This window comes from Myotis nattereri (genome assembly GCF_964212035.1).
Source record: "Myotis nattereri genome assembly, chromosome: 2".
NCBI classification, from domain to species: domain Eukaryota; kingdom Metazoa; phylum Chordata; class Mammalia; order Chiroptera; family Vespertilionidae; genus Myotis; species Myotis nattereri.
In genome coordinates this window covers 171,427,139-171,715,496 of record NC_138076.1, presented here as the reverse complement: position 1 = coordinate 171,715,496, position 288,358 = coordinate 171,427,139, and the positions used below count along the sequence as shown (strand labels likewise).

At 38.7% G+C, this 288,358-nt stretch overlaps 1 protein-coding gene across 1 annotated transcript; it reads right to left on the bottom strand.

The window, feature by feature from the left end:
* Positions 1 to 91,590: 91,590 nt before the first annotated feature.
* On the bottom strand, positions 91,591 to 257,758 carry ADAMTS20 (ADAM metallopeptidase with thrombospondin type 1 motif 20; the record flags this gene model as incomplete). Its single annotated transcript, XM_081082830.1, has 39 exons — positions 91,591 to 91,680; positions 93,870 to 93,974; positions 101,523 to 101,614; positions 105,190 to 105,323; positions 105,825 to 105,919; positions 106,006 to 106,100; positions 106,302 to 106,431; positions 107,087 to 107,287; positions 114,260 to 114,430; positions 114,504 to 114,677; positions 122,069 to 122,236; positions 146,246 to 146,422; positions 148,472 to 148,633; positions 149,558 to 149,848; positions 150,189 to 150,353; positions 151,473 to 151,580; positions 152,201 to 152,320; positions 153,771 to 153,935; positions 154,447 to 154,611; positions 155,310 to 155,520; positions 157,341 to 157,467; positions 163,100 to 163,229; positions 163,388 to 163,554; positions 165,988 to 166,083; positions 168,478 to 168,595; positions 170,836 to 170,972; positions 171,068 to 171,249; positions 172,872 to 173,017; positions 178,389 to 178,493; positions 180,100 to 180,241; positions 181,365 to 181,511; positions 186,488 to 186,593; positions 194,757 to 194,797; positions 197,545 to 197,669; positions 198,431 to 198,514; positions 209,318 to 209,571; positions 230,415 to 230,577; positions 256,664 to 257,025; positions 257,668 to 257,758. The coding sequence occupies 39 exons, from the start codon at positions 257,756 to 257,758 to the stop codon at positions 91,591 to 91,593; spliced, it is 5,742 nt and encodes a 1,913-aa protein (XP_080938956.1).
* Positions 257,759 to 288,358: the final 30,600 nt, after the last annotated feature.

Here is a 288,358-nt window from a genome sequence, read left to right as displayed (position 1 = left end):
CTTGTAACAAGCGAGGAGGAGTGCCTTCAATGTTGCTCAGTATGGAGTTACCAGACTAGTTTGGCTGAGCTCTGGATGTTGCAAAGCAAAACCCTCTAACCCTGCGTGTGGACTGATGGGGCTGAAGAATACCTAGGAAAGAGGGATTGTTTTTTAAATGCAATGGGTCAAAATAAGCATAAACAGTCATAAAATTATTTGCACATCTGTCTGATGTCTATCCTATCTATGTGTGTGCATAGAGTGGTCAAAGTGAGGACCCTGAGTTTAGGCTGAAGTCAGAATTAGAATACAGCTCCTGCACATATTAGCTAAGTGACTTTGAACAAGTTACTTTACTCTGCTTCGGTTTCCTCATTATAAAATGAGATGACAGGGTAATCGGAGTGTAATCATCATAGTGTTGTGAGGATCAAGTGAAATAAATAAATCTCTAGTGCTTAACAAAGAGCTTAAATGATCATTATTAGTATTATCGCTATTATTTGTTCGTATACCTCCACAGCCTATAACACTACTTAGAACATAATTTATACTTAACAAGCATTTGTTGAATTAATTCCAAAGGCAAAATCATAACTATTGTTCAAGTTTTTAGCTAAGTCTAGATAGAGAGTAATGAGTGAGACATCCCTCCTCCCTTTAGTAACTCATGGTGCTCCTGCTCATGAAATCATAGCTGAGACATAAACAAGGCTGACAATGGTGGGCATTTAATCTCCTCCAACAATTCAGTGGCTGGTTTAGAATAATATATGGCAGTACCACCTGAATAAGTCTCCAGCCTACCATTCAGCTAAGTTTAAATAACCAAAGGATAAATTTTGCCAGGTTGTGTGTTGCAAATACCTGGTGCAAAATTGTAACTTCTTAAGATGATTTGAGAAGAGCCTAAGAATGCATTTAATCATTTTGAGAAGTCTTCACTTGGAATGTGTCTAAAGATAGTCAATCTTGGTCACAGCCCATGGAAGAAAATGTGTATTTAAGGCATCATATACTCTAGCAGATGGTGCACTTGTTTATGGAATTGTCAATGTTCAACTTGATTCTAAGCCTCAAGACTGTTTTATCCCAGCTGCAGAACAGCATGAAATAAAAATCAGTGCCAATCCTCAGTTTGTACCAGAAAAGTAATTCCTAAACCTGTTCTGAGAGATAAGCCATATTGAAAGTGTAAAGCAAAGTCACTTTCCTTGTATGATAGAGGATCCAAGAGTCAAATAGAACAAATGTCACAGACCAATGTATGATTAAGAGCCAAGGCCAAGAATGACTAAGAATAACAAGTCATCAGAGAATGGGAATTTAAGAGAGAAACAGATGTTCCAAAATGTCTGTGATCCCGTGAGAAGTAAAGTGAGATAGCTGATATCTCAGGAACCAGACTGTGTGAATTTATCTGTTATAAGGATCAAATGAGTTATCTATAACATTTTAAAATATCTTCCTTGGCCTATAGTGAATACTCAGTATCAGTTGTATTGTTGTTATTACTATCCAAGAAAATGAAGAAGTTTCACAATAGCCTAGGTATGTAGTGCTGCCATTTTTCAAAATCAGCATTTACCTAGACACTCTTAAAAACAGTATTGGAGGCCAATATTCTGAACTATCTACCTGAGTTTCTCAGTGTGATTCCATATGTATCTGCTTTTGTCCCAATTTACAAATGCATTTCTCCTTTACAAATTAGTCAACTATATGAACAGAAAACAATTTCTTCAAACCACTCATATAGTCTTTATGGACTAGACTAAGAGTGTCAGACTATTTCATATCTCCTTTTTGGGGAAGTTTTGATGGTCTAACATCTTCAGGTTCATATTATTAGAAATTTAATACAATCCGAAGTCTTATATTAGGTATGAAAGAATGTCCAGCACAGAAAATCCTTTCAGAATTTCAAATCTTTCACAGGTCTTCACTGTGAGTTCTGTTGATAAAGGATGACACATATGGGGAATTAATGTTGTTTTAACAACTTTCAGCTCTTGCCTTATTTCCTCTTTCCCTTCTCCCAGTTCCTGACTGTTGAATCTACTAATGGGTTCTTTAGCAGGCTTTGGCCTGTTCCAGTTGTTGAGCCAAGTCTGACTGGGGCAGGAAGTAATGCAAGCCAAGTCTTCTGAGGGGGCTTCAAATTGAGTCATGCTGGAGGCCAGCCTGAGATACTGGGCCAAGTGAGGCCCTGGGGGTCTGTGTAGCTGCATCACCCTTGTGCCTTTCCTTCCTCCCTCCCATTCTGCCCTGTATTAGATCAGGCTTTTGTATCTTATTCCACTCTTCAGAACGCTCTGCAAAAGAAACACATATTCAGAAGTCTTATCATTTCTGCTAGTTTGTTCATGTAAATGAATATGTTGCTATAATATCTGTGCTAGATGATAAACTATCTCATATTCCGTGTGTGTGTGTGTGTGTGTGTGTGTGTGTGTGTGTGTGTGTTGGGGTGAGGGTACTGAAAGAAAGATAGAAAACATGAATGGATGAAGAAACTTTGAGTCTTTGATTTGCAATAGGCTCTTCAGGATGAACACCCAACTTCTCATGAATGGAATGACATAATAGCCAAAAAAATGACATAACCAAATTACCTATATTTTTTTCTGGAATGTGTGACAATTTGGTACAATATAAAATTTTCTGAAATATTTCTGAACAAACACTGTTATGTGTTATACTCAAGACATTGAACATTTGCTTAACTTTGTTTACTTATTTACTGAGCATATTCTCTGTGCTAAGCATAAGAGTAAGGTTCACAGCACTTACGTTATGGAGCCCACAGAGATGGCAAAAGTGCAATCAAAATACAGAATAGGAGTGCCTCACTTTCCCAGGGCATAGGACACCAAGAAACATGTCTTACATGAAGGCCTGGAAAGTGAATAAAAGAAGTGAAACATCATCCATTCATTCAATAGATGTTTACTGAGCATCCATTTATACTGGATGTAATTCTGGTGCTAGGGTTAGAGTCATGAAGAAAAACTTCCAACATCCCTGACCTCATAGCACTTATAGACTAGTGATGGGAACAATAGCAACAACTACAACAAAGAATAAATAACATTAGTATTTTAGATGGTGATAGAGGCTATGGTGAATAATCAAGCAGGGAAGAGAGAACAAGAGTTCATGGGGTGGATACAACAGAGGTAGGTTGGCCAGAGAGAGGCTTGCTGAAGGGAACTTAAGTAACTACCGCGGGAGAAGAAGTGGACCTCATGCTTGTCTGAGAGAAGAGTGCTCAAGGCAGAGGGACAACAGCAACAGGCCTGGCACTTTGGAGGAGCAGTGAGGAGGCCAGCCTGGCTGGAGCTAAGTGCAGGATAAAGAGGTGGTAGGAGATGAGGACAGAGAAGTGATGGGGAGACCAGGCTGTGAAGGGTCCTTTGAGTCATTTGCAATAACTAATTTTTATTTGGCATGAACTGGAAAGACACTGAGATTCACATGGAATAACTCACACCCTTACAAGATCACTTTGGCTGCTGTGTTAAGAAGAAATCAGCCCAACCTTGCCGGAAGCCGGTCCATCCTTGCTGCTTGACACAGTGGCTGCAGGATAGAAACATCTGCACAGCATATGTTTCAAGGGACCTGGCGTATATAGCATACTGTTCTTAATATGTTTGCTCCCCTTAGCGCTGTGTGTTTTAACCAAGGTCACCTCTCCGAGAAAGGTTGTTTCCCCAGGTAGGGATTTTTCCCTGAAGTCAGGGAGGGGATAAAACTCCTTAACTAAGTGCCAGGCGGGTAGTTAATCACTTTAACTACAAACAATTACGCTTAAGCTACATAATCTTTACTCCCTGGAATGGAGATAAGAAACGCCCTAACCTTTGTAATAGAAATTGACAGGATTAAAATCAACTGGTATAAATACAGATGTAACAAGACAATAAAAAGCAGAACCTCTCTGGAGATCCAGACCAGAACTTGGCTGGAGACCCTGGCTGGAGATCCTGGCTAGGCTGCTGATCAACTGAACACTGTCTCCGTGTCCTTCCTTCTTCGCCGACTCCGTCTACGCCTTTGGGAACCCCTGGACCTGCTGGGGTTGGACCCCGGCACAACCTGTGTGACTTAGTGGTTGAGAATTGACCTATGAACCAGAAGGTTATGGTTTGATTCCCAATCAGGACATGCCCAGGTTTTGGGCTTGATCCCCAGTGTGGGGTGTGCAGGAGGCAGCTGATCAATAATTCTCATCATTGATGTTTCTATCTTTCTCTCCCTCTCTCTTCCTTCTCTGAAATCAATTAAAAATATATTTCTTTTTTTAAAAAAAGAAGAAAGCAAAGAGGAACAAAGCCTGTAAATGCACTGTTTGAATGCCTTTTGCATACCAGGGCTGTGATGGGCATCCTGTCTTCAGGAACTAACCATCTAGTCATGGGAGAAAAACTTGAACTGGTTTTGTAAATAGTATGAATGCCCAATGATAGCAATTGATTGTTGGTCATTCTGGGGTCCTTACTCCTCACCTGGCAGTCACCTTCATTTTGGTTTAGGGACCCCACTCTCTGACCACGTGGTTTGATGGACCCCATTGCCCAGTTGTAAGAATGGAGTTATAACCTAGGTCTAAACCAATGAGCAAAGTACATTCCTCTAGCACAAGTTCAAGAATGAGCACGTGCCTCAAAGGAGGAACTTTGTGCATTGGGCACACTCTTCTTTGACAGATATGAAGGATCCGGATCTGCTGTGGCCATCTTGTGTCTACATAGCACCGACAATGAAACTATACCAGCTTGCAGTTTGCTTGTTTTTGGAGGACTCAGATAGGCTTTTTATTTTTAGAAGTCAAATTTTGATGTTTTTTTCCTATAGTCTTTAACAAAATAGCAAGCTTTTAAAAATAGTTTCTCATGCTCGGATGGTGCTCATTGCCAAACAGCATTGTGTTGAGTAGTAAAACCAGGAAAATATAAGAAAAACATCAAGAAATCCTCTTTTACTGGGACAAAAACATGCACCATTGTAATAATGACCATAGCTCAAAGGGAAAAGAGCAATAGAAAGGAATTCAAAAAGGTCAAAGAGAACATCCAGAATATACAAATAGGAGAATTGCCTTTCAAATCACAAGGTGTTCTGCTTGACTAACTCAGAACCCAAAGGGAGGAGTTTGTGCCTCTTCTGTAATGTGGAATTTCTGAAGCTACTTTTAAAGAAATTATTGGATGACTGATCTTTAAAAACAGCCTTCATCTGGACTATAGTTTGATTGCATCTAAATAAATTTAAGCTAGGATTATTGGATTTATTTAACTATTTTCTTCATTTAAATATAGGTCAATATTATAGAAGTATTTATTTACCTCTTGCATTTTAGCCTTGCCAAGAGCTCTTTTAAAAATCATAGAGTAAAATTTAAACATAGCACATTATATACAATATATGTTGTGGAACTGAGACTGAAATACTAATCACAATCATCACTTAAATACTTTCAAAAATGTCAGAAATTTTGCATGATTCCTAATTCTCATAACAAACATTCAAAATGTGTATTATATTTTCTATTTTTACCTAACAATTATAATTAAAGCATAGCAAAATAAGTGAACTGCCCACTCTCAGACAGTTGGCAAGTAGAGGATTTGGGTGGAGGTTTTTTGGCCAAGCACTGTGGGAGCACTTGACATGAGTTGCTTCATTTAATCTTTACAATAGAACTTTAAAGATGAGGACATTTAAGAGGAGATTCAATAAAGATGGAGGCAGGACTCACCTGAGGACTGTTTAGAGCCTATGATCTTACCATTGCATGACTTACAGTCTTTCTTAAAAACTTCTGAATTTCCCACTTGAGAGTATTAAGTTCAAAGTAGTTTGTACTTGGTTTCTCATGTATCTGAAAAACGAAGATAGTATTCTTCACCCAAGAGTTCAAAATTAAGCCTAAAGAATTGGAACTTCCTACATGACTCCTGAAGAGCTTTTGCTTTAAAGATGAATGTATGCAACCTTCCAAGTTATTAGTATTAGCTAAGGCTTGGCAGTCTTAAGATCCTCCCTTTTTCCATGAATAGTCTAGTGCTTGGCTGTTTGTATAGCAGTTAATGCTTCAGGCATTGAATTGAGAGGGCCTTGAGATGACTTTTAGCTTAAGAAATTACTAGTTATATGACTTTGGTTCATTAGGCAACCTCTCAGGTCTCAAAGGAATTCTTACTACCATAGAGGATAATATACTTAAACCTATTTCCATTTGTCAGATTTATGGTTTCTCAACACAGTAAATGTGATAAAATATTATTTCACTAATATCAATAAAAGAGAGAAAATAAATCTAACCAGGAGAGCTTTATCTCTTTAAAGTCATTGAAGTGCTCTCTCTCTCTCTCTCTCTCTCTCTCTCTCTCTCTCTCTCACTCTCTCTCATGCCCATGCCTTCCCCTTCCCCCCCTCCCCTGACACCTTCCCCCCCCCCCCAGCCCTTCCTGCCAGGCGCATTACTTTGCCTTTCTCACTCCTAAACTCCAAGGGCCCTTATTTTGCCTCTATAACTTATTTCCTAAGCCCACACCACCCAGCTGGCTCACCTTATCTACCTCTATGACTTTCTAAATAAACGTTCTCTTATATGAAAAAAAATCATTGAAGATATTTAGAAGTTTGCTTTAAACTTACACTTTTTGCATAAAACCTCAAAACAATAGTAGTAAACAATGTTGTTTTTATTTTTCAGAACAAAGTTTATTGATATTTGTGTCTTACAGTTTTCAGATGTCCTACTTGTACGATGATATATGAACAAATTAAATGCTGATCGTAATTGAAGGACACATGACATGAAAAATTTAAAAATATTTTTAATCAAAGAGGATTTTCTTGTATTCCAATAAGATTTTGAAATTATTGGTTATATTTGATACATCCTTGAAACAATCTATACCAAAAGATGAATCCCAATTGAATTATTTTCTGATTTGCTTTATTTATTTTATCCATTTGCTGAAAAATAGAAATACTATTTTTGCCTTTCACTCCTATCTATAAAAAAAGAGTGTGGTTCTTTTTTTTTAATTAAACAGATTTTTCTGCATAAATATTAGATTCTCAGAAGGCTGATGAGATTGGAACCCAAATTTGGAGTCTGGTGTTTAATATTGCTTCTTAACTGGGTCTTTTCCACAGTCATTTTTGTTGTTTGTAATTTTCTTTTTCCTGACAAATTATGTTATCCTTATAGGACCAATAAACAAATTCATGAAAGTTCAAGTGAAAAGATTATAGTAGTCCACCACCAGGTTTCACATTTCTTTGAGATCAGAGGTTTAAAGTTAACAAAAGAAATAATAACTGTGGAATTTCAGGAATTATACATTCTTCTACAAATATTTATTGAAACCCTAGTAAATTCTAAGAATGAACAGACTGGTGGAGCACGCAGTGGAGCCAGGCTGCCTGGGTGAAAACCCAGGTTCGACCATTTGGTCTCTGGGTGACCTCAAGTAAGTTACCTGATTTCTTGCTTCTCTTTCCTTACCTATAAAGTGGGGATACTAATCATACCAATCTCATGTATATTGAAGGTAGTTGAGAGGATTGAATGAATTAATGTAAGTAAAAGACTTAAAACATGTCTGTCCTGTTTGAGGGTTACATATGTAGCAGTTAGCAAATATGATTATCATTATAATTATGACAATCAACCAGATATGGTCATTACCCTCAGAGTACTAATGAGAAGCATCTTTGAGTTTACAGTTGATATTCATCAAAGACTTACTATGCTCTAGGTACAGGAGTAGTTATTTTATTTTTATTATTGAATTCTTATAACAACTGTTCCAATGAAGGTTTTACTTTTTCCAGTTTAGAGATGAGCCAGTTGAAGTTTATAGTGATAAAATAATTTGGCTAAAGGTTCAACTAGTAAGCAATGAAACCAGAATTCAAACCAAAGTTCTATTCGTTTTACTACAGGAGACTGGTCATTTAGAGAAAATACTTTAATCATTTACTTAATAAGAAGTCGATAGCATGGTGGTTACCAGTACAGACTCTAAGACACATCATGAGGACTTGAATTCTGTCTTTTCTACTTTCAGAGTATTGGTCCTTGGATAATTTGGTTAACTTCTCTGTGTGTCAGCTTTCCACCTATAATAGGATGATAATAATACTTCAAACAGAGTTGATACAAGGATTAAATGAAATAAAATATACTCAGTGCTTGATTTATACTAAATTATCATTTATATTTGATTCGTGATAATTGGAAAGCATGAATGCTTGTTAATTTCACCTTCTCACTTAATGTTCACAAGTGTCAAAGCCAGATTTCTGGAAATTATGATGTAGGCTCTAGATGATTGTCTAATTTAAAAGAATTAGACTTTAATTTTCTAGTCTAGTGATCTATAAAGACTAGAACATTCCAGGCAGGCTAATATTCAACTAGTAAGCACCACTATAAATACTGGCCATTAGAATATTGAAATACAGAGCTTTTATGCTAGAGGATAAATGATTTAAAGTACTGAACCCATATGTTACCTAATGAGATGCACAATGGAGCCTGGGAGTGGTGGGTGAGGGTGCCCCTCAGTAGCTGCAGAGTGGGCTGAGATAAAGAATGAGAGAGAATCTGCAGTGTCCTCTTCTGCTCTGGTGTGGCCCAGCATTCAGGGGGTGGTAAGGCACATGGCAGGGCAGATGATTGCGATAACAGTGATGCTGGTGGGGTTGAAGGGCATCTAGAGCTAGATCAAGGTGCCCAGCCTCTTGTTGGCAGCAGCAAAACATCAGTGCAAACCTAATATTATCACTTTAATGGGGAGAAATCAGGTTTCTTATGTCCAATTGTAGTTCAGATAGAGGCATCTTTTAACTAATAACAATAGCATCAATCAAAAGAGCACACAGTAATTCCCAAACTTTAATAAGTGATTTGAAAGTATCAGAATAGTTTAATGAACTATGGACACTACTTCTGTCACTTGGCAAACAATTCTATGGTATTTACATCTTAATTTATTGAGAAAGTAAGAGGATTTAAAACTCTTTTTGATTTATTAGTTGATTTCTATATTATATTTTTATTTCCAGTGGTTAAATATATTTTAGTACATGTAATTATAAGGCATAGAGGGACCATGGGGTAATGGAAGCAATGTCCCATCTAGATTTTAAAAAAATATTTCTACAAAGACAGATAGAATAATCTCTTCCAAGCAACTCAAATACTTTAATCATTTTTCTAGGCAATTTGAAGATTCAGTGAATGAAAGGACAAAGGTGGGCAGGGAAAACTGTTATGCTTGCAAAATATTCTAAAATGAGAGCGTAAGAGCTAATAGTGAGCTCTATAAAATTGTTCACATTACTGTCTTTTTTGATAATATCATCCATGCCTCCCTTCCTACTTCACTTTCTTTAGTTATTAGTTTTCTCTTTAGTCTTCTCTTTCTGAGAAACATCTGCATGTAGGACAAGTTTGTACTCACTTGATCATGTTCAGTGCAGAAAATGTATCATCATCAGAAGACATTAGAACCAGCATTACAGTGATCCAGTTTTCTGAACTTAACTTTGGAAACATGGTCAGACCATGACTCCTTAATTCATCAGACACCAATTCAGGTCTCCCACATGCTGTGCACAAAGGATGTAGGCATGACAAGAATGTCTCTGTCCTCACGGAACTCACAGTCCAATCTAATCTGAAGGCCAGCTTGCTGAACAGTAACACTACCCTGTAACAATTGCTGCAAAAGTAGTAAGAGGGAAGACAACCCTCCACCTCAGCTATTTTCAACCCTTGTGTGGCAGAATGCCAGTGTGTCTCAAGAATTTTTGAAATATGCATTACCTGACTACTTAGTCAGGGGCACTGGCCTATTTTCCCTAAGATTGTTAAATTAAAAAATGACAACAGCCAACACAACAACTGCCATCTAGTATGACTGGATCAAAATTATAACTATTTTTTGTCTTATAATAAAAAATATATAACTTTTTTTTTTTTGGTGTGCCACAGAATGGTAATAATTAGTTTATGCGTTCCATGAGATGAAGAAGGTTGAAAATTGCTGTTCTGCCCTTTGGCAGAAGAGAATTAAATTTAAGGAGACAGTCTAGCCTTAGAAGAAAAAGCATTTCCTTGGCAGGCAAGTGTTAGGGCCTCGGGAAGGGCATTTTGGATCAACACAGGCACACAAATTGGAAACATTGAAAGGACATAATCTGTCCCATGACTGGACGATTTAACGTTCTCCAGGTATATATACTTTTTTTTCAGGTATATATACTTTAAAAGGAAAACATATTTGGAAGCCTTGGGATCTTATCTGTCTTTTACTATTATTATTTTATTAAATTTATTGGGGTGACATTGGTTAATAAGAATCATATAGGTTTTGAGTGTACATTTCTATGATACATGATCTCAATATTGCATTTGTGTGCCCACCACCTAAAATCACCTTTTGTCCCTATATATTTGACCCCCTTTACCATTTACTAATGCCCAGACCCCCTTCCCTCTGGTAACGGCCATATTATTGTCTCTGTGTTTGAGTTTTTATTTGTTTTTTTCATTTGTTGTTTTCAGTTTTATATCCCACGTATGAATGAAATCATATGACTTTTATTTTGTCTGACATTTTGCTTAGTATGACATTCCCAAGGTCCATCCATGTTATCCATCCAATGTCAGTATTTCATCTTTTCTATGGCTGAGGAGTATTCCATTGTATATATGTACCACATATTTTAAAAAATATATATTTTTATTCATTTCAGAGAGGAAGGGAGAGGGAGAGAAAGCTAGAAACATCAATGATGAGAGAGAATCATTGATTGGCTGCCTCTTGCATGCCCCATACTGGGGATTGAGCCAACAACCCGGGCATATGCTCTGACTGGGAATCAAACCATGACCTCCTGGTTTATATGTCAATGTTCAACCACTGAGCCTGCAGGCTGGGTTGTACCACAACTTCTTTAATCCTCTATCAAAGTTTTATCATCATAATTAACTAGCTAATATTAGTAAAGAGAGCAAAGAGGAGGCCTAGCATTATAAGCATGGTTATCTAGGCAGCATCACTCTCTCCAGGGAACCACCAGTCCATTCCCTACAGATCACTGGGGGAAGGGATTGAACAAAAGGGGAGATGGGCACATGTGCAGTGAAGTTGGTTGATGTAGAGAAGGTGCTTGCCTGTCAGTATAGCCTGGGGAACAGTGGATTGGCTAGGGAGTGGACTCCATCAGGAGTGCATGAAATCTTGGAAAGTTAAAATTCCTAGCCAAAGAGTTTCCTCTCTTCTGCTTGCTTGCTCACTCTTGCGCTCTCTTGCTCCAAAACTCACACTCGCCCAAGCACTCACCTGTTCTCTCTCTATAGCCATGTGGCTTAACCAGTTGTATTGCCCATGGCTGTGTGGACCCTATATGCAATGGCCTGCAGTTGGGAACACAAGCTAAGCTAGCCAGATGCTGGACCGGGCTGTACTTTAATATGGAACAGAAATTATGGGTGGTGGCCTTCATTCTGGCCCTCCTAAAGAGAAGATTGGACTTCTTCCATGGCAAGATAGACAGAGATGGGACCTTGGAGTGGCACCCCCTTAATTTTACATCATCAATAAAACTTCCCACAAAACCCCACCCTCCTGTGGGGGGCTCAGGAAATTATTTTCCTCACAGCACCCCAAGTACTCTATTTCCACTGATAACAAAAGGACACTTTGGTTGTTTCCATGTTTTGGCCACCATGAATAATGTGCAAATGTATTTGTGAGTAAATGTTTTCAAATTTTGGGGTAGATACCCTGAAGAGGGGTTGCTGGGTCATATGGTAACTCTATTCTTAATTTGTTGACAAATTTACATAGTGGCTGTATGAGTTTACATTCCCACCAGCGGTGAATGAAGGTTTCTTTTTCTCCACAACCTCTCCAACACTTATTATTTGTCTTGTTTATAATAGGCATTCTAACAGGTGTGAGGTGCTTCTCTGTAGCTTTGATTTGCATTTCCCTAATAGCTAGTGAAGTTGAGCATCTTTTCATATATCTATTGGCGATTTGTAGGTCTTCTTGGGTGAAATGTCTGTTCAGATCCTCTGCCCATTTTTTAATTGTATTGTTTGTTTGAAGTTGAGTGTATGTGCTCTTTATATATTTTGGAGGTTAACCCATGTCATTGATTAGTCTTGATGTTTGGTTGCATTTTATCAAAGTGCCTTGGATCATTTAGTTGTAGGATGATGCCAGCAATACAGCATATTGGTACAACTGAAGGAGCTTCAGATGATGAAGGAAAGTGATTTTGCCTTTTTGCTCCTTAATATAAATGGATACTGTGCTTCATTCATGGCACCAACCTTCTTTAATGTACCTTGGGTTAGATACTGGAGGATTTTCTCAGTAGGTTACCTTTGGAAACAAGCTCCAGGCTGAATCACAACAATTACAAGCCTGAGATGAAAGAAGCCACGTGTACACAGAGGCCTCTTAAAGACCAGCCAGCCTTCATTTCCTCTCACAATGGGAAGCTTTGAGCTTCTACTGACTTGGATTTAACCACAACAAAACAATATCTCTCTGTGTGGGTTTTAAAAATAAACTCAAGTGATTTGTATGTACAAATGGCATCTTAGAAAAAGGAGTGTAGAAAAGCCAAGTTAAAAAAGAAAGCAAACAATCCCTGAAATCCTTCCCTCTTTTCTTTTCCAACAGGTTTTCTTCCTCAGAACTGTAGTCTGGAAAACTCATCTACTATTGAATTGCATACCGAGCAGTTCAACCACCCCAGGTTTTGCTTTGGGATTCTAATGATATTATTATAAATAGTATTATAGATGGGCTATAATCTGGGTTCTTTGTAAGGATAACTAAAAGCCTCCAGGCTTTTAAAAGGATATGTAGAGAAAATGCATTTGTTGTCTTGGCTACATTATTGAAAATGTAAATGATTCTTTGTAGGTTTGAGATGTGGGGTCAGCCATGTCAGCTTGCATTTTAGGAGAGTTTATTTGACAGATTAATGATATAAAAGAATATATTCACTCACTTTATGTTTCATATACCTATACATTCTTTATCTGTAGAAGATGTTTCTAGTAATTTGCATATTCTACTACTTTCACAATTAGGATAACTTGGAGAAATCATCCAACTCTATAAACAATGGCTAGCAATTAAATGTAAGTATAGAAGGTTAATTAGAATTTCTGTAAACCACTGTCATGAAAAATATATATTTTTAGTTATTATAATTACTAGTCAGTAGAAATTAACCATAGGCTTCACATTTTAAATTATTTAGATTTTACAATTATCTTTAAAAGAAATTAGTATTCCTAGAAACTTCTGGACATTAAATCACTAGGTTAAAAAACTAGATAAGATATACTTTATGGTCAAATTAAGTTTGTATCTGAATCTGTTTTTTACTTATAAGAATCTCTAAGTACATGAAAAATTACAATGACAAGGCATTCGTATTAAGATGATAAACTTAGGGAAGATAGCACTGCATAATACTAAAATATCTAATCTTATATAATAAAAGGATAATATGCAAATTGACCCTTACACACTGAATGACCGAGAACGACCGGTCGCTATGACACACACTGACCACCAGGGGGCAGACCCTCAACACAGGAGCTGTCCCCCCGTGGTCAGTGCACTCCCACAGGGGGAGCTCCTCTGCTCAGCCACAAGCTGGGCTGATGGCTGTGAGCATAGTGGTGGTGGTGGGAGCCTCTCCTGCCTCCACAGTGCTAAGGATGTCCGACTGACAGCTTAGGCCCGCTCCCCATCAGCCAGACATCTCCCGAGGGCTCCTGGGCTGCCAGAGGTATTCCTGACTTCCAGCCTAGGCCCTATGCCCTGGAGAGCAGGCCGGATTTCGAGAGGGCACAGACCGGGCTGAGGGACTCCCTCCCCCCCTCTTGAGTGCATGAATTTTCATGCACCTGGCCTCTAGTTAAACAATAAAACCTTCAGCCAGTTATTCTGTGTATACAAATTTCAAAACTCTGGCAAACAAATGAATATCACACCAAATATATAGACAATTAAGTTCATAATTGTCAAATAATTTATTTGCAATAGTTTTAAGATAATAAATAATGACTTTAAAAGTCAATGTACCTTTAAAATTCTGCTCTATTTCTAATGTTCTGAAGCAGTCCTAACACTAGGAAGGCCAAGGTACTTTGATAAAACTCAACAAAGCATCCAGGTGGTTCAGATGCCAAGGCTTTCAAATGAATTTTTTTTTCTTAAGGTACATATACCTGGAGAATGTTAAATTGTCCAGTCAGGTGGCAGATTATGTGCTCAAAAAATATCCAAGCTTTTGGGCCTGTGTTACCCAGAATGCCCTTCCCACAACCCTAAAATTTGCCTATTAAAGAAACTCTTTTTCTTCCAAGAGTAGGTTAAGAGAGTTGACTCCTTTCTCCACAAAGAATCGCTGATTCTTCTAGCCACCTTTATAGCAATTATTGGATTGTAATAATGTAACTATATTGTTTCTTCCAGAACTGAGTTTATAAATCACTGCATTTTTAAAGGAAAGATTTTGGTAATTTATAATCTCCCCCAAGTCCAAGGATCAGAGGTCCGTGGGGAAAAAAGAGTTTTGTTATGAATTTTTATGTATCTTTTTAAGTAAATCCAACAGAAACCTGAGTTTTGATTGAACATAATTTTCTTTAAAAATATGTTCAAGAATATGATTGAGTAGTTCTGAAAAGGTAGAAATGACATCTCCAAAGATTTGTTTTCCTTTATTTATTTTATTTTTTCCTAAAATTATCTTTATTGTTTAGAGTATTACAGATGCCACCCCTTTTTTTCCCCATTGCCCACCTCCAACCCACACCAGCCCCACCCTAGGCCATCACTGAACTATTATCTGTGTCCATGGGTTATGCATATATGTTTATACATTATTTGGTTAATCCCCCCACCTCCACCTGTTCCCCCTTCACTCTGAGATCTGTCAGTCTGTTCCATGCTTCCATGTCTCTAACCTATTTTGTTCACCAGATTATTTTATTTATTAGATTCCACATATAAGTGAGATTATGTAATTGATACCTGTCTTTCTTTCTCTGATTGGCTTATTTCGCTTTGCATAATAATCTTCAGGTTCATCCATGCTGTCCATAAGGTAGAGGGCCTTCTCTATTTTACTGCTGCATAGTATTCCATTGTGTAAATGTACCATAACTTTTTTATCCACTCATCTACTAATGGGCACTTGGGGATGTTTCCAGATCTTGGCTATTGTAAATAATGCTGCTATTAACATAGGGGTGCATATATTTTTTCTGATTGGTGTTTCAGGATTGTTAGGATATATCCCGAGAAGTGGGATCACTGGGTCAAATGGGAGTTCCATTTTTACTTACTTGAGGAAACTCCATACTGTTTTCCATTGTGGCTGCACCAGTCTGCATTCCCACCAATAGTGCACTAGGGTTCCCTTTTCACTACATCCTCACCAGCACTTGTTATTTGTTGATTTATTGATTCTAACAGGTGTGAGGTGCTACCTCATTGTAGTTTTAATTTGAGTTTCTCTGATGACTAGTCAAGTTGAGCATTTTTTCATATGTCTCTTGGCCATCCTTATGTGCTCTTTGGAGAAGTGTCTATTCAGGTCCTTTGCTTATTTTTAATTAGATTATTTGTCTTCCTTTTGTTGAGTTTATATGAATTCTTTATATATTTTGGAAATAACCCCTTATCAGATGTATCATTGGCGAATATGTTCTCTCATACAGTATGTTCCCTTTGCATTTTTAGGTTGGTTTCTTTTGCTGTGCAGAAGCTTTTTATTTTGATGTAGTTCCATTTGTTTATTTTTTCCTTTGTTTCACTTGCCTTAGAAGATATAAAGGCAGAATTCTGCTACGTAAGATGTCTGAGATTTTACTACCTATCTTTTCTTCTAGGATTTTTAGTGTTTTGTGACTAACATGTAAATATTTTACCCATTTTTAAAATTAGTAAAATGGAACGAATTTTAAAAGGGAAATTATAAAAATTATTGTGTTTTTTTTGTTTCAAAATGAAAATATTTGATGGTTTCACTAAGTATATAAAATCTTTATATAAAAATCACCAGAATTAAGATTTTTTGTTTTGAGCATACCTGGTAAAAACAAGCATCATAGGAATTCCTTTTGGAAATTAAATATAACTCCTGATTTCCCCTCACATGATTTATTTTTTCCAAGTCTTCCAGTCTCAGTAAATGTCAAAACCAAGCTCTCAGAAGCATCTTTATTCCTCCCTTTCTCGACTGCCCACGCAACATGATGACCCCTTTGCTTGGCACGCTCTCCTCACGGGTCTTGATGCTACTTTGTTGGCATTTATCTCTCCAACCAAAGGCCGTCTCCCTAGTGCAGTGATGGCGAGCCTTTTGAGCTCTGCGTGTCAGCATTTTGAAAAACCTAACAACTCTGGTGCCGTGTCACATATAGAAATTTTTTGATATTTGCAACCATAGTAAAACAAAGACTTATTTTTTGATATTTATTTTATATATTTAAATGCCATTTAACAAAGAAAAATCAACCAAAAAAATGAGTTCGCGTGTCACCTCTGACACGCGTGTCATAGGTTCACCATCACTGCCCTAGTGGGTACTTCCTGACTTCTCTGCCTAAATTAGTGATCCTGCCTCTCACAGTCACTCTAGAGCAGTGGTTCTCAACCTGTGGGTCGCGACCCCTTTGGCGGTCAAATGACCCTTTCACAGGGGTCGCTTAAGACCATCCTGCATATCAGATATTTACATTACGATTCATAACAGTAGCAACATTACAGTTATGAAGTAGCAACAAAAATAATTTTATGGTTGGGTCACAACATGAGGAACTGTATTTAAAGGGCCAGAAGGTTGAGAACCACTGCTCTAGAGTATCTGATCACAGAATTTGTCCTACTTCCTTAATATCCCTCAGCACCACCTGGAATTACATTGTTCGTTGCATATTCTCCACCATAATATGAGCCCTCAAAGGCAGGGACCTTTTCTTTCTTGTTCTCCCCAGTATTTTAGTGCTTGATAAAATGTTTGCACATTATACACACTCAAAAATATATTTCAAATGAATATTTTGAGAACAGATATTTTAAAAGTTTATTTTATTAGATAAACACCTCATTTGTGCTTAATATTCTGCTAGGTGAAGGTAAGGGAGCATATGTATTGAAAGGCAAACATTTTATAACTTACTAATAACCTGATAAGTTAGACAACTTTACACCCTTCCTCCCCACCCCCCCACCCTTGTGCTCAGTTCTCTCTCTTTCCCTTTCTCTCTGTCTCTCTTTCTTTTTATATGTTTTTATTGATTTCAGAAGGGAAGGGAGAGGGAGAGAGAGATAAAAACATTAATGATGAGAAAGAATAAGCTGTCCCCTGCATGCCCCACACTGGGGACTGAGCCCAGAGCCTGAGCATGTGCCCTGACTGGGTATCAAACCGTGATCTCCTAGTTCATGGGCTGATGCTCAACCACTGAGTCTCTCTCTCTCTCTTTCTCTCCTCTCCTCTCCCCTCCCCTCCTCTCCTCTCCCCTCCCCTCCTCTCCTCTCCTCTCCTCTCCTCTCCTCTCCTCTCCCCTCCCCTCCTCTCCCCTCCCCTCCCCTCCCCTCCTCTCCTCTCCTCTCCTCTCCTCTCCTCTCCTCTCCTCTCCTCTCCCCTCCCCTCTTCTCCTCTCCTCTCCCCTCCCCTCCCCTCCCCTCCCCTCCCCTCCCCTCCCCTCCCTTCCCCTCCCCTCCCCTCCCCTCCTCTCCTCTCCTCTCCTCTCCTCTCCTCTTCTCTTCTCTTCTCTTCTCTTCTCTTCTCTTCTCTTCTCTTCTCTTCTCTTCTCTTCTCTCTCTCTCTCTCTCTCTCTCTCTCTCTCTCTCTCTCTCATCTTCTCCTAGGATCCTTGCTCACAGGAAGAGAGGATGATGAAATAGAAATAGCTCCAACCATAGGAGCTATAGGAGTTAGATGGGTTTATGACTTTAAACTATATGATCTTAGTCTAGCTGTTTAGGCTCATAGAGGTTATGTTTCTTTACTTGAAACACTGGAATTATTGCTTCTATTTTACTGCTTGTTGTGAAAACTGAATATAACAGTGACTGTGTGTAATAAATATCTTAGCACATTATTGGCTTTAAATAAGTGGAAGCTTTTATTGCTATTATCTCATGAAATGATCTGAGGTCAGTCATGCCCCAAACCAATTTCTTTTTGAACAGTGCTTCAAAAAAGACCAATTTTTGAGGGGATAATTGGAAACTAGCTAGCATACTGGAATAGAACATGCATCCATTTTTAATGGACTGATTCCTTTCCTTTCCTTTAGAATAAGACAAGACATAATTGTGACTCTGATTCCCATGGCTTCCTGATGCAGCTGCCAGACCTCATGGCAGGCATGGAGGCAGTGGACTGTCAGTAATGGCTTGAGTAATACAGCATCGTAAGGTCAGAAACGCTGTGCATCATCTTATAGCCGGGGGTGTGAGGTCAAGTGGCTGGCTAAGGACGTAGCATCCAGTAGATACAAAGCAGAGCTAAAGGGATCCACAGCCTCTCCAAGAGGGAATGTGAGGTCCTTCTGACTGTTGGGTATTAAGGAGGAATCTGGAGCTGAAAGAGTATGTCTCTGCTTCGTCAGCAGCAATGCAGTAAATTTTGTCACGAATAATTACATATTTGACAAGACTAATTTTATTTATTGCCTGGTAGATAGCATTTTCTTATTTAAAACAAGCCCAGTTAATAATTTAGGTGCTTTGGCAAATGATCTAAAGTAATTTCCATTTCATTTCTATTTGGGCTTAAATCACCCTCTGTTTTACTTCATTCCCTGATTAGGAATTTTAACAAAATAACTGCATCAACTGCGTATTAGTCACCAAGTCTAATAGAGATACCAACACTCAAAAACACTTATTTTTGTGTATATGCCCGTGTGTGTGTGTGTGTGTGTGTGTGTGTGTGTGTATGCATGCATGCGTGCGCCTGCATGTGCATGTATGTGTGATGTTTCTTATAGTCACTGCTCTGACCCTGGGAGGTGGGGTTTGAATCCTCTTCCCCATAGGTAACTGAGATAACCAGAAGGTAATCTTCCTTCCCTCCTCTTGCTCTAGCTGGGATAATAACATGGCCTGGGGCCCACTGTACCATACATGAGGGGTTACAGGTGAACCTGGAATTCTGCTCTTGTCTGAAATGGCCCAATGCCGATGATCTCTAGATTGACTAACCCCAGTAGGACAGTTTGGTTTAAGAACTAATATAGATCTACTTGAGGTGAGTCTAATTGGAGTCTAGATTGGACTTGGTTTCTTTTTGTTGTCGTTAATCCTTATTCAAGGATATATTTTTTTCCCATTGATTTTTTTAGAAGAGTGGAAGGGAGAGGGAGAGACACACAGAGAGAAACATTGATGTGAGAGAGACACATCGATTGTGTTGCTTCTCACACATGTTTTGACTGGGACCCAGGGATTGAGCCTGCAACCCAGGCATGTGCTCTTGACCGGAATCAAACCTGTGACCCTGCATTCTGCAGGCGACTCTCTAATCATTGTGCAAAACTGGCTAGGTTTGGACTTGGTTTTTTAAAGTTACCTATATCATCCTTGGAGCCAACACAGAAATATGGAGACTCCTCTAATCTAGAGGAGTCTTAACATGACTCCAGCAGAAATAAATTCCTTTAAGCTTCCTAGGCTGATTCATAACATTTCTGGAAGAGCACCACTTCGTTTCCCAAGCAAAACATTTGCAGTAGACTTCAAAGTTAGTCTACGCTGTGGACTTCCACTAATCACGTGTTGAGGGTTGAGTAAGTAATCCCTTGATGTTCTGTACCTGCTGAAGCATCTGAAACTGCCCTTCCATAATGCTCATCAGGCTCGCCAATACTTATGCGATATCTATCATTCCCATGAAACTGAGCTCTGTGAAGGCAAGCACTTGTCTGCCTTATCATTGTATCCCCAGCATCTATAACCACGCCTGGACCAAGTTATTGTTCAATGAATAGTTGTTGAATGAATGAATGAATGAATCCTAACTTTCTATATCTCACTCATAGATTAACATGCCAAATTTTTGGAGTTAGTGTGAGGATTAAATGAAGGAGTGTAAATAAAGTAACCGACATAAAATAGGTGCTTGAATACCTACTTCCTCTCTTCCCCCCTGATTAATCGAAGCCCAAGTCACATGGATTCACAGGTCACAGAGACTTCTGGTCAAGCTATTTCCCTAGGTTTCAGCCCTTGTGCTTCCTTCCCTTTGATCAAAAGCTTGGCTCAAGTTCTTAACTACAGCAAAAAAGATCAGAGTTCACTTCTGCTATTTGGCACCGAAGCAGCAGTTCTCTGAGGGAACAAAGTACTAACTCAGAGCAGTTAGTTTCATAATTCATTCTAGAAATCTCTTCAAGACTAACGTTCTGGCCTTCTACCAACCACCCGATTCATTCAGCTTTCTCTTCTATCAGAATTCTGAATAGCAAAATGATGCCAACAATTAAGGGTCAAAACCACTCCTAGAGGCTCCTGTACATGAATTAGTACTGCAGGGGCGTTTTGAGGGAGAGCTGTGGAATGAATAGTACTTTAGGATGAGCATTTAAAGTCATTTTCTTTGCCCTTGCTCTGTGCTTTCACCTCTCCTCTAAAATGCTACCTTTATATATTTTAGAGGTATATTTTGCTTGTTTTGTTTAGCTTAGAGGCGGTTATTGCAAAAGCCAATTCTAAGATGCTCAGAGCAAAAGAGGGGAAGGAAAAGGTCCTGAGTGTTTTCCAGGGTGGATCTAAGCATCATGGAGCCTGTTGTGGAAAAGTTTCAGCCATCTGCTAACGGATATTATAAAAGTGGAGACTGTGCTAAAAAAATAAAGTGCCAGGTTGTCCCTTGCAGAAAGTTAATAAAAAGAAGGAAGTGAAAGACTGCTCATTATTTTTAATGGCCCTGCTTCCCAGCAGAGCGCCTGTATCTCCCTGCCTTTCCTTTCTGCCTTCGTTCAGCTCATCGGAGCACACTGGGCTGCTCCTGAGAACGATGGCTTTGTTCTGCAGCACAGAGTTCACCAGGAGGCTCCCGGTCCCAGGCTGGCCAGTTGTTAAGCGCAGTTCCAGTGTCAAAGTGATGATGCAAAGGAGAGCCCAGGATGTTGTCCACAGAACAATCAACCATGACTGGCCTGGTCTTCCTCTGAGCACATCCACCTCCTCACAGGGATTCAGCTCTCAAGCGTTTCGTTGTACTTGGTGGGCAATGCAGGTTGCAGCCATCCACAGAAGTAGTTGTTTCAAAATAGTTCATCCTACTTCGGTAAACCAGGAGGCGCTAGGATGTGGGTAGAAGCAGCCTTTGTTTTTTAAAATTCCACATATCGTGTATACACACTTGTATCATACCTGACTTATTAGTTTCATTATTTCCATCTGCTCTATTTGAGCATATAAATTTTGTGCTGTACACTTACAGTCAGTAGTTTTCTGTGCTAATATCCATGGCAATCAACAGTCTCAGATGTCCCAGATAAATTATGAAAATGTGGCCGAAACCGGTTTGGCTCAGTGGATAGAGCGTCGGCCTGCGGACTGAAGGGTCCCGGGTTCAATTCCGGTCAAGGGCATGTGCCTGGGTTGCGGGCACATCCCCAGTGGGGGATGTGCAGGAGGCAGCTGGTCGATGTTTCTCTCTCATTGATGTTTCTAACTCTCGATCTCTCTCCCTTCCTCTCTGTAGAAAATCAATAAAATATATTTTTTAAAAAAAATTATGAAAATGTGGACAAAAAATTTGTTAATCTTGAGATGAAAAGGTAATAAGTAATCCTTCATTATTTCACCATGATGCTTAAAGAAGGTAAATGGTTTACTAGTCATGTATATGTTTCATGAAACAATAAAACAATGGAAGCCCACAAATATAAAATAAGGATATTTACAACACACACACACACACACACACACACACACACACGGAATGAAAAGTCTAGCTCCAAATTCTATGTTAGGTATATTTGCTCTCTTCGTTAGATTTTTTTAAAAGTTGTCTCTGTTTCCAAATAAGGATTAAACTGGCTGTGCTTTGGAAAAATCCCCTTGAACTCTGTATTCACAAATCCCTGTGTTTAGGAAAAGAGCTAAGTGTTCTGGAGAGCGCCGGAGATGGACAAGTGACACTGGACTCTGGAGGGTGGGTTTGAAACTGGAAATGAGGCAGCAGCCCTGACTGTCTTCAGGCAAAATCATCAGAGATTTACCTATTCGTAAACTCTCGCATTGGAGTGACACCCTGCCTGGTTTTCTTATGTTTCCATATAAGCATGTGTGTGTGTGTGTGTTTTTAAAGAAAATAAATGGGCCTATTTTTTGCCAAAAGTATTCAGGCACCATATTTTTAAAAAAAGTCTTGCTAGAAATAAAGTATATGTTTATTCATTAGCTGTCAGGCACTCCTGGGCTCAGTACCCACACAGACAGGCTGTTTAATGTGCAGTTTAATAACATTTATGTAGAACCGAGCTGGTGACTATCTCGGTGGAGAAAAATCCATACTGACAAAACATACTGTTTTGCTTGTCTTCATCCAGGAGAGGAAAAAAGCCTGATGAGGATTGCCCTGCTTTATCTAAACTCTGTCACACTGCTGATAAAGAAAAGTAATGCAGTTTACTGTCATGCAAGGAGGGAAGAGTGAAGCCAGCCAGCCAGTTTGAAAAAAAAAGGAACATATTTTAGTTTTCCCCAAAGCCCAGTAGAGATTCCATTAGAGCTATTTTTACCCTCTCCCCAAATGATTTAACTTTGTTGTCCCTTGACAACGATCTAGAGTTGTTTGATCTATCTGGTTTGAAAGAGACAAAGTTGATAAACTGCTGAGCAGAAAACTAATTAGGAAAAGAGAGTTTGTTGGATTTGCAGGGGAAATAACAAAATGAACAAAGAAAGAGAAGAAAGCAAATGTTCTGTCATCAACTGGCCTCATACTGTGAGGGGGAGGGTGTTACCAAAGTCATTTTCCCCAAGGCCAGGCCTGCTCTAATTAACTTACTACATGTTAGAATCCGTAGGAACATTATCAAATGTGGCCATGACAACTCATTCAAGGAACTGGTGTTTGAGAGTTAGAGATGGCTAGGTGGGACTGTGAGAAATAGTAAGGATAACACCTAGACTTAGAGGGTGAAGAGATACCATTTGGGGCAAATAATTGATTAATCATATTGATAGGTCAACTACACCATTAAGGGTTACTAGTTGAGATGTTCAACTCTATTTCCATTTCAGGATGGAAGGCTTTTCTGAGCTTTGGGTTTTAAGTATGCAACTTACTAAGTGTATACATGCATATGTGTGTGTCTTCTGAGGGTGTATGGGGGGGATATGATTTGAAGAGAGGGTGGAGGGGAGAATAAAACAGTTTCTATTTCATAACTCACTGCTTGAAATTGTACACTGAAACAGGTAAAAACTATTAACAGTGGTTTGGGATGCATTATCCTCTTTTTTAAATTTATTTTTAATTTATTTTTGTAACATTATCTTCTTGAAGTCTCAGTTTGTTACAAGGCAATATTAACCAATTCATAGGTAAGAAGATATGTGTAAAGCACTTTTTATTATTTATAGGGTGTCCCAACAATATATTCACACACTTTGGATAATTATAAAGGCAAATGTTTATTAAAATAAACTTCATTTTCAAAATTGAGCTATCAGCTGTTAACATGTCTATCCATTTTTGGGGACACCCTGTATATAAAGTGTGTTGGGATATGTATTTAGCAGATTGTCGGTTTTCAACTTAATTTCCTATGTATTCCACTCTAATTATTTTTGCTGCCATTGGGTGGCACAGTAGGAATACATTGCTAATAATAAACCCAGATTTGGAGCCCTGGCTGGGTGGTTCAGTTGGTTGAAACATAGTCTGATATACCAAAAGGGGATGGGATGGATTCACAGTCAGGGCACATACCTGAAAGGGCGAGGACTACGCCCTCCACCTTGCCCCAGGGTAAGAGCTACACCCTCCACCTTACCCCAGGGTAAGAGCTACGCCCTCCACCTTGCCCCAGGGTATGGGCTATGCCCTTCATCTTAACTTGGCCATGTGCTCAGCAAGCTTCTTCCCGGAAGATAGTCAAGGGAAGTGCACGCCATCACTATGACCACATCCTGTGTAATGAGACACCGACTGGCGCCTGGCCAATCGGCAGGGCCCACAGTCCTTTCTCCTCCCCTTACCCCAAACCCCTATAAAACCTCTCTCCACACAGAGTTTTCTCTCTCTCTCGGCCACTGGAGCTTACCGTTGCATCGGTGAGTGTGGCAGGGGAGCCAAACCTAGGTTTGAAATGAATGACTCTTTGCTTTTGCAATGGACTTGCTGGCTCCCTGTGGGTTCTTGGGAATCATGAAATCTGGGCACAACAATACCCAGGTTGAGGGTTCCACAGTTGAGGTGTGGAAGTGTTTGTGATTGCTGTTTCTCTCTCTCTCTCTCTCTCTCTCTCTCTCTCTCTCTCTCTCTAAATCAATAAAAAACAATAACTACACACACACAAAACAACAACAACATATGCTTAGGTGAAGATTATTTAAAAAACACCCCAGGTTTGGGGTATAAATAACAATTGGAAAGCTCTACCTCTTTTATCCTTTTTCTTGTCAAGACTATTGAGCTACTTAGAGCAACAGCATAGAGAGACTGTTCCTAAAAATAGATAGTTATTAAGAGCCTTGGGGAAATATTCTGCTATAATTTGCTTTCCAGATAATTTTTTAAATAGGTATACAAGAATTATTGCTCAATTATAATAAAATTCCTATGGAATTACACACTCTTTGTTAATCAGTGTGAGCTCATTTTGGCCCACATGTTATTACAATGAATTCCACAGTGTTGTGGTGAAGGGTCAGACAAGACAGAGAAGCAGATGACGTAGGTAACCAGGGAGCCAAACTGAATGCAGAGAAGCTACAGACAACAATGGGTCTCAACTGAGAAAAGGGAAGGAGGCTGGGGGTTTGTGCTATCAAACTCCTTTGTAGCTTCACTTTTTGAAAATGTTGCAATATCCTTTCCATCTCCAAAAGAATAAAGTCCTGGGCTTGGTAAGGAAGGAGTAAATGGAAGTTGCAGAAAGATCATTTTCTTCCCGGAACAATATAAAAATTTGGCCGCCTTTTCTGGCAGAGAACTATTGAATTACAGTACATTTCTTTTCTTTTCTTCTTTTTTATAATATATGGCCTTTCGCTGAGATAATTCTTCAGGGAAATGAACCAACCTCTTTTCCCACCCTCCCAAGCTGTCAGATTATTTTATTTGTTTGGCAAATTTGAATTTGCTAGAAGTTATCCATTGCGATAGGCCAAGTAGAAGATATCAAAACGGCGTACCACACACAATCACAGTCAACCCAACATAACTGCAATTTCTCATGACTCCAGACTCTCATTTCCAAATCTCACCCATCAGCAGCCAAAACAACCTGAGGCTATTTGGTTTAATTTTATCTGATAAACAGTTGTCTGGGCAGCACCTTAAAGAGAGTTCTTCAGAAAGAAAAAAAATTTAACCCAGAATGTAATGACATTAAATAAGTTCCACCTTTCCCTTTCCCAGTTGAGTTGAACCCATGGAGGAGGATATTTGATCTCCTGTATGAATGAAACCGAACTGGATCCTGGTTCATTTTTCTTAAGAACTCCAGGTCTCTGCATGCTTTCTGCCAGTATTCCCCAATATTATTTGAAACCCATTCCAAGTGGTTACCCATGTTCAAATCAGAAAATTCTATATTCTTTGTAGGTAACCAGGAAGCCAAAACTGAGAGCAAAACTGATCCATTACTCTTGTACAAATTGTTTCCTTTTTTTGACTATAATGCCTCTACATTTTATACTAAAATGCTCCCTCCAAAAAACTCTTCATATACATTAGACGGTCTCTGAGTTACTCTGTTAATAATGATGTAAAGTAGAGCAGCAAATTACTTTTCTATTAACAACTGACCACTAATAAGATGTGCATTAATGGAAGACTCTTGACTAAAATGAGAGCTTGTAAATGTAATAACTTTAAAATGCTGCTTTGTGTTTATCACCTAGTAAGTACCCTTTACTACAAAAATGAATTATATGTGAATACTGCCCTGATGACCTTTTAGTGTAAATGTAGAAAAAAGGCATAAATTCATAAATAATAAACACCTAAATAGCAAGTTGGTATTATGAGAGTTCAGAAGAGTTAATGATTGGCTAAGAGAATTATGAACAGAGCCTTGAAGAATAGGTAAGTGTGGTGAGGAAGCTAGAATAAGGTATAGCCTGGACTCTGGACCTGGGCACCGAAGTTCAAATTGTAGCTCTATCTAGTCAATTCAGCCATTTGGCACTGGGGAAGTAATGTAACCACTCTGGGCAAAGTGGAGATGATAATAGATTCTGCTCTACAGGGTAGCTGTGAAGATAACCCTAGTTACATGTGGCCCAATATCAGTTCCCTCTACTAACTGGTGATCTTCTTACAATGCTTGGCTGACCTGTAGTGAAATGAAATATTGAAATTATTCAGATAACATCGCTAACTGCATAGCTTAGAAGGAAATGAATATCATATAATCTTTGAGCATGTGATCCTACACTCTGCAAACAGCTACAGTCACATTTTAAGGGACTCTCTTCCTATATACAGTGTGAGCAGATCTGATCCTTAGCATTATTTCCTTCACCTGGTGGAAATCATTACATTTGCAGTCCTAGTAGCACTAAAATACTTAATTTGGCAGCCAGCACACTTGATAAGAATATAAAACCCTGGTGAGGTGGGGAATGGGTGCTTGGGGCGGAGCAGGTGTCTAGCTCTTAGATTTAGAAACCTGTGTTGCAATTTTGAAAAATGCCTTTAGGAAAGGTGTTTCATAGGATATGAAGGATTTATGGTGAAAAGCACCTCAGTCGAAATTCCAGAAGGTTACTAGGCCGAGTCCAGTGCCTTTTTACTTAAAACTTTCAAGGAACCACAATTGAAATGACGTAAGATTTCTGAAACCATAGCATAGTGTTCCTCACTATCCTCCTTGAGTGTTGCATGAATGATGAAGCTGTTCATTGAAGTTCTACCAGAAATCTCTACCCCAATTTGGCCTTTCATACCTAGCACAAAGACCTGTGTACCTTTTGTCCAGTGTAACCTCCCAAGGAAAATAAAAGGGCTAGAGAAATAGTAAGTAAATATTCATTAAAATTCAGAGCACAGATATGTCCTTTTGCGTAGCTCCATTACTACGCAGCAGCAATAGGAGAAATTACTGCCTCCAAACAACAGGCGTATTTGTTGCCTTGCCTTTAATTATTTTTTTAGCTTTCTGGGAAATTAGAACTTGTGCAGTCACTTCAGTCAAAATGAAAATGAAACTCATCTTAAAAGCCAGGTTTACTTGAATTCAATGTACCCTCTGAGATGAGATTAAATAAATAAATAAAACTGGTATCAGTGTTGTATAATAAAGGCTATCATTTTAACTTCTAAAAGAAGTTGTGTTCACTTTAAAATTTATTTTCTTCCAGTAAATTTTCTCTCTTAATGAAATGTCATGTATTTATACATCAGAATTTCAAATAAGGAAGACAAATAGATTATATTAGTAAAGGTGACTGATTTTGTTTCTTAATACAGAGAGAAAATAATTTGATTAGTAAAACTGGTGGACAAGAGAGGGCATTCATGTATTTTTTATATAGTTGTACATATTTTTCAGACACATTAAAGAATTAATTTTTTAAATCCTTAATGCATTTTTAAAATTCATTTTTTAAAAAGCTTCCAAAATGCAATTTTAAAATATAAAATGAATACATAGCATTGATACAAACATACCATTTTTTATCAATAAGAGAATTTTTGGAAGATTACTATATACACTTTATATATCACTTTAAAGGGGTTTGACAAGCAAATTCAAGTAAGAACAAACAAAAAATTCTTTTCTACTTAAGCTTGATTTTAATTCAATTGAAAAAAGCCAGCATTAAAAAGAATACTATTTGAAAAGAATGAGAAAGACTTCTTTTCACCAAAATTTGGCAGAGGGTAGATTTTGACTTGAAAAGAATGCTCTCTAACTAATAATCTGGAATCAAAATTGTCAGCATTTATAACTAAAAAGAACAGGATCACCTCAACTGAGTTTCAGGGACAAGGCTGTACCCATTCCATAGGGCCATCTAAGCAGCCAGCCGGGGGAGGCTGGCGCCTGGAAGAAGAGGGATGCCACAGGCCAGGGCAAGAGGAGAGACAGAGCCTGCTCTGCATGCTTGCTGCCGCTGCCACTCATGCCCCCGCTGCCTTTCTATTTCATGTCAAGAGCACCTTCTAGAAGAGGACTGCGGAGTTTTGCATCTGAGTGGATGCTCACACTTTTCCTGAAATCTTTCAGCCTCCAAATGTTAAATAGAAAATCCCAGTAAAAAGGGCTTCAGGAAGATATTCCCAGTGGACCTCAGAAGGAAAGGCACCCAGGGAATAGCATCCTTATCCAAGGATCAAAATGTGGGGGCAAACAGCCAGAAATAATCAGAAGCTTCAAAGCAAAGAAAGAAATCAGACATTTTTCTCCCCTAAAGATAAGGATTGTTCATTATAATACTTCCCACAAGTCTTTGGTTCAGAATTGGAGAACAAGTCATAACTCTTTCTGCCTTCTTAAAGTTTTACTGCCTTTAATGTAAAACACTCAAAACCACAGGGAAGCAGCACTGTCCCCCAGTCAGTTTCGGTTTTCATGGAGACAGAGTGTCCTGCAGAGATGCAGATACATTTGTGAGTTTGATCTTGCTGCTTATTGATCCTTACAGCATTCTGTTAAATTGCTGTAATAGCAGCTATTCTGACACATTATCAATGGGAAATGAGGATTCGGGCCTAAAAGAAGAATGTAGTGATGTGAAGGCAGGATCCATTTCTTTGTTCAGGCCTACAACAATGGGTATTTGGAGATAGTGAGTGAAGAGAGAGGTAGAGGTGACTCGACATTTATTGAGAGAGCTTACTGAATATCCATCAATCATGCAGGGTCAAGAAAAGAAGAGATTCCAAAGAGATATGAAACAGAATCCCTCTATCACTTTTGTGGCCATCATGCTCAAGCTTTTGATCTCACAATCTCTTTCCACTCTTAAAAGTTATAAGGGCACGACAGGGCTTCTGTGGCTATATATATCTATATTTATTATATTGGAAAATAAAGCTGAGAAATATTAAAACATTATTTTTTTAAATAACTGTGACAAACATTTTCTTACGCAATATAACCCTATCCTTCCAACCCCCCAAAATTAGTTGTGAGAGTGTACACTTTTGAACAACTTTCAAAGGCCTGGCTTAACAAAACTTAGCTGGATTGTCACGTCTGCTTCTGCATTCAGTCAGTTGTGGTGTGTTATTTTGGTTGAAGAATATGAAGAAAATGTAGTATCACACATATACAGGGTTGGAAAAGGGCAGAATATTTTAATAGCCATTTTAGATCATTATGACTATACTTCTTTTACATTATATTAATATTAAAAAAGTGGTAGTTTCTTAAAGGCTAGTTTCCATATGGGACCTGAAACCACATTAATGAACTTTTTTTGTAAACTGTTACATTAGCCTATCTTGCACCTCAAATGTGTGTTTTTTTAATCAATGCAGGATTTTTATAGTATCAAGATTTGTTATTTAGAATATATTGATTCATTTTTAATGTAGCTCTTCCAAATATACAGTGGAAATCTCATGAGAAAATGAGCTTTTATAAGCAAATAATGCACTAACATTATTACAAAAATTATTTGACTTTGTAGACTCTGCAAGTATCTCTTGGAAAACAGCTGCTCTGTGCTTTTATTATTATTTTTCTCTACATAGTTTAATGCCATCTGTTGTCCCTTTTACTATTTCATCTTTTTTGGATTAAAAACATTCATGTCACACTTCTCATTTCAGAATCTTTGCTAACTTCCTCTCAATCTTTAGAAAAGTTTTAGTTTAGATGCTAGTTTTTCTGAAAATCCTACTCTGACTTTCCTTAATCTGCATTAAGTGCCCTGTCCTATAGGTCATACTCAAAACTATGGCTTGTCTACTTTCCTGAAATTTTTAAATAAATTAATGTCACCAATGGGCAAGAATCACGATTATGTAGATCAGTATGTGACATATTTTTTTAAACTTTGTTGTTTTTTAATTTAAAGAATCAAGATCAAGAGATAATGAGATGGGACTGAAATAATGAGATGGTTTTCTGCTGCATTAAATTCTACTTCCTTTGGTCTAGTATTGGACTCTTGATATAGGCCTAGTATGTTAGGAGCAATTTTCTCTTTGTAAGCAAATATTTTCTCCCAATTCTTCAAGGTCTAGGTCAAGCACACCTCCTCTAAAAAAGAGAGAGAGAGAGAGAGAGAGAGAGAGAGAGAGAGAGAGAGAGAGAGAAAACAGTGTTTCTATCCACCTCCATTCAATAGCTATTGCTCACTCCTTTGTCACTCCTTTGAACGTATGTGGCCCTGCCATATTTGCATACTGCTCATTTGGCAATTTACCATGTATTCATTACCATGTAGCACTGGTTATTTCTGGTTCGTATTTTACCAGTAAGCAGTGAGCTTCTTGACAGTAGTGACCATGTCCCTTTTTATCTTGGAGCCTCCCTGTTCATGTCACATTTCTTAACACACAGCAGATGATTAGTAATTGGTTTTGACTGGTTGATTGATTTGTCATTGGGATCTCAGTCTGCTTCCCTAAAGCACCATTTCAAAATAATATATCATTGATTTCAAACTTACAGTACCGCCTTGTTTTACACTTTGATCTGAAGAACCTGCACACTGCCAGGCAATATTTATCTATGTAAGAGGAAAAGCATACCCTCGTTCAAATTCTTCTTCAGTATACCTTCATTAAATTGGACAGGACTGTGCCCAAAAGAATGTGTACTTTTGTAGACATCTTATTTTGTAAGGGATAGTTGCAAGTGACAGAAACTCAAAACATCTTAAGCAAAAGGGAAATTTCTTGGCTCAAAAAATTGTTAAGCCCATGGATGAAGATGTTTTCATGTAAGCCTGATTAAATCCAGAAGCTCAAACAATAATAGAAGCGTATCCATCTCTTGAATCTATCTAAACATCTATTTGTGGTTTTGTCTCTCTTCCTGTTGGCCTCATTCTCTCATGCCCTAGGAGCTCAAGGAAGTCCAGGTCTCTAAGGCTTACAGCCTACAATCCACAAGGAACAGACACTCTCTCTAGTATCTAGAGTTAGAGTGTCAGTGGAAGCACTTTGATTGACCCAACATAGTTCATGTGATCATCCCTTTGACCAGTCATTATAGATAGTACCATGGTTGGCCAACCCCAGTACTATGCCCACTACTGTTATCCCAGGATGGGGTGGGGTAAAAGCTTAACTGATATTGAGAAGCTGGACAGAAAATGAGGTATTTTTTTTCTTTCTTTTTAAAGGTACATGAGTGAGAGGTACATGGGGTTTCACAGATTTCTCTGCAATAATAATAAATTAGTATTTGGTCAAGACAAGAAGTAAAGTTGGATATACAAAAAAATTATATTTGCATTATCAGATTAAAAAAATATTGGTTACTTGGGGAAAACATAGTATTTCCTCTTCAGAAATAATTAGATTATAATTTGGAAGAGATGAGATACATATTTTATCAATATATTAGCTGTGAGTTGGAGGCCTATTGTTTACTCTCTCTGAGTTTTGTTTTCCTTTAAGTAAAGTCAACACGTTTTATATTTTTCTCTTATGGTTTCAGGGAGAAAATTAGATAATGTATTTGAAGTACCTAGAATGGATCTGACATGCAATAGATCCTCAATACATGTTAGATCCATTGTTCTTTTTTTTAAAGTCTTTTATTGATTTTTTTAGAGAGGAAGGGAGAGAGCAAAAAACATCAATGGGAGAGAGAAACACTGGAGATTGAACCTGAACCTGCAACCTGTGTATGTGCCCTGAGCAGGAATTGAACCTGCCACCTTGTGGTATACGGGACAACGCTCCAACCAACGGAGGCACACCAGCCAGGGCCCATATTCTTTGTTAGGTATTATTTTCTTCCCTTCTTTTCACTCCTCTCTACTGCAAAAGATGAGGAATAAAGTGGCCAGCTCTAGGGCATTTGAGACCCAAATATGCCTGTCCTGTTTACTCTTTCTCTAAATCAGTGATTTTTAATGTAGGCTATACATTAACATCACCTAGAAATACAGTGGGGCCTTGACTTACGAGTGTCCCAACTAACGAGTTTTTTGAGATACCAGCTGTCTCTCTGCCAATTTTTTGCATTGAGTTGATAGAGTAATTTGAGTTAACGAGCTCCTTAACGAGCTCGGTCTCTGAACGAATTAAACTCGTAAGTCAAGGCCCCACTGTATCTTAAAAATCCTGTTGCTTAACTGTGACCTCCACAATGCAAGTCAGAATCTGGGATGGGGACTCATATCCGTACCTTTATAATTCCCCAGGTGTTTCCAATGTATAGCCAAGGTTGTGAACCATTTCACTAAATTCTTCAAATCCTTTGGTATTATACAGATAGTAGTGGTGAATTGTGTTGTTAATATTTACTCAGCTATTTTGTTGCTTCTGCATTAATCACGTCTTATGTTTTCTGATGCTTTGACATCTGGGGCCTTGCTGAGACTGAGGGACTGCTCCTCCCAGGTTTAGCCAGTTACCTGACGGGAAAAGACTCACTTGCAAGCGTGCTTCTCAAATCCAACCCAACCAATCCAAAGCCCTCACCCAAACACGTCCTTTATCAGGCTTTCACACTCCCGCCACTGTCCGCTTGTCCTCATCACGCCTGGGCAAGGTACCAGACAACTAGGTGCAGCTGTTACGTCTTAAATATGCTAAAAGTATGTAAATCATCCATCCTAAAACTGCTTACCCCACCTCACCTGTTCCTGCCTAAGAAAACCGTGATAAAGGCTGCTGCCCAGCGTTCTCCCTCGCTCCACCTCCTTACGGATGGTTCCCTGCGTGGAGCCTCATGGCATGGCGTGTCTCCTCCACTTCAGAACCGTGAGTGACAAGCTATCTTGTTAAATTGCATTCGTCTTCTCATCTTTTGGCCTTGCTATCTCTCAAGCTTTCTCTGAATACACTGCTTGGAAACGGCTTCCGTCAAGCACACGTAAGCACTTTGCACGAAGGGACCACACTTCAAATGGTCTCAGTGTCCTCGTAGCACTTAATTTATTGTGGTCAGTGTTCGTTTTCCATAAACACTTGTTACTTGATTCACTCTAGGACCCATGGATGGAGAATATTGTGCTAAGTTGAACATAATTCACTGGAAAGGCCAAATATTTACTTAAACCATGTGAATTGCAGTCTCCTGTAGTTCCTTCGGGAAAATTGGTGCAGGACAAGGTGGGAGATTAACATTAGGGATTTCTAATGAACTCTGTCTGTTTTTTTCCTTTATATCTCTCACTCATGTACCTTTAAAAAAAAGAAAAAAAAAAACTAGGCTCACAATTTGAGGTTTTAATAACCTTTTAAAACCTGTTTTCACCTGCTTTGAAAACCAACATATACAGGAGGCCAAGAACAGGTTAAAAACTGGTCACCTCATTAATACCTGTAATGGGGGCCAAGAACAGGTTAAAAACGGGTCACCTCATTAATACCTGTAATGGGGGCCAAAATCAGGTTAGAACTGGGTCAGCTCATTAGTACCTTCCTTAGGTAACTCCAGTGTAGTAGACAGGGGAGGTATTAACAAGGTGACTGAGTTCTAATCCTCTTTTGGCTCTAGCAATGCCAGGGCATTTAAGGCAGATGAGGACATGTGAAAAATCCTCCTTAGACATCAGTAATGCAATCTGGCTATAGAAAGAGTGTGGTTCAAAGATTAAGAACGACATTAATTCCTTCTGACCATATTTCAGACTTAAACCAGTGTGGCAGGCTGGCACAGCCATGGCACACTCAGCCCCAGGGCACCTTATGTGCCGCGCCAGCTCAGCCAGGTTCAGTGAGCCCGAGTAAGGGGGGTGAAAGATTAGAAAAGACAGACAAGAGAAGAAAGCTGGGACTCGGTGGGACCTGCCCTCTCAGATGGAGAGAGACAGCACCAGCGCCCACAAGCCGTGTCTTTATTTTATAGACAGAATCCAGGAGGCAAAGTAAGGGCGTGGTCAAGATGTTTACAACATTCTTGCGGGGTTCAATCCTGCTCAACTACATGCACCTGAACTCTATCAAGCCCACATCACTCAGCCACGTGGGGTCACGTGTTCGGACCATAGGTTCAAGCTTACAACTATAGCTGTTGGATGTAATTGTGCTGGGAAGGCTCTGCCCTCCAAGCTGGGACTTGCATGTGGCCATGAGAGGACTGTGCCCTCTCAATAGTCCGAGGCTTGAACCTGTCCAAACCCTGTAGCCGCTCTCCACAAACCAGGCTATGTTTGCTGGCATTATGTCATTTCATGCACACAGCCATTCTGTATGGGAGGTTCTATTATTTTCATCATTTGACAGATGAGGAAACAGAGGTTAAGTAAGTTATTTGAAGGTCAAGCAGCAAATAATGGGAGGAATGGGAGAGTTCTATGCCTGCCTTTAGTAGCACTTTCCATTCCCCACTCTCAGCCTTGGCTTCTTGTTTTGAAAACAGCCCCCAGGGGATTTTGATGCACAGCTGGACATGAGAAGTTCTGCCCTTTGGCCGTGTTTTATAAACTGTGGCTCATGACATATTTGTGTGTAATTTGGTGGCCTGCAGCAACCAGGAAAACAAACAGAATAGAACAAAGTAGAAACTATCAGAGGGTAAATATTTTTCAAGCTTTTTCATACATATATTGGATTTGGTTGAAAATGAATTTTTTTGGACCATGAATATGGCTTCAAAACACTTTGAACAACACTGGTCTAGGGCTTATGATTTAGCAGTAGAGTTCGAAGAAAAGCAGACTGCACTGCGTTTGGAGGAGAACCCTATAGCATTGGTAGAAATTTCCTATCCATTTCTTATCAGAATCGATGATGAGGGGTGAGGTGGCAGTTGGGAGTTGCAGGAATGGGAGTTGCTTCTGCAGTAAAAACTGTTGCATTTGAAAAGAAAATGCCTCACTTATTTGTCCTTTACATGTAGAAAGCCTCGCGGTTTTTGTGGTTGCATTTCTCTGCTTCTTGGGCTGAAAGTGTTTCAGCTCACATGGCTCATGTAGAGACATGTGACTTTGATTCTTACATGACGAGCCGGAGGCAGTCTGCATCAAGCTGGCTTGCTGTGAGTTACACTCTAATCCTCTCATGGCAACAGACAAGATGTTTCCTTATTTTTGCAGCTGCCACCGACTGGTTGGAACCAAACCACTATCAGCTGCAGAACTGACACAACCATAATTTTAAATACAAATAAAACGAATGTGGTTCAAGAAGAGGAGCAAAAGACGTTGTGCCAAATGTTGCCGTTTTATTTTTTCTGAGTAATATTTCTCGGTACTTGGGAAGTTGTTTTCTCTTTGAGCTTTATTTCAGGGCCTTTGTTTGCATTATTCCCATTTAAAAGGGGCAAAGCTGAACGGGTATAACCTGACAACCCAAACTGTCAAATCTGAGGATGAATAAGGTAGCTGTTTCTTTAAAACAAAACAAATGCCAAATGCCTTCATTTAACTCTTAGAAGAAAGTGCCGGGAGCCAAAAAGAATTAAAAGTAATATTGGACAAATGTTGCTGTCGGTGCTGTCCCGAAGGTTCTATTGTGAGTCCTATAAACATGTTGCCCATGTTGACACAAACTGTCTTCTAACCAAGTGCATACACATGTCCCCGGGAGTACCTGCCCACACATGTCCATTCTGACCTAAGCGTTTTATTAGTGCTTGTGACTTGGAATACTTCTTGTTTCCCCAGCCATGCCCCTTCATGCAAAATAGGTACCAAATGAAGGTTTTTAAGTGTTACCACAATGGGCAAAATATGACATCTTTTTCTTCTATTTCAGATTTTGTTATTAAACTCAAGACATTAGGTTAAAGATTGTAGAGGTCAAAATTAGTCTAATCTTTTCTCTAATTCCTCCCTGACCCCTCCGCAGATGACATGATACAATCACTGAAGTTTATTAGGTTATTCCATTCAAAGTTACATTCAAGTTCTGCTAAATTAACATGTAGTGACATAAGCATTTTTATGCAGAGACCTGTTTGTGTAGTGGTTACCAGACACACTCACACACAACTGCTCACGAGTAGAATGGGGCCTAAAGAGCTTTCACAGTGTTTCTGATCCTGCTCAGAATCTGATGAAGTGAAGTCCCCTAAAACTACCTAATGGCCTAGACCAGTGGTCGGCAAACTGCGGCTCGTGAGCCACATGCGGCGCTTTGGCCCCTTGAGTGTGGCTCTTCCACAAAATACCATGTGCAGGCGTGCATGTACAGTGCGATTGAAACTTTGTGGCCCATGCACAGAAGTTGGTATTTTGTGGAAGAGCCACACTCAAGGGGCCAAAGAGCCACATGTGGCTTATAAGCCGCAGTTTGCCGACCACTGGCCTAGACTAGTAATTTCTTGGTTAAAAAAAATAGATTGAAATTCTTATGAACTAATAAATTATATTTTTCTACCCTTTTGATATAAATATTCTTAATAAAAATCTAAAATAGAATAAAACATAAAAGCAACATGTCTTTGTTACTAAAAAGATTGAAACTTATTAAGGTTTCCAATTATCAAAATTTCACGTGTCAAACGAGTCTAATTATAGCCAAAACTTGAGCAAATTTGCATGTCAGTATGTGGACAGTGTTGTCACCATTTGCATCTTCTGCTGTGGTTACGTGGAATTATGTATGCAATATGAAAGAATAAATGAATAAGGTAAGCTTACTTCTCGATGCTTGTTATTAAAAAAAAAATCACATGACACTTCATATTGTTAAGTGGAGGTCAGCCCATGTACTGACAAATGATCTTGTTGACTATAACAAATTGACTTGCCAGAAGTTTTAATTCTATTAGAATACCCTTAGATCCAAAATTCTCTACAAAAACAATATAGGTTCCTTTACATCATTACCAAAAGTGCAATTGGCCTATTAATTCAAGCTTTATAAAATATATATCTGTTGAGATCATATGTGGGTAGCCAGCACAGCCTGGTTCAGTGACCCTGAGTGGGGGCAATGAAAGGCTTAGAAAAGACAGACAAGAGAATGAAAGCCGGGTCTCGGTGGGATGCTGCCCCTCTGATGGACAGCGCCAGTGCCCACAAGCCGTGTCTTTATTTTATAGCAGATGCCATGAGGCGAAGTAAGGGCGTGATCAAGATGTTTACAACATTCTCGTGGGTTTTAGTCCCACTCAATGACATGCACCTGAACTCTATCACTCAGGCACGTGGGGCCACGTGTTCGGACCAGAGGTTCAAGCTTACAGCTATAGCTGTTGGCTAATTGTGCTGGGAAGGCTCTGCCCTCCAAGCTGGGACTTGTACATGGCCACGAGACGACTGTGCCCTCTCATTAGTCCAAGGCTTGAACCTGTCCAAAACACTGTACCCGCGCCCCATAATTATACAGTAAGATTTCTCTATACCTGGAATTTAATGTGTGTTAGAAATAAAAGTTAATAACCAAAAAAAAATTAAATAAATAAAAAATAAACCCTGCATAACATGGTGTATATCAGGAATCCAAGCCAGAAGAAGGGAATTGAGTGATGTATTCATGGCCTAATTATGGACTAAAATTTGCTATTAGCTACATAATTCTATTGAGTTTTCTCCTCCATTATACAATTTATCCTGGAGTGTTGCCTAAAATATCTATATTCTACATGTAAATCTGAAACAGTATTTACTATACAATATCATAATTGCTTACTTGTTTGATTCCTTAATTTCTTGGAGAGATTATAACTTATATTTGTATCCAGTGACTAGTGCATGAGTATTTTAATGGGTAATTCTTAGTGAATTAATAAACTCAAACCAACACAAACAAAATATACAAAGACATTGTATTTGCATATGTGTGTACATATACACAAATGCATATATAATACCATACCATTTATAAATAAGGATATTTCCTATCAAAGGCATTGTCCCACCAGAAACTAAGTGTCTGTCTGTGTGTGTGTGTGTGTGTGTGTGTGTGTGTGTTTCTCAATGAGAAAAAGTACCAGCACTGTTAAGTTGCACCGGGGGATAGAAAATCACTTTGAGATTGCTGAATCCCTTTGAAGGGGAGTTCTAATAGTCTGGGTAAGAGGAGTGGCCCCAGTGGAATGCATGTGGTTGCCAGAAAGCAAAGGAGTATGACTATTCTAGGTTTACGAGGTGGTAGCTGCTAGAAATTTGAACGAACAGATGAGTGATTAAAGCTGCACCCTTTACCAATGTAGCCATGAAATGGAGTCATCCTTTGTGGCAATGGGCAAGCACTACCTGTCAGGGTACTGGGGGAGGATAAAACAGCACATGGCAGTGAGAAACAATAAAAAGGAATAGGCCAGCCATCTGTAGAGTTTTTAGACAATTAAGAAGTGGGTAGGATAGTGGATTTCCTGCTAATATGACATGTATGTAGCAAAGAAATTAACTTTTTTTAAAAAGGACTGTGAATGTATTTCTAACTAAAGGTATGAAGCTCTTCATGTTAAAGATAAATGTGTGTCTTTAACTTTAGTTACCAATACTCAGAAATATACAAAACTTTACATAACTCATTATCATTTCATTTGAAGAAAGAGAGCAAAGGATGATAGTTTAAGCATTGTGTTTTTATATCGTATTTGTAAGGAAGATGGAAAAAAATGTATGGCTAAATGTGGATTTTTATAATATTGAAGTCTTGCTTTCTGTGATAATTGCTAAATCATCACTCAGCTACTTAAGAGAAGTTACATTTTGCCAGAGTGAGAGAAGAGAGGGAAGAAGTCTGAAGTGTACTGGGAATCTTAATTCCCTGAGACAGGAGGGCGTTAAAGAGCTTGTGCTTCTCAATACAGTTGCTGTTCCAAGATATTTTATAATAAAAGAGGAAACAAACTATGAAGGTTATTTCATAAAGAGAAAAGCACTTATGCTTTTTCAGGGGGTGAGGGGGAGTGTTGTCAGACTCAGCAGTAAATAGTCTGTGGATAAACTAGTACACCTGAGCAGGGAGGGAGAGGAAGAGAGGAGACAGGAGTAGTGGCCAAAGGAGAGTTCTAAGGTCTCAGAGGGGAAGGAGTCTGAGGCAGCAGTGTCCACCACACTCTCCCCGAGGAAGGGACCTGAGCGATAATGTCAACCAAGCATTATCACAATGACCAACTTCTGCCTATAAAAAGCCAAGGCAGCCCAGAGGTTCAGTGGTTGAGTGTTGACCTATGAACCAAAAGTTTGAAGTTTGACCAAAAGGTCAAAGTTCGATTCCTGGTCAGGGCACATGCCAGGGTTGTGGGCTCAATTCCCAGTAGGGAGCGTGCAGGAGGCAGCTGATCAATGATTCTCATCATTGATGTTTCTATCTCTCTCACCCTCTCTGAAATCTATAAAAAAAAAATTTTAAAGCCAAGGCAAACATGTTTACAACCAAGAATAAAACAATTGTCTTATTCCCATTTTCATTCTCCTGTTAACACTGTTCTACTAAAGGAGAGATAAGGGTGATACTTTCAGTAATAGGAGTTCTCAGTAATTTCAGATAAAATGAAATATTTACCAAGAAAATGAGTGCTGAATGAGGCATATTTATCTACATAATACATGGACAGTACTAGACACAGGGTATAAACTCAGTCAATATCATTTGAACTGAATCAACAGATTCCTAAATATTTATTAAGTTACCCACTAAAATGTAGAAGAGCGGTTCTCAACCTGTAGGTCACAACCCCTTTGGGGGTCGAACGACCCTTTCACAGGGGTCACTTAAGACCATCGGAAAACACGTATGTAATTACATATTGTTTTTGTTATTAATCACTATGCTTCAATTATGTTCTATTTGTAACAATGAAAATCCTGCGTATCAGATATTTACATTACGATTCATAGCAGTAGCAAAATTACAATTGTGAAGTAGCAACAAAAATAATTTTATGGCCGAAACCGGTTTGGCTCAGTGGATAGAGCATCGGCCTGCGGACTGAAAGATCCCGGGTTCGATTCCAGTCAAGGGCATGTACCTGGGTTGTGGGCACTTCCTCAGTGGGGGATGTGCAGGAGGCAGCTGATCGATGTTTCTAACTCTCTCTCTCTCTCTCTCTCTCTCTCTCTCTCTCTTCCTCTCTGTAAAAAATCAATAAAATATATTTAAAAAAAAAATAATTTTATGGTTGGGGGGTCACCACAACATGAGGAACTGTATTAAAGGGTCGTGGCATTAGGAAGGTTGAGAACCACTGATGTAGAATGAGCTAAGGTCATATCCCAACTCTGTCCACTCTACTCACACTGCACTTCCAAATATTTTTAGCATTCATCCTTATAGTAAAACAATTATTTTTTCATGGTTCTATCTTTCAACTAAAATTTAAGGTATAGAAAGGTATATGCTATGATTAAATGTTATGTCTATTATCCTGCATACTGTTATACATACATAGTAGCTTTAAAATATTTAGTAGGCTTATTAAATATTTTTTTAAATATATTTTATTGATTTTTCACAGAGAGGAAGGGAGAGGGGTAGAGAGCCAGAAACATCGATGAGAGAGAAACATCGATCAGCTGCCTCCGCACACTTCCCCACTGGGGATGTGCCCGCAACCAAGGTACATGCCCTTGACCGGAATCGAACCTGGGACCCTTGAGTCCACAGGCTGATGCTCTAGCCACTGAGCCAAACCGGTTAGGGCAGCTTATTAAATATTAAGTGAATTCTCCTAGTCCTGCCTCCACTGCTGTCCTATTTGTAGTTACTCAAGTTTGAAGTATTCAGAGTAATACTAAATTTCTACCATTCTCCCATCCCCATCTCTTCTCATCTCACCTCCCCCAGCCACCCTCCCCTTCCCTTCCCAATTTTTGCTAGCACCTACAAATTGAAATAGTTTTTATATTGATCTTGCATTCCATTAACTTGTTAAATTCTCTAATTATTTCTAGTAGTTTTTTGTGAATGTTATAAGATTTTCTACATAGATTATATTGTCTATGAATAAAAAAAGTGTTACTTCTACCTTCCCAATCTACCTAGGACTTCAGTACAATATTGAATAAAAAGTATGAGAGCCTACTTTCTTGATTTGTTCCTGATTATATAAAGAAAACATTAAGTATGATGCTGTAGGTTTACGTTAGATGGCCTTAATCAGGTTGAGAAATTTCTCTTATATTCCTACTTTTCTAAGAATTTGTATCATAAATAAGTGCTGAATTTTGCCCAATGGTTTTTCTGCATTTACTTAGAGTATATGTTTTTCTTCCTTGGTTTTTGAATATGGTAAACTGCAATGATTGGTTACCAGATGATGCAACGGCCTTGTAACCCTCAGATGAACCTCATTTGCTAATGATAAATCAACTGATTTCTGAATTCTATTGCAAAATTTTCTTAAGAATTTTGCATTGAATTTCATTTCTTTCTTGTAATGTTTTTGAGTGTTTTTGATATCTGGGTATTTCTGGCCTCATGAAATGAGTAGGGAGGTGTCCCCTCCTTTTACAGTTTCTCATAGGATTGTTTGAAGAAAATAAATTCTACTAGTACTATAAACTTAGAAATAAACAATATAAAGTGAGATTGGAGCTCTATGTTTTATAATGCTTTACAATATACACACTCTAATGTTTCAAATAAAAGATATATATGTCATAATGTAAAATTATAGATGAACATTAAAATCAATAAAACATGTTATCTAGATACTTTTGTTATTGTGCCTTCCACAGAAATGAATTACAAATCAAAACAACCTGAAGAGAAGCTCTCTTGTGTCAACAATGTAATAACAGTGTTTTGAAACCAAACCCTATGCTACATCAACAAATAATAGTAAATGGGCAGGGTGTGGACAGTAAAGTAAAGATATGTTGACTTTCTCATCTTATATAGAGTGAAATTAGTTAAACCTTTTCATTCCTGGCTTTCACATTTATAAAAACAAACTTAAAGAATGTTTTTACAGTACTTACATTTTATTACTAGTAGAACCAAAAGCAGTTATATAACCACCAAATTTTTGCAGAGTTCGAAATAAAATAAAAATGGTCCATATGTTGTTTGTGTATGAGTATAAATGAGTGTGTATCCATCCATACACACATACTGGTGAGTGAAAAAAATTTAAACTCAGTATAAGAGCTATATTTTAAATATAGACTTTATGAAAAAAAAACAGTAATTCATTTTAGTTCTCAATTACATAAAAATTTATTTAAAAATATCTATATGCTTCTTAAGCAGATATTCTAAAGACAAATGTCAGATAATGTTCAATAACAACCACAACCGCAAGCAGAACAACAAAGGGATGCTCAAGAATTATCAAGCAAAGACAGACAAAAATAGAGAAAAGCAATGTGGAAGTCAGATCATAAGACAAAACACTCAAGTGCGACTAGAGAGACATGTCAATAAAATGTAAAAACAGATGCCGAAACCGGTTTGGCTCAGTGGATAGAGCGTCGGCCTGCGGACTGAAAGGTCCCAGGTTCGATTCCGGTCAGGGGCATGTACCTTGGTTGCGGGCACATCCCCAGTGGGGAGTGTGCAGGAGGCAGCTGGTCGATGTTTCTCTCTCATCGATGTTTCTAACTCTCTATCTCTCTCCTTTCCTCTCTGTAAAAACTCAATAAAATATGTTTAAAAAAAAATGTAAAAACAGATGACAAAAGAGCAGTGATATATTAATAGAATATGTAGCCTAATTTCAGGAAAATTTTTTTCAAACCTTAGAAAAAAATTAACCAAACAACTTGTCACACACCAATTACACACCAATTTCAGCTTTCAATAAATCCAACTGGCATAAAGAATAAATGAATATAGAAAATTTAAATTATATAATTAGTGAAGTTAAAGGTATTTATGAATATACATATATAACTTATTATACCATGAGTTATAGCCTCATAGTCTTTAACTTAAAATATTTAAAACTTTTCATTAAAGAATAGTGAAATAAACCTCCAGGTATCCATCACTCATCTTTAGTAATTGTTAACTCATAGCCTATATCACTTCAACCCTGGATTATTATTATTTTAATCCTCATCCAAGGATATGTTTTAATTGTTTTTTTAGAGAAAGAGGAAGGGAGAGATAGAAATAGTGATCAATTGTCTCCTGTATGCACCCCCACTGGGAATCGAACCAGCAACCTTTTTGGTGTATGGGATGATGCTCCAACCAACTGAGCCACCTGGCCAGAGCTCATCCTTGGATTATTTTAAAGCAAATCAAAGGTATCATAACCATTCCAATTACTAATATTCACTCTTTATGTCTATAATATAATTTAAATAATGAACAATTATTATTAAATGTGGTCAATATTTTTCCAGTTACTAAAATCCCCAATTGGCTCAAACATTAAAATAAAATTTATTTGTTCAAATCAAGATAATTGCAAGTTAAAAAAAAAAAGAATTAACAGCTATAATCAGAAAGCCCACTACTGTACATTAAACTCACAGAAATAATCTAAAAAGAAATACATCAAAATGCTAACAATACTTATATCTGGTGAAAGCAAAGCTTTTGAAATTGTCTCTTTATGCCATTTAATGATTTTCTAAATTTCCTAATAATATCCAGGAGGCCATTGCAGTCATTCATCACGATGATTAAACTAAAAATGTGTTTAACAAGATCAGTTTGTTCTGGTGAAGAATGGTAACCAAGTTGTCAAATTTGCTGTCTGTATTCCTTTCTACATTAATTTGTGAAGAATTTGTGTGTAAAATGCAAACAAAAATAGAAGGGATTATCAATAAAAACATTTTTCAATGTTATTTTGTCCTCAAATGTAATTTTAAAGCATTGGTCCCATTAGCCATGCTGCCTATGAAGCTTCCAAAAGTAACTCTCCTTAACCAAGGGCCTTGCAAATTCATTTCAGAGCAAACAACGCCCAGAAGCAGTGACACTAGCAGAGAGTGTTCTATTTGTATTTCTATGCTATTTATATCCAAGAAGTTCATTTCAGTAGTCTACTCAGTGGTATGTTTGAACCTTAGGTCTGCTCCATACCTTGTCCTTGCTGAGCTGATGTTCTGCATGAAACCAAACTACTATATTTATTTTTTCTCTCCTTGGGCCCTGACTGAGGGGCCCTGAGATATTGTTACAAGGATATGCTATGTGGACTGTCTAGGGGTGTCTCATTTCTACGGCATTAAGGCGGCAGTGATTTGGCAGATAGCAGAAACTCAATTGTGTAGGCTACGCCGTTCCCTTTCTTCCTACTTGGGGAAGCCTACACAAACACACTTTTCTGTTGCCTAAGGATTTCTGATGACTTCGAGAATCTGAGGACATTTTAGCTTATATTGGGCTCACTGATAAGGATAAGGAGAAATACTTCAGAGTAGAAAATAATAAAGATAAATCCCACAGATTACAAATTCTTTGTTAGATACGTCATTTTCTCACAATACTATGTCGATAGCAATCTAATAATGTTATCTTTCCCAGATGTTTGCAAACTTAAGACTTAGTTTGGAATTCTTTGCAAAGAGGCATATTGAATGAAACTTTAGTCCTAGAATTTGAGGTTCAGTCACAGACCACTTGGGGAAGGAGGCTGGGGTAGAATTAGTATACTTGGGGCCATTAGGAGGGGCGATTTCTGTAGTTTCCCCTCAATCACGAAATTGTAGTAGTAGTCAATTCTCCTGGATGTGGGTAGGAAAATATTGTAGCTAGAAGATCCTCTCTAGAACACTACTCTGTATCTTCAGTATATCCAGCCACCTAAGTATATGTGCACACCCAGTATATGGCAGAGGTTTTGTACAAAAAGGTCTGGCGACTTCCCATAGCTACTTCAGCAATTGCTTATGTGCATGATTTAAGCGGCACTGCAGATCAAAAGCCCCCATCACTCTTTCGGCTGCCATGGTCTCTACAATAAGCACCATTAGAGTAACTTCGAGTTATGCTAGTTCAATCCTAATGGGAAAATAACAACATTAACCTATTAGACCCAGCTAAACGATTTGTATTGTTTAAAACATTAGCTGACAGCCACCTAGAATAAATGGACACAAAACATACTGAGGAGGAGAAAAAGGGAGTTGGGGGAGTTGTGTATTACCAGGGGGGTGTTGCTGAGAGGAGCCCTAGCCAACCCAGAAAGCATGAGGGTGGTGTATTTCTTGAGGGAGTGGTGTCTAATTAATTAATTCAATGCTTTGCTAGCCTCCTTCTGGAAAATTCAGTCATTGTTGTGTTTCTCTCCAAACTAAGTCTAAAGTTTGATTATGTTGCCCTAGTCCTGTTCTCCTGTGCCTTTCTTTTGGTTTCTCGGTTATGTTTCTCTAACATTGTTTATCTTTATGTACTGGCGATTTTTAAATCTCAGAAAATAGCTTGGACACGGAATGAAGTAAATGTCTTGGGTTGTACAGATTGTAAATATTTGCCCATAAAAAATGAGATGCTTTCATGTTTTGTGTTTAGGTTAGATGTAAGCTGTATAATAAAACATAAGAACCTGAATGTATATCATCCTTGTTTATACAACTGAGCTTCTGAAGTTTGATGTCTACAGAAAAACAGTTATGTCTTAGCTGAGCAAAGACTTTATGTTGGCTTGTTTCTGGGATATGATTCCTTCTAGTGTGTGTACCCTAAGAGTATGAATCTGACTCTCAGATCAGCCCCCAAGAGAGGCAGGTGGTGAGAGGAGAAAGTTAACTTCCGTGGATTCACTACCTCCGATGACTTTTCTTTGAGTGCTACTTAGTACATGGTCACCAAAGACTTAAACCTGCTACTGACCTTTGACATAACAAGGAGAAAGCCTAGTTTAACACATTGCGGGTGGATCATGAGCATCCTCGCGCTTTCGTATTACACAGCGTTTTACATAAATGTTAAAGGCATGCCTTAAAATTAAACACCCATTGCATTTTGAAGTTATTTGTTACATCTTCTTAAAGCTAATATATTTTTAAAGTATGATACTTTGTAAAACGTTTTTTATACTCGTTCAATAGAAACTTATCTGGCCACTGGGTAAAGCTGGCAATAAAACTACTGGTGCGCAATGTGTTAACAAGGAGAATCAGAAATGCTGGTTCATGACTCCAACTCCCAAACCTAACACTTTCCCTTGACTTCCAGTTAAAATGTCCATGAACAAACACATTAAAAAACAAACAGCACTGGCATTCATCCTATCTTTGAGGAGAATTGCTTAATCTCTTATTTCTTATTTCCTTTCCTAGCTTAGGTAAAATCCCCTAAAAGCAAACGCTCCTCTTTTAGTCCCTCAAGATTACTGCCTTCCCATCACTTTTTATTTATTTTTTTAAATATGTTTTTTATTGATTTCAGAGAGAGGGAGGGGGCGATAGGAACATCAGTGATGAGAATCATGCTGCCTCCTGCATGCCTCACACTGGGGCTGAGCCCGCCACCCAGTCATGTGCCCTCACCAGAAACTGAACCGCGGCCTGGTCCATAGCTCCATGCTCAACCACTGAGCAACACCGACTGGGCTCCGTCACATTTTAATTCTTCTGTTTAGTAGAGTCAAACAGATTCAAATTTCACATTTCCCCCTTATTAGTTATATCACCTTGATCAGATCTCTAACCAATCAGAATTTTCGTTTTGTCATCTTAAAGTGGGTATGCATGAACACATATTCCAGAGATGTTTTAGTGTTTAGGAGCAATGCATTTGTAAAATATCTTGCATTATATCTGATGACTATAGCAGCTCAATAAATGGTAGTCATTATTTCACCAGATGCTCTGCTATCATGATATGTTACAAAGAAGGGAATGTTGCTAAATTATATTAAAATCAACATAATATGTACCAAACTGTACTCATATCATCACCCCAACATTTCTTCCATGACAACTTCATTTCCTGATTGCTTTGTTCCAGTTAACTATAAACTTGCCATCCTTCTTTGATTTCCCCATCTCACTAAAATTCCAACATCTGTTCTGTTGCTCAATCTTACTTCTTCTGTCTCCACAATATTGATTATATTGTCTCTGTTTTCATTTTTATTATTTTTATTCAAGTCATCATCAGCTCTTTTTTTTATCAACTCTTTAACCATCAGCAACTTGAACTCATTGCGGTAGCCAGCTAATGCGTTACCCACTTCCATTTTCTCATCCCCTGCCAGCATCTGCTCTTCCACCTGTGGCCATGTTGCTGTATTCTCTCTTGACAACTTCTCAGAACTTTCCCAATAAATAGTCAAAGCTACCATTTAAGCCCTTTCATGTACTGTTTACACTTGACCCTTATCATCTTATTTACCATGATTCTCCTACAATAACTTCATAACTCAACAACATTAGACTACCAGTTGCTTCACAAACACACTGATTTTTTTTTTCTGTTTGAGTCTTGGCTCTATTTTCTTTCTGCCTGAACATCTCTTCTCCCTAAAACCAATGATTGAAATCCTATGTCTTAAGGTTTTGCTAAATGTCCATTCTTCTATGATGTTTTTACCTTGATTCAGCCCATTTGACCAACTGAATAAAAGTCTGCTTTCCTCTGAAATTTCATAGCACTTTTGGCCTCATATATGCCCCTTAGCCTATAGGGATCTGCACTGTAACTTTACAATTTACATCATATCTCTCGGCATCTGGGTTATTATAAAACCTGTAAGTGCTTGTGAAGCTAATGATTTTGTGCTTGTTCAAAAATACACTCTTTAGTAAGTGTTCACCATTTCGTTTTATTATTTTATTGTGATATTTAAGTTTCTGGATATGAACTCTTATGCAAATGTTGCATATAAATGATGGACTATTCTGAAGGATTGCTGACATGCACACACACAAAATGTTTGTTTTAATTGTTGTACTGCGGTATTTGTAGTGCGATACAAAGATGAAAACAGTTCAGATTAATGACTCTCTCATCTCCCATCTTGACAGCCCCCTTTTCAGAACACTAGTATTACCCACTTAGAGAGTGGATTGATGCCAATGCTCAGAGCACTACTGCTTCAGTACACCAGATGGTACTAAAAATTCAAAATATTTCCTACAACAGCTGTATCTTTGACAACAAAATTAATACCAGCTGAAATACCACTGCTATGTGAAGAGCATAATGATCAGGCGCTTCAGTCTAATAAAAGCAGCCATATTCTAGGGGATAGTAAGAAACAAAGCAAAACAAAAACCAAAATCACGATTTGAAGATGAACTCTTGCTAGATGTCAATCAGGTATTCTGTCAGGTACCAAAAACCAGAAGTGTAAGCCCCCGTACATTTATCATGGAACACCTGCTCCTCTCAGAATGTGAATTACACCTTCCCTGGAGCAGCCATTAATCCGTTCACACATTTTCATCATGAAGCTTCCCCAAAGAGCATAGTATTTTTATGCTAAGCTCCACCTTTATTTGTTTGAGGAAATAAATCTTAAGGAGAATTTCACTAGAAGTTTATCTTAAGGTTTTTTTTTTAGGTTGAAATAATATCCTTATTACAAGATTTAAAAGATCTTGTGAAGAGTACGAGGATTTTAAGTCTGGTTTAAAACCAAGTTTGAAATATGTACCTGGAACCTACCAGTTTGATGAACCCTACATCTGATTTGTGCATATCCACAAAAAGATTAAACAGATTATGAATTTGAAAGTCAGAGAATCAGTAAGTAGAGATGATGATGATGATGATGAGTACTTTAGTCTATGTGCGAAGGTAATGAAAGTACTAATAAACACTTGACAGAAGATGGAATCATATTAATTCTTTTCCATTGCTTACGTGAGTAAAATAACACAGTAGGTAGGTATTCAAAATGGTTGTAAGAACATAAAGAATGCAGAATTCTCAGCTTTCAAAGGAATAAGTTAGGTAGATACTATTAGCTTTTAAGATAAATTTTGCTTCAATAAAAGACTAATTTTTAAATTATTTAGAGATCTTCCTTTATGACTTTAAAATACGTATGTCTCACATGAAGTACAAGTATATTATTGTGGTTGTCTAGATTTTTTGAAACTACTATCCAAGTTGATCTAAAGAAAGGAAGTTTGCTGAAGGACTTACATAAAGTATGGATTGTGAAAATATCTTCATTTGTATTTTCATCACTAAGAAGCAAAGAAATCAGATTTCCTCAGATATGCTTTTTATTTATTTATTATTATCTTTACTGTTGAGAGTATTTGAGATGTTCCCCTCTTCCTCCCCCCAATTAACCCCTGTACTAGCTCCTGCCCCAGGCCTTCATCACCCTGTTGTCTGTGTCCAGGGGCTGTGCATATATTCTCTTTCTTTGATTGATCTCTGCTCCCCCTTCCCTCTGAGATTCATCATCCATGTTTCCATGCCTTTGGTACTATTTTATTTATTAATTTATTTTGTTCCATATATAAGTGAGGGCATCTGATACTTGTCTTTCTCTGACTGCTTATTTTGCTTAGATATACTTTGAATGATAATTAAAAAGCAATTGGTAGCATATTCTTGATAAGGGGAGTGAAGGCTGCCAATCGCAACCTTAAGTTAGAGGTTTTTCAGCCATAGCACTATTGATTTGAGGCCTGGATAATTCTTTGTTGTTGGGGAAGAAGGGCTGCCCTGTGCATTTAGGATATTTAGCAGCATCTCTGGTTTCTCCACACTAGATGCTAGCAGCACCCTCCAGTTGTGACAACCAAAAAATATATCCAGGTTTTACCAAATGTCTCTTAGGATACAAAATTGTCCTTAGTTAAAAACCACAGCTTTATAATGACAGTTTGCAATTCTTAGGTATGGATTTTATTTAGGTACTAGTGGCCCAGCGTGTGAAATCACATGCAGTAGACTGCCCACTGCTTCCACGGGAGCTGCACCGCTTCTGCGGGAAGGAGGCAGGAGGCAGCCACGCCATTTCCGTGGGAGGCGGGAGTGAGCCACTGCCACCCGCGGGAGCCGGGAGGGAGCCACTGCCACCTGCAGGAGCTGGCGGGGAGGGACCGGGAGGTGCTCCATGTATCTCCTGGTGACTGGTCATGTATGCAGCCCCGCCCACCCGCACACACCTGCTGTGCACACAGCCTCCTGCTGATCGGTCGTTACACATGAGGGCATGATGACCATTTGCATATTAGCCTTTCATCATATAGGACTAGAGGCCCGGTGCACAAAAATTTGTGCACTGGCAGAGGGGGTGGTGTCCCTCAGCCCCACTTGTGCCCTCTCACAGTCTGGGATTCCTCGGGAGATAATGACCTGCTGGCTTAGGCCCACTGCCGGGTGGCAGAGGGCAGGCCCCATCCCCAGGTGCCTGCCCCGCAGCCCCTGGTCGGGCTCAGAGCAGGGCCGATTGGGGAGTTGGGACACCGCCCCCTGTCATGCACAGAGCAGGGCAGATTGGGAGGTTGCGATGCCACCCTCAGTCACGCTCAGGGTAGGGCTGATTGGGGGGTTGGGGTGCCGCCCCCTGTCACACTCAAGGCAGGGTCGATGGGGAGGTTGGGGCGCCACCCCCTCTCACGCACAGAGCAGGGCAGATCAGGGGGTTGTGGAGCCACCCCTGTCATTCACAGAGCAGGGCCCATAAGGGGGGTTGGGGCTCCGTACCCTGTCACACACAGAGCAGTGTGGATCAGGGGGTTGGGGCGCTGCCACCTGTCACGCACAGATCAGGGGCTCATCAGGGGAGTTGGGGCTCTGTACCCTGTCACACACAGAGCAGGGCTGATCAGGGAGTTGGGGAGCTACCCCCTGTCACACACAGAGCAGGGCAGATCAGGGGTTTGGGGCACTCCCCCCGTCACACTCAGGGCAGGGCCAATGGGGAGGTTGCGGCTCCACCCTGTCACACACAGAGCAGGGCCAATCAGGGAGTTGGGAAGCTCCCCCCAATCAGGCACAGAGCAGGGTCGATCAGGGGGTTGGGGCACCTTCCCCTGTCACGAACAGAGCAGGGCGGATAGGGAGGTTGTGGCCCCACCCCCTGTCACACACAGAGCCGCAGGGTGATCAGGAGGTTTGGGCGCTGCCCCCTGTCACTCTGCTCCAGGGGCCAGGAGGCCTCGCAGCTCCACTGATCCCAGTGCTGGTAGGCCTCGTGGCTCCGCTTGACAATAAATGAAAGAACTATCCTATATAATAAAGGACTAATATGCAAATGGTCATCATGCCCTCACATCGTCACACCCTCACACCATGACTGCTCATTCATTCAACACTGGGGAGAGAGAGATGGGGACCAGCCAGGCACAAATGAGCTTGCAATAGAGGAATGGGGACCAGCCAGGCTGAGGCCTGGGAGAGCGACAAGCCCCCCACCCCGCGGTCTCGGGCACCAGTGGCTGGGGCTGCAGCCCAGGAGAGGGACAAACTGCTCATCCTGCGGTCCCATGCGTCTGCTGCTACAGCCCAGGCAAAGCCGCTCACCCATGGTCCCCTGCAGCTGCAACAGGCCCAGGCGAAGAAACAAAGAAACAAAGAAACCACAATACTGTAGAAAACAGGGAACAAAACTACAAGGTATATAAAAAAAACAAATAGCAGAATGACAGGAATAAGTCCCTTCATATCAGTAATTACTTCAAATGTAAATGGATTAAATTCTCCAATCAAAAGACAGATTGACAGAATGGATAAAAATACAGGAGCCAATTCTACTCTGTCTGTGAGAGATTCACATGGAGATCCAAGAATTACATGGGTAACTACATAAGCAGTGGTCACAGGCTGTTTACAAAAAAAATAAATAATAATAGGTGGCCGATTTAACCTGCAGGCTGTAGTTTGCCAGCCAGTAGTCTATATGAATGGAGCATATAAAGATATCTTCTTTAAAGTTGTGCTGTCTACTGTGCCTTATGCTGCCAAGAAAGACACATAATCAGTGAGTTTCTTTGCATTTTGGAGGCAAGATATTGTTTCATTGAAGTATAAAATACAGCATTTCTACTTTTGACATGAAGGCAAATTTTGATTGGTTGCATAGAAAGATAAAGTGCTCCCATTGGTTCAGGCTGCAATGAATGCAGTTCTGTGACTCACCTGACACAGTGATTTCAATGGTTGTCAAAATATTTCCAGCACATTAAAAACCATGTGGAGCATTCGGCATGAACCAGCAGGAGAAATACTGGGTAGGACCCTGGTATTGTGGAGCACAGCCTTAAATTCTTTGGCAACTATTTACTTTTAAAAAGCTTTAACCTGGTAAATGGTGCACCCTAAGTGACCATGCAATCCAAGGTGCCTAATATGAACTGGATGCTTTATAATCTAAATTGACATAAATTCAGACATTCCAAGCCATACTTCACCCAAAGTAGAAGTAAAAAAAAAGGGGGGGGGGTGGACTAGATCAGAATTAGTCCTGTAGAAACAAGTTGTGTGAGCCAATTTCTTATACTTCTTGCCTTTCTGTATCTGCTGCTTTGCCAGCCCTTATTCAACACCATTTATGGTTTCATGGGGGCATTTGCCATGAGGAGATGACTGGAAAGAAATAATTAATTTGAATTATTTTACGTATATATTTTAATGGTATTCTGGCACCAGCTGGAAATGGTCTGTGGATGCGTTGGAGCCCCATTAAAGTGTGAATACAGTAGATAAGAGGAATATTTAGCCAGTGTTAAAAAAAATTGAGTAAAATACTTTATTTTTTGTTCACAATGGAAGGAGAGATGATGGTCTAAGATAGGAATACCTACACATCTTAAAAGTCTGTGACACATAAATGTTTAGGAAAACATATGGAGATAACGCACCCAATGGCCTCAATGTGTCCCCTGTGAATGCCCACCAACAAGACCCCTTGTTGACAAGTTCTGTATATATCCTTGAGCCTCATTTCTTATCATCGCCAATGGCTTCATGACAGATTATCAGAAGTTCTGAGTGTACTAAGTAGAACTCCTTCTCTTGCTCTGGACCCAATCAAAAGTGACAGGCTTTCAGGTCAACGGTAAAATATTGTATTTATGATGCCGTATAATATACAGCATGGGGCAAAAGTAGGTCTACAGTTGTGGATATGCCACTTGTGCTGGGATTGGAGGCTTATTTAACTGAGCATAATTCTCTCCAGGTCCATCTATGCTCTTGCAAATGTGAGATTTCCTTTTTTTTTTTTTTTGCCAAGTAGTATTCCATTGTGTAAATGTAACACAGCTTTTTTTATCCACTAAACTACTGATGGGCAGTTGGGTTGCTTTCAGATCTTGGCTATTGTAAATAATGCTGCAGTGAACCAATAGGTGCATATATTCTTTGGAATTAGTGTTTCAGGATTCTTTGGATATATTCTCAGAAGTGGAATTCCTGGGTAATAAGACAATTTCATTTTTAATTTTTGAGGTAATTCTGTACTGATTTCTACAGTGACTGCACCAATCTTCATTCCCACCAACAGTGTACCAGGGTTCCCTTTCCTCACATCCTCACAAAGCTTCTTGTTTGTTGATTTATTGATGGTAGCCATTATGACAGGTGTGAGGTGATATCTCATTGTGGTTTTAATTTGCATTTCTCTGATTATTAGTGGTGTTGAGCATCTTTTATATGTCTATTGAGCATCTGTATGTCCTCTTTGGAGAAGTGTCTATTCAGGTCCTTTGCCCATTTTGTTAATTGTATTGTATTGTTTGTTTTTGGTGTTGTTTTATAAGTTCCTTATAAATTTTAGATATTAAACCTTTATTGGATGTATAAGTGAATATATTCTCCCATTCAGTAGGTTGTCTTTTCATGTTGTTGATGGTTCATCAAAGAAAAGAGAAAAGAAAGACTTGTGGACACATACAGCAGTATGGTGATTGGCAGAGGGAGGGGGAGAAGAGGTAATAGGTAAATAAGGGATAAATGGTGATGGAAGGAAACTTGACTTGGGGTGGTAAACACACAATACAATATACAGATGATGTACTGTAGAATTGTATACTTGAAATCTTAATAATTTTATTAACCAATGTCACCCCAATAAATATTTAAAATTTTGTTTTAAAGCTACCTACTCACTTTCTAAGGCTCCTGTGTAGAGATAGTGGCAATTTCTTTTGGGGGCAGCAATGTTGGAAGCAGTGTTCAGTTTCTAGGAGTGAAATGACAAGAGTATCCTAAGTCACAGGGGTGATGTCCAGGGCTCAGCATCAGTGGGGCAAGCTGGGCATCCAGTGCTCAGTGGCACAACCCTACTCAACCTACTCATCCAGCCCCCAAGCCCCTCCCCTCTGACAGCTGTCAGTCTATTTTCTGTATCCATGAGTCTGTCCCTACTTTGTTGGTTTATTTTGTTTTGGCCTACTGGTGCAGCATGGTTTGCCTGCGGTCCTAGCTACACAGCCTCCCTTTCATGTTGGGGCCCAGTTCTTTAGCCTTCCACATGAGTCTGGGTATCTTTCAAAATATTATGAATAAAGTGTTTCATTGCTTTAACAGACCTGAATCCCTGAATCAATTTCTGTTGTTTGCCTTTGGACCCTAATGAGCATAACAATTCTTTATTCACCGGATTCATTTCCCTTGCCCCCAAATTTCTTTCATAAAAATGAAATCACAAAACCATGTATTTGGGTTTTTTTTCCAGGTTTCTAGAATAGACTTTTATTTTCTGCCAGCTGTACTGATGTATTCATGTAACACTTCTACCCAAGCTCCATTTTGCCTCACAATAAAAATTCTTCAAGGAAGGAGGGGTTTACATAGTTCAACTTAGCTTCTGTGTCACAAACAAGTAATATAAATTTTGAAGTGAAATAATCAACTTAGGATATCTTACAAAACATAAATCTACTTAAGGTAAAGGAACTTATTATATTTGGCAAATATTGTATCATTAGTCATTTTTTTCTGGTTTCTGGAAGTTTTGTATTTCTCATTAAAGGAACAAAAATGAATAGGAATAAATTCTACAATTTATCAAAAATTCATCAATTAAGAAACTGGTGTTGCTTCAGTCAGTGGTCTGAAATTCCTGGCAGAGTTTTTTTTTGTTTTTTTTTACTATTGCTTATGAATAAAGGGGAACTCTTCTGTCCTCTGCCTTAAGGCTTTTGTTTGTGGGGTCACTTTGTTGTTTTCCTTGAGCCCTAACTAGTTTGTTGTCATTGAAGGGGAGGAAATTGTCAACACAAACCTCTCTGTAATATTAATGACTACCAACTTTGTGGGGACCTCAAAGCTGATCACATATCAATTTTGAAATCCAGACTATTGTCATTACTCCAGACTTAATTGCTGGGTTTAAATTATTTCTCATGAACGTGTTGGACCCCATTCTCAAATTTTATGGGTTTACACCAGTAACACCAGAACAGATTGAACACTTCTCAGCTGGAGGATAAAGTGCCCATGAGAATAACACTTGCACACCTGCTATCCATCCATCCAATGGGCATTCTTTATGGGCTCACCAGGGGCTCAAGACAGAGTCCCAAAGGCTAAGGCAGCGATGAAGACATTATTTTTCCTCACAGTGAATGGTATTTGACAGTAGAGGTTCAGGTGAAAGATGAAACACGTACACACACTCTTAACACAGCTCAGCAATGATTGCATGCTCTCTATATACTAATCATTTTTAGCCTTACTCATCTAATAGGTTATGCCACTCATAATAAGAACAAAAATGAAAGTTCTGTTGGTCCCATAAGAATGTGACTCCTGCCAAAACCGGTTTGGCTCAGTGAATAGAGCGTCCGCCTGCGGACTGAAGGGTCCCAGGTTTGATTCCGGTCAAGGGCATGTACCTGGGTTGCGGGCACATACCCAGTGGGAGATGTGCAGGAGGCAGCTGATCGATGTTTCTCTCTCATCGATGTTTCTAACTCTCTATCTCTCTCCCTTCCTCTCTGTAAAAAATCAATAACATACATTTTTTTAAAATAAAAAAAAAGAATGTGACTCCTAAGTGAGCAGATGGTGAAGAGAACTTCATATGCAGCACCACACTGGAAAAAAAATTTGCTGTATTTCAACAAATACAGCAAAGGGGAAGAAATTTTACATCCCCAACTTGCTTTTCAAATTTTTTATTTTACCCTCTTCTCTCCTGTTTTTAATCAGCTTACAAATCAATAGTCTTGACTACTTTAGTAACTTTTAGGTATGGGACCCCACAGTATTTTGGCCAAAATGTCAGAAAACAGGGTCAAAACAAAAGGTTTGTGTCACAGCATAGTTCCTCATCCATTAACTCTTCTGTAATTGTGTATTAATTTATTTGCCATGAAATAAAACCTTTGTGGGATCTTGGCTTCCTGTTCCTGAGATACACATACAACCAAATGAAGGTTGAAAGTACGTATTTTACAGAGTTAATATTTTAACAGATCAGACTAATTTGATATTGCTAGGTGGAATTTGACAACCTCTTTACATATATACTTAGGGGGAGAGGGGTGGCCCTCATCCTGGCCTGCATCCTCTCCAATCTGGGACCCCTCGGGGGATGTCCAACTGCCGGTTTAGGCCCCATACCACAGTTGAACATCCCTCTCACAATCCTGGACTGCTGGCTCCTAACCGCTCGCTTGCCTGCCTGTCTGCCTGATTGCCCCCTAACTGCTCCCCTGCCAGCCTGATCACCCACAACTGCCCTCCCCTGCTGCAACCCGCCTTCTCTGCCAGGACCCGCCTCCTGTATGCTGGACTGGCCTCCTCTTTACCACACAGACCTGCAGGACCCCCAGGCCTCACTGCACAGAGCAGCCACCAGGCCCCGACTCCGCTGTGTGCGTGGCCATCTTGTGGCGATGTCGCGTGAGGGTCTGCACGATGGCACCACATGAGGGTGTGACACCACCTAGGCTTTTATCATATAAAATATATATATCCTATATGATAAGAGCCTAATATGCTAAGTGTCCGGTTGGCCATTCAACCAATCAAAGGGTAATATGCTAATGTATGCTAAGGCCATTTAACTGCTCGCTATGATGTGCACTGACAACCAGGGGGCAGATGCTCCAACCAGTAGGTTAGCTTCTGCTGGGGTCCAGTAGATCGGGACTGAGAGAGATGGGCCAGACATGCCGTGGAGCCCTCCTGTGGTCCCTCCCTGGTTGGCCAACCTCCCACATATATATATGTGTGTATGTGTGTGTGTGTGTGTGTGTGTGTGTGTGTGTGTGTATAAATTGATTTCAGAGAGAAATGGAGAGGGAGAGAGATAGAAACATCAATGATCAGCTGCCTCCCGCACACTCCACACTGGGGATTGAGCCACAACACAGACATGTGCGCTGACCGGGAATGGAACCGTGACCTCCTGGTTCATAGGTCTATGCTCAATCACTGGGCCATGCTGGCCAGGCTGACAACCTCTTTAAACACAACAGAGTCAGGAATCTACAACATTCATTCATTTGGATAGGTGGGGCTGCTTATATTGAAAAGAAAGTAGGCAGCTGTGTGTAATTTTTTAATTAGCTTAGCAATTTATTAATAAATCCCTATTAGGAATAGAATTGCATTGAATCTATAGATTGGTTTAAGAAAGATTGTCAGGTTAACAAAATTGAATATTATAATTCATAAAAAAATGGTCTTGCAATTCATGAAAATATCCCCCCCCCGCCCCCCCCCCCCCCCCACACACACACACACACTCATTTGTTTAGGTCATCTTTATTTCATAAAGTTTATTTTTCAGTTATTGAGATTCCATTCGGTTCTGCTTAAGGTTTCCATTTCTTTGCTGAATATTCATTTCTCCACTGAGACTTTTATTCATTGAAGCATGTCTTCTGGCTTTATCTTTTTTGTTTTTATTTTGTTTGTTTTTTTACATTATTGAGGATAATTGTAATATCACTTTAGAATCCTGGTCTCATAGTTTCAGCATGTAATTAATTGTAGGTTGAGACTGCATTTTCTTTTCTCTTGAGAGTGTGTTTTTTTTCCATATTTTGGGTAATTTTGGGTAATCTTCATATTTTGGGAAATCTGGTCTTGTATCCTAGACATCATAAATTTTAAGTTGTGAAGATTCTGTTACTTTTCTTTGACCATTGTTTCTTTTGTTTTAGCAACTAATTTTCTCAACAGATCTTGAAATTCAAACTTTCTGGATTTCTCTGGAATCTCAATTCAGTTATTTTGCCTTCAACTGGACTGTTCTGAATCCGCTTTACATATGCATGGTGCAGGAATCAGTCAAAAATGTGGGCAGACAAAATTCAGAGCTCCCATTTTTTTTTGGCTTTTACCCTTGTGAGGTTTACTTGCTCTCTTTCGTGGGCCAGGTTTTGTGGATACATGTTTATAGTTTCCCCGGCCAGGAAATCTGGGTCTTTCCATGTGAAGCTCCCTCTGTGAGTAGCCCCTGGACTGCAATCAACCCAGAATGAACCCGTGGGAAGGAGAATTTACTTGAAAAGAGCTCCCAATGTTCCCTACTCCAAGTGAGCATGAACTCCCCACTCGGTCTGACTGCTGTTCACTGCCCACTAACTTCATGTACTTGTTTAATGTGTTACTTACAGGTTTTAAAATAATGATCTACCAAACTACAAAAAATATCATTGAGTCTATGAATTCAACTTGGACTTGAAATATCTTCCTTTTATTTTTAAATTTATCTTTATTGTGGAAAATATTAGATGCCCACTTCTTTTCCCCCATTGACTCCCCTCCTCCCTATTTCTGCCTCCTCCCCCCAGGCTTTACCATATAACCACACTATTGCCTGTGTGCATGGGTTATGCATATATGCATATATGTTCTTTAGTAAATCTCACCCCTCATCCCCACTCTTTTCCCTCTGAGATTTGCCAGTCTGTTACATGCTTCCATGTCTCTGGATCTATTTTGTTTGTCAATTTATTTTGACTTTAGCTTCCACATGTAAGTGAGATCATGTGATATTTGTCTTTCCCTGACTGGCTTATTTCACTTAGTATAATGATCTCCAGGTCCCAACCCACTGTATGGGAGAACATATTTGCCAATGATACATCTGATATGGGATTAATTTCCATAATATGTACTCGTACAACTCAACAAAAGAAAGACAAACAATCCAAATCAAAAAAATGGGCAGAGGACCTGTATAGACTATTCTGCAAAGAGGACATACAAATGGCCAAGAGACATATGAAAAAATGCTCCGTGTCACTAATCATTAGAGAGATGCAAATTAAAATGGCAATGAGGTACCACTTCACTCCTGCCAGAATAGCTACCATCAGTAAATCAATAAACAACAAGTGCTGGCAAGAATGTGAAGAAAAAGAAACCTTAGTACAGTGGTGGGGGAAAAGCAGACTGGTACAACTACTGTGGAAAACAGTGTGGAGTTTCCTCAAAAAATTAAAAATGAAACTGCCATTTGACCCAGTGATCCCACTTCTGGGAATATACTCTAAGAAGCCCAAAGCACCAATCAGCATGAATAAATGCACCCTATGTTCCTAGCAGCCTTATTTACAGTAGCTAAGATCTGGAAACAGCCCAAGTGTCCATCAGTAGATGAGTGGATAAAAAGGCTGTGGTACATCTACACAGTGGACTTGAAGTATCTTCTGTACCCAACTAGAGACAACTCCCCTATTATTAGTGAGTCCAATATGACTAGACTCAATTAGTCAGTGTTGGCCAGTCTTGAACACCTAGATTCCAAGAATTCCTTATGTTGCCATTATACCATATTCTTGCCTTCATCAGTATGGCCATTAACCTACATCAAATGGTAACATGAAAAGAATAAACTCCTAATCATTGCTTTAGAAAAAGAAAATAGAGAAACTGGGCAGTTTTGACTGCGTTAAGATTTAGGAAATTCCATAGGGTCTGTTTTATCAGAGTAAAACCTTGCCCCTGTCCCTGTTTTAGGGGTACAACTACTCTCCCAAGTTTTCTCTTGAAACTGACTATAACCTATTTTATTTGGTGAATTCATCAGTTTCCTCATTGTATATTTGCTGAACTTTTACTTCTTCTCAATTGCAGTTTCTCTCTGCTACTTATCTGTTTCCCATGTTTACTTCTCTCCTACTGGACCACCCACCGGGCCTGTAGCCTGCCCTTGATACAACTTCTTAACTGAGCAGCTCTTGTATCTTTCTTTTATTCTCAAACTTCTACACATTTATGGCAGAAACAGGTTACAAAAGCTTAAATTTCTTTACTACCTTGACATGGTCTATTTTCATGTAACAACTGACTGACTTAGAGTTTTCTTGAAATAGTGTAAATATTTGCTTAGGATTTCATCCTCATACCCCACTCTGTGAGACATCAGTGCTAATAAAACAGCAGGGACATGTCACTGAGCATTTTCTACATTCTACAACTTAACTACTAAAGGGAATCTTTATCTAATTAAAATTTTATATCTGTCTTATTTCCGCTCATAAACAACACTAAATTTCTCAGGGCCCTTATTTGCATTTTCCATTTCCGTTACGTTAATGATGTCGTGAATTTTTTGCTAGACCTCATCAGAAAAGTCATTTTCCCTTGAGTTGAGAAACAAATGGAGTATACCTCATAGACATACTCTAGATTTCCCAACAGTTTCAGAATGAAGCAGCACTGCCAGGGCCATTACGCAGACATATCTAAAATCCCACAGGTCTAGACAGCCAATCAGAGAAGTCAGGCAAGATACAAATAAGTTGTCAATTTTAAAATATTTTTTTTTACCTGCAGGTTAAAAGAAAAAAATAATTTGGTTTTCTATGTGGATATAAACTAGTTCTGCAATACTTATTCTGTGTCAAAGACTGTTCAAGCACTTTATCAACATTTACTCAACTGTGGTGGTTTCTGTTATTATCCTCATCCTGCTGAAGTTCAGGAACTTGTATATATTTTATCTTATATCTAGATTTAGGATGTGTGGGGATTTGAACCCTTGTATTTGGCACTAGGGTCTGTGCCCTCAAGCACAATACAACACTGTGCTCTCAGCATTTAGGTCCTAATAGAGAAGAGGACTCAAGAAAGGACTCACCTCCAACAATAAATACAATAGCGATATCAGCCTGAAATAAGCTGCTTCAAATATCTTAGACTGTGTAGTTAAATACAAATGAATGATAAATAAAGTGCATGGAAGTGTATCATATATTAGATGAAACCATATAAAATTGCCATTGTGTATATAAAAGTATCTTTAGATCAATTTCAAATGGTTCAATCAAATATTAAATAAAAATACTTAAAATAGATACTTAAAGGGAAACCCTAGTAGTAGGTTGAAATGAAAACTATTAGCTGGTTTAGTACGACCTATACATTAGTGAGATGTGGCTGGGTGAGAGGCAAGAAGAAAAATATTCTTACAGGCCTCCTCTATCAGTGAGGAGGCCTGGGAAGTAAGCATGTGCTAAAGGTCTTATCTTGGTGAGGAGACACACAGCTGGATACAAGAATGCCTTAGTGTGGTGGGCAGTGGGTCAGTATCTTATTTTTGTAGGAGAGTGGAGAAATATGTGCTTGATTACAAACTTCAAAAAAGGAAGCCTTTCTGGGAAACTGACCTTCACTGCAGGCGTGTAGCCAGAGTCTGCAGAGCGGGCAGGTCAGGAAGGGGGGTGGGTGTTCAGGACCCCACCCTGTGCAAACCCCTTCGGGAATGGCGAAAGGAATTTCTCACACCTGGTCAGAACCTCACTCTCTGTGGGTGGTATCATCCACAGCTGTACATAATCTAAATATGCGACTGTCTTTTATGAGCTGCCTCTGGTGGAACACAGCATAAAAATATTGTGACCTGCCCTAGCTGGTTTGGCTCAGTGGATAGAATGTTGGCCTGTGGACTGAGGGGTCCTGGATTCAATTTTGGTCAAGGGCACATGCCTGGGTTGGGGGCTCCATCCCCAGTGGAGGGTGTGCAGGAGGCAGCCAATCAGTGATTCTCTCTCATCATTGATGTTTCTATCTCTCTCTCCCTCTCCCTTCCTCTATGAAATAAATAAAAATCTATTTAAAAAAAATATTGTGACCTAAAGAAATTGCCCTGGTTTGAACTCTAGTCAACAACATTTACAACATTGCCATTTCTTGATGTTGATTTGATTGTAGTTTCTGGCATTCTTTCTTAATTGGTTTTGCCTGGACTGAGTCATACTTATGATTAAAGTATTCTTAATAATTACATCTACAATTGTCCAAAAGTTTTTAAGACACTAGAGCACACTACTAAAACTGCTTGAGATAAAAGTTTAAAATTAACTTCGATGTTCATGAATATGAATAACTAGAAGAGAGGTTTAGGTAAAATCTGAAGAACTATATTTTCTATGGTGTCCATTTCATTTCTCTTGTCTATTGAGCGGGGTGCTCTCTGAGCTATTGGGCATTTTATGCTTGTGTAGTATTTGAAGTGTACTTGGAGAGGCCTGGGATTTTCCTGACACCCCCCCCCACACACACACACACACACATAATTAGCATATTTCGTGGAAATGGCACACGTAGTTACAAGTCCAGGGTTATTGAAAAGTGAAATTGAGAAGAATCCAAAATTGGGGAAAACACTAATTTGAACATATTGTATTGCCAGGGTTCTTGTTCTGGCATCAAGAAGGGTTCAGCAGTCTGGAGAAGGCTGTGCGTAGATTAAATAAGAGTCCAGAGATGAAGCATAATTTTGAAAGGCATTGGGGGTCAGAGGAGCTTAGCTAAAGGAGCTAAGTTCTAAGTTCTTCTGGTCTAAGGTATTAAAGTCTTAAGGTCTAAGCCTCGAAGACCTTAAGGTCTAAAGTTTTAAGGTTTAAGACTCTAATCCAGTGGTTCTCAACCTTCCTAATGCCGCAACCCTTTAATACAGTTCCTCATGTTGTGGTGACCCCCAACCATAAAATTATTTTCTTTTTTTTTTAAATATGTTTTATTGATTTTTTTTACAGAGAGGAAGGGAGAGAGACAGAGAGCTAGAAACATCGATGAGAGAGAAACATCGACCAGCTGCCTCCTGCACATCTTCCACTGGGGATGTGCCCGCAACCCAGGTACATGCCCTTGACCGGAATCGAACCTGGGACCCTTCAGTCCGCAGGCTGACACTCTATCCACTGAGCGAAACCGGTTTCGGCCATAAAATTATTTTCATTGCTACTTCATAACTGTAATTTTACTACTGTTATGAATCGTAATGTAAATATCTGATATGCAGGATGTATTTTCATTGTTACAAATTGAACATAATTAAAGCATAGTGATTAATCACAAAAACAATATGTAATTATATATGTGTTTTCCGATGGTCTTAGGCGACCCCTGTGAAAGGGTCGTTTGACCCCCAAAGGGGTCGCGGCCCACAGGTTGAGAACCGCTGCTCTAAGGTCTCCTTGTCCCAGGACCCCATGCTTTTTATTAACAGAATTTGTCCTGAGGCGAGGCAGAGATATACACTTCAAAGAGTCAGGGTTTCCTACAGAGTCCATTGTCAGAATGGGGGAATTAGCCTACAGCTGTTCAGGTGTTTGGCCAATAGGAGGCAATAACATGTAGATTAAGATGCCCTGAGCTGTCTGGCAGCCAAGCAATAATCCCCTTTCAGGTTTTGGGAAATGCCTTCAGCCATTCCCAGGTGCAGCCCTGCTGTCCTGCTTGAATTGGTCTCTGGCAATATTGTTTGCTAGGTCTATTTTAGCATGGTATACTAAATTTAGTGAAAAGAGTGGAAATGTGTAAACTATATTAGAAAAAAATGGGAAAGAAACTTCCTTGAATTGGAAGTAGCAACATGACATGGAAAAGGGGGCTCATTGGAATCAATTGATCCTGTGATAGGCTACCTGTCCATGAGGCTGCTTGAAAAAGACAAAAAATACAAAGTATTCGAGAGAAAAGTCACACCTACTGATGGGAGTCAAGGGATTATTATGCCCAGATTTCAAGATCCCCAATAGACCAACAGGGAGCCAGCCGAGTCTGATGCAAAAGCAGAGAGTCTTTATTATTACAAACCCGGGTCTGGCTCCCAGCCTCTACCAACACAGAGGCGAGATGAGAGTGCCAGCCCCGTGGGAAAAAGGGGTTTAATAGGGGGGTGGAGTGAGGGGAGGAGAGATAACTGTGGGCCCTGCCTACTGGCCAGGTGCAAGTCGGGTCTTGTTACACAGGATGTGGTCATATCTATGGCGCGCATGTAGCCTTGATTGTCATTGGTTAGTTTAAAGAAATCCTGGGCGTGGCTAGCAGAGGCTTGGGCTTCCGGGAAGAAGGTGCTTGCTGAGCACATGGCTGCTGCCCCAACATGGAGAATTCGGGGCAAGATGGAGGGCGTAGCCCTCGCCCTTTCAGGATCAGTGCCCAATTTTTACTAAAGATAGAGGTGGTACAGAAAAGCCAAATCATTCAATAAATAACAGTGTTCAAATACTTTGTGTGATATGTTCCTCCCTATACTCTTGGCAAGATGTAAAAAAAATGTTGAGGAAACAAAGAGAAATATAATAAGGAATAAAGAGCAACGAGAAGAAAAGGGCTACTGAGTTGATACAGGTGGAATTTGGGGCCCTGGGATGAGCAGAGAAAGAGTTGTCTTCAGACAAATTGAAGCTTGAGTCTGGAAAGCTCTTGGTTTTGGGGAAATTGAGCTTTGTTCTACCCAGTGTCTTTGTAGACATTCTGGAATGTCCTACAGTTGTTTGTATCAGCCAGTTGCTTCTGGTGAGCAAGCTAGTCTTCAGAATAGGAAGATGTGAGGCAGAGCAAGAAAGACCTGCAGAAGGCGGGTCTTATGTCTAGTGCAGCCGTGGGCAAACTACGGCCCGCGGGGCCGGATCCGGCCTGTTTGAAATGAATAAAACTATTGAAAAAAAAGACCGTACCCTTTTATGTAATGATGTTTACTTTGAATTTATATTAGTTCACACAAACACTCCATCCATGCTTTTGTTCCGGCCCTCCGGTCCAGTTTAAGAACCCATTGTGGCCCTCGAGTCAAAAAGTTTGCCCACCCCTGGTCTAGTGGAATCCACACTCCCTGTGAGTGATATGTTCACATTCCACCTTCTTTGTCATTAAAGGCATTTTGTATTTCCTTCTGTTGGCATCTCTCCATCAATTACACCACCACCCACTATTACAAACATGATGAAGTTTACGAGTAGAATTGATATCAGAATTAACTTCTAATTCTGTTTTAAAAATTTTAACAGCAAAGTCAAATATATCAATATGAAGAGGGCAGAAATAAAATAAATATATTCAAAAAACTGAAAGTGATCAAGATTCATTTCCCTCTTCCAAGACAGAGATTGGAAGATTGGGTTAAAAAAATCAACACATTTTTCAGGTGAAATGAACTAAAATCTTTGTAATCTGTATAGATGAAAATTATGGAATGGGTGAAAATCGATCTGATAAGTATTTGAAGCAGAAATGAGCAGAGAAAGAGTTGTCTTCAGACAAATTGAAGCTTGAGTCTGGAAAGCTCTTGGTTTTGGGGAAATTGAGCTTTGTTCTACCCAGTGTCAAAGAGAGAACATTATACCAATATCTGTGGGATATAACCAAAGCTAGCATACCTTCAAATTTAAAGGAGGAATACGGTGTAAACATTAGAAAAAGACCAGCAAACTCAACCAGAAGAAATAACATAAACAAAATAACAGTTTTGGAAAAATAAAAACAAAATATTTATGAAAATATAGATATATCCAAATTGCATTGTTTGAAATGCCAAGAAAAAAACAACAACAAGAAATCCTAGCAAGCTTGATTTAGGGGAAATTACAAAAAAGAAAAATGATACAAGTTTAGAAATGAGAAGACATAATGCAGTTGGTAATATAGGAAAATATAAAATAATGCCAGCTCTAATTTAAATATAAAATAATGCCAGCTCTTATTTATGGTTGGCATTTCTAAGACCCAGAGAAAATTGATTATTTCTATGCAGAATATAAACATTTACCCAAGAAGGAGTAGAATGCTTGCATAAACTAATTACAAAAGAATGGGTTAAAATGTGATGTAGCTTCCTCATGCTACATATACCCACACCCTGGTCATTGTGTACTTCTTTACCACTTGACTTTGAGCTTAGCCATAGGACTTTCTTTAACCAATAATACAGTGGTTCTCAACCTTCTGGCACTTTAAATACAGTTCCTCATGTTGTGACCCAACCATAAAATTATTTTCGTTGCTACTTCATAACTGTAATGTTGCTACTGTTATGAATCATAATGTAAATATCTGATATGCAGGATGGTCTTAGGTGACCCCTGTGAAAGGGTTGTTCGACCGCCAAAGGGGTCGCGACCCACAGGTTGAGCACCGCTGCAATAATACATGGGTGAAGGAAGAGGGTGGTTGTCTGAGCCTTGACTTTCAGAGGCTTCAGGTGTTTCTCTATTCCCTCTCTTTGCTTCTGACACAACCACACAAAAAAATATGCCCTGGCTCGCCACCTGTCTGAGGAGGATGGCGGAGACGTAACACAGGTCCAGCGGAGCCCAGCAGACCTCAGGGATCCCCCACAGATGTGTAGCTGAATGAGCAGATCAACTGAGATAAGCAGAGCTGCCCCAGAGGATGCGCAAACCTGTGAGCGAGAACAAGTTTATCTCTGCTACGGATGAGGTGAAGAGACCTTGGTTCTTGTCTTCTTGAGGGGAAAATTTCAATCAAGAGACAAAGTGCAGAAAAGCAAGCAAGAATTTATTGACCATAACAAAAATATCATGGGGTCCCTTAAAGGTTAGGGGACACATGCCTGTGGGGGTAGGAGAGGGGGAAGGGGATGGCACAGGCGTGCTCCCTGGAGGTAGAGCATACTGGAGCTTTCATTTTCAGGGTTTTTAAGGGCTGGGCATTTAGGAAAGGTCTTAGGGGAGAATCAATGGAGTATTCATCAGCTTTATGCTCAGGTACCAAAATGAGATTTGATTCTCTTAATTTGTCTGTCCTTGGGTGTGGTTGGCAAGTGGCACTAATTGGATTTCTGTTATGTCTCCCTGAGTAGGGTGATTTAAGCTATTTACCCACTGTTGGGGAGGAGAAGTGCAAACCATTTACTCTTAGGTATCCTTAGTTTAGGGAAGATGGGATTTACTAGGTGGCTGCAAACTGATTTTTCTATTCTGCTTATCCTGGAATGTTCCTAGCTTCCTATTATTCTATAATATAAATACGGGGTTGGCTTGTTATTCAAGAAGAAAGAGATATACGGACAGATGGAGATAGTGAGAGAGAGAGAAATGGAGACAGAGAGAAGAGAGGAAGGGAGGGAGAGGCAGAGAAAAAAAGGGAACAAGGAGAGGAAAAAACTATAGGCCAATCTCATGTTTTAACACAGAGCAGAATTTGTAAATAATTTAGTTTTATAAATCTGATTAGTAGCTGAAATATTAACATTTTTCTGTCCTAGAACTGTTTGTTAAGGAATGCACTATTGGTTCCATTCTTTCTCTCTTCTTCTGACAGACTGATTCTGTGTTTATTGGATTAGTATTGTCCTGCAGCTTTGGGGAGTGCCTGTTGTATTCTTTTTGTTCCTTTCTCTCACTGTGTAGCAGTGTGGGTGATGTGTTTTGACCTACCTTCAAGTTACCAATGCTTTCCTTCACTTTGAGTCTACCACCGGGTGCCCATCGGAGGCATTCTTCTTTTCCTGACCATGCTTTTTATTTCTAGCATTTCCATTTGATTTTATTTTGATAAATTTCCCATGTATACTTGGAAAAAATGTGATTGTGTTGTTGTTAGATGTTGTCTTCTATGCATGTAAACTCCATCTTCTGTACCTTCCGTATCTAATTGGGAAAGGTGTGTTATGGTCTCCCACTAAGATTGCAAATTTGTTGTTCATATTTGAAACTATGTGATTACATGCATACATATTTATGATTCAGACCTTTCTGCTGTAAGACATCATTCTGAAATGTTCTTCTTAATCTATGTATTTTGTGCCTTAAAGTTAACATTTTCTAGGACAAGTGTAGTCACATCAGCTTTTTTGGTAGAGTTTGTGTGATACAGTTTTTCCCATCATCATCTTTTTAACTTTCTGTATACTTCTATTTAAGAGGTCTCTTGTAAGCTGCCTTTAATTGTTTGGCTCTTTACCCAGTCTGACAACCTTATTCTTTTACTTGAACTACTTAGTCCATTTACTGGTAGACAGGAATATGTATTTTTTCAGATCTTCAAGAAAGGCCTGTTGCCCTGCTGTAGGGAGTTATCAGCAGACAGCCTCCTGCTCAGCTCCGTCAGGGTCTGCCTCCATTTCAGAGAAGCAGTTCATCCAAAGTCTTCCGCAGCTGCTAGGGCAGCATGCATCTGGTCATTGAGCACGCTCTGTAGGCCTCGCCACTTCAACTAGCACAAGACGACTCTGATGGCAATACCTGCTCCCGAGCTCCCTGCCAGGTTAGCAGAGACTTTATTGCGCCTGAATTTCAACCTCTCCTGCCCTTGCAGTCTACCTCTGGGTCTCCCGTATTCCTAAGAATTACCCTGTGATGGAAGCCTAACAAGTCTGTCACCTCAACCCTGACTATTGAAGACCATGCTCTGCTGTTCAGAGTTTGCAGCCCCCTACTCAAAGCAGCTTCAAAATCTGTCAGACACAAGAGGGAGGCCTGTGGAAGGGTTTCAAGCAGGTCTTTGTTTCCTGAGCACTATGATATCGTAACACATTCATCTGCCCGCAGACTGTGGGCCCAGCTCCTGGCCTCCTGAACAGAGCAGAATTCAACAAACATGCTCTCTGCTTGGATAAACCCTCCGTTTGCCTATGGCCATGCTCAGAATCAGCAAAACTCCTAGAAGAAACAAAGAAAATAACTAGAGATCTCTTCCTCTTTCACATTTTAGTCGTTCTAATAATCCTTACTTATATAGCTGTTGGATGCCTTTAAAATAGGATTTTAAAAAGTGATCCAGCTTTTCTAGTTGTTACAGTAGGAGCATTGGGGTACTGTGACCTCCTCATCCACTCAAAGTACAAGTCTGTTACCTATTAATCCTCCCTTTATTTTTCTTCATCCATTCAGTGGCCAAGTCCCATTGGATTCTATTTCCGCAAGGTTGCTTGGATCTTGTTCTTTTTCTTTCCATGGCCACTTTCCACCACTTTAGCTTGCTTGTTCCAGGATCATAACAATTGCACTGGTCTCTCTCCTTCACATCCCACTAGAGTCAGGGGTGTGCAAACTTTTTGACTCGAGGGCCACAATGGGCTCTTAAACTGGACCGGAGGGCCGGAACAAAAGCATGGATGGAGTGTTTGTGTGAACTAATATAAATTCAAAGTAAACATCATTACATAAAAGGGTACGGTCTTTTCTTTTTTTAGTTTTATTCATTTCAAATGGGCTGTATCCGGCCCGCTGGTCGTAGTTTGCCCACAGCTGCACTAGACCCTGAGGACTAACCATTATTAGGCACTGTTCTAGTGACATTGGCTTCCAGCTAGAATTTTCCTGTGGCTTTTATCAAATTTTGTCCCAAGATATCTCTTGTTTTATGATTCCTATTGTTTATGCTTCACTCAAAGGAGACTATTTAGGGCTCCATTTACATGCTCCACAGATTGCCACTGTGTGCCCTTTGTCCATGCTACTTCCTCTACTTGACAAGTTATATTTAATCATTTTACCTCCAAACACCTGCTTGTGAAAATGCTAGCCATGGTTCAAGTCACCAATTAAATGCCACCTCTCCCATGAAAACTTCATTTATGCTCTAATAAGATCTCATAATTTTGTCTGCCCCTAACTCTTTCTGTTGCATAGTTTTATCTTAACTTTTGGTGCTTACTACATTCTGTCCAACCTTATATTTATTTGTGTATCTCCACTATTAACAATGTAAGATTTCAAGGTCAGATACCTACTTGTGCTATCCAGTAAAATATACATTTATTAAGCACATTTTGCACAACAAAGAATAAACATTTGTAAATGAAAAAAAGAGCGAGTCACATAAATGATCAAAAATAAGCTGCATGGCCAGTGTTCTCAGTGGTTAGAGCATTGGCCCACACGCTGAAGGGTCAAGGTTTGATTCCTGGTCAAGATGATGTACATATGCCAAAACCGGTTTGGCTCAGTGGATAGAGCGTTGGCCTGCGGACTGAAAGGTCCCAGGTTCGATTCCGGTCAAGGGCATGTACCTGGGTTGCGGGCACATCCCCAGTAGGAGATGTGCAGGAGGCGGCTGATCGATGTTTCTTTCTCATCGATGTTTCTAACTCTCTATCTCTCTCCCTTCCTCTCTGTAAAAAATCAATAAAATATATTTTTTTTAAAAAAAGATGATGTACATAGATTGCAGGTTTGATCCCTGGCCCAGGTCAGAGTGAGTGTAGAAGACAACCAATCTATGTGTCTCTCTCACATTGATGTTTCTCTCTCTCTCTCTCTCTCTCTCTCTCTCTCTCTCTCTCTCCCCTCCCTTTCACTTGCTTTTTAAAAAACCAATGGAAAAAATATCCTCAGGCGAGAATGAACAAAAAATAAATAAAATAATAAATAAGCTGATGTTGAATTGTATGAAGAGATTTTCTAATGGGGGAACCTATTGTCTCCCTTCTCCACTTTGCCTTTCATTCTATTTCTGTGGCGTTGGGGTGGGAGGTATTTAGATTACCATTAATAAATGCTTCGGCCCAAGTAAACCTCCTTCTTGTCTTTCCTGTTGTAGCTTGATCACCTCAAAGCCATTGTATAGAGAGACATGATTTGGAGCAAGTACAAAAGATTGCCCTAAGCAGCATAATTTGTTTCTTCATTTACAAGTCCATTTTAAAGTTTAAAATGTTTAAAGTTTAAGAGAGTCCATAGAGTGCTTTCAGCAACTAAGAAGAATATAATCCAGACACAAAGTGCCATTATGTTATCTTCAGCTTCTCAGTTTATGAGATCACGCTTGCTACTCATGTGGTTGAATACTTTACATTTCTCCAAATCCTTCCCAGAAACAGTCCCACCCTAAATAAAACTGTTCAAAGTGAAGATCCTCCATTTTAGAGTAAAAATAAATAAATGATGTAACTGGGTAAAATGATCTGTTAAGCCCGATTTGGAACAAGAGAGCATCAATGAGAAACTTTATAAATGGTGCAGAGCAACATGTATCTGTTCATCAGTTAACTTCTTTCTCTATCGCCTGCAAATTATCAACTGTCGTGTTCTATAAAACTCTGTGAGTCATGAGTTTCCAGCAAGCACTTATCATTGCCCTTCATCGGCCTATGTGGACTTGGAGTTGGGGAAAACCAGTACAAGGATCTCAAGCTTGAAAATATTAATAACATACTTGAAAAGAGATTATATAAGGAGTTCTATCTGCTATCATTGACTAATCTGATATTGTAAATAAAACTACTCAATTCAGTAAATCTGGTTTAAAAATGGGTAAACAAATAGATAATAGAAGCTGTGCGGCCTATATTTCATACATGTAAATAATGTAACTAAAATAACATAGATGTTGTGACATGCATAATTTTAAAACACACACTCTCTAGTGCTAAACTCCAGGATTAAATTGAAAACAGCTGAAGGTGAAGAGCAGGGTCAGGGTTACAGACTTGAAACCAGACTCCCTAGGTTCAAATCCCCAGCTCAACATTTAGCAAGTTAACTAAAATCAAAGATTTCTCTATATTACTTACTTTAATTGGGTATATTCATTTGTCAAACCCAATTTAATTGAACATTTAAGGTCTGTGGATTTTATTTACATACATTTTATTTCAATAAAAAATTGTTTGAAAATCAACATTTCTACAAGAAGGGAAAAATCACAGTAGTTATTGCATGTGTTTGCTGTATGGATGAAATAAGAATGCATATAAAGTGCTTCATAAATCATAAGTATTATCATTTGAATAAGTGATCTAATGATTTGAATAAGTGATTTTTTAATTTGTTTTACACTAATCCTCACAGAGTCTCAGAAATGTGTACTAACTTGCCAAAGACTTGAAGCTGAGCTTTAAACCCTGGTCCGCTGAACATCAGGATTTTCTCCACTGTAAGCAAAAACTACAGTGTGGACTTTTTAAAGGCAGTTTAGCTGGATTGAATGAATATTTAGCGTAGGTGCTGTTTTTTTCTTGTAGTTCAACCATGGGAAAAGAGGTCACATGATTCCAATGTTTTAGTTTAAAATATTCTATTCACAGAAAATTCAAATTTGAACGTTTGCAATTGAAAATTTTATAATGGATACAATAGGGAGTGATAGTAACATTGTGGAAGATGGGAACTTCATTCTTGCTTTCTGTTAGCTACGAAGGGGATATTTTGTTGTTTCAACTGTGTATAGAACTGATGCTGTTCAGACTGAGCCTAACGGATATACTACAAAGCATAGAGACTTTGTGTATATCTTCTTCAGGCAGGGTGGGGAAATATATGCATAAACATACTGACGTGACTAGCAACATGTTGGTTATATGGTTTGAATAAAAAGAAAACCATCGTGAGCTATATAGTTTGTCTATGTGTACTATTTCCAAATAACATTGTAGGTTATAAAATATTTATCTAACATTATCATTTCAAATATAAAATATTTTCATTTAAAATGTTTCCAAACTTCTGCTAAGTCACAGTTGAATTTAGTTCCACCTTTTGCCATACAATTAGTGTAATCTTGAGAACTAAGTAACATTTTAAGTAATGAATTATAAGCTTTGATATTATGTACCTTATAAAGTTATTCATATCTATAATTCATTTCCTCTGATATTTGAAATTCTAACATTTTACAGAAATTATATAAAAGGCTGACTGTTCTTTTGGAAACATCATTTAACACATTGTATGCGGGAAACGTATTTATACGTTTTACGTATTTATACGTTCTACCAGTGTAGTAGAGCGCGGGACACGTATTAATACGTTTCTTATAGACTAGCGGTAGAATGAGGGTAATGTATAAATACGTAAACTAAAGTTATCATAATTTTACTGAACGTTGCCATTTGCGCAAAAAATTAGCAAAAATGGCCCGCGCCACCTGTTAGCGCGCGATAAAAACTACCCGCAAACAATGTTTAAAATACTTAAGTAGCCAGCAGCATATTCATTTAAAAAAATCAAGACAGTTTTTACTTATTCATTAAAATAGGACTAACAATCACATTTAGAAAGAAAATTCCTATTAAGTATGATTGCTATACAAAGGCATTGTCAAAAAACTTTCAATTTAGCAAAGGGAAATAAAATTTATGCTGAAGTGATTATTATAGAAGTCAATATTTAAGGACATTTTAAGTATGCTAAGCAGTGGTTCTCAAAGTGTGCTCTAGGGAACCCTGGGGGGAGGGGGGGTACAGCATGAAACTTTCAGAGAGTCATGAGATCAAATTATTTTCATAAAAATACTAAGACATTAAATCCACTGTTACCCTCATTGTCTCACAGTTGACAGTGGAGTTTTCCATGATGTGTGACATAGCAAAAGATCGAAGGCAAAAGCAGATATAAGAAGCCAGGTGTTTTCTCTTAAGCCAGACACTGAAGAGATTTACATCAACATGAACAAATGCCATTCTACGCAATAACAATGTCACTGTTTTAGAGAATATAGTTATTTTTCATAAAAATATATCAACATATTATAGTTATTTCACAATAAATCAATAATATTTTTAAAGTTTTACATTTTCTAATACAAAAGATAGTATTATACAGGCATGGGCAAAAGTAGGTTAAATTACCAGCTATCATTACTTAAAAGATAAATCATAAGTGAAGATATGAACTAACAACAACAATAAGACAAATAATATATAATACAGTAATTGATAAATAAATAATAATACAATAATAAACTGTTTTGCCCTAGCTGGGTGGCTCAGTTAGTTGGAGCATGGTCCCGTACACCCTAAAGGTTGTGGGTTTGATCAGGGGTGTATGGGAGGCAACTAATCAATGTTTCTCTCTATCTCTCAAAAAGAAAGAAAAAAAAAAAAAAGGTCTTAACAATCCACACTTTCCTCCTCAATGAAAGCAGAGTAGTGTCTGATGAATTAAGGTCTCACCAGGAACCCATGAGCACTTTTTCTCTGTAAAAAGTTTCACAAACCTAGCTTTGCCCACCCCTGTATGTACAAGTATAGCTCTAGTTCTAGCTCTATCTCAGTAGATATAATTTGCCTATGCAAAGCTCTTTCGGGTCTTTATTAATGTTTAAAAGTTTAGAGAGATCCTGAAGTCTAGTTTGAGAACTATTTCTCTGATAGTAGTTTGGCCTTGATCTAGACTCAAGCATGACCTCTTGTGGATACATCCAACAATTTTGTAAACTTGTGGAAATCTGATTTAGTCAGACTTAACAGGACATCATTTGAAATCCCACTGTCCATGCTTTTTGGACTTCCTTCAAGCTCTCTGTCAGAGGTGCCAAGTGCAGTTGCAGCCAGACTGGCGTGGGCCAGGTCTCCCAAGATAGCATCCTGGGCCGCCTGCTGCAGAATCACCTGGGGAGCATCTTCAAAGGAAAATTCTTGGGTCTTACCCAGAACTCGCAATGAGCTTTTGTGGTATCCCCCATCTGCTTTCTATCAGGAGCCCCGCATTGTTCCTGTGAACACTGCTGTTTAAGTGTCTTGTTTTAGAATATTTGTGGTGTACTTAGAGTAAAGAAGAGGCATCATAAAATGGTGGATAAATCTCACACAGACGCAAACATTTCCACTCGGATGGAATTTCTGTTGCCACAGACGTAGGTGCTTTTCCATTAGAAGGTATCTTGTTTTCAGGCAAAAATTGAGTTTTGATATTTATGGAACTTGTCCAGAGAAAAAGTGCTCGTGGGTCCCTGGTGAGACCTTAATTCATCAGACACCACTCTGCTTCCAATGAGGAGGAGAGTGTGGATTGTAAGACTTTAATGTGTAAAGAAGTTACCAGAGATTGCAGAGCCTAAAATATTTACTATCTGGTCATTAACAGAAAAGGTTTGCTGACTCCTGTTCTAGATCAGTACTTTTTCAACATTACCAAATTCATCTTCCAAGATCTTCTTAAAATGCAAATTCACAAGACACTGGGGGGTAGGGGAGGCCGGGGGAAGGTCAAGGGGGAAAAAAGGAGACATATGTACTACTCTTTGTAATATTTTAAGCAATAAAACAAAATTTAAAAATAAATTTAAAAAATGCAAATTCGGATTCAGTGGATCTGGGGATCCAGTTAACTCCCAGGAAATGCTGCTGACCCGCTGGCCACCTCAGAGCAGGTGTGAAATGCAGAAGAGTGGGCCCAGCTGTAGTCCCATAGAGATGGAAGCTGTGTTTCACCAGGATCCACAGATGATCTCATGCCCATTAGTGATTACCCCAGAAGCACTAGTGTAGGTTACAGAAAAAGAGCCTGATTTTAGATGAAGCTGGGTTGGAATCCCTCTTTCTCACTTATTAGGCATGGGGATGTCAGCATGCAATTTAAGCTCTCCAAACCTCTTTATCTCTAATGTGGGGACAAAAATAGTTTGTTCATTCACCTCATAATTGTTGGGAACATCAAATGAAACAAGATAAATAACTTATAAATAATAACTGATACATATTGAGGGCTTACTATATGTAAGCAGTTGTGATGAATAATTTATAAAGAAATTGATGTTCAGCGAGGTGAAACAATTTATTCAAATTCACACAACAAGCTAGAGAAGGGTAAAACTGGCCAGTAGTTGCCAGCTCCTGAGCATTTTATGACCACACTAGAGGCCTGGTGCATGAATTTCATGAGCAGGTAGGGTCCCTAGGCCTAGCCAGTGATCAGGGCCGGCCGGGACCTTTCTTCCAACTACTGGCCGGGGCCTCCCTTCTCTAGCTGCTGGCTGCTGGGCCAGGCCTTCCTTCATTCGCACTTCATTCGCTATGATGTGTGCTGACCACATCATAGCGAGCAATTGAACTTCCAAACTCCCAAGGGGACACTTTGCATATTAGCCTTTTATATATATACTAGAGGCCCAGTGCATGAAATTTGTGCAAGGGGAGGGTCCCTCAGCCCAGCCTGCAATGACGCCAGCCTCCCTCACCCCAGCCTCTGGCCTGAGGCCCCCTCCCCTCCCTCCACATGGCTGGGGCAAGGACACTGAGCTCACATTGCTGAAAGCCCAGTGTCCCTCACTCCAGCCTCTGGCCTGAGGCCCCTCCCCTCCCTCCATACGGCCAGGGTGCGGACGCTGGGCTCGTGTTGCCGGGGCAATGCTGCCAGCATCCCACCCCAGCCACTATGGGCACTGCCATCATTGTCATGGAGTGATGGTTAATTTGCATATTACTATTTTATTAGATAGGACTAGAGGCCCAGTGCACGAAATTCATGCGGCGGGGGGGAGGCGGGGGGGGGGGGGGGGGCTCAGCCTGGCCTGCATTCTTTCCAATTCGGGACCCCTCATGGGATGTCCGATTGCCGGTTTAGGCCCAATTCCAGCAGTCGGACATCCTCTCGCAATCTGGACCACTGGCTCCTAACCGCTCACCTGCCTGCCTGCCTGATCGCCCCTAACCACCCTCCCCTGCCAGCCTGATCACCCCTAACTGCTTCCCCTGCTGGCCTGATCGTCCCTAACCACCCCTGCCTTGGCTCCTGCCACTGTGACTTTGTCCAGAAGAAGAACTGGACCACCAGAAGATGTCTGGTCGATCTGGTCTAATTAGCATATTACCCTTTTATTAGTATAGGCCAGAGGCCCGATGCATGAAAATTCGTGCAAGAATAGGCCTTCCTTCCCCCGGATGCTGGCACTGGCTTCCCTCTGGCACCCAGGACTTGGGCTGCTTCCCTCCTCTGGCCACCCGCAGGCAACCGGGACCCAGGCTGGCTTCCTTCCAGCCCCGGCTTCATCAGGAAGGATGTCCAGAATGACATCCAGAAGACGTCCAGTCTAATTAGCATATAACCCTTTTATTTTATATATATAAAATTGTGCTACATTAAGGATTTTCCAGCCCTATTCAAATGTCTGCATTGATGACTTCTATTTTTTTTTGCAAACATATTCCAAGACACATCTCCATGCATAAATGAGAGAAATGTATAATCTAAAGCAATAGGGAAAATGCTGCAAACCATAGTATACACACTTGACCTTGTCAAAAGTCTAAAAGCAATGGAGTAAACCAAAAGTTGTCCAAACCCATATCCTTTGATAGGGCAATGTTGTTTAATTAACATCGAGCTTCCAGAAATCAAAATATGGTCAACTCCTATGATGACTAAATAATATATTAAAGGAGATAGCAGTGTACAAGTGCCTCAATTATATAGTTTCCTTGTCTTTAAAATCACCTTAGAGCATTCCTCCCAGGACAGTTTTGGCACCAAAGCCTCCATCTGCTTATAATTTCCCTGGCATTTTCATAGCTTTTCAGTCCTTGCTCTCCTGCTCAACAGGAAGTCAAATTGGGTGAATCATTCCACCAGGCAGTCTTCATCTCTGCAACTCAGTTTCATTTTCCCTTCTTGCCCTTAGTAGAGGGTCACAGCCCTGGAAAGCTTTCTTTGAAAGTGCACTTTATAAAAGATGCAACAGCATCCTCTACTGACTGTGGCTCGTAGTGTCCAAGGGGCACCAGCTCATCTGAGTGTCTGAGTAAAGTTTGGATGGCCCCTTCTTTAATGCACTTACCAGTGATTTTTATTTCCTTACGTTATGCTCTTTTGGAGTAGAAAATTATGTTTGCAGATGATACTATCTTGTGTAGAGAAAACCCTAAAACTCCACAAATCCACAAAGAAACTATTAGAACTAATAAACAAATTGAGGATACAAAAATCAACATACAAAAATCATCTGCTTTTCTCTACACCAACAATAAACTATTCAAAAAGAAAATTAAGTAAATGGCTTTTGCACAGTGAAATATAATGGCTTTCAGCGGAATAGCATACCAGTTGTTTTTTTAAAAAACATGCTTCTCTCCAGCTGGCATACCCTTACTCCAGAATCTCAGAGCCTGGCATTCTGATTCTTCCACTAAGTCTTTTTTTTTCTTAATATTTTATTGATTTTTTACAGAGAGGAAGGGGGAGGGATAGAGAGCTAGAAACATCGATAAGAGAGAAACATTGATCAGCTGCCTCCTGCATACCCCCCACTGGGGGTGTGACCGCAACCAAGGTACATGCCCTTGACCGGAATCGAACCCGGGATCTCCGAGTCTGCAGGCCGACGCTCCATCCACTGAGCCAAACCGGTGAGGGCACTTCCACTAAGTCTTGTCACAAATTCCTCACATCTTTTTCCACCATTGACCCCTCCAACACCATAGGAACTGTCAAATCACATGGTCCAAGTGGCAGGACTGCTTGCATCCCAGACCTTTCCTGCCCTGGGCCACATCACATAGCCCAGTATAAGGGCCATTTGTGTTTTTACTTGTGGAACATGCTGCCTCCAGAATCCATAAAGCCCAACTTGCATGTTGCTCCCTTCTTTTTAGTAGGAGGTATAAACTATAATACTTCAGTTTTTATCAGGATGGGGTGTTCCAGCATACCCTTGATCACTGGGTCCATAAAAATCCTACAAATGTGGCAGGCTCTGAGGTTTATCTCCTCTCCTTTGGAGTGCATATCTATAATAATAAAAGTTTAATATGCTAATTAGAGCAGACGTCCTTCTGGATGAAGCCAGGGCTGCGAGGAAAGCCCAGGTCCCAGGTGCCAGAGGGAAGCTGGTGCCGGCAGCTGGGGGAAGGAAGGCCTACTCTTGCGCAAATTTTGTGCACCGGGCCTCTAGTGTTTTCATAAGACCTCCTCTGTGCTTGCCCTTCTTGCTCATCTGAACCCAGTCTGCATATAATCATCTATGCAGTGGGTCAATGAAGATTCAATGAGATGCCCAGTTGGTCCATATTTCTTTGAACTCCATTATAGGAGAAGGTGGGAGAATTAATATAGCACTGCAACAAAACTGTATCTGGATAGTTTTTCCCCAATTCATGTGATTGTGAACTATTTATAATCATCTTTCCACATTGGGATAGAAAAGAATATGTTTGGCAAATCAGTGGCTACAATATGGAGCCATAATCATTTTCTTTGGCACCAAGACTGTGTTGAGAGCTACTATTTGATTGAGTACGTGGTGGTTGGTAGTCATCTTTTAGGATCCATCTAGTTTCCACATGGAACAGACATGAGTTAAACGAAGATAAGGTGGGGAAAGCATCTTTATATCGATTTGATCCTTAACAGTGGCACCAATCACTGCCATCAACCCGCAGCACCACCACTACCAAACTGTGATAATGCTTCTCGGCTGGGTGGGGCAGACTTTTCACATGTCTATTGGCCATCTGTATGTTCTCCTTGGGGAAGTGTCTGTTCAGGTCCTTTGCCCATTTTTAATTCTGTTGTTTGTCCTCTTGGGGTTAAGTTGTATAAGTGCTTTATCAGTTTTGTATATTAACCCTTTATAAAATGTATCATTGGCAAATATGTTCTCCCATTCACTGGGTGGTGCTTTTCATTTTGTTGGTGGTTTCCTTTGCTGTGCAAAAACATTTTAGTTTGATGTAGTCCATTTATTTATTTTTTTCTTTTGTTTCCCTTGCCTAATGAGATATATCAGAAAAAAATATTGCTACAAGAAATGTCCAAGATTTTACTGTCTATGTCATCTTCTAGAATTTTTATAGTTTCAAGTCTAACATTTAAATCTTTAATAAATTTTGAGTTTATTCTTATGTATGGTATAAGGAGGTGGTCTAGTTTCATTTCTTTGCATGTATCTGTCCAGTTTTCCCAGTACCATTTATTAAAGAGACTATCTTTATCCCATTTTATGTTTTTGCCTCCTTTGTCAAATACTAATTTACTATAAAGTCATGGGCTTAGTTATGGGTTCTCTATTCTGCTCCATTTATCTATATGTCTGTTTTTATGCCAGTACCGTGCTGTTTTGATTACTATGGTCTTGTAGTATAGTGTGACATTAGGTAGCCAGATTCCTCCAACGTTGTTCTTTCTCAAGATTGCGGAAGCTATTCTGGGTCTTTTGTAGTTCCATATAAATTTTTGGAATATTTGTTCTGCGAAATACACCATTGATAGCATGATAGGAATTGTGTTGACTCTCTAGATTGTTTTGGGGTAGTACGGTTATTTTAATGATGTTAATTCTTCCTACCCTTGAACATAGTATATATTTCTGCTTTTTTTGTATCTTCAATTTCTTTCTTCAGTATCTTATAATTTTCAGAGTATAGGTCGTTTACTTCCGTGGTTAAATTTATTTGTAGGTATTTTATTCTTTTTGAAGCAATTGTGAATTGGGTTGTTTTCTTAGTTTCCCTTTCTGATAGTTATTATTGGTGTATAAAAATGCAACCAATCTCTAGATATTTATTTTGCATCCTGATACTTTACTGAATTCTTTTATCAGTTCTAGTAGTTTTTTGTTGGAATCTTTAGGGTTCTCTAGATGTAGTATCATGTCACCTGCAAATGAAAATTTTACCTTTTCCTTTCCAATTTGGATGCCTTTTATTTTTTCTTCTTGCCTGATTGCTGTGGCTAGGACTTCCAGTGTCATGTTGAATAAGAGTGGTGAAAGTGGACATCCCTGTCTTGTACCCAATCTTAAGGGAAACACTTGTAGTTTTTGCCCATTGAGTGTGATGTTGGCTGTGGGTTTGTTATATATAGCAACAAGACATTATTTTAATTGCTAGCTGTGCAATCAGGGCTTGTTTAGATTTACACGTTTGCTAAATTCTTTGCTTTTACATTCTGAGTTAAATATTCTTTTTTAAAATATGTTTTTATTACTTAGAAATAGAGAGGGAGAGAAACATTAATGTGATAGAGAAACTTTGATTGGTAGCCTCCCATGTGCACCCCAAACAGGGATTGAACCCATAATCTGGCTATGTACCCTGACTGGGAATTGAACTGGCAACCTTTCGGGACTATGCTCAAACAACTGAGGCACATTGGCCAGGGTGAATTAGCTATTCTTACTAATGATGTAAATTATTTAATGGTCATTCAGCAATGCAGTCTTTGTCTGAAAATGATTTTATTTCCCTTTTATTGTTTATATTAGTATACAATATTGGATTGACCTTTTCATCCCTATGCACTATGAGCTTGGCTGTACATTTTGTTGCTGTTCTGTCTTATTCAGCATTTTGCAAGTCTGTAGTGAGGGAGAGGTCTGTGTTACCTCAGGCCCACAGAGTGGCTATCCTCCGAAGTCTTTTCTAATGCTTGAGCCACTTTGAGTTTTTTTCTTCCACACAAACACATCCTAATTTATAAAGTTGGCTTTATCTTCTTATGCAGCGAGGATGTGAGCAGGCTTTGTGAAGCTTCTCCCACAGCACAGTCCCGAGCCCAGAAGAAACTCACTAGTTACTTCTCTTTGCACCCTTGTATCCTGGATCAACTTGAATCACAGCACTGTTAGACGTAATCTTACTTTGTAACTGGCTACCTTCCACATTAGAGTGTAAGCATCATGAGGGGTAGAGGGTGTCTAATTCAGGTGTGTCCTTAGCCCTTTGCATAGCACCTAGAAAATAGAAGGTATGTAAGCAATGATTCTTTTTTAAATAATATATTTTATTGATTTTTTACAGAGAGGAAGGAAGAGGGATTGAGAGTTAGAAACATCGATAAGAGAGAAACATCGATCAGCTGTCTCCTACACACCCCCCCACTGGGGATGTGCCCGCAACCAAGGTACATGCCCTTGATCGGAATCAAACCTGGGATCCTTAGTCCGCAGGCTGACGCTCTATCTACTGAGCCAAACATGTTAGGGCTGTAAGCGATGATTCTTAAATGAGAGAATATTGGATAAATGACATGTTTTTAGGGTACGAAATCTTAGGTCTATTTCTGAAATTTGGTGGTGGTTCAGACAGTTTCCAGACTTTCTTATTAAGTTGGGTAGAATAGAACCTCAATAGAATGGATCTCTATTATCGACAATATATTTTTAACTCAATAAAGGGGAGTTATTCATAACCTTCTGTATAATAATAACAGTAATACTATAATTAACATTGTAGCCCTTTTTGAGGAGCATTTATATTTGCATTTGATATGCATCCTCAAATGTAGTTGTAGAACAGCTGTCCTTAGAACTGACAGTATTGGTAGGAGGCATGTCCCACTAAAAATGTACCATCAGATATTATGTCTTTATTTTTAAACAAGACTTTGTTTAAAACTTTGTTTTTAACTTTGCTAAAACCTATTAGAGACCCAGGCTTTTTCTTTTGCATTGTTGTGAAATTCATGTCTTTAACCCAAATTTTTATTTAAGTAAGACTGTAAGAGACTCAAGAAAACTAAGATGACCAAGAAAAGAAATGTAACTATTTTATGTGGGTTATGATTTGTCGTAAGATTAGAGCTAGAAACAGACCTCTATCTCTAAATTATCGAGAGAATAATAATACAACATTGAACATAGATTGACATGAACTAGTGCTTGCATAGCAAACATTTTTTGTTTCGTTCCTTACCTCAGAAATTGTTCTGGTTAATTAAAGATAAAATAAATCAGAGTGTAACTTGTTGAAGCCAGGGAAAAAGGTCAAAATCACTCCTATAGTTGGTGCGTTGAAGATTTGCTGACACACCAGCAATGCATCGTGCGCTTCCGCTTGCTCTGCTGATGCGGGATGCGGCCATGAGAGCTCCCACTGCTGCCCCTGAGTCCTGGATGTAGCCATCAGCAATAGCAGCAGCTGACACTAGTCTGAGTTCTGTATACAACCTCTTCTTCTTGGAAATCACTAACTTCTGACTAAACTCAGAGATGGTCCTTCTGATTGCGGGAGTCAGGGTTATATGCCTGTGTCTTAGTCGCAAGGAAGGTCAGGAAAGCAAATATCTGATACTATCAGTCTCCATACTGTGAAACATGGTTCACCTGATAAGTTGGAGTATTCATGAAACGTAAGAGTCTGTGCACCAAAATAAATGACAATTGTCCTCCAGTATGTCTCTAACAAGATTTTAAAGCAACTCTCTTTGCCCTAGATTGCATGCTTCTCAGTTACTTTTTCTCATACCACTTCCTAACTCCCAAGTCTAGGATTTGCCTTCCCTATACCCCAAAGACACAATGCTTCCTGTGTTGGTCCTAACTAAAATGAAAGAAAACTAAAAATATCTCCACTAGTTACCACTTCAGTAGTTTCTGAAAAATTATGATCAGCTACCTGCTTTGTGATGGCAGGGATTGTGTCTACATTCTCAGCTGCTAAGCTATAGTGTCTGGGCCAGAATTGGTTTCAACAAATATATTCCTAATGACTTTGGAAATTCATCTCTCCCCACCTAATTAGCCCACTAAGCTAGACTCTGAAAAACTCCATTGTTCCTGGTTTGTTACACCTTTTTTTCAGAGAGAGCAGAAATATATCCCATCATGGGGCAAATGTAATAGATGGGTAGCAGTTACCAGGGAAACTATACTAAGGACAATTTTGATGACACATTGAACTGATGTCTTTTTTTATTATTTAAACGTAGGTGGTATAAAATATTATGTTAGTTTCAGGTGTATGAATAGTGATTTGACACACACCTTACTAGAGGCCTAGTGCACAAAATTTTTGCACTGGGGGGTGGCTCCTCAGCCCAGCCTGCACCCTCTTCAATCTGGGACCGGTTGGGGGATGTCCTACTGCCAGACATCCTTCTCACAATTCAAGACTGCTGGCTCCTAACCACTCACCTGCCTGCCTGCCTGATTACCCCTAACCGCTTCTGCCTGTCAGCCTGACTACCCCCTAACCGCTCCCCTGCCAGCCTGATTGACACCTAACTGTTTCAGGTCTTATATTTAAGTCTTTAATTCAATGAGTTTATTTTTGTATATGGTGTAAGGGCATGGTCCAGTTTTTTTGTTTTTTGTTTGTGCATGTACCTGTTCAGTTTTCCCACGACACTGTCATTTCTTCATAGATTAATTCACTATATAAGTGAGGGTTTATTTCTGGACTCTGTATTCTGTTCCATTGATCTATGTCTGTTTTTGTGCTGGTACCATACTGTTTGGATTATTATAGCTTTGTAATATAGTTTGAAATTTTCTCTTTATCTCCATAAATATTTTCTTTACAAGTATTGCTACTCCAGATTTCTTTTTGTATTTATTTGCTTGAGTATCTTTTTCCATGCCTTTCCTTTCAGTGTGTGTGTCTTTCAATGAAGTGAGTCTCTTGTAGGCAGCATATAGATGGGCCTTGTTTTTTCATCCATTCAGCCACCCTGTGTCTTTTGCTTGGAGTATTTTGTCCATTTATATTTGAAATAATTATTGATAGGCTATGTATTTATTGATGTTTTGTTGTTTTTATATTCTCTATTCTTTAATTTGGGTGTATCCTCTATTTATTATAGTTATAGTTAATTTTGCTGCTTGTGTCTTTTAACCTTCATCTTAGCTTTTTAAGTTGCTTATTTACTGTGCTAATTCTATGCTTGCCTTTACCTGCAAGGTTTTTCCTTTCTTGTATTTTATTTCTGGTATGGCATTTTACTTCCTGCATAAAGAAGATCCTTTAACGTTTCTTGTACAACTGTTTTAGTGGTTGGTGAAGAAATCCTCTAGTGTTTGCTTGTCAGAAAGATTAAATGATTTTTCCTAAGGTCACAAAACTTACATAAGCAAGAGCTAGAATTTAGACCCCCCAGAACCTACCTTCTACTGCCTACATTGCTTTCAAAGCTATTTTCTATATTTAAAATGGGGCACTTTCTACTAAACAAAACATATTTACATTCATTTAACCTCATAATTTTTATTTTGGGAAGGTAAGCAGGACATTTTTCTTCTATCTATTTAACAATTTGCAATATTGAGGTTCAGGTTGTGTGTTTTGTTATGAGATTTCACAGCTAGAAAGTGTCAGAGCATGTAAAAAAACTCAGGTCTTCTTAACTCTGAAACAGTAGGTATTAAACTATGAAAGGAGCATATATTTGCTTTGTTGGGTAAGCTGAACTCTTTCTGTATAAGAAAATTGGAGAGGAGGGTGGTGATCTGCCCCCTCCAAGAACTGGGTTTTTTTTGTTTTGTTTGTTTGTTTGTTTGTTTGTTTCTGTTTTACTCGGATTGAATACTAAGTAACTTTATTTCTATAAAAATAGTAAATGCAAAATAATGCACCAGACACAAATTATACATAGAAACTTTTAGAGCTGAAAAATACCTTAGAAGTTTGTTCATATCTCAAATTTTACAGCTGAGGTAACAAACCTGCCTAAAGTTTAATATTTCACTCTTTAATATTAGTGCTTGGTCTAGAAAGCTGGGTATCCCCAAGCACTTGCTCCCAATCCAAGCTTCCTCTATTTATAGCATAAAGATCATCCCTCCAAAACTATGGCACTAACACAACTTTTCTATTTGCTCCTGGAGGCCGAGAAAGGTTTTATATTGTCAAGAATGTTCGCAGGTTGCAGTAGTGAAAAGAACACTTGTAGGTCTGTATGCCAGAGATAGAGCTATGGCGATGCCATGGATATATGGGTATTAATGCTTTCAGTTAGAGCATTAATACGGGAAACACAAACACAGCTTGCCTGTTGCATTGCAAACAGTTACTCCTCAAGTGCTTCAGACAATTGGCGAGAACATATTTTTCAGTATTTTTTTCTTTATCCTACTGAGGAATAGTTAAGAGTGGCCAGCAGATGCCACTGTTGTCAGTTTTAAGTAAATTTCCCCGTTTCAAATAAAGATGAGTCATTACAGGGGTAAAAAAAAATGTGGCAAGTATGGTGTAACAAAAATAGGCATGTCATCTTAAAATAAATGACAAAACTAATGCACAACTGGGTCTTCTTATTTACCTTTTAAAAAAAACATTTAAATAGACAGTTGGCAACTAAAACACAAGCTGAATTATTAGAAAAAAATTGAACAAGAGTCATTTGTGTTTGAAAATAATAGTGTTTACAAATCAAAATATATTGAGTGATAACTAGATTTTCATAGCACAGAATATATCCTATCCTGATGTGTGACATCAAAGAATAAATAAAAACCAATTCTATTCTTTTTAAATGATTGGCAACTTAGAACATTTATATTTAGCAAAGCTGTACTAAGTTATGAATGAGTTTTCACTGAAAAAATGTTGTTCTATAGTGTGTTCACAACAATGTTTGTAGGTGTGAAGTCTTTTAAAGTAATTTAAAATATATTGACCAATGTCACACCAATAAATTTAATAATTTTTTTTTTAAATAAAGTAGGCCTACTAAACTTACTCCTTGAGAAAAAGCATGCATGGTGGCTGTTGTTTACTTCTAGTCTGGCCTCCCAAATCCTACTCACAGGCGTGATTGAACTCTCTAGGAATACCTCTATCTTCCTAAACATATTCTTGGGATGGCTCTTCATTTTTTAAAAACATCAATCCCACCAAATATCTCTAAATTATAGTTCATATAGATGTTTTCATATATCTTCTGTGGAAGTGAATTGCTAAGTATTTTAATTTATTTATAATAAAATATTGAATCTACTGTGTAGATAACACCTATAGTTGCCACGAGAGATTCAGAATAAAGTAATATAGTTTCCATCATTAAGCGAAGAATATGATTGAGTAAAAAGTAAGGCTTTGTGTCTGGACAGACGTGCACTGTGCTAAAAAGTTTCTGCCATTATATAAAATTAGAGGCCTGATGCATGAAATTTGTGCAAGGGGCTCGGCCCACGCTTGCTAAGCTTTGTCGGGAAGGACGTCTGGTCTAATTAGCATATTATGCTTTTATTATTCTAGATGATTTTTAAAATGGTGATGCTTCACAAGGTTGTTGTAAAGACTAAATTATGTCCTGATGTAAAGTGCCTCTCGGTATGGGGCATAAAATCAAAACTAAGCAAGTACTAGTTTTTACTCAAATAACCATCTTGGAGAGCAGGTAAGATGGGTGTTCAAAATCCTAATCACATACAAGGTAGAAAACAATAAGTGATGTAAGAAAGGAAAACAATACATGAAGAATTTAAAATAAAATATTCCCAACAGAATCGTCCAGGAAATATTTATGGAGGAGGTCACAATGACCTATTACTTGAGAGAAAGTCAAACATTTATAGTGTAGAATGATATAAGGTTGAGAAAGAATGGTATATAAGAGGAGAACTAATTAACCATGACACCCCATCATCTTTCCTACCACTGGCTTATCTGAAATAAACTGAGTCTATTTAGAAATTAAGTGGTGAAATTTCTGAATTTCATAATTGTACCATGGTTATGCAAGAGAATATCTTTTTTAAGTACATACTAAAGTATTATGGAATAAAAGTTCATGCGATAATCAACAACTCTCAAATTAAGACTATGTGGATAGATATGTTTGTGTATAAGTATACTATCCTATCTAATAAAAGAGAAACATGGTAATTAGCGTACGACCGCTACCCTTCCCATTGGCTAATCAGGGCAATATGCAAATTAACTGCCAGCCAAGATGGTGGCCAGCAGCCAGGCAGCTTGAAACTAACATGAGGCTTGCTTGCTTCAGTGATGGAGGACTCCAACGTTCGCCTTCTGACGCTGCAGGCCTCTGAGCTGCAACTCTAAGCAACTATGTAACAAATATAGAAGCTAAACAAAACAAAGTCCGCTGGGCTTCAGCCAGCAGGATCGCAACATTGTAAGCAAAGGCCAGAAACCTACTTTCATCAGCGGAGGCCTAAGAGCTGGAGCCAAGCCTCAAAGCTAAAGCTGGCCCAGAATAAAAAAAAATAAAAATAAAAAAGGAGCAGTTTGGAGCTTCAGTCACCCTCAGCCTGAAAACCAGCCCCTCACCCAGACTGGCCAGGCGCCCCAGTGGGGACCCCCACCCTGAAGGGTGTGTGACCAGCTGCAAACAGCCATCATCCTCTCACCCAGGCTGGCCAGGCACCCCAGTGGGGACCCCCACACTGATCCAGGACACCCTTCAGGGCAAACCAGCTGGCACCCACCCATGCACCAGGCCTCTACCCTATATAGTAAAAGGGTAATATGCCTCCCAGCACCGGGATCAGTGGAGCCGCAAGGCATTCTGGCACCGGGATCAGCGTGACAGGGGGCAGCGCCCAAACCCCGATCGGCCCTGCGGCTCTGTGTGTGACAGGGGGCGGGGCCACAGCCTCCCTATCCACCCTGCTCTGTTTGTGACAGGGGAAGGCGCCCCAACCCCCTGATCAGCCCTGCTCTGTGCCTGATAGGGGGGAGCTCCCCAACCCCCTGATCGCCCTGAGGCTCTGTGTGTGACAGGGTGCGGCGCCCCAACCCCCCTCCCCCACATGGGCCCTGCTCTGTGTGTGACGGGGTAGAGCCATAACCTCCCCATTGGCCCTGCCCTGAGTGTGAGAGTGGCGGCCCCCCAACCCCTTGATCGGCCCTGCTCTGTGCGTGACAGGGTATAGAGCCCCAACCCCCCTGATGGGCCCTGCTCTGTGAATGACTGGGGGCAGCGCCCCAACCCCCTGATTGGCCCTGCTCTGTGCGTGACAGGGGGTGGCGCCGCAACCTCCCCATCGACCCTGCCTTGAGTGTGACAGGGGACAGTGCCCCAACCCCCCAATCGGCCCTACCCTGAGCATGACTGAGGGTGGCATCACAACCTCCTGATCACCCTGCTCTGTGCATGACAGGGGGCGGCGCCCCAACTCCCCAATCAGCCCTGCTCTGATCCCGACCAGGGGCTGCACCTAGGGATTGGGCCTGCCCTCTGCCACCCGGGAGCAGGCCTAAGCCAGCAGGTCGTTATCTCCCGAGGGGTCCCAGACTGTGAGAGTGCACAGGCCGGGCTGAGGGACCCCCCACCCCCCAAGTGCACAAATTTTTGTGCACCAGACCTCTAGTCCTATATAATAACCTACATAATAAAAGCCTAAAATGCTAAGTGTCTGGTCGTCCAGTGATTGGTTGACTATTCAACCAATCAAACCATAATATGCTAATGATATGCTAAGGTTGCTCAACCACTTGCTATGATGTGTACTGACCACCAGGGAGAAGATGCTCTGACTGGTAGGTTAGCTTGCTGCTGGGGTCCAGCAGATCGGGACTGAGCAAGATGGGCCAATCACACCCTGGAGCCCTCCCGTGGTCCCTTTCCTGCCCCAATCATGCACTGGTTGGGTCTCTCTGCTTGGCCTGTGCCCTCTCATAATCTGGGAACCCTCAGGGGATGTCAGAGAGCCGGTTTCAGCCCAATCCCACAGGCCATTCCCCTCGTGAGGGCACCAGATGCAGGGCTCATGGCTGGGGAGCACTCCTGCAGTACGAGCCTCTCCCAGTCTGGACTGATTTGGCATGAGCCCACGGCAGGCACAATGGGGCTGGGATGACCGGGAGTGGCAGGTAGAAGCTGCAGGCAGTGTTGGACTTTGGGTTTCGGTCCGATCCCCGCAGGCCCCCCTGAGAGACCCCGCACGTGCACGAATTCGTGCATTGGGCCTCAAGTACACATATAAAAAAAGAGAATGATGTAGCAAATGTGACAAAATGTTAAATTTGTGATTCCAGCTAAAAGACATATGGTAGCTATTTGTACTATTCTTGCAATTTTTTGTAAGCTTTAAATTATGTCAACATTTATAGGTAAAGTTTAAAAATGTGAAGGTGAATTATGGACATTTTGATAAATGAAAGCTGGATTTGTGCCAGCCAACTCACACTATAAGAAATAATAGAAACTCAGATCTATAAGAAAGAATAAAGAGGGAAAGAAATTTTAAAAGACACTTGAAAAGCAAAAATTTGTATGAAAATATATTCGCAGTTTGTAACACTTGACATATATTGTGATAGGTTAAGGGTATATATATATATATATATATATATATATATATATTCCTGGGACAAACAAATAACTATATGTAATAGATATAGTATACTTTCTTGCCCATTATATATGAATACAGTGGTAACCCTTGTTTGAATTGAAGCTTTTAAAGGTATTGCAAGTTTCTGTCAGCCTCCTGCCCATGTTCCTTTTGCCATCAGAAGGGTGAACGGCTGTTTCCATCCCAACTGCAATAATTTCAATTAAAAATTCCTTAGAATTTATGAAGTAATTTTAGATTCACAGACATTTTTAGTGAAGGATTCTTAAAGGAAAATGAAAACATGGTGTTAATGTATAACAAATATTTTTTATTATTTAAATGTTTATAAATTTAAAGATTTTAATTATGAATGAAAACATTTATAGCAAATGTTACACATTTCATATTAATGTTTGTAACTGATTTAAGGCACATAGTGCAAAATACTTTATTTCTGATACAGAGATCCCTAAATGTTTAGCCACATTGGCACAAAACTGCTTTAGTACCTTATATGGTACAATATACCTCTAATAAATGTTTGGGGAAAAACTTTGTGGGTAAAATTAATCTATTATTAACTGATAAAATTCTATTAGTAGATTCAGTTTTGTTTTACAGAGTAGGTTTCCATATAAAAATATTATTTGTCTATGACTAGTTTAAAAACCACATTACTATATAATACACAATTATCCACCTGAAAAAATTTAATACCTGAGAATTTGTCCAAGGATAGTTAATTTTTACTATCTTTTATGTTCTGGCTTTGAGAAATCTTAGGTATAAAATAACATGAACATCTCTTAACATGAATATCTCTAATAAAAATTTTGCACATGTAAAAATAATTTTGTTTATTGAATCTTCAAAATTTCAATAATTCTCACTTCTGTATTTGTTTAATAAAATACAGTATAAACTTTGAGAAAATAGCTTTTTAAGAGTAGATATATACATGTGAGAGTTATAAAGACATAGCGTACATTTTAAATTAGAGGTAGGTGTTTTAAAATTCTACTATATTATACCTTCTTTTGTATTATACCCACAAAAGTTATTTAGTATTTAACCCAAGCACACATTTTTAGGATTTTTAAAATTTGAAGCACCATAATTCACAATTAAAGGAATATAAAACAAGGTATCTATGCTGTATCAGTAAGTATAATGGCTATGTACTTTTTCAAAGTAACTATTGATTTACTACTATTCACCTGACATGAAATAATGTTCATGGTAGTTTTAAATAAGTTCATTTTCCACTTAACAAGTAGAGCAAACATTTCATTGTACAGTAGAATACTGAGTAGAGGTTTACATGTATGTCTATAGGTTTAACTGTGGTTGAGTCCAAGCTGTTAACTGCAATATTATCTTGGTCTAATTCATCCAGACATCCCTGTATATTCCACCATAAATAAGTACTTCTATAAAAAATATCCTGATTAGAGTTATATGCCTATTAAGTTGAAGGCCTTGAAAAAATTAAGTGGGGATTTGACTCCCTGGTGAGCACCCTAAACAAAGTCACAGACCTTTTGGACACGGAAATCTCAGGAAGGGAAGATGAAAGAAATGAGCACCGGTTATTTGCAGGTTCAAAGACTATCTCCTCTTTGGGACACACTTCTCACTTCTGAATGCTCAGATCACTTGAATTGGGAGGCCAGTCGTCAGGTGAGGAACACACTTTCCACAAAACCCTCCACATCTGCCGTAGACTTTGGTTCCATCCTGAAAATAGGAAGAGGCAGAAATACAGGAGAATCTAATAGATGCACAAGACAGAAAAAGCCAATTAGCCAAGGTTTCCTGTGACAATCACACTTGAGGTAAATGCCATGTCAGGATTGGTGGTTAGGGCCATGAGATAACCCACCTGAGATGCATATTAGCTTCTTGATTATTATATACCACACTATAATTTAGATGACTCATCTCAATCCACATATTTTTCATCCAGGCATTTATTTGCTTTAGTGAGTTTAAGATTTTCATTGACTAAATAAAAGTTATTTGTAGAAATACAGCCTGAAGAAAGGTATAGAAGGGGGTGGGGGAAAATTGGACTGAAAGCTGTAATTAGAACTTTTTTTTTCCTTTTTAGTAAAGCAAAGCCATTCACAGAGGAATGATGGTCAGAGGTGGGTGAAAGGCAGGGTCAGGATAAAGACAGATGTTATTTCTAGACTGCCTTCCATCTTTAAGTCCAAAAGTCAAAAAACTGAAAACATTTTGATTGGATGAGGCAAAAATAGTTTAAACTCCTGGAATTTTTGGAAAGGTATAGGTAAAGGTATTTTGTTGTTTCTGTGGTTTTTCTTTTAACCTAAAGAAGGAGGTTTCCTGGAACATTTTGGGATGGATGTTTAGAGATCAGGGGTTTTCAAAATTGACTTTTGTTTCAGAAGATTTTTTAACTCTTAAGAATCTGAGTAAGCAGAAAAGAAGGGACTGGCAGTAAAAATTCTAATTTACATGTGTTCCTATCCCAGATTAAGTAAAAACCTAACCTTGGTTAAATCTATTGTGTTTGCATTCCCATAAGTATATTTGGGTTTCAGTTTCACATCAGATTTCAGGAAAGACCTTCATGTGTAACATTTTGATGAAGGTAGACATTCTCAGTTAATTAATCTTTAGAATAGAATTAAATAGAAGCAAAAGGAATGAATGTATGAGATATTCATATCTACTGGTGATGTCAGCCAGAGTTCAGTCTTCATGTTTAACCAAAAAATATTTAAAAGATGGATAAATAAGGTCAGAATATTTCATTGAGCTCAATTGCTCAGAATATATTTTAATTAACGTATTCCCATTCTTCTACCAAAATGGATTAGACCTAAATATGCCAAATGCAAATAGCTCTTTATTTTAAATATGTTTTAAAAGCCTACTGCTTACCAATATGCAGAACAAAAACTTAATTCTTTATTAATTAAAACAATTTCAGTCTTCAGAAATAGAATGTTTAAACTCTATAGTATCAAAAAATTGAATTTTCTTTATAAATATTCATAAAAGTAGGAGCATAAAAGAACTCATTCTTATCAAAAGAAAGCAATCAAAACAGTGGGCAGGGGCTATTGATGGTGTTAATTTATGTACAATACAGGTAGGAACAGTTATAATGTAGATGCTAGTTTACTGTTTAGAGAGTCATGCTAAGACATGGTAATTCTAATAGGAGCCACCTCCTAAAGTGTATGTGCTAGTACATCGTACCAGCAGCAAAATTAAATGGGTTCTATTTTAGAGAATATACAGGGTGGGGCAAAAGTAGGTGTACAGTTGTGGGTACATGAAACAGTTTATTTTTGTATTATTTTTCATCCAAACAACTGTAAATCTACTTTTGGCCCATGGTGTATGTGTTAGAGGTGAATGCAAATAACATTGTTTTCTAGATAGAGGAAAATATGTATAAAACCATAAAAATAGACTTAAAGAAAACACTATAGAGGTTATGTTGTTAAATGACAAATGGCTGTAGGACCATCCTATCACTAAATCAAAGCAGTGAGATAAATAAACCAAAAACTTACCTCTCACTCTGAAATATTAAAACCTACAAACCATTAAAGTTAAAAGCACTACCTCTTTCTGAAGTACCTGCCTTTCAAGTCATTAGCCCTAAACTTGAGCTGGATAAAATCTATATGCCCTGACATTATTATTTCATGCTCAGATATCTGTAGCCTGTACAAGAATTTATATGTTTATATAAAAACTACTTATGTACATACATAAAAATGAACCCTATCCCATAAATTTCATAAATTAATGTTAGATTCCATTATATGCAACAATGCAGTCACCAACCTCATATACTAGTAACTCTACATTGAGGTAGAGGCCCTTTCATGCAAGTGGTGGCATAGATGTATTTCAGAAAGGCCTCCCGGCCCAGCAGGACTTACTTGTGATCTGTGGATGACGACAGAGGCGTAACTGCCCTGAGCCAGCCACTTGGCAGTGCTGGATATCTTCATCCCAGTTCCTGCCAAGTTAATGCTGAACCGCCCCTGGATGTAAACAAAACAAAATAAAAATAGATGAACATTATCAGATATTCAAGAATGCTCTTGATTGGAAACACCTGAATGTGAATTATATAAGAAAGTACTCAAATGGCTTCCTAAGGGTTTTCCTTTATAAAATGAAAGAATATTAACACAACCTTGCTCTAAAGAAAATGAACCAGCTAAAAAACAAATTTAAATTGAGACAAGTGAGTTAATACCGCATAATGTTGTTTGTGCACAAGTAAATCCGTCCAACCCTCGGACTCTAAGACATGACAGAGAGAGCCAGTGTTCCTGCAGCAACAGGCCAGTCCTGGCAGTGGGACTGGCACCAGACTGGAACATTTCTCCAGGTGCAGTCTCTGACCTCTAGCTGCTAACTTCCCGGATAAGTTGCGCCTGGTTTGATGAATGTTCTGTTACTGTGCCTTTGGTGTTAAGAATATTAGGCCCTAACCCACCACACAAAACAACTGAATGTGGTATTATTATCCCAGCTATTATGTCCTTTGTAAGTACCCCAAGTGTATGTGGAGGTGATGCCACACGATCTACAGACGTGGTGTGTGAGCCCCCTAGTGGCTGTATGATCTAATTCTTTTCAAGAAACAGAACCAATGAAGTCAAAATATTTCAGACTATCTCCATTAATATTTAAACTTTAATTAAGAAAATGCATAAAATTTGTCACATTTACAGAATTATGCACTGAAAAGTAGTACTTAATGCTAATTACATCTGCTGCCAATGTTCAATACACATACAGATATTAAGACATTCTGGGGTCACATCACAATATCCCGTGGATAAGACTCATGAATCTTAAGCAATACTAATAAAACACTGGGGGGTATATTATGTGAATGAAAGGCTAAATCAATTTTAAATATATGTATAATATGAATTAATACTATTGCTAAAAAACAAATACATATAAATTACTTCATTGATTTAGTTTTCTGAGCAATCTTCTTTAAAAACCAAAATAGAGATTCAAATACATTTTAATACAATGATAACATGAAGAATTTATCCATAACAGAAATTATTTGATTTAATAATTTCCAAAGAAAACTTATTTCATAACCATATTATTTCACTTATATGTGGAATCAAAAAAAACCACAAACTCATAGAAACAGAACAAACTAACAGTTGCCAGATATAAAAAGAGTAATAAGGATGTACAGTACAGCATAGGAAATAGTAAAATTGTAAATGCTAGGTATGGTGTCAGATGAGAATTGGATTTATCGGTGATCACAATGTAAGTTATATAAACATCTAATGGCTATGTTGTACACCTGAAACTACTATAATATTGTGCATCAACTGAATGTACAAAATAAAAAATATTAAAGAAGTAGAATTCTGATAGCCAATTCAAAAGAACCAGGAATTTAAGAATGTGAAATATTTGCCTTTGAGTAATTGGCTCCACCAAAGAAAAAAGTAGTTACGGATATAAGCTAGAGGAGAAATATACAGGTAGATGCAAGTTTTACTTTGTTTCACTTCTTTGATGTGTTGGTCCATGTGTGCTCATTACATCATTGTTTTACAATTTTAAAATGTGTATGTATTTTATTGCAAATGGGATCTAGACCTACACATGTAATGTAAATTGATTTGTAAAAATATTGTATTGATTTTAGAGAGGAAGATAGAGATAGAACATCAATAATGAGAGACAATCATTGACTAGCTGCCTCCTGCACTCCCCCTACTGGGGATCAAGTCAACAGCCCAGGCACATGCTCTTGACTGGAATGGAACCCAGGACCCCTTCAGTCTGCAGGCTGACGCTCTATCCACTAAGCCAAACCAGCTAAAGCATGAATAATTGATTTTAAAAATGTATAAGGAATGACAAAACTAAAAGTTACACAAATTTTTAAAAAGAATAAAGTTGAAGGACCCACACTGCCTTATTTTAATGCTCATTATAAAGGTATTATAACCAAGACAGTGCTAACGAGAAGAGAGAGATGTAGATCAATGTAAGATAATAGAGAGTCCAGAAATAGATACTTATAAATATGTCAATTGATATTTGACAAGGGTGGAAAGACAATTAATTGTATTTTCAACAAATGGTGTTAGGACAATTGGATGTCTATATTCAAAAGCCCTCTCAGATTTCAAAATCAATCACAGGTCTAAATGTAAAACAAAATATAGAAAAAAAAATCTCTGTAACTTTGAGTTAATCAAAAAGTTCTTAAATATGATACTAAATACATAACCCATAAAGAAGATATAATAAATTTGACTTTATTAAAATTTAAATTTTCTTCTTTGAAAGACACTTAAGAGAAAGAAAATATAAGACTCAGATTAAGAGAAAATATTTGCAAATGTCATATCCAACAAAAGACTTGTATCATGAATTATAAAAACCTCTCAAAATTAAGCAATCTGATTTTTAAAATGAACAAAAGACATGAACACACACTTCACCAAGGAGGATATAAAGATGGCAAACAAACACAAGAAATATGCTTAAGGCCATTAGTTAACAAAGGAATGCAAATTAAAACCACAAGGAGATACCACTGAAAATGGGGAAACAAAAAACTTGGCAATACTAAGTGCTGACAAGGAAGCAAAGCAACAGGCACTTTAATCTTTGCTGCTGGGAATACAAAATGGTACAGCTACTCTATAAAAGTGTTTCAATTTACTTTAAAGTTAAACACACACATACCATATAACCCTACAATCCTACTCATAGGTGTGTACCCTAGAGAAATAAAAATGTATGATCAAAAACCTGTACACAAATGTGCATATCAGGTGTATTCATAATCTCCAAAACTGTTAACCCATTTTCTTCCAATGGATGAGTGGACAAACTGTGGGACAACTATACAATGTCCATATGATGGAATAGTTCTCAGCAATTAAAGAGGAATAAATTATTGATAACATGCAACAACACAGATGGCTATCAAAGACATTATGTTGAGTGAAGGATACCAATCCCAAAAAGTTACATACTGTATGATTCTATTTCTATGACATTTGTGTGACATTTTAGAAAAGGGAAAACTATAGCAACAGAGTTTACCAGGGGTAAGGTGGGAGGGAACTGTTCTATATTGTGATTATGGTGATGGTAACATGAATCTGTACATACTAGTATGTTAAAACTGTATACCAAAAAAAAGGCAATTTTATTGCACATTATTAAAAATGTATTTAATGCGAATGGATATGACATCTATTTAAAGAAAAATATTTTCCAATTGGATTGCAAACAAAACCCAACTACACACTATGTGATAGACACTTAAAGCAAAGAGATTCACAAAATAAAAACAACCTAATAATGGGAAATTTTAATATATCACTTTTAGTAACAAAACAGATCAAGTAGCAAAAAGAATGAGAAAGGAGATCTAAATAATATAATTAAAAGGTTAGATCTACACTCTGATAATAAAGAATACAGGTTCAAAATACTTTACAATGGGTTCTGAATACTCAAAATGAATGCTGGCCATGATCCACAGGCATTGGCTGAATATGGTTCTCTTGCTCTTATGTAATCAATATTAATTACAAAACAGCTAAAAAGATACACTTTTTAAAATTTTTGTGGTTCTGTAAAAAGTACCACTTTATTTCACTTTTGATATATGTATTCTAATGTCACACCACACTCCTTAAACTTCATCTTATATTGCAATGTGGCAAAGTTTATTTTCCCTAAAGAGTGCCATATGTGTCCCTTCTCTTTTTAGCATTCATGTCCTGGGGTACCCTGTCATATGCAAACACAAAGGATGTGGTTTTGATGAATCCCAAACAGAATAACTTCTTTCTGTGACATCAAACATCTGGAGAGTATCCATGCAAATGCTGTGTAACTCAACACAGAATCTGGTTTATATATTTGACAGAACATCTCTAAGAATGTAGGGCAGTGTGTATTTTTTGTAACAGTAACCTCAGGCAGTTGAATAAAGACTGAATGAGTATAGCTCCTTTTGGCAGCTTATATCTTTGCCCAATAATGTCTAATTTTGAAACTGAGTTTTGTATTCCACAAATGGCTAGAGAACTAAGTGAGGGAAGCATCTGACCTTGATGGGCAGAGAGTATTTTATTGTACTGGTTCTGCCTCTGACTTTCTCAACAACATTGGAAAGGTTGTTAACATGGAGTGTTGTGTTTCTCCAACTATAAACTAGGATTACGTAGTTTACAACTATATAACTTTCTCAAGATACTGTAGGGGGGAAATGCAGTTACATGAAAGTTGGAAAAATGGCAGTAGAAATTAATGGGCATTGCTGTCTTATTTTAAAACCAGATTGTGCTAATACCTCTTATTCAGATTCCATGCTCATTGAGAAATATTGTTGATAATAATTAGTTTTCTGTTATTTCCTATGAGGAAAGTTCACTAATGGAGAATGAATACTCTCCATTTAAGAGGGTCACAAAGTAAGTGTTATTTTTAAAAATCCATATGTGAGGGAAAAGGTTGTTTAGAATTCTAGACGTTTTATATTACCCTCCTTGACTTTAGAACAGGTGTCCAAAGAACACAGTATCACACTTCAGAAAGGGGAGTTCAAAGGGGAAGGACAGTCCTGGGAAAAGAACTGAATGGAAGATGTAGATCAGGGAGTCTCCAGCTGGGTGGAAGACCAGTATGACTGAAGTAAGGAAGGAGAAAAATGAACATGAGTATGGCTAACTAGCCTCATAGATTAAATGAGATTCCTCTGCAAAGTTAGCTACCTTTAAAAAGATAGCCAGTTAAATAACCAGAGATGATAAAAATTATAAGATACAATAACCATTTAAAGTCTCTGGAAATTGTCCTAAGGTTATATAATAGAGAAATATTTATGCCCCAAAAAAATCTATGAACTCTAGTTAAGAACAGTGAGGCTCTGTGATATTTGAACAATGAGCCGTCCTCTCCTCCCCCTACCTCAGCAAGGTGAGAGTTATACCCTTGATGGGTGCAGCGAAGAACACAGGATTTTGTTTACCTCAGATTCCTATGAGAAGTGCATTTTCACCATGAGAAAGCAAGCCACCAGCACTTCCCATATCACCCAGCTCTGTGCTACAGAAGATATAGTACAGGCAAGAGTGGCTGAGAGTCTGAGCTCCCTTCTGTCACTCGGTCCTTACTCACAGTACCGAAAAGCTACCTCTAGGCAGGGCGGTCCAAAAGCACAAGGCCTGAGTCATCCCCACTCAAGTGACTCTTAGGGAATTAACTGTTAGGGAAGTGGTTCCATGCTGAGGACAAGCCAAGAATATAGGAGTTACTGTGACCTAGTAGCCCGATTATAGAGTGGGGATGTTAACTCTGAGAAGTGGGCCAGATCTCTAGATACACAGAATTGGTGTGTTCCAACCACAGTGGAATGAAAGTAAAAATCAATAACGGAAGGAAATCTGGGAAATTCATGAATAACCAATGGGTCAAAGAAGATATAAGTGATAATAGAAAATATGAATGAAAATAAACACACAGCATATCAAAACTTCAAGGATGCAGTGAAAGAACTGAAATTGTGTAGCTGTAAATCCCTATATTAAAAGAACTGTCAACAGACTTTATGACAGACTAAATGATTTCCCCCTAAAATCATAAACAAGACAGGATGTCCACTCTCACTACTTCTATTCAACACTGTATTGGAGTTTTAGTTAGAGCAATGAGGTAAGACAAAGAAATAAAAGGTATCCAGATTGAAAAGAAAAGAGTAAAACTATCTTAATTTCTTAATAACATTACCGTGTATATAGAAAATCCTAAGGAATCCAATAAAAAACTATTACAATTAAACAATGAGTTCAGCAAGGTTGTAGTATTCCAGATTGATTTATAAAAATATAGGCAAAGATTAGTGATTTGTGCCTCAGATTTAGGGGGGGGGGAGTCTCTTTATGGGAACCCTCCCAGTCAAAAGCCTTCTTTACCTTGAGATGGAATCTGCTGCCCTACTAACGTCTCCTGAAGTGACACACACTGACCTGTTTCATGGATCTCTTTAATTATTTAAAGACAGTTATAACGTTCTACTCCTTTCCTGGTCACCCTTTTTATTTTCCTTATGTGACATGATTTAAACCCTCTTTTGCCCCCCTGGTTTCCACCTCCTACTCTTAGAGTAAAAATTTATTTTTCCCAACAGAAATTTAAAAATAAATATAATATTTCATTGTCAAGTACAAATAACATTTTGGTCTCAATATTTTTTTTGGTACCTTATGATCATATTAGGTTGTTTAGAAATCATTCCATGTTCTACATGAGTTATAATGAACTTATGGTGCTTGAATAAACACCTGTCTTTCATAGGACATTGCCACGTTCAATTTGCATTTCTGGACCCAAGACATATGTATTTATTGCAACCTTATTTGGGTCAGTCCATAGAGCTAGTGTCTTTTTATCTCCTTTAAGTTTTCTTCTCTAACATAGAAAATGCCCTTTCTTTCTAACATAAGCGTACCTTCTGTGTCAGTGATGAGAACTGTGAATAGCCAATTCTAAGAATAGAGAGCTATGACAAACCATTAGCTACTTTTCTTCAATATGATATCTTCAATTATAATTACTACCTCTTGTGCATGATTTTTTAAAATTAGTTAGAAATCTACCTAACAATGCTATATTCGTATAAGCTTTACATCTCTCCATCTATATATAAAAGCCTAAGCAACCTTTCAACTGTCCAATGGGTAGCTATGACACTCCGACCAGTGGCTATGATGCACACTGACCACCAGGTGGCAGACGCTTAATGCAGGAGCTGCTGAGCTGTGTCAGCTGTGGTTCTCAGATGACACATGTGGAACCAGAGAGGAGGGAGCCTGATTCTGAGGTGTGTCACCCAAGAACCGCTCTCTTGCAATCTAGGACCTCTTGGGGATGTGGGAGAGCTGGTTTCGGCCTGATCCCCACAGGCCAGGCCAAGGGACCCCACTGGTGCACAAATCCATGCACTGGGCCTCTAGTCTTATCATAAAAATGTTGTTCACATTTTAAAAAATGAGTATGTTGTTTTCTAGAAAGCATACTCTATTCTGGAAATCACAGATAACATGGAAGGGTGTGTATAGAGAACTCCGGAAATGAAGGCCTAAAAAAGAGTAAAGACATGGAAATGTACTATTCCACAGACGATAGAAAGTTATTCTGGTAAGTTATAGACCCAGGTCACTATGAGTGATGTTAGCAGCGGTGTTGAAAGTCACATGCTTGTGATCCATTCCTTATACTATATGTCCATTCATTTCCATGGACTTAGTGGAAAGATTAAAAATAATAAAGCATCATGGAAGAAGAAATAGGAACTGAACAACTTAAAACTCTTGTTTTACACCTTTCAAACAAATCCAACATTGGTAAAAATCCTATAAAGCTTACTATAACCTTTAAAATAAAGTTCATATAGGAAGCCTGAATTTTTTATTATGTTTCTTATAATATTATGATCCAGAAAATGAATTAAGGGAAACAGTATCACTTTTTTTTTCACAGTTAGGGAGAAATAAACAAATCTGAAATACCTGTGGGCATCTGGCAGCACTGTAGCAATCTCCAGCCGTGGCAAATGGAACTGCTTTTCCAAATACTGTCTGAGCAAATAGAAGGTCTGTAGCTAGAATGCAATATATAAAACTCTTTAGCAATGAGACACTATATTTATGTTTTCCAATCTTCATTGCAAAACATAGTATTCATATCATCTTCTTAAATACATTTTATAATGCAAAAATTTAAGCAAAAATGCTATCCAATTATAGATAGGCTTTTCAATAAATAATATCTTCTTTTTTTTTAGAGAGAGAGAGAGAGAGAAACATTGATTGGCTGCCTCCTGCACATACCCCAACCAGGGACTGAACCTGAAACCTGGGCATCTGCCATGTCCAGGAATTGAACCAGTGATCCTTTGGTGCATAGGATGATGCTCAACCAACTGAGCCACACCAGCCAGGGCAAATAATTTTTCTTTAATACAAAAATGTTTATCCCATAAATTTCCCTAAAAAATGTCAGGCATATCTGAAACTAAGTCAGAAGTATTTTTCTTTTTTAAATATTTTTCTATTGATTTCAGAGAGGAAGGGAGAGAACAGAAACATCAATGATGAGAACCACAATTGGCTGGCTCCTGCACTCCTCCTACTGGGGATCCTGACACCTGGGCATGTGCCCTGCCAGGGAATTGAACCCTGACCTGATTTATGGGTCAATGCTCAACCACTGTGCCACACTGGCCGGGCAGAACCAGAAGTTTTTTAAACTAAGTGCTTTATTATATTGTACATCATAGTGAATATCTAAGATAGATAAAGTAAGGTCAGGAGGAAAAATTACAGGTTTTGATTACCATATTTAAAGGTAAATACATTATTACAAAGCAACACATGCGTGTTTATAGACCAAATTATATATATAGATATATAGATATATTATATATATATGTATACATATATACATACATATAAATATATACACATATATATACACACACATGCTAAAGTTCAGCTGGTCTAATCGCTTATTCATGCTTGAGTCATTTAGATAATATCCCAACCAATGGTCATCCAGTCAGTGGCTCTCACCTCCACTAATGTATTCTGAATCACTTCACTTTTCAAGAGGGCTGCAGGATTATTGCATGCTACCATGATGGCAACCCCTAAAGGTAGCATTTATGGAAATATGATCATATCTCCAAGGACAGTTTCCAAAGCAATAAGGCCTCCCATGGTGTGCTGGAATCAGCTGTTACCAAATCACGAAAACCTATTGTGTATGAATTTCTGGGGACACAGTTCAATCCACAGCAGCAGGTTTGTTGAAGAGTCACTTGATAGAATTTGATGGATTGCTTGTATGTGTGAGAGAAAGGGAGGATTTAAAGATGTTACTAGGTTTTAGCTAGAATAACTAGAAAATTATAGTTGCTACTTATTGAAATGGTAAATATTTGGGATAGGAATGGTTCAAGAGAAATATTGAAAGTTCAGTTTGAGATTAACATTGAGTCTGAGATGCCTATTAGACATGGATTTGCTGAATAGGCAGTGTAATATTGGCATTCAGGGTCCAGATTGGAGATAAATATTTGGGGCTGTCATCTAATAGGTAGTATTTGAAATCTATAAATTGAATCAGATCCCTAAGGGAATGACTGAGTCCTGAAATTCTTTCATACTCAGTATTGTGGCTGATGAAGAGTAATTAGCCAAGTTGAGAAATAGTGAGAAAGAGTGGCCAGAATAGAACAAAACAATGAGAGTGTAGTGTCCTGAAAGCTAAATGCCGCTGATGGATCAAGTTAGATGAAAACCAAGAATTTTTCACTGGATTTATGAAATGGATGAAGAATTGGTGATGTAAGAGAGAAAAGAAAGTTTGCTGAAATGATGTTCTTGCATATATACAAAGTGATGAGCCTAGAACACAAGTAGAGAGGGTGGCCTTCCATAGAAGTGGGAGTGGTTCCTCCGCAGTAACCAGGATAGAAGGCAAAGTCTGTAGGTGAACATTTGGGTAGGTTAGTAGATGTGGCGGTGGTAGCTAGAGGAAATTCCCTCGGGCTCTTATTTCCTCAGCGAGATAGGAAGCAAGATCATTGGCAATGAGTGACTAGAGAGGAGTATTAGAAGTTGTAGATGTCTGAAGCTAGAAGAGAATATGTGAGTGAGACATTTAGGAGATGGGGGGAGGGGATGAACTAGGGAAGTGCAGTGGGATTACTTAGCAGCATGAAGGGTCCATGTGAGCTCAGTAGTCAATGTTTAAAGTGAGATCATCCATGGGGACAGTGTATTATTTGCCACCCGGAAGATGTGTGGTGCAAGTGCAGAGTGGGTGAAAGGTGTAATTTAGTCAAGACTGGGTTTTTGTCACACAAGTTTGAAGAAGGAAAAGACAGACCAGGAAGCTAAAAATGTAGACATTGAACAATGTATCCTCAGGGCCCAGCCCAATGCCTGGCAAAATGCATGTTTGTTTGATAAATTAATGAAAACCAGCATCTTACTAAACAGCAACTAACTTACTGAGTGCCCATTATGTGCTCAGTAATGCTAATTACCTGACACACATACTAGTACATCATTAAATAATAATTATTATTTATAGAGCATTTACTGTATGTAAGGCTATTTGCTCAGAATTTTACAAGAATTATCTCTTAATCCCACTATCTCCCCACCTCCCTCAAAAAAGGGGTGGGTGGCAGAAGGAGGGAGAAATAAGAAAGCAGAGAAAAAAGAAAGGGGAAAAAAAAAACCTAAGAGGGTTTTACTCACTTTAAGGGAATTTAGATTTAAAGAGATATGTCCAAGGTCACAAAACGGGTAAGTGGATGCAAAGAATTTCCACCCAGTGTAACTCCAGAGTTCATGAGCATAACCATAACAGTATAGCACTTTCCTACGGCAGTAATGGTGGGTTTTCAGTAAATGCTAGTCATTATTACTACTAATACTAGTCATTATCATCTGACTGTGGCTTAGAGATTATGTATTCATGCATTCCTATCACGAAAAACATTGTTTCTTGCTATGGCGTATGCACTGTGCTAGGCACTGGTGATTCAATTGTGATCTAGTTTTAACTTCTAAAACTAACTTATTTGTCTTTTCCTATAGGTATGTAACCTCCAGGATGGCCGGCTGCTCAGTGTCTATTAGGTTTCATTAATCTGTTTGGACTTGACCATACTATAAGTTGCTTCCTAAAAGGCAGCAGGTCCATAGTCTGGGATCTGTGAATAGGAATTAATTGCATCATTTGCAACAGTGTGATGCAATTCTGCCTTAACTAATTGTTAAAAAGATTAAATGAGAAACTCTATAGAAAAATGCTTTACAAATTGTAATCTGAAGGTACTTTAAGCCCTACAAAAAGTTTTACATAATTATGTTGAGATATTAACTTTATCCCTAATGTAATGGGGAATTTGAAGGTAGAGGGTCATATCTTGGAAGGACACTGTATATCCTATCATTACCACTACATTTTTACTAAGGTCCCCACAGCCCATGTCACTGAAGAGGAAGTTTATGGCTAATAACTTTAAAAATCAATTTAAGTAACTATTGCCCAATGCTAGGGTGTCTGCTATACGCTAGCTATTCTACATACCAGCATACTGTTGGACTTTCATTGGCAAAGGGAGGCTTTTCATTTTACAAAAAGAGATCCAGTACTTACTTTTAATTTGCATAGAAGTGAGATCAATTCTTATTTTGCTGAAAACTGTGTGTCCAGCAGCCAGGTAGTCATTTGTACATTCACAGTCTAGCCTCCTACTCCCATTAAAAGGACATTCGTATGGATTTTGTAGTCTGTAACCACATTAGAATATTTTTATTATTAGATACAGCTATCATCCCACAATGTAGGTAAACTTTGGAAGTGGAAGGTAAAAGATACCTCTTCAATATGACAATGTCTACAAGTTAAATGAGAAAAGTAAAAATCACTCAAGGTTAACATATGAAATTATCAATGGGAAATTCAAGACCGGTGGAAAAATAACCCAGCTCTAGTTCTCTTAGCTTTTGTTACTGGAAGTAATATGATTTCTATGAAAATACACGTAGCTCTTAAATTCTCCCCTTCTCTGTTCTCCCACTGCTCACCCACAGTATCCTTCTTAGCCTATCTCTCTGTGAGTACATGTTCATACTCAAGTCTTTGGGCTTAAACAGGCATGGACAACACCTAACTTAGACCCTAATATGTCCACCTGCAAGCTATTCAAGTATCACTCTAACTGCTGGAACTTCTGATAATCTTGAAGGACCATACAAAATGCACTGATAAGCCAAAGACACATCTCATACCTAAAACCATACACTTCAGAAAAGTTGTCTTCTTCACCTTTGACCAATGATATATATTCCTTGGGGTCCTCCAAGTGCATATCTGCACAATAAACCTAAAGGGAAAATGCAAACACCTAGAAAACTTTTTCCAAGGTCAATGGTCAGTGTTAAAGTCGAGTAGGAACTGTGTTCACAATACCTTTATTATTCTTCCCTCAATGTTAAGGTAATAGTCACCATCCTTGGTAATGCTGTTTTCCCCTTGGATTTCTTTGCAGCTGGTAAATGTTTTGCCTTCAAGGATGAATGAATACAACTTATCAACAATGAACAAATTAAAAACACAGCATGAATTTAACTCAATCATGCAAATATTATGCAAAAAAAATAGGCACTTCATTTTGTGTAGCATATGATTACAGCAAATACTTATTTTCAGAATTTTAATTAAAACTCTTAGGAACACTAGGTAGATTTTTAAAGTCCATTACTTACAGTCATTGACGTAACATTTCTTTTGAGCATCTGGCTTTAAACGCTTTAAACATAAGTCACTGGACCCACCGTTTTCAGCCATGCATTCCACTCTTCTCTCCATTACCCCCACTCCGCAAGTCACTGAGCACTACGAACAGAGTAAAATTTGAAGGTAAAGTGTATAATGGGTAATAAGGCCGGTCAATCCATATCGCCTCTCAGAGTAGGTCCTTTTAGAACACAATAGTGGCTAGACTTACTGCAAATACAAAAATACCCTATAGATTGGACAGTCACAGATGGGAGGAATTTATTATTTCTCAGTTATTGGCTTCTTTTCATTTATGTCATATAGTTATGTCAACATTATATTATAAATACTTGACAAACATTATTAATGTTGGTTTTTAAGACTACTTAGTTTGTTTTCATTGTTATATATGCTGCTTGGAAAGCAATATTTACTTGCTTTCTATCCGTTAAACTGGAAATGGATTATAGTGCAAGTAACTTTTATTACTCACATGTTAGATTTATTTACTTCACTTAAAATATTCATTGGTTAAGTATCTACTAAAAATGCAAGTCACTGTGCAAGGCTTTCTGAGGAATAGATATAAGTAGGTTATAGTAAGCATAGAAAAAGAGATAAGATATTTATATAAGTAACTGACAAAGTAAGTGGTTTTTAGACAACAGGGGTATGAAACAATTCTGGGATCGAGTTAGACATGCAGCTGCACAGGCATCCACACCTAGAAAGTCTCATTCAGAAGATTTTAAATTCATAATTATATACTGACCTTGCTCCATTTTCCAACTTTCCAAGTGGCCATGTGCAAACAGCTCCTTAGATTGCATTTGTAAGTCTGTGGTGAAGGCAGCACAGGGCATTCTCGATAGTCTATAGGCCAAAGCTGATGGAGCTTATATCTATCAGTAGACCGAATCTCAATGCAATATGTAATCCTTTGTCGGTAACTAAATCCACAGTTACCAGCACACTGAAAAATAATTTCCAGGGGGAGAAGATATCCTTAAACTTAACCAGGCCTAATATTCACCAGGTGTATGTGTGCGCGCACATATCTATCTGATAATAGGGTAATATGTAAATTGGTCGGGACACCGTCATAGTAATGACTGATCAGCAGGCTGCATGCACAGCAGGTGGGCAGGGACTTGCAGCATTGGGGATGTGATGGTGGCTGCTGCTTGCCCAGGGCTGGCCTGGGGCTCTGGCAAGCTGCCAATGGCTGTTGCTGCTTCAGGGCCCAAGGCTCAGACAATGAGGGCTGGGTGAGGCTCAGGCAACCTCATGGCTGGCAGTGGCAGCAGCAGAGGTGTGATGGGGATGTCACCTTCCCCTGATCGCAGGGTCACCTCCTGCAGAGGGAGGCCAGAGGCAGGAGCAGCGAAGGGGTGATGGGGCAATGCCTTCCCCTGATCGGCCAGTTGCCTCCCGCAGAGCGAGGCCAGACTGCGGCTTAGGCCTGTTCCCCGTCAGTAGGACATCCCCTGAGGGCTGCCGGACTGTGAGAAGGGGCAGGCCAGGCTGAGAGACCGCCCCCATCCAGTGCATAAATTTCATGCACAGGGCCTCTAGTAAATATTTAAATATACATACACACACTATACAATGTTATACCCACAACAATCCTATTCATTAGCTTCATTTGCAGATGAGTTTAAAAAGGTTCAGAGACATTACATAACTTTCCCAGAGTTGTACCAATAAATAGAAAGGATCCATATCCAGGCTAGATTGTCTAGTTATGGTGCCTGTTTTGGTTTTTTCCCATTACACTACTAAGACTATCTTAATTGAATGAAAAATTTTCTCCCAATAGGTGCAGCTTTGGAGAAATAAAACATATTGAGAGTTCTCACTTGAAATAAAAGACATTAATTAGAAAATAGCAGAGTACTGACCAGTGTGTACATACATGTGAGGACACCACCTGAGGCCAAAGAATGAACCAATCAAAAGACATAGAAATTACTGTATCTGGTATCACATGGGACCAAATATAGTCTGGTCCCTCTAGCCAGACTGGAAAATCTTACATACATGTATTCTATAACAAGTAGAACACTCAGAAGGGTCTTGGCAGAGTAGAGGGAAATAAATTAAATAAACAATGCACTGGTCTGATGTGACAAAGCTTAAGAGTGAGATAAGAAAGGCTCAAACTGCATCCAGACAGAATAAGTACATTCTAGAGCCAAGGTCGAAATATATGAATAGGAATAAAAATTACCCAGTAGCTAAAATAGTTAACTTTTTATTGCATGTCAGACATTATAAATTTTACTATCAGCCTGAGCTGGTTTGACTCAGTGGATAGAGCGTCAGCCTGTGAACTTAAGGGTCCCGGGTTCAATTCCGGTCAAAGGCACATGCCTGGGTTGCCTGCTTGATCCCCAGTAGGGAGCGTGCAGGAGGCAGCTGATCCATAATTCTCTCTCATCATTGGTGTTTCTATCTCTCTCTCCCTCGCTCTTCTGCTCTAAAATCAATAAAATAATTTTTAAAAAAGTTAACCATCATGCAAAAAGCAAGAAAATGTAGCCCATAATAAAGAGAAAAATTCATGTATCAAAACAGACCCAGAGGGATGAGTAAAAATGCAAAGGAAGGATCTCTGAAAATTATCTTCTCCATAAAGCCATGAGAAAACCGGCTTTGTCAGAATTAACTTTTCCACAATTCTGTAGATTCACCAAATGCAGCAATCCAGGAAGCATTTATTCAATAAACAAGGTTAAATCTCAGAAGAGAGAGCTTTGTGATGTTTTAACTTGTCCTACCCCCATTCTTGCCTCCAGCTCCACAGTTGCCTTGAAAATCAACAGCCCCGCAAGCATGGAGGAACCAGCAACCCTGCAGCCACAGGGGCAGAACAGGGTTGGGCATCTTTCAAAGACCCTGTTGCAGAGACTTGTTGTTATTGGAACTGTTTGGTGGGTTTTCTAGAAGACTCCACTGACAAGGCTGTCATTATTTAACTTAACTGGAGCTTACCCACTGCTTAAAGACTTTTCCCTCCAGGGGCACTTGTTGAACTGTTTAACTTTGAAGCTTCCAGAAGAGGTAGATCACAGTTAGGGCAAGCAATACGCTCATTAAAAAAAAAATCTTAAAAGGAAGAGAGATGTTCATAGGGCTTTGAAAAGCTTCAATATATCTACAGACTCCAGAAGGCCATGGACACGCATAGGGTTGCTCACATGTCCAGGATTATACACATGCTCAGGAAGCATCTGGAAAGGGCCTGCACACTCACCTCTGGCCCAATGTCAAGGCTTCATTCAAGCAGGACTAAGAGTTGTCAGCTGCCTGGCTGAGTGTTAAAGGTACCCAAACATGTACACAGAAGCCCCAGGCAAAGGAGGTGATTGGTTCCAGGTAGCTAAGGGAATCACTGTCCAATCATTAATTGAAAACTTAAATCAAGCAGAGACTTCACTGACTGAATGTGACAGGAAATACAGACTTTACAGTGAATTCTGGAAAGTTTCTAAACAAGCAAAAACAAATAGCAATAACAATAAACCCTGGAGAGGAGGAAGAATCTGAATACACCTATAACGAGTAAAGGGATTGAATTAATAATCCAAAAACTACACACAGGGAAAGCCCAGGACCAGCGGCTTCACTGGTGAAGTCCACCAAATATTTAAAGAACTAGCATCAACTTTTCCAAAATTCTTGCAAAAGAAAGAAGAGTAAGGAGCACGTCTTAATTCATCCTATGGAGCCAGGATTTCCCTCATACCAAAACCAGGCAGTCATCACAAGAAAACAACAGACCAAAATATTTTATGAATGCAAAAATCCTTACCAAAACACTAGCAAAAATTCCAGACATAGATTAAAAGTGTTATACATAATGACCAAGTGAGATTTATTACAGGAATGTAAGATCATTTCAATATATGAAAATGAATTAATGGAACACATCTATTCTAATAGAATAATAGACAAAAACCACACAAGAATCTCAAGAAATGAAGAAAAAGCATTTGACAAAATCCAACACATTTCATGATATAAAGCCCTAAGCAAAACAGGAATAGAAGAGTACTGGTAAAAGGAATCTATAAAAAAAAAAATCTATAGCTAACATATTTACTAGTAAGTGTTAAAACTGAAAGCTTTCCTCTAACAAGCAGGAACAAGACCATGATATATGTTTTCACCAATTCTATTCAACATTATTCTGGAGATTCTAGCCTTAAAATTAGATAAGAAAAAGTGAAAGGCAACCAGAGTTAAAGGAAGAAATTAAAATTCTCTGTATTTTCAGATGATATACATTTATGTACAGAAAGTCCTCAATAATCCGCACACAAATAAGAATTAGGTCCAATAAATGTGTTCAACATATAAGAATCAATTCTATTTCTACATTAGCAATGGGAAATCAAAGAATAAAACTGAGTAAAATTCCATTTATAGAAGCATAAAATATTAATAAAATATTTAGGAATAAATTTAACAAAAGAAGTGGAAGTTCACGTATACACTTAAAACTGTAAAACAGCCTTGAAAGAAATTAGTAAGACCTAAATATGTGGAAAGACATCTCATGTTCATGGCTTGGAAGACTTCTTTAGATGGCAATATTCCTCATATTGATCAGGGTTCATTGCACTCTCTAACAAAATCCCAGCTGGCTTTTATACAGAATATGACAAGTTGATCCTAAATTCATAAGGAAACGTAGGGAACACAGAATAATAAAATAATCTTGAAAGGGAAGAACAAAGTTGGTCCCCTCACACTTCCTGATTTCAAAACTGACTATAAAACTCTAATAACCAAGACTATGGTATGACATAAGGATAGACACATAGATCAGGGAATAGAACTGAGTTCAGAAACAAACCAATACATATATGACCTATATTTTTTGACAAGTATGCCAAGATAATTCAACAAGGAAAGACCACTCTTTTCCACAAATCAAATTGGAACAACAGGGTAGCCACATGCAAAGGATTAAGTTGGACCCCACCTCACATCCTATACAAAACTTAATTTGAAATGTATCAAAGACTTAAATGTAAGAGCTAAAATTACAAAATTCTTAGAATAAAATATAGGCATGAATTGTGACCTTAGATAGTCAATAGTTTTTTTAGATATACTACCTAAAGTACAAGCAACCAAAACAACAGGTAAATTTGACTTCATCAAAATGAAGAAAGTTTGTGCACTATCAAGAGAGTGAAACACAACCCACACAGAATGAGAGAAAATATTTGGAAATCATATAACTGATAAAACTTGGACTCATAAGTCTATAAAGAATTACAATTCAACAATAAAAAGATGAATCACCCAATTTAAAAATGGGCAAAGGATTTGAATAGGTATTTCTCCAAAGAAGATATAGAAATAGCTACAAAGCACAATAAAATGCTCAACATTATTAGTCACTAGAGAAATGAAATTCAAATATGCAATGAGATTCCATTCATACCCACTAGGATGGGTATATTCAAAATGATGGACCATAACAAGTGTTGATGAGGATATGGAGAAATCGGAATCCTCTTACATTTCTGGTGGGAATGCAAAATGGTGCAGCAATTGTGGAAAACAGCTTGGAATTTCCTCAAAAAATTAAACATAGAGTTATCATAATATTCAGGAATTCTACTCCTGGCTATATGCCCAAGACAATTAAAAACATACAAAAACTTGTACACAAGTGTTAACAGCATTATTCATCATAGTAAAAAAAGTAAGCCAACCTAAATGTCCATCAGGTACTGAACAAATGAACAAAATGTATCATAGTTCTACAATAGAATATTATTAATTCATAAAAGGGAATGAATTACTGATATATGCTAAAACTTAAAAATACCACGCTAAGTGAAAAAAGCCAGATACAAAGGGTCACATATTGTTTGATTCCATTTATATGAAAGGTACAGAACAGGCAAATCCAGGGAGTAAAAAAACCTGTCTGTCTGGGGTTGGGGAAAGGAGAAATGTGGAGTGATTTCTAATGGGTATGGAGTTTCTTTTATGGGTGACAAAATGTTCTAGCATTAGACCATGGTAATGGTTACACAAACTTGTGAGTATACTAAAATTCCCTAAGTTATAAATACACAAAGATGTTAGAATTAGCAGAGAAGGGCATTAAACAATTATTAGTAAGTCCAGTATGTTCAAAAAGTTAAGTAGACATGGAAGATATAAAAAAAAAAAGCTGAAATCAAATTTCTAAAGATGAAGATTATACTATCTGAGATGAAAAATAGATTGATGGGGAATAATGGCAAATTAGACATCACAGAAGAAAAGGTTAATGGACATAGTGCTATCCATACAGTGAAATATTCAGTAACAAAATGAAATGAATTATTGATACGTACAACCTGACTGAACCTCCAAATACTTATGAGGCATTAGACAAAAACAGTACATGCTGTATGCTTCCATTTATATAAAACTCAAGAATGTAAATTAATATGTTAATGGATAATTTCAATGAAAACAAGATTAGGTTACCTGTGGGATGGGGAAGGGAGAGGAGGAGAGGAGGGAGGAATTGCAAAACAAAACAAGGAAATTTTGGGTAGTGATGGAGATGCTGTTTATTTTAAATATGGTAATGGCTCTATGGGTGTAGCTGTATTCATACATCAAAACTTACCAAGCTGGACACTTTAAATATATGCAGCTTATTATTTATCATTTATACCATAATAAAGCTGTTTTGATGCCTATAAGCATAGCTCATAGACACAGACAACAATGGGATGAAGGCTGGGATGGGGGTGAGGGCTGGCTTGAGGAGGAGAAAGGGGAGAAGGGGACATCTATAATAGTGTCAACAATTTTTTTAAAAGCTGTTTTTAAAAAGCAGGCAAGTCCTGACTGGTTTGGCTCAGTGGATGGAGCATTGGCCTGCGGACTCAAGGGTCCAGGGTTCAATTCTGGGCAAGAGCATGTACCTTGGTTATGGGCACATCCCCGGTATGGGGTGTGCAGGAGGCAGCTGATCGATGTTTCTAACTCTCTATCCCTCTCCCTTCCTCTCTGTAAAAAAATCAATAAAATATGTTTTTTTAAAAAAATAAAAATAAAATGCAGGCAACTCTTCCACCTTCCCTCATAGGTTGGACAGTCTGTTCAATGCTTCTATGACTCTGGTTCTATTTTTGTTCATCAGTTTATGTTGTTCATTATATTCCACAAATGAGTGAGATCATGTGATATTTATCATTTTCTGACTGGCTTATTTAACTTAGCATAATGCCCTCCAGGTCCATGCATGCTGTTGCAAATGGTAAGAATTCCTTTTTTATTTTTTTTACAGCAGTGTAGAAGGCAGGGGGTGAGGGGTAAGAGATCAACCAAAGGATTTGTATGCGATTTGAATGCATGCATATGAGCATAACCAATAGACACAGATTGGGGAGGGGGGTGGTGAGGGCATTGCTGGGGGTGGGGGTGTCTGGGGAGAGGTGATTGGGGGAAAAGGGGACTTATTTAATACTTTAAACAATAAAGAATTTAAATTTAAAAAAAGAAAAGAAAGGAAAAACAAAGAAAGAAAGAAAGAAAGAAAGAAAGAAAGAAAGAAAGAAAGAAAGAAAGAAAGGAAGAGAAAGAAGAGACGAGAAGAGAAAAGAAAAAAGAAAAGAAAAGAAAAGAAAAGAAAAGAAAAGAAAAGAAAAGAAAAGAAAAGAAAGGAAGAAAGAAAGGCAACTCTACAGGGCAAGTTCCTAGTAGTTGATTTCAAGTAGGAACTAACTGACACTGGAACTGCGCTAAGTTTAATATCCATATTTCTCTTATTCCATTTGCATCACCCAACTGTAGGTGGCTTTATTCTTTAGATTAATACGGATACTGTTACCTGCCCCCATATTTCAATTTAGACTCCGTTTCAGTTGTGTCAAATGTTAGACTCAGGTGTTTTTACCAGGAACAAAATTCTTTGGCTTACCTGAGATGAGTCTCCTGTTACCACAATGTACTTGCAGGGAAGGTTCTTGCACTTTTTGATGGAAAGAGGTCTGGTTGAAGGGTCACAGAAACTTTCATTCACTTGAATGTTTTGTGCGTCAATGCACTGCACTTGCCGATGCGTCTCCTTCATTTTACATGATGTTAAACACTAGAAATACAAGGACGAAATGAGTAACATGCCTGTATGCAGTGTCTTTAAAACCTGACTGGTCAATACTCACATCCGACCACTCTCCTGCCACCCACTGGGACTGTATGCAGTCCTGGCGCCAGCACTGCCTCTGCGAATGAGGCCGAGTGGACCGGTCACACATTTCTTCGGCCACCGGACCAACGCCTCTCAGTCGGCAGTACACGTCCCTTTGCTCCACTCCAGGGCCACAGGTCACAGAGCACTACAAAGAAGCCCAAACGACTTGAAAATTCACTAACAAACATTAAACTATGTAAAAAAAAAAGCAAAATGGTGTCATGACATATTTTCTTGTTTCATTTAAACACAGCTTGATGTTATATCATGTATTAGACAGAAAATACATGCAGTAAGTATGTTCAAGACTGTCTGGTGTGAAACATCTATATAAATGAGCAAATACTAGTAGATTTTATTTTGCAATATCTATTCAAGTCTTCCGGAAACTATGACATGTTCTACAAGACACTCCAGCCCAACTGATCACACTCTCTTCTGACTTAAATGTACTTAATATCTATAAAATCACATGAAACTAATCTACATTGTTTTTTCACATCACGTAATTCCTTATACTGTCTGCATCTACATAAACTCCCCGAAAGAAAATTATCATTTTCAATATTGTATTATATTCATCTTTATAGCTGCAGTACCTTCTCCACTTTGGGGATCCAATAATTTGCTAATTTGGTGGTTCATGATTATATGGTATTTCAATGGACAGGATTTGAGAACCTGGCTGCATAAACATAAACTGAGACAAACTTGTCATTACCACTCCTGGCCTTATTTTCCTTACCTCTACAATGAAGATTTTGTGTTATTTGTAAAATTTCATAGAACACTTATTCCTGGCAATAGCTCTACGATGGAGGTACCCGGGCTGAGGGCTGTAGACACGGAGGTGTCAAGTCACTTGCCTGAGTTGCCGCCTCTGGTTATTGATGAAGCAGGTGCAAGCTCAGTTCTTTCCCAGACTTTGAGCTCTCACTGGGCTGCCCCCAGCGGATAGGGACAGACCTGGCAATAGCTCAGGGCTCTTTCAGCTCTAGTATGCCAGTTTATATGACAACAGAGCTCGGCCACAGCCACACTGGGATGCCAACATTAATAAAGTATTGAGAGTTTCCAGTGATATTTAATTTGTGAGTTTGGATTTTTTTATAGCTACACCTTGTTATTCCAGAAGGGACTGAAAGTCACACTGAGTGATAAATTGGGGGACTGAGTAATTATAAGGGTAAAAAAACAACAGGTTCTTCATTAAATTCTCTATATCTGTAGGGGTTCCAGAGTAAGTAAATTTTCCCACAACAGTAAATATATATCTGCAGAATATTGTTTTACTATGAATGAACATTAAAATCCCACAAAAGCTAAGGATTTAGCTCACCTGGTAGACTCAAATTCCTCTCACAGACTGTGCAGCATTTTTATTCTAAAGGCTCTTTATAATTGTTTTCTATCTTGTGTGTATAAGCAGAAACAGACTTGAAAGATAATGTGTAATTTTTAACCTATGGAGAATATGATGCATGCCTACTTTCATTTTATGCTTAGGCAGGTAAATTGTGCCAACTCATTGAATCTTTTCACAAACAACATACATCTCCTTTCTATGGAGGCAGTAGTAACGTAATGTGTGCTTTGTGCGAGGCACCATATCAAGTAGACTAAAATATCTGTATATAGGTTAGCTTATCTGAACCTCTTGTGAAAATGATTAGTCTACAAAATAAGACTCCTGCAAACATTTTTCCAGAGATAATTTCAGAAATGGAAATTACATTTGGAAAACTTCCTGCCTCTAAACCTGAAAAAAACAAAAACCTGGAAAAAATAATTCACAAAACACAGCTTAGCAATAAGTCCTATCAGACAATATAATTTTCTATAATTCAACAAACCACAATGATTTATTGCCCCTTCTATCACAGCATTCATTTAGAAAACCCCCTGGAGACCATGGATAACTGCTATTGGTGGTCCACTTCCCTGAAAGGAAACAAAATGGACTACTGCTTGGAATAAACAAATAACATTTGTTTTTCAGGGTGTTTTTTTGTTGTTTGTTTTTTGTTTTTTGGAGATAAGAGTATAAAAGAGTGAATTGATGCAATTTAAGATTTGAACAGATAACTTACGGCTTACATGAAATACTGCCTAGCCTGATCGCATCAGTAACCCTAATTGCCAAGCCCAATAAGAACTTTTCAAACCTTTTCTTACTCTCCCTGACATTTTCAGTGCCACTGACCACTTTCTGCAGAGCCATGAGCCAAGTTGGCTTCTGGGATTAAAATCCCTCTGGTCCCAGAGCTCTCTCTCCTCTTCTGAGATTGCACCTTCTCAAAGTTCTTAACTGACTGTTTTCTCTGTTCAGCCCTGAAACATCAGCATATTTCAAGATTCTGTTCATAACTCGCCTCTATACAAGCTGAGCTCACTCTGAGCAATTTCTTCTACGCACCAGTAATTTCTAAGGCTGTTCTCTTCCACCCTGATCATAATATTGAACTTTACATTTATATGTTCACTGGAGGCCCGATGCACGAAATTTGTGCAAGGGGCTCGGCAGCAGATTGCCTCAGCCCTCGCAGCCGTGACTTCATCCAGAAGGTCGTCTGGAAGGACGTCCATAAGGTCGTTCGGCTGTATGGTCTAATTAGCATATTTCCCTTTTGTTATTATAGATATGTTTACAAAAAGTTTTTATGTATTTACCAGAATTTTCATGTATTTTCTATATGGATATGTAAAAGGCACCTCAAATTCAACATTTCCAAAACACAACTTCCTGCCTTTGCCCAGCCCATTTCCCCTGCAGTCATGCTGGAAGATATGATCACCCACTCTTAAGTCACTTACTAGAAGAACCTCCCAAGGTACATCTCTAACCCCAAAATATGCACCCTTACTCAGTAGCTTTGTAAAACTTTATATTTATAAGCATTTTAAATTTTCTTTTTTTAAAATTTAGGCAACACATATGAAGCCAGTGTGAGGCTATTGTTACAAGTATAACACAAATAATTGATGGGAATGCACTAAATCACCAACACTGTATAATTAAATTCAGACAGGAAAAATCAGCCAACTATCCTATTAATACACAAATATACTGTAACATTGCAAATTCTAGCACTTTAAATACTTGACAGTGGAGTAGAGAAGGTGAATTTTATCCCATCCACAGGTTCAGAGCAGAGGTAAAGAGATGTTAGAACATGCATTGCAAAAACAGGCTCATTGAGGCTGACTCACTCTGTTTAATAAAGTTACTTAAAAATGTAAATATTTGCTCTTGATACATAATTATTTCTTATTAATGTAATAAGATTTTGGTTTATTATAGTTGGTTATTTGTAACTATGGCTTATTTTAAATGGATCAATAATGTAGCAGTAGTAGAGCATTTTGAGTTAGAAAAGACTCTAGGAATATCTAATCCCAATTTCCCTTCAATTCTGAAATCCCTTTTATACTTATAGTGAATAAATGACCATCAAAACCACACATAATTCTATAGCCTCAGCCTGGGTATGTTCAAAATATCATGAATGCTGTTAATTGATTTTTGGATAATTCTAATGTTAGCAAATACTCACTTATATGGAGCTGAAATAGTCTTTGAACTTTTACCCACTTCTGGAATCTTTCCTCCTCACCAACAGAACAAATACAGACTTTTAATATAAATAAGCATGCAATGAAGTCAGCACAGAAATAAAATTTCTGTTGAATGCGGTAACAGTCTGCACTTGTTGACTTCAGGTGCCCTTGTGAGAGGGGCAATATGTTGCCAAAGAAATAAAGAATAACTTGCCCTAACTGGTTTGGCTCAGTGGATAGAGAGTCAGTCTTCAGACTCAAGGGTCCCAGGTTTGATTCCGGACAAGGGCATGTACCTTGGTTGCAGGCACATCCCCAGTAGGGGGTGTGCAGGAGGCAGCTGATCGATGTTTCTCTCTAATCGATGTTTCTAACTCTCTATCCCTCTCCCTTCCTCTCTGTAAAAAATCAATAAAATATATTTTTTTTAAAAAAGAATGACTTATGTATATTGATAATAATTTAATAATTATGACAGCAACTACAGTAAGGAAAGTTCAAATAGGCCTGTGTTTAAATGCCCCCCCACCCCCCGCCTTGCATTTCCTGGCTGGTGACCTGCACAATCTAGTTAACCTCTTAAGCTGTATTTTCCTCATCTGCATAATGAATGCAATGATACCTAGGTTATGAGAAACACAGAAGTCTCTCACACAATGTAAGGAAATGATTGTCCCTTTCTGCTCCATTCTTAGTCCCATTTTTTCCTCTTTCTGATTTCTGCCTTGAACAGTTTCTTGAGCCATGCCTCAAGCTAAACAGTGTTAGTCATCTCTGCCCAGTCAAAGAAAGGCCATCTTAAGTTTCAATCAAGATGATAAGTTACAGGCAGCGTAGAAATGCAAAAACAGAATTGTTGGCACTAGCCAGAAATGACGGAGCGGAGCGGTATGGTTCATTCACCCAGCCCCTGAGCAAACACACATCCTCCCCATCCTCCACTGCTGCCTGTTTTCACTGGTAACAACACTAAACCCAGTTGTAGAGATGAAAGTTTCCAAGCTCTTGGTCAGGGGATATGGGCCTTAAGTAATATTTATTATCTGTTTAGACTACAAGATACATACTATCTATACATCAGAAAATTTTGAAATGTAGGAATTTATATATGTTGGAAATATAGAAAATATGAAATTACAGAAATACAAAATCACTTACACATGCTAGCATTTAGCATGTAGGTTATTTTTGTGTTTTTTCTTTTTTTCAAATGAGGGGCTTTGGGAAAGAAGTGCACCGGCCAGTAGATTTGTGAGATTTTGGTTCCAGCTCTGATCTTAAAATACTAGAAAGACAATGATGGGTCTCAGAAGGGGACCCAGGTAAGTGGCTGATGTCATGTGGCTATAGATTCAGTAGGGTATTTGTTAGGTCGTCAGTGAGATTTTTTCATATATCTTTATAGATTTCCAGCAGGTTTGCCATAATCAAGGGAAGGTAAGAATTCTGGATTGCTTTTTGTTTTTTTTACATAAAAACATTACATTGGATGGAAAAAAAAAAAAAACCTCATAGACAGACAAAAGTATGGTGATTACCAGAGGAAAATGGGGGTGAGGGGAAGTAGGAGGGGGATAATGGGGATGGAAAGAAACATAACTTGGGGTGGTGAACTTTGCATCACCATACTATACACCTGAAACCTATATAATTTTATTAACCAATGTCACCCTAATCAATTCAGTTAAAAAGATTACATTAGATGGCACTGAACTAAGTAGATGAAGCATGATCTAGTACCATTTTAGCCTTAAACACTTGAATTTACAAGCGAAGCTGGTATTCCCAAATAGATAAAATTAAGTGGGGGAAAATCTTTTTGGTTCCAGAAAGGGGGGAAGGGTAATATGTTGTGTGTGTTGTTGTTTTTTTAAGAATTGTAGTATTTAATTTGCCTCTAAAGGTATACATCTGGACCCAGAGGACAAACGGCCCTGTGTAGCAATGTTTGTTCCTGTTTAGCAGCAGTCATTAAAGTGCATTACTAAATCCTTTCATTAAAATATGATATCAATCCCTGAATGAAGGTGTTACATCAAAACTCATTTGAGCACATGTTTGGTCACCATTGGCCAAATGAGTCTCTCCATTTGAGATATAATGTAAAATAGTAATAAAATAAGATTATTTTATAGTGAGCGATTGTATTAAAGCTCTGTTACAATTTATGCAGTCAGAACCAAGTAGCAACCAGTGATTATCTCCTAACTACCTCTGAAATTACACTTCTGTTGGACATTATTATATGCAGTGCAATGACAGCCTGCAATTGCTAATGAACTTCATGTGGGTGCTTTTTATAGCATAAATCAAAAGCCAGCGGCTTCACAAGTGGTCATTTGTTTCTGGGAGAGATGTGGGGACTGTGTGGGCGTCTGAAGCTAATTTCTGTGGCGAGGAAAACCAACTCAAAGAGAAGAAAGCAGGGTCTGTACAAGACCATCCGTGTTCTGTGGTCTCTGAATATTCCTAGCTGTATCTTAGAAACCCCTCAAATACGTTTCTTTAGGGAATCCTACAGAATGTCATACTTGATGTAGGCCAAGGCCAATGTGTTAGAACTGACGATCTATTCATTGTTGCGGGGTTGGAGGTCAAGAGTCAGAAAGGGTCCCTCCTGAGTACCAACCCCAGCAGCTGCAGAATCTGGGAGATCCACAGGAATGCTGGTGGGGAAGAAGCAGCAAAAAGTCTCTCTCACTTCCGCTCTCATCCCCCAGCAGCTCCTGCCTGATGTCCAAATTGGGAGGTATCTGCCCCAAGCTGGGCTATTTCCTTTACTAAAGTTACATGTAGAAGCAAATGCTTGAGAATGTATGTATGCTCTGGGGGATTAAAAAACGGAGGTGCGTCTGCCCATACTTTTCAGTCAACCATTAACCTCACTTCTCAGTGACTGAGGCTGCCTCTCCTTCAAAGGAGCCTGGGATGCTCGCTGCATTTGGGGGCTTTTTTATTCAGTGACAACACTTTGGCACCGCAGCACACACAGCCCGGCGCCCTGCACCAAGGCTCTGAACCCACGGAGTATATGATGACATAGAAGTCCAGGGGAACCCCTACTTTTCTAATAAACATAGTTCCAACATCAGACAGAGACAAGGAAGCTCCATCAGCAGAAAATTGGTTTCTTTTTCCTGTAGCAGGACTAGGACCTTTAAGGAATGGGTAGGCACCCTGAGGTACCCCTGAGAGCAGCCAGAGGCTGAGTTGGAAGCCCAAACTCATTGGAATCAGGCCTCCGACAGTTGTTCTAGTTAAAGTTTCTGACTTCATTCATGGCCTTGACTATTACCTTTCCCAAGTTGGTCTTTACTTGATAACCATGCTGAAAGGTCTGCCTCCCCCAATTTAGATTGTTGAGCTTACTTCCCTGAGTTTGCCAGGGCAGGTATCGATCATCCTTATTTTATAAACTGAGTTCTCAGCCTGGATGCCACCTACGTACCAGCTTCCTTTTTGCTGAGCTTTTTCCAAGTGTGTGTGCATTCTAGTCTTAGTTAGGGCTGGGCACCCAGTTCTGTCACTTAACTTTCAACCTCCAGTTAAAATTCCTTCTGGAACTTAACATTCCCTTTTCCAAGATTCAACATTAGCTCAAACCCAAGACTTTGGTGTGGGAACAAGGCAGTTACTAAATACCTCATCTTATGTATTTACTGTTTAGATACCTGGAACAATATTACGATCCTTAGTAACCGCCCTAGTATTCAATAATAGGATTTCTTATAAAGTTTACTTCCATACAAAAATTAAATGACTCATTTGTTATTTAACTAGAGACTTAGCAAATGTGGTTAACACTGTACAAAATTAATTCAGAGATTAGTACAAAAAATGTATAACAGAAAAAAAGCACATTTTGGTGAAGTAAAACTTTCAAGGTTATTGAAAGCTTATGGAATAAGTTAAGATATTCTCTTTAAATGCAAAGATATTCTCTTTAAATTTATATAATTATAAAAATACATCACATACCTCCTTCCATCTTTTGGCTTTCCATGAAGGGCACCTGCCAGATCTACAAGCTTTGTGAGTTCGAGGTTTCTGGAGATGACTGCAGTATTTTTCTTCTAATTTCCCTTGAACTTGGTCAATACAAAGCACCTCACGGTACTTTAAACCTTTACCACAAGAAGCTGAACACTAGAAGACAAATACGAATGCACTTGATTCATTTTATCTTAATTTAAATTTATCTGCAAGACGTATATAACATAAAGCAATCAAAACCTCATTGCTTTGATATTTCTAATTAGACAGAATTTAAAGTTGCCAGTCCACCCTGGGTTAACGTTGATATAAATTATCCCTTTATTCTATTAAAAATATTGTCTGCAATATACCAAGCACTTTTCTGGCATATAAATGCTTTTAGATCTTTTAAGATTTAAGACTATCTGAGGTTAACTCCTGATATCACACATAATCCAACAAAACTTGCTCTCAGTTTTGTATAGTCACCAGCTCTTCTATTTTTAACCCCATATGCTTTTTCACGCTGCAAAGTATGTTTGGGATGTTTAAAATAGTGCAGTGATCTATTGACGCAGAAAACTGTAATAGAGAAAGCTGAAAATGTGTTTTTAAAGTGCAATTCGGTTCTGGCTTGGTTTTTGCATCAATCTGGAAGATGTATCTCTTTACCATCAGCCTTCCAATATATTTATTACAAAACAAAATGACTAAAATCTCTGTAAAGACATAGATAAACAATGATTTGAATTTGTTTCAGCCAGTTGCCATTTCATGAGTGAGGCCAGGGCGATGCAGTGGAGAGAGCTTGGGCTCGGCATTGAATACCAGCTTTGCCACTTACTAGTGGGGTAACTTTAGGCACATTTCATCACCTGTGCAAGCCTTGGTTTCTTCACTTATAAGATGGGGATAACACCACCAATATTACAGGTTTATTATGAAGATTAACATGCGATGTGAGATAGAGAATATGAAATGTCTAACTTAGACCCATCACCCGTAGTGCATCTTCAGGAAATATCAGCTTCCTCTTCTATTGTTTTCCTTCACATAGCCTCAGAGAGGACACTTACATGTGCAAGCATGATATATGCACCAGGGAAACGTTAAGCAAAGAAGATGCAAATTCCAGACAAGTCCTCTCATAACTCTGAGACAGCTGCCCACATATGGTTTCATTTAGAAACATATCCCAAGTTCTGAGGACCTTAGATAATATATTATACATTTCATGTATATTCTGAGTTCAAAGACTGTTAGACTAATACAGATTATTCGATGCTTAAACTATTGTAACTTAAAAATAGTTTGGGAATAAATAACTTTTTATATTACCTGCAATGCTAAATCTCATTTGTGTAAACAAGTAATTTAAATTGTTGTCTTGAGTATTGACTTATTGCTATCATATCTGAGATGTTCTCTTCTCTTCCCATTAACACATACAGCCTTTACATTCCACTAACACACTTAATTTGTGAACAATATCTACAGGTCTCCTATACTGTATTAAGTGTACATTCTTTCCTGAGATTGACTGTCTTTTACAAGACCTATCTATATGCTCTACTCATTTTGGCCTCTTATCTTGAGCATTTCCCTGCCTGTTTCTGTAGCTCACTGTTTATTTTTCAAAGAGTGTAACATATTTTATACCCAAAATATCATATATCATCAAGTATTAAGCATATACTATCAGGGAGTATACATGCATATTCACACAGAGCAGAGAGTTTTTCTCCTAAGGTGTGTTGTTATTTTTTCTAACTTTAAAAGCATAACCATTTGAACAAAAGAAAATTCATTACTCTCCATGTTAGCCCATCTTTAAAAAGTAGTAATTATTGTGAATATTAATTATGGCAACACAGTAGTACTTGTGAAAAATGAAGAAATATTATTTTATTCATTATAAATATCACTTTCTACAATATACCAAGAATTGCAGATTCGTTAAATACCATCTCTTGCTTTTGCCCTAAATTTACCCTCAAAGTCCTCATAATCTAAATGACACATACACCTATTAAGTTAATAACGACAGAGTATATCTTAAATATTAAACCCAATAAAGTTCAGAGAAAAAACACAAGACGCTAAAGACCATTAAAATTATACAATAAAAAATATAATAGATTTAAGAAATTCATGGAAACTGGTAATTTCTCTCTGGGTTATTTCATAATTACTAAAGGAGAAAGTAATATTTAAACTCAGTCTTGAAGAAGTAGGTTTGTTGATGAACAAAGATGGATAGTTTTATATATTTCGATATGCCTTATCTAGATACTGCTTCTGTGTGTCTGTTTTGCAAAATTCTGAGTTCTTTTAACAGTTCCAATAATCCAAGAATCACTCAGTAAGTGTGCAGTAAACTGCTTATAAGAATAACCAATTCACTTACAAAACTATGTAACATAAGAGGAGACATTAAAGACTTTTCTCTATAGGCAGCATCTGTGAGTGGCCTCTAAACTTGGATGCTGCAATACACTATCAAAATTAAGATTATTCTCCACAAAACTACATACTCTAACTTGAGGCCATCTTTAATTCTTTCTCTTCTTCATCCCTCAAGAACTGACAAAGGCTCTTTATTGTCTTTAATAGTAAAATCCAAAACTTAGTATACTTCCTTGCTTTCTTCATCCACCAAATTTCAGTTAACACACCTTTCCAACCTTACTTTCCATCATGTGACCTTTGCTCTACTCAGGGATGATATAATCACTTCTCTTTCATGTGACATAGTCACTCAATAGCAGTACCTTATTCAGATACTTCCTTTCACCTTGACTAATCACTTCCCAGCTTTCTAAATCTTATCCTTAAAGCTCTGAGTCAACCCCATTTCTAGGGTAAACACATATCAGTCTTCCAGTTCTCTGAACTCTCCTGTCTGAGGCTCACTCTGTTTTTATCACTTCATTCTCCATTTTTGCCACATGCTTCATCTACCCAGCCTTCTGTAGGTCAAGAAACTTTTAGATCACCCACAAAATGTCAAGTACAATAACTATCAACTGATTAACTGAGGCCAATCCTTGGTATAAACAATTATTTGTTTTTCGTAAACTATAAAATAACTTATTAAAACCTTTTAAATTCCATGAAAAATATTTATTGGTTAATAAACTCAAGTTCTTCTAGAGGAGAGACAAAAAAAAATAGAAAATTAAAGTATTGCAACATAGATTATATCTTTGTTTTGCTTTTAAAGCAGAGCTCGCTTTCTCCAATATTTGAAGAAAAATAACTACGTTATCATATCTGATTAAATCCATGAAGGGATTTAAGTAAAAAAAGAACATGTTATATCAAGAATGATGTATTAGTTGGAATGAGGCAATATTATTGTAAATAAATAGTGACGTGCTACCCTCCCTCTCTCAAACCACAGTATATTCTGAGTTGTAAAGATTCCACAAAAATATCCCATTTAGTAGGAATACCCAACATGCCAGTTCTTTTTTCTTGTACCCCAACAATCTTTTATTTTTTATACCTCAGAAACCATCCTAGTCCCTTAAAGTTTTATTAATACTGTATAATTCATTCAAAGTATTCTTATGCAAAGATTTTTTTTCTTAAAGATCACCTCTATCATTCTTAGTTGACATAATCTTAAATTCTCAGATTTTTTCATAACTACTATGGAATAGTAGATATGCTCTTCAGAAGTGGCAACATTAAATGCAAGCAACTTACATTAACCATTCCTATAAAATAGGTGAAGACAAATGCCTACTTATGGAAAACAGGACATTTGAAACAAATACAGAATTTGTAAGCCCTCAGATTGTAATAGATTCTGCAGTTATGCAGGTTGCCTGGCACTTTCAATACCAAGGTGAGAATTGAAATCAGCCAGTCCACTTTGAATATGATTAACTTTGAGACAACTCTATTCTTATTTTAAAGTTTAGTTGTATATTACAGTATAAGATTACTTTTGATATTTGAAATGTGGATTATTGCTTTATTTGTTTACATATAAGAATACTACAACCTGACCAGTATGTCTCAGTGGTTGAGTGTCAACCCATGCACCAAGAGGTCACGGGTTCAAATCCTGGTTCAATGCCCGGGTTGTGGGTTCAATCCCCAGTGGTAGTCATGTAGAAGGCAACCAATTTATGTTTTCTCTCATCGGTGTTTCTCTCCCTCCCTTCCTCTCTAAAATCAATAAAGCCATTTTTTAAGGGAAAGGGAATTTTTAAAAAAAACTACAGAAGAGTGAATGAATTGATTTAATTTGTGAGATGCTTGATTAACTCTGGAACCTTAAATTGCTAAACAAAATAAGGAAATGAAATTTATCTTCAGGTCTAGAAAATGGAAAACCTTGTGTGTATGTGTGTGTGTGTGTGTGTGTATGTGTGTGTGTGTATTTTATCATAAACTATTATGTTTATCTGATTTACCACCCTCTCTGACAATAGTGGGAAACACACTAAGAGAATTGGTATATACCTTAATAGGCAATAAAGTAGCCTGATCTTAGTTATACATAAAATGGCTTTTATAGACTTTACAAGATGGCTAACCATAGGTAATTTATTTAACATCATTGAACCTCTATTTTTCATATGTAATTTTGGTAAAATAATATCTATTTCATATAAATATTTAGGTAAGGATAAAGAAAATGGCCATACTCAGAAAACTCTAAAAACAAGAATACCTATTCTCACCACTTGTATTGAACATTGTATTGAAAGTCCTAGGCACAGCAATCAGATAAGCAAAGGAAATAAAAGACATCCAACTTGTAAAGTAATAAGTAAAAGTCCCTATTTGAGATAGAATGATACTATATATAGAAAACCCTAAAGATTCCACTAAAAAACTATTTATAACTCTAGTAAAGTTGTAGGATATAAATTAATATTCATAAATCTGTTGTATTTTCATATACTAATAACAAATGATCAGAAAGAGAAATTAAGAAAATAATCCCATTTACAATTGCATCAAAAAGAATCATAGCCCAGCTGGTGTGGCTCAGTGGTTGAGCATTGACCTGTGAACCAGGAGGTCATGGTTAGATTCCCTGTCAGGGCACATGGGCACATGCCCAGGGTTGTGGGCACGATCCCCAGGAGGGGGCATGCAGGAGGCAGCAGATCAGTGACTCTCCATCACTGATGTTTTTATCTTTCTCTCCCTCTATGAAATCAAATGTATTTTTTAAAAGAATAATATACCCGAGAATAAATTTAACTAAGGAGGTAAAAGACCTCTTCTCTGAAAACTATAAGACATAATGAAATAAACTGAGGAGGAAAACAGATAACTGGAAGGATATACTGTGTTCATAAATTGGAAGAATATTTACCCAAAGCAATCTACAGATTCAATGCAATGCAATCCCTACCAAAATGTAAATGGCATTTTTCACAAAATTAGAATAATCCTAAAAATATATGGAACCAAAAAAGACCCTGAATAACCAAAGCTATTGAGAAAGAACAAAGTTGGAGGTATAACACTCCCTGATTTCAATCTATGCTACAAACTATTATAATCAAACAGTATGGTACATAGATCAATGGAGTAAAATAGAGGGCCCAGAAATAAAACCATGCTTATATGGTAAATTAATCTATGATAAAGGAAGTAAGAAAATACAATTGGGTAAAGGCAATCTCTTCAGTAAATGGTGAGGGAAAACTAAACAGATACATGCAAAAAAATTTAGACTGCCTTCTTACACCATACACAATATAAACTTGAAATGGATTAAAGACTTAAATATAAGGCCTGAAACCATAAAAGTCTTAGAAAAACATAGATTATAAACTATTTGATATTGGTCGTAGGAATATATTTTTGGATATGCCTCTAGGGTAAATGCAACAAAGTGAAAATAAACAATTGGGGGACTACATCAAACTAAAAAGCTTTTGCACTGTGAAGAAAACCATTGACTAAACAAAAATGAACCCTACCGAATGGAAGAAGATATTTACAAATGATGTATCCAATAAGGGGCAATCAGCACAAATACAGGGTGAACAAAAGTAAGTTCATAGTTGTGAGTATGCAAAACACAGCTTATACTTCTATTATCATTTATTAATTACTAGAGGTCCAGTGCACGGATTATGAAAAAGCCTCCAAAATTTAAAAATAGGACTACCATATGACCCAGCAAACCCAATTCTGGGTGTTTATCTGAAAAAGTCCCAAACACCCTATGTTCACTGCAGAATTATTTACAATAGCCAAGATATGGAGGCAAACCTAAGTTTCCATCCACAGATAAATGGATAAAAAAATGTGGTATACACAATAGAATACTATTCAGCCATAAAAAGAATAAAATCTTTCCATTTGCAACATCATGGATGAACCTAGAGCAGTGGTCGGCAAACTGCAGCTCATGAGCCACATGCGGCTCTTTGGCCCCTTGAGTGTGGCTCTTCCACAAAATACCAACTTCTGCGCATGGGCCACGAAGTTTTAATCACACTGTACATGCGCGCCCACATGTGGTATTTTGTGGAAGAGCCACACTCAAGGGGCCAAAGAGCCGCATGTGGCTCGCAAGCCACAGTTTGCTAACCACTGACCTAGAGGGTATTATGCTAAATAAGTCAGACTGAGAAAGACAAATACATGATTTCACATATATGTGGAATCTAAAATAAAAAACAATGAATAAACAAGAGAAATAGATGCACAAAGAACAAACTGATGGTTGTCAGATGGGAGGTGGGTAGAAAATGGGTGGAAAATGTGAAGGGATTAAGTACAAACTGCCAATTATAAAATAAGTCACAGAGATGTAAACCATAGCATAGAGCAGGGATGGCGAACCTATGATGCCCGTGTCAGAGGTGACACGCGAACTCATTTTTTGGTTGATTTTTCTTTGTTAAATGGCATTTAAATATATAAAATAAATATCAAAAATATAAATCTTTGTTTTACTATGGTTGCAAATATCAAAAAATTTCTATATGTGACATGGCACCAGAGTTAAGTTAGGGTTTTGCAAAATGCTGACACACCGAGCTCTAAAGGTTCACCATCACTGGCATAGGGAATATGGTCAATAATATCATAATGATTGTGTAGGGTGCCAGGTGGGTGCTAGTCATATTGTGGCAATAACTTTGTAAGGTATATAAGCGTCCAACCACTATGTTGCATATCTGAAATTAATACAATATTGTATGTCAACTATAATTTAAAAATTGTTAAAATAAATAAAATCAGCAGAGGTCAGTTAATCATTCAAGGTCAATTAATTAGAACTAGAGGTATCTTGGAAGGCAGCTATGCTCACCACTATACCATCAACACCTTCAGAACTAGAGGTATTTTATAACAATAAAACTACTGCTCCTTTTAACACTCCTCTCCATTTGCTGATCAGGAAAATATTTAAAGTTAAACGGAATATTTCAAAATGTGATAATACTATTGTAAACATTTTATTCAATATTGCTTAGTCACAAACCATTTCATAGATGGTTAAAAATTATGGCAATTTGTTTTTCACCTATCCTAAATAATCTAACTAGACATAAATATAATAAATTTTTCTTTTAGTCATTTGCCTTAATTTTAGTTTTTTAATGTTGCTATTAGACCAAAAAATGACTAACAAGAAAATACTAAACCATATAAAAATAAGTGGTGTATTACTAATAACTTTCACTTTGCTTTTCAAAATACTTGGAATTTTCTAATTGCTTTTTCAAAACATAAAACTCATAAGTCATCAATCATGTAAATGTAAAGAAACAAATTTTTACTTTATTTCTAGATATGACATCTATCACAGGTCCATAGTCATCCGCCCTCACTGGTTTAGCTCAGTGGTTAGAGCATTGGCCTGCAGACTGAAGGATCTGAGGTTTGATTCAGGTCAAGAGCACACACCTTAGTTGCAGGCTCGATCCTCCAGCCCCAGTCTGGGTGAGTGCAGGAGGCAACCAGTAGATGTGTCTCGCTCACATCAATATTTTTTTCTGCCTCTCCCCCTCCCTTCCACTCTCTAAAAATCCATGGAAAAAATATCTTCAGGTGAGGATAAACGAAAAGGCATAAAAGCTCACAGACATGTAGCTGGATGTCACACTTACCCAACTGTTCACTGCATGGCAGATATTAGCTAACTTATTCAGACAACCAAGGAAAACCTACTACCCTGTGACAAAGAATTCACACGATTTTTGCTTTAGGGTAGCTAAACTAACAGAAATGTAATCATTACACAGTACAAGTCTAACCCTCTCATTATAAACCATAAATCATTTCCATCAGAACAAATTCATCTGAATAAGAAGCATCGATTTAAAATGCATAAAATGGAGTGGTTCTGACTTTAAAACAAACATATTGGAATAGCTAAAACATAATTAGGTATAGAGTGTCTCTCTTGGAATAACTTGAGGGAACTAGTGTTTTCCTTCATCTCAAGGAAATACCCTAGTCTTCAGGAAAAGCCCAGGGTATCAATGAATTTCTCAGTATAGGCACATGTAGTATTTATTTTTCTTTTGCACTTTTTCTAAACCAAGCTATTTTATGTTTTTGTAGCAAAGTTGAATTTTTTTAATGGAAAAATTTTAATCGTAGCTATTTTGGTAAAGATTTTATTAAATGATGTTTTGGTAATTATGTTAAATGTCTTTATAATACCATTATGAAACAAGAGGTAAGTCTATGAAATGACAAATTAAATAGGGAATTGATAGAGTTTCAGGTCAATATAGGCCAGAAATTAGATATTATGTGGAATAAAACACTAATGCATGTATGCATCTATACATATATGTGTTTTTTCTTTCTTTCCAATTTTTAAGAAGCCTATAACAATAGAGACTATATCTAAGCCCCAGGAACAACATGGTTTTGAAATCTTTAGGAAGCTAATGATACCCGCATATCTAAGAGAAAAACCTCTTACTACAGTAGAATCTTAGATAGAAGTTTTATACAACTGCTTTGTAATTAAGGGCATTATCTACAGTGTTGCAATACTTTTAAACTGAGCTCCTCAATAATTAGAGAAGTAAGACATTAAAGTAGTTAGAGTAAAACATCCACAGTGAGTAAGGTATTCCTCTATTAAACAAAAACAAACAAAAAAAGGTAAAATAGGCATATTAAGATAGAGTGTCAAATCTATAAAATACTGCTGCTACTGTTCCTTTAATTCAACACATATGTGCACTAAGGAGTGAGATACTAAATCTATCAACAGGGACCCCATTCATAGTATTTCCTGAAAGATTATACTTAGAGTTTTAAAGTTTAATGGAGTTTGAAATTTTCCTTTTTAACCTGTCACAGACATCCTTTGACTATACAGCTTTAATAAACCAAGACAGCATTTGGTTTTAAAAATATTCACCATTGAAATATTTTATTCTATTGCATTGCATCTGATTATATGTAAAACTGGAACCTTCAGACATTTAAAAAATTTTAAGGCAGATTCATTTGAAAAAATGTTGAGTTCCAACTTAAAGGTCAAAGAAATACATGCTTAATAACATCCTGTAAACTTTCATTATTTTCATATCTTTATAATACTGGAATTGTAAAATTGTCTTCTATTTTATGTTCTAAAATTTTACTTTTGAACATATATGTGTATAGATTTAGATACCCACAGTAGATTTAAAGTTTTAAGCTAGTCAATGCAATATGGCTTATTCCACTGGAAATAATATTTAAAGATATTTTATTACAATCTAATTGTTAATGTTGTCTAAATTATGACTTTGGAAAAGTTTTGTGATTATCTTCATTTCAAATATAAAACCTGGATGAAAGTTGCAATAACTCATGCAAATACTTTATGCAGAAATGTTCACTTATCATACAATATTATTTCCCACACATAAAATAAATCAGCATGAAAAGTCACCCAGTTATTTGATAATTACTCTATTATTAGATTAGTTTTGTCCAATAGTAAGATATGATAAGCAATAATTATGAATCTGCAAACAGTACTGAACGAAGGTTTATTTGCTAGAAGCAACAGAAATTGTGACTTGTATTCAAAATGTTAAGCACCATCTGTAACAAGAAACACTCAGGAAAAACTGCCATTCGTTTAAAACTGGTAATTCATTCTTTTACCTTTCTAATAGTATGTAGTTTGTTTGTACTACAAAGGGGTAATACACATTTCAAACTCCTCTATAAAATCTGTTTAGCAAGTGGAACTAATCTAAAGAGTTCCTGTTTGGAGTTTTTATTGACTCAATGAATAACACAAATCTTTATAATTATATGATTAAGAGGGACAAAATGTTATTGCCCGTATGAGAATAATATAAATGTTGTCTAGTTTTAACTATCCTTTTGGGGCCAATACTGTGAATTTACTTTTTCTGGATGTCTTTATACAAATCACAGCACACGGGGCTTGTAAGACCATATGGCACATCCCATGATGAAAACCCTATTTTTGCGTCACCCCCCCCAGGAGCCTCCGTCAGAATCAGGAGCGTCTGCTTTCCTGTAGGAAACAGAGCACATCCATCTATCCAGTATGGGCGGACCATGGAAAGGTAAGACACCAGGGAAATAACAAAAGCATACCTTTTTTAATTTTTTATTTTTTACTTTGAAGGCACTAGTTACTATGGTAACATTTACAAAATTCTTAAAATCAAGTGCCAGCAGAATAGCAGGATTTACCATTCCACGTTTCTACAAATGTTTTCGTACTAGCTGTGGGAGTTAACAGAAATAAAGCCAAGAAGTTTGCTTTTCAGTAGGGCTATAAAGATCTGAAAGGAATATGCACAGAGAACTCTCAGATGAGAAATAAAAAGAGAGCTCTATCAATACTTCAACAAAGGAAAAGTTAGAGCTGAAATTAAAATGCGCCATTCCACGTAATTGTGTCTCTTTATCATATGCAATAAAAGTTTTGAAGCAAGAATGTTTTAGGGATTGATTTAATATTTCAGGGAATTAAAGCTAATTTAAAAATCATCTTAAGATAAGTATGAATTATTTGTGTTAAAATTTAAGGTGGGGGGGGGGATAGTATTTACTACTAAGGAGTAGAGAATAGAATAATAAAAAGGGCCTGGAATCTGGAATAACAAAATTTATGTTTGACTCTCAGTTGTCAGTGGCTGAGCAACCTTGTAGATGCTTATACTTAACTTTGCTGGTTCTCGGTCTTCTTATCTTAAAGTGGTAGTAATAATACCTATACCTCAGCGCAGGAGTGAGATTAAAGAGAACGTATGACTGAACCTAAAACAGTGCTTAACTCAATATTCCAAATGCATGCGAAACCTCCATTCTCCTTTCTTTTCCTTCCTTTCCCAAATACTGAGGAAATATAAAAGAGACAGTGGAAATATAACTGTGGCTTGGATTCCTCTAGTAAACACTTGAATGGAATATGATCAGGACTCTTACAGTGAGAACTCATTCTGTGGTGAGATAAGGAGGGTAAACACTCCAATGGAATTTCAGGAAGATCCTGTCTGTTTCCCTGGCGCGCAGGGGCGGGGAAAGGGGGGGGGGGCGGGGACGGGGGGGCGGGGGGGACTGTTTACCTCGATGGTGAAAAACACATCAGACACACTTCAAGTTATTTCCAGAGTGAGGAGAAGGTAGAGAAAGTGAAATAGAAGGTGAATAGATATTGGGTTAAAAAACAACAAAACAGTTTCCGTTGAAAACAGTGGAGTGACTGACCATACGTATTCATGTCTTCTCCTTCATTGTTTTCAACCCACAAAGTCAGAGTAAATAAAATAGGTTTCAGCAACCTCAGAAGAAGCAGAGAGGATAACAAAAAGAGAGGTCAATGTGAAGCAAGGACAACTTGTATCCAACACCCCCCCCCCCAACCCCCACCCGCCCCCAGGCTCAGCACCCGGATGCAAGCAGTGCTGCCATGCCTCTACTCTGCAGCCAGATAGGGGCCTGTTTCCTGGAGAACTTAAACTGCTTGGGCTTGAGTGGGGAATGCTGGGGTTAAAATAAGGGAATTTCTCACATTGAATCTTGACCCATCGTCTCTCTGCCTGTACCACCCTTCCTCACAAACAGGGCATTAGGGGTTCTTCTCTGACAAATATTGATTCGCAGGGAAAATCATCAGTCACTGAACTCTATGTAATTGCAGAGTTTTCAATGAATTCCCTAGTGTTTTACTGTTAAACAAGAATGAGCTGCAGAGGTTCATCAACTTTTGAAGAAAAGCTTTAATAAGAAAACTAGAAAACCACTCACTCACACCCTAAAGAAAGGGTCCTAGGGATGAAGAGGCAAATGAGAGAATTTCCCCTCAAAATAGAACAAAACTGTAATTAATGAGACAGAGAGTAGATATTGTATGGATAAAACAAGAATACAATACTGTGACCCCCCCAAAAAATAACAATCAGAATGCAAGAAAAATCTTTTGATAGTTAAAAATATTTTAACTAAAGTAAATAATTCAGTAAATGGGTTAGGCACTGACAATTTACCATCAAGTAAAAACAAATGGCAGGGATATTAAAATGGGGAAATAAGAACAAGAGAATTAGAGAGTCAATCCAAGAATTCTAATAATTAACTAGAAAGAGTTCAAGAAAGAACAATGAAAATATTTGCATAGAAATTATCTATTTCTAAGAAATTAGCTAAGAAATAATACAGTCAATTTCTCAACACCAGTCTCCTTAATGGAGGGACCTACAGAATGCCTAGCAAACTAAATTTTAAAACACTAAGTCACTTCATCATGAAGTATCAGAACACTAGGGATTAAGAGAAGAAACCAAAAGCCTCAGTGGCTCAGGTGTAGAAAAAAGGTATATACAACAGGCTGGGAATCAGATTACCAGACTTCATAATAGCTGAGATTGCTAGAGGATAAGGTAATGCCTTAGAAACCCTGAAGGAAATTTTCAATCTATAATCATCTAAGTTATTAATTAAATGTGAGGGTTTACTAAACACATTTTGAGATTTGCACAAATAAAAAAATTTACCTTTTTAAAAATATATTTTTATTGATTTCAGAGAGGAGGGGTGGGGGGAGAGAAACATCAATGATGAGAAAGAATCATTGACTGGGCTGCCTCCTGCAAGCCCCACAGGCATGTGCCCTTGACCGGAATGGAACCTGAGACCCTTCAGTCTTCAGGCGGATGCTCTATGCACTGAGCCAAATAGGCTAGGGCTGTACCTTTTTTTTTTTTTTTTTTTTTTTAAGATACAGGGAAAAGAAGTGGCTATTTCTTTTTAGGAAAACTATATGATTATTGTTCTTCATTTTGAGCTGAAACTGACATACATATATGAAATATTCACCTGTAATTCTTATTCTACACCTTGGAGTAAGACTACATCCAATTTCACAGGGAAAATATTTGAAGACAGCTGTTTTTCTCTTTTTGTTTTCCTGGTTAAATTTATCTACCTAGTCCAACTCTTTAATTATCCCTGTCTCCTTTGTTATGACCCTCTCAAAATGTAGCATCTTGAGTTTCATTCATTAATAAATGTTTCCAATGAATGAATGAATGCCATGTAGAAAAAAATCTATGAACAGCCTGGCCAGTGACTCAGTTGGTTGAGCATCATCCTGTACACCAAAAGGTTGCCAGTTCGATTCCCAGTCAGGGCACATACCTAGGTTGTGGATTTGATCCCTGGTTGGGCACATATGGAAGGCCCAATTGATCTCTCTCTCTCGCCCCTCCCCCCCTCCTACCCCTGAAAACCCAACTGCTGTTCCCCTCTCTCTCTCACTCTCCTGGCCCCTCTCTTTCTCTCTGTGTGTCCTTGGGTGAGGGTTACATATATATACACACATCTAATCTAATAATAGAGGAATATGCAAATTTGTCCATTAAAGCTCATGTCACAACTGAATCAGCAGGCTGTGTTTATGCCCTCTGCTCAGGCAGCTGCAAGGCCTGGGGTAGAAGAGGATACCATAGGAGGAGAAGGAAACTGCATGTGGAAGGGGGTGGCGACCATGGGGAGTAAAGCAGGTGTGCCCGCAGAGGGGCGGGACACAGGCTGCATGGAGCGGGGAGCCCCACCTAGACACGGGAGGAGGGCAGTGGCAGCCATTGGCAGGGAGACGCCCACGGGTCCGGGATGGAGTGGAGGATGGTCCAAGGCCCTTTGGGTGGAGGCGCTCCTGCTTCGCAGCAGCAGAGCCCAGAGCGCCGGGCCTCGGCCACCCTCGCTGGGCTGGCTGTCCTGGGCAGGGAATGGGAGCAGGACAGCCGTGGGGAGGCCAGGAAGAGGGGGGAGTGAACACCTGGCTGGAGCTGAGCCTTGGGCTGGGCGTTAACGCCCCACCCGCAACGGAAGCTTTAAGAAGGGAAGGAGAGAGGGAAGAACTTTATAAAGGAGTCAGTAGAGAGCAGAGTTAAAGAAGGAAAGAGGATGTATGAGTGAACTGTAGGAGCTATAATGAAAATCAAGTATAGTTGTGTACTGGGGACAGATTTTAAAAATAAGAGTCAGAAAATTAAAAAAAGATAAATGATAGTGAATAATTAGGCAGGTAGATAGATATTAAAACAGTGGAAGTAAGTAGAGAAGAATGTGGATGAGAGAGAAAGAGGGAGGGAAAAAAAGTTTTAAAGGGAAGCTTTTAGAGCTTAAAAGGTGAATTGGGAAGAAGGAAGAAATGGGGGAAGGAGCAAAGCAGGTCTCAGGGAGGAAGTGAAGAAAAAAATTAAGGTGGGAAGGAAGGAAAAGGGAAGGAGGGCAGGGGTAAAGATAAAGGAAAGAAGGAATGGGGGGGGGGTAGGAGAAAGATGGGAAGAAGGATGATGAACAGAAGTAGGAAATAAGGAGGAAAGAAAAGTTTATAAATGATGAGTCAGTAGAAAAAAAGTGTTACATAAAGGAGAGAGAAAAATTGTGTGAGAAGGAGAAGTCAATAAGTCAAATACAATTGTGTGTGAAGGGGATAAGACTAAAAAAACAAAATTAATAGGGGCAACCAGGCTGTCAGGGGAGGGCAGTTAGGGGTGACCAGGCCAGCAGGGGAGGGCATTTAGAGGGATCAGGCAGGCAGGTAGAATGGTTAGGGCAGGCAGGCAGGTGAGTGGTTAGGAGCCAGAGGTCCCAGATTTCGAGAGGGATGTCCAACTGCCAGTTTAGGCCCGATCCCTGTGGAACTAAACTGGCAGTTGGACATCCCCTGAAGGCTCCCAGATTGGAAAGGGTGCAGGTTGGGCTGAGCGACCCTTCTCCCCTGTGCACGAATATCGTGCACCAGGCCACTCGTATCCATATAAAGATCTTTTAAATATTCAATCTGTTTTATCAGAATGAGGTAGAGTTGAATGATCTTTAGGTAACAACGAATGAAGAGCTTCGTGTAATAGATCTTTCTTCATAGTGTTTGCTGCTGTTTTTATGATTCTACATGGTGCCCTGTAGAGATAAGAAGGGCCTCCTCCTGGTTTCATCTAAAATTGAGATATTGCCAAGTTTAGCAGAGAAATGTTGACATGGACACAGGCTCCCCTATGAACTACTATTTTTGAGCTTATTTCCTGACTCTGAAGAAATGTCCCTGAGTGAGAGAAGTGCCATGCCTGATTATCTTCCCTATTCCTAGATGTGAAAATTCTCCTATGGCCCACGAATAAAGAGTAAAGAAGTTTCCCTCAGATGGAAGGATGTGAACTCTGTCTGGTGGCAGAATAGAGTTAGTTTTTATTGGTGTGGCAATATAAATTTCCTTTTATTCTTTCAGTCTCAAAAAGAATATGTTTTCACAGAATATACATCATTTATACAGTATAACATGTACATTTTAATTCTCATACTACACTGAATGACATCCCAAAGCAGAATGATTAATCATTAATCACACAAAATCCTTTCTGGTTCTACCTATTAAATATATTTGGGCTTGTTTATGGTTTAAATTTACTACTTTAGAAGAAACCTTTTCTCAACGTATAAGGTATTCAAAAAATGTAAATACACACTTAGAATAATAATAAAGGCAGTATTATTAAAATAGATTTCATTTTCAAAATTGAGCTATCAGCTGCTAAAGTGTGTATACATTTTTGGGGGGTACACCTGTATGTTTATAACTCTTCCTCAAAAATATTACAGGCTAGAAATAGAAATGGTTCTACTGTTGGCAAGTCTTTTGCTGACAATTTTAATTACTGCATCCAAGTTTTCCTTCACAGAATTCTGACTTTTTGATACAGTATTTTCAATTGTGTTGTTAGTTATATGTTGTTTAGCTTAGAGTGGTGCTTCTTGTCATCTAATCTAATAAAAGAGAAACATGCAAATTGACTGTACCTCTGCTACCCCCACAATCCATGCCCACAAGCCAATCAGGAACAAGTATGCAAATTAACCCAACTAAGATGGCAGCGGCCACCGAGCTAGAGTGAGCAGAAGGCTTGGGTTGCCCCTGGCAATGGAGGAAGCCAGTCTGATGGCTGCCAGCACAGCGGTGGTGATGGGAGCCTCTCCCGCCTCCTCAGCAGCGCTAAGGATGTCCGACTGCGGCTTAGGCCTGCTCCCAGCTGGCAAGTGGGCATCCCCCAAGGGCTCCCGGGCTACCAAAGGGATGTTTGACTGCCAGCTTAGGACCAGTCCCCTGGGGAGTGGGCCTAAGCCAGCAGGTGGACATCTCCCGAGGGGTCCCAGACTGTGAGAGGGCACAGGCCGGCCTGAGAGATTCCCCCCTCCAAGTGCACAAATTTTTGTGCACCGGGCCTCTAGTTAATAAATATTTCATTAAAAGGAGGTGGGTAGGTAGGAAGAGATCAACCAAAGAACTTGTATGCATATATGACACAGACAATAGGGTGGTGAAGCCCTGAGGTGAGGGCAGGCTAGAAGAGGTCAATGGGGGAAAACAAAGGACATATATAATACTTTTAACATAAAGATTAAATATAAATAAATGGAGCATTAGTCTAAAAATAATTTATCATCTGTTTTAATATATCTTTTAAATTTTTTTCTTACCTGCTGTACCATGAACATTATGTCCTGATTTACTCTCCACACCTAGTAAATATCACTAATACACAGTAACTGCTATGTAAACATCTCCTGAATGAATTAAAGTAGAAACTCATGAAGATTATAAATTGGGATTTAAAAAAATAATTGGAAAAGAAACTGGCTAATTGTTCTTCTCTTAAAATAGCAAAGTAGGAAGTTGTAACTTTTCAAAATTTTTCTTTTATGTCATTAAAAATAAACATTCACTATAGACATTAGCTATTTTCCTCATATTTGCCTATTTTAATTTTCTCTGAATCACTCATCTATGTACTTAATGGCAAGAAGTGGAAACTCCTGTACTATTGCTACTTAGGAGCTATGGCTGAGACTGAATGACAGTAGAAGACTGAAATGTAAGCTATTCTTCAATACATTTATCCCTCAAGGGACTTATACTCTGAGCAAAAATTTAACTCTTATGAGTCAATAAGATAAAGCAGAAAATTCAATAAAAATACAGACAAAGGACTTCAACTGGTACTTCAGAAAAGAAGAATTCTGTGGTAATAAGGAGAGGCACTTTAACTGGGCATCACAAAATACATATTAAAACCACACAAAAAATACTACCATACCTTTACTGGAATCACTAAGATTTAAAAGTCTGATAATACCAAGTGTTGACAAGGATGTGGAACAATTGGAATTCTCATACAACCACCTTAAAAATTGTCTAATACAATTTACTACAACTGAACATATGCATACACTAAAATCCTGCAATTCAACTCCTGGCTACATATCCAATAGATCTACATATGCATGTTCACCAAAAGACATTCCTAACAGCATTATTTCTAAGTCCCAAATTAAAAACAATCCCTAATGCTTGTCAAGTAGAAAATAAATATTCATACAAATCATATTTATTCAATTTATACAATACTCGATTGCAATGAGAAACTAAAATTACACACATGAATGAATCTCACAAACCCAACATTGCTTCTCTCACAAGCAAATTAAGTTCCGTTTAGATAAAGTTCAAAGGCAGGCAACTTACCTATGATATTGGATGTCAGAATAGGGGTTACCTTGTGGGTGACTTTAAGGGGATAAGTGGGTGAATTTCTGGGACCACTATTTTTGGGTTCAGTGCAAGCTACACATGTGTGTTCACTTTGGGAAATTCATTAAACTGTACCTTTATGACTTCAAATCTGCTGGTTATTTTATTTCCATAAAAATTAAAAAAAAAAAAGACACTCCAGTTCAAACTGATTTCTCTCATACTAGAATATAACTTGCTTCAGTGGCTCTCGTGTTATTAGCTTTAGCTACTGCATTTGGATTTTTAGCTCCTGGGTGAATTCCTAGGAAATATCTACTTATGATTGGGTAAGTGATAATGACAAGCAAAATATATTGAGCCTTTTTGTAGCACGCTCCATGCCAACCACTTTACCTATTGTTCCATTGAACCCTAATAAAATGTCTTCTTTAGGGAGCTACTATTTCTAGTCTATGAACATAATCTCTAAGAAATGTTAAGTAAATTGCTAAAGGTCACTCAGTTACAAAATAGCAGTGGACTCGAGCTTAGGCATTCTAACCCCACAACTCACTCAACTACAGGATCTAGGATAAACTTCATAGTTAACATTTCAGCAGTCTTAAGAATATCTTCAAATTCTTTTGGTAAATGAAAGTTTACATTTCTCTTGATGAAAGCAAAATTACATCCTTTTACATGAGACTAATATACAAAATCAAGTTATGTTTCATCAAATGGGCCCTGAACCTGCAGTTTGTAATCCCAATGCTCTCAAATTAACTCAGCTCATTGTCCAAGTTTTTTACTCTCTTTAAACACAAACTTGACTGATCTCATAATTATCATGACTTTTCTAATTTTTCCACTACAAAAAGAAGCTTGTTCCACATTTGCTAATTTTTTTCCTATGACAGTTATAAAAATGTGATATTTAATAGATAATTTTTTAAAAAAAGACCCATCTTTTATCCTTTAAGGTAAAAGAGATATTTAAGAGTGAATGAGAAAGCTTTTGGAAAATTTTTACTAATTTCTAGTATTACATGATGTTATCATTAACAGCATGCCAACTATAAAAAACTCTCAGAAATGCATATATTTAAAACTTTGAAGGAAAATTTTCTCATCTGTTTAAGTAGCTTCCAAATCTTTCAAAGTTGTATTAAACTTGAATGCCATTTGTTAAAATATAAAAATATTACTCTTTCCAGTACTTCAAGATCTGAATGACATCAGGGAAAATTGAAAATTTGTGAGACAAATTTCAACAAATGTTTTGAATAATTAGTATACTGGATTTAAAATCACTTACTAGTATATGAAAGGAGCATTAGTGATAAACTTGGCTTTATGAAGGTGTGTATTTTTGCAAGGTAATTTTTTAGCTATGGAAGCTACTGATATCACATATTGAAACAACCAGATTTTTGAACTGCTGTAATAGTGTTGATATAAGATTTTCAAAATTAATAAAACATTCTATCATTTTCTTAAAAATGAGATAAATTATAACAATACTTCAGTGAGAGAAAAGTGTTATTCATAAAGTAAAAATTATGTTTATTATATAATCACCTTATATTTTTAAATCCACATTTGTATATATTCTACAAATCACAAAATATACTTATATATTAAATATGTTTGCAATGTATAAATATATTATAAAAATATATAAGGGTCACTCAATTACATAATAGCAGTTGACTCAAGCAACCTAACCCTTCTTTTCAGACCCTCAATGTTCTTTTGTTACACAAAGTTGTTAAAATCAAAACTGCAGATTTACTGGGTGTGTGCTGCTACCACTAATCACTTCTGGAAATGCTTCTGTTGCATTCTGTATATATATTTAGTATACACACTATATTTTATATAGAAATTTATATATATATATATATATATATATATACATATACATACACACACAAACACACACACTTATATATGTTATATATATGTATGTAATATATATAAGTTACAAGATGCTACAGAAGTCTATTCTTTAAAAAAAAAAACACTTTGAAGGAAAGTGCCAGAATCAAGAGGGTTCAAGTATTGAACTTTCATTTTTTAAAAACAATTTTCTTATTTTTGTGCGAAAACAACAATCTTTAATGGAAAAGAATACTCTCTTTACTTCTTCTAGGCACATCACCAGTCCCAGAACACACTCAAGCACTCATTATTTGTCTTATCAAATATAACTTCATTCTATGTAGGAAATAAAAACATGTAGGAAAATGAATCACTTAAATGAGACTTAGTGGGAAAATACAGAGATACAGAGATTAATATAAATTTATTTAAAGAACATTTGTTGCAACAGTTTGATTGGTATGTGTAATATTTCATATATATATATATATATATATATATATATATATATATGAAAGAGAGAAAGTAAAAATTCACTTACCTTTTAAAGACTATCTTGATCATAAGCACATTTATTTTTAATGTACTAAGTACTTTGTATCAAATTTTTATTGTTTATAACATATAAAAGGAAATTATAAAATTTCTAGTATTTAAAAATTAATAACTAAACAACAAATCATATATTTTTAATATCAATGTTAGTTTCTAAAAAATTATCTTAAAAATAGCAGCAGCTTATAAATATACTAAGTAAAATTATAAAAACATATACTATTCAACAATTAAATGTTTAATTATAGAAATGAAAAGTTGTTATTTAAGGAAAATATACCACCAAAAGAAAGGAGGCATTCATTACAACAAAAGATTTGTTCAGTGACTTAAAACATTTTAGGTATTAATCCAAGGAGTAAAAATACAACATATACATATGAATTATGCAAAGCACAAAGCCACAACACATGTTATTAATAACAAGGGTTAAAATACAATCATTTTACATTGACTAATCCCAAAAAGTAATCATTAAATTAACAGACATAGGTTAAGACTTATTTATTCCTTTCTTTAATCATAGTTGTAAGTTATTACAAGATTTCCCACAACAAGGAGAAAATTTAAATGTACAGTAACAACTTTCCTTCTTAGTTACATTTTAATGATTTAGCACTTCATATTTTTAATTTTGCTTTAAAATGAAAAGTGTTTCTGAGATTTCATGACATTGATATATATGTATATGTATACACATACGTATACATACACATTCTTAATTTTCTAATCTAGTGAACGGGACCTGTTAAAATTAAAATTATCCATGAAAGAATATTAAACTGATATGTTAATAAGAGGTATTCTGAAGTTTGGCTAATATGTAGCAAAACTGAAAGAGGTAAAAGGTTATATCTAACTTTAACAAAACTTCAGATTCCTTAAACCCTTTTAATATAAAAGGCTAATTTAAGGAGTGAAATTCTTCATATAATAAAAGAAATCCAGGAACTCTAGTGATTATATATATATATAATACATATAAAGGTAAATAAATAAGTTTGTAAAAATTCTGATATAAACATTTGTGATTTTTAAAATTCACCTTCAATTTATCAGAAAAATAAAGATTACATTTCTTCATTAGTGCAAAGACTGAATCATTCAATGAACTCCATTTGGAATAAATATGAAGTAAGCAATGAATTGTGTACTTATGCCTTACTATTTGTAATTTGTGGTTATTATTCTTTCCTTGTTCATTTGTTTTTGTGAGACTGAAGAAGTCATCTTCACAGGACTTTAATGAACATTCAAGGTTTTTCCCTTATGATATCATTTACATACAAAAACAAGCATGACACAAATATATTGGAATATCACGTATTCCAACACAATATGTAAATGTGTGACACTGTTCACATTAAATTTACGTGATGATAAAGACCAATTATATGTCATAAACCTGGAATAAAATTCTGTGACTACTACAGTGAATATATAGAGAAGGTTGATAGACCTTAAGTTGTTTTAAAAAATGAAACAAAGAGTTAAAAAATCTAAAACTGACCCCAAATGAACATTTGTAATTCTAATATTCTATATAACTATAATTACATTTTATGTTAAATTTTAAAAGCATTTTAAAGTTTATTAAACAAAACAGAAGTCAGCAAACTTTTCCCAGAAAGGGCCAAATAGTAAATATTTCAGCCTTGAGGGCCATACAGTCTCTATTGCAACTAATCATCTCTGCTTTATAGTGCAAAAGCAGCCATAGATAACACATACAAACGTGCTTCACTGTGTTCCAATAAAACTTATTTACGAAAGAGGCCGTAGGCCAGATTTAACCCATTGGCTGTAGTTTGCTGACTCCTTTCGTAGAAAATCAAACTCAAAAACACTGATTTTTTAGGTACTTCAATAACTAGCCTAAAGAAGAAGACATTATGTAAATGTTTAATGCTCTGAGAATTAATGAAGCCATGAATGAGTAGGGAAAATAAAACCTTGTACTCAGAAACAAATGCCATTACGATTCAATGTCTAATTAGTGGTTAGCAGTCTGCTTTCCTAATTGGGGCAAAATTCCAAGAGGGCAATCCATAGCCTTATTAAGACCTACGCTTGCAAACTAAAACCAATAAGATGAAAGAAAATATAGAGATCTAGAAAAGAGAAAGTGAATTTTCAACCTAAGATGGCTAACAAAAAATGATTCCTTTTTGTGTTGTTTCTATAGTATTTAAAATCTCTCCAACTAGATTGTACACTCCACAGGAGTAAGAAATGTCTTTACTATCTCTGTAGCCTAGAGCCTAGGGCAGCGGTTCTCAACCTGTGGGTCGCGACCCCTTTGGCAGTCGAATGACCCTTTCACAGGGGTCGCCTAAGACCATCCTGCATATCAGATATTTACATTACAATTCATAACAGTAGCAACATTACAGTTGTGAAGTAGCAACGAAAATAATTTTATGGTTGGGATCACAACATGAAGAACTGTATTTAAAGGGCCAGAAGGTTGAGAACCACTGGCCTAGGGATGGTCAGTAAACTTTATATGAAGTATACATGTAGATGTTTTCTATGGCAAAATATGTCTTTCTTTAATTCCCACAAAATGATGGTACTCTGATGCACAACTTTAAGATCCTCCTATGAAGTTAAAATGTTCTATTGTTTTATATCATCAGTCACACTTTGATTGTAAAGATGAATTTCTGCCTAAATTAGAACATGACCTGCTAGTACTTCTCAAATAGCATAAGTGGAAACATGGGTTTACTTATCACTGTAACACTTTGACTTGGACAAAGAAAAACAACTGTACACATCAAAATTGGTTATAAAACCAGAGTTATAATTATTTTTCAAATGCAGAATTAGTTGTAGTTTAGTTGTATAAATTTAATTATAAATAGATTATAGACTCAAATCAGTTTTCACCTGAAAGAAGTGTACTTGGCTATTCATGATTTAAAATATCAAAAGTGACCAAAATGCTAATTTCAAAATATATATATAAATTAATTGTTCTTCAAAGTCTGAATATTTGAAAAATACTTGAAAAAATAAACCATTCAGAAACAATATTTACAAATTTTGTCTATGGCTCCAAAAAATAAACAAAAAAAATAAAACATCCCCAAAACACAGTAACTCCACACAGTGGAAGAAATTAATTTTCATATAAATTACTATATAAATCATCCTTTTCCATGATGTATGTAACAAGCTGTAAACAATTAATTTACTTTAGCAATGTAAAATTCTCTATCTTTTATATAATATTTTCACATTTCAAAGCAAAATACTAAGTTTAACAATGGTAAAAACAAAGTTTTAAAGAATGTTATTTGCTTTTGGATCAGTAACTAGACATTGACAGACAAAAGAAAGCCACATACAGTTATGCATTCAACACACCGCCTTAATTTGCCATTATTACAAGCACAACATTAACATTAGATACAAATGTAAATAGTAAACATTTTTGATTAGAGGGCAAGCGAAAGATGTACCAGAGTAAAATATTTCAATTAGAATAGGACTGTGGTTCAAAATTCACTTGTAAAAAAATAAATACATATAAAACCATTATATATATTACAGTACTTGAAATTGAATAGATTGTACTTCCAAACTATCATATTTAATAACACAAGCCAAGATGACCAATGGTCTCATTAAAAAATAATGAGAAGACATAGTGTGCATCATAATTCATAAAAAAGGAAATGAAAGTAAAAGGGACACAGTAAAACAAAACACCAAGGTTAAGAAGAAGAATACTATCGTACCGAATTCCATGGTCCCCGATGCCATGAGACATCATCAGGGCAAGCATGAACATGACACTGTGCCACGCTAGGTGGCTTGTTCAAGATTTCACAGTTTTGCTCCTGTGACATTTGGCCGTTGGGAAATTGACATATTACAAATCTTGATTTTATTCCTCCTCCACATGTTTGTGTACACTAAAAATAAGAAGAAAATTCAAAACTATGTGGCTTGAAAGAGAATATGATATTGCTTTATTCAATGTTTAATATATAATTAGTAATGCTACAGTTTAAAGTTTATCCTTTCTTCATAATTGTCAACATTTCTTCCTGGGCAAAAAGTAAGTCAAAGTATTGCTTCTATAATTTAAAAAAATTGACAAAATTTTGAGAATTAGTACCATAAGATAGTTCAATAAAATATGAAGGATCTATAATATAGACTCTTGTTAGGCTAAGGACCTGGTAAAACTGACTTACTTAAGTAAGAAGTTTTAACTACATAATGTACAGTGTCTTATCAATAGATTACTCTGTAGCTATGAAAGCTAATAAGGCAGATCTAAATTTATTCACATGGAAAGATGTTCAGTATATATTACATAAAGACAGCAGGTGGCAAAGCAGCCTAGGTAATATGACCCTATTTCTAGACCACTATAAAACAGAAGTCTGGCAGGAAATGTATTGTTATGTTAAAAGTTCTCATCCTATATAATAAAAGCCTAATATGATAAGTGTATGGTTGTCTGTTCAACCAATCAAAGCATAATATGCTAATGACCGCTCACTATGATGTGCACTGACCACCAGGGGGTAGAGAGTCAACCAGTTGACCAGTCGCTATGACATGCACTGACCACCAAGGGGCAGACATTCCGACCTGTAGGTTAGCTTGCTGCTGGGATCTGGTTGATTGGGACTGAGCAAGACAGGCCGGACACACCCTCGAGCCCTCCCATGATCCCTCCCTAGCTGGCCAACCTCCCGTGTCCCTCCCCGGCCCCAATCATGCACTGGTGGGGGTCCCTCAGCCTGGCCTGTGCCCTCTCACAATCTAGGCTGAGGGGACTCCCCACTCCGGAGTGTATGAATTTTGTGCACCGGGCCTCTATTCTCTACATAATTTTTCATATTACTTGAATATTCACAATAAACATATCTAAGTTGAGAAATATACATGTTACTTGATATATATAAGCTATTGGTCAGAAGTGTATCTTTAAAAATAAATTCCAAATTTCCTATGAAACAAAAACATTTGACTAATTAAATTAGGTGGTTTATTTTATTCATCCAATGCCAATTTCTTTCTCATTCTTCTCACCCATAATACAGGCAAGATTGTTATTCATTATAACCATTTTAAAAATTATCTTTAGATCCAAAGTAACTAGAAGAATGCCAGGACAAAAATAAAGTGCTCAATAATCGTCAACTCTCTGTTTAAGAGATTCAGCAAATGAATAGTTCAGTAATAAGATATAAACATGGCCTATATATCAATCTAATTTTCTAAGAAATTAAGACATTAATATACTAATTTTAGAAAGGCATTAGATTCATAGACATATTGGCTAGCCTTATTAGATTCTGTTTTAAAATCTGGAGTATATATTTCCTGTCATGAGTGAGTGATATATACCATCCTATATAATAAAAGCCTAATATGCTAGGCGTCTGGTTGTTTGATTGGCCATTCAACCAAAGTATAATATGCTAATGATATGCTAAGGCTACTCAACTGCTTACTATGACGTGCACTGACCACCAGGAGGCAGATGCTCCGACTGGTAGGTTAGCTTGCTGCTTGGGTCTGGTGGATCGGGACTGAGTGAGATGGGCTGGACACACCCTGGAGCCCTCCTGTGGTCCCTCCCTGGCTGGCCAACTTCCTGTGTCCCTCCCCAGCCCCGATTGTGCACCAGTGGGGTCCCTCGGTCTGGGCTGCTCCCTCTCGCATTCCAGGACCCTTCGGGGGATGTTGGAGAGCCAGTTTAGGCCCGATCCCACAGGCCAGGCCAACGGACCCCACTGGTGCACAAATTCGTGCACCAGGCCTCGAGTGCTAGGATATCTATAAGCAGAACACGGTTTTAGTAACTCAATAAAAATTTTAAAAAAAATCTCTCTTCATAGTGTAGTGAAGTAAGATTACCCATCAGTTAACAGTAGGAAGTGCTTAACTTCTGGTCTTCAGAGATGTCGTACTTCTCCACAAGTTTAAGAAATGCTCTGACTTACTTCTCCCCAGCTCCCGTAGTTCCACTGTGGACAGGGTCCTGTGTCACAATGCTTTGCCTCAGGGGGTTTGGCGGCCACATCACAGTAATGGGCACTCTGTCCATTTTCATCCTGGCAGACCACAACCCGACGCTGAACGCCGCCAGCACAGCTGCTGGAGCACTGACAAGACAAAACACAACTACAGATCCACATCATGAAGTTACATGGTGAAAAAAATTACGATTTTGACTCAAATTCAAACTCCCCATGTAAAAACTCCCTTTTTTGGAATCATAATTTGAATTGAGAAAATACGTCAGAACACTTGAGCTTTCGTAGGGGCTGCATTAGAGTTTGTTGATGAAAAGGTGACTGTGTTTTTGTGTTTGTTTTTTACTATTCTTGACTTTTTAATTTTCATATACATTTTAGAAACAACTTATCAGTCTCAGTCCCCCACAAGGAGTCAAAGTTTGACTGGTATTTCATGGAGTCTATATACCAATTTGGGGAGAATTTGCATCTGTATAATGCTGAGTCATCAAATTCATGAAAAAGAGATATCTTAAAAAAGCTTGCAATAGGAAATTCACCTTTTCCCTAAGTATTAAGTAAAAAGGAATTAACATTTTTTAAGGTCTCAATATGAAGGAATAACTAGTGTTAAGTTACTTAACTTTTATATTGTTGTGTTTATTTTGTGTCATTAATCGCATGTAAAATATGAAATACAATCGTACCTTCTGTAGTTTATCATATTTTTACACCAGCCTGCTGCACTGCTACCAATTTCTGGGTTTGATTTTTTCATAAACCTTTGTAGTCTTAAAAGATTTTCCTTTTGCTTTTATTAAAATGGACTGTAATCTGACTGTTTTTAAGTGCATTCTTCTGTAAGCATAACATCACATTAGTATAATTCAATAAGAACGCTGGGGATTTGTTATCTATATCAAAATTTGCTTAATCCCTTTAAGGTTTAAATTATTGATCTTCAGATAAATCTAGCATTAAAAGCATTTGATGTCGTTACATACATATCCGTTAAAAGGCTATAATATAACAAAATTACAGAATTAATATAACTCAATAAAGATGGCTTACCGAACCCCATGGTCCTGTTCTCCATTGGTTTCCTCTGATTGATGGATGGACCCCCCACTTTTCATTATCTTCTGGTTTGTGAGTTAATGGAAAATTCCTGCCTGGAGAATGGTTTGGCTGCTCAGAGGAACTCGGAAAGTTGCTGTACGAGGGCTGGCAGGCTGCCACATTGCATTCCTGTTCGGCTGAAGGGCGAACTTCAGGGTCACAGTGATTCTCATTAATTGGCTGATGGTACTTGATGCATAAAACTTGCCGGTTTTTTTTTCCATGGCCACAGGAAGCTGAACACTGATCACAAATTTAGATAACATTCGTAATGTAGTAAACTACAAGATTATACTCAATATTAAATTTTTTTATTTTTTTATTTTTCAATTACAGTTAACATTCAATATCATGTTAGTTTCAGGTGGCCAGCATAGTGGTTAGACATTTATATAACTTATGAAGTTATCGCTCCCCCATAAGTCTAGTACCCACCTGGCACATTGAGCGTTATTACAATATTTTGACTATATTCCCTATGCTGCATTTTATATCCCCCATCACTATTTTATAACTGCCAATTGTACTTCTTAATTATATTTAAAGTGTTCATTTCATTTTTTTCTCTCATAAAAATACTTACAGGTGACCAATCCCCTGTTTGCCACTCCCCACAAGGGCTAAAACAGATGGAGATTTCAGCAGGTCGAGGTAAATGTGCACAATATGATTCATCTGCTATTCCGTCATGAGCATCGCGGCAGCTTACATAGCGGGCTTGGTTGCCTCTTCCACAAGATGCGGAACACTTAAAAAATTGAATGATACCAAGGTGTTATATAGTACCTCTCTTACTTCCCATACACATAGCTGTTGCTCCAATTTCTAAAACATCAAGTTTCTTGAAAAATCAAATCACAAATGTTATCACCTGGCATCCCTTCTGAGTCAATGACAGGGCAGTGGATATCCAAGACAGTTTAGATCATAAAATTCACAAATTAAACATTTATGGTAATGAGAATAAAACACTCAATCAACTTCCTGGAATACTGATTATTTGCAAATTAGAGATATTAAAAGCATTTTATATAAGAAAACACTAAGATATTTATTTAAAACTAGAGGCACGGTGCATGAAATTTGTGCACAGGGGAGGGTGTGTTCCTCAGCACCCTCTCCAATCTGGGACCTCTCGAAGGCCGTCAGACATCCCTCTCACAATCCAGGACTGCTGGCTCCCAACCACTCACCTGCCTGCCAGCCTGATCACCCCCTAACGACTCCCCTGCCAGCCTGATCGACTCCTAACTGCTCCCCTGCAGGCCTGATCACCCCCAACTGCCCTCCCTTTCAGGCCTGGTTCCTCCCAACTGCCCTCCCCTGCTAGCCTGATCGCCCACAACGGCCCTCCCCTGCCGGCCCTCTTGTGTCCACATGGGGGCGGCCATCTTGTGTGTTGGAGTGATGGTCAATTTTCATATTACTCTTTTATTAGATAGGATATCTTAGAAAGCCTAAGTAATAGAGTAGATATGAACCCATCATTGATTCAGAGAATATGCAAAGGTTTAAAATATATACCACATATGCTTAAAGCAATGCTTTCAGTTTTGAAAAACATGCAAATGTCAGTAGTTTAAATCAAGGCTGATAAAAAGCTTCATGTCCCATCTGCTTCTCCTCACAACCTGTGACATATTACCCCCATTTTGTAGATTAGAAAATAGAAAACCTAAGTCCTTGAAAAGCACAGCAGGATTTAGCCACTAAATTACCTATTTCTAAACCCCAAACTCCTTCCAACCATCAAAATACCTGAGAATGAATGCAGACATTAATTTGGCAAATCTGTAGCAACCACTTTGGCAATGCCTGAAAGCCTCCAATATTAGAAATACTGTACCGCCCAATAAAATTCACTTACTGGAGTCCAAGAACCATATCGCCACTGTGCTGTCTTTCCCATGGGAACAGCTGGTAACGAAGTGGTCCCAGTTTTAGGGATAACTGGGCAAGGTATCATGATGCAGTCCTGTTCAAAAGAAAAATGGATCTTATAAAACATCAATTAACTAATCACTCTGATGTATATTAAATCCTATGCTTCATTTCTTCTCCCACATACCTAATTCAAGCACAGTTCCTACTCAATTGCAAACAAACAATGTAAAGGGTTGTCTCCCCATCCCCCCCAAAAAAAGTATAAAGTACTATCAAGGGCTTGAAGTGGATAGTATGACTGAATCCTCAAGTTTGGGTTGTTTTGTTCTGATGGTTGAAAAAGAAAAGAGCAATAGTCCTTCAAAAATATCACTGAACTGAAACATTTTGAATGAACACACACTACCTTAAACAGTACCACACACTTTAAAAGTTCATGGTATTTATAATATTGTCCTGCTTCTACAATTCAAAGGATGGAAATATACTTTAAATGAGTGACCCAATGGCAGATAAAGAATAAAAAAAGCATTACTAAAGCTATAAGGCCGGCAAAACCAACGACAATAAGTTCTCTCTGGCGAGTATGCACACACACGTTCATAAGGCATATAGTGGGGAAAATACATGTGGAAATAATTTTAACACATCAATAATTCTCCTGCATCATAAATCTTTCCTTTCTAAAATCCAGGAAGAGGTGTCCTTTACCTGCCTGTCACTGGGGCGACTAGCTCCATAGCACAGTCTGTCATCCAACACGGCACTGAGCAGCTCATCCACACACTTCACAGCACGCATCTGATACCCATGTCCACAGGAGGCTGTGCACTGAAGGACAGAGCAGGCAGCAAACACCTTCATTATTTAAAAATGACAAAAACTGCCCTAGCCAGTTTGGCGCAGTGGATAGAGCATCGGCCTGGGACTGAAAGGTCCCGGGTTCGATTCCGGCCAAGGGCACATGCCCGGGCTGCGGGCTTGGTCCTCAGTGGGGGCCGTGCAGAAGGCAGCCAATCAATGACTCATCATTGATGTTTCTATCTCTTCCTCCCTCTCCCTTCCTCTCATAAGTCAATAAAGAAATATATTTTAAAAAAATGACAAAAACTTAAATTTTTAATAAATACAGTTAATATACTTTCAGTAGATCTTTTTAATAGTTTTTGATACCAGATTCTAGACTAAATATTAGTAAATTTACTCTCCTTATATATTTATTCAAATTTATATACATACTAATAAAGTATTGAAGTTTAAATGGGCTGTTATTATTGTATCTTTAAAATATAATTATGTGAAAATATCAATAGAGACCTAACATTGTAGAGGCAGAGTCAACAGACTTTAGGTAAACTAAATACTTTTCCCCCAAAATCTAGCTGGTGCATGTATGTCATTTAGTAGGCTAAATTGGTTAACTGAAATACAGTGTTGTAGCAGAGCTCTGTGGATATCCTGGATTGTCAGAAAGATACAAAGGTGGGTCCGTAGAGTAAATTAAGCCTGAACTATCACTAGAGGCAAATGACAAAACTAAAGCTATATTACTCTGGGCACATCATGAGAGGGTGGGGTTTTTTGGAAAAGAATGATGCAGGGAAGAATGGAAGGCAGCAGAAAAAGTGGAAGACTGAATATCAGATGGATTGATTCCATAAAGAAACCATTGATATGAGCCTACAGAGCTGAGCAGGATGCTAAAGATAGTGCACTGTGGACATCACCCATTCATAGGATCCCCGGGAGTCCGGGCTAACTTACTAGCATGTAACACACACATGCTGAGTAAATTCCAAAGAGATATAGAAGGAAGAGCATTAAGACAAAGTCAAAGGGAAGATGGGAGAAGGTTTCCCATCAACCGTGGCAACCTGCCACAGGATAATAAAGTGCCCCCCACCCCCTGTCCAGCCTGACCACGGCTCATCCTGCACGTTCCTAGCTTCCTTGTTGGCAAACCTTCTAAACAATGCCTGTTCTAAATACAGGAAAGATAATTAGAAACAACATGAAAATATTTATAAACAAAGCTGACAAAAGCATAAAATGTGTGGCATCTTGGTTAGCAAAAGTAAATTCAAAGCCAAAGTTGAAATATTTACCAGAACAAATTAATAGCAATACTGAGAAAATTTTGCAGATAAGGGTTTACTGTTGCAGTGGTATTTTTCCTACAAATCAATCAAATTTAGCTGCATCTACTAAAAGAATAAATATACCACAGTGTTTGTGCTTTTCTGTAAAGATTAAATCAGAAAAACCCTTATCATATACTCACAGAACCCCAGGGTCCGACTTGCCAGGAAGCACATGCATGAAGCTCACATGGTCTCAGGGATTCAGGTTTGGTACTTGGATTACAGAAGCCGTCACTCAAATGATCTTCATTCAGTTCACACCACACCTGTCGCCGCTTTGTTCCTTTTCCACATGTAACAGGACACTGTAAGAACATCACTGACCATTATTTATTTTCAATATTAATCAATGCAATGCCTTACAAAAGGACACGATGATTCATTTGCATATTAAAATGCAGCCGAAAGACCATTCCTAAGGATGTTTTTTCTCTTCACTCCTCTAGAGATATTCACTGGGTGAGATCAGCCACCAACATTTGCTGCCCAAATCCCAGTGCAACATCTACTTGTCCTAGAAACAAAGGTACAAAAATAACCTTAGAACAAGTATGAATTTTATCCTATGGTGGACAGTGGGACTTCTTAGGAAAATGGTTACAGATTAAACACCAGTTAAGGTTACTGTTAGCCTTAACTGTAAATATTTTAAGAACAAACCAAACCACCTACTAATTTTTATTGCCAAGACAACCATGTTATTTGCAAAGTTAAATAAAATAAAATGAAGTAGTTTTGAATTACTTAAAGCCTTAGATAGCAAAGCTTTTCTACACAATATCATAATAGCTCTAAGCCTCGTGTGTTTAATGTTACCTCACTCCACTCACTGGTAGCCCAACTGGGACAGGGAAATTCATTGCAATTCTCAGTCATCACGTGGGGAAGCTCTTGGCATTCTCTGTCAGCAAGACGGTGGCCAAAGTGATTTATACAATAAGATTCTCGAGACCTTTCCCCTCCTCCACAACTCCTGGAACACTGAAAAACAAACAAAAAAGTGGTGACAAATTGGGGGGGAGAGGGGAAGAGACCTTAATAAAAGTATGCTTTAGAGCAGTGGTTCTCAACCTTCCTATGCCACAACCCTTTAATACAGTTCCTCATGTTGTGGTGACCCCCAACCATAACATTATTTTCGTTGCTACTTCATAACTGTAATTTTGCTACTGTTATGAATCGTAATGTAAATATCTGATATGCAGGATGTATTTTCACTGTTACAAATTGAACATAATTAAAGCATAGTGATTAATCACAAAAACAATATGTAATTATATATGTGTTTTCCGATGGTCTTAGGCCAGTGATGGCGAACCTATGACACGCGTGTCAGAGGTGACACGCGAACTCATTTTTTTGGTTGATTTTTCTTTGTTAAATTGCATTTAAATATATAAAATAAATATCAAAAATATAAATCTTTGTTTTACTATGGTTGCAAATATCAAAAAATTTCTATATTTGGCACGGCACCAGAGTTAAGTTAGGGTTTTTCAAAATGCTGACACACCAAGCACAAAACATTCGCCATCACTATCTTAGGTGACCCCTGTGAAAGGGTCGTTCGACCCCCAAAGGGTCACGACCCACAGGTTGAGAACCGCTGCTTTAGAGAAACAAATATTTCATTAGGAAAAAAGGAGTAACTTTTCTTAAGGAATACTTTTTCTTTGTACCTGGGACCATTCCGAATAATGCCACCTTGTTAACACGCAGTCGCCATGGCAGGGCTCTCTGGTCGGAGGTTTCAGTTGGTCACTGCAGTAGTGGTCATCTACTGGGACAGTCTGTCCTTTGTGCACGGAATACTTCATGCAGTGGACGTCCAAGGACCTGTATCCTTGACCACAGTGGGATGAACATTCACTTTTGCCGATGATGTGCCACCTGGCGGGAAGGATGCTAATACACTTAGGAGGTGTGACAACTGATACATCTTAAAAATCGGACTCAGAGAAGCTCATGTATACGATTCAGTTTTTAAAACTGTGTGAAAGTTGATAAGCAAGCCATCTGAAAATATTTTGTATGTCATTGAATTCTAAATAAAAAATTCTTAGAGATCATACTTTCAGTTTACCAATGAGAAAATGAGTCCCAGAGGCGTTGTGTATTCAAATGGTATAAGCACTTGAATATTTTTTTGTTAGAAATATTACTTACTCCCCCCCCCCCAAAAAAAAAACTGAACTTGCTTTCCACTTAGATAAAAATGAAGCTGGTCTGGTGAAAGCTGGAGATAGAGTCAGCACTATACCTATTGACCCTGGCTCTGGGGGGTGGCTTTGCAACCCTGGCTCTGCCAAAAACTTTTGAAAAGAACTGATTTAGATCAAGATTACCCAATCATTTAGTAGCAATAATTGGATGACTAAGTCTATAACTGAATATATTTGTCTCATAATCAGATAGTGTCTTCCTAGGCAACCCTCTGTAGTTATGAATGGGGGATACTGAGGATCTCACTACTTAGACAAAGCCTTTGAAAGGTGGTAAAGGTTTTTGTAGAGCATGCCACATTTTCTTATTAATTCATGTGATCTACTCTTAGACATTTTCAGGGAAAACATTTTTTCCACAAGTAAAATCTTCAATTTTTTTGCCAAATTATTCCAATTATGGTCCAGCAACCTATCAGGCAATAGTCGTGTTCCAGTATGACAAAGCATAGAATGCACGGAGTTCATCTCCATCCCCAACAGTATCTCAAGGATGTCATTGTGCCTCACTTCACTGCAATGCAGTGATGCAACTTATACGGGCAGTTCTCCCACAAAGCTTTCACTATGTGCATTCAAATGCCACCATAAACACATAAAAATTTTCATCCTTGCTGAGTGGAGGAGTTTCTGGCCATCACCAATGTTAATTGTTACCCGCTAGATGGGTTATTATTCTTAGCTTCATTCTAAGACTAATCTCACACACACACACACACACACACACACACACACACACACACACACACCATACACACAAAAAAACCTATTGACGAGAAATTTAAGTTAGAAATGCAAACTTCCCCACTATGGTCATGTTTCTTAATGCTTAATGGACAAAATTGATTTCTTTCTCTATTGATTCTCTAATCCTTAAAAACTTTAAAAGTTCATTGGCTTATCAGTTATATGAGAATTACAGAATCATGCTACAACATTTATTGTTTCAGATCCTAAACCAGCCGTGGGCAAACTACGGCCCACGGGCCGGATCCGGCCCGTTTGAAATGAATAAAACTATTGAAATAAAAGACCGTACCCTTTTATGTAATGATGTTTACTTTGAATTTATATTAGTTCACACAAACACTCCATCCATGCTTTTGTTCCGGCCCTCCAGTCCAGTTTAAGAACCCATTGTGGCCCTCGAGTCAAAAAGTTTGCCCACCCCTGTCCTAAACCATAGGTTTTCAGATTAGAGTTTATTTGTGTATATTTTACAGACAAATTTGTTTCTACTTCCTACACAAATATTAAGGCCTCTATACTGGAATTCAGCAAATACTATTAACAAAAATTCAAACCAACTGCTGAGTTACACCATAAGGCAGTGAGCCTGAAATTTCATAATGGCCTGGCAGGAACAGAGGATAGACATTAACTGCATGCCCACTCTGGGCCCGTCACCGCACTAGATGTTTTACATCTTCTCGATAATTTGCTTGACTCTGGTTACAGTATGCATTGCTCACATTATTGCTCCTTTACCTTAGTTCACAGTCTGTATTGCACCTTTCAGTCACAAACAATGGAAGTGGTAGGTGGTCACATCTTTGATCAGGCACTACCATAAGATCACTCTTACGTATGCAGGCAATTTTTCTTCTATGAAGACCTTGGCCAATGTCAAATGAAAATTAAAGAGAAAACTCATATTAAGAAGATGTTCTGCATTTTAATTCTGCTAACAGTCTAAAGGATTCAGCTAAGAAAGCAAAACCATTCCACGCATTATATAGGACAGACTAGCATATTAATCTAGTCAGGAATTACTTTCTATAATAAACTCAATCCTGAAAGACTCAGGGGTGTGCTTAGTGAAGAGATAAGAAAAGTGGGCAGGTATGAGTGGAGCCGATGGAAATGTATTATAGCTGGAAGGAGTGGTTGTGAGAGGAGAACTGAGTGGCCAGGTTGGCGCTGATGCTATACGGTACACTCTGTTATTGTTCTCCGTTATTTGCTCCCCTTTTCCCTGTAATAGAATTGCACATCTCCACTTGCCACAATGTTACTGTAACTTCCTGTGGGAGGAGCATGCTTCCCTGCCCATTGACATCAGACTTATGCCAACCCACTGTCAGGGGATGTGGCCTATTCCAGTCCCAGGCAGAAGCTCTAAAGCCCTACATGTGTCTGCCTGCTCTTTCCTTCTCCTCCATCTCAAAGACAGCCTTCCCCAAAAGGGCTGAGCTTTCAGCCTGGAGTCATGAATGAAAAAGGCATGGACACACAGCAAAAGATCAGTGGTTGTCAGAAGTTGGAGAGGGGATGGAGGGAGGGATTTCTTTGAAAGTGAAGGTATTCTTCATGATACTATAATAGTGAATACATGTCTCCATACATTTGTCAAAACTCATAGAATGTACAACAAAGACTGAACCCTAATGGAAACTATGGACTTTAGTTAATAATAATGCATTAATTGTACCAATTGTGACATGCTAATACAAGATGTTAATAACAGGAATGGAGGTGGGGAGTGGAAGAAGAAAGACAGGAAATTTCTGCTCTATTTTTCTATAAACGTAAAATAACTCTAAAAATAAAGTCTATTAACTTGTTGTTAATCCTCACCTGAGGATATTTTTTCCATTGATTTTTAAGAGAGTGGAAGAGAGGAGTGGGAGAGAGGAGTGGAAGGGAAGAGAAAGAGAGAGAGAGAGAGAGAGAGAGAGAGAGAGAGAGAGAGAGAGAGAGATGAGAGAGATGTGAGAGAGATCCATCAAATAGTTGCCTCCCACACGTGCCCTGACCAGGGCCTGGGATCGAGCCTGCACTGGAGGTACATGCCCTTGACCAGATTTGAACCCAGGACCCTTCAGTCCACAAGACATCACTCAATCTCCACTGAGCCAAACCATCTAGGGGCCTACTGATTTTTTTTAAATGACATGGACACCGATACCAAACAAAGAATAGTCAGCCAATTAAAAGCCAAAACAGTATGAGCAAGAAATAAACCTTTGTTGTTCTAAGCCACTGAGATTTGGCAGGTGCTTGCATGTAGCATAATCACTGCAAAAGTAAACTAAGAGAAGTGGTTGTAATGGGCCAGAGTACGTTAAACTTCACACTTTCCGCACGGAGGAGACAGGAAAGAGTCTAAGCAGTCAGTGACATGATCAAATTTCTGTTTTATCAAAGTTCAAGGGCATACTTCCAGTTAGCTAAATGTGAACACACGTTTATCTCCGCTCCTTCCTAAACACTAACTGAAATAACTCTTAAAGGCATATTGAAAAGGCACAAACCTAAAAGAACACACAAAGACTAAAAAAGGAAACACCGTAGGCAGGAAAAGGAAGTTCTGAATATGAAAGTAGATGGAAATAACTGTTTAACAGTCAAGAAAGCTGAAACTTAATCCTGAGTGGAGGGGGTAGGTGAAGAAGAAACAAACCACTCATGCCATCGAATCCAAGAAAAGCCCAGGAATAAAGAAGACCAGGTTCCTCTGAGGCGGTATGTGAGGGGTAGGCCTGAAAATAACGCAGAATTGATTGAAAAGTTTTTACAAAGAATGGTTCCACTCCTACCCTTCCTGTTGAAAGCAGTACTGTCCCACAAACACAGAATGTGAGCCACATATGCATTTTTACATTTTCTAGTATTCACATTAAAAAAGTAAAAAGATAAAGGTGAAATTAATATTTATATTTAACCCTTAAATATCTGAGAGATAATTTCAACATCTATCTATATATATAAAAGGCTATGCAACCGGCCAGTAGGTATGATGTGCATTGACCACCAGGGGGCAGATGCTCAACACAGGAGCTGCTGAGCGACAGCAACTTTGCAGAGTGCACTCTCGAACTCCGGGACCCCTCGGGGGATGTTGGACAGCTGGTTTCGGCCCAATCCCCGCAGGCCAGGCAGAGGGACCCCACCTGCCAGAGGGACCCCGCTCACTTCACAGACACCCTTCGAGCCCCGGTGCTGCCCCAGGTGTGGCCGGCTGGGGAGGGATCACAGGGGGTTGGCTCCAGGGCATGACTGGCCTGTCTCACCCAGTCCCACCCCTCCAGCCACCTTCTAATTAATTTCCCTTCAATGTGCATGAATCCGTGCACCAGGCCTCTAGTATCATTATAAAAATTATTGATGATATATTGTACGTTCCTTTTTTATGCTAAGTTTTCCAAATCCATTGTGTATTTCATAGAAAGCACATTTCAACAGACTAGCCATGTGTACCTTGTGGCTATCATAGCTCCAGAGAAGGTGAACCTGAGGGCACAGACGCAGCTGAAGGAAGCTGGGAAGCACTGCACTGAAAATAGGGGGTTAGGTAAAAGTCCTCCTTCTGAATGATGAGATCCAGAATGGACTGTCTTCATTTCTCTCTAGCTCCAAGCCAACTTTAATGGTTCCCTGGTCCTCTCATTGACCTTCAGAAGATGGGAGGCCTCGCTGGTTTGGCTCAGTGTATACAGTGTCAACCTGTGGGTTGAAGGGTCCCAGGTTCAATTCTGGTCAAGGGCACATGCCCAGGCTGTGGACTCGGACCCCAGTAGGGGGCTTGCAGGAGGCAGCCAATCAATGATTCTATCTCTCTCTCCCTCTCAGAAATCAATAAAAAAAAAATTTTTAAAAAGAAGAATATGGGAGAATTTCTCTCTTGGGAGACTCTTCACCCCGAGAGAAAAGATCCACTAATGACACTTGGGGGCATATCCCCAATGACATTCGAAAAGGCTATTTGGTGACCCAATTACTCCATAATGAGGCCCCTACTTGACTGGTCTGACCCACACAGGACTTTCAGGTTTTTAGTGTTCATAATGAAAAGGCAAGAAAGGATCAGCAGACATTTTAGGAAAACCAATAATACAGTAGAGACCAAAATAAAAATGGAACTAAAATGAAACAGGTATATCAGGGAGCAAAATAAAACTTGCAGACTAGGATTCATATTCTCAGAGACATAGATATTGTACCCATAAAACAAATCAAGATTTATGAGAAGAAATATTAAGGAAACAATGTAACTAAGGAAAAGAAAAATGGAAGTGATCAATCCAGGATGCTGAACATCCAAATAATACAAATTTCGGAAAAATGGAAGAGAAATTTAATGTGAGAAAAAACTATCAAAGAAATAATGTGATAAATTTTCTCAAGCCAAAGGATATGTTTCCAAATTGGAATGGCATCCTATAAACCTAGGAAAATAGATGAAAGAAACACCCACATCAAGGCCCATTGTCCTGACATTTCACACCAGGAGAACTAAAGAGGGAATCCACAAAACTTCCACAATAGAAAGTATCACAGGAAATCAGAAAACAACCCAGAAAAGGAGGCTTTCAAAACTGTAAAGGAAAATAATCTAACTTAGAATTTTACACCAGCCAAACTATCAGCCAAGCGTGAGAAGAGAATAATGCCATTTTCAAATAGGAAAGGTCTCAAAAAACTATCTTCCTTTTTCAGGAAAATACTGGGGGATATGATCTACCCAGTGGGTGAAATCAATCAAAAAGAGGAATTCATGGGATTTAGAAAACAGGAAATCCAACACAAAAGAAAGTCGAACAGATTTCCTTGAATAATAATGAAAGTAAAGCACAAGATGACAGCCATGTAACAGTCTTAAAAAGCAAAACTAATTAGAACAAGAGAAAAGAGGACCAGGGTAGTGATAGATGAAGAATAATTTAAACTGATAGATGAAACTGACCAGGCAAAATGTATCATTCTCACCAAAAGTTTGGGGACTGATAACTTTCAGTACACAGAAGAACAAGGAGACAAATACAACTGAGGAAACTTAACTGTAGAGAAACCAAAAGTTACACACAAGAAGAGAGAGAATATCAATCATAGTATCACAATGTGGCAATAGTAGCTCCTTTTTCCTTGCACACAGTTGTATAAGAGACCTCTCCTGGTTCAGATCCCCCAAACCATCCGACCGTGTCTTGTCCAACCTCCATTTCGGATCTTGTTATTCTTTGCTTGGTGTGTTCACATTTAGAACACGCCTTCATTCCCCTGTTCCATGGATGTGTTCCTAGCTTCCCACATTCACTGCCACGGACCAGCTCACCCACTCAGTCCTCAAAACCTCCGTTCTCTCCTGTGAAGCACATGCAGGGTCTTCCTGGGGAAATGAATTCCTTCTCCTCTGTGTCATCGAAGCTCTCTCTTCCCACCGCCAGCATCTGTTCCAGCCGGCCTAGCATCATCTTCCTCAGTCTCCACCCTCCCCTGAGACACAGCCCAAACAGGAGCACCTGGTTCCCACGCAGCCATTCTGGGTGCCCCTGGGCCAGCTCCAAAGGGGCCTCAACACCTTTGGCACCTTGACGTCAGTTTGTTAGACTGTCCCTCCCATCCCCATCATCTGTGGTCACTGCTTCTGGCCACCCACCTTCTCTCAGCTCATGTCCACACTGTCCTTAGTAGCATCCTCTCCTCTGATCCACTGATCCCCTAAACCCTAAACGTCTCTCTAGTCCCCATGGGAACTCCTTTTCCATTCTACACAAACTCTCCTGTACCGTCAGATGTAATCTCCTCATGGAGTGCTCCCTCCACCTTGTCTGTGGTCCTCGCTGTCTCTACCACTTATTTACCATTATAAAGTAAGGTCATCTACTCAGACTCTACTTCATCCACTGGACTTTATAACTTGAACACAGAATTGGGGTCTTATTAATAACCTGAAACAAAGTAGTCTCTCAATAAATGTTTACTGATTTGAACAAACAGTATTGCACCAATTACCTATCCTTAATTACAGAGCATTAAAGACGCCAGTCTTTTCATTTTTCTATCCCTACTGTAAACTTTCCATTTTCAACTATGCTCCTTTCAGTGATGCGTGCTATCAGTACAAACATACATTTCCTGTGGCCACAGAAGGAAAAGAAAAGCATGAAAGAATGTTTGGCACTCTAACACTAAAAGAAAGAGAAGGGGCTGGGGAACTGTGTGGAGGGGGCGCTATTTCACTGGGAAACAAGTGAGGGGAACTTTCTGTGACTATGAGACAGAAACTGTGAAGAGAAAGGAAAGGAATGGTAATGCTGAATGTTCAAATGGGTAGAGCTAAGTGAGGCTAAGTATAAAAAAGAATGAGTGAAGAGAAAAATAGGAAGGGAAAAGACAGGGAAGCTTTGTATGTCTGTGTGGTATACATGTGTGTGGACAGTGGGGAGAATTCTGCCAGACCAATACAAGTCAGACTCAAAAGTAACCGCCTGCACAAGCTTTTGTCTCTTTTAATGCCAGTGTACCTTGGCACATTCTGGTACAGTCTTGCCATGGTCCATAGGGGTCCCACGTGAACTGGTCTCTCTTCTCTTCCACAGGGATATTGAAGGAATAACGTACATCAGGGTTGTACAAATTACCCACACACAAAACCTTAATACAAACACACAGGAGCATACGATGACTTCATATAAAAGACATATTCCTACAAGGTATCATTTTATTTTTAATAATAACCGCAAAGCGCTTCATCATCACAGTTTACTAATATGATTAAAGCTAAGCCTTTTTAATGACTACTGAGAATTTACCTGCAAAACAAGTTCTTCTTCTAGCCGATCAGTACTGTTGATTCGTTCGGTTGAGCTGTTTGAACCACTGTATTCAAAAATGGCTCCTTGTACATGGATTTCTTTCTTTGCCATACTTACAACAAAATTTCCATTCAAAAGAAAGTTCCCTTGAGTGTCAGATAATGCTGTAAAAGAATGGTACTCATGAAACAGCAAAACCAGCACAGAAAACTTTTTAACTTTTAAAATTCAAATCCTTTTGAAATGAAGTAAATGCGTGAGTCGATAAACTTTGTTACTGCAATGTGGTATCCTTTATTCTACTACGATGTAGGGACCCTTCAGCCCTACACTTTTCTACCTGCGGTGGAACCTTCTTCTGCAATCGTGCAGCTTCCGGAGGGACATACAAAAGTGGGAAAACAGAAAGAAGCCATGGGCACAGCAGCAAGATCAGCTAAAACAATGCTGGCCATCAGTGGCAAGGAAAGGAAGAGCCGCTGGACTGCGGCAACATTCCATTTACACTTATCTTGGAAAAAAATGTACACAGCTTTAAAACAGTAAGGTCAGAAAAATAAAAAATATTTTTTTTAACTTCAGGGTCAATGCTCGAAAGGCATGTGATGACTACACGATTCTCAATATAAATGTCTGGATCTTTTTCATGGAGATGCATGCTGTTATTGTGCGTAAATTGCTTTATGCATTTTTAATTTTCAAGAGGGTATATAATATGTTAAATTTTACACTAACAAAAATGCCATATTAACCAAATCCTTTTTGTGGCTTTACTTATATTATAGTTCCCAGCTGAACAATAGCCTGTTTGGAAAACGTTTCTTTGGTCTTTCAAGGAACCTCATCTAGGGCATACAAGTTACCTATATGGCTAATTTCATAATAAATTCTACACCCCTTGAAAAAGCTACCTAGGTATTTATAATTTTGATATTTCTCTGTCTGTATGGACTGTTATGAGTGTCTTTATATACTCCACTAAACTCAATGAAGAACCAATATAGTTCTACATTTATCCTACAAAATGGAAATTGCTCCACATAAGTCTGCACTTTGGCCAAAGTGGGAAGACCTATTTAAGGGAGTATCAGTTACATTAAAACTAAGGGAAATGAGTAGAACATGACTGAGAAATACTGTGTACATTTTACTACTTTTAGTTACCAAAGCACATTTTATAAATACATGTTTTAGGAAACCCTTCTTGTTTGTTTTGTTCATTTCAACTTAGATTTTGATATTGTCACTAGCAGTTCTCTTCCAAAGCATTTTGCTATTTTACTAGTGAACATTTCTAATTTTTAAACTTGGGCATTCCTAGGGAAGATGCAATATCTGTATTTGGAACCTAAGAGAGAGATATTAACTAAATATAAAAGACTTATCAAATTATTTACACTTGATTTTCTTTGAGAATATTTTTGCAGTTTTACAAAAATTTACATAACATAAAATTAACCATTTTAAAGTGAATAATGTTGCACAACCATTATCTCTATCAGTTCTAAAACTTTTTCATCATTCCCCCTCCCCCAAATATCCTGCATCCACTAAGCCAGCGGTTCTCAAACTTCTGGCCCTTTAAATATAGTTCCTCATGTTGTGACCCACCATAAAATTATTTTCGCTGCTACTTCATAACTGTAATGTTGCTACTGTTATGAATCGTAATGTAAATATCTGATATGCAGGATGGTCTTAAGCGACCCCTGTGAAAGGGTCGTTCAACCACCAAAGGGGTCGCGACCCACAGGTTGAGAACCGCTGCTAAGCGATTGTTCCCTTTACATTTGACTTTATAATGCCAAATGCAATTCCTAGATAAACTGTTCATTATAGAAGCAGATCCTCAGTTATAAGCATTGATTATTTGAGCCAGCGTTTCACATTTCATTAATGTGAAGCAGGTACTTTCTGAATTTCAGCTCTACACCACCTACTCTAGCTTGGTGAGTCATACATAAGTCAATATTAAAGTACTTTTCAGGCAGAAGAAAAAGGATTGTAAAGCATTCTCTTCATCTTTGGGCCTAAATGAAATTCCCTAAACCTAAAAGCTACTTTCTAAAAGTAAGAAATGAAATCTATACTCTAGAAATAGCTAAAGGACAATATAATGTAACTAAATATTCATTAACATCTAAATATATGAATCCACAGTTCTTTTCTTTAACATAAGAACTTTTTAAAAACTGTATATAAATCCTTTTACTACATGGCAAAAGAGAATTTAAGAAAATTCTTTAAAACATCAAACCTCAAACAGGTCTCTAACTTTATATTAAAAGATAGAAGAGGATTTTATTTTAAATAAACATGCAACTTTAAACGTAACCTTTATGGTTATTTAAAGCACTCCCATGGGGAAAATTTCAAATTTACTTTTCAGAATTTAGTTACATATTTTTCAAATAGGAATCAGTGTATAGTTCAGGAGAAAACATGTATCTGGAGTCAGATGACTCAGCTCAGTATGAACTGAAATTCCATGTTTTTTCAGGGGTCTCTGCTTGCCTTCCAAGAATTTACATCAACCGCAGACCTCCATGAAATCGCACACGAATCACATATTGGTGCTGTTTACTAGAAATGTTTACCAAGGTAATTGTCATCTGCTGGTGTTCCAGAATAGCTGTGCTGAAGAATATCAATGTTGGTTGCTCCTGCGGGAATCTTTACGACAACATTATAACCTACAATATAATTTTATACATGTTAACTTTCACACACAAAAAAAACAGATGGTCCAGAGGCTATTACTGCTGAATGATTGAAAAATTTCAATAGTATAGTCAGACTTAATTTCATTTTATCTTCGATAAATGATACCAGTGCTTACTCTTTTTAAAATCAATGCCTTATACAAATTGCTAAGAATTGAGAAAAAGTAGTTGTCGTCTAGAAACATAAGAGAGTTTGGGATTCTTAAAAAGCACAAATCCTAATTTTTCTTACTTCTAAAATTCTGAGTATAGAATAAGAATGAAGCTAGTATGCTACATTTTACATTTCCTAACGTGTGTTTTAATGCAATATTCCAAATGCTATCCACAAATCCAAAAGATATCAAAATAGTTGGGCATTACTATATGTGTACAAGAGACTTAGTAAAGAGCAAAATAATGTGAGTTAATGAGAAGCATATTTTTTAAGCTTTTAGTCTCTAGTATAAGCAGAAATCCCTATAGGTACCCCTAACATTTTACATTATTGTCAAGAGAAAAGTAAAAAATTTACTTGAGAGAAATGAAAATAATATTTCTATTTTATGAGACCTAATTCACCAACACTGGCACTGCTCAAAAGATGAGGAAACACTATATTAAATATATATTAAGAAAGAATGGAAAGTTTTCCCTATGCTAAAACTACTCATGTTACACAGTTCATAATTGTCTAAACATTCTCATTTGCTCTAGTGATATTAATTCTAAGTTTTTCCTTTTCCTTATAGAATTTTCCTTTTCTATTTAATACATGAATAAATGGAGTTGAAATTTTTCTTGTACGCTAACTTTGATAAATATGGAATGAATTTAAAAAGGGGAAGTTTAAAAGAGCTTAGGTCCGACATGAAATTACCTTGCATGTTTTTAGAGCAGCCTTATTTATATCTCCCTAAGGCATCACATTGAAATATAAGGTTTGAAGATTCTGTATACACTATATAGATATGGTTGCAGGCTATCAGTCTAGAAGTATAATTTTAATCCATGATTTTTTACTATAAAATATCCCTACGACCTTCACTATTTGTCTTTGCTATTATACATTTTTCAAGAAGGCAATTCCTAAGCATGGCAAAAGTGACAAGATGAAGGCTACCGCCAGGGGGCAGTGATGTGACAATGCTATTCAGAGCATACAAATGTATTTAACATATTTTTCCATTTGCAAACTGATTAATTCATAGTACAATTTGGTGCATGTGGTTTTATACAGAAAAATGTTTTCCAGTGAATACAGATCAGACTGATAAATATGAGCCATTGATTATAAAAAGAAGGGGTCAAATATGTATGGCTCTAATGAAATAATGAATCATAACTACAAAAATAAGTCAGATCATCTGGTAACTAGGATTTGTAAGTATCATCATAGTATGAAATGTATTATACTTTTAATGTTAATAAAAAAGTAAATTTTGTTTTAAAATATATTGCTTTAAATGAAGGAATTCATACTAACTTAACTGTGCTCGAACATATGTGAATATAATTTAAAGCTGAGCAATAAAACTGTAAAAGTAAATTTTTATTTTGCAAGGAAAGTTTTAAAGGGCTGTTTTCATTACCATAAAAAAGAAAAAAAAAACATTTCCAAGACATTTTTAGAACAGAAAAAAATCTGCTATATTCTCTTAACAATTTTGAAGAAAAATGAAATCATAGCCAAATATCAGTTACACCTTGTAATACAAATACTTCCTGGAAAATCAAATGTAATACTAATTCAAAATCCATATTTAAGTTATGTTTTCATCCTTCCACCTTCAATCAACATTTTCAATATGTCATCAATAAGAAGCACAACAGATGGGCAGGTCACACACACACACAAAATTTTTGATTCAAATAATGAAAAATAATTAAAAACAAGTTTCCTGGAAACATTATAAATACAGTATACATTAGGGATTATAGGAACTGCAGTAAGAACACATCGCTAACTGGGGGACTATTCACACATCATTGTCAAATAGCAGTGGATTTACTCTAATAAACGCACCTAATAAATTTTTTTAAATGCATTTACCTTTAGCGGGTAAATTCACTAATTCAAGGATAAATCTGGTATAAGATTTAATCTTTTATATTTAGGAAATTTTTCTTTAACTATCCTTTTTTTTAAGTTTCATGGCTTGTATTTTATATTTTTAAATTCATCTGTATTGTTGAAAATATTACAGATGTCCCCTTTTTTTCCTCCATGGACCCTCTCCACCTTGCTCCCACCCCCTAATAATCAATTTTAATTAAGGGTAGAGACTAGACAAAACAATAACAAACCATTTTTAGTGTACCTTCATCACATATACCATTATTACACCAAAAAAAGGGAAAAGTAGAACCAGATACACAGCTTACCATAATGAGCACTGTTGAAGACTCCTGACATTGTCCTGCATGATGAATTATCCCCACCACACACACCACATTTGTCTCTCCTGGCCTTGGAGTTTAACACATGGTCACAACCAGCTTGCTTCAAAATACAATAAATCAAATCAATGTTATAAAAATGACTCATGATAAACATGGTGCTTTACAAAGTTCTTTCAATTAATAGGAGATCTGATACGGCAGGATTTTTTTCATAATATCTGCTGACCTTTTCATATGTCAGTATTTTCACATGTTTGTTCACCTGGTTGAAAAAGCAGTGTTTTTCAAAGATTCATCTACATCCCTCCTGCATCAAAATCGCATAAAATGGCACTTTAAAAGGCCACCAGGGAAACCTTAAAGGTGAAACCTAGGAATCCACATTGTAACAAACAAAGGCTGATTCCTATATCCCTCATTTGAAAACCACTCTTTAAATAAATGTCATTCAAGAGGCACAAAAAATATGACTATGTAAGTAATACATTAAAATAACCCTAGCCCTGGTCAGGTGGCTCAGTTGGTTAGAGCATTATGCTGTACACTTTTAAAAGGTTGTAGGTTCAATTCCCAGTCAGGGCACATACCTAGATTGTGGGTACAGTACCAGTTGAGGTGCATACAGGAGGCAACCAATCAATGTTTCTCTCTCACATCAATTTTTCTTTCTTTCTCTCCCCCTTTTTCATTCTCTCTCTAAAATCAATAAAAACATATCCTTGGGTAAGAATTTTAAAAAGTAACTCCAAAAAGATGTCTTTCATGATTCATTTTTTTAAAAAACTCATGACATTAGAATTCATAATAAACTGAGTACAATTGAAAGAAAGTTTATTTCTCCAAAACTAATATCCAGCATAATAAACAGGGTTTATGAAAAGAATGAATACATAAGTAAAAGGTAAAAGTAAATGGTTTGTTCCAGAGGTTTAAAAGAACAAATGCAGAAGATGTCCTCTACATATGCAGCAATAACTTTTAGTTCTCTGGACAAGTCCTCTAAATTTGGTGATTGGAAAAGTAAGAAAATATCATAAACCTCATGAATTTTTATATACAAGGCAAATATTTTAATTTTAAAAATTTCAAGCGGATAGTTTCTGAAAGTAGTATGCATCTATACATGTTTACGTAATCATATTTTTTTCATTTCATATGACTTTCTGCTGATAAATTAGATTCAAAAATTTTTCAGGCCACTGAGTACCCATTTTCTAGTATTTAAGGTTTTTCCAATGTGTAACTTACTTTAAGTTCCTTTGAACATCTCATTAGCACCTGTGTGCAAACCCTCTGTCATCTGGGTGACTGGTAACAGATGTTTGGTTATAGGGAGAACTCGGTTCTATTAAGTTACACTTAACCAAAAGAATGAGTTCATAAAATTTCACTTGTATTCTCTAGACAGCATTCACTATCCTGGTTTTCAAGTTCATCACCATTTTTAAGATCGTCACGTGCAGTATGTGTGCTTGAATTCAGGGTCTTATCTGCTCTCACCTAAAATCCTGCTAAATGGCCCACCCATCTCCAAGCTTCTCCTAACCCAGTGCATTCTAAAGATTCTGACATGCAAATCAAATCACATCTCTTCCTCAATTCCAAATCCTAAAGATCTCCAAGGACTTTAGGGTAAAAGTGCATAGAACAACCATTGGCCCCTATCTCACCTTATATCCTCACCTTTCTAAAACCTTCATAATTAGTTCAAGCCTCACATCCTCCATGAGCATTCTTCAAAACCTTTACCCACCTCTCCCTAATTAAGACATTACTTCCCCGATATCCCCAAGCCTCCTTGCAGATGACTCCATCGCAATGCATTATAATTGTTTGCCTGCCTATCTCCCTCACAAATCTGTGACCACCTTGGAGGTTAGTACTCTGTTCCATCCTTTTATCTGACATCTAGTAGGTTCTCAGTAAATGTCTGAAGCATTTACCCAAGAATTAAGAGACAAGAATGGACAGAGGGAGGGAGGATACCACCTCTTCTAACACTGAGGGGATAAAAAAAAGTCACCACAGGTCACACTTGAAGGATAAAAGGACTTTATAACCCTTGTGTCTTAATATTTTTTATCTTTTTAGAAAGTTGACCTCATCCCTTATATTGATTTTGAGTACCATACACAAAACAAAATTGGCAGACTTACCTTAATGCTTTATGAGTTACTCTTCATGGCAGAAAATCACCTAGTAAACAGTCTCCTAATGATACTCCTACAGATAATGTGGTTACCACCAAAGGTTGCCGTATTGGATTCACAAAAATGTGTTCTGTAGTAACAGAAGTCATAGTCTCCTGAAAGCCACGTTAAATAGAATAAGTTTACTCACCCGACACAGGCCTTGAACACAGATGTCGTTAGTTTCAGTTCCACAAGGGGTACCATCGGCAACCCTGTCCTTCAATTGGTAGAAGTTAGTGGTTCCAGCAACCCGACAGTAGAGTTTACAGCGATCTTTTATGGCAACTGTAAAAAAAGTCAAAGTTTTGCCATACAATATTGCAACTGTTTGTTCCTAGGACTCAAAAAAGATTCACATCAAAAATATTCTAACTACTTACTCCCACTGTACTTTGGAAGCCATCTCACGTTAGGGGAAAGACCATTGATGTTGAAATGTTTACCATCAAAATCAGAGCACTGCTTCTCACGGAAGTCTTGCTTTCCTTTTGGACAGGAATCAGTATTACATGATCGAAATTTCATCCTGCGGCCCACACAGTACTTGCCTCCGTTTCTCGGCCTAGTCAAATTCATTACATTTTAAAGCACATCAGTACAATATTATTTTTGTCATTTACCTCTAAAATTGTTCCATTCCTTTCCATGATGTCCCACTAACACTTTGAATATAACACAAGTATGTAACATGGTTTTAAGCAATCCCATGGCTAATAACCTAAAAATATTCATCTTGGAGGATGCTGTGGCCTAGTGGAGAGAAATGATATCTTATTCATGATTTGATTAACTAACAAGGAACTATGATGAGAATTTCTTTTAAAATTTCAAAAAATGGTTCGTGCCCTAACCGGTTTGGCTCAGTGGATAGAGCATGGGCCTGCGGACTCAAGGGTCCCAGGTTTGATTCCGGTCAAGGGCATGTATGTACCTTGGTTGCGGACACATACCCAGTAGGGAGTGTGCAGGAGGCAGCTGATCAATGTTTCTCTCTCATCGATGTTTCTAACTCTCTATCCCTCTCCCTTCCTCTCTGTAAAAAAATCAATAAAATATATTTTTTAATTAAAAAAAAAATGGTTCGTTTTCCCAGCCAGTGTGATTCAGTGTTTGAGTTTTCACATCGGAACCAAGAGGCCACACTTTGATTCCTGGTTGGACACAATCCCCAGTGGGGGATGTGCAGGAGGCAGCCAATAGATGATTCTCTCTCATCATTGATCTTTCTATCACTCTCTCCCTCTCCTTTCCTCTCTGAAATCATTAACAATATATTTTTTTTAAATGGTTTGTTCATATTCTGGGTGGAGAATGAGCCAAACATGATTTTAAAAAAGATAATACCATGTTAAAAAAAAAAAGGAATATACATGTGTGTTTGTCATAGATCTACTTATCACTTAGTTCAACAAGTTTCATGGTATCACTCTATATCCATCCAACTTATGCTGGAAAACAAAAACTCTTTTCTCAGCATTTTTAAATATGAAGACTTCTAGCATAATTTAGTTATTCTAAAATTCAAACGAATTCAGATTTTATTCAGAATATGTCATATTTCTGCGTTAAAAAAAAATCCTTGGTAATAGATTTTAAGTGAAAAGTGTCATATTGCTTACCAATTTACATATCACATAACAATAGAAAAATTATTTTAAAATCTTTATGGAATCTCTAAGTTCTTTTAAATAATGAGAGGAGATATGCTTCAGTACTTATTCAAGCTAAAGACATGAATGCATCTATAACATAATAGGTAAAGAAAGAAAAAATAGCTTGTCGAATTACACAAATGAGTAAAAAACTGGTAATGAAACTACGTGTCTTGTCCAGGACAGCCAAAACATAGTTAAAAGGGGAAAGTAGCTTTCAACAGAAACATTAAATGTAAAAAATGCCATTATATTACTGTCATTATTTATAACTATTTCTCAAATTCACACTAAATCAGAAAAAAAAGAAGGCTCTGTCTCAATTCAGATTCTAAAGGTTATTTTTATCTATCAGCTTTTTAAAGGTCTGAATCTACCAAGATATAAAGTAATATGGCTTAAAGTGTCCCAGAAGTTTTCTGAATCTCAGAAACTTACAGACTGACCTCCAGTTTAGAAGTGAATGAAACTGCTGTTTAGTTTCTGGTGCCTTGAGATAATCTTAATTTACAGTGACATAAAAAGGACATACTCGGGGCGATTACAGAGCCTGGTTGTGCTTTTGATTCCACCTCCACATGTTCTTGAACAAGAACTGTAAGGTCCCCATGGTCCCCATTCACCATCTACAGGACGTGTTTCCATTTCTTTGTTTACACACAGCCCATGGTGGCAATGCTATAAAAATAACACAAAGAAAAGTGATTCATGTAGATCTAGTGAGAACACTATAGTAACTATAAGAGCCGCAGAAGATCAATAGAAGAACAAAATGTATACAATTTAAAACAACATGTTTATTCAGATGTGATTACATTTAATGCCATGTTATTGAATATTTACTGAGTATCAAGTAACTGTAAGATTGATGGAATGCAAAAAGAATAAAAAAGTTCCCCTTGCCTTTAAGATTTAGAGTCTCCTTAGGGTAGGGAAGACCTATACATATTGGAAAAACTTAGTAAAATAAAAAAAAAATAAAGCAAATATTAGATTAATATGGTATATATCCATGCTTTTTTTTTAATGCAGTTATCTATCCCTCACTCTTTGACCTAACTTTCCACTCTATCTCCTCCAAAGCCTCAATGATCACTTGTTTTTTACTTTCATCAAGAAAATGGGAACTTGCAGGAAAAATCTGTCAATCTCCCAGCAGCCCTTCTACCCACCCATCAGTGTCTGTGCCTATTTATATACATGAAAAATCCAGGATCCTAGTCAAAATTAATCCCTCCATTTATCCACTTAATCTCAGCCCTTCTCACTACTCAGAACATGACTCAGCAATTGTCTCATCTCCCCTATGTCATTGCTGCTCCAGTCTCTAGGACATGAGAGCTAATGCGGTTCATGTGCTGATGCTGCCTATGGATTAGTCACTATCAGCCTGTGAGAAGATGAGCACAGAAATTGTGAGGGAGCATTTAGAAACTTTTGTAAGAGTTTTACAGAGGAAGTTCATGTTTATTAAAGTTACTAATTTAAAAATAAGCTTATATTGGTTTTGTTTATAATTTAATGTTTATTTTTATTATTAAAATAAAATTTACTATTTTAACCATTTTCAAGTGTACAGTTCAGTGGTATTAACTACATTCACACTGTTGTGCAACCATCCAAAATGAAATCTTCATCTTCCCTAACTGAAACTGTACACCCATTAAATAATAATTCCTCATTCTCCACTCCTCCCAGCCCCTGGCAACCCCCTGGCAATAGAAACGTTCTATTTCGTTTCTATGAATCTGACTACTCGGGATATCTCATAAATTGAAATCATACTGTGTTTATCTTTCTACGACTGGCTTATTTCACATAGCATAATGTCTTCAAGATTCACACACATGGCATGTGCCAAAATGTCCTTTTACAAAGGCTACATCTGATGGTGGGAACACAGTGCAATACACAGATGATGTATCATAGCACTGTACACTTGAAACCTATATAATATTATTAACCAATGTCACCCCAATACATTTTTAAAAGGCTGAATTATATTTCAAGGTATGTAAATACCATATATTGTTTATTCATCTGTTGATTGACAGTTGCGTTGTTTCACTTCTTGGCTACTGTAAATAATGCTGCTACAAACATGAGTGTGTAAATATCTCTTCAAGACCCTATTCCCAATTCTTTTGGATATATATCCAGCAGTGGTATTTGGGTCTCATAATAATTCCATTTTTAAATATTTTTAGAAACCACAATTTTTTTTCCAGTAGGAAAACCTGGCTTACATTTTGGAGGTCTTTTTTTTTTCTTTTTCGTTTTCCTAGTCAACCGTTTTTATCATTTTGTACAAAAAAATAACTTGAAAATGTTTTATTTTAAAGAAGACCGGTCCTTTAATTGAGACAGTTTGAAAACACTCCACTAGAATATTCTCTTTAACATATAAACATACCCTTTTTCCTGCCACTTTAACAACAATAACCAAAAAACAACAACTTTAGACCTCACTTCCCTAACCAGCTACTGTTCGGTTTATGCTCACTGTCTCTCTCTCTCTCTCTGCCTATTTCCTCACAATCTCACCTTTGCCAGGCTTTATACCAACTTCTATGGCTCATGTGCAGGCCTTTCACAATGTATAACCAGTGGCTAGGTCCCAGTCTCTGTTTTCCTTGACTTAGCAGTATGTGAGTAGCTAATTATGATTCCAGATACATTATTTTTCTGTTAGTTTCCAGAGCTCCACACTCTTGGTTTTCTTTCTTCTTTAATGATTACTTTTTCACAGTTTCTTTTACTATTTCTTTTTTCTCCAACCTCTTAACATTGGAATGTCCCCAGGTTTAGATCCTGGCCCTTTATTCTTCTCTATCAAAACAATCACTCCCAGTCCAGATCTCTCTCCTGATCTCCTGACTGTATACAACTGTTTCCTCCTCTTCACTTGAACGTCTAATAAACATATCAAATGTAGAAATCAAACTCCTGCCCTGCCCCCTCAAAATAGCTTGAGTTGATCTAAGTTGATCATATAGCAGACCCTTAAAAAATCATTGCTGAATGAATGAATACTATAAGCAATTTTATTAGGAGAAAAAATACTTTGTACCCTTCATTAGAACAAATCATTCAATAGAAAAAAGCCATATTAGGAGTGAACAAGAGCAAAATCTCAGTATAGACTGTACTATGTGCATGTACATTTTGTTGGCATCTTCCAGAAATCGTTCAATAGTCCCTGCATGCATTCTTGTGTATGCGTGTGTTACGGTGTGTGTGTGTGGGGGGGAGGGGTTGTGGGGGAGGGGCTCATCATTTATAATAATAAAAGTGTAATATGCTAATTAGACCAGACATCCTTCCAGACGTCCTTCCTGACAACCTTCCGAATGAAGCTGGGGCTTCGAGGGAAGCCCAGGTCCCGGGTGCCTGCCGGTAGCCGGAGGGAAGCCCGGGTCCTGGGTGCCAGAGGAAAGCCGGTGCCGGCAGCCGGGGGAAGGAAGGCCTACTGTTGCACGAACTTCATGCATCGGGCCTCTAGTGTTTTCATAAAAATGAATGTATTAACAGACCATCTCACATGTAAGACAGTCACAAGATAAATGGACTAAAGAAGAGTGTTAAGGCAACGTTACAGGACATCTGTTTAAAATTTCCCTTGAATAAATAATCCATTTAATACAGGACATTGCTAATGCTAATGCAATATAAAGACACTACTTTCAATTAATTAAAAAGGGAATTTATACCTATCATGATCTGCATGTAGTTACCCCAAACACTACCTCTGCTTTCAATCTACATGTGCTTTAAAGCAGGTCTCGGTGTCTCATCACATTTGCCTTAGTTCCAACGAATTCATGCCCATCATACCACATCATAGGGAGATATATTCAAATGGCAAACAAACACATGAAAAGATTCCTAAGATTGGTAATAATCAGTGAAATGTAAATTAAAACCAGAATAAGATTCCATTTTATACCCACTAGAATAGCTAAATTTTTGTTAAAATACTTGTGTATCAAAAATTGGCAAAGAATGCAGAGCAACTAGAACGTTCAGACATTGCTTATGGGTTCTAAAATGGTACACATATTTTGGAAAATTGTTTGGCACTCTCCTATGAAGTCAAACACACACCTGCCCTACGACCCAGAAGTTTTACTCTGGATATTTACCCAAGAGAAATGTAAATATATGCCCATAAGAAAACCTGTATGAGGATGCCCAGAGCAGCTTAATTCATAACAGCCAAAAGCTGGAAATGACCCAAATGTCCATCAACTGGAGACTGGGTAAACAAATTATGGTGCACTTGTACATTGAATTATATTGCAACATAAAGGAATGAAGTTCTGATGCATACAATAATATGGATGAAATTCAAAAACATTATGTTGAACAAAAGAAGCTTGACCCAATCTCCACCCCCAAAGGGTACATTACATAGTTCCATTTGTATTAAATCAAGAACAAACAAACTAATCTATGGAGATAGAAACATGAACAGGAGCTGGTTCTGGAGAGAAGGGAAATTGTCTGCAAAGAGTCAAGATTGCACTTTTTTAGTGGGGATGTTGGCTATGTATGCATCTACATTTGATAAAACCTTCCAAGCTGTACATTTAAGATAAGTGCATGTGACTCATATTTCTCAATTTAAAGAAAAATGTTTATGCCTGAACTGGATTTAGACTGTTCAATAAATTAGTTATACATAATGTATCTCAACATTTATAAATATATCAATTACTATTTTAGCCACATGAAATTAAACATGAAGGTCAACAGGATATAGTAACTTTAACATTTGTTACAGCACTAGATTTGAATCAGGTGAACATCTTGGAGTAAGTCTTCTTTCTAATATCAACAGCCCCGTATTCAAACTTCAGAGATGTCTTTTTCTCTAATCACGTTCAGATAATCAGTAACTCAACAAATGCCACTTCCTCCTCAAAAGAAAAAGCTAATTATGAATACTAGTCACAAAAAGTGAGAAAAATAGTCTTTTTAATAATTCTTACTCTCAAAATATAAATTTTAGATAAAATTCAAATTTTAAAATTTAGTTCCAGTTTAAATCTATAAACTGAAGAATTCCAGTAGAATTTTGATCCTAAGATAATTTGAGCACAAAACCACTTCAATGAGTACTTCAGGTACTATAAAAATTGCTGAAGTTTCAAATTAAACTTTAATAATTCATTTGTAATCTAAGTGGTATTTATGGGAAACACACGCCTTCGGATGGAAAAGTGACGCAAGAAAAGGGCAGTAGCTGGTACACACATTTCACTAAAGCAGCAGGTGGTAAAGACACAAGGTCAGCTAGTGAACTGAACTTAATTTGAAGTTCTTACTTTTGCATAATGTGAGCTTTGGCAGCACTAGCTAACCCACTGCCAAGAAGTGTTCCTTTTGCATGGGGTAGCTCAGAGGAGGCTGACTAAAATTTGTTGAGTACAGACAGTATTTGACTTAATGCTGGAGCACCAAGTACAATCTGAATTCATCTTCATATACAACACGTTTCATGATCATGGTGAGCCCTGTCACTCAACATCACCCTGGCAGATTTACTGATGTTAGAATGATAAAGATGCAGTATGGCAGGCAGTTTATTGTAGGAATATAATGTATTTCAATATAATTAGAACCAACAAAATCCAAAGGAAACACTTAAAACTTTCAGTTATACTTAGCTGAATTTTATGGGAGAAAAATGTATGAAATCCTAACATCCTTAAATTTGGAGATTTGCTGAAATATTAGGGCCTTCATGTCTATACTCATGTTTAATAACAAAACAATAATATACTTAGATAACTATATGTACACATGATTTATCTTTCTGATAACTATATGTAATTTTAATATTCATCTGCTAGATCTTGAAAAACAGGAGGGAGAAATTATAATTTTAATTCACTAGACACTATTCTACATAAAAAACCATGGCAATAATATTAAATCAACTAGCAGAACAAAAGTTGACAGCAAATGATGAACAGTGCTGAAATGCAGAGCAATCACATCCTCTGATAATCTCTCGATACAAGACTCACCCTTGGAGAAAACCTACCATCCCAGGACCACAGTTGGTTCCGTCTGCCAGTGGCATGTGCTGAGTACGACAGCCCTTGTGGACTCCTTCTGCACTCGTGCACCAGAGACGCCTGCACTGTTTCTGCAGAGGAACCGGAGCAGGCAAGCAAGAGTGAAAATGATGCCACAATTACCCGATCAAGTCAATATAATGCATCAGTTCACAAACTGATCCTATGTAATTCCTGGTTTCATGGTCACAGCTGGAAATAATCAGCAAAAAATCTTTACTGCCCAGCAGGGGTGGCTCAGTAGTTGAGCATTGACCTATGAACCTGGAGGTCATGGTTTGATTCCAGTTGTGGGCTCAATCCCCAGTAGGTGGCGTGCAAGAGGCAGCCTATTGATATTGATGTTTCTCTCTCTCCCTCTCCCTCCTTCTCTGAAATCAATAAAAAAGTATTTTTAAAAAAATCTTTACTAAGTTTTAGTTCTTGATTTTCCTCTAAATACATAAAATTACAGCATTTAGTGTCCTTTTTTTAACTTTTAGATTTTCATCATGCATTGGGAGAGATGAATTGGAGTGGAAATATTCAAAATTATGTGAGGCATTTTTCTCTCTTTGCAAGATATTTTTCTAAAGGACTTTTTGTTGTTAAATGTTATTCACAGAGAGTTTCCAAAAGCCCTCTTTGATCCAATGGAGGAATGTATGAATAATGTGCATAGAAATACTGTATAATGTATACTGGTTTCCTATTTTGTGAATATAGTGCAGACTTTCAACTTTTGAACAAAGGGTTCTGAAGTTTTCACAAGAAACAAAAATCTATGGAGGCCCACAGGAGCTATACACATGATAATTTCTTTCTTTTTCTGATTTTAAATTCAAAGTTTGTTTAGTGTCTAAATCAGGTAGGAAGAAAGAAATGTGGCTTCTATGTAAGAAATTAAGGTAAATCTCCCCCTTCCATAGTGGATGTTTGAAGGCTTATGAAAATCATGACTATGAACTTAAGACTTTAGGAACAATACGCACTATGTGGAGTATGCCTTGTATGTCCCTGCACTCACTGTTAAGTACCTTTCATTCATTCATTCAACATTCAATAAGCATTTATTCTATGGCAGATATTATGTAGCAGATCATTATCTTTACTTAAATGAATGAATATTGTTGCATTTCTGGTCCAATGATTCTCACAACCTAGTACTGTATCTACCTTATGAAAAATCCTAAAAAAAACTTATAAATAGTTTAATGAAAACTAAACAACAGGCTCCAAATTTCATTTCTTTTTATTCAAATCTACATAAATTAAAATGCAGTCTATTGTATTCCTGGGTCTTTTAATACAACTCATCAAAATACAAAAATGTCTCACATAATTTTCTTCCCATGTCCGAAAAAATAATATCACTTGAAAGTAAATATTTAAAATCCTGTTAATTTTCAAAACCTCTCTGTGGCTTTGCTTCTAAATGAGAATACTTCATAGGATTTTGTGAAAATTAGAGATAACTTTTAAGCACCTAATACAGTACCTGGCATATAATAATTACTCAATGAATTTTAGTTACTCTTTTTTTAAGCGCCTTTCTGACAAACACCAGATTTTTCTAACACTTAAAAACGTTTAAGATATATTTAATTTACCTTCTGTTAAAGAGAATATACACTTTGAAATATATTCTAACTACAACTTTATGGTAGTTTTCAAACAAAAAGCCAAAATTTTTCTTACCAAATAGGGACACACTTGTGATCCAGGACCAAACATAAGTTCACACTGCTTGTTTACATCATACATTAATCCAGGAAGTTGTGAGGACAGATCATATATTCTCCCATTTGGTTTGTCAAGGAGGCAGTCCCCATGACCAGTGCTGAACCAATGACAGAAGATGAAATATTGTGAATATACACATATGCATGTCAGTATATGGTTCTTCATCACATTTTTTTGTAGTTCTTTATTTCCAAAGAGAAAATCAGTATTTTTTCATAATTTAAAACCCAGCTCAAATCAAAATCAGTAAGAAAATCTCAGAGTTTACAAAGACTTCTGATGTGTTTATTCTCATGTGAGACCCACTAGTTCCTTTAAGATACAATTTAAAAAAAGAAAGATCTCGACCAGCATGGCTCTGTGGTTGAGCATCTATGAACCAGGAGGGGATGGTTCGATTCCCAGGGAACATGCAGGGTTGTGGGCTCAATCCCCAGTAGGGGGCATGCGGGAGGCAGCCGATCAATGATTCTCCCTCATCACTGATGTTTCTCTCTCCCTCTCTTTTCCTCTCTAAAATAATATATATATAATTTCTAAAAAGACAAACCCATCAGAATATAATTTAGAAACGAATATTCATATGTTGATCACATGATACTTTTGGTCTATTCTGCCATCCAAAACTAATGCCTTATATCTAATGCCCCAAAAGTCAAAATGTAAAAATAGAAATAAGCTTTCAAATCATTTGAGAAAACACATTTATATATCTGAACAACAATGAATCAAAAAAATTTCAAACAGTATTATGCCGTCTCCATCTCAAAGGGGTTGTTTAAGAAAGGAGTACAACACAGAGACAGAATGGCAGGTTTAGGAGTTGGCTTTCAGTTCCACCACTTCCCAGGATGCATGGCTGTGGAAAAGCTATTTCATCTCCCTGAGCCCCAAGTCTCCTCATCTGTAAATTGAGAGTGATAATATCTACCTTGCAAATTGTTATGAGAGTACATCATTTATTTAAAGGACTTAGGAAAGTGGAAAATGGCAAGGGGGATGCTAGATCTGAACTATAACCCCTCAAAAAAAATTTAAGACTGAAATACAAACAAAACTTAGCATGTTTTTAAACATCCATTTGTACAATGAATGTAAGTTTGAATTTAAACAATGAAAAACTAAACATAAATTGAATCCATTTAAAATATACAAATTTCAAACTTTATAATCTAATAAATGTGCAATAATTAACTAAAGTAACATAAAACCAGACTTACTCTAGAAATTCAGTGATATATTTCTGACTACATTTTGACCAGGTCCAAGGACTTGTGTGGTAATTTAGAGTTGGAGCCATCACATGATATTGATGTTTAATTCCAGATTCCTTACATTTAAAACTATCATCATGTGGAACATTAAATCTAAAAATAAAAACAGACAGTTAAAAAATACTAAAATATGTATACAACATAAGTAACAAATCTCTTGTATCTATATTATATTATAAGGTAAAAAACAGAAAAGTCTGATTTTATCAGAATTTGTACTCTTGATCTCTCCATAAAGCATTATAAACTAGGTTACCGTCACCTTAAGAAGCACATAATCTCTGAAAAACACTAGGTTATAACTTTGATCAGAAGCAGTCTAATAATATGATATCTGAATCTACACAATCAAAATATTTGGATTCTGGCTCACCTCCTCGCAATAAGGACAAAGCATTCACATAAAAATGCTGGCAGTTTTCAACATGTGTATCTTAGATGTGTGGAAAGATTAGGTAAAGGCAATACACACACTAAATTCCAGACCACTGATTATTGGTACAGTACCAAAAGAACTTCTTTGAAATAAGCCAGTTAGAGAACGACAAATACCATATGATCTTGCCTATATGTAGAATCTAATGAACAAAATAAACTGACGAACAAAATAGAGACAGAGGCATGGATACAAGGAAGAGACTAACAGCTGTCTAATGAGGGCTGGTGAAGGGATTAGCCAAAAAACATATATACATAACACATAGACACAGACAATAGTGTGGTGATAGCTAGAGGGAAACGGACATGGGGGGTAGGTGGAGGTAGGCAAAGGAGGGGGGAAAGAGGGAGGGAACGAGACTTTGCTTGGGGCAATGGGCACACAATGCAGTGTACAGATGATGTTTTGTTGAGTTGTACACTTAAAATCTGTATGGTTTTGCAGATCAATGTCACCCAATAAATTCAATTTTTGAAAGGGACTTCTTTAATCACTAATTCCATATTATTCTATAACTAGAGGCCGAGTGCATGAAATTCGTGCACGGGTGTGTGTGTGTGTGTGTGTGTGTGTGTGTGTGTCCCTCAGCCAAGACTGCACTCTCTCCAATCTGGGACCTCTCGAGGGATGTCCAACCACACACCGGAATTGGACATCCCTCTCACAATCCAGGACTGCTGGCTCCCAAACGCTCGCCTGCTTGCCTGCCTGATTGCCCCTAACCACTCTACTGCCAGACTGATTACACCCTAACCCAGTGGTTCTCAACCTTCTTAATGCCACAACCCTTTAATACAGTTCCTCATGTTGTGGTGACCCCCAACCATAAAATTATTTTCGTTGCTACTTCATAACTGTAATTTTGCTACTGTTATAATCATAATGTAAATATCTGATATGCAGGATGTATTTTCAGGGGTCGTGACCCACAGGTTGGGTCTAACCACTCCCCTGAGATACTGATCAATGCCTAACTGCTCCCCTGCCAGCCTGATTACCCCTAACTGCCCTCCCCTGCCAGCCTGGTCCCCCACAACTGCCCTCCCCTGCAGGCCTGATCCCCCCAAACTGCCCTCCTATGCAGGCCTGATCCCCCCAATTGCCCTTCCCTGCAGGCCTGGTCCCCCCAACTGCCCTCCCCTGCAGGCCATCTTGTGGCGGCCATGTGGTGGCCACATGGGGGTTGCCAACTTGTATGTTGGAGTGATGGTCAATTTGCATACTGGTTACAACTAATTAGAATATCTGGTCGTGAGTAATTAGCATATCCAGGCTAATTAGCATATCCCTCTCTTATTATATAGGACTAGAGGCCCGGTGCACAAAAATTTGTGCACTCGGGGGGAAGTGGGGGTCCCTCAGCCCAGCCTGTGCCCTCTCGCAGTCTGGGACCCCTCGGGAGATAATGACCTGCTGGCTTAGGCCTGCTCCCGGGTGGCAGAGGGCAGGCCCAATCTCTAGGTGCAGCCCCTGGTCGGGCTCAGAACAGGGCCGATTGGGGAGTTGGGGCACCGCCCCCTGTCATGCACAGAGCAGGGTGGAGAGGGAGGTTGCGATGCCACCCTCAGTCACCCTCAGGGTAGGGCCGATTGGGGGGTTGGGGCGCCGCCCCCTGTCACACTCAAGGCAGAGTCGATGGGGAGGTTGCGGCGCCACCCCGTCACGCACAGAGCAGGGCCCATCAGGTGGCGTTGGGGCTCCGTACCCTGTCATACACAGAGCTGCAGGGCGATCAGGGGGTTGGGGAGCTCCCCCCTGTCACTCACAGAGCAGGGCCCATCAGGGGGTTGAGGAGCTCCCCGCTGTCACTCACAGAGCAGGGCCAATAAGGGAGTTGGGGCACCGCCCTCTATCACCCACAGAGCAGGGCAGATCAGGGGGTTGGGGCACTGCCTCCTGTCACACTCAGGGCAGGGCCGATGGAGGGGGTGTTGGGGTGCCGCCGCACCCTGTCACACAGAGCCGAAGGGTGATCAGGGGGTTGGGGAGCTCTCCCCTGTCACTCACAGAGTAGGGCCCATAGGGGAGTTGGGGCACCGCCCGCTGTCACACACAGAACAGGGCAGATCAGGGGGTTGGGGCGCCGCCCTCTATCACCCACAGAGCAGGGCCGATCAGGGGGTTGGGGCGCCGCCACTGTCACACTCAGGGAAGGGCCGATGGGGAGGTTATGGTATACCATCACACACAGAGCAGGGCCCGTGGGGGTGGGGGGTGTTGGGGCGCCGCACTCTGTCACACACAGAGCAGGGCCTGTGGGGGGTGGGGGGGAGTGTTGGGGCGCCACACCCTGTCACACACAGAGCTGCAGGGCGATCAGGGGGTTGGGGCGCTCCCCCCTATCAGGCACAGAGCAGGGCTGATCAGGCGATTGGGGCGCCTTCCCCTGTCACAAACAGAGCAGGGCGGATAGGGAGGTTGTGGCCCTGCCCCCTGTCACACACAGAGCCGCAGGGCGATCAGGGGGTTTGGGCGCTGCCCCCTGTCACGCTGATCCCGGTGCCGGGAGGCCTTGTGGCTCCGCTGATCCCAGTGCTCGGAGGCATGTTACCCTTTTACTATATAGGATAGAGGCCTGGTGCACGGGTGGGGGCCAGCTGGTTTGCCCTGAAGGGTGTCCTGGATCAGTGTGGGGGTCCCCACTGGGGTGCCTGGCCAGCCTGGATGAGGGGATGATGGCTGTTTGCAGCTGGTCACACACCCTCAGGGTGGGGGTCCCCACTGAGGTGCCTGGCCAGTCTGGGTGAGGGGCTGAGTGCTGTTTTTTGGCTGGCGGGTGACTGAAGCTCCCAACCGCTCCTTTTTTCCTTTTTTTTTATTCTGGGCCAGCTTTAGCTCTGAGGCTCGGCTCCAGCTATGAGACCTCTGCTGCTGAAAGCAGGTTTCTGGCCTTTGTTTACCTTCTGTATTTGAAACAATGTTGCAGTCCTGCTGGCTGAAGCCTGGCCGACTAAAGCAGGTTTCTGGGTGTTTGTTTAGCTTCTATATTTGTTACAATGTTTCTTAGAGAGCAGCTGAGAGGCCAGCAAGGTAGGCGGGGAATGTTGGAGTCCTCCGTCACTGGAGCAAGCAAGCCTTCCTGTTCGCGTCAGCTGCCTGGCTGCCGGCCTCCATCTTGGCTGGCAGTTAATTTGCATATTGCCCTCATTAGCCAATGGGAAGGGTAGCGGCCGTACAGCTAATTACCATGTTTCTCTTTTATTAGATAGGATAGCCAACTATTTTATATGAAGCAGCCTAAGTTTCTAGACTATCATCACTAAGTGATGATGAATAGACTAGAATAATAAAAACATTCCAAAAAGGCAACAAATTTTCACAACTTGAGCAACATTAAATAATTAGCTGGTTGGCAACAGATCAGATCCTATGCATTTTTTGAGGCCCCAAGTACAAACTCACAGTTAAAAGGAACATTGGAACTAACTTGCAGGCTGAAATCTGTACTTAGATCAGTTTTTTAAACTACTTACCCATATCTGAAGACACCTAAAGAATTTCTCAGGAGAATAAATATCTAGATGGTGCTCTCTGCAAGAACAGTCTTCTAAACCAGCAAATAGTGTTTTTCCGATGCCACTGCAATGCATCTATGGCCCTCAGTTATATTCCTGATCCTATCCCCCACTTCAAGAAACAATTTTAAAAAAATCTGAGTGTGCATCTTGCTGATGCTCATGAGATAGAACCATCCTAAAAGGGAACGGAAGAGGCACTAGTTTATTAAAAATGATCTCCACTTGGAATTGCCTCAGCTGAATACTCTAATTATGTCAAAGCATGACCAGGAAAAGAAAATGTAGTCAAACTAAGAGGCAACTTAAGCCTCCTTTCCTTATAAGCCATTAACCAAGAAATCCCAGGTGTTCTGGGGGTTCATCGGAATCATTTTTCAGAGGATGAGATTGTATAGCGGTTTCTGACTTTCCATGGGAGCTACAAAGGTATCATTGGAAATCACAGCCTCCATTCTTACAGCATAGAACCCTATTAGAATTTTTATTAATGTAGGAACAGATAGAAGAATCCCAAATTTTTACAGATGTACACAAACACACACACACACGCACACATACACACGCACACACACACACAAAACACACATACACACACAAAAACACCTAAAACAAAACAACAACAAAAAACTATGGATCTCAGAGAAAAAGTTTTTTAAAATCTTTTAATTATTAAGCAATTTCCACATACCACATTCTCTGCTGAAGCTCTGAGCTATAAGGGCAAGAAATTAGTTGGTATTACAAATATTTTTGGGAGTTGCCCATAACCAGCAGCCGTGTAGGCCTTCCCATAGGATGGTAGAGGACAGTACCTGGTCATGTATAAGATAACAAGGGAAAGAGGCCAGAAGTGCTTGCCATGTAATCCAATACAGTAAATGAAATAAAAGAATTCACAAGTTCTAGTTCTTTGCTTAGTCTGTTGATCTGTGCAGCCTGTCTGACCTAACATAGATCACAAAAGAGCCAGAGTTAGCATTTCAGGGATAAAAATTACACTAAAATATTTTTAAAGACATAAAGGTGCTAATTATTTAATTGAAGATGGACTTTTAGATGCACTAAGTGGAATGGAGAGAAGGCATATTACTGAGGTGACAGAAGGTACTTACACGTGCCCCAACTCGTGGGCTATGGTAAAGGCGGCGCTGAGGCCATTTTCTTCACTAATAGAACAGCTCCGTAAAGGATCACACAGGGTGCCTAATTCTGCCAAGCCTGAAAAATTTCACATTCATATTTCATCAAAACGGGAAATACCAAATCATAAAGTAAGAATTCAATTTTAAAGCATTTACCAATGGCATTACTACCTAGAAATGAATGCAGAGTGGCTGTTAACAGTGCATGAACATTTTATAAGGTAAAGAAGGAAAAAATGATTTATCTGAGTTTGTCTTTTACAGAAATTCTTGGATTCCTTTACTAAAGAAAATAATCTAAAAATATGGGCGAGCAAACACTTTTTCTAAAACAGGAAAAGAAAAAAAATTATTTGTTGTAGGAAGGATAAGCTTTTAGACCCACATTAGTGTAGACTGTAAGAAAGGCAATGAATGAAATTGGTAATAGGATAACTGGTAAAGAAAATAGCATGGGACACAATAATTTATGAATTATCTATAATTTCCTTAAATTTTCAAGCAGCATAGAATTATTCGATTACAATGATAACTAAATGAGTGAATACAGGGTGGGGCAAAAATTGGTTCACAGCTGTTCATATGAAAAATACAATAATTAATAAATAGCAATACAAGAATAAACTGTGTTTAATGTATTCACAACTGTAAACCTACTTTTGCCCCACCTGGTATATGTTACAAGCTTAGAATGGCACCTAGCATTTAATATCTATATATCTCTATTTTTCTATATATCTCTAACTATATCTATATATCTACATCGATACCTACATATAAAAGCCTAAGTGACCATTATGACCGAATGACCAGAACAACTGGTCTACCAGTCGTTATGAAATGCACTGACCACCAGGGGGCAGATGCTCAATGCAGGAGCTGCTGTGACACACACTGGCCATTTACTGCGAAATGGCATCATGGACCTAGTGCCCACAAAGTAACACTCAGCTTCCCCGAAGTGGGACACAGGCCATGTCACCACCACTCTGTAGTGACCCCATTAAATCGTAGCCGATGCTGCTGAGACCCCATAGCACAAAATGCAGCCCACAACCCAGTCCAGCCTGGAAATTGTCACTGTGGGTGCTGGGTAATGACATCACGTAGCAACGCCCAGTTTCCTCTCCCTAGTGACTAGCCTCCTTGGAGTTTCTTCAGCCCAAGAACACGACTTGCTTTATATCCAGGTGGAAACATTGTACACTTTAACCAAATGTCTGTGAAGTGTTTTCCCATGCCTCATCTCCTTTGATCCTCACAGAAGTCCTGGAGTAGGTAGATAGGAGACTCGGTGGAATCATATTTTCTTTTCATTAGCCAGAAAAGGGAGATTTAGAAAGCTTAGAAACTTGACCCAAATGAAAAGAAGAAATGGTAGACTTTGAAAATGACTTCAGGTTTTGTCACTGCGCAGAATATAGTCAAACCCTGCTACAGTTAAATATTTTACCCTTTGTTCTCCCTGTGTGATCTACAATAATAATCTGCTTTGTGTTGATATTACTGCTGTATTGCTGACAATTACCTGAAAGAGAAGTTGGGGTGCTTCACTGGGCTGGATAAAATTTAGCTACATCAGAAAGCAGATCTAATTAAGCAAGTTTATTCTATATATATATAAAAGGCCAAGCTGACTTGCTCATGCACGATACAGATAAAGCTCACTGGTGCTAATCACATGCATGTGTTTCGATCTGTCATATCGATTGTGAATTTGGTTGACACTTCTATTATAAAGGGAAAATAGTCATATTAAAATATTTCTTCTAATTAATTTCCTTTCAATATGCACGAATTCATGCACACGGCCATTAGTATGTTAAATAAAACATGATTATTGCAAGAATTATTGCAAGAACTTAATTTTATAACTATTTCAGCAATGGAAAATGTATCATATATTAGCACCTATTCATGCGTATATAAAGAACTAGAGGCCCGATGCATGAAATTCATGCAAGAGTAGGCCTTCCTTCCCCCTGGCTGTTGGCACTGGCTTCCCTCCGGCCGCCATTAGGCAACCAGAACCCAGGCTTCCCTCCAGCCACCAGCAGGCATCCAGGGCATGGGCTTCCCTCACAGCCCCAGCTTCATCTGGAAGGACGCCCAGTTTAATTAGCATATTAGACTTTTATTATTATAGATAACGTGCAACGAATGTGTTGCTGAAAGATGAAGGTAGTATGAACTGGCTGACACAGTAATTCCAGTTGATAGAGTCCTTTAAAAATAAACTAGCATAAGAAATTCAAAATAAGAGTTCATGACAACAATCCATATTCTATCAATCAAGCTCTATTTCATTTATTTTTAATTTAACATAATACCTTGGGTTTTGTTATTACTATCCTTCAATATTTGCTTGTAAATTTAGCTTCTCTCCTACAATGATTCCTTTCATTTTTAACCAATTTCTTACTGTAACGTTTTTGCATTTAGAAATGTCAATATAGACTAGATTTGTATTATCTATTGTGTTTAGCTCTCTACCCCTATGTATTCTTTTATTCATAAAAATTCAAAACAGACATTTCCCCAGCATTTAAGGTAAGTATCACAACAATTAGAATGGCTTTGTTGGGATTTAAAAGAAATAGAGATTAAAATGAAGAATCTAAAAATGCTGGAAAAAATCAGACTGAGTTCATTCGCCAATACTTTTTTTAACAATAAGGAAAGAGCCCTAGCCAGTTTGGCTCAGTGGACAGAGCATCTGTCTCTCCCTCCCTTCTACTCTCTCTAAAAATCAATGGAAAAATATGCTCAGGTAAAGATTAACAACAACAACAAAACAATAAGAAAAGATCTGCTCTCTTTCTGACCCTTTTCTGGCCAAAAAAAAACTTACTAGGGCAAAGCTCCCACCACCACCAAAGAACTTTTTCTTAGAATCAAGACCAAAAGCAAGGAAGAAAAAATAAATAAATAAAATGTAGCTAAACTGTCCAAAGTATGAGGGAAATTCATATTGTATGTGAAATTCTTTAGTCAGTTTTAGTCAATACTATATTTCTCCTTTGTCAGAATAAGTTATAACTGAACAAATTTTTCCATGAATTTCTGCTGTCCTCCCGGTCTTCATTAATATTTTCAATCTGTCAAATGGCTCAAGTTCCAATATATTTATTTTCAGGGACATGGAGATATTTGGAACACGATATTGTCTCTGTTACCACTCAAACTTTGTTTCATGCTTAAGGATATATTCTAATATGGCCATTTTAGTCACATAATAGACTTGTGAAAATATGCATTGCATGTGAATAGAAACCACATTCAAGTATGCCCATAAGCAGTCAAGACCAACAAAAATCAAACTGAATGTATAGCATTATGATACCAAGCTACTTGTTGATGGTTTTTGCCTAGATCCACTCAAGCTGGTATTGGGTTTACTAAAAGTGGCCAAAGATAGAATAAAGTAGCATGGGCCCAAATGTGATACAGGCTTCCTTGTTTGTTAGTGCAATAAGCTGCACAGAGTCATCTAATCCAACCATCTTGAACAATAACTACCATTTTCAACACACTTTGCAAAACATGCTCAGAGACTGGGGCAACAGTACTTGCAAAAGAAGATATAGCAATTATTACCAACATTCTGTATTTATCTTAAGAACTATCCTCAGTTTGTCGTTTTTTCATATATTTTAGATGAGAACATAAAATACTATATATTGTGTTAATACAAGATGGGCAACCCTGGGAAAATCATTTCTCATCTATAAAATTGGAATAGTTGTTCTTACTTCATAGATTTGTTGTAGAAATTAAGAGTTAAATCATGTGAAATTTAGTATTGTATATAAAATCCATTCGGATACATCAGTTATCATTATTATCATTACCCTTCCCTCAACAGAATAGTAAGAACACTCTATTTTCAGTTTATGTTTCTAAATGTCACTATGATTTATGTGCATTGGGGAGTCTGGAAACTACCAAAAAATGAATGGAGACTAGGAGACTACCCACTTCTACATATATAGTCCAGAATGTCTAGCATTAAATCATTTAAAGAACAATAAGATGTGGCAGACATTTTCATATTTAACTTTTAGTATAAAGATGTGAAAATTGAACATAGATAATATAAGAAATATATTTATGGATTCTTGTTAGATTGACTGATAAAAAACTATACCTAACATAGCCAGAGAATCGTTTTCAGGGAGAAGAGAACAGGGTCCTGTTGTAATAATTACAGTAGTGGGTATCTATTTTCACATTTATGGAAGATTACAGTTTCTTAAGAGTCCTCCTAACACAAAGAAACTAGATCATTAATAAAAACTACGTTTTAATGAATACTGACTTGACATGTTTTACAAGAATGATCAAGTCCCAATCTCCAAAATCTAACATATATTGTTCCGCTGCCCCTCTCTCATACAATATGCATGCATACACACACACACATTTATACCTGAGCTAAATCTTAAGGGGTAAGCAATGGATAGAAAGGATAGAAGATACTCTGAGGGCAAATACTGATAAAAGTAATATGACCCAGAGACTAAGAGCTTGGTAGAAGAAGCTCAAGGTACTGTAGCTGATCCTGAGTTTTCCACATTAAGTCAAGGACCCTGGTTAGTAACATCCTTTGGGTAATAGCAAAACACCAGAAAATACTCTCTGAAAGGAAGTACATTCTTTTTAAGCAGTTCACCTCTAATCCCATGGATTAATACTAAGTAAATATGTGCTCACAATCAAAGATTGCCAAACATACAAACAAGTCAACACAAGAGAGAGCAGAAACCACATATTTGGCCTTCAACTGTTTAAGATATGGGAACTGTCAGAGATGAGTATACTATTACTCCAAATAAAATGTTTAAGTAAACATGAAAGGCAATTACAAACATGAACAAATATAAAAAGAATGTAAACAAAATGAACACAGATTTTGAGTAAGAGCTAACTAAGATCTATTAAATTGAAAAACATATATTAAAATGGAAAATTCAGAGGACGGTTGAAATATCAAATTAGAAGCAGACGAGAGAGAAATACTAAAATGCATGTTAGAGCTGCTTGAATGAAACATGAGGAGAAAAAGAAATGAAAGCATGGGAAACAGTAAGAGAAGACCTAATACAAATGTAATTAGGGTCCCATGAGAGAGCAGATCGAATATAAGGACACATTTTGAAGGAAAAGAAGGTTGGGAATTTTTCAGAGCTGAAAATATTAATCAATGGATATAGGAATCACAACATATCCCAAGCAGAATAAATAAAAATAAAATTATATTAAGAAACAATTTTAATGAAACTGTATCATATCTAAAACAAAGAGAAGATCTTAAAAGCAGCCAGAATAAAAAACAAATCACCAAAAATCTACAACTAAACAGACTACAGATTTCTCAACAGCAAAAGTCAAAAGTTAATACAATTACATACTCAAAAAACTGACATAGAATAACTGTTTACCTAGAATTGGTACTAGAAATACATATGGGTAAATTAAGGAAACTTCCAGAATAAATAGAGAATTTTTCACTAATATATCTTCACTAAAGGAACTTTTAAAGTCTGTAATTCAGAGGGGGAGGGGATGAAATTATGAAAAAATTGTAAAGGTGGGCACAAATTTTAACAAATATTAAACACAAAACATTATCCTTTAATACACAAAGTTTACAAAGTGATATAAAATAGACATTATCATGTAAGGTAGAAGAAAGTTGAACAAAGTTTAAGTAATCTAAGATATCTGTTTAGGAGAGAGCTTTAGACAATGTTAAATATGTTAGTAAAAAGCCAGAGTAACCTCAAAAATAATAAAATAGTATATACAATTTCAACCTGCAAAGAGAACAGTAGAATAAAAAAACTGATTTAAAAATGTAATTACCCAAAGGAGGCCAAAAAAGTGAAGGCAGGGAAGGGAAACACAGTACAAAATGGAATAAACAGAAAGAAAATCAAAATGGTATATGTGTCAATATATAACAATAATTACAATTAGTGTAAATGGACTAACTTTGCCAGTTAAACAGATTATAGACGTTATTTTTAAAATCCAATTATATGTTGTTTTCAAGCAAAACACCTAAAATATAAGGGCACTGGGAAATTGGAGGAACAGATATATCCAGCAAATACTATATAAAAAGTTGGGGTAGCTACATTATTGCCAGACATATTTTAACTATACTGATTTTTTTATTTAAAAAGTATTATTAAGTGTAGAGTCACTATACAATTGTAAAAGGCTCAATTCAAACTTACATGTACCAAAAACATTCACCTGAAAATAGATGAAATGAAAAATTGTAATACTATATGAAGAGAGTAGATATATACTCATGTTTCAAACTAGTTACCAACAAGCAAAAAATTAGTAAGTATACAATTAAGCAACTTTGATTTAACAGACATAGAGAACCCTGTGTACCACAGTTAGGGAATATACATTCTTTTAAAAAATACATAGAGCATTTTTTAATTGACTACATAATAGACCACAAAGGTAATATCAAAAGATTTCAAAGAATAGATCAAAAGATTTCAAAGAATAGATCATGTTGTCCAACTACAATGACATTAAATACGAATCTAATATGAAGAAAATTTTAAATGCTTTTCTAAATAAGTCAAAGAAATCATGATAGAATTTACACATACTTAGAATTTTTTAAAATTTGAATGACATGAAAAATATCTATCAAAACGTGTGGGACACAACAACATAATACAGTAAAGCAAATCGATAGTTTTAAATAATAAAATTAGAAAAGAAAATAGCCTGGATGCTAACCAGCTAAGCAGACAATTTACATTACAAATAGAACAGTAGGAGTAAAATTGGGAAAAAAAAATAGAACAGAAATTAATGAAGTAAAAACACAGAGCCTTGGCCAGTATTTCTCAGTGGTTAGAGCATCAAAAGAGTTTGATTCCCAGTCAAGGACACATACCTAGGTTGCAGGTTTGTTCCCAGGGCATGTACGGGAGGCAACCAATCAATGAGTCTCTCTCACATTCATGTTTATCTACTCTCACTTCCCCTCCCCCATCCCCTCCACCTTCTTTTCTCTCTTCTACTCTATCTAAAAATAAAATAATGAAAAAATATCAAAATATCCTCAGGTGAGGATTAATAACAACAACAAAACAGATAAAAAGCCAACTATTGTGTGTGTTTTTTTACAAAGACAAGCACGACAGACAATATTCATTAGTAATCATTGAACTGAAAATTATTACTGCAATAAAATATATTATATTCAGATTGGCAAAAATAAGCAATCTGAACATAGCTTGTGTTGATAAGGACATAATCAAAAGGAAAGTTCATATACTATTTATAAAGGTCTAAATTAGTAAAACTACTTTAGAAAATAATTTGGTAAATCTTATAACAATTGAACATTAGCACATTTACTGACATAGCAATTCTAATCATAAGACTATACCCCAGCTCTTATAGTAAAGTCTGTAATAGAACACAGTTGGAATCAGGCCAATCCACTAATAGGTATAGGACAAAATATTATACAGCAGTGAAAAGGCATGAACTACTACTACAAAGCTCAAAAAGAAGCAAAACCAAACAATTTCTTTTAGGAACACATTTACATATAAGTTAATAAAACTTTTTCAAAAGATGGAAGGAAATGGTACATACAAATTCACTTATTGGTTACCTCCTGGGAAATGCAAGGGGCCGGAATAGGACTTAGCACAGGCCATACAGCAGTTGATGAAATACTAGTTCTTAAATCTGGTGGTGGGTTCATGGCTATTTATTTTATTATTCTGCTTTAAATTTGCATATAGGTTACTAAGTATTATTTTGCATGAATAAAGTATTATAGATTAACCAAAGAACTTGTATGTGTATATGCATAATCCATGGACACAAACAATAGTACTGTGAAGCCTGGGGGTGGGGGGTGGGGGGTAAAGCATAGAAAGAAGTCAATGCAGGAAGGAGAAAGGGGACATCTAATAGTTTCAACAATAAAGATAAATTTAAAAAATATATTATAAATGAAAACACAATATGTCAAGCTCTGCACAGCAATTGATATTTAGTAATTGGCATATATTAGTTCTTATTAGTCTTTAAAATTTATAGAAGCAGAATCAAGTAATAGTGACAACTATAATCATTAGTCAAGATAATTGATCAAAATGATTAAAATGTAAAATAACCTAAACATCACCTTAAATAATTCAGTAAACAATTATATAGGCTATACTTAATTTACAAAATAACTTACCTAATGTGTCACATTTCTCTCTAGCTCCACAAATGTCTTCCCTTAAAAAAAAAAAGATTTTGAAGCATTTTCAGAAAATATTTTTGCAACAAGCCAAAACAAAGATAAACAAGCTTGTAACTATTACCACAAACCAACTTCTAAAATCCAGTTCTTAATAAGCTCTCAATAAGTTTAAACTTAAGAGCTGTGCATAGCAGTAAGCAATGAGTGCTATATAAAAGTGATGGCTGTAAATAGTTGAAGCTTAACCAAGTTCTAGGAAAAACTTTTTAAGTGTATTTTTCACCTCTTTGCTTTTACTTATACAGTATATGTAATACTAGAGGCCCGATACATGAAGACTCATGCAAGAATGGGCCTTCCTTCCCTTGGCTGCAGGCACTACCTTCACTCTAGCCGGAGCCTCCTTTCCACCTTCCCAGGCTGCCCAGAGGCCTGGAGTGGCTGGGGTGGTGCAGATGCCTGCGTCATTGCCATTTTCAACGATGCAAGCATCCCACCCCCCCACCCGGCCGCTTGGTGCCTGCATATGCAAATTAACCGACCATCTTTGTTGGATTAATTTATATACTCACTCCTGACTGGCTGGTGGGTGTCACATAGGTACAGTCAATTTTCATCTTTCTCTTTTATTAGTGTAGACTAGAGGCCTGGTGCACAAAAATTTGTGCACTCGGGGAGGGAGGTCCCTCAGCCCGGCCTGTGCCCTCTCGCAGTCTGGGACCCCTCAGGGGATGACCACCTGCTGGCTTGGGCCTGCTCCCCGGGGGATTGGGCCTAAGATGGCAATCAGACATCCCTCTGGCAGCCCAGCAGCCCTCGGGGGATGTCCACTTGCCAGCAGGGAGCAGACCTAAGCTGTAGTCGGACATCCTTAGCGCTGCTGAGGAGGCAGGAGAGGCTCCCACCACCACCGCTGTACTGGCAGTCATCAGCCTGGCTTGTGGCTGAGCAGAGTTCCTCCATGTGGGAGCTCACTGACCACCAGGGGGCAGCTCCTGCATTGAGCATCTGCCCCCTGGTGGTCAGTGTGTATCAATAGTGACCAGTCATTCCCAGTCTTTCTGCTGTTAAGGTCAGTTTGCATATTACCCTTTTACTATATAGGATAAAGGCCTGGTGCACGGTGGGGGCCGACTGGTTTGCCTTGAAGGGTGTCCCGGATCAGGGTGGGGGTCCCGCTTGGGTGCCTGGCCAGCCTGGATGAGGGGATGATGGCTGTTTTCAGCCTGGCCACACCCCCTTTAGGGTGGTGGTCCCCACTGGGGTGCCTGGCCAGTCTGGGTGAGGGGCTGAGGGCGGTTTTCAGGCTGGCGGGTGACTGAAGCTCCCAGCCTCTCCCTTATTTTTTTTTTATTCTGGGATTTATTTACCTTCTATAATTGAAACATTGCTGCCGTTACTGGTGCTCCCAGCTCTGAGGCCGCGGCCGGCTGAAAGCAGGTATCTGAGGTTTGTTTAGCTTCTATAATTTAAACTTTGTTGCTTCTGGAGCTCAGAGCTGGGCCACGGCAGGCGGGGAACCTTGGCTTCCTCTATCACTGGAGCAAGCAAGCCTCCTGCTCGCTTCAGCTGCATGGCTGCCGGCCACCATCTTTATTGGCAGTTAATTTGCATATTGCCCTGATTAGCCAATGGGAAGTGTAGCGGAGTTATGGTTAATTACCCTTTTTGCCTTTTATTAGATAGGATAATTCACTCTTTCCTTGATGTCTCAATATCATTATGAGCCTCAGCATTTATTCTCTGCTACAAAATAATGATCTTCTCAGATGTGACCTGACTTAGTCCCTAGCCATTTAACTGAAAAGTTCCCTTATCTCTTTCCTTATGGTCTTCTCTTATAGCCCTTTCTCTATGCCATGTTTAAGACGTTATCTACAGTCTTTGTTGCTTGGCCTCTAAACTTTAATCCAGGGCAGAATGATGGACTGATAATAGCCTACTGTGTATAAAATTAAGTTAATTCTGCTTTAGTTTTGCAAAGATATAAAGCACATGGATTATATGTCTCCAATTACTAGTACATCTTAGGGTTCTAAAAGGTGAGGTTTCTACAAATCTGACCTTCAAATGAGAGATTTCTTTCCTTTGAACAACCAACCAACAAAAAACACCCAACAGACCTGGGATGTAAATATTCTGGTGGCATCAGAGTTGCTGAAACAAAGGTGTGAATTAACAATGGGTAGTGGTGCTTGAAAATGGATCATCCCTTTATAATAGCATAAGCTTGAAAATGGATCATCACTTTATAATAGCAGAATCTTTTTTCCGCAGAAGTAAATAAGTTTGAGAAACACCCCAGCAAAAGCAGCCTAGTAATTAAGACATGCACTGAGCATCAAAACAAGGAACCAATTTTTTTTAAGTAAAAGGATCACTTTGATTGGACAAGCAAATAAATTCAAAAGCTCTCCTTTCCAAGTGACTTGAAAGATCAAATGGGAAATGAACTAAACCTGTTCTCAGTGCCCTAAATTAATTTCTACATTTTCCTAATTCTCTTCTTCTGCCACTAATAGAATAAGGTGATTATTTTGTTTAGGTATTACCATTGCTTAATAACCTAACATTGCTAATTTCCTAAGGAATAACCTCGTGTACTTGTCTGAAAGAAGAGAAGAATGCTTCCGTTCAATAACACCTTTTGTAATACAAGTTCTCACAGGATACTGCTGTATATCATTGATAAAGAATTAAGATAACAAGAAGTGCCAGTGAGCATGCAGGAGAAAAAGGATAAGCAATTGCTGTTAGAAGTGTTATATTTCTGAAACTGTACCTTGTGATAAGAACAGCAGTATCGTGGTGGGAAGGGTGAGCATCATCAAGAACATTCTGAGTTTGTTGCCACAAACAAAAGTTACGTAATGTTGTAGCTGCATTAAAACTGATGACTGGTCCTTCCTGTGCAAAAGAATATGCAAACTAGTATTACGCAAAATATTCATGGCCTCTTTTCCCTCAAAGCCTGTCAGCATCCATGCAATATATCAAAAAACATTTTAATAGGCAAATGAGGTAGAAGTATCTTTTCCTGGTATTCAAACATATGTTGACAATACTTAAAATAGTGTGATCAAAGCAGAATCTAATTGTACCTTGTCAAAATAACATCCAGTATTTAGGATCAAAACATTACCTTCTAAAAACTACCATATTCTAAATCCTTCAAAAATCCTATCCTCTATAGTACAAGCCCAGCGACCTAACGGCAGAACGACCAGTTGACCAGTCACTATGACGTGCACTGACCACCAGAGGTCAGACGCTCAACACAGGAGCTGCCCCCTGGTGGTCAGTGTGTTCCCACAGTGAGAGCACCGCTTGGCTGACCAGGATGAGCAGTGCTCCCACAGCAAGCAGATCCACTCGGGCCACGCCCCCACCAATGTACGAATCCCATGCACCTGGCCTCTAGTAGGATTATAAAAGTGAATACATGGTTGCTTTTAAGCTTAAATTTTTTGTTTATTAACTTTTCTTATTCCCTCTGCTATTATTACATTTTATTTCCATCACAACAGGAAAAGTTAATCTCACTTCAAATAAGTTTTTAAAACATAAATTGTTAAATTATCTCATTTCTAATGAGTTTCATAATCTATATATATTTATGCTAGGAGCCTACTACAACTAAGATTACTAATTTTAGAATTGTTTCTTACCTGTTCATTATGAATTACAATTAATTTTACAATAACTATGTTTATAAGATTTCCAATACTTGAGTCCTTGTAGATTGCTGCAACCTGCAAGGAAAAAGATATGTAGTATTAAATGTATAAAATGGATATTTCTTTTCAAAAGTAAACTGAAACCAATCCAAGAGCATCAACTCTCCAACTTAGCTGCATATTGGGTGCTTTTCACAAATTCTGACACTCAGGCCACACCCCTTCACAACTAAGTCAGAATATCTAGGGATGAGACTCAGTTATCAATATCTCATAAAATTCCTCAGCATTTATTTTTAATGATTCCAACATAAAGCCAACTTTGAGAACCAGTATCCTAATCCTTGCTACTGAGATTGGTCCCTAAATCAGCAGCATCCATATCACTTAGAGCGAATAAGAAATACAAAACCTCGGGCCCCACCCTGGACTAATGAATGGAAAATATGAATTTTAACAAGATTTGAACATGCATCAGAGCTTGGAAAATACTGTTCTGGATGATTCAGGAAGAAATTCACTTCATTCTGTATCACAATCCACAATCTATGTGCCATGATACTTCATAATAAATATGTAAGTTTCACCTATTCTTTTACCTGATTTCTTCTGCCATGGTTGAATATTTCCAATTCTGAGCGTATGATTTTTAATGATTAGCACTACTGGAATCCATGGAGCTTGATTCATCCAGAATCATATAAAGAACCATAGGAGAGGTTATGGGTCACAATCTGGTTCTAATTATTCAAAATTGAAGAACACAGCCTATGATGCATTCTGCATGGGCTCAGTTTGTGATTCACAATCAAGGTGCTATCCAATTCACTAATTCATATCCTCTCCTTGGAGCCATCATAGAGGTTACCACTGCAGTAGGAGTGTCTTCCATGGCCTATGCCTCTGCGTTGTATTCCTTTAATGGCATAACTCTATGGACCTGGACCTCCTGTGCAATAAAAATTGATTCTGACACCGTCTCCAGGACGACTGCCCAAACCAAGGTAGCAGTTGCTTCAGGAAGTATTACTTCCCTCCATTATTTAATAAATATTCAGCATCTACTCCCGGCTTTGTTGGCTAGAAGACATGGTCACTGATCTTGTGGAGAATACAATTTGCTAGAAGTACAGGTAGTGGAGCCCTCACTCCATCAGCATAATGAATAACCTAACTGCTTCTGTGGCTTCCAATGCCACACGGAACACTACCTGAACAAGAGCCACACCATCTCCAGAGATGCCAACAGTGTGAGCTCAGCATGGACTTACGCATTCCAGCACCTTTTCTACTGTTTTAGTGCTGCAGCCACAAACACAGGTTTGTCATCTCTCCCTGAAGTGAGACCTTTGGCTTTGGGGGGTGGCATTTTTTGGCAAGAGTGGTGGTTACCCCAGTGGGTTTGAGAGCATGTTAAGATGGGGCCAACCAGATGGTTGGTGTTTTCAAGGAGGTCTGTTAGCCCTGCAGTATTGCTCCCTTTAAAATGGGAGCTGTGGAAATCTACAGCTGAATTGATAAATGTTCATTTTTACATGCAACTGTTAAAAATATAGCAAAGTAAGCCAGTCAGAGAAAGACAAGTACCACATGATCTCACTCATGTGGAATCTAATGAACAAAAACTGATGAACAAAATAGATCCAAAGACATAGAAGAATTGAACAGACTGTCAAACCTCAGAGTGAAGGTGGGGAGGGTAGGTGGGTGGGAAGAGATCAACCAAAGGACTTGTAGACATATATGCATAACCTGTGGACACAGACAATAGGGTGGTGAAGGCCTGGGGACAGAGCAGGCTAGTAGAGGTCAATGGGGGGAAAAGATGGACATATGTAATACTTTCAACAATCAAGATTTAATTTAAAAATAAATAAAAATATATCTAGTATAGACAGCAGAGTAGATCCATATTTGTGACTTCAGAGTTATGCTTTAATTCTGTAAGTTTAAAAGTAGATGCTTTTATAAGTCACATTACTAGGTTAACAGTGCACCTCAAAGGTGTGCACAAAGGCTTCCTCCCTCTCCCATCCACACCTAAAAATAAAATGGTTGTGAAGACTTCTGTGTCACAAGGAATCTTCCATTCGCAGTACTCCAGAGAACAGAACTGAAGACTCTGAAGTATCCAAATGGCTTCTTTCTCTACTCATTGCCCAAATATGTTGACTACAAATGACAACCTGGATGTTAGAATATTAGCTATAAAATATATAACCACAAAAATTTTTCAGTTTCAGAAGGAAACACATGCTGCATCTTTATTGAAAGGTGACCAGCCTCCTGGGTGGAATGTGAAAACATATTCCCAGTGTTCTGACAGTATTGGTTGCCTCTGGCACCTATCCTGACCAGGACCGGGGATCGAGCAGGTGCGGGGTTTTAGCTGATAAATGACTCTAAATAACAGTAACAATGTTCTAATAAGTAGGGTTGATTCCTGAATATGACATGATGCTCCTTCAATTTACATCAAATCTATAATAAGGTGAATATTGTAAAGTCAATCCTTTATAAGTACAATAGAGTATGGAGGCTTCTGACATAAATGTTTTCAAGGTTTGTTAAATAGTAAGTCATTGAATATCAAAATCAATCTGTTGAAGAAAGTAATTGCCTTAGTTTATACATACTTTGGTGATTTAATAATGCATATGTAAATGCCATTTTAATGTGATAATGTCACCTAAATTCTATAAGGATAGGAATTTTGGAATAGCAAATAATTGAATATCTCTGCTCATTTAAACCACTTATTTCATTAGATATACTATACACCACAATTGTGCTCTTCCCAGCTAATTTTAATGTTAATTCCAAAACCCTTAGAGATCACTAATTTATTTTTACAACATGAGTACACCATTCTAAAAAGTGAATAAAATCACACAGATTATTCCTATATCACTGCTCTCAGACATTTTGTCAAATTGTTGAAAGCAAAGAAAAACGTTAAGATAGCACTATTCTTGACTGTGTGCAGGATGGGTAAGGATAGATAATCTCTTTAAATTATAATCCATTAGCGCAATGCTGAAAGTATTCGGCAATTTCCTCCTTATACATGGAGCTCAACACACAACTACTCTTTTTCATCACTTTGAATTTTAAATGGCTCTCAATCATATTCCAAGTTTAAATCACATTTTCTTGTGTGTTTTTTCCCCTAAATTACTATGACCAAGAACATTACTAATATCCTGATTATCTTTGAATAAATTCAGTCAGTTAATGTCTTCTTATAAATTAGGACAAAATATGTAAAACTTGAATTGGCCCCTGCCTCAACTGCAGGCATCTGGGGACACTTAGGTGGAGACAACATCTCTCTGAACTCTCTAGAGCAGTGGTTCCCAACCTTCCCAATGCCGCGACCCTTTAATACAGTTCCTCATGTGGTGGTGACCCCCAACCATAAAATTATTTTCATTGCTACTTCATAACTGTAACTTTGCTACTGTTATGAATTGTAATGTAAATATCTGATATGCAGGATGTATTTAGGCAACCCCTGTGAAAGGGTCACTCGACCCCCAAAGGGGTCATGACCCACAGGTTGAGAACCGCTGCTCTAAAACAATTTTGGAAATGGACTTCACAAGTGGAGACATAACAAGTTGGACTACATTTTACAATCTCTCCATAGTTCACCAGCTGTCCCCATTTGCCCAGGACTGAGGGGTTCCCAGGGACATAAAACTTTTAACACTACAACTAAGAAAGTCCCAGGTAAAACAAGTGTCACTTTTTCTCCAAGTTTCCTTTTATCTTTACTTGTTTACATCTACAAATATTTATGTGATCCTAGTTTTTCGCTAATAAAAGAGCCATGTATGTGCAAAGCCCTAAAGCCTGCTGACTTTCTTGTATCCTTACTGAACATTATTTCAATGAAAGAGAAGAAACAACAACACTAAACCCAGGTAATTTAGAAGTCACCTGAAATTTGACCTCTGAGGAGGGGAAAAAAAGCATATAAAAAACTCAAACTATCTCAAAAGAAAGATTTACCCTTCTAAACTTTTTCTGCTACCCCTTCCATATTTGGAATGCTGCCCTCTTCCTCAATCCTGCTGCCGTATCTATGCCCCTGTGAATGAAAACTTGATACAAACCAGCTGACCTTGTCTACAAACATTTTGTCTCCCATTGTCATTGGCTTCCCTCCTAATGGGACTAAAACTCTAGGAAATGACCTGTGCATGCATTGGCCTGTTGCTTCAAGCAATCCCAGAATCAGATATATTTTCCATGAAGTCAAAAGGTCTGCTTTTGCCCTTGGTAAACTCTGGCTTTAAAACTCCCATGGATGCCCTGGCCAGTATGGCTCAGTTGGTTGTAGCGTCATCCTGCAAGTGGGTTCAATTCCCAATCAGGACACATACCTAGGTGGCAGGCTTGATCCAGAGTTCGGGTATATGTGGGAGGCAACCAATTAATGTTTCCCTCTCACACTGATGTTTCTCTCTCTCTCCCTCTTCCTATCTCTTTAGAATCAATAAAAGCATGTTTTTCGGTGAGGATTAAGAAAATAATGAAAAGTAAAAACTCCCATGGACAACTTCAGTCATGGACAACTTCAATTACCTCAAGGGATGCCACAATATCCTCTAAACAGTAATTATATTAATTGATTTTTAATGTAAAATACAGATAATAAGCCCTGGCCGGTATGGCTAAGCTGGTTGAGGGTTGCCCCATGCACCAAAGGTCTTCAGTCAGGGCTCATGCCCGGGTTGTCACTTGATCCCCAGTGGGGGGCATGCAGGAGGCAGCCGATTGATCTTTCTCTCCTCTCTTCTCTTCTCTTTTCTCTTCTCCTCTCCTCTCCTCTCCTCTCCTCTCCTCTCCTCTCCTCTCCTCTCCTCTCCTCTCCTCTCCTCTCCTCTCCTCTCCTCTCCTCTCCTCTCCTCTCCTCTCCTCTCCTCTCCTCTCCTCTCCTCTCCTCTTCTCTCTCTCTCTCTCTCTCTCTCTCTCTCTCTCTCTCTCTCTCTCCTTCCTGCCTCTCTTTCTAAATCAATAAAACATATATTTTTAAGAATACAGATAATATAACTTTTAGAATATGGCATTATCACCAAAACTGCATATAGCTATTCCAAAATTACTCTTGTGTTTGTATACTTCTAGTTAGCATTTCCAAAGCACTGATATTGGAGTTATATGTCATTTAACATGCTTCAAAACCTGCTGTTTTTACAAAACCTAGTATTTTCCTTCAGTATCACTACCTCCTCCCTAATTTTCTTAATGATTATCATTTCCTTTAAATATGTAAAATGGCAAAGTTTATCCCAGTGTTCCATAAAATTGATGCAATTTTCTACATATCAATTGACATCTTCCATGTCACTTTTCTCATTAGAACCCTTCATAATGAACATGCCACACCCACATTTAGATAATTATACACCTAGATAATTACATATCTAGATAATTACTTCAGATTCAGAAGTAAAGGTAAGTGTCATCAGGATAAAATTTTATGTACAGTTCTGTTGTCATTTTAAAAATTAAATTCAATTAAGCAAAAAAAGTAGATGTCTGTATTATATAAATTTCAGAAAATCATTTTGAATCATCTATTTTGTCTATTATAATGTCACACTAGTGGCCCAGTGCATGGGTTCATGCACATTGAAAAGAAATTAATTAGAAGAAAGATTCATGTGGTAATTACATTACTGCAAAAATTATGTCAAAATAGTATATATAATATCTGTATACTGGTATATAAAAGCCTAAGCAACCAGCTGACCAACCAGTAGCTATGATTCACAATGACCACCAGGGGGAAGACACTCAACGCACAGGCATGGAAACATGGAACAGACTGATGACTCTCAGGGAGGTGGGAAGGCGGGAGGATGGGAAGAGATTAACCAAGAGATTATATGCATCTTATATGCATACTAGAGGCCCGGTGCACGGATTCAGCCTGGTCTGTGGAAATTGGGCCAAAACGGTTTCTTCGACATCTCCTGAGGGGTTCTGGATTGCGAGAGAGCACAAAACAGGCCGAGGGACCCCACAAGTGCACAAATCCGTGTACCAGGCCTCAAGTAGTATAAAATTAAAACACGCATGCAATTGGCAACAGCAAAGCTTTATATGTATCACACATGGGAGAGTCAACATTTATTTTTAAACTACTAACCCAGTGCATAAATTCGTGCACATTAAAAGGAAATCATGAGAAATATTTTAATATCGCTATTCACCCTTTCTCTATAATAGAAGTGTCAACCAAATTCACAATCGACAATGACAGATCGAAACACACACATGTGCAATTGGTGCCAGAGAGAGCCTTATATGTATTGCGCATGCGCAAGTCAACTAAGCCTTTTATATATACACTAGAGGCCCGGTGCACAAAAATTTGTGCACTCGGGGGGGGGGGGGGGGGGAGGGTCCCTCAGCCCGGCCTGGGCCCTCTTGAAGTCTGGGACCCATCAGGAGATAACAACCTGCTGGCTTAGGCCTGCTCCCGGGTGGCAAAGGGCAGGCCCAATCCCTAGGTGCAGCCCCTGGTCGGGATCAGAGCAGGGCTGATTGGGGAGTTGGGGTGCCTCCCCGTGTCATGCACAGAGCAGGGCGGATTGGGAGGTTGCGATGCCACCCTCAGTCACGCTCAGGGTAAGGCCGAATGGGGAGTTGGGGCACCGCCCCCTGTCACACTCAAGGCAGGGTCGATGGGGAGGTTGCAGCACCACCCCGTCACGCACAGAGCAGGGTCCATCAGGGGGTTGGGGCTCCGTACCCTGTCATGCACAGAACAGGGCCCATCAGGAGGGCTGGGGCTTCGTACCCTGTCACGCACAGAGCAGGGCCCATCAGGGGGGCTGGGGCTCGGTACCCTGTCACGCACAGAGCAGGGCGGATCGGGGGTTAGGGCACCGCCCTCTATCATCCACAGAGCAGGGCCGATCAGAGGGTTGGGGTGCCACCACTGTCACACTCAGGGCAGGGCCAATGGGGAGGTTATGGCTCTACCCCATCACACACAGAGCAAGACCCGTGGAGGGGGGGTTGGGGCGCCACACCCTGTCACACACAGAGCAGGGCCGATCAGGGGATTGGGGCACCGCACCCTGTCACACACAGAGCCGCAGGGTGATCAGGCGGGTGGGGAGCTCCCCCCTATCAGGCACAGAGCAGGACTGATCAGGGGGTTGGGGCACCTTCCCCTGTCACAAACAGAGCAGGGTGTATAGGGAGGTTTTGGCCCCGCCCCCTGTCACACAGAGAGCTGCAGAGCGATCAGGGGGTTTGGGCACTGGCCCCTGTCACACTGATCCCGGTGCTGGGAGGCCTCGTGGCTCCACTGATCCCGGTGCTGGGAGGCATATTACCCTTTTACTATATAGGATAGAGGCCTGGTGCATGGGTGGGGGCCAGCTGGTTTGCCCTGAAGGGTGTCCTTGATCAGGGTGGGGTTCCACTGGGGTTCCTGGCCAGCCTGGGTGAGGGGATGATGGCTGTTTGCAGCTGGTCACACACCCTTCAGGGTGGGGGTCCCCATTGGGGTGCCTGGCCAGCCTGGGTGAGGGGATGATGGCTGTTTGCAGCTGGTCACACATCCTTCAGGGTGGGAGTCCTCACTGGGGTGCCTGGCCAGTCTGGGTGAGGGGCTGAGGGCTGTTTTCAGGCTGGCGGGTGACTGAAGCTCCCAACTGCTCCTTTTTTTCTTTTCTTTTTTATTCTGGGCCAGCTTTAGCTCTTGCTCCAGCTCTGAGGCCATGGCTGCTGAAAGAAGGTATCTGGTTTGTTTGGGCTCTATAATCGAAACACTGTATCAACTCCAGCTCTGAGATCCCAGAGGGCTGAAAGCAGGTTTCTGGGGTTTTGTTTAGCTTCTATATTTGTAACTATGTTTCAAACTGCAAGCTCAGAGGCCAGCAAGGCAGGCGGGGAACGTTGGTTTCCTCCGTCACTGAAGCAAGCAAGCCTCATGTTAGGTTCAAGCTGCCTGGCTGCCGGCCGCCATCTTGGCTGGCAGTTAATTTGCATATCTCGCTGATTAGCCAATGGGAAGGGTAGCGGACGTACACTAATTACCATGTTTCTCTTTTATTAGATAGGATATATATGTATACACACACACACACACACACACACACACACATATAGAATAAACTTGCTTAATTAGACCTGCTTTCTGATGTAGCTAAACTTTTTCCAGCCCAGTGAAGCACTCTAACTTCTCTTTCAGGTAATTGTCAGCAATACAGCAGTAAATATCAACACAAAGCAGATTATTATTGTAGATCACACCGGGAGAACAAAGGGTAAAATATTTAACTGCAGCAGTGTTTGACTATATTCTGCACAGTGAGAAAACCAGAAGTCATTTTCAAGGTCCACCATTTCTTACTTCTTTTCAGTTGGGTCAAGTTTCTAAGCTTTCTAAATCTCCCTTTTCTGGCTAATGAAAAGAAAACAGAATTTCATCAAGTCTCCTATCTACCTACTCCAGGACTTCTGTGAGGATCAAAGGAGATGAGGCATGGGAAAATGCTTCACAGACATTTGGTTAAAGTGTAAAATGTTTCCACCTGGCTATAAAGCAAGTCGTGTTCTTGGGCTGAAGAAACTCCAAGGAGGCTAGTTGCTAGGGAGAGGAAGCAGAGTATTGCTATGCGACATCATTACCTGGCACCCACAACCAGTTTCTGGGCTGGGCTGAGTGCCACATTTTGCGCCATGAGTCTTGGCAGCGTCTGCTGCAATTTGGTGGGGTGTCACACTGGGGTGATGACATGGCCTGTGTCCCACTTGGGGGAACCTGAGTGTCACTTTGTGGGTGCCAGGTCCACAGTGCCATTTATGGTTAAATGGCCAGTGGATAGGGAGAGGAATCCGGGCATTGCTACTTGAGGTCATTACGCGGCACCCACAGCCACCGTTTCCAGGCTGGGCTGGGTTGTGGGCTGCATTTTGCGCCATGGGGTCTTGGCAGCATCAGCTATGATTTGGTGGGCAGTTGCTCTGGGGTGGTGGCGGGGCCTGTGTCACCCTTGGGGGAAGCTAAGTGTTGTTTTGTCGGCACCAGGTCCACAGTGCCATTTCTCTGTAAATGGCCAGTGAGCATCACGGCAGCTCTTGCATTGAGTGTCTGCCCCCTGGTGGTCAGTGCACGTCATAGTGACCAGTCGGACAAACACTTAGCATATTAGCCTTTTATATATATAGATTGCCAGTGCACATCATATATGTATGTACCAGCCAGTCAGTCAGACAGTTGATAAATAAATTGCTATGTGGTTCATGTTGAATGTCAACAGAAACAACCATATTCACGATCGACAATGACAGATCGAAACACACACATGTGATTGGTGTCAGTGAGAGCTTTATATGTATCGCGCATGCACAAGTCAATGTTCATTTTTTTTAAAATATATTTTATTGATTTTTTTGCAGAGAGGAAGGGAGAGGGATAGAGAGCTAGAAACATCGATGAGAGAGAAACATCAATCAGCTGCCTCCTGCATGCCCCCCACTGGGGATGTGCCTGCAACCAAGGTACACGCCCTTAACCAGAATCGAACCCGGGACCCTTGAGTCTGCAGTTCGACGCTCTATCCACTGAGCCAAATCGGTCAGGGTGTCAATGTTTATTTTTAAATTGCCAGTGCGCCCCCTTATGTACCGGCCGGCCAGTTGGTTGTATGGTCATACAGTTGATCACTTAGCTTTTTATATATAACGGGATGCATTGTTGGGAAGGGGGGGGGGGCGGATGCATTATTTTAATTACCTATTCATTGATGTTTTTTTCAATAATTTTTTATTGAATGCCCATTTTGTACCAGATATTGTATTTAGGCAACATAGACCATCTATACTTAGCACTTATAAGAATTTAAGATAAAACGTTATATGTAAGAAAAATAATTGGGTCTTATGATCTTTAAGTCAAAATGAACTTAATTGGATATTTCTAGCAAAGAGAAACTGACAATGGCCTACAAATATGTTCTGGACAAATCTTTTCAACCAAGTGGGCCTAAATTTCCTATATGTGAATAAAGGTATTTCCAGCTGTGAGATATGTTCGAATACCCTGAATCTGTATAAATAAGTGTCCATATAAGTCATCAACTAAGCCAGGATACTCATGAGCATGAAAAGGGGGTGCTTTTAATAATCACTCCAAAACAGCAGGCCTAAACCTAAAATGTCTTAAACAGTGGATATGTGTGTGTGTATATATATATATATATATATATATATATAGAGAGAGAGAGAGAGAGAGAGAGAGAGAGAGAGATGTATGTATATATATACGTGTATGTGTGTACATATGTATGATACAGAGTGATGCCACTTTCACAGAAATGGTATCTTCACTGGTATTAGAATTTGGGCACCACCGCAGCACAACAGAGATATTAACATTAGATACGGGATTCTTATAGCTACCATGGTCTTACATCTCAAATTTGCTAAAGCCGCTCTATTAGTAATAGCCTGCCCTTTTAAAATGTCATGTATTCTAATTTCTGATTTGGCCAATGTGTCAGTAGTAAAAATAACATACCCTCCCCTCTGTGCAAAAATAGAGTAAAATTTTTAAAATTCCAATTTCAAGGGCAAAAGATCTTCCCGGTCACTAGGGGGCAGAAGCCATTCATGTGATAAAGTAAATCAAGCATTTTCTATAAGTACTAGTAGCTTCAAAGAATTTTATGTTTTAGAAAGCCATCCAATTAACAGAATGGGATACTTGCTATACAAATAAACTAAATTTAACTAATTATTTTTTCCTTAAACATAGGTACAATTTGTTTGGGAAAACTTTAAAAATCAAATGTGAGAAAATATTACATCAAACATTTTAGGAAACAGAAGAGACTTCAGTTTACTTACAATTGATATCAGAGTCAGTACATAGTGCTGCAAATTCGGCCCATGATGATGAACCATTTTAGCGTCAGCTGTCACCATAACCTCCACATATCTTGGATATGACAAAAAACGTTTTTTCCTGGAATGTAATTGACTTTTTTCATTTTCCAGTGACACATTTTTTGAAGGGTGTCCTAAAACTACTTCCGTGTTAAGATCTTCATTTATGTTGCTGTAGTTATGAAAAGGTAAACTGGTTTTCTTTATTTGACTTTCTGGGGGGAAAAAGAATATAATGTGCAGTCATTAAGTTATGCAACTAAAATATGGCACAAAATAAAATAGTCAAAAAATATATAATACTTACACATTTGCTTCCAACGTGAAACAATAAAAGGACATAACTTACTATTTAAAACAATGTTCTACAGCATTATCATGAGCATTGCTACTCACAGTAAAAAATGTTCATATTTTCATAGATTGCACTATGAAAACTGTGACTGTTATTTAAACTTATCTAAAGCTATGAGTATTCAAAAATATTTTGAGAACATTATCCTAAGTGAACTAATTCAGTCAGAAAAAACTAAGAGCTATATGATTTCACTCATATGTGGGATATTCATGAACACAAACAGCAGTGTGGTGGTAGCCAGAGGGAAGGGCGGAAGGGGGGTTAATATAAGGTCACGGGAGATTTGATTTTGGGTGATGGGTACACAGTGCAATATACAGATCTTGTAACATAGAAACCCACACCTGAAACCTATATGTTCATATTGACCAATGTCACCCCAATCAATTTAATTAATGAATATTTTTAAAAATATTAACCACGGGATAGAAAATAAAAGTAAATCAAGGAGTTCCTATGTGTTTCTCAGTAGGTAAATGGGCCCTCCATTTACCGATGGCATTAAGTCTCACAATACGACAATCACACTTTGTAGGATAAAATGACATAAAATACAGAAAACAAACTTTTGTGATACAATATGTTAAAAGCACCAAATATAATAGAAAATCAACCACATAACAATAGATAGCTTTTCAAAACCAGAAAATCAAATGTTGACATAAATTTTATAAAACTTGATTGTATAAAATACCTGATTACTTTATATTTACTTATAATAGAGCATTTAAATTATTGAACAATGGAGATTATTATAGCAACCACTTTTAAGTCCTATGCATTTATAGAAGCCATTTCTAATTCTTGATTATTTGTGCTAATGGAAAAAGTCATAGGCAGAATGGGTGCTTGTCCTATTTTCCTTCTTCAATTTGTTCCTGTACTCACCTCTCCTTTCTTATTTTCCTCTGCTAATTTACTAACACTTGTTTGGTGAAGGATTTTGAACAGAAAAATGAGCCGAAGAAATCAGGTAAGAAGAAACAAAAGGTCCTAGATACTTCATAAACCAAATAATTAACAAACCAATCAAGACTTAGTTTTTCTATAAGAATTGGACATAAATATAAGACCATATGGATGTAAATATGACTACTAGAGGCCCGGTGCACAAAAATTTGTGCACTCGGGGGGGGAGGGGGGCGGTCCCCTCAGCCTGGCCTGTGACCTCTCGCAGTCTGGGACCCCTTGGGAGATGACCACTTGCTGGCTTAGGCCCACTCCCCGGGGAACTGGGCTTAAGCTGGCAATCAGACATCCCTCTGGCAGCCCGGCAGCCCTCGGGGGATATCCACTTGCCAGCAGGGAGCAGGCCTAAGGTGCAGTCTGACACCCTTAGGTCTACTGAGGAGGCGGGAGAGGCTCTCACCACCACTGCTGTACTGGCAGCCATCAGCCAGTATTGTGGCTGAGCAGAGTTCCCCCTGTGGGAGCCCACTGACTACCAGGGGTCAGCTCCTGCATTGAACATATGCCCCCTGGTGGTCAGTGTGTGTCATACTGACCAGTCATTCTGCTGTTAGGGTCAGTTTGCATATTACCCTTTTATTATATAGGACTAGAGGCCCGGTGCACAAAAATTTGTGCACTCGGGGGGGAGGGAGGGTCCCTCAGCCCGGCCTGGGCCCTCTCGAAGTCTGGGACCCATTTGCCCTGCTGGCTTAGGCCTGCACCCGGGTGGCAGAGGGCAGGCCCCAATCCCTAGGTGCAGCCCCTGGTCGGGCTCAGAGCAGGGTCGATTGGGGAGTTGGGACAACGCCCCCTGTCATGCACAGAGCAGGGCAGATTGGGAGGTTGCAATGCCACCCTCAGTCACGCTCAGGGTAGGGCCGATTGGGGGGTTGGGACACCGCCCCCTGTCCACTCAAGGCAGGGCCGATGGGGAGGTTGCGGCGCCACCCCCTGTCACGCACAGAGCAGGGCCAATCAGGGGGGTTGGGGTGCTGCCCCCTGTCACGCACAGAGCAGGGCTCATCAGGGGGGTTGGGGCTCCATACCCTGTCATGCACAGAGCAGGGCCAATCAGGGGGTTGGGGCGCTGCCCCCTGTCACGTACAGAGCAGGGCCCATCAGGGGGGTTGGGGCTCCGTACCCTGTCACGCACAGAGCAGGGTCAATCAGGGGGTTGGGGAGCTCCCCCCTGTCATGCACAGAGCAGGGCCGATCATGGGGTTGAGGAGCTCCCCTCATCACTCACAGAGTAGGGCCGATAGGGGAGTTGGGGCACCGCCCCCTGTCACACTCAGAGCAGGGCGGATCAGGGGGTTGGGGCACCGCCCTCTATCACCCACAGAGCAGGGTCGATCAGGGGGTTGGGGTGCCGCCACTCTCACACTCAGGGCAGGGCTGATGGGGAGGTTATGGCTCTACCCTGTCACACACAGAGCAGGGCCCATGGGGCGGGGGGAGGGGGGGTTGGGGTGCCGCACCCTGTCACACACAGAGCAGGGCCGATAAGGGGGTTGAGGCGCCACACCGTGTCACACACAGAGCCGCAGGGCGATCGGGGGTTGGGGAGCTCCCCCCTATCAGGCACAAAGCAGGGCTGATCAGGGGGTTGGGGCACCTTCCCCTGTAACAAACAGAGCAGGGCAGATAGGGAGGTTGTGGCCCCGCCCCCTGTCACACACAGAGCCACAGGGCGATCAGGGGGTTTGGGTGCTGCCCCCTGTCACGCTGATCCCGGTGCCGGGAGGGATATTACCCTTTTACTATATAGGATAGAGGCCTGGTGCATGGGTGGGGCTGGCTGGTTTGGCCTGAAGGGTGTCCTGGATCAGGGTGGGGGTTCCCACTGGGGTGCCTGGCCAGCCTGGGTGAGGGGATGATGGCTGTTTGCAGCTGGTCACACACCCTTCAGGGTGGGGGTCCCCACTGGGGTGCCTGGCCAGCCTGGGTGAGGGGATGATGGCTGTTTGCAGCTGGTCACACATCCTTCAGGGTGGGAGTCCCCACTGGGGTGCCTGGCCAGCCTGGGTGAGGGGCCGAGGGCTGTTTTCAGGCCGACTGAAGCTCCCAACTGCTCCTTTTTTTCTTTTTCTTTTTTTTATTCTGGGCCAGGTTTAGCTCTGCCTCCAGCTCTGAGCCCTCTGCTGCTGAAAGCAGGTATCTGGTTTGTTTAGGTTCTATAATCGAAACTCTGTATCAACTCTAGCTCTGAGATCCTGGCCGGCTGAAAGCAGGTTTCTGGGGTTTTGTTTAGCTTCTATATTTGTTACAATGTTTCTAAAACTGCAAGCTCAGAGGCCGGCAAGGCAGGCGGGGAACATTGGAGTCCTCCGTCACTGAAGCAAGCAAGCCTCATGTTCGCTTCCAGCTGCCTGGCTGCCAGCCGACATCTTGGCTGGCAGTTAATTTGCATATCGCCCTGATTAGCCAATGGGAAGGGTAGCGGTCGTACGCTAATTACCATGTTTCTCTTTTATTAGATAGGATAGAGGCATGGTGCATGGGTGGTGGTCCCGCTGGGGTGCCTGGCCTGCCTGGGTGAGGAGCTGAGGGCTGTTTTCAGGCTGGCCAAGCCCCCCAGCGATGGAAGCTTCCAGCCTCTCCTTTTTTCTTTTTCTTTTTTAATTCTAAAATTTATTTACCTTCTATAATTGAAACTTTGTTGCCTTCAGTGGAGCTCAGAGCCGGCCGCGGCAGGTGGGAAGCTTGGCTTCCTCCATCACTGGAGCAACCAAGCCTCCTGCTCACTCCATGCCTGCACCCAGGTGGCATCCGTGCCTGCCGGCCGCCATCTTGCTTGGGTTAATTTGCATATAGTCGCTCTGATTGGCTTAAGCCGTAGCGAAGGTATGGTCAATTTGCAGGTTTGTCTTTTATTAGATTAGGTATTTTCATATAGAAATAATTTGTTTCATTTTAAAGCAGGAATCCTATGGTTGTAAGAAAGAAACTAAAGTTCTTAAACTTTGTTTCCACAGTTGAACCTCTTTTTCTAATTCCTAAAATCACCCTGCCTTTTAGTATTACTTTGCTCTTGGATTTAAAAATATATCTCAGTGGGAGACTAGAAATTTGGCAAATGAAGTGTGTAGTCCTAAAACTTAGTTCTACCATCCTTTTCTCCTGAGGTGATTTAACCACTAAAACATCCATGACCAATTATTGGACCCTGGAGAAGATCTCAGCAGTATGAATACAAATCTCAGCATTTTCAGGAAGGGAACTTAACCCCATTCCCTTTTCCGCCCCGTCCATTATTTTCTCTAAGATCAAGAAAGCATATCCTTGGGTGAGGATTTTTAAAAGAAGAATTAGAAAGCTTAAATACCTACAAAGCTTTTTAAAAAACTGAACCCTAATCAATTATTCCTAAAAAAAATCCTATCTCAAAGTGCTTCACCAAATACCTCTAAACATTTAAAAAGCAGTATTCTTTCAAACACTCTTTAAAAGAATTAAACATTACAAAACTTGTTTCATGAGGTTTTTAGAAGAAGGTGTAACAGAATATCTTCATGATCTTGGTTTAAAAGAAAAGAAAAGGATTCCTTAGGACACAACAAACACAAACTATAAAGACTATTCATTTCACTAAATTAAGACCAAATTTGTGTTCAACAAAAAACACCATTATTGGAGTAGGAGAAGGTATTTGTAAAATATATAAAAACAACAAAGAGTGTATGTACAGATTATATAATATTTACAAATCAGTAAGAAAATAAAAATAAGACTTGAATACTTCAGAAAAGATAAAATTTAAAGGCAATAAATATATAAAATAATGCAAAAAAGTACTGATATTCAGAAAAATGTAAATTAAAACAGTAAAATATGATTATATACCACTTAAATTGCTAAAATTAAAAAATATTGACAAAAACAAGGCATGATAATTTAATGAGGGCACTTGAACTTCTCATACACGACTGGTAACAATGAAAATTAGCATATTCACTTTGAAAAATGTCAGTGGGGGAGGAGAGAACATAGGCCACATAGTCTAGTCACGCAAAAGAGATATAGTTATTGTTTACTTTTAAATTGTAATAATTATAAGTGTGCATATAAAGGGTGTCCCAAAATTCATGCAAGAAGTAATTTTGATAGACAACACAGGTTTATAATTAAAAATTGTAAAATTCTTATTGATTCATAAAGTATACAGTATAGGGTTATGTATGGAATAGCATATCAGGTAAATGGCCTCCACAGCTTTGCTGGCACATACGCATTCATTTGTTGAAATTTTCCATGACCGTTTTGCATAAATGTGGCCGAATTTCGATGAGGCTCATTTGCATCTTGATGGCTTGGTTAATCGACAAAATTGTCGCATTTGGAGTTCAGAAAATCCACGAGTCATTGTTGAGAAACAAATGCATCCACAACATGTCACTGTTTGGTGCGGATTTTGGGCTGGAGGCATCATGGGACCATTCTTCAAAAATGCGGCTGCTCAGGCAATAACAGTTAATGGTGCTCGCTATCGCAAAATGATAATCTAGTTTACCTGATATCCTATTCCATACATAACCCTATACTGTATACTTTATGAATCAATAAGAAATTTACAATTTTTAATTATAAACCTGTGTATTCTATCAAAATTACTTCTTGCGTGAATTTTGGGACACCCTTTATAACTCAAAATAAGCATATTACCAAAGAAATACAGAGATACCCAGTAGATCTTCCCATTTTAAGGGGGGTGGGAGAAGATGATTTAAAAAAAAAATCAGCAAAAGTAAAGAAATAGGGAAAAAGGAAATAAACTTGGGGCATCATTAATATAAATAACACCCAACACATACTGCTTACTGTAAGCCAACTACATTTCTGGTAAACTTACTTACATTCACTCATTTGTATAACATCAGTATTATTGTTAATTCCATTTTATAGATGAGCAATCTACAACATACAGAAATGAAGGAACTCACAAAACACAATTGATCATTAATGGAGCTGAAATAAACGGAATCATTTTTTGTAATGAAGGTGAATGGCGTAAGTTTGCCTTCCAAAAAAACAAAAGTTTTATAGAATTGGGCTGAAAAAATCCAACTATATATTAACTAATAAGTAGCACATTTGGGATTCACACCCTTGGGGTCTTGCTCCAGAGTCAGTGGTCTTAGCCATGAAAAGACAGTTTGATGATGAAAGTTAAAAGGAAAAATGAAAGAACCATAATTTAACAACAATTACAATGTTAACCATACAGATCTCAAGAGTTTAATCTCTATGGCAAATGAAATAAGAATATGCTATACAACTCTTTGTTTAATTACATTTAGAAGAAAACTAATTTCATACTTCAACACAAAACAGTATGACTCTTGTCACTCTAATGTGTAAAAAAGTGATAAAAATAAATACAACGTATTTTATGTAGTTTAAAATATAAAATTAAAAATAAATTAGGTCTGTACATTTTGATAAGGAAGGATATCCATGATGTTTTTAAATTAAGAATGTAAGCAATATGTATAGTATGTTCCTATTTTTGTAAAAATTTTCACAAAATATACAAACATATATTTATAACATTTTCTATAATGAGCCAAAAAGTTAAGGAAGCACACACCTCAAAGGTTTTGGGCTGTAATAGACAGCTGTAACTGAAGAGGGGATGGTTAAACTATCAAACTATTGCCCTGGCTGGTGTGGCTCAGTTGGTTGAAGCACTGTCTCATGCACTGAAGGGTCTCAGGTTCAATTCCCAGTCAGATACACAGGGTACAGGTTCATTTCCCAGGTGTCTCTGTCTCTCTCTCTCTCTTTCTCTCTCTCTCTCTCTCTCTCTCTCTCTCTCTCTCTCTCCCGCCCCCCCCCCCCACTCTCACATCTTCTCTCTCTAGAATCAATGAAAAACATCCTAGAGTGAGGATTTTTAAAAAACAACAACTATCAAACTTTTTTTTCAGGGCCCTTTAAATCATTGCAATGAACTTGTTTTATTACTATAATTTTTAATTATAATATTTTTAAAACAGCATCTATAACTATTTTACAAGCTACACATTTAATCTCATTACCTTTTATATGTTTATACTTAAGCAGAGTAACAAATGCTGAAGTGACCTTTCCAAATACCCTAAATAAATGAGCATACTCAAAGCTCATTTGACAATTCAATGACATCATCTGTATGCAATGGTTGTCTATTTATGTTCCATCAAGTCAAATGCAAAAATGATTTTTTGTCATTTATTAATAACAAGTGTCAAATAAACCAAAACTAATTTAGACCAAAACAAATCATGAATATCAGGCAACAACAATAATCAGTGAATATAGTCCTTATTATAGTATACTGTATTCTGAAATGCAAGGAGATTGTTAAAAGTCAATAATCCATAAGAATATAAACTACTAAAAATTGTTAAACAATAATTTAATTAGAAACATGTAATTCTACTTAAATGTCCCATACCTTAGGGGGGAAAATGCTGTAATATAAGTCATTCAATAGAATTTAAAAATACCTCTGCATTTATTTAAGAAAAAAAAAGAAATTGGACATTCTGATCATCTTAGTTTTGGGAATTTGTACTCCTCTACATATGCTGTTCAAAAGTGATTTACTCAATGTACCGTTAAGTTCAGTTGACAATCCTTCCATAGCAAGACTTTCTTGATAATGAGGGCAGTATGTTGATTTACATTCTGGCATAATCTCCTTGTCTCATTGCCGATGGGCTCTTGGATGAACACGCGTCTAGCATACCATACCATTAACATGAAACAGCTATCAGCCACTCTCCTAGACCAAGAATCTGATTGGCATGCTTGAACAAATTTCTTTAAGCTACAATAGGATCCTGTGCCAACTTTGAAAATTACAATGCATGAAATGAGGCTCTTAATTGTATTCTTTCACAGAGTGGTACTCTAAAGGTGGCCTTAATTCTCTGCCAGTGGCCTGGAACTGGGCTAGAATCGACATTAGAACTTAACACAATATAAATCTAACTATCTCTGTGCTTATGGCTTAGGGACTTAATGAGAATATGAATACCTAACATAACTGGTTACTTGTTTTAGATGTAGGAAACTATTAAACAGTTTTCTCCTGCATCCCTTCATTCATTTCTCACCATCATGGGAAGAAATTATCATTAACATATCTACTTTATAGATGGGAGAAAATATAAAAAGGGAATCCCTGCTTTGTCAGAAAAAAAAATGTTACAGAATATAATTAGAAACCCATAATTCCACTTAAAAATCCTACCAGCACCTCATACTCAAAAATGACAGAACACAATCTATCATTTTCTTCTCCTATTCCCTAATTTCTACAACTATGAGCAATAATCTCCTAATATCTATAACTCATACTACACTGTATACTACCATGGGGTTCTTCTTTAGCCTTTGTATATGGTCACCAAGTTTTTCCATTTCTCCTTCAAAACATCCCTAGTATTGCACGTGTTGTCAACAATGCCCTTGCCTCTAAATTCATTCAGGTCTTTTTCACCTATTATTAGGATCATGAATGCAAAATTAGACATGAAGTCTCCCAAATAGTCTCGCCATCTTCAATCTCTTATCCCTCCTGTTCATCCTACATTTATGTCCAGAAAAGATTCATTTTTAAGAATAAATCTTTTATCTCACCTTCATGTCCATGGATTCTCATTGCCCATAAGATGAAGTTCAAACCCCTGATCACCACCAGCTCACCACTAAACATGCTCATCACCACCACTACCATCAAGCTATAAACCCTCTAAAGACTGAGAGCACTGTTGGACAATGTGTTCTGCCCTAGTAAGTGCTCAATAAATGTTCATGAAAAGGAGCAAAAAGGATTAAGAGGAAGAAAGAAAGGATGATGAAAAGTTGGGAGATGGGAAAAAGGAAGGAAGGAAGATGAAAGAAAGGAATATACTGAGGAACAAGGCAAAGGAAGGTTTATCAGACCAGAACTTCAAGGTAAGTATAATACTAATTGTAATGTACAACCACAGCAATCCAAAGATGAAGAAGTTGCCTTGGATTTTCCTGATCTCAAATAGGAAATTCACTCTAATTTTTCATCTGGTTTCTGTACAGAGGCCAGAATTGATACTAACACTCTGCATTTGACCAGATGAGAAGACAGATTTTATACCTGACCAATAGCATGTAACCACCATTCTAATCATGAGGGCATTAAATCAAATGAAGCATATTCTAGACCAGGGGTGGGGAAACTTTTCTCTGCCAAGGGCCACTTAGATATTTATATCATCATTTTTGGGCCATACAAAATTATCGACTTAAAAATTTGCCTGCTATATTTGGTCAAACATTCAATTAACTCACCCTTAATGCTTTGGCCGCGCTAGACCAAATGATTTTTCAGGCCTTATACAGCCTATGGACCAGATATTCCACACCCCTGTTCTATATTATCAACATTTCAAACCACTTGTTAAGTGCCCTACAAGACTCCCAACTCAAAGAACTGGGTGTGCTTTGAAATAAAGAACAATCATATCAGATATACTGTGAAATCTAACTTATGTTTTCTTATGATTTAAACTGTTTTTTGTGTTTATTATAAGCCCTATGTTGCCACATTGAATTTTGTTACTAATACTACTATTGCCAATAATAAACACAGTACTTAATGAGTGCTTGCTATGTACCAAGTACTGGTACACTTCATTTAAGTTAAGTCCTTTACTATTAACAACTCTATAAGGTAGATACTATTATCTTCATCTTGTACTCAAAGATGAAGGAACAGGAAGGTTAAAAAACTGCCCATGGTCACATAATCTTATCTAATAAAGAGGGAATATGCTAATTGACCCTCACACCATCGCAAAGATGGCAGCGCCCACAGCCACAAGATGGCAGCGGCCAGTCCCCTCAGCCCCACCAGCACAGCAGGCGTGCGGCAAGGCCGGCCCCACCCCCAGGCACAGGCAAGCCTCGGATATGAGCTGCCCAGCCACCCAGGGCCACCCGAGGCGCAGGTAACCAGGGCCAGCTGAGGACTGCGCTGCTGGCAGTGGCAGCAGCAGAGGTGTGATGGGGGCGTCGCCTTCCCCTGATCGCCGGTCACCTCCCATCCCTGAGGGCTCCCGGACTGTGAAAGGGGGAGGCCGGGCTGAGGGACCCCCCCCTCCAGTGCCTGAATTTTCATGCACCGGGCCTCTAGTAAAATATAATTTGGAACCTATTAAGTTTTTAAAACAGCAGTATTCTATGACAAAACTTCTGAAAATCTATAGTCCTCTCTTACAGAATTGTGGCACAGAGCTTATAAAATGCTTCATGTTAAAGACATTTACAAGTAAATAATTAGAACTGCACCTACTGCTACCAATTGTGCGTAAGACTGTGGACTTGCCTGTGGTCAGCTGAAACTTGAAACAACATAAAAGAATCATTACATCATTAGTCCTTATTGCATCCCTGAATCAGTCACTATTACAGTGCAGATTTTGAAATAGACGTGACACTGGTTACATGAAATTTCATCAGCCACCAACTAAGTGGCATAACAAAGAAATGAATTCAGATTTCCTCAATCTCAGTTATTACATCTGAATCCCACTTTGCATGACTCTTCTAAAGGTCATCTGTGGTAATACATGTAGAATGTGAAGAATTTAGTAAGCAGGATCATAATGGAAAATGCTGTCGCCTCCAAAACTAAAAGAGGAACTAGCTACTCATATTCATGAAAATATGGGTCTAGTTCTCCTTGCATTACAGAAATATAGAGCTGAGTCAAGATTTGCATATAAACCCATTTATTTTTTGCCCTTGCACATTTTTTTTCTATTCCCCCCCCCTTTTTTAAAAAAATTGGGATGACACTGGTTACAAAATTATATGGGTTTCAGGTGCACAACTCTACGACACATCATTTATACACTGTATTGTTTGTTCACCACTCCAAGTCAAGTCTCCATCCATCACTATTTCCCATCCCCATATCCTCCTCCATCTCCCTCAATCACCTCCCCCCGGCAATCACCACACTGTTGTCCATGGATATAAATACATTTAGCTCTACGATTCACAGACTTGAGAAAAATCTGCTACTGTCCTATCACTCTAATGGCCTTAAAAGAAAAAAAAAAAAAAAAAGAGGGCACTGGAAACCTCCCAAATTACTCCCATTAATCCTACATCCAATAAGAAATTCTAGTTCCTTTTGCAAAGTGTGCTAAAAGGGCAAAGAGCACACTGGACAAGTATTACAGAGTAAATACCCTTTCTTCCACATTCTCAAGAATCCAACCCATGGGGATTGCTCTGAAGATATGTAAGATAGATTTGCCTAATAAGCTGAATCAAGTATTCTTGCTCAGATCATGAGTTGAAAATAAGCACACATTCATTAATAAACTCAAAACTTTTAACATTTCTTTCTTAGGTGAGAAGGAATATTCAGTAGCTGTCTCTTCCCAGCTTTTGGCTTACCAACCTCTCCACTGGAAGAGTATGGAAAGGGAACTATGTATCCCTTTGCACTTTGCAAAGTGCTTTCCACATCTTCAAATCCCATCCTTTGTTAGAAATTCTAAGCAAAATGAGACTAAGACAAACTAGCCAAATAATAAAAGTTAGGATGCTTTAGATGGACAATTGTACATATAACAATGTGATACTCCAAACTCCCACTCTAGTACTTCTTGAAAAGATGTTTGAAAATCTTATGAGGTAAATTCATTCTTTAAAGAAAAATCAGTTATTCAGAATTCATGCTTAGCACTTCTAGTGAGCTTATTTTGCAAGTGTGTGTGGCTGAAGTTAGAATATTGTATAACGTTATTAAAAATGACAACAGTACAAGACTCTACCTACCTATCTTATCTTGTTACTAAAGACCCAGTGCACAGATTCATGAACCGGTGGGATCCCTCAGCCTGGCCTGCGCCCTCTTGCAATCCAGGACCCCTCAGGTCGGACTGCCGGTTTTGGCCTGATCCTAGCCTGCAGGAATCTAGCCAAAACTGGCAGTCCGACATCCCCTGAGGGATGTAGTAGTGTATGAAGCAGCAGGCAACCGGGGAGGAGCCCGAGCCAGGCCCTGCACCGCTCCTGCTCATCCCGGCCTCGCTGCACTCGCCAGCTGTGAGCCCAGCATCTGGCGCCTGTCAGTCAAGTGAGCGGCATTCCCTCTGTGGGAGCGCACTGACCACCTAGGGGCAGCTCCTGCATTGAGCATCTTCCCCCTGGTGGTCAGTACACTTCATAGCAACCAAATGGTCGACTGGTCAAACAGTTGACTGATCGCTTAGGGTTTTATATATATAGATTTTCGATGAGCCTTCAGGGCAGTCCATTTCTAGAATATATCCACTTACTATGATTTAACAGAAAATATAACCCTTTGTTCTCCAGACTTTCACAAGGTTGCTCCTGGGCTAGAAGAGTTTCCACATTATCTGACAATCTACCTCATGTATGTGGAATCATTCCCAAAATGCTTTGAGGGTCCTTTAAGTACTAAGCACCCTCAAAATGCAAAGTCAGTTTGAAGTGGGAATTTACAAATATTATAATCTCTCTATTTGCTTTATCAATTCAAGTTTTGGTATAAGACTATTTTTCCACCTGAAGTAACTTGTTGAAATCAGTATGAGCATTTGCTATTATGTTATTAACGATAACTTCTGTTATTTTTATTGAATATTTTTAAAACTAAGTTATAACTCATAAAAATCTAAAATGTAATCTAAGCTTAGACCTAACTCACTCTTTATTCTAATGTTACTCCAGCCATTATAATTGACTCCTCCAGGCTCTGCAATTCCTAAAACAGCTTTTGACTGAAAATAGAATTCTCATGTGAAATACTCTTCTAACTATTAATAATTGATTAAAAGATTTTAAAAAATAAGAAAAAGGTATTTTCCAAAATAAATTTAACATTGAAAAGCTTAGTTCTAATTACAAGCTCTCGCTAAATGAATATAAAATGTTAAAAATAAAAATACTATGTTATCTTAGTAGCACTTATATCTTTATTATGGAATCAGTTTTTGTCCATATTGCTTTTGTCAGCTTTTATTAAGGCTACTATTTTTTAGTTTTTGACAAAAGTGGGGGGGTGGGGGATAAAACTCTAAGATCAGTGATAGATTGAACTCTTATTTTCAAGTGGACATTTTGTTATTTGATTTTATGCTACTACATCACAGAATAAAACACCACCTTTTAAACGAACGTGTTTGTCAATCTTAACACCATGTTCATCTAACATCCAGGCACATTTGTGTCTATACAAAAGAAGTTGCGGACTACAGACTCACAGGTCAGGCTGAGGGAGTTTTCCCCTTCAGAGGTCTGGCTCTCTTCCAAGGAAGAAAAGCCCAAAGAAGCAGCCTGCTCGGGGGAGATCCAGAGGCCTGGATGTTCTCCCCATGAAATAGTATGTCTGTCACCTGACCTGGCAATGGGCCCGACTCTCACTCCCGCAGCAATGATGTTCCCCAAGTGAGGAATATGGACCATCGTCATCCTTCTGCAGTTTTCCTTGGCATGTGTACTCATTGTGAGAGCAGCCCAGTCTGTCTCCATGTCTTTAAATAGGGCTGCTTTTGAATGCTGCAATACTGAATCAGATTCTAATTGCAAATAATTAAAATCTTTGCTTCCTCTTCAGGAGGAAAGCATCACATGGTTAAGCAGGAGGGAGCCAGAGATTAACATTTACTTCACTAAGCATTTGCAATTAAGTTGTGTTTGCTAGACCAGCCAGAGGAAAACTGTAAAATGAGCTATAAGGCTGATTAATGATCTAATACCTTAGATAGAAAGTTTCACATTTTATTGCTCCCCATAAATATATTGAGTTATTTTTCACTTCTGTCCTTTACCTGATGAGTAAATCTAAAAGACTATTGAGTGTATAAAATAAAAAATAACATCTTTATGCAGCCCATATACTCTGGCCCATTATTTTAATCAGTCTCTTCCAATAGGCAATAATTTTCTTTGCTCTTTTCCTATACAACCAGGGAAATATTTAAACCAAATTCACTCATAAACATTGATATACAAATAGTGAGAACCGAAGGTGGACTTGCCATGTGTAAATCAATTGGCTGAACAAAGGGAAAAATACATGTTCGCCTCAGTATATGCAGAGGAAAAGGGTTTTGATAAAATTCCATATCCATTCATAATAAAAATTATTAACCCAGCAATTTAAGGGAACTTCCTTAATCATCTAAAGGGCACCTAAGAAAAACCAACAGACATTGTTCATATCAGAAAAGGTTGAAAGCTTTTCTTTTAAAATTCGTGATGAGGTAAGAATTTTCACTATTGCCATTTTCATTCACTGTTGTTTTAGAAATCTTAGCCAGTGCAATAAAGAAAAATAAATAAAAGATTGAAAGATTGGAAGGGAAAAAATAACTGTCTACATGATGTTCACATACAAAAATCCAGAAGTATCAACAGATAAACTATTAAAATATGTGAGCAAAGTTGAACATAAGTTCAATATAAGAAAAATCCCTGCATCTGTATGTAGAAGTAATAATTTAAAAATGCAATCTATATATTTAAAAGCCTAAACAACCAAATGACCAGTTGCTATGACACACACTGACCACCAGGGGGAAGACGCTCAACACAGAAGCTGCTTCCTGGTGGTCAGTGCACTCCCACAGCGGGAGCACCGCCAGTTGATGGACCCGTCCTGGCGACCCACCAGCTCAGTGCAGCCACTCCCTCCCTCAGTAATCCTGTAGGTCCAATCTCCGGAGAATGGGCCAGGCACCGACAAACCAGGGCTGCCAGCACAATCCCAACAGTATCGCCTGCCTCCTGGAAGTCGGCCTAGGCCCACCTCAAAAGCAGACTTGATAAATACATGAACCAGAACAAGTTGACATGCACAGAAAAAAAAAAAATTCCCAGCAACAAATGAATTCTAATTCTACAGTGAGAGACAAATCGGAACAAATATGACAGTGGTTTGACACCACTGTATTCAGACACATCATAGCTTATTCTTCAATTAGGGGTTATAACTATAGTATAGCATCTCCTATTCTTCCAGATTCATAATTCTATCCTATTCAGCTCCAATCTAGCACAGAGATATTAAAAAACTTGCCTAAAAAACTTAAAAAGAATGAATCATTATTTCTACCCATGAAACACTCTCCAGTTTAATGATGTAGTTTGAAAAAATACAATCCTAGTATAAAGATTTTTAAAAACATTAATTCTTCAGAGTAGACAGGCCCTCCTCCTAGAAAGGAATGTTGTTACCACACCTAAAATGTAAGGCAACATACCTTCCATGTTATGTATTTTTTAAATGCACCTGATTGGATAAACATACTTTTGGTTCCTGCATTTTGGTTCACATTCTCATTGGCCCAGTCTCCCAATGTTGGAATCATCAACCTCATTATAAATAGAACTAGATAATCTATATATATAAAAGCCTAAGCAACCAGCGACAGGCTGACTGGCCGGTAGCTATGACATGCACTGACCACCAGGGAGCACACACTCAATGCAGGAGCTGCCCCCTGGTGGTCAGTGAGCTCCTGCAGAGGGAGCACCACTCAGCTGACAGACAGGTGCCAGACACTTGGCTCACAGTTGGCAAGTGCAGCTGCAGGGGCATGAGCCTCTCCTGCAGACACTCCCCCTGTAGTGGCAGGTATAGAGGTGCCAGGATGAGCAGGAGCAGCGCCCAGCCCGGGCTCAGACTCCTCCCTCACTGCCTGCCGTTTCACCCACTACTTTGTGCCATGCGGTCAATGTGAACAGCTGGCTGGAGCCTGAACTGGTGGGTTAAGGCCTGGCTGTGGCGGCACGGAGGTCTACTGATCCCCACAGGCCAGGCCGAGGGACCCTAATATAACCATAGATAAAACAGGACTTCAAAGCTAGGGCTTGCCAATGACAGAATGGCAACACAAAGTAAGGAACATATAGAAAAGATTGATTTTTCTCTTTGGGGTGCATTATTACATACATACTATACCATTTCATTATCATGTCAAACAGTACAACTGGCAATATAGGTCAGCTAATAAGATAAACCTGTATGCATGGAACAAACAACTGTCACACCATCTCTGGGTTTCTTCCGCTCACAGAAAACATCTGTAATTTGAGGATGATTGTATCTCAAAGACTTACTATAGGGATCAATGAGCTATGACTATGAAGAGTGCTTTGAAAAGTATAGAGTTTTTCATAACATATATGAGGCCGTTTTTGTTGTTATTTTGGTTATTTTAGATAAACATCGATGTGAGAGAGACATAGCAAGGGCCGGGGCTCAAGCCTGCAACTGAGGTATGTGTCCTTGACCGGGAATCAAACTCAAGACCCTTCAGTCCAAGGAATGATGCTTTATCCACTGAACCAAACCAGCCAGAGGGCTATGAGGTAGTTCTAATACCAGAGGATTCACAATCTCAAAACCTTAATAGGTCAAATCTTAAGAAAATTTAAGATTTTTCTTTAGTTTGGGACAAAATTTAACTTAAGATCATTACTAATACAATAAGACTGAAAAATAGCTCCTTAAGAAAATAAACTACTCATGCACTTTAGAATACTAATCCTATATAATAAAAGCCTAATATGCTAAGTGTCCAGCCAAATGGTCGGTCGTTCAACCAATCAAAGCACAATATGTTAATGATATGCTAAGGCCTCTCAACCGCTTGCTATCATGTGCACTGACCACCAGGGGGCAGATGCTCCGACTGATAGGTTAGCTTGCTGCTGGGGTCCAGCCTATCAGGACTGAGCAAGATGGGCCCGACATGTCCTGGAGCCCTCCCGCAGTCCCTCCCTGACTGTCCAACCTCCCACATCCCTCCCTGGCCCTGATGGTGCAACAGTGGGATCCCTTGACCTGGCCTGCACCCTCTCACAATCCGGGACCCCTCAGGGGATGTTGGAGAGCCAGTTTTGGCCCGATCCCACAGGCCAGGCCACGGGACACCACTGGTGCACAAATTCGTGCACCAGGCCTCTAGCTAACAAATAAAGCAAAAAGGGTAGACCTGAGTAGTTGAGGCAAATTTGTTATTCAAATCTAAATCAGTCTTCTTTAGTTAATAGAGTAGGATTTTTTCAAAAAATTAACACTACTTAAGTGTCCACTATAGCAAGTGCTTAATTTAGACAGATATTTGGACACAAAAAGAAGAAAGGCTTCTTTTTAGGGGCATGGATGAAAAGGTAGGTGAAGAGAGACAATAGCTTCAGATTAGATGTATTAACTCTAGGTGCCACTGGGACATCCAAGAAACATGAGAATCAGACAGTTGTAGACCTGAGGTTTAATCTTAAAACAAGCTGAAGTTAAATCATTTTTAAAATATGTAGCATTGAAATTAGTAGTTAAATTAGGAAAATAAAAATAAATAAATCATGTAGACTCTATATAAAAATGGTGTAAAATAGTGGCCAAGAACATTTTAAAAATGCTTAGAAGATAGGAAAGCAGTAACAACAACTGGGAAGAGAAATGGGAGAAATAGTAAGAAAGAAAAGCAGCAAAGTTGGAAGCAAAGTGTATCAGAGAAGCCAAAAAAAAAAGGGAAAATTTCCCTAAAATGAAGTAACAATATGAGAGATTGCTTTTGGCAAGTAGGTCATAAGTGATCTTTGAGAGAGTAGTTTAACAAAGGATGGGCAGAAGGGGGAAATCTCTAGAGTCATGTCTATTTGTATTTAGAAGCTTGAGCTGACTCTTAAAATCATCAGTAACAAGTTAATAGTTGAAAATATTGGCCATGGTCATGGTCATATTTATAATCCTCTGTCTCTAGGTTAATTGATGGCACTTCTTCCTCTGCCCACAATTTAAAAAAAAAAAAATGTTTTTAAGTGTCAGGGACTTTGGAAATCATTAAATAAGAGATTGCAAATTGGCAGTTAACAAGACAAATTCAGCTCTCACGTTTCAAACTTTCCCCCTCCCACACATTTTTAACTTCTCTATAAAATTCCAAGTTCTGGTAAAACTGATCCCACATTCCCAATGCAACTTTTGCAAGCATACACATCCCACTGACCTGTGGCTACCTGGACGCCCTAATGACACCCCACTTCACTCATTTCTGATAACAGCCTGGTTCCTGTAGCTGTGAGGTATTTAAGGTAGAAACCCATAAACTTGACATTTATATAGGAAACATTAAATCCATTAACCATCCACTACTTATGCTTATTAAGACAGAGAAGTTGCCAGAACTGGTTTGGCTCAGTGGATAGAGCGTCGGCCTGCAGACTCACGGGTCCCGGGTTCGATTCCAGCAAGGGCATGTACCTTGGTTGCGGGCACATCCCCAGTGGGGAGCGTGCAGGAGGCAGCTGGTTGATGTTTCTGGCTCTCTATCCCTCTCCCCTTCCTCTCTGTAAAAAATCAATAAAATATATTTAAAAAAAAAAAAAGACAGAGAAGTTAAGGTCAGTATTTTCAGGGCTCCCTTTCCCTTGGGTTTTAATTTTGTTAGTGTGTGCGGGATTTTTGTTCACTTTTTAGGTTGTGTGTGTGTGTTACCATTTCCACTGGGTATTACTTAGAACACATCTGATGTCTACCTGGGAGCCTGGCATCATCCTCAATGGCTAGATATGGCTACCGAATATTAACTAGTATGGCCTCACGGCACATGTGAAATCTGATGTTGAAAATAATTTGAACTAATTCATCAAAGCTGAAGCCACTACAAGTTACAAAATTTTAGGGTCACAATAAATTAAAACCATCAGCCCTGGCCAGGTAGCTCAGTTGATTAGAGCGTTTTCCTGATATGCCAAGGTTACAGGTTCGATCTCCAGTCAGGGAACATACAAGAAGTAACCAAATGAATGCATGAATAAGTGGAACAACAATTGATGTTTCTATCTCTCTCCAATCAATCAATAAAAATTTTTTAAAATTTTAAATCATCAATAGAAATATTTTTTAAATGACTTTTCTTTTTCTACTTAATCCTTTTGGTTCATATGCTAATTTTTAAGCCTACCTGTTTGAAGAATTCGCCTAAGGAATATATATATATTCTGCAAGTATTCCTGACCGACATGTGAACTAGGGGGGAAAAAGCCTTTAATAATATTTTACTACATACATTCAAAACTATTTTTATGAACAAAATGATTATTAGCAGCTAATTACTTAGACCCTTAATCGACTGCCTTGTTTAGTGATTAAAAATATGTATGTTAATTGTGCCCAAAAATGGAGGCAAGTTAAGAATCTAAAAGGTTACTACCTTTAACATTTTAGTAGATAAATGTTGTGGAAAAATATATTGTGAATGAAAGAAAACTAAATCTGATAGCTTTCTATTTGCTTTTTATTTGTAGTTTTTATAATAAATCTTTAGTATAAAAATTTGTTAAACCAAAGAGCCTGGCCTCAATCAGAAATCTCTTCATTTCTGATAATGAACACTTACTGTGAATGCAAAACCCTGCATATCATTAGGTGAAACATTTATGCATTCAGAGTGTCTACTTGGTGGTTTTCTTCTTAAGGAGCTAAACAGTTCGTTAAACAAGCTGCTCCTGAATGGTAGATCAGAACAAGCATACGCTGCCTTCTGTAGAACTCTATTGTGAGGCTGTGCCCATTTGTGTTTTCTTTGAAACCATGAAAATGAAACCCTTATGCTCATATTAAAAGCATAAGAAAGGCATCTATTATGTCAATAGATTTAAAACACGGCCTGTGACACAGTGAGAACCACTCCAAAACGGCCCTCTTATTATAGCAAAGGTTAAGAAGTGCACTCCCAGGAAAACCTTCAAAGGCCTACATGTCATTATATTCCCAAACAGATGGCATCTCAGTGCTTGGAACTATAGTTTATGGACACCTACAACCTCAAATAAATCCTTTCTAATCCCACTCTTTTGTCTAGATTTTGTACTTTGATGATAACCGCAGGTGCCTTTCTCCATTCTTCACAAAATGATAGACAATATGGTGAAGATTCATGTTCATATGTGGATACAACTCTTAAAATGACTCCTATGCAACATATAAGTAATTTACCAGCAACAGATTCACACTTTAAGGATATCTATGATTCCTGGGTTCTAATTTACTAGAAGTCTTCAATAGTGTGAATTTTAGAGGAAAAATTATGAAAACCTAGCTCTCGCGTATATTGCTGAAGTGTAAATAAATTGATAAAAACCACTTTGCAAAACTCTCAAACTCAGGAGATGGGGACAAGACTACCATAGCAACACTGTTTATAATAATGAAAAACGGCAAACAATCCAAAAGTTCAACGGGAAAATGAAGATATGAGTCGTGATAGAATCAAGTACTGTACAGCAATGAAAATGAATGATGTAGATGAAACTCAGTCACGACACAGAGCAAATGGATAAGTCACAGAAAACTATATACATTTCCTTCACATAAACTTAAAAGCCTGCAAAATTGAACATGTGATTATTACTTATAGAATTTTAGATAGTTCACTTTTAACTATCTAAAATTCTGCTAGAAAAATTAAATCATACTCACCTAACACATTGAAGTAAAAACTTTATATGGTCAGTTGCTACATACCTCATATACTAAATACTTTTATGAATTTAAATTCACTCTGCTACAACAAAGTTGCACACAGACATTAAATGATTTCTACTGGGTCAAGAAAATGTGTTTAAAATGCCATATACTTCAATATTTAAAGAAACTATGAAAACTATAAACTATAAAAAGATTTAAATAGTATCATAATTTAACCCAAGTACCTTTACTTCATAGTTTACCTGAAACGTCACAAGGCTTATGAGGATGCAGAAAATAGTTCCTCTTTAACTCCTGTCTGTATATAAGATGTGGCTTGTTGTGATCATCGTCATGTTCACTCCCATCTGCCTTCATTATAGGTTCTAAGAAATATTCACCATCATGTGCTTTAAATGTTCCCATCTGAAGATTTAAAAAATATAAAAATTAACTATTTTTTTCATCACTAAGAGAAAACAATACATTGTGCCATATGTTAAAATTAACACACACAGAAGCAAGACAGCCAGGAGTCTGTCTGTTTACTGAATGTCATCCACTGAACATAAAGTTTCCGTTCTGTGGCTCACCTTTTTCTCTCAGCACATATGTATAAAGTTATGAACACAGGACAGTATTCCAATGGGCTGAGTTGAGATGACAGGTATTCCAGACATAAACAATGGCACAGGCAGCAGCATCAAAATGGCAAAAAAATGTCTAGCACATTCTAGAAATAAGAAACCTGTTTGGCTTGGTCTACGTACAGTAGTAGTATGAGACAAGATGTAAAGGTAGGTTGGGGTCAGAAAAAACAGATGTTAAATGTAATGCTAATAGATTTGAATTTGTAAGCAATGGGGAGCCATTGAAGTTTTCACAAAAACCTGTCTTCTGAATTTCAGAATTCAATATCCAACTTACTTTTTGATATCTCCACTTAGATTAGTAGCATTCACAACCTTTACATGTCCAAAGCCAAATTCTTGATTTCTGGTTCAAACCTGCTGTTTCTAAAACTCTCTCTTTTTCAGTAAATGGTAACATTATTATTCAGATTGCCCAGGACAAAAATCCTTAGAGAAATATCAAGGATGACTCTTTCTTTCATATCCCACCTTCACTCCACCTTCAAGATCCTGAATGCTGAACCTTTAAAGTACAACTGAAATCTAGCCACTCCTCCCAAATTTTACCACTATATCCATGATCTCTTTCTCAAACTAAACCAATAGCCCTTTATAGTCTAGTCTCCACAGAAGAGTCACAGTAATTTCTCTTAAGTCTATATCATGTCACTCTAAAAAGAGAAAACAAAAAACACTCTAGTGACTTTTCATATCACTCAGTAAAATCCAAAGTTCTTTCAATGATCTACAATGTCCTGTGTGATCTGTCCACCCCCTTTCACCACCCGCCCCTCCAAGTACACAGATGACTAATAGTTTTGACTTCTCCCACTTGCACCTTGGCTCATCCTAGTGTCTTTGCTATTCCTCAAATATGACAAGTATATTCTCCCCTCAACACCTCTGTACTTAGTAAACCATCTGCCTCTCAATGTTTCCCTGATGGCTCTCACTACATGTCTCCACTCAACATTCATCACCCTATATAAAATGACACCTAAACTCCTACTTTGGCTCTTTTATCCAGTTTCATTTTTCTTCATAGCACTTATCACTAATGGGTATATTTTTATTTATGTTCATTTGTTCCTTGTCTGGTACTATCCACTAAAATATAAACTCCATGAGAGCAGAGCTTTGCCTGCACTCTTTTCTACATGCCTCTCATGCCGGCTGTGTACCAGATATTGGATAACATATTAAATGACTAAGTAAGACTGCAAGGTATGCAATGTAATCTAGTAACATGGAGTGCTATATATGGTAGAAAAAAAATACTAGCAATTATAAGACAGAGGCTATAGCCCAGAAGAGAGGTAACAAACCTGAATGGCAGTGACAGCGATGGGAGGACAGTTGGAACAAAAAGTTACAAGATGCCAATGCCCAAGGAAAGCAGAAAACCAGGGAGAGAAAGAGTTTATGATAAAGACAATTTCCTGGGAAAACATAATTTACCAAACATAACTCCAGAAATGTTAAAAATCTCAACAGACCCCTTTTCTACCAAACAACAGAAAACGTTATCAGAGTTTTACCATGAAACCTCCAGGTCTTAATGGTTTCACAGAGAAATTCCACCAAACCTTGAAAGAGCAGATCATTCCACTGTTATTTCAACTGTTCCAAAATATCTACACTAATAAAAGGGTAATACGCTAATTAGACCAGGTCGACCGGACATTTTCCAGTCGTCCTGCCTTCCTCCTGGACAAAGCCATGGTGGCGGGGGCCGAGGTAGAGGTGGTTAGGGGCGATCAGGCTGGCAGGGGAGGGCAGTTAGGGGAGGTCAGGCTGGCAGGGGAGGGCAATTAAGGGCAGTCAGGCTGGCAGGGGAGGGCAGTTAGGAGCAATCAGGCAGGCAGGCAAGTAAGCAGTTAGGAGCCAGCGGTCCCAGATGGCGAGAGGGATGTCCAACTGCCGGTATTCAGATATCCCCCAAGGGGTCCCAGATTGGAGAGGGTGCAGGCTGAGCTGAAGGACCGCCACCGCCCCCCCCCCCCCGCCCCCGCCCCGTGCACGAATTTCATGCACTGGGCCTCTAGCTTTAAAAATAAAACATTCAAGTTAATTTTATGAAGCTAGTGTAAACTTACAGCAAAACATGATAAAGACGGCAGCAAAATTAAACAAAAAACATACAGGATAAGCTCATATGTGAATATTAAGATAAAAGTCCTAAATTGTATTAGCAAACAAAATTCAGCAACACATGGAAAGAATAATACATCATGAGATGGAATTTATCAGAAGAATGTAAGTATGATTCAATATTGGACATCTATCAATATAATTCATTCTAATTGTTTATATGAATAGAAAAAAATCATCAAGGCATTTATAATAATAATAGTTAACTCCAATATGTCTAGAAGACATTATTTATACACATTTTGCATCTATTTTCAGATAATAATAACTCTTTGGGGTAAAATCTATTATTACCCCTCTTTAAAGGTGAAATAAATTAAGAGCAGAGGTTACATAACTTGCTTACATCTTTTTTTCCAGTAAGTGACAGAACCAAGATATGAACCCACATAGCCTGGCTCCACAATTCATGCCTTAATCCATTACACTGGACTAGTTATCATATTCCAATTTTTATAAACCCTGCAAAATAGTTGACAAATATTTAAAGAACAACTATACTATGTGCTTGGTACAGTTCTAGAGGCTATATATGCAGAGGTGACCATGATAAAAATCTCTGCCTTCAACAATTTAAACTTATATAGGAAAACATAAATAATTAAAAATATAGCATGCCAGGTGATAACAGGTGCAATGGAGAAAATAATTATGTGGAGACAAAGAAGATTTAACTTTGGTTGATGGGCCCAAAGTGCAGTATACATATGATATTTCATAGAACTGTACACTTGAAACCTATATAATCTTATTAACCACTAGAAGCCCAGTGAACAGATTCGTGCACCAGTGGGGTCCCTTGGCCTGGCCTGTGAGGATCGGGCCAAAACTGGCTCTCCGACATCCCCTGAGGGGTCCCAGATTGCAAGAGGGCACAGGCCAGGCCAAGGGATCCCCACCAGGTGCACCAATCCATGCACTGGGTCTCTAGTATTCATATAAGATCTTTGGTTAATCTCTTTCCACCCTCCTCCCTCCCCCTTTCCCTCTGAGATTCATCAGTCTGTTCCATGTTTCCATGCCTGTAGTTTCTGCTCCTGCATTGAGCATCTGCCACCTGGTGGTCAGTGCACATCATAGCTACCGGCCAGTTGGCCAGCTGCTGGTTGCTTAGGCTTTTATATATATAGACTAGAGGCCCGGTGCACAAAAATTTGTGCACTTGAGGGGGAGAGAGGCATCCCTCAGCCCAGCCTGTGCCCTCTCGCAGTCTGGGACCCCTCAGGGGATGACCATCTGCTGGCTTAGGCCCACTCCCCAGGGGAGTGGGCCTAAGATGGCAATCAGACATCCCTCTGGCAGCCTGGCATCCCAGCAGCCCTCGGGGGATGCCCACTTGCCAGCAGAGAGCAGACCTAAGCTGCAGTTGGACATCCTTAGCACTGCTGAGGAGGCAGGAGAGGCTCCCACCACCACCACTGTACTGGCAGCCATCAGCCTGGCTTATGGCTAAACAGAGCTCCTCCCATGTGAGAGGGCCCTGACCACGAGGGGGCAGCTCCTGCATTGAGCGTCTGCCCCCTGGTGGTCAGTGTGTGTCATAGTGACCAGTCATTCCCAGTCCTTCTGCTGTTAGGGTCAGTTTGCATATTACCCTTTTATTATATAGGATAGAGGCCTGGTGCACGGGTGGGGACCGGCTGGTTTGCCCTGAATGGTGTCCCAGATCAGGATGGGGGTCCTGCTTGGGTGCCTGGCCAGCCTGGATGAGGGGCTGATGGGTGTTTGCAGCTGGTCACACCCCCTTCAGGGTGGGCATCCCCTCTGGGGTGCCTGGCCAGTCTGGGTGAGGGGCTGAAGGCCGTTTTCAGGCTGGCGGGTGACTGAAGCTCCCAACCTCTCCTTTTTTTCTTTTGCTTTTTATTCTGGGATTTATTTACCTTCAGTGGCTGTCACTGGAGCTGAGAGCCGGCTTTAGCTCTGAGGCTCAGCTCCAGCTCTGAGACCTCGGCTGCTGAAAGCAGGTATCTGGGTTTGTTTGGGTTCTATAATTGTAACACTGTTGCGGTCCTGCTAGCTCCAGCTCTGACGGCTGAAAGCAGGTTTCTGGGGTTTATTTACCTTCTATAATTGCAACACTGTTTCTTAGACTGCAGCTCAGAGGCCGGCAGCGGCAGGTGGGGAACCTTGGCTTCCTCCTTCACTGGAGCAAGCAAGCCTCCTGTTTGCTTCAGCTGCCTGGCTGCCGGACGCCATCTTGGTTGGCAGTTAATTTGCATATCTCACTGATTAGCCAATGGGAAGGGTAGCAAAGTTATGGTTAATTACCATGTTTCTCTATTATTAGATAGGATGGTCACCCCAATAAATGTAATTTAAAAATTTTTTAAAGAAAAAAATTAAGGCAAGGAAACAATGATAGAGGGTGCTGTGAGGAGGCTGAGACTAGAATAATGAGGAAGTAGCCATGGAAAACTCTGGCAGAACATTCCAAACAGAGGGAGCAGGGACTGAAAGGCCCAGTGATGGGGAAAATCTTGGCAGGTTTACGTGACAGAGAGAACAGTGAGGCGAAAGCTGTGCCAATAAGCGGATATGCAGTAGGAGCAGGTAGACAGGCAGGCTATGGTTGCACTCACTATGCTTGACATTAAAAAGCACTCATCACACTTCAGGACATACAGATATACATTTATCTGCATCTAAAACCTTGCAATTTTTCACACAGAAAAGCGTATTTCTGAGAAGAACCAATCTAGAAATAAATATGAATTACTGAATTCTAGATGCTATGACAAGCCCAGTTTTGGTGAAGGGGGTTTCACTTCCATTTCCTAATTTTAAATATTTAAAAATTACTTAAAGGTAATAACTTCAAATTCATTGCTTTAAACTCACTGTAAATAATAAACACATTTTAAATCACTTGTAACTGAATAATCACTTAAAGCCATTTATGACTATAATTGCCACAATCATTTAAAGTTCTCTTTACATCCATAAGTATTACTACATCTATATCTCCTCCCCAACGATTAAAGCCTTTTCTATTTTTACAGTTCCAAAACCTAAAAAACATTACCTGAAACATAGCAGGCACTCAATACATATCTGTAGAAATGAACATTTCCCTAATAAATATGGTAGAACATCTGTGTTTTCCCCCACATAACCTTCAGAAACCCCTTTATTTCCTCTAACATTCCTAAGTCATAGTAGCTTGGAAACTTATCTGAGATATTTACATCACTTTATTTCAGTGCTAGAAAGTAAAATGTCTAGGCATTCCTGGTTATATAATGTGTTAATATGTTAAATTACACATTTTTTTAAAGTCAAAAATAAGGAAAATTCCATCATACTGAAATTATAGTCTTATATATATTCGGATTTCATCTAGCATATTTAATTCTACCAGTGCCTGTTTTCTAAACCACTTCTTTCCAAGATTTCAAAATTCCAGCTTTTTCTGCCTTCCCAGAAAGATAATTTCAGCTATGCATACAAATTACAGATACTGGCTTTGAAATGCCAGTAAATGGACCCAAGGAAAATCACTTTCTGGCTTTTTGGAAAAGCATGCTGAGGATGGGAAATGTGATAGCATCTTGGTAAAAGATACAAATAGACATGAGGCAACTTGTTACTTATCTAAATCCACCTAGAAAACTACTTTGAAATAATGTGACACTTTTCCCAAGAATATTGAGAATATTTACACCTGAGGAATTTTCTGTACTCCTTTAAATCAAAACCTACTATGAAGTACTTTTATTATAATGTTCCAATAAAACTGCACATGGGTCCAATCTGCAATCCCATGTGGGAAATGAATATAGTTCTACCCAGAGGCCATCAGCATCTCCTTGTAAGTCATGCTAGAGCACCCCAGCCTGCTAAGAATATTGCCTTTATCACTCAAAGGCCTTTTCTTCAACAAATCCTTTATGTTCTAAAATACTAAGTTCAAGAATAAATGGCAAAAGAAATTAAAATAAAAAAAGAAATGGCAACTAATTTGTTTTCCAAGTGATTTCCCTCTATTAATCAATGAAGGAGTTAAGAGTATTTTACTTCTACCAATTTTTCTGTAATCCACTCCATTGCAGAGAACTTTCTGTTCAAAGAATAAAAATATTAGAGCTCTGACTAAAGGCTCCTAAGGAAGCACTTGATTTTTTTTTTTTTTAACTTGGAAAAGAACCTGGTAAGGAATTGGAAGACTTAACAAAACAGGTGGTTCATAGAATTATATTTAGATCACACCGTATTTTTAGTAACTGCCTCTCTACAGATGGGCACTGCCATTGATTCATAAGAAATGCCAATCAAATCCCAAACACTTTCTTTTTATAACTATTAAAGCAGCACTTGGGCAAGGGTTTCCCCATTATTTGGAGCAATGATATTCTATTTGCCAACTGTTTTGAAAGGCAGTAAGTGATTGCACAACTGGTTTTAATTTACTCTCACAGGCCAAAGTTTTTATGTTTAGAGGATTTTTATACAATTGTTTTTCCAAAATGTTCTTATTTCAGTATTGTGGCATTCAACCCATATATTTTTTCCATTCATCCATATTTTTCCCCCAAATACATGGTGAACACATGTACTATAGCAACAACCAATAATGTACTCTCAGATTTCATTGAGGGATAAAAACAAGTACAAAATATAAACCATTTGGACTCTTTCCCCAAATCATTTGTAGGTATTACATTAGGTAACTAAAGAACGAGATTCAAAAATAAAATACTGAACAAGACAATTAGAATCCATACTGAGAAATTATTTCAGTAACAAATTGCTCCCAGCTATTACTTAAATTGGATTTGCACTTAAGGGCTATATTGCTGGTAATTACTACCGTGAAGACTAAAATATTTAGTTTTTCAATCTTCAATCATGTCATGTAGTGAGAATCAGTTTGATGTTATTTGAGAGTCTAAGTATGAGTCTTGGATTTGCACTCATGGAACCTTGGACAAACCACTTTATATATCTTGGACCCTAAAGTTCCATAACTTGTAAAACAAAATAGAAATAATTCTACCCACCTAATTTCCTGAGAAAGGCAGTGTGTGTTAAAATAATGTCAGTAACTGTTTTGAAATTGCATATATTTTGAAATAGGATAAAGAGCTCTTCACTAAAAACAGATGTTATAGCCTCCCTTTTTACCCTAGGCAAAGTATAATTGTTATGCAAGAAAGGTCATGAAGATTAACTCTGAGATTCATTTTTATTTTGGGATACTCTATTCAATGCAAAGGGTTTATCACCGTGACAGTTTCTGATTACAGCCCCACTGACCACGCCTAGGAAATACTATAGAGCATATAAGCACAAATTGAGTGAATGACTCATAAAAAAAAAAAAAAAAGCATAATTGGCTCCAGAAGCAAAAAATTTATTGTAAGATTTTTGAAAAGATGAGTCTTCTCTCCTCTAGCAGATTCTTTATCTCCCCCTCCAATTCCATAGCACAATTCCAGATTTCCACTATCAAAGTGAGAGACAATAGATGGCATGTATTGCTGATACCTCACCTAAAAAGAGACTGCTCTCTAGTCCAGCCTGTGTGGTTCAGTGGTTGAGCATTGACCCATGAACCAGGTCACTTGCCCAAGTTGTGGGGTGGGCTCCATCCCCAGTAGTTGGCATGCAGGAGGCAGCCAATCGATGATTCTCTCATCATTGATGATTCTATCTCTCTCTCCCTCTGCTTCCTCTCTCTGATATCAATAAAAATATATTTTAAGAAAAATAAAAAGAGACTGCTTTCTCACCAAGTTCTTGCCCATGAGGATCAAGAAAACAAGACAAAAACTTGAGACCTGTCTACCAAGATTATGTTGCCAAATGGCTCAGGTTCAAATAGTGTTCCAGCAACATCAATAACAATAACTATATTCTGTAATATTTCTCTTTATTGTAGACACTGAAGTGTTTTGTTGTTTTTTTTTGAAGTCTTATGAACTCACTAACAGTGGAGAAAAACTGTCAAAAAATGGCTGCGTTCTTGTGCATTCTGGGTAGTGATTCTCAGGACAACCTCTCCTAACCTCTTCCTAAAGTATTTGTGAACACATAAAACATAGTGATTATAACAATTAGAAATGTAACAGTAAGCCATTAAGAATTAATTTGCAGGTGTACAATGGAAATATGTTCATCAAACGTTATAAGCCAATATTACTTGAAAAGATGTATATAATATCGCAGTGGTTCTCAACCTGTGGGTCGCGACCCCTTTGGCCATCGAATGACCCTTTCACAGGGGTTGCCTAAGACCATCCTGCATATCAGATATTTACATTACGATTCATAACAGTAGCAACATTACAGTTATGAAGTAGCAACGAAAATAATTTTATGGTTGGGTCACAACATGAGGAACTGTATTTAAAGGGCCAGAAGGTTGAGAACCACTGAGAGACACAAGGCCAGGTATCTGCCAGACCATCTATCATATTTAGAGCATATATTTTCCTAGTCTATCTTTTAATTTAAAGTTATTGTGACACATGATACTCTTCAATTATCATGTAGGCAAACATTTTTCATTTGTTATGTCCCCCTTTGTGTTTTTCCCTACCTGAAGGTTATAATATATGTAATGTGGTTCTACATCTTTAAAACAGCTGTAATTTTATTTGGTTTACTGGTACATGAGAATCCAGTATTTAGTTTTGCCTTATAAGAGATTCTTGGCATTCACAGATTTAACATAAATGCCTTTTAGGCTTTGGCAATTGTCACAGGAAACTAACTTGAAGCAATTATCAAAACTTGATCTACCATCAGAAGTCAATGAGTTTTTTTTTTGATGGATTATACAGAGTGAGGCAAAAGTAGGTTTATAGTTGTTCATATGGAAAATAATAATTAATAAATAATACAAGAATAAACTCAGTTTCTTGTGCTCACAACTATAAACTTACTTTTGCCCCTTCCTGTATTGTCAAAGAAACCAGGAACCTGGGCCTAAAAAAGCCTTGACTGCTTTCATTGTAACCTATAGACTCTCGGAATTCCCCCAGCATTTCTGAATTCCCCCAGGATCTATGTTAGATGTGGGCATGGAGGATGGGCAAGACCTTCCCAGAGAACAGAACCAGGGACCTGGGTGACTGGACTTCCCAGAAAGAAGAATCAAGGGAGATAATAAAGAAACGCTCTTCCTACCAAGTTAGTGGGTCTCCGCAATCCCCAGAAGTCAGAATTGTTATAAATCAGCGATTGCTAAGTATCTCCCCTTCTACCTATATAGGAAGTTAAGGTTAGGGTTGCTGTCATGCCGATTGTGCTGTACATTGGCTTGGTGGGTGGTGAAGATAATGTCCTATTCGTTCATTAGTTGCTAAACTACAAAGAGCCACATATAAACTTCATGAAAAAGGCCATATTACCCAGAGATCCTGGAATCTGAGCTGGGCAAGATGAGCATGTTTAATGTATAGGAAGAGAAAGGAAAGGGATATTTGGGGAACAGAAGGACAGCCTGTGGTAGAGACTACTGGTAATCGCCAGTATCTGTTCTCCTCTCTTCCTCTAAGGCAGCGGTTCTCAACCTGTGGGTCGCGACCCCTTTGGGGGTCGAACGACCCTTTCACAGGGGTTGCCTAAGACCATCGGAAAACACATATATAATTACATATTGTTTTTGTGATTAATCACTATGCTTTAATTATGTTCAATTTGCAACAATAAAATTGGGGGTCACCACAGCATGAGGAACTGTATTAAAGGGTCACAGCATTAGGAAGGTTGAGAACCACTGCTCTAAGGCATATCACTGTCCCTGCTTTCTAGCCTTTTGCATCAAGGTAGAACCAGGCAACTAGCTTTCATCAGTAGAATGTACATAGAAGTGTGTCTCCTTTGAACTGAGGTATTCAAGAGCCAGTATACTTTCTACATGCTATTACTATGGTAATAAAGGATTTATGTAGATCATGAATACTTTAATTAATCAGTTTTATACTGTTGTAATAAGGACATCATGCACCAATATTTAAAGATAGCTGGTACATAAGTGACTGAAAAATATTTGTTGAAAAATAATGTACAATCTGTATCTTCCTCTGAATATTAATATGAATCAAATAGCTTAATTAACTATATTTTATAGAAAACAGTAGTTACAAGCAAAACAAGAATAAGCCACAAGCAACAAGAGTGCAATATGAGCCCATATGAACAAAGCTTAGTTATCATCTGAAAAGATTTAATCTATACCAAATTTTTAGGTATGTTCAAGGACTTATACTAAAATTGCTAATATAATTTTCCTGCACTGAATGACTGATGTAAAGAAGAGCTAGACTAAATAAAATCTGCTTTAACTCATTCTTTCAAATATGTATTGACTTCTTCTATAAGCTGTATTGGATGCTAAAATGAATATCATCCCTACACTTAAATCTACAAATGAGATACAAGTGCCGGGAGCCGGTCCATCCTTGCTGTTTCAAAGGACCTGGCATATATGGCATACTGTTCTTAAAATGTTTGCTCACCTTCTTGGCACTATGTGTTTTAACCAAGGTCTCCTCTCTGAGAAAGATTGTTTCCCCAGGTAGGGATTTTCCCCTGAAGTTAGGGAGGGAATAAAACCTCTTAACTAAGTGCCAGGTGGGTAATTAATCACTTTAACTGCGAACAATCATGCTTAAGCTACATAATCTTTACTCCCTGGAATGGAGATAAGAAACGCCCTAACCTTTGTAATAGAGATTGATAGGATTGAATCAACTGGTATAAATACAGATGTAATAAGACAGCAAGACACAGATGTAAGGAGACAGAGAGGGAGACAGAACCTAGGCACAGAACCTACACAGAACGTTCTCTAGAGACAGAAGAACTTCGCTGGAGAGAACATGGCAAAAGATCCTGGACAGAAACTGGCCTCAGAACCTAGAGACAGAACCTAGCGAGAGAACATGGCAAAAGATCCTGGACTGAACATGACTACAGAAATTGGCAAGAGAACCTGACTAGAACCTGGCTACTGAACCTGGCTGGAGAACCTGGACAGAACCTGGCTGGAGATCCTAAGCAGAACCTCTCTGGAGATCGAGACCAGAACTTGGCTGGAGATCCTGGCTGGAGATCCTGGCTAGGCTGCTGATCAACTGAACGCTGTCTCCGTGTCATTCCTTCTACACCGACTCCGTCTACGCCTCTGGGAACCCCTGGACCCGCTGGGGTTGGACCCCGGCATACAAGTATAGACAAATAAGTACAATTCAATATATTATGCACAAAATGTCCAGTGGTAAAACAAGGAAAGGCCTGGTCAGCTCTTCCTAGGAAAGAATAAGGTGGGGAGTGCGGGGTTGTGGGGGGAGAGAAAGGCTCAAAATTGATCTGGAAGAATGGGAGGCAGTTAAGGGAAAAGACATTCTAGACAAAGAGTAAATAGAAATTCAAACAATTATGAAGATTAAAGTAAACCAACAATAGTATCAAGCAAATGTTTCTAGAATTATCTATTTCTTATCTCCTGTTCCTCTGTCATTACCTCTCTTGGTTAATAGCCACAGGATCCATCAGTCATTTAAGTCAGAGTCATTACAATTATTTGGTCTCCTCTTATGGTTTAAAATTCTAACGAACTTCCTAAAAGGTTGCTACGTTCAACACCATTGAAATTTTGATAATTTTTTGTCGTAGGAGACTGTTTGGTGCAGTGGGTTCCCTTTCCCCACCCCTGCACCATTGTGACACTCCAAAATGTCTCCAAACATTGCCAAATGTCCCCTGGGGGGCAAAACTGTCCCCCGTTGAGAGCCGCTGGTCTACAGTAGTGCACCATCCATAGGTGCACCTTCACCTCTAAAACCACATTACCTTAAGTGGCCTCTCTTCCTTACCCATAGGAGACTACAGCAGTGGCTCTCAGTGACTCACTGTCTCCCTTGTATCCTACCTGGTATTGCATAAGGAAAGACCCCTCCTAACACACTGAACTTACCAGCATCTTCAGTTTAAGCCCTCATCCTTCACAATGCATTTCAGGCCCTAACAATTGGATTTCAACCTCCCCTTTCACCCTACTTTTCAGCTGCACAGAGCCACAAGAAGCTCCTACATTTTCCTACGCTTAGTCATCCCTCAAAGTCCAGTTGAGAAGCCTTCTCCAATGCAGGTTTCATAACAATCTCAATCACTCCTTCCCCAAAGTTCACACAGCCCTTTTTGTACTCCTCAGCTATTTTCATTAAGTGTTTGTGTGCCTGGTATCGCTCTGTGGTGGCCCTGAGAATGCTGGGCATAATTGGTCAGGGGCCCCAGATGCTGGGCTTTGAAATCCATCATTCTAAGAGTCTACAGGTTACAACAAAAGCAGTCAAGGCTTTTTTTAGTCCAAGTTACTGGTTTCTTAGACAATATAATCCCTCAAAAAACCTAGTGTTTGTGCCCCAGCCATGGCTCCTAAGTGCTACACCAAGTCAGTACCTGAGTGTAGCAAGGATGTAAGGGTAAACTCCTTCTTAGGAGGCATGGGACTCATCTTCCAGCAAACTTAGCCTGAGGCATGCTTTGTTGAACCTTACTTTAGACTGCCCAGCAGCCTGGGATGCTTCTCACTAACATTCTCATCATCTTTCTTCATCCATTTCAGACTTCATCATTCTCTTCTTACTTTCTCTAGCACAGGCACATCCCCTAAATAAAATCCTTGCATATCTGCTTCTAGAAAGACACAACTAACACTAAACTGTTAAATGTAGAGGCATAAGATAGTCTCCCTAATGTTGTTTGACTGAGTACATGCATTACTAAAGGAAGTTCCTATGCATTTTTCCAACAAAAAAAATATGAATACACAATGGCATGTGTAATGATCTGGGGCTATATTAGTTCTTTGTAAACAGGAAGGTTTTTAAAAATAAAATTAAAATTTTCCCAGAATAGACAAAAACCAGTAAAGACACTGATAGTTTCCATACAATTATTTCTTGTCTGAACAAGAAGTTACTAGAGCAACTCAATAATCAGTCATCAGAGAGCATTAGTGTATGACATGCTGGAGAATGGTTCACACAAGAAACTTCAAAATAGAACACACAGCCCCTGTGAGCTACTCCGTGAGAATACTGTACAAGCCAGATGCAATGTCTGGTTTTATGACATCTGGAAACTGTTTCTTTCAACCAAAAAGATTGCATTGCTTTAAATCCCACCAAGAAATGGTGACGTTAACTGTCTAGGTGGTCAGGTTAGTCCCTGAGGGCCTTTGGAAGAAGGGAACCCACCGGGTAATATGAGAAGAGGGTGAGTAGAGCACAGGGATTGTGGCCTCTGCACAACATATACATTCTGTTATGACAACTATCCACCAAAAATACACCAACTTATTAAATACTGACCTCTAGTTTGGCAAGAGTGTACCAACATTATGAGATCAATAATATGACCATGAAAATGAAGTTTATAGTTGAATATAGGAACTATTAAGACCTCATAACTATGCATTCTGTATCAATGGATATCAGTGGACAAAAAACAAAGTCTCACTAGCCATAACGTTACAGGTAATCCTAGGATTCAGCTCTATTTTCATATATGGTATAGATTTTAGAAATGTGTAAATAAATTTCTATTCAAAAATGTTTAAATTCTGTGATATATACTTATACTCCTAAGAAAATATAGAGGTTTTAGAAAAGCAAACGTAATACACACATGAAACAATTTCTGGCAGACTCTTAGCCCCTTCTGGTTCTTGGGCCCAAAACACGTAAGAAAACTAAACAATACTAGTCATGGTTCAGTGATTTAATGAAAGAGAAAAACATGTAATTACCAGGTCTTCTAAAAGTAGAAAACAATTAACCATATAGAAATTAAAAGAAAACACAGTTCACATGTTTGGGATTAAAGCAACATTAACAACTAAATAGAATATACATATGTGTTGGGGTATCAATTTTCTAAAATGGTTGTATTAAAGGGATATTTTAAAAATATTAATTTGTTTTTTATTCTTTTCCTCTAAAAGTCACACTCCTCAGCAGCCACCAGAGAAAGGAAAGGTAGATGCTACCTGAAGTAAAAAGCTGGAAGAAGAATGGGTCAATAAATGAGATGTGAAAGAGGAAAAGAGCATTTCTATTCTTACAGCACCAGCCTGGGAGTGCACTAACTCAGACCTCCAACTGCTGGCGACACCACTCTGCCAGCTCCAGTCCTGCAGAAAGGTCTGTGGGCTGTACCCAACAGGGACCTTTGGTATACTCTCTTTCTGGAGAAGCTCTAGGCAGACGCTCGGACAGTCATTAAGCCCTGTGGCTTTGGAACAGGGGCCATTTTTGGCCCCCTTCTGCAGTCTTGACTGGCATCAGTCCCAAATAGAGACTGTCTTGTCTGTTCTCCCAAGTCCTGGTAGCCCTGCCTTGATCAGCTCAGTTCCATAGGGTTGGGAGGGGAGGGAATGCTGCTTAGAGCTGGGACCTTTAGAGCGTGTCTCCCTTGGAGGCTCTGGTTGGGACTCGGATGGACACTGGGTTGTATGATTGCGGAATAGAGAGTTGGTGAAGTACTAGCCCCACTCTGGCAGGCTTGGCTGCCACCACCCCCAACAGGAGACTATTTTAATCTGTCTTCCAAGTCCCAATGGCTCTGCCTTGTTGAGCTTGCTCCTGCAATGGAGACAGCTGGCTGCACCCAACCTGAACCTGTGCTGTGCTCCTCCTGAGAAAGTTGGAGATGGAAACTCTGGCAGAGACCAAGTGGTATGGCTTTGGAATAGGAGCCACTTTCCCTATTGAGTGCCTGACCACACTGCCCCCAAGTAGGGGATCCACTAGTCCCATCCTCCCAAACTAGGTCACCCCACCCTATCAAGCTCATGCCTTGTGGAAGGATCTGTGGGTCATGGCTAGCCTGCCCACTCTACAGTCTTTCTTTGGACAGCTTTGGGGAAGTCCAAGCAACCTCAGGAGGTGGCGGAGTAGCTAACTGGTGGAGGCAGACCTCAGGAAGCCTTGGACCTTTTATTGAACTAGAGCAGTGGTTCTCAACCTTCTGGCCCTTTATATACAGTTCCTCATGTTGTGACCCAACTATAAAATTATTTTTGTTGCTACTTCATAACTGTAATGTTGCTACTGTTATGAATCGTAATGTAAATATCTGATATGCAGGATGGTCTAAGGTGACCCCTGTGAAAGGGTCATTTGACTGCAACCCACAGGTTGAGAACCGCTGATAAAGGAAGCCAAACCTTGTACATGGTGTAGCCCTTCCCTCACACACTGAGGCCCAATAGAGACAGCTACAAACAGTGAATAGCATGGTAGCTCCAGACAGGCAGCCCAAGGCTGTTATATACAACATCTGACATCGACCAGCACTAGAACTCTGCCGAAGTAAACCCAGAACCAAGACAACCAGTGGTAGGCTTCAGAACACATCAGAGCTTGACACAACCAGCCACATCCAAAGGGGTGATTCTGGCAAGCACCAGACACTGCTGGGAATAACTCTGCCTCACAGGTGCAGCACCCACACAGCGATTCACACATGGTGATCAAGGTCTATCCTTATAGTCAGCCAGCCTGAGGGTCAACTCCACCCATTAATGAGCCAATAGCATTCAAGACTCAGCTGTAATAGGAGGGTGAACATAAGTCACACAAGAATGTTTCTTGTGTGAGAACCTAGCTCGGGTAATCTAGAAGACTGTGGCACTGAGCCCCAAGAGACACCTACATCATAAAGCCATCATAACAAATTTGAGAGTCATAGCAGATCTACTTAATACACAGAGTCAAACAAAAGAACAGACAAAATTGTGAGACAAAGAAATATGCCCCAAATGAAAGAACAAGAAAAATCTCCAGAAAGAAATAACTAAATGAAGATACCAGATGCAGAGTTTAAAACAATGGTTATATGGATGCTCAAGAACCTTAGGGGAAGAGTGGATGATATCAATGAGAACTTAAAGAGATAGTAAGAATTAAAAAGGGACATTGCCCTGGCTGGTTTGGCTCAGTGGATAGAGCGTCGGCCTGCGGACTAAACAGTCCCAGGTTCGATTCCGGTCAAGGGCATGTACCTCAGTTGCGGGCACATCCCCAGTGGGGAGTGTGCAGGAGGCAGCTGATCGATGTTTCTCTCTCATCAGTGTTTCTAACTCTCTATCCCTCTCCCCTCTTCTCTATAAAAAATCAATAAAGTATATTAAAAAAAAATAAAAAGGGACATAGAAACCATAGGAACCAGTCAGAAATGAAGAATACAACATTTGAAATGAAGAATACACTAGAAGTAATCAACAGCAGGTTAGATGAAGCAGAGGATTCAATCAACGATTTAGAGGACTAGATAACAGAAAATACCCAAGCAGAGCAACAACAACAAAAAGGTATTTTTAAAAATTGAGAAAAATCTAAGGGACCTTTGGAACAATATCAAACATAACAACCACATCATAGGGGTACCAGAAAGAGAAGAGAGTGAGCAAGGAATGGAGAACCTGTTTGAAGAAACAATGGCTGAAAACGTACCTAGCCTGGTGAAAGAAAATGATACACAAGTCCAGGAAGCACAGAGTCCCAAATAAGATGAACTCAAAGAGGCCCACACCAACTCATCATAATTAAAATGGCAAAGATTACAGATAAAGAAAGAAATTTTTGAGCCGCCAGAGAAAGACAGTCAGTTACCTACAAGGGACCTCCCATAAAGCTGTCAGATGATTTCTCAACAGTAATACTTCAAGCCAGAAGGGAATGGCATGATATATTCAAAGTGATGAAAAGGACCTACAACCAAAATTACTCGATCCATCAAGGCTATCATTTAAAATTGAAGGAGAAATAAACAGCTTTCCAAACAAGCAAACAAAAAAAAAGTAAATGAGTTAATTACCACCAAACCAGTATTGCAAGAAATGTTAAAGCACCTTCTTTAAGAAGAAAAATTTTAAAAAAATGAAAGAGAAGAACATAGGTATAAAAAAATAAAATGGCCATAAGAAAGTACCTCTCAATAATTAGTTAAAATTTAAATGAATTAAATGTTTCAGTGAAAAGACATAGTGTAGCTGAATGGATAACATGATATATGTGCTATCTACAAGAGGCCACTTCAGAACAAAAGATATATACAGACTGAAAGTGAAGGGATAGAAAAAGATATTCCATGAAAATGGAAATGTAAAAACAAAACAAAAATCTGAGGTATCAATATTTACATTAGACAAAATATACTTTAAAACAAAGGTCTTAACAAGAGGCAAAGGAGGTCACTATATAATACTAAAGGAATCAATCCAACAAGAGGATATAGCCCTTGTAAACATATATACCCAACATAGGAGCACCTAAATATAGAAAGTCTTGGTAGACATTAAGAGAGAGATCAATAGTAATAAGTCATAGTGGAGGATTTTAACACTTTATTAAAATCAGTGGATGGATCTTCCACACCATTAAAAAAAAAAAAAAAGCACAGCAACCTTAAACGACACACTAAGCCAGATGGATTTAATTGATATTTACAAAAAAATAATATTCAGAAATCAGTCACATTTTTATATACCAATACTTCCTCCCAAAGCAGCATAATATACATTCTTTTCAAGTCTACATGGAACATTCTCCAGGATAGACCATATGTTAGGACACAAAACAAGTCTTAATAAATTCAAGAAGATTGAAATCATATCAGACATATTCTCCAACCACAATGGTATGAAACCAGAAACCAATTACCATAAAAAGGGGAAAACACTCGAACATATGGGGGCTAAGTAACATGTTATTAAACAATAAATGGGTTAACAATGAGATCAAGGAAGAAACCAAAAGTTACCTTGAGAAAAATGAAAATGAACATACTATAACCGAAAATCTATGGGATACAGCGAATGCAATCCTAAGAGGGAAATTCATAGCATTGCAGCCCTACCTCAAGAAACAAGAAAAATCTCAAGTAATCTAACCCTATACTTAAGACAACTAGAAAAAGAACAACAAAAAAAAAGCCCAGAGTAAGTAGAAGGAAATAATAAAATCAGAAAGGAAATAAATGACATAGAGAATAAAAATAAAAAAAAAAACACAACATTACAAAAGATAAATAAAACCAAGAGCTGGTTGTTTAAAAAAGATAAACAAGATTGACTAACCTTTAACTCAAAGAAAAAAGAGAGCAGACTCAAAATCAAAAATGGAAAAGGAGAAAAAGGAACAACTGACATCACAGAATACAAAGAAATGTAAGAAAATACTATGAACAACTATATGCCAACAAATTGGACAACCTGGGCGAAATGGATAAATTTATAGAAACATGCAATCTTTCAAAACAGAATCAGAAAAATAACAGAAACTCTGAATAGACCAATTACAACTAATGGAATCGAAGCAGTAATGAAAAACTCCCCAAACCAAAAGTTCTGAATGGCTTCGCAGGAGAATTTTACCAAACATTCAAAGAAAAACTAACACTTCTCCTTCTCAAACTACTCAAAAAATAATTAAAAATGAAAGAAGACTCCCAAGCTCTTGAAATTAAAATAATGAGGCCAGCATTATCCTAATTTCAAAACCAAATAAAGACATTACAAAGAAAGAAAATTATAGGCCACTATCCCTGGTAAACTTAGTGCTAAAATCTTCAACAACAAATTAGCTAATAGGATCCAACAAGACATTAAAAAGACCCTACACACGATCAAGTGGGATTTTTTTCCAGGGATGCAAGATTGGTACAGTATCCACAAATCAATAAATGTGATTCACCACATAAATAAAATGAAGAATAAAAACCACATGATCATATCAATAGACACAGAACAAGCATTTGCTAAAATCCAACACTCATTTTTGATAAACACTCTCAGCAAAATGGGAAAAGAGGAAAGATATCTTAACATAACAAAGGCCATATATGACAAATCCACAGCCAACATCATACTCAATGGGCAAAAACTAAAAGTGCTTCCTTCAAGGTCAGGAATAAAACAAGGATGTCGGCTTTCACCACTCTTATGCGACTGCAACATAGTACTGGAAGGTCTAGTCACAGCAATCAGACAAAAAGAAGAAATAAAAGGCATCCCAATTGAAAAGGAAGAAGTAAAACTGTCATTATTCACAAATCTTTAGAAACCCCTAAAAATTCCATTAAAAAAAAACAACTACTAGAATTGATCAATAAATTCAGTAAGTTAGCAAGACACAAAAAAATAATATTCAGAAATCAGTCGCATTTTTATATACCAAAAATGAACTATCAGAAAGATAAATTAAGAAAACAATCCCATTTACAATTGCAACAATGACAACAAAAAACAAAGTAGCCAGAAAAAAATGTAACCAAGGAGGTAAAAGACCTGTACTCAGAAAAATAAAGAATACTGAAGAAAGACATTGAGGAAGATATAAATAAGTGGAAGCAGGAGGAAACCAAGATGGTGGCATAGATAAACACCAGAGATTGCTGCCTCGCACAACCACTTCAAAAATACAACTAAAAGACAGAACGGACATCACCCAGAACCACAGGAAGGCTGGCTGAGTGGAAATTCTACAACTATAAGGAAAGAGAAAAGCATACAGGAGGTGCAGTGCGGAAGTAAAATACTAAGGTGCAGAGGTGCATGCAGAGCGGGCTGGTGGCTGAGGGCTCAGTTGTCGTTTTCATTCAGGAGGAAGTCTCAGGCTCTGAGCTCCAGTTCCCGGCGAGTCTCTAGGGACCCAGACTCATACAGGAAAAGTGGGACTGTCAGGCAGCGGTTGGAACTCGAGGGCAGCTTTCTCTCCGTGGGGCTTGCAGTGATTACTGGGACACTGAGAAACAGAGCCTCTGAGGGCAAGACTGAGAGCAGCCATAACTGCTAGCCCCGCCCTGTTGATCCTGTGGGACCTGCCCTGCGGAAGCCCTGCAGGGAGGCTTTTGCTGGATAGCCTCAGGCAGAGGCTAGATTAGCACCTCCCTAGAGATCCAGGAGCCAGGAAGCCCAGAGGTCAGAGTGGGACCATCCAGTTTGCAGCTCTGTAGAAACATAAAGGACACGCTCAGGGGGCAGACTCAGTGAGCACCAAAGCCCCATTGAAGCAAGTCTTGCCCCAGAGGGGTGTCTCCAGCACAGAAGTTCTCCCACTGAAGACACAGCTGATTCTCACAGCCAATTGGCCTGGAGGCCAATTCCTCCCAGTGATACCTACAACAATCAAGGCTTAACTACAACAAGACTGTGCACAAAGACCACAAGGGGGTGCACCAAGAGTGTCCTCCTCAGGTAATTGGGGAGGCGGAACCACTGGGCCCTAGAGGACACTTAGCACAGAAAACCACTTTATCAACACAGGGAAGCATAAAAAATGCGGAGCAAAGAAAAAGGACACAAATGACAGAAATGGAGGAAAGCAAACTACTGGATATAGAGTTCAAAACCACACTTTTAAGATCTTTCAATAATTTTCTAGAAACTGCCGATAAACTTAATGAGATCTACAAGAAATCTAACAAGACCCTCGATGCTGTGATAAAGAACCAACTAGAAATTAAGTATACACTGACTGAAATAAAGAATATTATACAGACTCCCAACAGCAGACCAGAGGAGCGCAAGAATCAAGTCAAAGATTTGAAATGCGAAGAAGCAAAAAACACCCACCAGAAAAGCAAAATGAAAAAAGAATCCAAAAATACAAAGATAGTGTAAGGAGCCTCTGGGACAGCTTCAAGCATACCAACATCCGAATTATAGGGGTGCCTGAAGAAGAGAGAGAGCAAGATATTGAAAACCTATTTGAAGAAATAATGACAGAAAACTTCCCCTACCTGGTGAAAGAAATAGACTTACAAGTCCAGGAAGTGCAGAGAACCCCAAACAAAAAGAATCCAAAGAGGACCACACCAACACACATCATAATTAAAATGCCAAGAGCAAAAGACAAAGAGAATCTTAAAAGCAGCAAGAGAAAGAAAGTCAGTTACCTACAAGGGAGTACCCATATGAATGTCAGCTGATTTCTCAACAGAAACTTTGCAGGCCAGAAGGGAGTGGCAAGAAATATTCAAAGTGATGAATGCCAAGAACCTACAACCAAGATTACTTAACCCAGCAAAGCTATCATTCAGAATTGAAGGCCACATAAAGAGCTTCACAGATTAAAAAAAAAAAAAAAATAGCTAAAGGAGTTTATCACCACCAAACCAGTATTATGTGAAATGCTGAAAGGTATCCTTTAAGAAGAGGAAGAAGAAGAAAAAGGTAAAGATACAAATTTTGAACAACAAATACAACATCTATCAACAAGTGAATCTGAAAATCAAGTGAATAATCTGATGAACAGAATGAACTGGTGATTATAATAGAATCAGGGGCATAGAAAGGGAGTGGACTGACTACTCTTGGGGGGAAAGGGGTGTGGGGGATGCAGGAAGAGACTGGACAAAAATCGTGCACCTATGGATGAGGACAGTGGGTGGGGAGTGAGGGAGGAGGGTGGGGTGGGAACTGGGTGGAGGGGAGTTATGGGGGGGAAAAAGAGGAACAAATGTAATAATCTGAACAATAAGGATTTAACTGAAAAAATAAATAAATAAATAAATAAGTGGAAGCATATACTGTGTTCATGGATAGGAAGAATTAACATCATTTAAAGGTGATGCTACCCAAAACGATCTACAGGTTCAACACAATTCCTATTAAAATACCAATGGTATATCACAGAAAACTGGAACTAATATTCCAAAAATGTATATGGAAACACAAAGACACCAAAGTAACCTCAGTAATCTTGAGAAAGAAGAATGAAGTTGCAGATCACAATACTGGATATTAAGCTACAAGGTCATAGTAATCAAAACAGCTTGGTACTGGCATAAAAACAGACATATAGATCCATAGAACAGAATAACCCACACCTTTATGGTCAATTAATATTTTACAGAAGAGGCAGAAATACACAATGGGATAAAGACAGTCTCTTCAATAAATAGTGTTGTGAAAATTGGACACATGCAAAAAAAAAAAAATTTAACTAGACCACCTTCTCACACCATCCCAAGGATAAAGTAAAAATTGATTAAATACTTAAATGTAAGTTGTAAAAACATAAAAATCATAGAAGAAAACCTAGGCAGTAAAATCTCAGACATTTCTTGTAGCGATATTTTTTCTGACATATTTCCTCAAAGGAAACAAAAGAAAAATAAATAATTAAATGGGACTACATCAAACTAAACAGTTTTTGCACAGCAAAGGAAACCATGAGCAAAATGAAAAGGCAAGCCACTGAATGGGAGAACATATTTGCCAATGATACATATGATAAGGAGTTAATATCCAAAATGTATAAAGAACTTTTACAACCCAACATCAAGAAAACAAACAACCCAATTAAAAAATGGGCAAGGGACCTAAATAGACACTTCTCCAAAGAGGATATACAGATGACCAACAGACATATGAAAAGATGTCTAATGTCACTAATCATCAGAGAAATGCAATTTAAAACCACAATAAGAGATCACCTCATGACTGTCAGAATGGTTATATCAATAAATCAACAAACAAGTGCTGGTGAGGATGTGGAATAAGGAAAACTTTGTGCATTGTTGGTGGGAATGCATATTAGTGCAGCCACTGTGTAAAACACTATAGAAGTTTCCTCAAAAAATTCAAAATGGAACTGCCTTATGACACAGCAATTTCACTTCTGGGAATAAACCTGAAGAAATCCAAAACAGTACTTTGAAGAAATATATGCACCCCTATGTTCCTTACAAAGTTATTTGGAATAGCCAAGATTTAGAATTAGCCCAAGTGCTTCTCAGTAGATGAGTGGATAAAAAAAGCTGTGGTTCATTTACACAATAGAATACATCTTGGCCATAAAAAAGGAACTCTTACCTTTGTGGAAGCATGGATGGACCTAAAGGGTATTGTGCTAAGTCAGTGGTTCTCAACCTTGGCTGCACATTAGAATCACCTGGGAATCTTTTTAAAATCCTGATTTCTGGGCCTCATCCTCCAGACCTTCGGTTTCTTTGTTACTAATGTTGTGGCCTCACCCCATAACAAAGAAACAGAATTTCTGGAGGATGGGGCCCAGAAATCAGGATTTTGAAAAGATTCCCAGGTGATTCTAATGTGCAGCCAAGGTTGAGAACCACTGCGCTAAGTGAAATAAGCCAGTCAGAGAAAAACAAATACCATATGATATCAGTTACATGTGGAATCTAATGACCAAAAACACAAAATAGAAACAGAATCATAGATAGTGAACTGACTGACTGCTATCTAAGGGCAGGAGGGTTGGGGGAGCTGGGTGAAAAAGTTGAAGGGATTAAGCAAAAAGCAAAAAAAAAAAAACCAAAAAAACCTCATAGACACAGGCAATAGTATGGTGATTGACAGAGAGGAAGGAGGGGTGAGGTAAAGAGGGGATAAATGGTGGTGGAAAGAGACTTGAGTTTGGGTGGTATACTGATAATGTGTTACAGAATTGTACACTTGAAACCTGTACAATTATTTTTTTAATTCATCTTTATTGTTGAAAGTATTACAGATATCCCTTCTGGTTTTTTCCCTCATTGACCCCCTTCACCCTGCACCAGCCTCTCCCAGGCGTTCACCACACTATTGTGTCCCTGCGCTATGTATGTATGCATAAGTTCCCAGGTTAATCACTCCCCACCCACCCCTCCACCCCTGCCACCTTCCTTCTGAAATTCTTCAGTCTGTTCCATGCTTCTATGTCTCTGGGTCTATTTTGTTCATCAGTTTATTTTGTTCATTAGATTCCACATGAGTGAGATCATGTGAGATCTGTATGGTTTTATTAACCAACTAGAGGCCCGATGCATGAAATTGATGCAAGAGTAGGCCTTTCTTCCCCCAGCTGCCGGCACCGGTTCCCTCTGGGACCTGAGACCTGGGCTTCCCTCAGGCCACCGGCAGGCACCCTGGACCCAGGATTCTCTCGCAGCCCTGGTTTTGTCCGGAAGGTCACCCGGAAGGACATTTGGAAGGACATCGGGTCTAATTAGCATTTACGCTTTTATTATTATAGATGTCACCCCAACAAATTCAATTAAGAGAGAAAAAAAAAACACACATATTGACCAGGTCAAATTTGTGGTAGTAAATATAGAATTTTCCAGAAAAGCTAAACATTATTTTGAAAGGTTCTATGAAAGAGGATATTTTTATTTCCTTTGCCATATAAGTAGCCATGTAAATATTAGTGTGTTTCTGTCATCCTTATGTTGCAAGCATTTTACATTTATCCACAGCAGAAAGAAAATTGTTGAAATCATTCCATGTAAATGTAGCTCAAGAAAACAGCATGAAAAAGACCAAAGAGACTTTCCAAGTTTATTTAGTAATGACCTATTCACACCCAAGAAGACATCTTACATCAGTTAACCTGAGAGGAAGTATTACATGTGGCCTGGTGAGAACTATTATCCATTTATTTTACTTAATTAAAAAATAAACAGTGTTGATGTTCTACGACTATTCTTTTAAAAAATTGCTCCAAAAAGGAAAAGGCTAAAACTTGAGAACACTAGAATCCTATAATCAAAGTCCTAGTGGTTGTCTCTTCTTAGAGGAATTAAAGAGGAAGTGAGCTCATATGTTTTAATAGAAATGTTATTTACCTTGGGTTCCATGAACCCGGATAGTAAAGTATTACATCTTTATTTTTACTAACCTCTGATACCTAACATTTCCTAAAAGTATGATTGTAGGTAAAAAACCACAGACATTGTTACTTTGTTACCAATAAACTGATACTTCTGTATTACATTAGACTTGATGTAGCTATCTGGATCTTTTATAGTATCACCACTGGTAAAGTATAGTAGTAAACAGACCCCTCCCCAATAGATATTGAATGCATTCTTAAAGCAGTATACATCACAGCACCACAAATTGTAATAGCTGTAACATCTTGATTACTGTTAGTATTTACAAGGGAGCCAATTAGATCATCTTAAGTGTGTAAAATAACATATGAGTTATTATTTTAGGAGAATTTAGAGAAGATGTTTCCCCAGACTGAAGAGAATCATGGCAAACAGATTTACAATCTGTTTCAGAGGGAGAGAAAATACTGGGTTCTATGTGTTTCACTTCATTTCCTCTCTCCCCACAATAAGGCTTTTCTTACAAAGTCTCCATCTTTTACTCTTGTCACTCTAATGACCATTTGCTGGCACCAGGCCACTGTAGATACTCTCCTATATTTTGTTTAATGCAACGTATTTAAACAGTCAGATGCAACCTCTTCCCTATTCTGTACTGCACCGATTAATGAGCATCCACATACTATTGAAAACCCACTCTTTCTTTCTCACCTTTTCCTTATATGTACACATTCTTTTCCTTCTATCAGCCTAACATTTAAAGAACAAACTTAAGTAAGTCCAGGAGGTTCTGCCTGGACAGATGGTCAGCAATGGATGTGTCGGAGTGAAAACCACGCTTCGCTCGTAGCAGAGGCCATGCGGCCACTCCCCGACGCACTCATTGGGCCTCTCTCTGTCTGACACTTTCAAGTCCTCTCAGCTTTTCACAGTAGAGCTCATTTTGCCCAGCAGGTAGACATGCTGTTCTTCCAAGCCCCTCGCTGCAGGAAGGAGTGGCCTCTGGCTTGGGTTCACTTAGGTGTTAATCCCTCCAGTGACCCGCTCTGATCTCTTGGGTCACCAACCACAAACTCAGAAAAACCCATTACATGGCTGCCTGAATGGAGCCTTCGATTGGATCTCAAGAAAACGTCAAAGGACCGGAGGGCGCTTACCAGGCCTCCACAGAGGCTGAAGACCGCTATGTGATCCTCCCGAGCGTTGACCTGGCCCCGATAGAAGCAGTGGCGCAAGCCTGGGGACACCGCCCGGCTCTCCTCCGCCCCGCGCGCGGGGGCCCCCAAGTGCACCTCGGTGAAGCCCTCCGCCAGAAAGGCGGCGTCCGCGCTCAGGTTCAGCTGGAACAGCTGCCCGTAGGCGCTGATTCGGTAGTGGGTCCGGAACGGCGGGGGCTCGGGCGCCTCTGGGCTGCGCTTCCTCCGACTGAAGTGATGGCTCCGAGGGAACACTTCGCCGAACTCATTGACCCGCGTGGGGGTCACCACTTCGTATGAGGCCAGGGTCCTCACCAGCGCTTCTGCAACCACAGGGAAATGGCCATTGAGCGCCCCCCCACACACACACACACGTGTTTCCAACTCCAACCCCAAAACTTCTTCCACCAAACGTCCCCACCAAAGACCCAAGGTCCCAACTCCCCAGAACACCCCGCAGGGCGACAAATGCACACAGGATGGCGAGCGCGCGCGCACACACACACACACACACACACACACACGTGCGCTCTGGGAGTGCGAACCCCCCGGCTTTCCCACACCCCCGACTGGCTTCACCCTCCCCGAGCAAAGACCCTGACGCGCCAGGCCCTGAGCAGCCCACCTCCTTCCCCAGCCTCTCCGCTTCCCCCTCCGCCCCCGCCAGCTCGTGCCTGAGGGGCGCACGCGCCCCCCTGCCCCGCGCGCCCCCCTGCCCCGCGCGCCCCCACCGCATGGTCCCCGGAGGGAGTCCTGTGCCCCGCGCACGATTCCTCGAAACCCGACCCAGCGACCACCTCTCGGGATGCTGGGGAGGCCGGCTGACCCGGGAGGCTCTGGAGCCCTGCAGAGCCAGGGCTCCCCAACGGGCTCCGCCGCTCACCCCCCGCCCCAACTCCGTCCGGGGGTCCCGCTCAGGCCCGAGCCCCCACCTCGCGGCTGGCGGCGCCGCGCGGTGACCTTACCTTGCCGGGGGTGGAAGTGAACTTCCCAAGACCTGGCGATGAAGAGCGAGAGCTGGTAGAGCAGCCCCGTCAGCCACTTGGCCACCCGCATGGTTCCACCCGGGAGATCCCTGCCCGGAGGCCAACCCCAGCCAGCCGGCTGCCCCCGCGCTCCGCGCCTCTCCTCCCTCTCGCCCGCCGCTCTCCGCGCCGGCCGCCGCGGCGCCTCAGCAGCCTCCCGAGCAGCAGCCCCGGCCCCGGGCCGGCCCGTCTCGCCACACCGCCGGCCTCCGCTCCCTGAGCCGCTGCTTCATCGCACTGCAGCCCCGCAGCCCCCTCCTTTTTCTCGGCAGCCTCGCTCCGCTTCCCGCGCCAGCACCGCCCTCAGAAGCCCTCAGCTCAGGTCCAGCTCCGCGCGAGGAAGCGGCTCTACCCAGCAGGAACGGTGCCAATATAGCCACCCCGAGCCGGGCCAGCGCGGGGAGAGCCCGCCCCAGGGGCCGGCCCCGGCCAATCAGCGGGAGGCGCGGCCCGGGCTCGCCCTCAGGCGCGCAGCCCGCCCCCCAGCCCCGAGCTGCGGGCGGAGTGCGGTCCCCGCGGGCTCCCGCTGTGGGCGTGCAACGTGGGATTTGATTGCCCGGGGTTTCAGCTGGACACCATCCCGGTACCTGTAAAACCCAAGACGGATACCAGCTGCGAGGCCAAGGTAGATCGATGATAAGGGGGGGGGGGGGGGGGGGTGTTTCAGTTCTTATAATGAAATAAGCATCAGATGGAAAGTTTCTGTTATTTAGGTTTCACGGTCATTTTAGGCTTCTCAAGCGAGATAAAATAAGCTATAGTTCTTGTAGGCAGCGGATGCTACCAATGAAGCTTAAATGCCTAGGAGTTGTTGGAAATTTAAGAGTGTTGTAGGTGCCGAGGAGAAGCTAAGGTTGCGATCAACAAACACTTCTGAGTGGGAATTTCTGGAAATGGTTTAAAGAAATTGGAAAAGAAAAGGATCTCAGTCTCCAAAGTCCCAGACAAGTTATTGTGATTTTTGTCCTTTGAATATTCATTGTTTGTACTTAATGGGTATATAAAGGGTCCCAAAATTATAAAAACGTCAAGTGCCACAAAATTTGGATCTGCCCCTGCCTATGAGTCAATATTTTTATGAAACTTTCTGATGAACATTTTACTTTTTAAAGACTGATCGTATTTTCTTATATTATAAAATATCTAAATGACCCTGACGTATCCACAATTACCTTTCTAAACAATTACTGTAGCTCTAAATCCAGTTGTGTCACCTGGTGCCTGTGAAAGTGGATGGACCTTGGGGGAGCAGAAAGCAATCATCATTTCAGAATTACTTTCTCATTTCCCAGGTCCACCTGTTTGATATGCAGGTTCCATAACTGCTTCTCTGTATAACCAGTATGGGGACAAAAGGGCAGAGAGTAGATTGCCTTGAAATCCAACCAAAGGAGAGAAAGAATGAGAAAGGAAAAGTAAAGGGATGTGTGGGTAAATCTCCACACACACAAAGGAACACACTCTCAATTTAGTCGCTGGCTGTCCTTCCTCCCCTGAGCTCTCAACAATGAGATTTCTGTTTGCTTTGAATTAGCCTCTTGTGGCATACCTCTTTACTTTTACATCATACACTTTGGTCCATCTGTTAGTCACAAATGCGGAACAATCTTATTCAGGGAAGGAGAGTTTCATCTTACTTTTGCCAAGGAAATTACCCAGCTTTGATGGTAATTCTTCCACAATCAATCCCCTTCTTTTGTACCCTTCCTCACAAGTATCATTTTATTCATCACAGAATTATAGACTTCCGGTGTTTTTATAAGTTAAGCGTACTGTTACTCTAAACAAAAAACAACGGACTTCACCCACACCTGTCTATTTAGTGGTTACCTTCAGGACATTAGCGTTAGAGTCATTTTAATTGCATTGCAGTTCTGAATGCATCTTTACAGTAGAGCCATGCCTCCCCCTACAAATAACAGAAAAATAGAACTGCACCTGTTTAATTGGCTATCTGACTGCTGGCTGCAGGCAAAATAGATATTTCATTTCCATCACTGGATGTCATTCAAAGTAGTGTTTGTAATGGAGTATTTGATTTTCAACCTGCTCTATTTGAAAACACTGTTCTAAGAATAGGGCTTTTTTATTTTTTGCTTTTTTAAAGAAATGGGAAAATGCATGGAATGTGTATTCTCTGCCATTATAATCTTTACAATCTATAGTTATAAAAGCATAATATGCTAATTAGACCAGAGACCTTCCGGACGAAACCGGGGCTGTGAGGGAAACCTGGGTCCCGGGTGCCAGCAGCCAGGGGAAGGAAGGCCTACTCTTGCATGAATTTCGTGCATTGGGCCTCTAGTGTTTAATAAAGAGCGTTATTTCCCTCATTTAATAGCAGATAAATGTTACATTTTCATATAGTATCTAAGGTGGAGTTACACAAATCCTTTTTTACTCCAATGCCTTTTCATTATACTAGACTATCACTGTTAGGATATTCACATTGTTTGTCTCTCTTCCTGCCTTCTCCCCTACTAATGAAAATGTTACCAATAAGCTAATCTATGCCATTTAAATCAAGCAATTTCCTTACACTGATCATTATAGCTACCACTTATGAAACATTAACAGACTAAGCACTATACATGGGACTTCATAAAGATTAACCCATTTAAATTGCACATTCCCTCTATAGTACCAAGAGAAATTAAATTATTCACTCAGATAACATATCCAGTTAGACTCCAATATCTTTGGTTTTGATTTATATACTTAAAAAAAAAGATTGTACTCTTCATGCAGGCTCAACTCTGATGCAGCACTGTTATAACCAGCAACTCAGAAAATGGAAGCTATACTTATAAAAAATGTAATTTTGTTTGATTTGTTATTCTAAAGTCGTCATTATAATTACAAACTATGCTATGAGGTCGGTATAGTGTAGAAAAAATATATTTTCAATCTTGCAAGGCAGGAATATGTTAACTTTAGTCACCATACACAAGATAGATCTTGTTTTGTAATCTAATTCTACCATAGCTAGATGTGTAAATTCAACAATTTACCTAAACTTTATCAGCTTACATTTTATTAATTGTAAATGGAGGTAATAATCATCTCATGATTAAAAGGAATTATACAGGTAACATACATAGCCTAATACTGGGTAAAATATGTGCTCAATTTACATTCATGCTGATTATGATTGTCATTACAATAGGGAACTGAATGTCCTAACCAAAAGGAACAACTATTTGAATACAGACTGCTTTTCTAATATCAGCAGGTAGGAGATAGGATGATCAGTCTTCACTATTTACATAAGACTAGGCCCCGGAGTTTCTATGACTGCTAGACATTCAGTGTTAAAACTTGGAAAGTTCTAGGCAAACTGGATGAATTGGGTTCCCAAGTTCAGGGTTTCTCAACCAAGGCACTATATTGACTTTCTGAGCTAGGTGATTTGTTTTTCGGGAAGAGGGGACTGCCCTGTGAATGGTAGAATGTTAAGCAGCATCCCTGGCCTCTACTCACTGAATGCCAGTAGTACCCTACCCCAACATTTTCATATTGTCAAATGTCCCCTGGGAGCAAAATTGACCCAAGTTGAGACTCCTTGACTTAATAGAGGGAGAGAATTGGGAAATACGAAATGCACACAAATAAATTTGGCAGATCTCATAGATGCTGCTCCATTCTTACTTACAACTAACTGGTCAATAGTTTAGTAAAAAAATCTTTATATATTGTAGCAGGAGTGGGAAATTATTCATCATTGTAATTAAAATGATACAAGCTGTGGTCATTGTGTTAATAATTTTTAAAGCACTTTTGTTTCCAGATATACAGGAAAGAATCAAATTCTTATGCCCAAGCACTTATTACACTCTGTTCTAATTTTTATTTGCTTATCTGGATTCAACACCAGATTGCAAGGATCATGTGAGGAGAACCTATAGCTAGCCTTTGAGTCAGTATCCCCAGCACCAGATGCCATGTCCCCATTGAACAAAAATAAATTAAATATTCATTGGATAAATAAGTACTAATATTGAAATTTATATAACCAAGGAGAATTAAACAATTTACCAATCTTATCATCTCTGTCTTTTAATTAGGATATCTATACCATTTATATTTAATATAATAATATGTTTACATTCAAGTTTATTATCTTGCTATTTGTTTTCTATTTTTCCTGTTTGTTCTATTTATTCATTTTTTTCCTTTTTTCTGCCTCCTTCTTGATTAACTGAATGTGTTTTATCATTCTATTTAATCTTCTTTGTTAATTAGAACTCTTTCTTTTGTTATTTAGATGGTTTCCCTGGAATTTATAGTATAATTCTTTAACTTATCTCTGTCTACCTTCAAGTAATAGTGTGCCAGTTCAATGTCTTTCCTTCTAACCTTGTGTTGTTGTCACCATACATTTAAGTTTCATAGGTTATAAATTCCATATTGCATTGTTGTTATTTTTATTTAAGCAATTATTTTCACCTGATATCATTTTCCTTTTGCATTCAAGGCTTCCTTTAACAGTTCTTATAAAATAAGATGATGAGTTCTTTTAACTTGTATATGGTTTTTAGTCTTTATTTGACCATTATTTTTTAAACCTTTTTTTTTTCTGGGTATAGAATTCTTTCAATGCTTTAAGAATTTGAGCTACTCTCTTCTTGTTGGAGTTTTCTAACAAAAATAATATGTCATTCTTATCTTCTGTACATAGGGTATCTCTTATAACTGTTTTTAAGATTTTATCTTCATGATTAGTTTTGTGTAATTGTTTTTTATGGTGGGCCTTGATGTGATTTTTCTAGTGTTTCTTATTTATAAAGTTCATTGAGTTTTGGGGTACTGTGAGTTATTATTTTTATCAAATTTACAAAGTTTGGAGTCATTATTTTTTAAATATATCTTTGTTCTCTCCTCTCATTCAAGGACTCGTTATGTAAATTTCTGTGTTTTATTTTGGATAATTTTTATTGTTGTCTTTAAATTCACTAATTGTTTTTTGTGCCATGTCTAATTTACAATTAATACTATTCAATATAGATTTAATTTCATGTTATAAGTTTATCTCTAGAACTTTAGTTTGGGTCTTATTTATATCTTGCATGCCTCTACTTAACTTTTAAACTTTCACGATGCAGTTATAATAATTCTTTTATTATTTATTCTAACATATGGGCCATTTCTTCATCAGTTTTGATTGTTGTTGTTGTTATTTTTTTCTTATTTGTATTGGTCATATTTTCTTCCTTCTTTGAAACCCTGATAATTTTTGACTAGGTGTCATGCATTGTCAATTTTGCCCATTTGAGTGCTGGTTATTTTTGTGTTCTTATTCATCTTCTCTATCTTTGCTCTGAGGTGCAATTAGGTTGCTTAAAAATAGCTAGAGCTTTTCTGGTCTTGCTTTTAAGAGAGTAAAGCAGTGCTCAGTCTAAGGATAATTATTTCCTACTATTGAGGCAAGACTTTGCTGTGTACTTAACCCAATGCTTGTGCATCAAAAGGTTTTCCAGTCTGGTTAATGGGAACAGACTCTATTCCTAGCTCTATAAGAGCCAGGGGCACTGCTACTTCTAATTTTTTTAGGTGGTTGTTTCCCTATTCTTGTAGAATTTCTTCACATGTATGTGTACTACTTTGAGACTGAAATATTACATATTATTCAAATATGCCAAGAAAATCAACACAAAAGATTAATATTGCAATGTGCATTGGATAGTTCACCTTCTCCTCCTGGAAACTGCTTTTTTTAAAAAAAGGGGAATGTGCCCAGCCGATGTGGCTTAGTGGGTAACCATCAACTTTTGAACCGGAAGGTCAGGGTTCAATTCCAAGTCAGGGCACATGCCTGGGTTGCAGGCTTCATCCCTGGTGGGAATCATACAGAAGGCAGTCAATCTATGATTCTCTGTTATCATGAATGTTTCTATCTCTCTTTCCCTCTCCCTTCCTCTCTGAAATCAATAAAAATATATTTTAAAGCAAATAAAATTTAAAAAGAAGAATGATAACTCCCAGATCATATAGCAGTTACCATAAACAATTGAGGTAGGAGCCTTGTGAAAACAGTAAAGAAAATATTCAAAAAAAGGAGCAATAAGGCTAAGCATGGGTAGCTATCAAGTAACACCAGAAAAAAAATACGTATTCTGAAGGTGAGTGTTCACCCTGTTTTGTGAAAGTTGTAGTTCTCTTGTGGAACATCAGAGATTGAGTACATGAGCAGTTCTGTTAGCAGAAGTCTCCTGGACTGTGTTTTCCAGAGAAGCAGAAGAGGGCTATGCAGATAATAACAAAGAGGAGCCAGAGCTACAGGAGGCATCTGTCTCTGTGACAGCAGACAAAGGGAGCAGCTAGGAGGCTACTCGGAACCTCTCAGCCCCAATGAATAGCTAGTTCCGGAAAATCCAATTAATTAAAGGATGAGTTTTGGGGTTTTTTATTAAGAGACTGCATACAATAAATGCAAATATGCTATAAGAAACACATGTGGGAAAGAGCATCAAAACCTACCTACAGGTAAAGAAAAACACTAGAAACATGTTGCCGTGGAGCAGACAAAAATTTTGGATTAAAAAAAAGTGAAGAGATTACTTTCTTTTTTTTAATTCTCACCCAAGGATATTTTTCCCATTGATTTTCAGACAGAGTGAAAGGGGGGAAAGAAGAGGGAGGGAGGAGGGGAAGAGAGAGAGAGAGAGAGAGAGAGAGAGAGAGAGAGAGAGAGAGAGAGAGGAGAGAAACATCATTGTGAGAGAGACACATTGATTGGTTGCTTCCCTCATGGGACCGACCAACTGGGCCAGGGGACCAAACCAACAACCTAGGTATGTGCTCTTGACTGGGGAATTGGACCAGTGACCCTTCCGTCCTCAGGCCAATGCTCTAAAAATTGAGCCAAACCAGCCAGGGCTGAAGAGATTACTTTTGAAGTAAGAACTCAAAGCAGAAATAAGAACTCATGGAAGATATGGAAAAGCAATACAAGAAATAAAATATGATCTAGCAAAACTCGGGAAAGAATTACAGGAGAAAAAGGCACCTCAACACAATAAAAACAAAATTGAAAAGAGCATGAGGAAGAATAGAAAATATTAATAAAACAATAAGGAATGTGGAAAAATGAGGAAAGTGACCACATTGAAATGGAAATAAAGAATGGACAAAAACAAAAGAAGGGAGAAGGAAGGAAGGAAGGAAGGAAGGAAGGAAGGAAGGAAGGGAGGGAGGGAGGGAGGGAGGGAGGGAGGGAGGGAGGGAGGGAGGGAGGGAGGGAGGGAGGAAGGAAGGAAGGAAGGAAGGAAGGAAGGAAAGAAGGCCAGAATAGAGAGAAAACAATAAATAGAAAAGATATGCATTGGGGATCCACATAGACATATTTGGAGTAGCTCCTGAGGGAAAAAGAGTTAAACAAGTGGACAGGAAAAATGTAAAGTTATAATTCAATAATGCTTTTGTTGAATAAAAGACCTGAATCTACATATTGGAAAGACTCAAAAGAATTGACCAAGAATGATCAACATTAAGACATTTCCTAGTAAAGCTACTGAGCTTTAAAATAAAGAATTTTTAAGCAGTCAGACAAAATAAATGTTATTTATAAAGATAAAATAATTAGGTTATTTCATATTTCTCCACAGCGACACTCAACATCAGAAAATGGTGAAATAACATCCTTAATATACACAGGGTGGGGCAGAAGTAGGTTTACAGGTATACATATGGAAAATAATACAATAATTAATTTAAAATAATACAACAATAAACTCGGTGTTTACCATACTCACAACTGTAAAACTCCTTTTGCCCTACTGTATATACTCAAGGAAAAAATCTGAGCCAGGGATTATATTCAGCTGAACTGCCCTTCAGGTTTAGACTATACACAGTTTTGAATCTGCAAAACTCTGAGAATATTTTTCTGAAGAATTTTTCACTTAGAGCTAATACTAAAATAAATGCTGAGTAACAGAAGAGAATGCCATTTTATAGAGTAAGATGAAAAATAAAGATATAAATATATGGCAGTTATAAATATATTACTGCATAGCATAGCAACTACCTCCATGTTGCAGAAATCCTATATAATAAAAGGGTAATATGCAATCAACCAAATGGAGGAACAAGCAGTCACTATGATGTGCACTGACCACCAGGGGGCAGACGCTCAATGCAGGAGCTACCACCTGGTGGTCAGTGCGCTCCCACATGGGGAGCACTGCTCAGCCAGAAGCTGGGCTCACTGCTGGCGAGCACAGTGGTGGTGGTGGGAGCTTCTCCTGCCTTGTGGCAGCGCTAAGGGTGTCCGACTGCGAGAGGGTGCAGGCTGGGCTGAGGGACACCCCAGAGTGCATGACTTTTGTGCACTGGTCCTCTAGTTTTGTTATAAATGGGTATGGGAAAGAACAGATTAGTAGTGGGATTTTAAATTCATATCTATCAATCAGTTCATGAGAGAGGAAAAAGGCAAGAACATAAGTGAAAATATAAAGGACCTAAATAACATAATTAACAAAATAGTTGTATCTTAAAAACAAACCTTATGTATTAGTCTTTGTGTAACATTCAAGACACAGAAGAAAATCTATAACCTTAAACTTTTAGATCACTTTTAAAAAGGAATGAAAATTTAATTTAGCAAATAATTCAGATATTGGGGGGAAAGTAAAGGAAAGCAGAAACAGGAATTAATAAAGAAATAGTCAAAATGAAAGAGTTAGAAACTATGGGCCCTCAAATTATAGTAAAGATAATGTTTTTAAATGACTTTGGTGGGAACATTTGCCACAGGAGAAGGAAAATTCAAAAGTCAATGAAAAGTTGGCCTGTAATATATGAAGCTTAAAATAAGAAAGTACTCACATTATTCTGGGGATATTTGTTTTGTTTTTAGTCATGGGTGGTGAGGGTGAGGTTCCAAGAGAAATAACTAGACATCTTATCCACAGTTTACATAACTGACAAAAGAAAAATATTAACTTTTACAACAATACCACTAAGTAATAAAACTAATAAATAACAACAAAAGCAGTGTATAGAAAGACATATACCACAGTGTCAGTGATGATATCCTTGAATAATAGTAAGATCTATTCTCTACTTTTCTCTTCAATGATCCTGTATTCCTTAAGTAATAATAATAATAAAATGGTGATTTAATGATAAACATTTAATAATAATAATCTACACTAATAAAAGACAAACATGCAAATTGACCATACCTTTGCTACACCTTAAGCCATGCCCACCACCCAATCAGAGCTACTATATGCAAATTAACCCAACCAAGATGGCAGCCGGCAGCCAGGCAACTGAAGCGAACAGGAGGCTTGCTTGCTCCAGTGATGGAGGAAGCCAAGGTTCCCCGCCTGCTGCTGCCCAGCTCTGAGCTGCACTCTAAGCAACTATGTTGCAATTATAGAAGCTAAACAATCCCCAGAAACCTGCTTTCAGCCAGCTGGGCCTCAGAGCTGGAGTTGCAACAGTGTTTCAATTATAGAAGCTAAACAAAGCCCAGATACCTGCTTTCAGCAACCGAGGTCTCAGAGCTGGAGCCGAGCCTCAGAGCTAAAGCCGGCTCTCAGCTCCAGTGACAGCCATAAAAGTTAAATAAATCACAGAATAAAAAAAGAAAAAGAAAAAAAGGAGAGGTTGGGAGATTCAGTCACCTGCCAGCCTGAAAACAGCCCCCAGCCCCTCAACCAGACTGGCCAGGCACCCCAGTGGGGACCCCCACCCTGAAGGGGGTGTGACCAGCTGCAAACACCCATCAGCCCCTCAGTCAGGCTGGCCAGGCACCCAAGCAGGACCCCTACCCTGATCCGGGATACCCTTCAGGGCAAATCAGCCGGCCCCACCAGTGCACCAGGCCTCTATCCTATATAGTAACAGGGTAATATGCAAACTGACCCTAACAGCAGAAGGACTGGGAATGACTGGTCGCTATGACACACACTGACCACCAGGGGGCAGATGCTCAATGCAGGAGCTGCCCTCTGGTGGTCAGGGTGCTCTCACAAGGGAGGAGCTCTGCTCAGCCACAAGCCAGGCTGAAGGCTGCCAGTACAGCGGTGGTGGTGGGAGCCTCTCCTGCCTCCTCAGCAGCGCTAAGGATATCCGACTGCAGTTTAGACCTGCTCCCCGCTGGCAAGTGGACATCCCCGAGGGCTGCCGGGCTGCCAGAGGGATGTCTGATTGCCATCTTAGGCCCAATCCCCTGGGGAGCGGGCCTAAGCCAGCAAGTGGTCACCCCCTGAGAAGTCCCAGACTGCAAGAGGGCACAGGCCGGGCTGAGGGACCCCCCTCCCTGCCGAATGCACAAATTTTTGTGCACCGGTCCTCTAGTATAAATATAAAATACTATGTATATAAAAATATTTATATACTATATAAAAATATTTATATACAATAGTATTTCTATAAAATATTTATATAGCCTATATCATACATAATAAATATTTAATGTTGTTTAATAATATATTTTAATATATTTGATACAATTTAATAAAATATAATAATAAATTAAAATGTGATGCCCTACTTCACAACATACCCCAAAATCACTTCAGATGAATGCAGATCTAAAAGATAAAGCAATAGACCTTTTAAAGAAACATAGGCTAACATATTTATGACCTGGGATTAAATACAACTTTCTTTAAGAAGACACAAAAGTATCAACAAAAATGATAAACTGGATTGTATTAAAACTAGATCTTTTCATTAATCAAAATATACTGTTACAAGAATAAAGAATGTGAAAGAAATTATATGCAATTCATATATATTACAAAGAACTTGTTCATAAAATACACAGGTAAAAATGATACTTTGAAATTATAATAAAATTAAGAATGTCTACTCAAGATCTTATTAAGAGAATAAAAATAGTGGGGAAAATTAGTTGTAATACATTCATCTCACAAAAATGTGTATCAAGAATATAATAGAAAAAAACTTCCCAAAGAATAGTCAAAAGACTTAAAAATATATATGGTAAAAGCAAATATCAAAATAGCTAATAAACATAGGAAACGTGCTCAACATCACTAGTCAGCAAGGAAATGCAAATAAAACACAGAATTTTAAATTTATTGCTTCTACCAGTCACCTGCAGAATGAATAAACTTGAATGAAGGAAAATACCAAATGATGACAAGGACACAGCGCTGTGGGAGCTCTCAGACACTGTTGGTAGGGATGCGAATTGCTACAACTGCTTTGGAAACTGCTGAACATATGCCTAGTGTGTAACTCCTGAGTATACCCTCACAAGAAATGCATCTATCGCTTTAAGAAGAGACATGTACAAGAATGTTCACAGCAGCACTATTTTGCAATAGCCAATACTAGAAACTACCCTAAAGCCAATTCACAGTGAAATAGAGCAACAAATTATGATATACGCACACAATGAAATTCTAGACAAAAGGAGAATGTACAACCTACAACTATATATATGCAACATCACAAATGAATCTCACAAAAATATTCTTTAGAGAAAGACCCAGACCCCCCACCAAAAAAAAAAAAGGTGGGGGGGGGGGGGGCTACATACTTTGATTCAATTCTATATGCAATGTACAAAAGCAGACAAAACTACTCAATGTCATTTAGGAAAGAGTGGCTAACCCTTTGGGTGGGCAGAATAAAGATTGGAATAAAGATAAGTGGGCTTCTAAGATACTGATAAACTTCTTTTTCTTAATCTGGGTTCTAGTGATACAAGTGGGTTTGATTTGTGAAAGTTTATACATCTGCACTCATGTATTTTCATATCATATTATATATTATTTTTCCATGTATATGTGTGTCTAATACCATAATAAACAGTTTTTAAATTTAAATACCTTACTATAAAAACACTTTTTTTTACTATATGGAAAAAGTTTAAAAGAAGTTCAAGTTATTAAACATTAAGTAATCTGTTGGGATAAATATTTATTTCCAGACCCAATTTAATTAAATAACCAGAGTCCATAACTAGAATCTCACAAGCCAAAACAATCAGGAAAATTCTGGCAAAAATATTTTCCATGGCTTTTATCAGTCACTAAACTGTATATTCTATTTTTATTTTTAAAATGAAAAGGGAAAGGGGCATACATATTGTTCCAAAGAACATATTTATATTTAATTAAAATACATTGCTAACTATGTGGTATGTAACCCATAAGTTAGAAAAGGGATGAAGCAAAGGAAGGGAGGAAAAGAGAGAGAAGAGAGAGAGAGAGAGAGAGAGAGAGAGAGAGAGAGAGAGAGAGAAAGAGAGAGAGGAGGGAAGGAGAGAGGGATGGAAAAAAGGAAATCTAGTACCTTTCTCTTGATCTCTTGAGGAATTCGTGACTAATTCATTGGTTTTCTTTTAAACTATACAGTGCTAAGTTTACCCAAGAGAATGCAGAATTCTGATGGGTTTAATAATAATTTTACATTTTATTTGTAATTTTTTGACCTTTTATACTCTACTGTATATTAAGGTCTATAACCTGTTGATCATACAAATATAATAGAATTATTTTATGGCATTTTGTGACTCAGTGAATTCACCCTGAATAGATCAATTGACTTTCTAAACAGAGTAATGTTAATAGTCCATAAAAGTGAAATATAATTGGAAGAGTCAACTACTTTAAAAGAAAACAAGTTTTTCTAAACAATTACACACTTGTTTCTATTAAAATGATCTTATACTGGAATTCTGTAAAATTTAATGGACTAAAGTGTCTTGTTCCTGAAAATTGGTCTTTTGGACAGCCATTTTTAATAGTTTATGACCTAAGACCCATACAAATAAAATGCTTCCCCCTACACAACATATTTACTAGTAATAAGTAATATAATATGCATTGCATTATCCCAGTGCAAAACTTCTAGCAATCTATAAGGCATAGAAAAGAACAAAAGAATTATTACCACTAAGATTTTTTAAAATCCTATATTAAGACAATTTATTATATTTAGGAAAAGCAAAAATACCTTTCTTTTAAGAATGGGTTAAATTGAAATGGACTCTGGCATTTAACCAGTAGAGCTTTTAACCAAAAATGGCAAAAGATCAGAGAACATGGGAACCAAGCTTAAGTTACCCCAGTGACATGACTGAATGCCAAATAAGGTGGAATACCACCAGGATGGAGTGAAAATAAGGCAAGGAGCCTTTAGCAAGTCAATGAAGGAAAGGATGGCATCATCCCAAGGGCAGAAGAAACAAGTGCTCTCTCCCTGTCCAGCTTAAATGATAAAACCCTGGAAGCAATAGGAGGTGCAAAATAATATGCCTGTTCTAGCTGGAAGGTACCTGGAAATTTATCTGGCTAACATGATGGTTGAATGGTTTAAATATAAGACTGTAGTCATGTTTGCAAAAAGCCAAATAAATGTCTGTACTCAGGAGAATGTGACAATAAGCAAAAATTTATCTCTACTTTATTATTCCAATATGATTTACCACATATTTTAAAAATTACAAACATTTAGCTCTGGCCAGTATAGCTAAGTAACTAGAGTGTCGGCCCACATATGGAAGGGTCGCAGGTTCTATTCCTAGTCAAGGGCACATACCTGAGTTGCAGGTTCCAGCCCAGATCCAACCCAATATCTCTCTCTCTCTCTCTCTCTCTCTCTCCTTCCTTCCTTCCTTTCCACTCTCTAAAAATCAATGGAAAATAAATATCCTTAATGAGGATTAACAACAACAAAACTATAACCATTTTTTATAAGTAGCTTTTCTTCACTCACATGGTTTTATTTTAGATAAATACAAATTTAAAAGTTAGCTATTCTAACTTTTCCTTCCTTTTGAGATGATACTATGCACAAAGATTGTGGTATCCAAAATAGAAATGTTGCTGATATATAGACTAGATATTATCATCTCTTAACATTATCTTTTCTCTGTTCTTCCAGAAAAAAATAAAAATTCTAAAATGCACACTGAGCTTGTGCTATATGGACTTGGTAATTTGAAAATATCTAGATTTCCAATTCCTTCAATAAATATAAAATAAGAAATGATAGGCTCAGTTATCTGTTTTTGATAATGGTTTTCCAGGATCCAGACCAGAATTTACAACATTGAAATATTTATTAATTATTCTTGTTTATGCTTTGATTTGTTTAATGTAAGCTATAGTGAAGGTAGGAGGAACAAGGTTGGGAGTGTGGGCTATGTATAAAATCACCATGGAAACCACATCTATGACTAATCAGTGAGAATTGGCAGGCATGATTCTGCAATTATTATTACAAAGCCCCACATGTGAACTTGTTTAAATCCCCTCTCACTGTGCCTCTCTTTTGATTTAATATAATGCTCAGGGTTTTAATTTTTCCAGAGTAGTTCCTAAGTGCTATGTAACCACAAATCCCTACTGGCCATTCTCTGAAAACTTCTCTGAATGTTGAAATATGAGACAAAATAAGTTAGTGAAGAGAGATTTTCTAGAAGGACACATATAGTCAACTAAGGAGGGGGAGAAGCCAAATAAAATGAGGAGTGATAAGTATCTATTGGATTTTACAGAAAGGAAATTACTGATGACCTTGGTGGAACTGCTGGTAGAGTGGAAGTGGACCAGGCTGTGAGAAGGTGTAATGAGCTCAGGCACCTCTTGCAAGTAACTTCATGATGTAGAGAATAATCTCTGAGATACTTGGTTGAAAGGGCTTGTGTTTTCTAAACTTTTTAAAGGCAAAAGTGTCTTGAGCTTATTCAAAAGCTGATGGAACAAAGCCAGTCAACAGCAAACCGTTGAAATTGAGAGAAAAAGGGAGCAGATTGGGCTCCTGGGAAGCGGTGAATGGATTGGTCTGGGAATAAAAGAGATGTCCAGCTGGTAAAAGGGTGGGTTACAATTTAAGTAAATATGTCTGTGTAGTAGCAGGACATTGAGGGAATTCCACTTTCAGACTTCTATTTTCTGTGATGCATGTAACCAAATTACCTTCTAAAAATGAAGGTCAGGGAAGGGGGTAAGAGGTTTCAGGTAAACTGAGAAAGTTTGAAAGGCCTTTTGGTCCTGATTATGATACAAAGGGAGATGATGTGGGAAACATTTAGGATAACCAAGAAGTATTAAGAAGGCACCAAAGGTGGAAAGAATTTATAGTGGCACCAGACTCATGTTTAGGCTATTGTCTTCAGTACAAAAGATACTAAGAAAAAAAAAATGGCCTTCTAAGGATTCCTAAAATTATACCATTTAATGGAAACTGCATAGCTTTGCCAGCCTTTAAGACCAATTTAAATACATGAATACTGAAGCTTCCAAATGGCACACAAGATTTCTCATATTTCCAGATAATATCAGTATAAGCCTAATGAGGCCATAGATCATGTCTTTCGGACTTTGTATCTCAAGGACCCAACAGGACCAAGCACCTGGCAGACAATAAATGTTGATGAATATTTCTTGAAATCAGTGCTAACTGGATGGACGTGAAAATGAAACACTGGTGTCTTATGTTCAGGATAAAAGAAATCTGTATACAGTATCACTATAACGTAAAAGGAAGGTAGATTACTTACTGATAAATTGCATGTGGAAAGACATAAAAATATGCTTTCAAGGTGTTACTTTTTCAGGAGAATATGTACGTTAAAAGAGACTCAGGTCTCTTTTAAAAGATCATTGTATTTTATTCATGTATCAGATGAGCAGTAGAAAGAAGCAGGAGGCAAATGACAAAAGGCTGACCTCAGGAAATGAAGTCAGTACAAATACAGATTTTCTTAATTGATGGTCAATTGACTGAATCATGAAACCAAAAATAATGTCAATTATTTATTATTAAAATAACGTTCTGGGGTGCTTATTGGGTGTCATATTCTGGGCTAAGTACTTAGATGAATTCTCCAATCTTTACAACAACCCCAAGAGACAGGTGTTACCATTGTTAACATTCTCTTTCTGCAGATAAGGAAATGATATTTAGACAGGCGAAATATCTTGTTCATGATTACAGATCTGGTAAGGTGCAGAGCTACTGTGGATCCAGTTCTGAATGCCTGAGTTCTGATGGACCTAATGAGTATCAATGAAATAAGCCATATTCTAACCTAAGAGAGTTGTCGGTCTAACCCGGGGGGGGGGGGGAGCAACCCCTGGCACGCGTGCCAAACATGGCACGCCAGTAACTTTTGCTGGCACGCAAAACCCTCTCTTATAATCTTCCATTTACAATTGTGAATCTTTGTTCTCAGTGATGAATTTTGTTAAGTCTCGTAATAGGAATAGCCTGACGGATGAAAGTAGTAGCTCATGCATATCTCTGAAGGTCACGAAATATAAACCTGATGTAAAATCTCTGTCATCAGTGATGCAGCAGCAAAAGTCCTCTAACCCCTGCCTAAGATGGGATAAGGAGATCTGCAGAAGAATGCTGGGTGGGGTCTACTCTCAGGATGGAAGCCTGAGCAGCTGAAGGCTGCCCTGAAAGGTAAGCTGGAAAGAGTATCTCCCATGGCAGGGAATGGCACAATGTGCAGGTCCTCGGGCCTGTGGGGGTGGGCCTGCGAGGCAGCCGCAAAAGAGCTTCCATGAGAGGAAGAGTAGTACTTGGGCACATGTCTTACAGGAGGCACCAGCAGCCAGGCACCAGCAGCAGCAGCAGTCCTCAGTCTGAGAAGAGCAGCCCTTTCCTTCTTCCTGACCAAAATCATATCCTGATCCATTTCCCCTGAACCTGAGCAAATTCATAAGTTGGTTTACTCTCAACCCGTGGTAGTTGCTTAGTGGGTCACCTTATCCTCAGCCTAGCAGTTCTTCATCCAACATGTACATTGCAGTCAATAGTTTTCTTAAAAAATATTACTTTGCTCAGCTTGTTTCATGATCTATACTCCCTCCCAATTAAGTCTGAAATCTTCAGTATTCGGGGATGGGATTTAATTATCCTTTCTCTGTATTCACTTTCCAACACATAAATGTTTGGACTCATATTTGGGCCCACTACAAAGGGGAAGTCTTTAATGGGTCGCTGAGAATATATTGTGGCCCCACAATCTCTGTGGCTGTGTATTTTATCTCCCAAACTACTGTGGGTGTCGCAATTCTCTGCCTGTACCAGCCTTTTAATCTGAAATGTTCCATGCCCCCAATCAAAACCCAACCCACCCTTCAAAGCTCAGCTCAAATATCACCTCTTCTTAAAATTGTTACCTGATTCCCCCAGTTGGAATCAGTTAGTCCTTTGCCTGTATTCCCTTGACCTTTTCTGTATTCTTTTGGTTTTGATCTTATTTCATTCTGTTTCATATTATAGTTAGTCATGTAGCAAACGGGTACAAGACAAAAGCCCCAAATCTACATTCACTATAAATTTCCGACATAGAAAAAGAAAAAGAAAAGAACTTGGAAAATTTTAGTTGCATGCAAACTCGAAGTGTCTTCTTGGAAGAACAGAGGCTGAGACCCTTGAACAAGTCCAGGGTCAAGCAAATCTCCTGACCTGTGAGAAGTAAGGTCTTGAGATGAACCCACATGATCAATGTGGAGATATTTAGGACTTAGTCCTGGGGCACTAGCAGATGTGTCCGAGCTATAGAACCTGAGGGATCAGTAGTAAGCAATACCAGCTACCTCTAAAATTGGGTTGAGAGGCCTCAGGTGAAGAATTTTAAGAAATTAAGCCTATTAAAGAAATTTTATCTCTAGGCCTAGGCCAGTGGTTGGCAAACTGCGGCCCCTCGAGTGTGGCTCTTACACAAAATACCACGTGCGGGCGTGCACATACAGTGCGATTGAAACTTCGTGGCCACACTCAAGAGGCCAAAGAGCCAAATGTGGCTCGCGAGCCACAGTTTGCCGACCACTGGCTTAGGGCACTGCCAAAGGTGCTCTTTGGGAGCCAGGAAAGAGTTATTTCATTGGAGGAAAGAAGACTATGCCTTACCTCGGTTGACTATCAGAGTGATGGGAAAAAGAAAGTATTATCAAGCATGAGACTACATACATATTATTAAAGGGAAGTCAACAAACCCCTAGTCATGATTCAGCCAACCAATATGACCGAGGTGAGAGGCCGAGCAGCGAAGTGTGGGGTCAGTGTGTGCATAGACACAGAGGAAATGGAATCAATGGGACAGCCCTGACTTTGAACTCTGAGCAGCAGCAGCCTCTGACGAATTACAGAATTAATTAAGAATTACAGAAACAACTTCTTGTGCTGCAGGGGGACACACTATAAGTCACAGGAAACATGTATAAACAACACCAGGAAAAGGGAGTTTGGATTTGACTTTCCCTACTTCTTACTCCTATATCCCAGCACATGAGAAACTGCATGTTAAGGGTTACAGTTGTAGACACTTAAGAAATGCCTATTGAATAACCAATGAATACATTGTCATCTTCTATAGACTATCTCATTACCAGTTCTTGCAAAACAGCATATCTGACAATTTTCACTATATCCTTAATTGTCCATAGAGTGGCCATAGATACCTTTTGCCTTTCCTCTAGTAAATGCGACCTCTTCTTTGGGGGAACCGATCTTCCCCTGCTCTAATGTTTTGACACTGGTGAGGCTGCCTGTCACAGACACATGAACCTGACTTGCCATTCAAAGGGCCCCATTGTTTTAGCAGCAGGGGTTGGCACAGGCCTCAAACTTGGTTAATAAGCACTATTCCATGCAAGTGTTATATACAGAAGCAGGGGGAGCGAAGCCCTGTCTTTTCTCAAAGTCATGAAGCTATCATGTTTACATTGGAACTGCTGCTCCCAGCCATGTTCACAGCATGTGGAGAAAACTAGTTTGAAGGAATGAAGGCAAAGAGAAGCTTAGCTTGTGTGTGTGTGTGTGTGTGTGTGTGTGTGTGTGTGTGTGAGAGAGAGAGAGAGAGAGAGCAAGAAAAGTTTTATTAGGAAGTAGTAATTATATTTTCCAGTTTACATTTTCCTTATTAACATGTTCATGCTGTTTGAACAAAAACTATTTTCTTAAATCAGAAGAAAACACAAACATGTGTAATAGAACACACATTGCGAAGACACATGTGAATGTTTACCTTCTCTGAGCCTCTCCAGGCTCGCCTCGATAGACTGTTTATTTCCACTCTAGCACCATGTGTGAACCTAATGAAGACTCCAGCCTCATAGCCCATATGCTGGGAGCTGCATTGTTTCCTGCAACACTGTGGAGTCCCACTATCAATATTTAAAGCATGTCAGCTTGTCATCTACAAAGGAGATTCCTGGTAAGAGAGCATTAAAGCTCTCCTAGAATAGTAGAGTGGGGTAAGAGAGTCATTATAAAATCATAAAGCTTTGTAAACTTCAGGCTGACTTCTTCTTTTAGAAGTTGTTTTTGATTTTTTTTTTCGTATATCTTTCTCTGTGTATCTTGTTTCTGCCTAGTCTTGCTTAATAATTTCTAAAGGAGATCACCACTCTGATTCTTAAAACCAAAGAATTTTAGGCAGTGAAGGGTGGCGGGGGAGAGCAGGGGGAAACTAGTGATGAGAACTAGGCAAAGAATAAAATGTTAAAGAAAAGTAAATCACAATTGTCATGAACCACCAACAGATTTGAAAGTTGAATTATTCAAGGCGGCAAATTTTCTGGATTCCAGCTCTATGCTGCAAGAATTGGAAACAGATAACAGAGGCATTGTTATATTTTTTCACTGCCAGCCTTCTGTTGCCACTACAAAGCACCCTAGTCTCTGCCCCTATTGCCAGTCGGCAAGAACCTTGCATGGAAAATAATGAGCAGAAGCCTGTTTTGTTTTGTTTTGTTTTATTTTGTTTTTGTTAAGTGATAAAGATGCACCTTTAGACTTTTACAGAGAAGTTACTCCATCCATTTTTACCTAGTCAATATGTCTAATCATCAGGTAAGACTTGCTTTGATAATTTTTTTCACAGGTAGGCACAATTGCATATATAAAGACTAGATATAAACCAGGCAGATAATTTTTTAAAAATGCATGCGAGTCCCTTCATTTTTCTCTGACTTGTAAGCTTTAAATTGACATTGTCCACATTTATTCTGTTTATCACATGATAGACCCTCTCCAACTTTAACTTTATACTAAGTTTGATGCCTCCTAAATTTCTCCCTTTTTTAAAAAATTGAGACTTAAACCATGGATACAGACAATAGGGCAGTGAAGGCCTGAGTCAGGCGGGAGGGGCAGGCTGGAAGGGGTCTAGGGGGAAAAGGGGTACATATGTAATACTTTCAACAATAAAGGTTTATTTTTAAAATAAATAAATAAATAACTGAGACGTAAACCAAAATCGAATTAATTCTTCTTTTAAAGAAACTCCATTTATTTTTCTTTTTGAAAGTGTCTACCCCCACTTCAATTGGATTACCCATGGGATTTATTTATTTATTAATATATTTTTATTAATTTCAGAGAGGAAAGGGAGAGGGAGAGAGAGATTGAAACATCAATAATGAGAGCGAATCATTGATTGGCTCCTGCACACTTCACACTGGGAATTGAGCCCACTACCCAGGCATGCACCCTGACCGGGAATCAAATCGTGACCTCCTGGTTCATAGGTCAACGCTCAATCACAGTGCCATGCTGGCTGGGCCTAGGATTTACTTCTTACATGAAGGTGGAACTAGTCTCTGTGTGACTTGAGGAGCCCTGACCAGAATACTTCCCTTTTTCTCTCCTCAGACTACTTGTATTAAGTCCTGCGTCTGTAGGAAGCCACAGTCATGCTGCAGGGAAATGCCTGAGAGAAGAGAAGGGAGCTGGAGGGGCCAGTCACTGTCAGAGAGGGAAGACCCCAAGAGAGCATATCAAAGAGAGCAAAGGTGAGCTTTCCGTCAGACTGAAGTGGTGTGCCATGGGAGAAAGCACCCCTTCTGAGCTCTTGTCCAAGCGTCTCCTTCCTTCCCTCCCTCCTGCCATCTCCTTATAACAGAGAACAAGACTGAGGTGGGATGCCACGGAGACCCCAAAAGACACATAACTGTCCACTGTTCCAACAATAGATTGGTCTGAAGCAAACTCAGTACTCCGCTTGCAGCAAACTTGTTTCTAGACAATGCATGTCTAATGAAATAAGTTTGGAAGGACTGAAAGTTCCCACTATATCTCTCAGCTAAAATTACATACAGATGCTGCTCAGTGCCTGTATTAACTTGTAACTGTGAACAAATTATAAGGTTTTAAGATCACAGAAAAGTTTTTGAAGTCGAAAATAACCACCATTACAGACAAAATAACCTGTCACTTCTTTTAGAGTTCAGGGAAATAAAATGTTGGTAAGAAAAATAAAACATTCTGGCTCCGCGCCAGAACATAACATTATGTTCTCTAATACACTTCTAAAGTGCTTATCTTAAGTGTCAGCAAGTGGCTGTTTGTTTAAATCTATCTCCCTTAGAAATTGTATTTAAGATCTTTTTGATTGACAAAACAGAGTGTCTGTTATATATAAGTTTATATGTTAACTTTGCTCTAAAGGAATAGCATCCAAACCTTTATTTCATCTGAATCAAACTTATGTGCATTGTGAAACCCGTCCACGAATCATGGAAAGAAAAATATTTCATATATTTAATGAAAGAAGTGATAGCTATGTGCATTTTCATTCTGCAATTAAAATTTTCCTGACTCTCATTATTTGAAGCAAACAATAAACAGAATTTAGAATCATTGCATGATAACTAAATTTGTCTACAGATACTATGTCTTATAATAATAAGGTTTCTAAGAGATATGTACGTTCAGAGAAATGAGGCCTAATTATAATTTTATCCTGTGGTTTTGAGAGTAATGGCTTAATCTTAAAGAATTAATAACTGACATGAAATTTAAAGGGAAGTTCCTTTCACCAACACTGATTAGTCAGAAAATATGCAGTACTACCTCTCAAAGGGGGAGTCGGGGGGAAACACAGTTCTCTTGAGATTTCTCATCTGCAGCTGTATTCTACAGAGGTCTAAAAATCAGAAATGAATTGCCCCAAGGTTCAACCCAAGCTTTTTCTTTGAAGGGCACACGGAGGGTAAATTTTTGAGCCTAATTATTATGCCACTTCAAATACACTCCTTCAGCAAGATTGGTGGAACAGAGCCATCTGCACCCAGGTTCAGCATCTCAAACGCCTGCCCTCCCGACCCTCCTTCGTTCCTCTTCCTGCCTGCCAAGCCACTCTGGCTTTTATTTTCTTTATTCTAACTTTCTGTCTCTCAGAGAGGAAGAACTAATGTGAAAGAAACTGAACCATGGTACCAAATGCTCAGCATATACTGATAGGCAGATAGATAGATTCAAATGGTGCATTGTTTATTTCAAATAATGAAAATTGGGGAAATAATTGGGGAAATAACATAGGCCCAATACGACAGTTAAAATAATACAATAGTTAAAATAATATGATAGTTAAAATAACTTTTCATAGTAACATAGGCCCAATACGAAAGTTAAAATAATTTTTAACTTTTCATAGTAACATGGGCCCAATATGGTGCATTGTTTATTTCAAATAATGAAAATTGGGGAAATAATTTTTAACTTTTCATAGTAACATAGGCCCAATACTACATGTTAAATATGCCAGAAAATTCAAAGTCTAAGAGGACTTCTGAAAAGTAGAACTCATATAGCATGCTATTTAGCATACACATTATAACTTGATTTTGCGTTCGTCTTAATAGGTCTACTGTTTTGGGCTATTTTGGAATTGTGTTAATTGGTCTAAAGGTAGGAGTTCTAGGTTCTACCCTGCTCTTGAACTCTGTGTAACCTTGAGCAATTCATGTAAATGACCTGTTCCAGATCACTTGTTCCCTCATCTGTAAAGCAGGGAAGTTGAATCAAATTTATTTCTAACCTGTGGGTCAAAAACCTGTTCACTGAGATTTTCTGTTTTTCACACCTCCAACATCTCAGCCCCCTGGTTCCTCTGAGAAGCATTGAGAATGCAGAAACTTACCTTCTATCACTATTCTGATTTCTTTCAGGTAAAGTTCGTGTTGTGCCAGTGAAACCACCCATTTCCCATTCCTGATTGATTCCAGGTCACTCCCTATTCAAATCCATTCTACTCTGCCATGGCGGTGGTTTTTATGGAATACTTAGATTAACAACCTCACCCAGGTCTTTTTAAAAGTCTTAAATTGTTCCCACTTATCTTCAAGAAAAGTTTCACCCTACTTAACATAGCTTACAACATTTCACAACCTTTTACATTCTTGTAAAACTGCCTTTTTAGCCTCATCTCCAACCAGCTATATCTTCCTTGAATACCCTAAGTCATTATCTTTGCTTCTGCTATTGTGTTTAGATTATTCTCACTCCAAAACCTCGCCACTCCTGCACCTATTTCTGTCAAGCTTTTACTTATTCAAGATCCAAATTAAATATCCCCTTCTATATTTAGCTTTCTCTTACTCCTTTCTCCATGATAGAATTGAGTGAATCCTTTGTGCAACATTAACTGCATATCTGTGTATGATATCATGCTGGATACAAAGGTACAATATGTCTAAGAAGTTTTTGTGCTCAGTGAACTTTCTGACTAGTAAAAAAAATATATATATATACAGTCCTGCAAGTCAAAAAAAATGCCACTTAGTTATGTTAGATCTATGACAGAAATCTGTACCCAGTGCAGTTGATCATAAAGAAGAGAGAGGATGGTCAGTTCTACCAGAGAAAAGGGGGAAATGGATTAAAAAAAAAAGCATCAGAGAGGAAATAATCCTTGAGATGAATCTTGAAAGATCAATAGATATACAGCAGGGGATAAATAATAAGAGGGAGAGAGAGTCTATTCAGTCATTTAGTTATTCATTTAACCAACATTTATTGAGTGCCATGATATGTCAGGCACTGCACTAGATGCTGAGAACATAAAGGTAAGTAAAATACATACTTTATTTTGTCAAGTACAAACAAACAAGTTAACAAGCAATTTTAATACAATGGATATTGCCGGGAGCCAGTCCATCCTTGCTGTTTCAAAGGACCTGGCATATATGGCATACTGTTCTTAAAATGTTTGCTCACCTTCTTGGCACTATGTGTTTTAACCAAGGTCTCCTCTCTGAGAAAGGTTGTTTCCCCAGGTAGGGATTTTTCCCTGAAGTTAGGGAGGGGATGAAACTCCTTAACTAAGTGCCAGGCGGGTAGTTAATCACTTTAACTACAAACAATCATGCTTAAGCTACATAATCTTTACTCCCTGGAATGGAGATAAGAAACGCCCTAACCTTTGGAATAGAGATTGATAGGATTGGAATCAACTGGTATAAATACAGATGTAACAAGACAGCAGAAGACAGAACTTAGAAGACAGAACTTAGAAGACAGAACCTACACAGAACCTAGAGACAGAAGAACTTCGCTGGAGAGAACATGGCAAAAGATCCTGGACAGAAACTGGCAACAGAACCTAGAGACAGAACCTAGAGACAGAACCTGGCTATAGAACCTGGATAGAACATGGCAAGAGAACCTGACTAGAACCTGGTGACTGAACCTGGCTGGAGAACCTGGACAGAACGTGACTGGAGAACCTAGTGAGGGAACATGGCTACAGAACCTGGCTGGAGATCCTGAACCAGAACTTCGCTGGAGATCCTGATCAGAACTTGTCTAGAGATCCTGGCTAGGCTGCTGATCAACTGAACGCTGTCTCCGTGTCATTCCTTCTTCGCCGACTCCGTCCACACCTTTGGGGACCCCTGGACCCGCTGGGGTTGGACCCTGGCAGGATATAGTAGACAACTGATAAAATAGCCCCTGAAATAAGGAATCTGACTCCAACTGCATTTTTGATGCTTGATCCCTGACAGCTTTCATGCCCCAATCTCCACACACACCCCCCTTTCCCTATTGCTCATATGAGGGCAAAACATTAAGAAAGCCTTAGAGTCTCATCCATTTTTGCTGGTAGGAAAGTTCAAACCACCCGAACCCCATTTCCACAGGAGCCCTCACTGAGACCCTAACCCCTCACCACAATAAAAACTAAAGCCATCAGATTATCTCCTTTATCGAGACATATTAGACTGTCTTTTGTTCTTGTCCTTCTTTCTTTAAAAAGTTTCATTATGTGAGTGATAATTATTTTCATACCGCCTTGGCATCATCAGTCTCGACATGTGAGCCAGTTGTGGGTGGGAGCAGCTGGCCCCCGCCGGGTAACAGGCCTCAGTGACCCCGGTCTCCTGGTGTCCAAAGCCTTATACAATCCCCTCTGCTTGAATGTGTGTTGAGCCAAGTGACTTGCTTCTAAAAAAAAAGAATACAGCAAAAGTGATGTATCTCATCACTTTTAAAATATAAGAGTAAAGTAATCCTCTGTGATTAGATTGCAAAAAGACTCTGATATCTCCCCTGCATGTTCTCAATTGTTCTCTTCCTTGCTTTGATGGAAGCTGGCTACCATGTTGTGAGACACCTTCTGAGGTCCACAGAGCAACAAACTGAGGGAGGCCTGTGAGTTAGCCACTGAGGAACTGAGGTCCTCAGGCCATGAGCCTATGTGGGACTGATTCCCACCAAAGGCAATATCAGTGAGTTTCACAGTGGACCCACTACCAGTTGAACCGTCGTATGAGACCATTGCCCTGACCAACACCTTGATGGTAGCCTTGTAAGAGACCCTGAGAAGGAGTACCCAGTTAAGCCATGCCCAAATTCTTGTCTCACAGAAACTGTGATGTATAATATATATTTGTTGTCTGAAGAAACTAGGTTTGGAGGTAATTTGTTAAGCATCAATAGATAACTAACACAACGAAGTGTTGCAGTGGTGAAAATACACAAAAATATTATTACCTTTTGGGATGGCGGTAGGGGATGGGTGGCTAACGTAACCTAGATAAGAGACATGAGAAGCCTGGCAAATTCATGAAATGTAGGTGCTTAAAATAATCCCATTTGGCTATACAAGAGAGTTTCAGGAGGGTTGGTCTCCAGCTGGGGCTGGAGAGATACACCAAAGAAGGATTGGAGTTGTACAAAGTAGGCACTGAAGAATTTGAAACAGCACAGCAGCATGACCCTATTTATGCAGCTTAAGCCTGTGCTGTGTCCTCCCTCAGATTCAGACATGTCTGGACAGGTAATGAGAGCTAGTGGTGCAGGCCCTCCATAGTATGTTTGCACAAGTAGTCAAAAAAAAATCCTGGAAAATAAGTCAATCTATAAGAAGCAAGAGTTCTAGGCTTCTTGGATCACTGACAGAAAAGCAGTGGTTCTGCCCTTAGCATGCAGTGACTGCCCCTGTGATTATCCTTCTTCCCAGTCCCTACACATTGATGCCTGAGCCCCATGAAGAAAGAACTGCAGTAACAAGCAAGTAATCTGCAAGGGCTATTTCACAAAATTCCCATGAGAATCTCAGATCCCAAGACAGTATCATCAAGTCGACAGCAGTGGAGTCAGTAGCTTTGGCAGGAAGCAAGGTCCTGGCTGCTCTGCAAGGAAATTTGTACCTTAAATATTGTACATCGGCATTGGCATCAGTGGCCTGGCAAGGACTCCAGATATTTCAGAAGATGACATTATTCCTTTTTTTTTCTATAAGAGCCAGAACAAAAGAGAAGAAAAACAGTGGACAACAACAACAACAACAACAAAACACACTTCAGAGCACACACGTGCAACATCTCCAGCCCCCAGCCCCCATATTTGGAGAAGAATTTGAGAAATCCAGACAGAGAGCAGTAAAACAAACAAAAAAAAAGGAATACGAGACTCAGCCAGCATGGCTCAGTGGTTGAGTGCCGACTTACAAACCAGCAGGTCATGGTTAGATTCCCATGCCTGGGTTGTGGGCTTGATCCTCAGTAGGGGGCATGCAGGAGATAGCTGATCAATGATTATTTCTCATCATTGATGTTTCCATTTCTCTCCCTCTCCCTTCCTCTCTGAAATCAATAACTATATATTTTTATAAAGGAATACTACATTTTATTAATTAACTAGAAGCATTAATATGGTACATTTCTTACAATTAATGAACCAATATTGATACATAATTATTAACTAAAGTTCATAGTTTGTTCATATTTCCCTAGTAATTCCCTAATGTCCTTTTTCTATTCTGGGATCTCATCCAGGACACCACATTACAATTAGTGGCCATGTCTCCTTGGGTTCCTCTTAGCTGTGACATTATCTCAGTTTCCTTATTTTCAATGATTTTGACAGTTTTGAGAAGCATATTGTAGGAGTCCTCTCTTCTGGAACTTTTCTGATTTTTTCTTCTCATATTAGACTGGGTTATGAGCTTGGAGAGGAGAAATACTATTTTATTTTTAAAAAAATATTTTTATTGATTTTAGAGAGGAAAGGGGAGGGGGAGAGAGAGAGAGAGAGAGAGAGAGAGAGAGAGAGAGAGAGAGAATCATTGATTGGCTGCCTCCTGCACGCCCCCCACTGGGGATCGAGCCCGCAACCGAGGTACGTACCCTTGACCAGAATCAAACCCAGGACCCTTCAGTCCGCAGGCCAACACTCTATCCACTGAGCCAAACCAGCTAGGGCGAGAAATACTATTTTAATATTGATACAGGGCTCACTTTTATCTCCACACTGCTTTGGCCTGGGAATTTTACAATGTGTTACACTTGTATTTTGGAACCATCTCCACTGTAGAGGAAATAGAGTGAGGGCAAACAGAAAACAGTGTGACCAATTTGAAGACTATTGCAATGATTCAATGAGCTATAATAAGGATCTGGGCTAAGACAACTATGGTGTGAAAAGAGTGGAAGGGAAAGATAAAAGATATGTTAAGGACTTATAACGAGCAGAACTCTATAACCAATTTTATATGGATGGGAAGAATCTGCAAACGTGACTGAGAAGAAATGGTTGAAAATGTGGAAGAAGAACCAGAAAGAGCAGCGTGCCAACGCCAAAGGAAGAAAGAATGCTGTAGTAAGTCAAATAAAAGAGGGTAAAAATGACCTTTGAACTTGGAAATTAATAAGGTTACTAGTCAGGAGCAGCAGCATAATTGGAAAGGCTGGAAAGTGAACTGAATGTAAGCAAAATAAAAATAGTGAATGTCAATATTTCTGAGCATTCTTATTATAAAGAAAAAGAAAATGGTCAGTATAGAAGCTAGCTAGAGAGATATATAGAATTGGGGACATTCAATAATATATGAGACATGAGCATATATTTGTAGACTATATGGGGTGATAGGAACCAGTAAAGAAAGATTGAAAATATGGCAAAATGAAAAAAATTGTCTTAGAGGAGGTGAAAAGATGCTAATAATAGTTACACACACTGAGTATTTACCTAAGCTTCCAGGCACTGGAGTAGGGCTTTGATGCATTCTTTGCATTAACCTTAACACTCCTAGAAAGTAAATGTTGTGATTATCCTTATATTTTAATGAAGAAACTAAGACATATAGCAGTGTGAGTCAAGATTTGAACCCAGGCAGGTTAGCTCCACTTGCTTAATCGCTACTATACAGTATATTGCTGCTCCAAAGCCTGGGTGGTAGCCTGCAACAGCAGAGGAGACATCTGTAAGATAGAGGGAAAGCAATAAGTGTGGGTGGCACATGGTGGTTGCATAATAAATATTTGTAGAATGAATGAAAGAATAACTGAGTGCAGATACAGATATGTAGCTCTATGGGCAGGAAGTTGATGGAGGTCACGCTTTATGGAGCTGATTACATCACCCTCTATGAATGTGTAGCACTTCATACATGAACAGTGCAGCACTTGTTTCATTATATTGCAATTCTGTCTCTTCACTTATCTGAATTCCACTCCTTCAGCAAGGGGAGAGTCTGGGATGGACCCAGCTTTTGATTCATTGAGCCCGAACTGGTAAAGCCTTCAGAACATGTCAGAGGCAAAGAACAAGGAAAGCTCAAGGAAAAGTTGAAATCCAATAAGCTGAAAATCAAAGGTCCCCAAACAGATGGGAGGAGCAGAAGCAGGTTTGGAATTCAAGAGTGTGGAGCCAGGGATTTGAAATCCTGGGAGTCAAGGGCCAGAGCAGAGGCCTGGAAAAATGATCTCAACAGATGTCGCTTTCTGCATCTCCTTTTTAGCTATCAGTCACAGTGATGAATGGCCAAACTGGCTAGCTTAAAGGATTGTGAGGGGTCAGTACTTCCAGGTAGTGAACATCTTGGGGTCAGGAACTGTATTTTTTTTTTTTACCTATAATTATGTCCCTAGCATCTGACACAGTTCCTGGCACAGAAAATATGTTAAAAACATTGAAGATCTTTGGTTGGTCTCTTCCCACCCACCCACACACTCCTGCCTTCCCTCTGAGATTCGATACTTTCAACAATAAAGATTAAAAAAAATTTGAAGGGAACAAAACACTAATCATCTGTGGCTTTGAACTAAATTCTTTCGTGGGAATGATTGGTAACTATTTAAATTATAACATATCCGAATTTGAACTTGCTAATTATGTTATACGTCCCTTGAATTTGCAGTATGTCCCTGACTTATCATTGGATGTTACTGACACATATAATCTATAGTCCTATTTAAGACGATAGAGGATTAGCCTTCAAAGGAAATAATAATAGAATCATGATTCATAAATTTATTAATCATTCTTTCTAATTGCAGGCAGTCACTGTATTTCTAAACATTTTTACTGAATACATATGCAACCCAGATGCCTCTCTCTAGGTTTCCCCAAGGGTAAGGATTTGGTCAGGGAAGTAGAAATGGTTGGGATTACGCCTTATAAAGCTGTAGGAGCTGATGAAGCTTTTGGAAAGCCTTGCTTCTGCCTCTGGTGTCAGGCCTGAAGTCACTGTAGGAGGTCAACAGTGCAGACTGCCTGGGTGTGAAGTGGGGATGTCTGAGGACAAACTGGTGCCTGAAAGGGCAAACTGGAAATCACAAGTGCAAACTAGATCCCACATCTGTCTCTCACTGTCTCCAAACTTGAAATGAAGGTGACCTGAGGAAAGGGCTCTTCCCCTCCACCCACCCCCCACCACCACCCATGGAGCTGCACAGCTGCCTGGCCCAGGACTCTAAGAAACTGAAAGGAGACATGAGGGGAGCTGGAGGAGCTGCAGGCCAGCTGGCCCCACACCAACAAACTGGGCAAGCGGATCAGCAAAAATGCACACAAGCTTCACCAGTGCCTGGCACCCTCCACTGACCTTAAGAACAAAGTTGCAGCTGCTTCACTTTTGCCTTCCAAAACTCACACAAATTTCTCCTTGGGCAACCCCAACCTGGAACCATACAAAAAAGTGAATTCTGGGAAATGCTATTTCCGATTGGCTGAGTTGACACAATATAAAACCATCCTACCAAGTAACGCTTACATGCGCCGCCGAAGTCTGCGTTTGCCCTTCACTCGGGAACTTCTCTGCTCCAGAGCATTGCAGGTCACCCCCTCCTTCCTAAGTGCTTTGCCGGTTGTTGGCAAAGTGCGCCCGTTATCCTGCTTCCACTCAAGGGTAGGCACATGCTAAGATTCTCAATACCTTGGAGTAGTGGAACTATGACACAGCACTGGAGGGGGCTGAGGCCAACAGGCCTCCTTTTCCTTCCACCCACCAACAGGAAGCTCTAGATGTCAGGGTCGCCTTCAGTTCCTAGATCAACCACCCACAGTACCAGAGAGAGGAGAGTGATTGTAAATTCCTAGCTCCATACCCAACTTCCATATCTGCATCTGCCCCCACGCCTCCACCCTCAGGGCCGCATGGCAACATGACAGTGGG